The 288,358-nt window shown below is 39.7% G+C and overlaps 4 protein-coding genes, 1 long non-coding RNA gene and 1 other non-coding gene across 13 annotated transcripts; 2 read left to right on the top strand and 4 right to left on the bottom strand.

Annotated features, from left to right (window-relative positions):
* The first annotated feature begins 10,892 nt into the window (after positions 1-10,892).
* On the top strand, positions 10,893-46,169 carry alx3 (ALX homeobox 3). Its single transcript, XM_069936456.1, has 4 exons — positions 10,893-11,215; positions 38,494-38,783; positions 43,163-43,288; positions 44,421-46,169. The coding sequence occupies exons 1-4, from the start codon at positions 11,005-11,007 to the stop codon at positions 44,739-44,741; spliced, it is 948 nt and encodes a 315-aa protein (XP_069792557.1). The 5' UTR covers positions 10,893-11,004; the 3' UTR covers positions 44,742-46,169.
* A 35,619-nt stretch (positions 46,170-81,788) lies between these two features.
* LOC138765097 (striatin-interacting protein 1 homolog) lies at positions 81,789-127,983 on the bottom strand. Of its 4 annotated transcripts, none has more exons than XM_069941812.1 (21): positions 127,809-127,983; positions 123,995-124,064; positions 122,677-122,751; positions 121,779-121,913; positions 120,738-120,858; positions 118,431-118,499; positions 117,641-117,747; positions 116,427-116,554; positions 115,743-115,925; positions 115,029-115,249; positions 110,368-110,433; positions 107,940-108,003; positions 105,547-105,618; positions 103,716-103,790; positions 101,021-101,118; positions 100,379-100,505; positions 95,615-95,715; positions 92,591-92,657; positions 91,017-91,121; positions 87,555-87,759; positions 81,789-84,291 (listed from the first exon to the last, which is right to left on the bottom strand). In XM_069941812.1, exons 1-21 carry the CDS (start codon positions 127,965-127,967, stop codon positions 84,044-84,046), a joined length of 2,496 nt encoding a protein of 831 aa, XP_069797913.1. In that variant the 5' UTR covers positions 127,968-127,983; the 3' UTR covers positions 81,789-84,043. The 4 variants fall into 4 exon arrangements, with proteins under 4 accessions (XP_069797913.1, XP_069797915.1, XP_069797914.1 ...); XM_069941815.1 differs by having other exon boundaries at positions 84,159-84,291; positions 87,595-87,759; XM_069941814.1 differs by lacking the exon at positions 115,743-115,925.
* A 37,514-nt stretch (positions 127,984-165,497) lies between these two features.
* LOC138762959 (colipase-like) lies at positions 165,498-178,564 on the bottom strand. 5 transcript variants are annotated; one of them, XM_069936454.1, is made up of 4 exons: positions 177,768-178,247; positions 174,845-174,955; positions 167,746-167,868; positions 165,498-165,916 (listed from the first exon to the last, which is right to left on the bottom strand). In XM_069936454.1, exons 2-4 carry the CDS (start codon positions 174,914-174,916, stop codon positions 165,788-165,790), a joined length of 324 nt encoding a protein of 107 aa, XP_069792555.1. In that variant the 5' UTR covers positions 174,917-174,955; positions 177,768-178,247; the 3' UTR covers positions 165,498-165,787. The 5 variants fall into 5 exon arrangements, 2 of the variants coding, with proteins under 2 accessions (XP_069792555.1, XP_069792556.1); XM_069936455.1 differs by lacking the exons at positions 167,746-167,868; positions 174,845-174,955; positions 177,768-178,247 and adding an exon at positions 168,217-168,297; XR_011357264.1 differs by lacking the exons at positions 165,498-165,916; positions 167,746-167,868; positions 174,845-174,955; positions 177,768-178,247 and adding exons at positions 176,598-176,779; positions 178,274-178,564.
* Positions 178,565-182,880: 4,316 nt separating this feature from the next.
* On the bottom strand, positions 182,881-197,314 carry LOC138762958 (uncharacterized). The gene is made up of 3 exons (XR_011357262.1): positions 197,275-197,314; positions 184,164-184,285; positions 182,881-182,986 (listed from the first exon to the last, which is right to left on the bottom strand). It is a non-coding gene; the product is annotated as an uncharacterized lncRNA (long non-coding RNA).
* LOC138765584 (U6 spliceosomal RNA) lies at positions 184,809-184,915 on the bottom strand. Its single transcript, XR_011358580.1, has one exon. It is a non-coding gene; the product is annotated as a U6 spliceosomal RNA (small nuclear RNA).
* A 113-nt stretch (positions 197,315-197,427) lies between the features above and the next one.
* On the top strand, positions 197,428-287,866 carry LOC138762957 (LHFPL tetraspan subfamily member 5 protein-like). The gene is made up of 4 exons (XM_069936453.1): positions 197,428-197,917; positions 268,667-268,903; positions 285,280-285,322; positions 287,529-287,866. Exons 1-3 carry the CDS (start codon positions 197,503-197,505, stop codon positions 285,294-285,296), a joined length of 669 nt encoding a protein of 222 aa, XP_069792554.1. The 5' UTR covers positions 197,428-197,502; the 3' UTR covers positions 285,297-285,322; positions 287,529-287,866.
* Positions 287,867-288,358: the final 492 nt, after the last annotated feature.

Raw genomic sequence — 288,358 nt, 5'->3', positions numbered from 1 at the left:
TGCTGGTGTAAGACTGCTCTTCTTCGTGTTCTGTTTTTCACTTTAAAGAGCACGTCTGTTCAAAAGGGGGCGGCAGCTGCAAATCCTCCAGAACTGGGATGTCTCCATCCCGAATCATATCACCCACCGTTCGTCTCATCAAAAGGCAACCCTCAGAATGTGCGGAATCCCTTCATAAACTCATATTGTGGCTGTAATGTATTCAAATGCCTCTAATCCCAAACTTTCTCTTGTCAGTGAGAAGAATATTTACATATATATGTTCCTTTGAAATACTGAAAAGGTAAACCTGAACAAGACTTTCGTTTTGTACTTTGTTCTCCAAAAAGGACTGACTTCTTCAACCTTCCTTCGCTGATGCGGGATGGGGGGGGGGGGGGGCGGGGTGGGGGTGGTGGGGGGTGGGGGGGACGCTGATCAACTGATTGTTGCAAAGCAGAGCCGTCTCCAATATTGACAAGGCTCTAACCGCAGTCTCTGAACCCCATGCATTAGCTGCTCGGTCCAGATGCTCGGGACCTGTTTTGCATTTTCCAAAAGTTTCCCTTCCTACAGAATTTTAAACGAATTAAATGGAGACAAATGTCAAACTCAAATATACCATGGATCTTCCTGCTGAAGGTGGAGATCAGGACATATATAGATTCAACGGGATACGACCAGAAGAACCTTGAGAACATGACGAAACGAGTTCAGTATGTTATTATAGTGTGGGCAAACTTTTTTAAATTTTATTTTCTTCCTTCGGTACCAAATTCAAATCCCATCCGATTTGCTTCATACCATATCCTTCCCAAGACTTTACGAAATTCGTATTTGGTCTGTGGATACCCAAAAATAATGTAAGTAGCAGTGTGTTGAAATTTAAACCTTGGTTTCCAGGATAACATTTGCAGAATGTGTCCAAATACAAATAAGCAAATCTTCATAATTTCATTTAGATATTCCGGTTTGGGGATTGCCACGAGCGTTAACTTGCTCTCTGGAATTAAACTGAGCTTCTTTGATAATGAATCGTTGAGCTTTGCCATAATTAATTACCAAGCAGTTTAAAAAGTTAGGTGACTGGAGAAGTGACAAGATACAACGCCGACACGGTTTATATGCAATTCAATATATTGTCTGGTCACAAATAAAACTCTCTCTCTCTCTCGGATAGTTGGGCGTTGAAATCCTTATCTTGCTCTTCAGCCTAAAACATCTCTAAACGTTCGATTCCTGCTTTATAGAGGTTTCGCTCAGAATTTTGGTCAGATTGTTGTCCTGCTATGCAGAAGAACCCTGCTTATTTAATTCACTGTATAATCTCAACACTTGTTAGGTGACTTCTGCCGACGTGAGTGGTCTGATCGGGTAAATGATTTGAAAACCCTCAATCCAATGGTAGTCACTGAAATGTTAAGTACGGCTGAATGGATTATATCTACGATCGGATTGTATGGTTAATGTAAATGTGAAGAGTTTAAACCTTGCACGAAATCGGCATCTTAATGTAAGCAAATAAAATGCTGCGAACCTATCCAGCAGCGTTTTGGTTTTCCCCAGGATCAGACAATGAATAAAAGATCCGAAATTCTACTGGTTAATTTCAACGGATTCCTGGAACACTGTCAAATCCCTCTTCTAAATGTCAAATATTGGCCCCTAATTATAGCCCCTCTGTGGTTTATTGGATCGCTGTGCAGTAGTTAAGGTGGGGTTTTTTCTGCTCATTGGGCTTCTGAAGCAGACTTGTAAAATCTGGACCATGGCGGACGCTGGAAACTTGAAATAAATGTGCAGCAGGTCTGTGGAGAGAGAAACTAAGTGAACCTTTCGGGTTAATAAGCTTTCGTCAAAACTTTGAAGAGAGAAAATTTACAGCTAACAAGACATTCCATTAAAAAGTATATAATATTTTCGGGCGCAGTTTTTGACCTTAATCTTCAAGCCTGAAGCTCTGGGTCTGACCTGCCTGGTATTCAGGATCCGCAGACGTGTCGTTACACGGTCTTTCACAGTAACATCGCGAACGGGTCGAGAGAGAACCAGTGAGTCCTGGCGGCACCTGCTTCTCGTTGACATCGAATGGATCTTAATCTACATTTTATCTTCAAGCTGTTTCTGTTTTTAATTGAAGCGCCTTTGTGCAGTTGACAACCATTCGAATTGTCTCATAAAAAGTTGCTTTAAACAATTCATGTGTCGGTTTTCTCAGCGCTGTTCTAAATTCTTAACTTCTGACCAATCGTGGACATAACGCCTTTCCTAACCTTGCGAGCTGCCAGGGCTACTGGGGGGATTTATGGTCAAGCGAATTTACCATGTGCGAGGGGCGTCAGTAAATGCCCCCTCCCCTTCCTAGCGCTTGTCCCGCATCCAACATAATTTCGAAGTATTTTGTCTCGAATTTATCTCCTTTGAAAGTTCAAAGATGTTTGCATTCTTAAAACGGAGCAAGATCTCATTTAACCGAGACAGTGTTGGAGTTCAAAGTATTGACCTGTGTGTATTTTCCATTGAACCGCTTTCCATTAATTCTGTGAACTCGGAACCAAATTCTACCGCGATTTTTAATCTCAATTGTGTCCCTTTTCTCGGCCACGCTCCGAAATGTGTATTCGGTGTAAAATTTGCACCATTTACCATTTAAAGAATATGTTCAGAGATGTAAATATATCTAAAACATACAATAATTTCTTAATTATATCACGAAATGCCCATTTTGAGTTATTCGCAATTATTTGTAGTTTGGAGACACAAACATATCTTTCATCGGACAGGTTAGGGAATACTTGAACTCTCTCAAACCACCCCCCCCCCCCCCCCTTATCGAATGATCGTCTACCTTCATCCCCAGCCGGCCAACAATATCACTTACGCATAAAAACTTATCTAATAACTATTTACAAATGATACAAAATCCTGATGCGTGGGGCCAACATTTTTTAGACGTGAAGGCATGAGTAGTAATCTAGTAAGATTTGATAGTTGACAGAAGGGGTATTGGAATAGGTAGAGTCAAGTTATTTCATCTCCGCAAGTCGGTGAGCGAGACAGGAAACATTTCGACCTTCACAGTCCATCCTCACAGCCATTCAGATTAGTCCAACCAGCTAAATGGAAATATAAAGTCAATTAACAGCTATCTCGCTCAATTAAAAAAAAACAACAACGGGAAAGTTGGTTAGATGTGGAATAAGTAACTGAAGTTTAGCATTCCAAATGGAGGTATTAAAACAGTTGTACAAAATATTTGGCAGGTGATTGTAATTCTTAATAGAATGGGGACATGAAATAATCTCGCTCTAGTTCAATTTATTTGCGGGAATTAAATTCCCCTCAAAGACCTGGGACTTCATACTGGCCTAGTTCGGTTTTCCTGAACTGAAATTTGGTTGAAATGACTGTCATTCCGGGGAAGTTATCATCAAAATGGTGCTGGAGGGAAGAAGGCCAAGAGACTCGCTCTGCTTATTCTACAAGAATGTTTCTCCTCCTGTCCCTAAACAATTACTATTCTCTTCAGTGCTCTCACAATTCTAATCATAAATACAGCTGATCAAACCAGTGAGGACTCGAAAGGCCAACATGGCCTGTTTCCACTCTGTAAATGGTTATATGGTTATATATTGCACAACCCCTCCTGTTCTTTCACAACATACCTTAACATCTGTATCATCTGCCTTTTGATCAAGCTGTTGCATAGCAAGCTTGTTAGCAAAATTGCAATGCATAGAATAAAATAAATCAGTAGCATCAGTGAGACAAAACTAAGTTAAATAGAAAAGATTTGGACTCAGATCATTGAAAAAAATCTTTATACATTTAGATTTGTTTGCTGGTCTCTGGTCAAAGAAAACAGATACCAATTTTTCCAAATTAACCACAGAAATGTGTTTTAATTCGGGAATCATTTTAGGAAATTTCTTTCCAAAGATTGGTACACAGAAAGTGGTGGAAGCGCTCCTCAACATCCATTGGAGCGATTACATCCCTAACGTCGAAGTACTCGAGATGGCAGAGGTCGACAGCATCGAGTCCACGCTGCTGAAGATCCAGCTGCGCTGGATGCGTCACGTCTCCAGAATGGAGGACCATCGCCTTCCCAAGATCGTGTTATATGGCGAGCTCTCCACTGGCCACCGTGACAGAGGTGCACCAAAGAAAAGGTACAAGGACTGCCTAAAGAAATCTCTTGGTGCCTGCCACATTGACCACCGCCAGTGGGCTGATATCGCCTCAAACTGTGCATCTTGGCGCCTCACAGTTTGGCGGGCAGCAACCTCCTTTGAAGAAGACCGCAGAGCCCACCTCACTGACAAAAGGCAAAGGAGGAAAAACCCAACACCCATCCCCAACCCACCAATTTTCCCCTGCAACCGCTGCAATCGTGTCTGCCTGTCCCGCATCGGACTTGTCAGCCACAAACGAGTCTGCAGCTGACGTGGACTTTTTGCCCCCTCCATAAATCTTCGTCCACGAAGCCAAGCCAAAGAGAAGACACAGAAAGTGACCTATACTCTATGAGTTGCACATGCAGTCATTTTAATATTACCCACCCTTGGCTCAATTCATGATACTTGTAATCTCATATATATTTAGGAACTGTTGTATTAACATTTAAATATTTAATAGGGAATACTTTTCTTGCATTCCCTTTAAAACTGCCCATTTAACATACTGTCTCTGGTCATTCTTCCGACCTAAAAGCTTCACTGTAAATTTTACTTTTCTGTAATGTATTAGCAATATACAGTATCATCCCATCTCATCCGTCCACATTAATTTTTTCCTCTTCAATACCCTTCCAGCTTTCATGTCAAAATTGCATTTTCTACCAAATGTCCAATTGATTAATGTTCATAAAATGCTTTCATGATTCTATCTCCAATGTGTCTGGAAAAGCTATTCAATCCTTGTTTTCTACCCTAACCAAATTGAGTGCCAAATTACCACTGGCTGTTTTACTGCAAAGGCTTCAATTTGATAACTGGCACATTTTGTGGTATTTTATTTAATGTCATTTGGAAGATTTTTAACATGTCAATAATTGTAAGTATTAAAGATACTGATATAAACAAAATTGTGGAAAGCATTCAAATACAGAACGACAACCCAAGGTAACCTTGTTTAGTTCTTGTTTAATTGTCTGCCAGCAATCCATTACAGAAACCTATTACTTGTAAGCACCAATATACCTGAAGTGAATGTCTCTTACCACCAATTTGTGTATTAACTATTTAGCAAAAGGTAAATGAGATTAATTAGATTTTAATCTCTGAGAGGCCATTGATGTTTCATTGCAAAGCACGAAAATACAAATGAGGACCCTTTTAAAGTAAATGAGTACATCTGTAACAATATAACAAATCATTAATACCAATTATTTATTCATTATATTTACTCAAAAATAAAAGAATGAGGTTAATTGCTAATTGTTGATTTATGGAAGTGTTGGGAGAATCCAGGGGACCTATTCAGACAAATAGCCTGTTTCTGCATTGTAAACATTATGTTAGCTGAAAAATTGGAATGTACTCCTCACTTGAATCCTTCCTGATTGTTAAGGTTCTGACTTCTAATCGAGAAGAGTTTGTCTATAACTGTCACAATATAAAATAGTCATCCATGTATCTCTCTCTCTCTCTCTCAATACACACATATCTAAATATTATAAATTTATAAATATATATGCTGTGTAACACACACACACACACACACACACACACACACACACACACACACACACACACACACACACACACACACACACACACACTTTAAATAGGACACCTGATTACTTGAATTGTTAGTTGTATCAAGAAGAAAGCTGAAGAACAAAAGGAAACTAAGCCCATTATGTTGATCCCAACTTTTTGAAATAATTTTTCAGTTCATCTTACTATTTCCATTTCCTACTGTTTTGTTTTTCTTTCCCTTTCACATGAACATTTAATCATTTTATAATTTCCAAATGCATTGACTTGCTGAGTAAGGAGTCTGTGTATTCTCCCTGTCTCTGTGTGGGTTTACATCAGGTGCTCCCGTTTCCTCCCACTGTTCAAAATGTACTGGGCGCTGTAGGTCAATTGGGTGTAATTGGGCAGCGCAGACTTGTAGGCCAAAAAGGCTTGTTATGGCTAAATTTAAATTTATTTTAAAGTAATACATTTTCCACTCATCGTGTGGTCTGATTTCAATAGACAACAAAGATTTTGATTTCTGAACTCTTTTGGGAGTATTTTATTGATTGTGGGCTGCTAATCATAAAATTCACCTGAAAATTATCCTATCGTGTACAGTTTTTTTTTAGATATAACCTATTTTATGATTTCCTGTCATATTTAAAGTCTACTAGTATATTGCCCACAAAGCAAGTTGTTTTGATCCGTCCAATCATGATGAGTATGCACTCAATTGTTGTCTTAGGCCTGGATATGGTTAGTCAGGATAGATGCAGATAGGCTATAAAAGCAGCTCCCATATACAGATGCTGTGCCTTATATTGAAATAGATTGAATGAAGTTGAAATTGAATCAATATAGTTCCACATATTCTTCAGGCAATAGCCGAGTGAGTGTAGATTGTTAATAGATTCAATACATCAGAAATATCTCATCAATGTCATCAATAGCAAGGAAGGTATTTAAAGATGTTGTTGAGAATTTTCTTGCCAACTGCAGAACTCCAAACTTCATCCAGCTGATTGACCACATGCTTCAAGCATATAAAACTATGAAGTGCAACGTCATTGAAAATTCATTTCCTGCATTCACACTTGAACTTCTTCCCTGCTGATCTTGATGCAGCCAGAGACGAACACGGTGAAAGGTTTCACCAAAACATTGCAACAATCAAAAAGCGGTATCATGGCAACTGGAATCCATCAATCCAACTATTGTTGGACACTGGCATGAGAGGCATCAGATGCTGAGTACAAATGAAAATCAGCAGCAAAACATTTTAGGTCATTTGAACTAATACAATGTCAATATGCAAATAAGTATGCTAAATTTTATGTTTATCCAAAGTCCCACATGATACAGAAAATCTGAAATTATCTTGGTGTTCAGGATGAAGTTGTCTATCATAATCCTCCAGTTTTATTTTTGTCCAGGAAACATATATTTTGAAACTATTTGTGGTCCAGTGTTATCTGCATGTGGAGAATTTTTACCCCATTTACATTTTCTAATGACTTCATAATTTTAAATCTCGCTCTAACCCAAGGAGGTTAATTTTACCATTGCCGTGCTAGGAACACAAACTAATTCATGCGTCAGGTATTGGCAGTGATTCTAAATGGTTGTTTCTGCGATATTCTGAATAAGGCCTAATGAAGTGTTACTTTAATTTATATAAAGTGAAAATAACAGGACAATAATATTGTTCAGTGTTGTCCATTCAGTATTCTTTCAAGATCTACTCAAATCTTCCATTTTATTATCTTTTGTTCGCTTATCACCATATCTGTCTATTCTTTTTTTCTCTCATGAACTTTTCTAGAAAACTTTTAAAAGCATCTGAGCCATTTCCTTCAAGTCTACTTTATAATGATTGTTCCCATATGTAAAGGCACTCTAATTAATTTGCATCAGTATTTACACTAAAAGGTGTCGTCATCCACATCCTAGGGCATTTGTTGTTAAATTACAATGAATATTTTAATTACAAAGATGAAAACAACAATAATAATGAGTGACAAATTCCCCAAAAGAAAACTATCTTACGCCAAAGTTTTTGAAGGAAGTGTGTAAGGACATTTCAAATATAACTAAAAATTTCTGGTTATCTTGATTCAAAAAAAGGATTTCTTTGGATTGGAAGATTGATCTATTTCTTAATAAAAGTGAGAAAGGAGAAGCCAGATCAAGAGATGGCAACCAAATATATATTACTGGGAAATTACTAATGTCTATAGTTAAGGGCAGATTGCCTGAACAATTTCAGTTGATCTGAGGGAGTCAACCTAGGTTTGTGAAATAAATGTAAAACCGGACTGACTTTTCAAGTGGTGAAAGGATAGAAGACACCATTGTCATTTATGTAGACTTTCATGAAGCCAAATTGATATACTGACATGAATACTGACAAATGGGTGCATTTTGAATTTGGACCTAAAAAAGAATAGAGCAAAACATTTCCTAACGAGCGATATGTTGGAAGACGTGGAGCTCCAAAGAAACTTGGATCAAAACATCTCATGGAATGTTAGCCTTTTACCATGAAGACAGAAAGACATGAGCACAGATTTTTTTAAAAAATATATTGGAACTGCTTAACAAATCAATGCACATTTCTGGGAAGAGAAACAAGTTGAAGAACTGTCTGTCAACAGTACTTGGCATCATACTTTGGGAAGATATTTTGATCTTAGAGGGATGTGGCAAATATTTACTAAAAAATGCTGCCTGAAAGCCAAGGGTTAAATAATGAGCATAGCTTATACAATTTCTGTCTACGTTTCCTGGGATTTAGAAAGCAAAGAGGCGAGAAACCGATGGAATGGTTGGAGAGGGATTCTTCCCACACATTGTGAATGCCTGGAATCAGTGAACATAGCCCGAATATGACCCAAGTGGAATCCCCCTCTACTAATTGGAAAATCAGTCAATTGTTCATTTTAATTATGAAATTGATTTTTTTTGGCCATGCACCAAGTTAAACAATAGAGAAAATAATCAAGGACCAAATGTCCTCTTGCCTGTTCTCATGACAGGATTGTATAGGCAAATCAATTTCTCATTATTCCCCATGGAACTTAGGGAATAAGAACAATACGATCTTATTGTTAGTCGTGGTCTATTTTTTTTTCAAACGCTGCTTTAATTTTTGAACCCTCTGTTAGGTCACCCCTAATTTTCTCTTTTCATTTGATCTTTCCCAATAATTCTAAACAGTCTGGTTTATCGCTGTAAATATATTTTCGCTTTCTTCAATGCTTCTTTGGTGCTGTTTAGAATATAAGGCGGATTCCATGTGTATCTTTAGCAGCTGTCTTCACTTTTCCTGTTAGAGATTTGTCGATGTGAAGTCCATGTGTTCCCCCCCCCTTTTTTTTTCTGCTTTTCTTTAAAATTGTTCCATTCTCTTCACATGGTTTTCCCTTCATGGTTCACCGCCATCCCATCAGCCTACCCGTGTGTTTTCTTTCTCTCTCCCTAGAATCATCGTCCTCTCTGCTCAGTACAGTTCCAAGCTTTGTGCCATACTTGGAAATTATGACCCGTACGGGCTGGAACAGGCCATGAACTTATTCCAAGCAGAGCGATGGTCCAAAGCCCCATTCTTATCGAACCTCGCCCCAGTCTCACTCACCGAGCCAATATTATACCCGTGCTGCCACTATCAGAACCCGAATCAAAATGAACGTGTGACGGAATTCGTTGTTTTGCAACAGCATCAAGGTGCAAGTATGTTTCATAACCCACCTGACAGAATAAGTCAACGATGGTTTTGGCGGCACGGTTGGCGCAAAGCGATCGGGACAGGGGTTCGAGTCCCGCGCTGCCTGGAAGGAGTTGGTATCTTCTCCCCGTGTCTGCGTGGGTTTTCCCCGGGGGCTTCGTCCCAACATTCGAAATGGCTTGTTAAAGTGTTTTATGTCTGATTTGATTTTATTTTTTAAAAAATGGCAAGAAAAAATAAAGAAAAGTCGAAGAAAGGCTGTGTTCCACCTCTTTAGTTACATAGGATTTAATGTTGTTACCAAGGCTTATTGATTGCTTTGATTTTAATATCTGAGAACATTCCCGCTTTAGTTATAATCACTCCCTGATAATCTTCCCACGGAATTAAAACCGGTTTGCATCTTGAAGCAAATTAGATTTGGCTAGCATTCTGCTTTCGTTTAAGGCCACTTCATTTTTTTTTTGGTTAACTTTATGCAATTACATATTTATACGAACGAGGGCTTACTTGATGAGGCAAAAATATCAGAGTACCTCTGTCGGTCAGGTCAAGGCAGTCAATTCAATAAAATAAAATGTGGCAGGTCATATTTTCTGGATCATTGTAACTTTTCTGTTTTCCTTGGAACTTTCCACGTACATTTCTGGTTGAGTTTGTACATCGATTAATTTTGTATAACCCGTCCAAGAACTATAGCTTAGAAAAAAAAAAATGCCTTCCTTAAATTAAAAGATAATAATACTTTTGTCAGGTTCGGGGGAGTAAAATATGTGACTGCGAGGAATCGCTGCCCAGAGATTAATAGAGTTGGGCTCCAACAACTTCCCTGGGTCAGCGGAACAAAAATGAAAATCCACGAGAGTTCACGGTGCCATTTGCAACTTCAAAGTCAAGGGACGTGATGATGAGGTTTGCAACTCTGGTGTCTCATTCAGACATTTTCCCCACGAGACCAGCAAACTTTCTGAACTCCGCAGTGTCCAGCCCATCCTGCAACTCAGTGGGTAACAAAGGAATTTTTTTTTCTCAATCCACGTTACTGATTACAATTTATAGGGCACAATCGCAGAAGTCCTCCGAGTATTGCTCAGAATATTTCACAATATATTTATGACTCGGGATTCTGTGCAGGAAGTGTTCGGGATGTGATTGAGGAAACTGTTCGTGGCATTTGTGATTTCAGTCCTACTCGAGTTACTGATAGGTTTAAGGTCCCGAATATTATTAGGAGAGCAAACTAACACTAATCCTTTCTTCTTCTTGCAATAAAACGTCTCTATGTGAAAGGTTCATGAAGGCGGCGTGATCTTCAAGTTCGGCGGCTGCCGAAGGACAGAGGGATGTGAAAGGGTTAATTGAGGCAGCGAGCGTTCCACGTGATGGGATTTTTGGGCGGTTGTGTCAGAAATAACTGAGCCCTCTTGCCCCTCTCTATCTTATTGTTTTATTTAGTAAACAACCCGCCCATTTCAGTAATAGGGTGAAGGGAAAGCGGGGCGAGCCGCACACAACGTTTCCTCTGAACGATCAGCACATCGGTGGCGAGCTGATCATGGAGTCACGGGTCTGCTGACCGGTCCGCTCCCCTTCCAGACCCGGAGCCCCAGTGCGATGGCCTTTTATTCTCGTGACAAACTTCACGGCGCGGCCGGGGCCCGGAACAATTGCTGCAACTCGCGACCCGACAGAATTCCGGGGCCCCGGTGCGATTACTTGGATGGCCATCGGAGATCGTCAGCGGGGAACTCGCCCAAGTACTTGGAGGGTGTCGAAGGGCAGCAGCCCAGGTTGTTCAATGGAGGGGGCGACGCCAGCCCCGAGGGTGAGTGTGGTCTCCAGAAAACGTGGGCGCTGAGAGCTTCTGGTCTGGAATTGAGTGATAATTGGTGTCGAGCGAAATTCTGCAGCAGATACTGAAACTTATCATTCGTTTGGGCAAGTTTAACCATTTTCCCCCCACTCACATAATCCCTTACTAACCACAGAGATGCTGTGAGTGGGGGAAAAGATTGGGAGCCACTGGGGCTAAATCAACAACCCCTAAAGGGTCCGAAGTTTAAGAGTATCCGATTCATTAAACATTCCTTGTATCTGTAATGGACATAAATTTCGCGGGGGTATAGATCCGTGCGTTAACTGAGGCTGCTTAGGAAGTGGAGGTCATTCGCGTGAGGACGAGCTACAATATGTAGACGCGGATATTGTTCAGAGGTCATATAACCGTTTACAGCACGGAAACAGGCCACGTCGGCCCTCCAACTCCGTACCGGTTCACTTGAACAACTCCACTAGCTCCTCCGCAATTGCACCAATTTATTTTTAATATATTTATGGAAATGTAATTATAGCGATTTCACATCTGCAATACACAAGAATGGCGCAGCAAAACAATGAATGTAATGAGACATGTTCATGCCAATAAATTCTGATTCTGTACATCCCCCCCTCCCCACATACACCCTCCCAAGATAAGTGTCCTCCTAGTTGAGTTTTAAACCTTGAACCAAAGCATTTTTACTTCTGGGATTGAGAGTCTTAACTCCTGTTCCTGAGTGGAAGTTGGTTGGGATCAACTGTACCAGGTCTGTTAACTATATATAATTACACATTTAAATTTTGCAGGGATTGAGTTCATTGTGTCGGCTTTATATTAGAAACCGATGTTCTCTGAACGCAATCACAGCGCACGTTGTCTGACCACGAAGATCGCTCAGCACAGAGGCCATTTGGCCAACGCGTTCACCCTCGCTCTTTGACGGAGGCATCTAATCGTGCTCCGTGGTATCGCACCGCCAAGGGTTCTGCACAAAAGCAACGGGTTGAGTTGGGGTTTCAACCCGTTTGGATATCGTAGCAAATCGACTCCACTGTAAACTTCATGCTCTCCAAAACATTCTCCCGAGGTTGGTTAATCAAACGTCGCAGCGCCAATCCAAAAAAAATGCAGGACCCTTTTACGCAAACACAATAGGGAAAGGGAAATAATTGTTAGTTTTTCTAAATAACAGGAACCAATATTTTGTTCGCATCCAGTTCCCTCCGAGTCGAAGATGATTTCTTCCTTATTCTTGTCCCGACGGATCAGCAGGGAGTTTAAACTCAATCTTCTTTCTCATGTGGAAAATAACCCTCCTGTTCAATTAGAATAATCAGAAAGGCAAGAGTGATAAACCATTACATTACATGACCCCTCTCCGCTGTGTTTTAGTGCGGAAACTGCCTTCGGTTCACAATCAATATGAAGAATTTTGGATGAATTTGCTCGACCCTGACTTAAAGGTCCAGGCCTATTACATAATTGAGAGCCATACAGGAGAGGACAATGTAGCTGCATAAACATTGATTAGGCTGAGAAGTTTTTAAAAATATTTTTATGAAGAATATTGTTTCTCAACTTATAAAGAACCTTTGTTCCATTGGAGTTATGCCGACTATTTCCAGGAGCTTTAAACTCAGTCCCACTTCCCTATTCTCCTCCACATCCACCCCAATTTCTTACACTTGTTTTCTGCTTCTAGTCTTCATCCTACATCTACCATTGAATCCACATCCATCAAACTCTCCAACACAACTTTGTAAATCTTAACCATTCCTCGAGCCAAACTCTTTCTTCCTGTTACCAATCATCTTTGGGATTGAGAAAAAGTTTTATTTGTTTGTCTCTATGCTAACTTTGGTTGATTTTCTATGCCCCTAAAAGTTATTTATTCTCCTCTAAGGAGAACCACCCCAACTTTGCTTGTCACATAACTTGAATTTATTATCTCTGGAGCCAGTCTTGTTTCTTTCCAAATATACTAGGAAGAACCTTCCTAAAATGTGATATCTATAATTGGACAAAATACTAAACAGGCCTCTTTTCTGTCAACCCGATCTACAACCTTCAAAAAATGTGCTTCCCAATTTTGTAGACTCTATAATTTATATTATAAATATTGTCTCTCCTCATTGTACCTAACAAATGTATCAGTGGGAACTTTGTAACAATAAATATCATTTAACAGAGCCCTACTATGTCCCTTTGAAGTGTATTACTGTATTCTTGTGTACTGCACTTCCAACCATTGTTGGCATCAAGGTACAAGCCACAATGTTTGAAATTGTGCCCCGCTTTCCACGTCATTTAATAGATTTGAAAACAACTCTGAATACAGGACTTTAACTACCTCTAGCTGAAGAAAAATCAGCTATTCACAGAAGTCTTCTATTTCTTAGATAGTTTTAAAGTACATTATTATTTTGTATTTTGTTGACCTTTCACTTGCAAATGTCCACTGGTGCTCAAACACTTTCTGCTACATCATCAAAAGAATCAAGTCAGTTAGATAATGATGATAAATCTTTGTTACTTTGTAGGAGATTGCCTATTCCTTTCAGTTTCAACCTATGATTCAAATTGTTCCTGTCTCATTTTGTTCCTACGACTGCAGTTTAAATGTTATCACATCAACTTTGATCTATTCCCTATCACAAATATTCCTCTGTTCTCACTGACTTCCCTTGTCTACAATTCAAACTATGTTTGTCTTCTTACTCATCCATTTCTCATGAAATGTTCTTAATTGAAATGTTACCTCCGTTTCCCCACATGCTGCCTGTCTTGCTGAACACCTCCAACATTTTCTGTTTTGGGCTCTGATTGTCTATAATTATCGTGTCCAATAACTATTAATTATCTTTGGAATTATTGTTGTTTTAATTAAGAATAGACTGGCTGGCCTGTTACTCGACAATTTATTAGGCTATACTTTATTGAACAAATCTGTAACATTTTTAATTTTCCAATCACTTTCATCTCTTTCTGTCTCCATTATGATCCCTTTTGGCTGCATTCATTTTGCTGTTAATATACATAGAGGTGTTCTTTGGCCTCTGTGCTAACATTAAACCAACTTCTCATACAATTTCTTTTACATTCTTAATTCTTTCTGAATTCTCTGTGCATTTTGTTTGGGCCATCCAACTGTAGATATTTTTTTTTTACCTTATCCTCATTATTCCCTTCTTTATTGGGCAGGAAACCTACTGATTCTGAAACACTAAATTTTAGTCTGATGTCTACCCACAGCACAATCACTGCCCACATTCAACATCGGGCTAGTTGTCACAGTTTATAGATATTGTCTCTGTAATTTCTTCATGAATTTGCTTCTCAATTAAACACACACACACACACACACACACACACACACACACACACACACACACACACACACACACACACACACACACACACACACACACACACACGCACACACAGTGCCTCTGATTTGAAGCTCATTCCATTCCTCTGACAGCTTGGCTGGTTTATATCATGTAGAGAAATAATTTTTGCTCAGAATTTCACAGCACGCATAGGAGTCATTTCAGCCAACTGGCCTACTGGTCATGTCTCATGTGAATCTACTTCGACTCTATTTCATCTGATTGCATCACAGTGAAATGCTCCTCTCTCCTGTACTTAGTGCTTCCACTGAAGGATTTTTTTTTAAAACTGCAGTTATCAGAAATTTGCATTAAATTCTGCTTGAGATGCTCCTGCCTAATTCACCACCCAGGCATGTTATTGACTCAAAATTTTAGAAAAAAGAACTGCAGAACTGATCATTAATCAATAATCTAATAATGTCAGTTTGTTTGCATTCATTATCTGTTTACTGTTCTTTTGATTGTTTACATGTTCACGCTGTGTGTGGTTAATTTTTGCAGTACCAATGAGTGGTAATTCTGCCACGCCCGCAGGAAAAAGAAATCTCAGAGTTATATGTGATGTCGTGTATTTACTCTGCAAATAAATCTGAAATGCTCAACAGGCCAAAATAAAGTTTGTGTATTGAAACATACAATATAACATATATGCAACAGGCCAGGAAGCTGCCAAAGAAACAAAATTTCAGGACAAAAACCCTTCATCATCAATCCAATCTCTGCACAATTATGCATTTCTATCTACCCCACTAGACCAGCCATTCTCAATGGGTCCATCTCATCACCCCCCCCCCCCCACCCCCAAATGATCCAGGGGCCACAGCACCTTTAAGGGGGAGGAGAATGGACTGAAATCATATTTTTTTAATATGGTTCTTTTGTGGTCAACAGGAGAGACCTATGGAAGAATCCAACCAAACTTGGCTGCTTCACAGGGAAGGGTGCCCATAAACTTTGAGCACCAGTCATAAGTAGCCCATAGCCAATAAAGGTTGAGAATGACTGCTCTAGTCAGTGACAAGTTCTCTTAACTCCAATCTTAATTCTCTCCTTGCTCTTTCAAAACACTGACTTTCTCCCACAATAATATAGTTTGTAACCAAAATTGCTATCACTTATTCTCTCTCATTCTTGTGTAAGTCTCCCATTTTTCAGAGACTGGTCTCTTTTATCATCATTGAGTTACACATTACTTTGTATTACAATAAAATCAATGAATAGTAGAGTTTTTGGTCATTGATATCAATGGAAAATGGATAAAAGGATCTGAGATATGGATTGGGCTTTAAATTTAAATTTATATTTTAAATTTAGATATGCAGCATGGAAACAGGCCATTTCAACCCATGAGTCCATTCTGCCCAATTTTCATCCAATGAACTACATTTCGAATGGTGGGAGGAAACTGGAGCCCCCAGGGAAAACTTTCACAGATATGGGGAGAATGTACAAACTCCTGAAAGACAGAGTAGGATTTGAACACAAATCCTGATCGCTGGCACAGTGCGAACTGTTAGGCCAACCGTGCCACCCCATCTGTCTGAATGACAGAAAAAGATAGAAGAATTAATGGCTATTCCTGCTCCTTCTGTAAGTATAAATCTTTCCAATCTACAGTGCAAGGATATAGGAGTGGAAGTTGGCCACCAGGTAACCAAATGGTCAAGGCTGATCTGCCCAAGTCCCAGCTCCTCTTCTCTGCCCATTCCAATAGCTTGAATTCCTCAATCTTTCAAAAATGTATCTTTCTCCTCCTTAATTACCTCCAACAATCTATCTTCCACAATTCCAGGGAATTGCAGAGATTCAAAATGGCCCTCTAAAAGAAAATCTGACACATCGCAATTTTAAACATCTGCCTACTTATCTTCTAATTATATCCTTTCATTTAATATGCTCAATTTGAAATATTTCAACATGTTCCTCTGAATCTTAAAGTTTCAATCACATCACCTGTCTTCTTTATTTTCTTGTGACCAGACAACCCTCTCATCCCAGGAATTTGCTCAGTGAATCTCCTTTGGATTGGCTCCAATGCCAGTATATCCTTCGTTAATGAAGGAAGCCAAAACTACACACAGTTCTCCAGATGTGTTCCCGCCAATCCTCTTTAAATTGTAACAATACTTTGAAACTCCTGCCCCCCCACCCCCTTGTAATAAAGACCAACAAGAGACCATGAGATGATGTTTAGTTTCAAGAAGATGTTCCTTATCAAAGGAAAATGATCATTTTTTTTAACTCATATAATTCAACAAAGCTTTGGATAATTTCTATCAATTGTAGAATATGTTGTTTAAAAGTTCACAGCTCATAAATTTCATCCAATTTTCCCTGTGTGTATGTTCCAGTGTTGCAGCTGCTAGAGCTGCTGCCTCAATGCTACAGTGGTCTGGCTTCAATCCTGACCACTGGTGAAATCCATGCTGAGCTTGCACATTCTTCCTGTGACCACTTGCATTTCTTCTGTGTGTTCCACCTTCCTTCCACATTCCAAGACGTGCATGTTGGTAGGTTAGTGGAGCTCGTATGTAAATCGCTCCTCATGCGCAGGCAATTGGCAATTTTTTCAATGGGTCGTTTGTACTCAGCATCTGATGCCTCTTGAGTCAGTGACCAACAATAGTGGGCCAGCATTGATAATAGATTCCAGTTGCCCAGATACCACTTTTCCATGGTCGCAATGTCCTGGTGAATCCTTTCACCATGTTTGTCACTGGCTGCACCGAGATCAGCCGGGGAAGACACCCAAGTGCGAATGCAGAGAATGACATTTCAGTAAAATGTTACAATTCATGGATTTGTATGCTTGAAGTAGACGTAGAGTATGACCACATAGAACAAAAATAGGTTATATCTAAAGAATGATACGTGATAGGAAAATTTTAAGATGGGTTTTCATGATTGGCAGCCCAAAATTCATGAAATACACCCCAAAGGTGTTCAGGAAGCAAAATCTTTGTTGTCCAGTGATATGGTTGATAATGAGAATGAGTGGGGCTGAAATGCCTGTTTCCATTTTGTATTCATTGATGACTCCGTGTCCTAATTGCATAAAGTAAAGATGATTCTTCTGCTTCTATTTCATACTGAGGTCTTGATTCCCCTCATGTGAAAAGTAATTCCGTAGCAATCCTATGATTGCCAGTGTATAATTTAAGATCAATGTAGGATCATCTCTTTCTAAACGTAATATTTTAAAAGCAGTAGACGAAATGTTAACTTTCATTTAAAGGGTCCATCAATGCTCAACTTTAACCCTAAGTATAAGCATAACAAATAGAAGCAAAATGGGCCATTCGATTTTCAGTCCCTGCTCCACCCTCCTAAATATTGTGGGTTATCTTTTGACTTGGCACCAATTTCCTATATTAAATCTACACCACTTAAACAAAACCTAAAAATACACTTAAGCCCATTCTTTTCCAGAAATAATAGAATAAGGCAGGATGTCCCATCTCGAGGCATATTTCAGGCCATTGCACTCCTCATTCTATTCCATTCAATGCATTGCCTTAACTTGAGAGGATTATTTGAATAGGACCATTGGCCTTGATTAAAATGGAAATTACAGATGGAAACTTTGCTGATTTTCCTTCATTTACTTCTTTCAAGATTAATTTCTTGTAACTTTTTAGTTAACATGTTGCATTTAAAATTTTGTATCTGTTTTACCCATTTTAAATACTTCATTATCAGAAACATTTACAAATATGAGTTGTCAGGTGATTCTGGGGCAGGTTCTTAGGATCTTTTGCCACCAATAGCGTGGCTCTTGAATTTGTTCACCGGGGCTCAGCCTTGTTTGAACATACAGAGATGCATATGATAAGGACAGCTGTGGGTCTAAGGCAAAGAGGAGGTGGGGTCATGGTGAGTATTCATCGATGATTCTGTGACTAATTGCATTAGTTAACAAGTATTTTTTTTCTGTTCATTGAATTTGTCAGTTTCTGTCATATATTCTCATTTTTCCTCATCATGTGGAAAAAAAAATCTATATCAATCCTATGAGGCTTGATTTAAGATCAATACAGGTTCGTTCCTTTCCAAAAGTAAGATTTTTTAAAAAAATAAATGAAATGTTAACTTGTTTGGAAGGTAAACAAGATAAATTAAATATTAACAAGAATGGTAACAAGGCCAAATGGTTAAATTATAAAGAAGGGTTACTTCAAAGATTGAAAATGTGATTTAATTTGTTAACACTTTGTAAGGAATTGGGAGTGGGAAAGTATCGGGGTAATGTTGGATATCCAGAATAAAGGGCAATTCATGTTAGGCACAGAACCTTTTTTAATTTTTTAATTAATCTTTTTTAATTAAAAAATACTACTACTCCCTCAAAATATAAGTATAATACTTCCAGTGGCAGACCATTCAACCCAACTGGTCAATGCCAGAGTTTGTGTTCCAGAAGGACCGCGCCAATAACCTTCCTGTGACCCTGCTAACATAACCTACTCCCTGAAATAAGCGTTCATTTGGTTGATCATCCGTGCTGCTCTCCTCAAAAGGCCTTCAGCTGGAAATGTATTTCAGATTCGATGTGTTCGAAAGAAACTTCTCTCTTCGGGGCCAGTGGTCGGGTTGGGGAACTCGCCAGGATAGAGGTTGAAGCGAATCGCATTGATGCCTTTAAGGGGAGGTTAGACAAGCACAGGGAATAGAGGCACCTTGAGATTGGAGAGGAGGAAAGGTCGTTTGGTCCTATCCTCTGCTTCTCTCCCATTTTAGCCTGAATTAGCTCCATTTCTATTTACTCACATTTCAAGGTGGTGGGGTTGAGGATACTGGATACTGTAGACATGGATGTTTACGAACGTCCGACAAGGGAACTATGTGCGCTGGTGGACAATGACGCAAATCCTTTTCACACAACACTGTAAAATAAAAGTTTTCTTTTACCGCAAATGCATTTTTTTGTCCTTCCAATTATTAACCCTTCAAGCAACTGAGAGAAATGTCTGGATGTGTAACAGGTTTGTTATTGTTGGATCTGTCTTGCATTGTCTCAGCCTTGGGTTAATTTACAGTACTGTGCAGTAAAATGTTGCAGAACTTTATTGTGGAAATTCGTGATGTGTTTTGGTCTTGATGCTAATTTTCACATGATCTTCGATCCATTTTTCTTAATAGGGTGGGGATAAATTTTATGCATTCGGACAGTGTGATATTATTGATCGTGGATATATTCCACAAAATGAATCGCATAAAATATGCCTTTTTTTAAGGGCGGCACGGTTGGCGCCACGCCTTGACAGCGCCAGCGATCGGGACCGGAGCGGGTTCGAATCCTGCGCTGTCCTCGTTCTCCCCGGGTCTGGGTGGGGTTGGTTTCATCCCACCCTTCAAAAACGTACCGGGGTGTAGGTTAATGGGGTGTAAACTGGTCGGCTTGGACTCGTAAGGCCGAATTGGCTTGTTGCCGTGTATGTCTAATTTAAATTTTAAATAATACCCATGCCACGAAATAATTTGGTCAATTCCTTGGGCGAGAAACAGAAAGGTGCAATTTCTGGATTGTGAATGACACTCCGCAGAAAGATCCTGCCAATGAAGTCTTGATGCAAAGAGTGCCTTGGAGAATGCTCAATAATGTGCAGCTTTAGAACACTAGTCCAACCCCGTTATCCCTGAACGCGGGGAAGTTCAACCGCGAATCCCCAGTGACACAGTCCTGCTCTCCCAGCGCACAGGAGCTCCGGAGCTTCAAGCTTTAAACTTGTCATGGGTTCGCGAATCCCTTCAACGAAATAGCGCATATCTGGGGTGGGGGAAACTCCCGGTGCTTTTTGGTGCATTCTAAGTAACATTATATGGTGCATATGTTATGATATTAATTGCCATCATTAATATAATGGAATTCCATTCTATCAGGGGTAAGTATTGATTATGAGGGGTTTTTTTGTCTGTAAAGTTGGCCAAGTTTAGGTGACATGATTATCTTTGGGGCAAATGATCACAGATTGAAGATTTTTTCTATTGAATCGGCACTTCTGACCTTCAAGTAAAGCACAAGCAGTTTAGTCTGGAACAAAGCGCGTCTTGTTCTTTTTTTAATCGGAAATATTAAGAAATATCGATCGGAAACGGAATGAATGGCGTATTCCTCCTCGCACTGGCTAACACAGATATCACCCCCCTTCCCAAATTTACGCTGCGCATTGCAATAACTGCTCTGCCACAACTCCGGGAAGACCCTGCCCTCAAAATTATGTTCGCCCTCTTCCACCGAAGAGGAGAAATTTGGACAAAGGCTTTAAGAATTCGCACATTAAATGTCACTGGAGCAAACGGAGACGATCTTCTGCAGGGTGAAGCGAAGTGGCAAAAGTAGATCTCCAAAATCTAACAGCAATGAAGTTTCTCTTGGCTGACTCCTATATATTTTCCGCAGACATTCCGCCGTGCAGTTCCGCTCTCTTGTTAGTTCCGCAAGTGGCTCCTGTCCTCAGGGCAGCGCCTCGGGTTATCCGAGTCAGACCTGGTTTAAATTAGGTCTAATTTCATTGAACAGAAGGATAGATGAAAATGCATTGGCTCCGCTCAGGATCGATGTCTGGTTAATTTATTCAGTGAAAGCGTTTGCTGTGTTTTTGGCTGTAGAAAGATATACATCAGGGATAATGTTGGTAACGATCCCAGGATCGAGACGCGAAGAGAAAAGTCAGCCAGTCGCCTGGCTCTCCCCCGCCATGTACATTCTGTGTCCATTTCCCGACCTGGATATGACAGCTTAGGATCCCAATTGTTTCCCGTTCTGTTCAGTGTCTAGGAAGGTACATGAGATAATTATGCGATAAAATGACATTTCCGCCAACGTGGCCCCTTTGGAAAGGTAAACTGCTATCAATCATCCTAACTGAGTCTGACTCACTTCGCAGGCATGCATCAAGCGCAACCACCGTCTTGCGTTTTATGTATTGCCGGGTTTACAATGAGCGCGTATGAATTTGGCCCCGAGGAGAGAGTCTGTCCAGGACGTGGGGTGGAAATGCCGCTTCGGTGATCCTCCCTTGACCTTTCTCGATGGCCTGGGCACAGGGTGAATGGAGGTTCAAATCCCGCTAAAGGGAAGTCTGACTCGGAATCTTTTGAAGCCTGATCGGTTTAATTTCAGGTTTCTTGGCCAGGCAGTCGAAAGCATGAATGTGCTGGACGGACGTTTCTTGCATTCTATTTAGTCTCAACAGCGATGCTCGTTGTGGGTGGCAATTTCTGATGTGGATTCCGGGTTTCGATTCTGTCTTATTCACCCATGAATTTAATATCGTTTCAAATTCTGTTCTCGCCATGGATCCGCTTACCATGTTCTTGAGAGTTTGCTTTGCTTTATAGGGTGGAGGGGCTGAGCTTGCTACCTTTCTGGGATCCGTGGAGGCTAAATTGTGAGCGCTGTCGACCAGCGAGGACAGTGAGAAACGTTTCCCGTTAGCGGGCGTGGAAACCACACGTTTACAGCAAGGGGTTAAAAGTGACTCGAGGAAGAATTTAGTCCCCGAAATCTGAACGGAATAGAAGCCTCCCCAATACTTAATAAGTACTGGAAGGGGCATGGTCTGGCAGGACACAGACGGCGTTCAGAACTGTAATTAATACCCTGCGCATTTGCCCAAATGGCCTGACTCCACGCTGTATGATTTTACAAGCGATTTAAGAATGAGGGGAACCTTTTAAGAACGACGTCCTGCCCAAAAGACGAACACAGTATTTGAGAGAAAGGAGATGTAGAATGATGGGATGGCAACGCTGTCTAGTTCTTCCAAATTCTGCTCTACCCCGCAGTCCGGAAGATTTCCCCACTTTCCAGATTTAGTGCAACTACATTTGGAAGATTCCCAGTCAAAAGCTGCAGCTGCCTTTCTCGCCGTGCGTCCCAGTTTAGCACGACTTAAAGCTGTGGGGATCTGGTGTTGCCTGCGATTCAGTTATTTCCTTAAATATGCGTCAGCCATTGGAAGCTGAATGAGGAAGAAACAAAATTGCTTGCAACCATTTATGATCTCTTTCATTCCCGCTTAACAGTTGTCCAGCCTCTCGGTTTCCATTTTATGCTGAAACTTGATGAGACACCAAATGCTTCGCCTCATTCTTGGCATCGCATTTTAAGACCTTGAACGGGGTGCAGAACCTTGGCCCTCAAAGCCAATCTTTCCAACGCCTTTTTATTTTGTCCCTGCCCTTAACTCGACCCGCTGGTGTCTTGCAAAACACGTCTGCACCCTGTTCAAGACATTGACGTCCACCCTAAAGTGTGAGTCGCAGAATGAAGTCCAACATTCAGTGTTTCATAAACCTTCAGCACAAAGTGGTATCAGAGGCGATTGACCCCTGGGAAGAGGGGGAAACATTGGAACGAACAAGAAACTATTTGGGGAGAGATGGGAGAGGGGTGGAGTTAGGGGGAAAAAAGAGAATGGAAAGTTACAGGATAAATTGTGTGTAACTAGTGGGACGTGTTAAGCAAAGATACAATGAAAGTTTGGGAATATGAAGGGAGGTAGAAAAGGAGCAAGGAAAACAATGAAAGAGGGGCGAGCAAAGGAAGAAAGAGAAAGCACTGGGTTAGTGTGATTAACAAGGTTCTGAATCTGGATTTTCCACAAGTAAATTAAAGTCACATGTTTTCATCTTTTTTTTCTGGTTATAAGGAGCTTACATTTGAATGAAGCCACATGATCTACCACAGTTCAAGCAATTAAAATCCCTTTGCTTTTGATATTTAAAAAAAATGTATTAATAATTAGTTTACAGTAAGTGTTAAATGGCTAGGAGAGGAATATATTTAAAGATTGAAATTTAACAGATCAGACTTTAATCCACAGGCCCAGAAATTACCCGAACACAATTAAAGAGGCTGATTGTTCTAGTTGCGTGTATTAATAACATGAATAAAATATGTAACTTTTCCTAACTGTTGAATATGTCTCAGGAGCATCAAACATTTTTGTAAAGATTGTCGTTTTAGTTAATAAAAGGTGTGAATCGAGTTTACATTAGTTGCTACTGAAAGATTTTTGGATTACTTGAGAAAATGCCCACCATTGTTCACTTATTATTATGATTATCTCTTTTGCTCTCCTTCGTTTTAATGAACGTACTTCCTAGATGAGATGCAAAGATGAGAAAGATGTTTAATTTTTGATAACTTGGATCTTGTAAATGAATCTGTGAACCAGCATTGCCAAAGAATAATTAATTTTCTGCAGAATGTTCAATATAAGTTTACAAAGTAAAATTGTCAAGGACATTTCAAGTACTTACAGATGCAATTACAGTAATATCCCTGGTGTCCAACACCTTCGGGGATTGAAAAGTGAATTTCCTGGATGCCTGAGACTGTGTGTTGCATGAATGGAACACCAATTTTAAATGTCCTTTTTTTTAATCTATTTATTTTCTGCAATTTTTTTTTTTTACTGCTGATTGGTTGAATTCCAGATAATAGGTATTTATCTTAAATATTCAGTTTGGTGAAAACAATAGATGTCATATGATTCTGGACACCACTGTCATCTTCTTTCTTGGTGAAGCTGTGCTTTTTTACTGTCTTGTAAATTAAACCATCCTCATTCTACTTGTGTCTTGGCTGTCGCCAATAGAATCGATTAATAGCATTTAATTATTGCAATTGATTATGAAGATTCCTGGAGAAGTACACCTGAAATAAAGTGTATCAGTCTGGTCTTACTTGCCGAAGAATACACTTGCAACAAAAGTTTTTTAGTATGAAAATTTGACAGTGAGTGGGGGTTCTCACATGAGGAGAGACAGGGCTTTGTACACTGCAGAAGATGGAAGAGTTTGACTAGAGCTGGGGTTTCCCTGGCAGTGTTGGCCAATGGACACAGTCTAAAGAAAAGACACATCTTCGCCAAGAGGGTAGTAAGTCTTTGGAATTCTCTATTGAGTAGCTGTGGAGACTCAGGATTTTGGGATACACTTAGAATCAAAGGATATGAGGTTAATAAACTTAGTGGTGCATAGTCATCATCTTAAATGGCAGCAGAGACATGAGGGGCCAAATGGTCTATCCCTCCTGCCGTTTCATTATGTTCTTTGGAATAAAAACCAACAAACTGTAGGTAAACAGAAGGAAATTCAGTTCTCGCCATTGCGTCCATTCCTCGGCAATGAATATACATGGGTTAAAATAATTACCTTGAATTTTAGTAAAAAAATAGTTAAAGCAATACTGGAACTGGGTGAAAATTTATATTTAATTTTTCAAGATCTGTTCATGTTAAACGTTAGATTAAATGTCTCCTATTTGAAATGAAATTGATATTCCTTCAGATTGCCAAACCTAGAATTTCTCCTCTACCTAGGAGTACTCTCAACCCAAGATAAAAGCAATTTAATAAATCTGTTTCACCAAGGTGTCTTATGACTGTATAAACAACTCAGGAATGGGGACATTACTACTTAACGATAAGTGAATACACATTGGCATATTTGCTGTTTGTACAGTCATACTCCATCTTTTTTTTCCCAGAAATTGCATTGGCATCTAGAAACATGACTCTCTGGGTCACAGTACAGAATTGGACAGATTTAGTATTTGAAGTGTAGACCTCTATTTAATATTTCATAATGTTTCAAGTTGATTCATATTTGCATAGTATTCTTGATTATATATTGATTGCTATACTGTATTGCTTTTTATTCCCATGTCTATGCCTGTATTTAAATATTGAATGTTGAAATTCTATTTAAAAACTGCAGTGTCACACAAGTTTGTAGAACTGTTGAAGGTTACTCAGTACATCATGCCTGAGTGAAAAAAATTCCAAAGCAAAATTATTTTTGTGTTCCTTATAGTCCTTTACAACTCTGCTAAGTAATTTCTTTATATGTCATTGCCTGCAACTCTCCTTCATAGTCTTGAACCTCACACCAAACTACTTGTTTACCACACAACTCTATTACTGTATATTCTCTCCCTCTCTAATTTTGTGTATTGTAATGAATATCTGACCAATAATTGCTGTTTATCCACTGTACTGTTGTGTATTTTGTGGTTCCAACTGCAATCAGTGTTCCCATCAACACAAAAAAATTCAATTTCAGCTCCTATGGCATAGCATGGTTATTTTACCATTATATTTCTTTGTTTCTTTTTACAACCTCCATTCTGAATCAGTGTAATGAAAGGTTTATCTTACATAATTGAAATTGGTTGGTTTTGTAGCCTTATTTTGTAGGTTATTTTATGATAAATTACTTAGTTCATTTTCACTTTCTTGAACATCTCTGGGTTAACAAGCCCATCGCCGAATCAGGAAAATAATCCTGAATTTAGATTCACTATTCAAGATTCAACTTATTGTCATTGCAATAAAACAATGTCATATTACATGAAATTGTTCTTGCCTGCTGTAAGACAGAAGTTGCCCAAAGCACCTCTTATAGTAAGAGAAAGAGAAGCAAAGGAGAGTCCGTAGATTCACCTCCAGCATATTCGCAGTCTCTGTGGCCACATAGAGTCCATTCCAAACTATTGGCAACCCAAGCTCCATATCTGAACCTCTGACACGATCGGGAACCCCTCAACGCCTTCGACAACACCTCGCATCCCAGTTCTGATACCTGATACCTTTCAGCCAGTTTTGAGCCCGTCTCCAGCAGTCCCCAGCTTCTGTGAGTTCCTCGCCTCAAGTTGCCAGCAGCCCGCCACATGCGTGGTCTTTCAGCAGAGCCCCTTTGCTGTTCCACCACTGTGGTCACCATCATGTGCATTGTCTCCTCTGCTTTTCCTTCTCAGACAAGGGATGGCCTCCCATTTTCTGGTGCCCTGCATCATCGCTCCACTCCAGTGGAGTCTGCAATCTCTTGTGGCTGTCGCTGATCATAGGCATAGTCACCTTGAGTGCAGACCCAGTGGTCATGGGATATTAAATAAAACTACCGTTGGCCCCTTCAATGGGCGTTCAATGCCTGGGCAGAGCTGATGGCAATTAACTGGGCGGTTGGTCCCCACAGGAGCACTGTATCTCCAGTCTTTGCTCCCCGCGGGTTCTCACCAGCGACGGTGGCTCCAGCAGCACTGCCGTTGACAAAAATTTATTACATCATTAAGCAAATTCCGCTCTGTTCTACGCTCCCATTCTTTCCAAAATGGCCACTTGGTCCCCCATGCTCTTTCAGCTCCTCTCCTGCAATATCCAAACATCAACTCCCATTCTGTGCTAATTACTATGAGTTCCACAATATGTGGTATTTTTCCCATTCTCTATATGATCCATTCTCTCATTCCCCTCTCTCCTATTGTTTCTCTAGTCAATCTCTATCTTCCCATTTCCTTCCCTGTGGCAATGAAAACTCTTCCCCATTCTCGTCCCTGCCCAAATTCTTCCACATCAAAAAGGTCGAGAAACATAGGGGTGCACAAACTGAGAAAGACAGAAAATGGTATATTCGAAGCTTGGGTTCAGTAAAAATTAAACAAGGTATCAATTGAAGGAGTAAAGGTGAATTTACTCGTTGGAATTGGAATTTTATATTTAATTTTGAGCATCATGCTGTATCTGAAAATTGGGGGAACATAATAGAATAATAACATTTAAAATATAATTAGATCGATACTTTAAGTGGAATAAGTTCAAAACAATAGGAAAAGATTACAAAGGTACCTCTAGTTAGATGGGTCAAAGGGACCTCCTCTACCATATATTCCAGACTAGAGTTTTAACACACTTTAGGAACTGAATTGCCTCTTCCCATTATTAAGTATTTTCTAATTCTATCCCTTTTCCATAATATCACATTCATTAAACTTAGGAAATGGCTCTGTCCATTATTCATTTATCAGATCAACCTCTTTAATTATAATTTCGAGATAAAGAACGGTAACAGGCCTTTCTGCCCACAAGACCTGGCTTTCCAATTAAACCCATGTTACCAATTAACCTATTAACCCCATATGTCTTTTGAACATGGGATGAAACCAAAGCACCTGGAGAAATCCCTCACCATCAAGGGGAGATCATACAACTTTCTTACAGTCAGCAACGGATTTGAAAGCGGGATGCTAGTGCTATCATGTTAACTGGATGTTAACTGGATCATTTTCCTTAAAAATTGAAAAAAAAATCAAATTGCAGAATGCCAGGTTAAATGGATTTTAATTGACGCTAAAATAACTTCATCACCATCTAATAAACGGGAAAAAGAAACCTGCAGTGGTGCACTCACCTGTGTGTTAATAGGCTGTGGATTCTGGTACAGGGTTTGAGCACTTAATCCAGACTGACTTGATTGGAGTTGTGAGTTGCAGGGATAGTCTTTTTAATTAATTGTTAAAGAAAAGTTTGGCGACATCCAAGCAAGGGGAAAATATGTCATTTTATACTTCAAAGGAAATTTATGGGAGTTTGATGCACTTTACTCTTTCAATTGATACACTGTCTCACTCTTACTTTGGAGCGCACGTGATTAGAACTGTCTCATTTGCTCTTGTGAGACCTGCTTCAGTAAATTAGTTGTCAGTTTTCCTATATAACACATACTTCAAAATTAGTTTAGCAATTCAGGGAAGTTAGAGGGATTTAAAGATGCAATAAAAATTACATTTCTTTCGATGCTTTTTAGATTTTACTCACCTCCCCACTTCTTGGCAATCTATCTGCTCTTCCTTATGATTTAATAAACCCTTTAAATTGATATCTGTACTATGCCTAGTCTTTTGAATAACTATCTAACTAACAATACACATTTCAACAGAAATTATACGGTTATAAGTAATGACATTTTTTCTTTTCCCTCTGCCATGTCACCCACTTCTGAGCCACTTCATGTCATCGATAAGGAATGGAGAACAATTTTAAGGACTGTTCAGTGCTTTTGCTGCTTTCAGCTTTCTGAGTGAAACAAGATTTTATAAAAGCAAGGTACTATTAAAGTTGGTGAAACAAGAAATTTTCAGTGGTGCAGACCATGGCCGTGAAAGGCAAGAATATTGATGATTTAGGTTCAACCCTGGCTTGCTGTATGTTTCATATATTGCTTGGATTTCCTTATATGCTTGACCTCCTTTGTGTTCTCACTCACATTGGAAGTCTTTTTGATGTCATAATTCCTCATTTTATTGCTTGTTTGCCTCAAGTAAGGATTTCTTTTCTATTCAGAAGTTAAGAAAATTAATCGTAATGTTAATGCAGTTTAAAGCAGACAAGTATGAGGTGATACATTTTGGAAAGACATACATAGGGCACTGAGGAGTGTGGAGGAGCAGAGAGATCTGGGAATACAGGTACATTGTTCCCTGAATGTGACGTCACAGTTGGACAGGGTTGTAAAGAAAGCTTTTGGCAACTTAGCCTTTATAAATCAAAGAATTGAGTATGAGAGTTGGGATGTTAGGTTGAAGTTGTTTAAGACATTGGTGATGCCACTTTTGGAGTATTGTGTGCAGCTTAGGGCCCCCAACTACAGAAGGATATCAATAATATTGAAAGAGTGCTGAAAAGATTTACTAGGATGTTGCCAGGTCTTCAGGAGTTGAGTTACAGGGAAAGATTAAACAGGTTAGGACTTTATTCCTTGGAGCAAAGAAACATGAGGGGAGATTAGATAGAGGTTTACAAGATTATGAGAGGGACGATGATTCGTGGAGACTAAATTGTGAGGACTATTGATCAACGAGGATAGTGAGAAATGCTTCCTGTTAGTGGATATGTCTGTAACTGGAAAACATATCTTTAATGCAAAGGGTTAAAAGTGTAGAAGGGACTTGAGGAAGAATTTAATCATCTAGACAGTGACTGAAATATGAATGCACTACTTAAGGGAATACTAAAGGCAAGAACCCTCCCCAACACTTAATAAGTACTTAGATAAATACTTGAAGCGGCATGGTATGGCAGGATAGAGACAGTGTTCAGAACTGTAATTGAAGTCCAGCGCATTTGCCCGAATGGCCTGTTCACACTGTATGATTCTATGATTCATTGATAAAATATTTAAAAATGAATGGAACTGAGACTGTGGCTGTTTTAAGAACAATGTCCTGCCCAAAAGATGAACTATATTAGAACATATTTGAGAGAAAGGAGATGTAGAATCATGGAATGGCAAAGCAGAGGAGGCTCAGTCATTGTGGCTACACCAATTCTTCTATAGACAGAGTGAATGTGAGTAGGCTTTTCCAATTAGATTGGGGAGATAAATACAAGATGTCATAGGTTTAAACTGAAAGGGGAAAGGTTTAAGGGGAACGTTAAGGGAAAGTTCTTCACTCAGAGAATGGTAGGGGCATGGTGAGATCACACTTAGAGTATTGTGTTCAGTTCTGGTCACTTCATTGCAGAAAGGAACTTAAAAAAATTTAAATTTAGACATGCAGCACAGTAACAGACCATTTCAGCCCACAAGTCCCTGCTGCCCAATTTACACACAATTAACCTACACCCTGGTACATTTCAAATGGTGGGAGGAAACCAGAGCCCCTGGGGAAACCCTACACTGACACAGGGAGAACAAAAAACTCCCTAGAGACTGTGCGGGATTCGAATCCCGGTCCCGATTGCTGGTGCTTTAAAGGTGTTGCGCTAACCGCTACACCAACTGTTCCACCCATTGTGGAATGGAATTGGATATGGAAGCTATGGAAAGGGTGCAGAGGAGATTTAACAAGATGTTGTATGGATTGGAAAATGTGTCTTATGAGGCAAGGTTAGCAGAGGTGGGATTTTTCTCCTTGGAGCGAAGAAGGATGAGAGGTGGCTAAATAAAGGTCTACAAGATTGAGAGGTAGACAGCCAACACCACCTTCCCAGGGCAGAAATAGGAAACATAGAGGATTGTGAGGTAGGGAGGGTTTCGTTTATTTTTGGTAGCTGCAGTATATATAGGTCGGCACAATATCGTGGGCCAAAGTGCCTGAATTGGGCTGTAACGCTCTATGTTTAATCTTTGGCATTATTGAATTGTTATGGTGCAGAGGGAAGTCAAATGGCTCACCAAATTCATATTTAATGTGAATTTGTTGTCTGAGTCACAAAACCAGATGTAGTGAAATTCTTGCATGCTCTAGCCAAACAGATAAAGAAGATGTAATAACTGCAATAGTAAAAATGTACAGGCTGTCCCCATGTTATGAACGAGTTCTGTTCCTAAGTCTGTCTTGAAGTCAAAACAGTTCTTATTTAGCGTGAGTTAGTCATAGTATATAGTAGAAAAACTTAAGTATATAAATATTTATATATATAAAAAAGATCATGATTAAAAGTTAACAATGTCTTGCATACCGGAAGGGGCATTCATGAGGAAACATTACGCGCATGTGCGAATTAAAGAACAATTTGTTTGTAAGTACGAGTTGTCCATAAATCGGATGTTCGTAATCTAGGGACTGTGTAATAATTATGACAAATGCAAGACAGAAAAAGAGATAAAAAGTATCAAAGGATGGGGAAATAAATGTTCACAACTGCAGTTTGTGCAGTAAGAAATAAGAAAGTAACATGTCAGGAGTGCAGACAGAGTAGTTTATGGTTGGTGTTAGGATTAGAGTAGCCTGGGGAGGTGCAAGAGCTATATAATCGTTGGCTAAAAACTGTTCTTGAACCTGGAGGTGCTGAACTTCAGGTTTCTCTACCTTCTGCCCGAAGGGAACAGTGAGGAGAGATTGTGACTGGAATGAAGGGGTCCTTTATTATGTTGACAGCCCTCTTGAGGCAACACGCCACATAAATGGTTTAAATTGATAGACTTGCCTCTCTTTCCCACTCTTTGCAGTGTTCTGTGTTCCTGAGCACTCGAGTTTCCAAGCGAGGCCATGATGCAAATAATCAGTATACTTCCCACACTACTATAAAAGTTAAATAGAAAATTCAGCAACAGGTGGTCCATACCCCCAATGTGTCAAGCTCGTGACAGAGGTGGCTTCCCTGAATAATGATGGAATGGATACTTCCTTCTTGGGCAGTCTATTGGACTCAAAAATGACTTACTTCCACTACGTGGTTTTGAGTAGGTGGGGCAGGAGGTACTTGGTGAGATGTTCAGACAGGTAAATTGGGAGTTGGTGTTTGCCCCTCTGCTCACTTTGTTTGGTTTCTGTGAGCTGCACACAAAGGCATTCAAGGTTCTCAGCGCCACCCATTCCTTCTCCTTTAATCAGGAGGATGTTACATTATTACCAAGAAGGCTTTTGAGAATCTGCTTGAAATGTTTAATCTTTTCTCCATTTTGTTATCAGTGGCAAGTAAAGCCACAATTTTTTTTTTAAAAAAAAGCAAATTGAAATGACTTCTATAGGGTTAGGAATGGAAAATAGGGAAGTAATTGTAAACCAGTGTCAAACTTTGATTACAGTATATGTCTTGGTCGTCATGTTCCAAAAAGGACATAGAGACTTGGGAAAAGGTGCACATTGAAATGTGAGAAAATAAATATCAGAAAAAATAACATTTAGAGACTGTCTCTTTTCTTGAGAAATTGAGGCAAAAGGGTTTTAAATATCTATTTAAAATAATGATGAAATGGATTCTGCAAGAGTGTTTCCACTTGTGTGGAAGAAGACAACCAGAGGCCAACAAAAATAATTACCAAGAAGTCCAATAGGGAATTCATATGAAATTTCCTTACTGAAAGGACATGCAAATTTCTGCCACAGGGAGTAGAGATGAATCAGATGGAGGGATTTAAAGGAAAGTTGATAAGCATATGAATGGAGAAGAGATAAAGAATTAGATGAAGAAAAACAAGTGGAATTTCAAGAATTTCATCAGCATTGATTGGACAGGTGAAGATGACCTGGTTCTGTGCTATTTCCTGTGTTGTCCAATGTAATTATAATCTTATACACCTCCATCAAATAATGCAAGCAGTCACTTAATTTTTTTAAAATTTTGGACATACAGCACGGGCCCACGAGCCCATACTGTGCAATTACACCTAATTGACCTCCAAACCCCAGTTCGCTTTGAATGGTGGGAGGAAAATGGAGCACCTGGAGGAAACCAGGCCTGGGGAGAATGTACAAACTCCTTACAGACAGCACAGGATTCAAACCCCAGTCTCGATCGTTGGCACTGTAACAGCGTTGCACTAAAACTGCGCCACCTCCACATAAATGTCATAGTTGAACATTTATTTAGTATATTGTGATTGTACAATTCAGATATAGGTAACCTGGTCCTTGTGGTGCATGAAATGATGGTTATGCCACTTTTCTCAGGTTCAGAGTAAAAGTTGTTGTTGAAGGTGAACAGAGAGACAGCAGTAATGCAAGATCCACTAGTTCAAGGAACATTAAAGTGTCTTTCCACTAAAACTCATGTGAGGCTCAGGCATGTCCCATATTGAGCAAGTAAACTGATATCTAGAAGTGGTTAGATCCTCCAAAGACTCTTTTAACGATTATGGCACAGATCAAAGAGCAAATCTGCAGTACAGTGAATTCAAAATCATCTTCGACTGTTGTGTGCTGGTCACTGTAAAAAAAAAAATGACAGCTGACAACTGAGTAACTCTCCATAAGAAATAGGCCATCATCCCATCGAGTCCACTACACCATTCCATCATGAGCTGATCCATTCCCTCACTCAGCCTTTTCCCCATATCCTCTCAGTGGCTCTTTGATGCAAATGATTATTCTCAAAATGTTTTAATTGTTACAGTAGCTTTCCTTAAATCTTTCTTTTCACAGATAGTTTCATGGGTTCACCTTATTTTTAATGTGCTTCAGTCCATTTCCGATTATCAAAAATGCTTGGGACTGGACATGTATTGGTTAACTTAATTTTCTGGATATCTGAGAAATGCCTTTAAGCAGCCAAGTTTACTTGTATTGTGCCGATCTCAACACCTCCTCAACTGTGGAACCAGCTCAGGTGCCCATGGTCCCCGCTTGGATGCCTGACACCTCGTCACCGCTGTCGCAGAACCTGCCTGGGAACCTGAGGTCCCCGCACGGATCCCTGACACCTCCCCACCGCTGTTGCCTATCCTGCACGCGGTCCCCACTCCAATCCCAGCCCTGTAGCATCAGCATAAAACAACAACAAAGAACAAGGGAAAGTTTTTCAAGCATGAAATAAAGTTTAATTCTTATCATGAGTACATGAGAGCTCTATTGGATTCAAAATGGTGCTAACAGCATGTCGGAGTTGCACTTGAGCGTGGCAGCTAAAATAAAGTTGAACTTTTTTCAACTCGTGACATCATGTAGTCACCAAACATTTTTGCGGATAACTGACAATTTTGGTAAAGTGGCATTCGGATAATCTGAAAGGTGCTGTACAACATCATTGTTTGTAGTGCAAGCACCAATTTGGATAATTTCCTATCCAATATCAGCCATCATAAAAAAAAAAGTGGAGTTAACTACATTGATTGATGATGTGTGAGATCCTGACCAGAGCACTCCCTGTTTATCGCAGCTGCTTCCACTTAAGTGCAGAGTGATGGGAGGCAGACTTTCCATCTTGTAGGTACACTCCCTATAGCAGCATAATGTTATGGCTGGGATGGAAGAGATCAGCTGGAGAAGGCCTTAAAGAACCCCAAGCTTTTGTGTGAAAGGCATTGAAGTGCAAGCAAAAAAAAAGAAAGGATGGAGAGCTCATGTACATATGAAGCCTGAAAAGGTAACAACAACCTTTTGATTTCTGAAGCACTCTTAATGCATACAGACAAATGCTTGCTCTCTCTCTCTCTTTCCCTTACCTCTTTTACACAGCCATTAAAAGACAGGAATTAACCGCTTTTTCACTTACCTATGTGAACACAAAGAATGTGGGATTGGGGGGGGGAGGGGGGGAGGGAGGGGGTCATTTTTATCCCGTGAATTACCTGCCAAGGTAGATAGTATCAGAGCCAGTTTTTCACATTGGCTCCTGTCTAAAAGTCTTACCCACTTTCCCAGGTCAAGAACAGTTGAAGGGTGTGAGACATTGATGACATTGAATGCGTGCGACTTACCATCGGGAGATTCAAACTTGAAATAGCAGCAATGAGGTCACTGCCTGGCGCGTACCGTTATACATCACACAGGACGCCAACGCTGTAAAGTTGCAGGTCCCGCCTCCTTTTGCTCTGGGATGTCAGATTGCTATGTAAAAGGTCACACTGACCCGGTTTTTCTTGGTTCAGTGGGAATGACTCGACCTTACTTTAAATACAGATAATTCACCTGCCAATTAAGTGGGATCTCTGTGTAAAAGGGTTATCCCTCTCTTTACCCCTTAACCTACCCTAATCTCTGCATTTTATGTCATCCATAGAAAATTGCCATTAACAAATGGATGATCATCATAAATATGTATTAAATGGCTGATTTACTTCATACTCTAGAAAATGGCAGGAATGGGTAGATTGCCACATGGATTAGAAGGGCATCCCTCAAGCACAGATCCTTGCAGTATGAAGAAGATGGTCCTCCTTCTCCGAGGAATTTGATGCACACATGGAATGAGTTCCTTATAAGTATCTGAATTGCCTATTTGATAATAAGGTTAAGTGTTAAACAAGAGCTCCAATGAAATATAATAGTTGATTGCAATGGCACCCCTTGCCTGACTCAGGAAGCTTTTACATGTAATATTGCATTCCAGAGACCAATCAACGACCTGACACTGTAGCAGGTAGTTGACTGCTCTGCTGAGAACTCAGGTGCCACAGGAAAAACTCATTTATTGGATGCAGTGCACAAAATTGTTGGCAAAACTCAGCAGGTCATGCAGCATCCATAGAAGCTAAAGGAGGTCATGCTCAAAATGTTGGTTACCCTTTACTTCCTATGATCTACTGAGTTTCTCCAGTACTTTGTGTGTTGTGCTTGACCCCAGCTTCTGCAGATTTTCTTGTTTAAATTCATTTATCAGGTGTCTCTGTGCTCCTTGCCTGAGGAGCAGGGCCATCTTATGGTCCAGGAGCTATTTTCTGAAATCCAGACTACCCTGCTTCTCTGTATGCAGCAAGTGAATTGGAATTGTCAGAATGTTTTCTACCAATGTTATATAAAAAGTTATCAAATTGGTTAGAACAGACTATTGGCCTGTGGTCTGATGCTGGGTTTTTTTGATAATCCATAAGCAATGAAGGTTAGCCAACTAATGTTTTTATTTTGTGAGGTGGATGATCCCACCAGTCACATTTCCCACTGACTGAAGTTGCTATCTACTAATTTAAGAAAAATGTGTGAGTCCATCTGACAGTTGTTTATGTGGATCCATTGGGAATGCTGAATTGGCATCTTTAGAGTTTGAGTCAACAATCTTGGCACGTTAACAATGCCTTCCTTATCTTTTGTCTATTCCAGGCCAGTTAAATAACATGTCGAATGCACCATGCCAAAGGGCTGGTAATAGAACTCACTTAATTATCCTTATCAAGTCCCAGAAGAAGCCATCTGGTTTTGTCAAATAACACACACTTGATTAGAAGATATCACACCATCTTGGGTAGCACAATCAGACATAGTTTTCTTTTTAACATTGCATAATGAGGATGTGTTCATATATTTATACGCAGCTTTCTGAGAGCAATGGCTAGCAATTTTCTTTTCCAATTGTGGTTGGAGTACTATTATAACTGTTAGAGTACAGCCTCAATGGGAGGATGGTTGACTTGGGCCCAAAAATTGTCAACAAGGGTTTGTGGTCCATATGAAGGACCCTTTTTATTAATAAGGAGGAATTTTGAAGTTAATAGCTAATGCCAACTTTTCAATCAGTGGATGACTAGTGATCCAGGTTAATATCTGGTATTGTCTCTAAGAAGTTTGTATGTTCTCCCTATATTTGTGTGGGTTTTCCTTGGATTCTCTGGTTTCCTCCCATCATCCAAAAATGAATGAGGGTTGTAGGTCAATTGGGTGTAAATTGGGTGGCACGGGCTCGTGGGCCGGAAGGGCCTGTTGCGTGCAGTATGTCTAAACTGAAAAAAAATTTGACAAGCATATTCTATGGTTTATTCACGACCTCCATCTGTATTCAGCTCTGGTCTACCATTTCCCCAAGGTCTGTTTGCATCTGTTGTTTCACACTCACTGAACCTTACACTGCCTTTTACACCTGGCATGGTTTTCTTTACTCATTCATTTTCCCTTCCTTTAATCCGAACTTTCACAATCTCACATCTTGGTCCAAATGTAGTATCTATGTTCTCTATTTGAAGATGGAATGGCATGTTGAACAAATTTGCCAAGGCCCAGGAGTTCTGATGCACACTCCTGCTTATTACATTAGTTCTCCAGACTGACTCTGGAAGACTCGAGGGTGGCCATTCCAAAAGGAGCCATCGTCATAGGTTACCATTCAAACACACTGGTAATCTATGACTATGTCCTCCTTTTGGAATGGCCACCCTAAGCCTGACTGAGATGGCACCTTTAAAGCATCAGTTACACTTTTACAACAAACATTGCATTTTCTACAGTGAAACCTTGATGAAGGGCTCAAGTCCAAAATGTTGGTTCTGTATCATTATGTTTGCTATATAAAGTACGCTGTTTGACCTGCTGAATTTCTCCATCATTGTGCTTTTACTTTAATCATAGTGTGTGCAGATTTTTGTGTTTTATCCCTGCGTGTTCTTCAACTCCATGGTTAGACTCTTCAAAAATTATTCTTTGCTAACTTGAGGACACGGAGCATTTTGGAAGATATGCACAGTCTCCAGTGAGTCTTCAGTGTGCCTTAAGATATCCCACTACGAGTTTAGTGGGTCATTAAATGATAACCAAATGTAGAATTATTCCTGAAGTTGGCATCGCATGTGGACAGGTTTGTAAAGAAAGCTTTTGGTATCTTAGCCTTTATAAAGTATTGAGTATAGGAGTTGAGATGTTATGTTGAAGTTGTTTAAGACATTGGAGAGGCCAAATTTGGAATATTGTGTGCAGTTCTGACTGCCTAATTACAGGAAGGATATCAGTAAGATTAAAAGGGTGCAGATGTTGCTGGGTCTTCAGGAGTTGAGGTACAGGGAAAGATTAGGACTTTATTCCTTGGAGCGAAGAAGAATGAGGAGAGATTTGATAGAGATTTACAAGATTATGAGAGGTATAGACAGAGTGGATGTGAATAGGCTTTTTCCACTTAGATTGGGGGACATAAATACGAGAGGTCATAGTTTTAAGATGAAGGGGGAAAGGTTTGGGGGGAACATTAGGGGAAAGTTCTTCACAGAGAGTGGAATGAATTGCCATCGCATGTGGTGAATGCAGGCTCGATTGTGTATTTTAAGAATAAATTGGATAGGTACATGGATGGGAGAGGCCTGGAAAGTTATGGAATGGGAGCAGGTCTATGAGACTAGGGAGACGATAGTCAGCACAGACTAGAGGGGCAGAATCGCCTGTTTTCTGAGCTGTGGCATTCTATGGTTCTAGAATGTATTGTCTTGTGCTCCTTGTGGCTGCCAAGTGGTAGTCACTGGATATGGGAGATCCAATTTATGTCAAGAAAATCAGTGGGTTCTGATGTAGTGTTCAGTTCAGTTTTGCCATTGGTGTGATTTATAGCGGTTAGCGTAACACTTTTACAGCATCAGCGATTGAGACCGGGATTTGAATCTCGCGCTATCTGTAAGGAGTTTGTACATTCTCCCCATGTCTGCACAGGTTTTCCCTGAGGGGTCCAATTTCCTCCCACTGTTCGAAATGTGCAGGGGGTTTTAAGTTAATTGGGTATAAATTGGGCACCATGGTCTCATGGGCCAAAGGCCTGTTACCGTGATTGTATGTCTAAATTTAAAATTTAATTTAAATGAACACTAACTCAGTTTACTCTGGTTTATATCAACTTGGATTGCATAGTGCTGAACAAAGGCCTAATGCAATCCAATTTCAAGGTAACAATTTTTACTGCAATTTGACTTACCTGATTAGATAATTCCTAATTTTCTTCAGTCTCAATTGACACTCACTTTGTTTTTCTTCAGCACTGAACATCAAGGTTTCAAAAACCATTGACTATCAACTTATGGAATCTGATCACCAAGCTCCCCTGAAAATCTGTGGAAAACTGAAAGAGTCCCCAGGAAATGAGATTCCAAGTGAACGGAGAGAAGGAGATATCGGCAGCAAAAACAAGAAGAGACGGAACAGAACCACATTCACCAGTTATCAGTTGGAGGAGCTGGAAAAGGTGTTTCAGAAAACTCATTATCCAGATGTGTATGCTCGAGAACAGCTGGCTCTGGGCACTGAGCTCACTGAGGCCAGAGTTCAGGTATGGTTGATGAAAGATGATGCTTAAGCTTAGAGGTAACTGTATATTTGGCCATCTCTTCCTATAATCACTACTGGGTTCTATTTTGTGACCAACATCCCTTTGAGGCAGTATTTACTTAATTCCCTTGTGGCCGACTGGCCAAAGTTTATACTGGTAATTCTAAATTAATCTTCAACCAAAGACTTGAATTGTTTATTGCCACATGCACTGAGATATATTGAGAATCTTTATTTTGCATGCTACCCAGGCAAATCAGCCAGTATTAAGTACGTCAGGTAATGAGTATAGAGTTACAGAGGAAAAGTTCATAAAACATTGCATTATCATTTTACTACTTAGGATGTATGGTTGATGACAGCAGTGATATATAAACATCCTTTGTGTGTGTTTAAAGGTCCCTGAAGAACAGCAAAGTTGGAGGTATTGTAATTTAGGAAGTGTGTTCTCATGTGCTGAAGGAAGCAAGAACCATTGGAGAAACATGAGAGAAAATGCAAGAACCTGAACTAGGAATTTCCCAAGATACTCTTGTGTGTAATCCTGGGGATTACAAACAAGTGCAATGAACAAAGGATATTTCATAGAAAGCTGAATTTCCCCCTTCTGTGATACTCGTCGCTCTCTAAAAGAATTCCACACAGAGTCATGAACATGGCGTACATGTAGGCACATGCAGAATAAGTACACATAGAGAAAGTGGTTTATTTGCAGCATATGCGGAGAAACAGAAACACGTGCCCCCTTCACAAACAAAATACATGTGCATACACATGCATTTGAAAAAATGTTCAGTGGGAAATGCATAAGAGCAGGAATATTTACAAACAGGCACACCATCAAGGACAGATACATACATGAAGATAAACACATTAATTCACAGAGAGTAAGATATATACACACAGATTCTGCAACAAAGTTTAAAAAAAATGCTGGAGAAACTCATCAAGTCAGAATACTTTAAATTGAAAAGATAATGGTACCAACGTTTTGGACTTAAGCCCTTCATCAAGGTATGAGTAAAATGTAGGCAGGCGCCCAAATAAAATGGGGGGGAGGGGAGGGATGTGTTGGGGGGGAGCACAGGCCCACAGGCAAGGAGTAATAGGTGGATAAGGGAGGGAGGGAGGGCACAACAGCAAACGGGGAGGGGGGGGTGATAGCCCTGTGAATGGTGAAGCAAGGAGGAGAGAAAACAGAGGGATAGGGAAGAGAGGGAGAATGGGGCAAGTACTAAAAAGGACTATTTGGTGTTGCTCCTCCAATTTATGGGTTACCTTGGTTTAACGATTCACAGATGTCAGTGGGGAGTGGGGCATAGAATTTAAATTGTTGGCCACTGGGAGATCCCTGTCATTGAAGCGGACAGAACTAAGGTACTCAGCAAAGTGATCTCCTAGTCTGCATCCAGTCCCTCTGATGTAGAGAAAGCCACTGCAGGAGCACTGCAGATTCACTTGGAAAGGACTATTTGGGGCCCCGCATGGTGGTGAGGGTACAAGTAAGTGTGGCCCTTCTTGCGATTACAGGGGAAGGTATCGGTTTGGGGGGGGGGGGGGGGGGTGGTGTGCATGAATGGTGGGAAGGGATGAGTTGACAAGGGAGTCGTGCAGGGAGAGGGGAGGAGAAGATGGACGTGGTGGTGATGGGATCATGTAAATGATCTCACAATTCCCGGCTGGCATATCACCCCCATCCCTCGGTCTCCTTTCCTCCAGCTCTCCACCCCCTTCACTCTCCATTCACACAGCATTTTCCCCCTCCCCCCTGTTTATTGCTGTGTCCTCCTTCCTTTATCCACATTACCTCCTGCCCGTGCTCCTCCCCTGCATCTTCTCTTTTCCCAACACCACCATTTTATTTCAGGCTTCTGCTTTCATTTTTCTCATACCGTGGTAAAGGGCTCAAGCCCAAAATGTTGGTTCTGTATCTTTATCTTTGTTACATAAAGTGCACAGTTTGACCTGCTGAGTTTCCCCAGCATCGTGTTTTTACTTCAATCACCGCGTCTGTAGTCTTTCATGTTTTTCTCTCCTTTGCTGCCACAAAAACATATGTACACATAACAACACCTGATTTTCCATCTGGGCACTCTCCAGCCAGGTGGAATTAACACTGACTTTCCCAGTTTCTGCTAACCTGCTCTCCTCTTCACCCCCTTCCCTTCTCCTTTCCTGTTCTCGTTCCCTCTCATTTCACCTAGACATCTCTTCTCACCTTGATTGCTTCTCTCCCCCTCCCTTCCTTCTCCACTTATCTCCTGCCTTTGCCACCACATCTCTCCTCCCCACCCTTTTGTTTAGACACCTGCCAACATTTTCCCATACCTTGATGAAGGGCTCGAGCCCAAAACGTCGGTTATGTCTCTTTATCTGTGCTATATAACGGGCTCTGTTTGACTTTCTGAGTTTATCCAACATTCATGTTTTTTACTTCGACCACAGTGTCTACAGATTTTCATGTTTTACTTCTTGGTACACATGCACGCATGGATGACTACATACATTAACATCCCCACTGAGACCATCTTGAAAGCAGATAGAAATTCAGACAGAATAATATCTCTTTCCTTTAGTAGTGATCCATTCAAGAGCTCACATTCACATGTCCAACAACAATTTTATTGCTCTTTTGTTGAAGTTGCATTGACAAATAAGTGAACCTCAGAACCACACCACTCACTATGTAACAATATTGGTTTTGGTCAATTGGTGACTGACCCAGTGATCGCTAAAATTCCAGAATTCAGACACATAACGTATTTTACTACAGAGTGAAGGAAGAGCCGACATTGTTCCTTGGATAATTTTTTTAAAATTGTAGCCAACTGAGTGTCATTGGTAGCTGTTAAAGATTCTGTGAAGAAAAAAAGAAGAGCAAGATGACCTGATTTCCTCATCAACATCCATCCTTCAAAGCAGCCAATTAAAATACAACTTATCTTGCTTTTTTTGGGGGGGGGAGAAATCTTGTTGAAATTCAAGATGGGTGCCCTAGTTAACATCAGCAACAGGATAATAAATTGGACGGCACGGTTAACACAGGGGTTAGCATGACTCTATTACAGCGCCAGTGACCCAGGTACAAATCTGGCTCTGTCTACAAGGAGTTTGTACATTCCCCCTGTGTCTGCGTGGGTTTCCTCCAGGTGCTCTGGTTTCCTTGCACCCTTCAAAACAAACCGGGATTAATTGAATCTAATTGGACGGCATGGGCTTGTGGGGCGGAAGGACCTGTTATTGTGCTGTATGACTAAAAAAATGTTTATAATAAAAATATAAATTTAATCATTTAAATTTAAATGGAATGCAGGTGAGCAACTGTGATATAGCGCAGGAAGACTTTACGCTGTGAAATGAACACAATATCTTTCACTTTTCAGAGTTTATCATTTCTGTCGAAATGCAAGAGAAATCATTGCAGCACATTCCTTATTGTGAGGGCAAAGTGATTTCCATTTCACCTGATGGGACTTCTTTTCATCTTGACAATGTATCTTCCAGTCACTCAACAAATCAAAGTCACTTGAGAAAGCTATAAAGTCCTTGGTATTGAGTTACAGAGTTAAGTTGGTCACTGGTTAAATAAATCTTAGTTTGAAATGACAGATAAAACATATTTGATTGATGGTATGAATTGAAGGTTTTTTAAAAAAATGTGTACAATCACTCATTGTCAACAATTCCAATTTTACTGCAGCTTCTATTCTAATGTAGTTAAAGGTAGAGATGATCACATATGGAAATAACCAATAAAGCAGCACTGAGATTAAGAGAAATCTGCTTTGTTAAGATTAATTTCAGTCCTCCAAAGGGACAGCACTTACACTCCAAAAGAGTGGCACTCCTTCAACACCAAATCTTCAAAGTGCAGAACTTACTCAGTGCTGAACCTCTTCTGTTATAGCTTTCCCTTAATATTCACCCTTTGACTCTTCCACAGAACTACCTTTTTAACAGTGCAGGCCTCCCTCAGGATTGATTTTCTAGCCTCTTTTACACAGGACTGTAAAGCCTGGTTTTACCTGACTTTCAAGCTCTGTGTGGGAAAAGAAAATCGAAGGCAGATTGGGTGGTCCAGACTTACCCTTCCTTTAAGGGTTTGGGGATGGGGTCATCTCAGCATTTTGAAATGTCATTGACTCTCGGAGTCAGCTTTTTTTGGTTCTGTGTTAATTTCAAGGTACACGTCGGCTTCCTAAGATGGATTATGGCTATGAGAATATCACCCATTCTGCTCACTCAGTCACTTCCAATGTGAAAAGCAGAAGAAACTGGAGTCGTCAATCTGGTGCGAATGTGAAGGCAGAGGGTAATAAGCCGTTTATTAAACTTCCTCAATCATTTTCACTAATCCATGTATTTTGTGTCATTCATTAGGTTTGGTTTCAGAACAGAAGAGCCAAATGGAGGAAACGGGAACGATATGGAAAATTTCATGAAGTCAGAAATCATTTTGCTGCATATGATGTTTCAATCTTCCCGAGACCAGAAAATTATCCTCAGGTAGGGTGTTCTGGCATGTTCTACTACTCATTGAATAGTAGAAAATTCATTGATCAGGTACATTGCCTATTAATTTTAAGATAATTATATCTTTCTTGAGGTTCTTTAATTGTTTTGATTTTTAACTTTGTTTAAATGTACCTTATAATATTTTACATTCCCCGAGCTTAAGACATAATTAACAAATAATCTGATTTTAAATTCTAGTGGCTTTTCCAGTTCTTTCATCTCCATCTTGTGTGGGAATTATTCCAAGTCAGTGATTTTTCTCTCATTCCTTGTAAATGTTCTGCTAATCCCCCCCCGCTACATCCTGCGTGGGAGTCAGAAACGGGACTGATTTAGCAGTTCGTGCTCTATACCTGCTCCACCCTAAACTTGCACAGCTGAACCTAGCCATCTAACCTCACCTGACTCAGCTAATCATCTGATTTCATTTGAAATAACTAATTCAGGTCAGCTGTCATCAGAATCCTCAATAATTGCCACCTGCTCATTTACCAATACATTTGTTTCCTTTCTATTCCTTTAATATTTATCTTTTTCTCTTCAAGGCTTCATATGTGTTAATTATACTCAAATTGTTGTTAAGTGTATTTTGTATTTCCGGGAAGCTGCTGTAAGGCTTCCATTGCACCTGTACATTTTATATGGTAAAAAACTTTTTTTTTCCATTTATTCATTCATCTAGGTAAAAGTTCAAGAGACCTATCAACAAATACAATGATATCAAAGGAATATATAAACATTGACAATGAATAAGTGATTTCTTTCCAATCCTGTTTCCTCTATGTTTTGATAGAGTTAATGAGAAGAAATTATCTTCATGGTCACGAGACTAAAAGGAGACCCACGTAGTTAGTGAAAGAAGAATAGAGAAGGTGGAAAAATAATTTTAATTGTTAAAATCTGGAAAGCTCTGAGAATAAAGGCAGATTCATTAATAATTTTCCAAAAGTAATTCCTAGTATTGTACAATTCAGGTTCAGAAATTTGCAGCCTGCTGAGAGAAACGATGGAGAAAATGGTTAACCGGCCAACTAATTTAGAACAATATTACATCCATTAACTATGCCTTTTTTAAATTTTGAACATTGTCTGTATGCTACTAAAGATTTTCATTTTATTTCAGATACACAACAACCTCTGGACCAGCAGCTCAACCAATACTTCTACTGTCTCTTCGTCTATTTTGTCCCAAGAACCCATGTCTTCATCTTGCATGACACCTTATTCGCATTCCCATGGAGATGTTAGTGGGTTTATGGGGATCTCTGGCTCTCCCACTCACCATAATGGCATCAAGAGTCTTTACTCCCTACATGGATTCCCCAGTTCCCGAGCCAACCATGCCTTTGAACCAGTTCCCGAGACTGACTACAAAACATCTAGTCTTATTGCTCTTCGAGGGAAACCAAAAGAGCCACCAGCTTTCCTTTCATGGACCAGGTGATTGAATATGAGGAGACAAACCATTTAACTGAAGCTCTTTTGTCACTGAAGAGCTTAGCACGTTGTTAATTGTGAATAATTGTCTTCGCGACTCACCATAGAAGGTGGTTGGAGAATCAAAATGTTGTGACTTTATACTCTAAGTGGGGATTTGATTAGAAGGAAATTTATTCATCCTCTTCAATTTCAAGATTTTCACTTCTTCTCTTTGATGCCTTAACCAGTACTCTAATCCACGAAATGTGCCTCAGATGATCAATTTTATCATCAGTACCACCTTGCAGAACAGATATGCATAGTTTGGAACTTATTGTTAAGTGATGTGAATGTTACTGACATATTCTTGCACATCTAAGAATACAGAATTACATTTAATTTAAAGAGCTTTATGTTGAAAATATTTTCAATTTGGTAAACTGCAATAATTGGCAAAATCTAACCCAAAAGTTGGTGCTATTTTGGAAGTAGGATTCAAAACCATAATGTTCAACCATTATACAATATCAAACAGAAAATGTATATAGATATTGAACATCAATTTTCAAAATATCATTGCCTGGACTGACACAAAAACCAGCAGACACAAGGTCTCATCTGATATTCAGTTTGATAATTGAAGCCAGGATCACTGATGTTATATTTTTAACTGGACTGGAGAGGAGGGTTGAAAGGAGGCCAGCAATTTACTTTGCTATTGTAAGAAGCAAACAAAATAATTTAAAAAAGACATTGAAATAAACACCAAAAGCCATTCATCCTATTGTTCGACATTAGTACTTTCCTAGAACAATCCAAATAGAATCCGCTGTCATATTATGGACATGAGAGAAGGAGACTGCCAATATTTCCATTGAGATTCAAGCACACAGAAAGGGCACTTGGATGGGGCACTGGAGAGAATCTCTCAACATTGGAATCATATCAGAGCCTCTTGGAGAAAAAAGGCTTGACAGGGATGTGTAGAATTGGCAACTCCAGCGGGATGTACAAGAGGAAACATTACCAAAATGAAATTCTGCCATGTATTATGAATTATGCCTTCCCCAAGTGAGGAGAAGGCATTCCAAGCAACTTTGCGATAGTACCTCAAATACGTCATTTACCTAACTATGTGAATTACTGTCATTCCTGGATCATTCGTCATGTGTGGACATACCAATGATTTTTCTTAGATGCAAGAGCATTTATTTTTGTACTTGGGATGAGAGGAACACTGGCAAGACAATTTGTATTATCTAACTGTGGTTGCCCCGGTGGCAGTCAGAATGAATCATATTGTGTAGCACTGGAGTCACACAGCCCAAGCTCTGTCAGCGTGGCTGTTTGCCTTCCATGAACATTCTTAAGCAATTTTTTGTTTTAATTTCACCCATGCATTTTGTTTTCTATCTGGTATCAGGCCAAAAATTATAGACACATTAATTATCAATCTTTCATGCTCGTGTTTGGACTGTTATGTACAGATTACAATCTTCACTTTAAAATCTCCAGGAGCAATGGCTCTGCATTACTGAGGTTCAGTGAGTGAACGTCTTTGAATCTAAGCCCATACACAAGAGTGCTTCCACTGAGCCAGGTTGCATAACCCTGCAGCATACGAATCGACGCAATCAATTCTACAAAGAGAAATGATCAGTCAATGTTTTGGATTGGGACACTTGATTAAGATTTATTATTATGTTTGAAAGTGAGATCCACTTAGTCCTGTTCACTTTTAAAATATTTTGCTGCATTTCAAGTCCCCTTTTAAAAGCTGTTTCACGTTTTCTTCTTGCCTTTTGTTTTATTACACTGGACAACAATTTTTTTCAAAAAGTTGGCTTCTTGGAAAAAGAAAATGGAGATTATGATAGACAACCTTGAGCTGAACACAAAGATCATTTCAGATTTGCTGTAGCATGTAAGTAAGTTGGAAAAACATTACCTTCTAATGAATTTAGCAATGTTTAACATGCATAATGATCCTGACAGTTGCATTAGTTCAACTGACCTAAAAATGTTTTGCCACTGATTTTTGTTTGGTCTCAGCACCTGAGGCTTCTCGTGATGGTATTAAACAGTAGCCATAGGAACATAGGAAGTAGGAACAGGAGTAGGCCAAAAATGGCCCATCGAGCCTGCTCCGCCATTCAATACGATCATGGCTGATCTAATTTATGACCTAACTCCATCTACCTGCCTTCTCCTCAACTCCCCTAATTCCTCTATCATGTAAAAATTTATCTAACTGAATTTAATGAGGCAGCCTCAACCACTTCCCTAGTTAGAGAATTCCAAACATTCACTACTCTCTGGGAAAAACTATTTTTCCTCATCTCTGTCCTAAATCTACTCCCCCGAATCTTGAGACTGTCAGCCAGCATTGATGGATTCCTGTTGACCTGATAACACTTTTCCGTGGTTGCAATTTCCCGGTGAAACCTTTCTCCATGTTCGTCACTGGCTGCACCAAGATCAGCCGGGAAGAAGTCCAAGAGCGAAAGCAGAAAATTAATTTTCATTGACATGCTGCACCTCATGGTTTTGTGTGCCTGAAGTAGACTTAAAATATGTCAGGAAATCACAAAAATAGGTTAAAATAGTAAGTACACCTTTAAAATCACTTTAAATTTTACTGTTGAAAAGGTGATTTTTGTGATCAGCTGCTCAATCCATAAAATTACACCCAAAAATGTTCAGGAAGAAAAATCTTGGTTGTCCAGTGTCATTAGGCATTCCATATCCAACAAATCCTTAATAAAATTATTCAACTTTTGTTTCCTTCTTTGACAGGAATGATAAATTTGTGCTCTTTTGATACTGAATCACGGATGATAAAATCATTTTATGCAACATCAATATATTCAAAATATTAATTATCTGTTAGATCTCCAAAACTATTATGTGATTTTGTGGTCTTTCCTCACAAGTAAATCCATAAATTGTTACCAATACTGATTTGATTTAAAAGTTAATCTGGTATTTCTGGGGGGGAGGGGGGGGAAATCTGTTTCTAGCTGTCTATGACAGACTCCTTCATTATATTGAATGGGATGAACACTGAAACAGCTGCAAATTATTAACTTTTATGGGTAATACTGGAAGTGACATTCTATTATTTACCTCCATTTAGAAGTACCTGGTGTGACATTAATTGCTACATACGTCATCTGTAACACAAGAACCGTAGGAAACTGGAGAGTAAGAGTCCAAGAGCACAGAAAGAGGCCCACAGTCCCTGCCTGTCCATGTCAAACAACATGGCTTCCTGCCTTAGTCCAACTTGCCTGCATTATGCCCATTCCCTCTCATCAGTGTAGTAATGCAAGTGTTTCTAAAACAAAACTGATGTACCTGCCTCTATCACTTTGTCTGGCAGTTCATTCCACATGCCCACTGCCTTCTGAGTGAAGAATTGTCCCCTTTCCAATCCCTCCCTCACATCTTAAGTTTTCCCCTCTTGTCTTTGATGAGTGCTTCCCAACCTTTTTCTTTTCACTCACACACCACTTTAAGTTATCCTGATGAAATCAGTGCTCTGTGATTAGTAAGGGATTGCTTATGGTGGTATGTGAGTGGAAAGAAAAAGGTTGAGAATCACTGCTCTAGATCCAATTGGTACTGAAATATTTTGCTTGAGAAAATTGTCATTCCTTTGGAGTTATGAAATCGTGCACATAACAAGTCAATTAGATATGATTAAACTAGTGATTTTCAACCTTTTCCTTTCCATCCACATGCCACCTTAAGCAATCCTTTACTAATCACAGAGGACCTATGGCATAGGGATTACTTAAAGTGGTATGTGAGTGGAAAGAAAAAGGTTGAGAACCATTGTTCTTAGATTCTCCTACTCCAGGAAACCGACTGTCTCTATTTCCCTCATCATGATACAGACCTCAATAAGATCCACTCTGAACTCCTATGCTCTAAGGAAAACAGGACGAGTTTTTACAGTCTCTCATGATGACTCAATTTCATGAAGCCTGGCAATCAATTTGTAAAAAAAGTTTAAAAAAGAAACACAATGCTGGAGAAACTCAGCAAGTCAGAATGTGTACTTTATACACCAAAGACAAAGATACATATCCAACAATTTGGGCTTCAGCCCTTCATGAAGGTAAACTTTTCTGTACCTTTTCCAACTTTATAATATCCTTCTTGTCGCTAGGTGACCAAAACTGCGCACATCATTCCAAGTGTGGCTTCACCTACATTTTTCAACATGACATCCCAACGCTTGTATTCAATGCCCAAACTGATGAAGGCAAGCATCCCGAACATTCTATTCACTATTCTATCTTCCTCTGCTACCATCTTTATAGAGCAATGTACCCGTGTAATGGTCATGATAGGTATTTTTTTCTACACAGGGGAGTCTAAAACTAGGGAAGCATAGAGTTGAGGTGAGAGGGGAAAGTTTTGAAGGAGACCCAAGAAACGGAGTGTGGTGTGTATGTGGAACAAGCTACCAGCCAAAGAGAAAAAGGTAGTAACAACAGCAGCATTTAAAAGACATTGAGGAAGGTACATGGATAGAAAAGGTTTTGAAAGATATGGGCCATACACAGATAAATGTGACTAAAGTAGGTAGAGACTTGATTACACAGACAAGTTAGGCTAAAGGGCTTCTTTCTCAATAAAATTCCTTGTCTCCACAATCTTTGCGTAATCACACCTCACATAAACTCAACTTTTACAAATCATTACTAGTCACCACCAGTTGCATCTTCCTGACAGACATCGTGACCTGCATCATTACCTTCACAGGTCACATGTCCTTCTTTGGGATCGATCAGTGGATAGCACTGCATTTTTAAATCAGTTTTTAAAAACTTACTTGAAAAAGTCTTCCTGAAAAAAAATTGCTAAGTTTTTCCCAGTATTTACAAAGACAAAAGTATGGATTTAAACCAAATTTAAAATAAATCCAGTATTTATCCATGAATACCTTTATTTATATTTAAAGATTAAATCTATCGCTAGCCTAAGGGTTCAAAGCATTACAGCTGCAAACTTTGCCACTGAACTAAATCTTATGACTGAGGTGTACAACGTGCAATTGGTACTGTGATGTACCTTGCATAAGCTCCATGTCAACATTTCTACCTTGTTCTAAAACAGAACTTCTGTAAACTTTAAAAAAAATAATTAAGCCAATAGAAAGAAATTCAGTTCAAAGATGGTTCTCTTTGCATCCTTGTTGAAAATTAGAAAGGAGTGTGTGAAGACTGGCTGCTGCTTCCCTCTCCCCCCCCCCCCAACCCCACCCCAAGGAAGACATGACACATTGTCCAGATTGGCCTGTAAAGGGGAAGCAGATGGCCTGAGAACTTTTAAGTTGTTGAATTATACACACCGATAACCTACAATCCCAAATACAAAATTTACACAAGAAAAAGTTCGATGTCCCGGCCCAGTTGCTAAGTTATGGGCATCGAAAGCAACATATCTGGAAGATGGTGGTCATTCAGGACATAGGTATAACTTTGGCCTGCTGGTTGATTTCTTAAGGTGTCCATGACTGTAGTCTGTAAACATCATTAGCTCTATAACAGAAGCATAGTTTTCTACATTCAGACAGAGGAGCTTTGGAAAAGTTTTTTTTTAAAATCACTGATGTTGCCAAAGTCTTGAATGGTTTAAAAGGAGAAACCATTCTCAGTGGCATAACAAGCAAAGCAGAGAACCCTAACACACTGCAATGAATCTTGGTATTCACAGGGTACAGGGATTGGTTCCTGAGACTTAGCATCAGGATCTGATTCCTAGTGCACAGTCCGATTCAGAGCATGGAATCAATTTGTCTTTGTGTCTCTGGAACTCATTGGATACATGAATGTCATAGAACTGAGTAGCCACTGGGTGAGGCATAAAAGTACAGCCAACAACAATGATGTGTCAAAGTCTGAGAAGTCTGAATTGTTTTAGAATAAGAGAAAAGGGGACATTAAATTGAAACCGCCAAGAGTTTCCATCTCAGAGTAAAAAAAATGTAAGGCCCTCACTGCAAAATAAAACTTGGAGAACAGTTGTGCATATTTATGTTAGAAGCTCACTGGGTGCAGCCTTTGAACTGAAATGCTCCTAGGGGTGTAGTCCTTTAAGTGAGCAAAGAAACCTGTGGCCTTTTGCCACTCATCACCAAACAGAGAAAATATTCCCTTCATTTTCTCTGAATGCTGTTTTCATTATGTTTGTTTCATAGTCCTTTTTTTCATATTTAAGAACCTCCATAAAAGATTCTTAATGACAATCCTGTTATTGTCAAATTTAAGATGTGATCAACATAAATCTTATAATCCAAATAGTTTATAATTCGTAACATTTTAATACAAGTCCAATAATCCATTGTCCTTCTCAAACTGTACAACAAACAGGAGTGGAAATTGAAAACTAGTGGAAAAAAAAATGTAAAAGAAAAAAAATGTAATTCCATAGTTTATTTGAACTAAATAAGCTTTTGCTCTTGTTCAGATCTTGTTCAAAATGTATTTTTTTTTTAAGGGGACCATATGTTGTAGATTATCTCTTCAAAACCAGCTTGGGCTTCTAGAAGGAATACATATCTGTTTGCTTCAAGGATTTTGTAATTGCAAAACTGTCAATGAATTGCTCTGAATTTACCGGGCTCATTTGGAAAGATGACAGAATGTCTGGGGGGAGAAAATGTTACCAGCAGAGCCAGGATTTCAAATGCTGACTGAGATTTTACTCAGCGTCTACTCTATCCATGTAACCTGAATCGTATCTGTGACATGAATAGGTCGCTCACAACCAGGGAGTAAGAGAACATTGCATAATCTTTGATTAAAAAAAGGGCACCACAATCCAAGCAAAAATCAAATCCAAATGTATGCTTTTAAATAAGAATATTAAAATGATGAGTACCTGACCAGCCTGTTTTATGTGGGAGGTGGGTCAGGCAAAAAATAAAATGGTGACATAGATTAAATTTGCATCAAAAGATAGTGAATTCTCTTATGCATTCATCTGGAAATAGTATATATGACTGAGATGGGTATGGAACCGTAGAATTAAAATTTTAAATTAAATTTAAATTTAGACATACGGCATGGTAGCAGCCCATTTCGGCCCTCGAGTCCATGCTGCCCAATTTACATCCAATTCACCTACACCCCCAGTAGGTTTTGAATGGTAGGAGGAAACTGGAGCCCCTGGGGAAAACCCATGCAGACCCAGGGAGAACATACCAACTCCTTATAATCAGCGAGGTATTCAAATGAGTTGGATAAATTTGGAATTAGAATTCGTTATGAATAAAAATTACATTATGCAATCGCTTCGGAATGATGGTGAAAATTATCTGTTCTCATTGTGGATGAAGCGGAGTTTGGCTGTAGGCTTAATAGATTCACAAGCAAGTTAATGGATAACTCACTTGAAGAATCGTTTAAACAACTTCTTTTTGAGATCAGATTGTGCCTTTGAGAAATCGAAGACTAAATCATTCTCTTTCCAGGCTACATGAAGTCAAAGGTTTTCTTGAGCCTCTTGCCCCTTTCAGCAGCTTTCTACGTTCCCAGGCATCCAAGTTTCTAAACCAGGCTGTGATGCAGACAATCAGTATACTTTCCACAATACACCAGTAGCAATCCAATAAGAGCATTCAATGATATTCCAAATCTCCTCAGACTTCTTGGAAAGTGAAGGCATTAGTTTGACTTCTTCACAGTTGCCCCAAGGTTCGAATTCTTTTCACTGCCATTCAGTTAATGAAGATAGGTGCTTGGCCATTCCTTTGGACTCAACAATAGCATTGACTCTTAAGTGTCCATTGACATGGCCTAACAACCTGCTCAGTTCAAAGGTCAGTTAATGGACAATATCCTCTGAGCAAATAGAAAATAAATAATCACGAGGAGTTTGTATGGAAGGCACTGCAACTGGGCATGAACCAAAACTCAGGAAGCATTGACACATTCAATATCAGAGATAGTGACCATGAAACCCATTTGGTTCCAAATACCCTTCAATTAAGAAAACTTGGTGCCATATCCTATCTAGTCTGAACATACAGTAACTTCAGATCCATGGTAATGTAGTTGACATGATTTCACCTTGACTGAGGGACAAAGCAAGGGATGGAGAATAAATGTTGCTCATGTCAATTATGTTCTTGGCACATAAAGATGCATTCAAGTATGAGAAACCACAGCACTAACTTTAGTATCCATCACATGAATCATTATCTGGGTAAGGGATCACATCACCAAAGCCACAAGAGGAGCTGACAACATGGAGGTCAAGTGCAAACAGAGTAATAGCCATGCAATCATTAAAGCAAGTTATCCATCCAGCATAAAGCGTCCCCTGATGTTTGCGGGTTTCTTTTAGTCATCCTGGAGCCTTCCAAATCATCGTTCTCAACCCCAATTTACCATCCAAGAAGATCTTGTGCTTGATGTCATCTTCTTCCTTCCCAATTTTACTTGAGTACATTAGCATATAATGTGGTTCTAAGGCAGATGTAGCCTTAGCGGTTTGCTGATGGTTTGAGTTTAGATTGTTTTGATAAGTTGCCTGAGGTCTCTCCTGTTGGCCATTTGCAATCTGTGACTCACCTTTAACTGCAATGCAACAAGTCAAATAAGTGCCATTAGAAACATTCCAATCCTCTGAAATCTCCACTATGTGGTTTGGCTAAAACAAAACAGATTGCTATGCAATAATGATGGTGCTTGTTGGATTATACTGAGTGAGTAAGGACATACTGATGCCAAGAAATTAACAACACCTTTAAATATAGTTCATATTTTTCTCCACTCCAGGAGAGATGTAAAGTTTTGGAGAGAGTGTAGAAGAAATTCATCAAAATGTTCCTGGGATCAGTTATGTGGAAACTAGTGTGGTTATCTTCAGAACAGAGGAGGTTCTAAGGAGATTTTATGGAGGAATTGAAAATCATGAAGGTATGGACTGAAAAAAAAATTATTGCATTGATGTGCCAGCAGGACCAGGGGTTTGAATCCCGCATTGTCTGCAAGAAGTTCGTACATTCTCCCCGTGTCTGCGTGAGTTTCCACTGGGTGCTCTGGTTTCCTCCAAACGTACCAGGGGTTGTAGGTCATTGGGTGGAATGGGCTCGTGGGCTGGAAGGGGCTGTTACCAATGCTGTATGTCTAACATTTTTTAAAATTAATAATTAAAATCAAGAGCTACAGGAAAATAATTGACAAAAGAAGCAAAAGTGAGATTTCAAAAAAAAACATTTACATGGGGAATGTTTTTGGGACAGAAATGTACAGTCAGATATAATACAGTACCAGAAGGGATATGGATTAGTATCAGAAAGAGAAGAATTTGGAGTGCTATGGAGAGAGAGAGAGAGAGAGGCTGGGAAGTGGCATCAATGAGGTTGCTTTTACCTCAAGCGGAGTAAAGGTCAATTGGCCAAATGGTCTCTTTTTTACTAAACTATTCTGCAATTCTGTGAGATTAGAGTTAATGAGGAGATGAAGCTGAATATTTATTTTATGGAATATTTCTGATAAGCACAAACTGTTATATTATTTGATTGCTGTTGGCAGATTCAGGCTAGGCATTTGTCATGAGGGAAAGGACTAGTAAAATTGGCTGAGAGAAAAGGCGCGGCAGTTTAGAAGATTTATACATAGTTAAAGGTTGTAATAATCAGGGGAACAGATAACTGTCAATCTGTCAGCTCAGTACAAAAGGACTGTAGTTGATTGGTCTTGATGGTACCATACTAGTAGGTTACTATAGCCTTGATGTAGTTCTGTGTACTGAAGCCTCCAACCAGGCAAAATGTGTGCCCCCTTTTTTAATCAATATTTAAACAAAATTGTTCGGAGCAGGCCCCAGGTAAGCATTCTGGTTCCCTTCAGGTTTCACAACATATCCAGACTAATCATGATCCTGGCCCCATCCAGCTTGACTTCCACATTGCCCTAGCTAACTGTAATGCTGAGAACACCCAGCAACTTATCATAACACTTCTCAATATTGGCACCCAACTTGTATCTCAACCACCCCCAACTACTGATGCCACTCCTACAAACCAGCATTTCTTCTCCATAACATTCCCCACAGTGGACAACCAGCAATCGCTTGTTTTACTCTGTTAAGTCTGCATCTGCCTTCTGTGGAAGAGAATGTAACCCCTACACAATACATGGCCTGCTACATGTCACTTCTTTCATACATCATTCCCCAGATTAAGAGCTTCTAGGGTTTTCTTCTGAGGTGAAAAAAAGATAGGCATTTCAAGCTAATTATTTCCAGTTGTACTTGAGATGTGAGCAGAAGACTTTGGGTCCTTAACCTGGCTTTCTGCAAACTATTTTGCACAAATCTGAGAATAATTCTTGAGCATGAAAGAGTTAATATAAACTTAAAGTAAACGAAATGCAGCTGGTCTGAGGAAATGTGGAGCTCAAATCAACCTCTCCCTTTTGTGCATTTGTTACCTCAGGGAGCACAGAAATTCTGCATGCATTCCAGACATACCTGCATCAAATTAGTATGATTGTTGTTTCAGTTGCAAATTTTAAAGAAAAACAGATCAATCTTATCATTTTTAAAAGCAATATATTAAGTGTCCTAAGCATACACTAACTCTATCACAACTAATAAAAATGATTCTGCCAGTAAAATACTTCATAAGAGGGTGCAGAGATAATGTTCCGGTTAGCGCAATGCTGTTACGAGAGTTCAAATCCGGCTCTGTCAGTAAGGAGTCTGTATATTCTCCCTGAGTCCGCATGGATTTCTTCCGGGTGCTCTGTTTTCTTACCACCCTTCAAAATATAGGTCAATTGGGTATAATTGGCCGGCATGAGCTTGTGGGCTGGGAAGGCCTGTTACCTTGCTGTATGCCTAATTTTTTTTAAATTAAAATTGAAGGTGTTTGGCTCAAAGAATTCATTTCAAGGGATGCTCCAAATATATGCAGTTATTCCCCTGCAAATTGCAGCCTTCCCAAAAAAAAATCATAATAATTGGTGGCGTTTCAGAGCCGTTATGAGGCCTGATGTTACCACCATGTCAAAGGAAATGGCCAGGCAACTAGGGAAACTCAAAGAAAGCAAAGAAAAAAATACAATTAATCCAAAAGAGAAAGAAAAATTGAATGTAGGCAAGAGAGGCAGAGAACGAACAAGATGGGAAAGGAAGGATAAAGAGTTGAAGAGGATTTGAAGAGCTTAATTTGTGCTGCAGCTTACTGAATGCGGGAAAACCTTCAGATTGGACAACTACCCTCCTGTTCACAGCTTGCATCTCATGCCCTAGCCTTGACCCTAATCCCAAACTCTGACCCAACCATTGGACCTTAAAGGGTCCATTCTAAGATGCAGTAACAACATCATGAGCACTCATATTGATCTCATGGGTTTTATTATTTGTACACAACTTTCCCTCGACTTTTGTCTCCTGATTTGTCCCCCACTAAGGTTTAACTTCCAGCTGTACACTGCCCTCGCCTCTCATTCTCCCTTTATTTTAAAAAAAGAAATTTAGACACCAAGCACGGAAACAGGCCATTTTGGTCCCCAAGCCCATGCCGCTCAATTACACCACAACCCCGGTACATTTTGAAGGGTGGGAGGAAACCCACGTAGACAAGGGGAGAACGTACAAATTCCTTACAGACAGCACCGGATTTGAACCATGGTCACCAGCGCTGTAACAGTTTTGCATTAACCAGGCCACCCCAAGTGCCGGTTGCTGCTTCCATCACTTCTTTTCCCACCACTACATTGTCAGAACAAATGAAAGTCTTGGTCAGGAAAATATTTTGTGCCTTTCATTAATCATGTCATGCTATCGATTTGCTCAGAGTAAACAGTGGATCAAGTCCAAGACCTGAAGCCAGAGAAGAGCAAATTTATGAAGGTAGTCTCAATAAAACACTGAGCAACATACATGTGGATAGATGGTATTTAATTGTGCTCTCACCTCTTCCTTTCCTTTCTTCCCAATTTTATTCTCCCTCTGCCTCTTTTTCTTAATTTCTCTTTGGAAGATTTTAGCTTTGGGCAAAGGTTATACAGACTTTTCTTTGGAACAGAAAAGACAGAGAATGAAATGTGTAAAATTACGAAAAACATACACAGAGTAAGGATCTATTTTCCCTACTTAAGGCATCAAAAACCGGTGTACATTTGAAATCAAATGAGAAATTCACTTTTCTCCCAGAAGAAGGTAGACTGGAACTCACAACTTGTAAGAGCAGAGGAAGCAGGAAGCCTCAATGCAGACAAAAAGTGCTAGATTGTGTGATTCAAAATGCGTGAATTGTGGGATGGATGGAAGGTAAAATTAGGTTAGGTAGATGTTTATTGGCATGAACAGTTATGATGAGCCCAATGGCTTCCTTTTGTGTTGCAAATGTATGATTCTGTGACCTTCCTGGCTCAATGAGTTGAGCTTCACACAAGGGAGTGCATTTACAAACAGCTATCAGGAAAGAGGCAGGGACTCTCATCTTTTTTTTTAATTTATGGGCCAGGAACCAAGAATAGGCCTCTCATACCTTAACACTCTACCGCAACCCATTTGCCCCCAAGCTGCTCCAGATGGAGAGACCCCAATGCTCACATTGATTTCATTTTCTAAATTTTTTATAATCAGTTACAGAATTTTCAACCTTACTTTGCAGTGAAACATTGCTTTGTTAAATTTTATTAAAACCAGAACTTTTACAGGATTATTTTTTGGCAGGTTTGCTAAGCTCATTATCAAATAAGAATTAGGAAAATGATCCACATTGCTGGGTAAGGGTGAGAGGGCAGTGCTCCATTCATATCAAAACCTCATTGTGCTTTACTGGTTTTGACCTTTGATGAATGATGCACCATCAATTACTCAAAAGACTATTGTAGAGAAACCAATAGGCTTTTATTCACTTAAGCACACAAGCACATCCATACAGATCGGTTGTCCTGCACTGAGCTGCAGGGGCATGTAAAACGGTCACCTTTTTTCAGGAGTCTGTGGGGTAGGGCCACAGGTAGAACCAGCCAAAAAGTGTGCCTGGCCAGTCAATTATACATAACAATGGTTTACCACGAATACTGAATAGCTGGTGACCAACTTATCCTGGAAATGCTTAGTAAAATGGACAGGATACAATCCGATTGACATTAGTTTCAAAGACCTACTAAAGACATGTCCTGAGGTTTTCTATTGTGAGATTTGAGAAAGAAGAAGTTGATAGGGAAGAAGTGTAGAAGAAGCATATTTGTCTTGGAAATGATTCCAACCTATGCACCTTCCTACCCAGAGATGATAGTTGGTTAGAGACTAACTGCGAAGGAACTTGGTGCATTCCAGCTTCAGGAAATCTACAAATACAACAATGTTCATAAGAAGGCATTTGTTCCAAAACAAAGACCAGAATTCAGCTGAATACATTCTGAAAACCTTCAGTGAGAAAAAAAACATCAGGTAATGTTTCATGGGTTATCCTTAGAGGGAACGCTATAGAAAAAAATTAGTTCAAAAGTCATTGTATGTAATTCAGGATGGTCTCAATATTATGTATGTAATTCAGGATGGTCTCAATAGCTGTTGTCCATTAAAATCTACCTTGATCTCTCCCTACTGTTATATAGGTATATCCATCAAAAAATTAATCACTCTTCCACTTTCTTCCCATAACCTTGTATCAATCCAATTGCACTAATGAGGCTGCCTTCCCCTTATACTCTATCCATCTCAAACTTCTTTCCTTATCCCACTCCCCATAATCCTACAATTGTCCTACATTATTCCAACTGCCCATTCTTTCCCAATGACCCGTGTTTTCCTTCACGTCTAGCTTTTTATCTAATCCTTTCAAAACTGTGGCTCAATTACTTCCAATGGCCACTCTTTCCCTGTTCTAGTCCCTTTCATTCCCTTAACATTATGAGATTCCACAATGTAAAATTGATTATTCTCTGATTTCAAACAGTTCATTAAGCATCACCTCCAGTGGAAATAATCAGAATTACGTTGAATTTAACCATCTTAAATGATATACATGGCATACATACAGTAGCTTTCCAGTACGTTGCTTACACTTTGATCTTTGTTTCTCACTTGTGTAACAGTAAGTGATGGTGAAAGGAGAGTTTACTTCCTCAGGCAAGCCTATCAAAACACAACACATTTACAAGCTGCAGTTTAGACAGTCTCGTTACTTTCTGTGTTTATCGTTGAAACAAAAAGTGTGAAAAGGATGGGGTTGAAGGTCATAAACAATTGGCTTCATATGCCTGCAGCTACACATCACATTGTGCAACACTGGGGTTACAGCACCAGTAAGACCTTTCAGCTCACCTGCTCTATTCTGATACTAGGTAAGCTGTTGTTCCCACATGGTGTAAGCCCTGCACCTCCTGCCTCACCATGGCCCGTGGCCCTAAACAGGCCTTTCAAGTAAAACTACAACTACACTTCACTTGTATATCTGCAGGACTCATCCGGTGCTCCCTTTGTGGCTTTCTCTACATCGGAGAGACCAGTCGCAGATTTGGAGATACTGAGCGCCTCCTCTCCGTCTGCAACCACAGCAACCTCCCAGTTGCCAACCATTTCAATTCTGAGTCACACTCCCAGACTCACATGTCTGTCCATGGCCTTTTGCATCTTCCTGCCCTTACCACCCGCAGATTGGAGGAACAACACCTCATCTTCCATCTGGACACTCTCCAGCCAAATGGCATGAACATGGATTTCTCTGCTTTCTGTTAAACTTGCTTGCCTTTTCCCCTCCGCCTTTCCTGTCTTTTCAGTTTTCCCTCCCTTCCCCCTGACCTCCCCAGCCATCCCTCCTCCCCCTCATTGTTACTGTCCCTTCCCTCCCTTCATCCACCTATCAGCTCCTGCCATTTGGTATCCTCCCTCCCCTCTACCCTTTTGTTCGGATGACTGCCTGTATTCTCTCATACCCTGATGAAGGGCTCAAGCCCAAAACGTTGGTTCTGCATCTCCACCTTGGCTACATAAAGGACACTGTTTGACCTGCTGAGCTTCTCCAGCCTTGTGTGTGTGTTTTTAAGCTGTTGTTCCAATTCCTTTTTGGGAGAATATAACACACAACTTAATTATAGACAGAAAAATAAGAGATGGTAGCTTCTAACATCAAAGAACTTGCCAACAACGATTGAAGGTTCACAGGTCTGTGATTTGAGAAGCACCTATGGAAACCCAACTTCTCCAGGCAGGAAGAGAGAAAGAAAACTTTCCATCTACAAACATTCCTCTTCAATCAAAAATAATTGACACAATATTCTTGAAATTACACATTTTATCAGATGTTAGATCCTAGGAGGCATATTTGCATTGGCATCTGGTTAAATCATCCTATTTTCCTTCATCTCCACCAAACTTCTTAAGCCCTTGGAACTCAGTTCTCTGACGTCCTTTCCCACCAGCATTTGTGCTTGGTTAAGAAGCTCCATCTTGATGATTCACTCGGCAGAACACATTAATAACTCCAGGGATATTTATTGGTCTCTCACTATCGGAGTAGTTCCTGATAAAGATTAAATCTGGTAAGCAGTGTCCTTCCCTGCTGATGAGAAGGCGGATGAATACAAGGTTTGTTACCTGACCTTCACAGGATAGAGAGTACACAAGGCCATAGACAGATGTGAGCATGGTTGGCCACTGGGAGGATAGAGAGTAACTGTTTCCCAAAAATAGGTCAGTCAAATTTCTACCTCCTTACCAAATAAATCAATAGCCAGTGAAGCGATAGCGCTCTCAGTACCACCAAGAAAACAACCATCTGAGCATTGGGCCATTAGAAACTTCTTGCAGCTGCTGCCCTTGACTGAACAGCTGTTATATGTTGGCCGGTTTTTGGGGCAGAAGTAAGAGCATTTGTCAACTGTGTTATCCAAACTCCTGGACCCATTTAAAAATGGAACACTGGGGATTAATGAGGTCTTCTAAGGACTGGTCACAATTTTGAAATATAATTCAGTTAGAAATCTTTAGTAAGAGGTTTGATATGGTGATTTACTGCTACTGATTACAATCTTCAATTCATAAGAAAATCAAACTCTCCTTCCTCAGACTCATGACAATTTACACCAAGCATTCTATAGACATGATTAATGATAAATATTGAAATAACAACTCTTCAGACAGGCTCTATCTCAAATCAAAGCCACTGAACACTACCAGACACAAGATTTATGAATTAAAAACACGAGCAGTCTCATTAAAGCTTTATCTTGGTTTTAACAGATTGTGTGAGGCAATATACATAACTCACTAGCTACAAGATGAAAGTAAAGTAACAGAGTTGGACTAGTGAACCATTACAATTCATCCATTTATGTTATAAAGGCTGGTCCTGCTTTGAGGATCTGTACTTTCCCACTCAAACTAAAAACCCTAAAATTTGCCAACCTGTCAACAAGGAGACGACAAACTAAATTTCAGATCAAGAAGTAAAACATGACACCATTGAAGATAGAACACAAGGCTGGAGAAACTCAGCAGATCAAACAGTGTACTTTATATAGAAAAGATAAAGAATCGTAATCAATGTTTCGGGCTTGAGACCTTCTTCAAGGTATGGAAAAATGTTGGCAGGCATCCGAACAAAATGGTGGGAGGGGGGGTGAGGAGCATGGTCCCAAAGGCAGGAGCCAATAGGCAGATAAGGGATCTGTGACAGGGATGTCCCAATGGCCAACCATTTCAGTTCTGTGTCCCCATATATTGTCCCACCAGGATCACCCATAGATCGGAGGAACTTGGATTTCAGCCTGGGTGCTCTCCAACCAGATGGCATTGACAGTGACCTCCAGTTTCTGCTGATTTACACTCCATTCTCCTCCCTTCACTTTCACCTTGTCTTCTTTCCATTAGCTCTCCACCTCCTTCTCTTGCTATTCACAGAGCCATTCCTCTTCCTCCTGCTTGCTGCTATGCCCTCCCTCGCTTATCCACCTATTACCTTCTGTCTTTGGGACCATGCTGCTCCTCTCCCCCCCCACCCCACAAATCCCCTCCCCCACCACCATTGTGTTTGGGCCCCTGACAACATTTTTCCATTCCTTGATGAAGGGCTCGTCCAGAATATTGGTTATGTATCTTTATCTTTGCTGTATAAAGTCCACCATTTGACTAAGTTTCTCCAGCATTGTTTTTTTTAAATCTCAGATCAAGATGTAGTGAATTATTTAATTGCACATGAAACAAATTTGCAAATAATCCATAATCCATTAATGTACCGTTAAACCCAACTCAAGAAACCAGCTGTCCGAAGAAACTTGCTGCCTTCATCAACTTATGAAATATTATTTGAATCCAATACTGTTCATTTTCTAAAGAATGTTATTCTTGGATCAACATTTCTAAAAGCTGTGCACCACAACAGATCATTTTGCCAATCTTTGTGTAAGCCTGCTTTGTCATCGGTCAGCAATTCACGCAATTAAGAAGGAGAACAGAAAAAAAGATTTCTCAATGCAGTTTGGTCATTGGCCATTTGTATCTAAACATGCTGAAATTTAAGATTGGGATTTATGCTTGATTTTATGGGTTTTATATTTAAATTTGGACATACTGAATGGTTTCAGGCCATTTCGGCCCACAAGTCCGTCCCGCCGGATTCACACCCAGTTAACCTACACGCCCAGTACATTTTGAACATTAGGAGGAAAACAGTGCCCCTGGGAAAAACCCATGCAGACTGGAAGAGAATTACAAACTCCTTACAGACAGCACAGGATTCCAACCCAGGTCCCAATCGCTGAACCTGTAAAGGCGTTGCACCAACCGCTGCGTCAACCGTTCTGCCCCTATGTTAATTTTGTTGTGTTTTTTTTTGTGTGCAATTCCACAAAATCAGCATTTTTTAAAAACGATTTATTCAAGACCTGTGCTTCCAAATTGGGGAGCATGACCCCCATTCTGCAACAGAAATCCAATCCTCATCCCACATCCTCCCTCCATGAAGGAGGTCTGGATAACACCAGCAGAGTGCATGCGCAAAGATGACAGTTGAAAAAAAAACACAAATTTTTAAGCCATTGTTGTAACCATGGCCCATTATTACAGAGTTGTAATGGATATGAAAAAAAGACACTTTTTCATGTCAGTCAACATCTTTGATATAAATGAAAAACATCAATGGTCCCAGCAACGATACCTGAAGCTTACCAGTAGTCACAGGCCTCCAATCTGAGGAGCACTCTCTGGCTTCTCCTGTCCAGCCATTGTCGAATCCAGTTCACTATTTCACCATGAATACCTAGCATCTGAACCTTCCTGATTAACCTCCCATGTGGGACCTTATCAAAGGCCTTACTAAATTCCTAGTGTACAATATTCACAGCCTTTCCTTTGTCAACTTTCCAGTAACCTCCTGAAAAATTGATTAAAGCCCAACCTACCACATACAAAGCTATGTTGACTACCCCAATCAGTTTTTGGCCAAATAAATAATTGTATATCCATTTTCTTAGCACATCTTCCAATATTTATCTACTACTGATGTAAGGCTCACTGGCTTATAATTTCCAGGGTTACTTTTGGAGCCTGTTTTTAAACAACGGAACAACGTGAGCTACTCTCCAGTCCTCCAGCACCATACGCGTAGCGAAGGACTTTTAAAGTATTTATTCCAGCGTTCCTGCAATATCTGCAGTAGCCTCCCTCAAGGTTCAAAGGAATATCTTGTAAACCCCTGGGGATTTACCCACCCTTATTTGCTTTAAGACAGCAACCACTTCCTCCTCTTTAACCTCTCTGCATAGGTTCCATGATCTTACTGCTTGTTTTCCTTACTTCCCATAAATCTGTGCCAGCATCCTGAGTGAATACTGGTGAAAAAAAAAGCATTCAAGATCTGCCCCAACTCTTTTGGCTCCATATGACCACTCTGATCTTCAAGGCGACAAATATTGTCCCTTATTATCCTTCTGCTCTTAATATTCCTGTAGAAACCTTTAGGATTTTCCTTCACATCGTCTACCAAAGCAACCTCATGTCTTCTTTTAGCCTAGCTGATTTCATTCTTGAGGTTTGTCTTGCATTTTTATACTCCTCAAGTACTTCATTTACTCTATGTTTCCTATACTTGCTATACACCTCTTTCTTCTTCTGAACCAGATGCCCAATATCCCTCAAAAACCAAAGTTCCTGCTAATCTCGCCTTTAATCCAGACAGGAACATGCAAACTCTGTACTCACAAAATTTCACCTTTGATGATCTTCCATTTACCTTGCACATCCTTGCCCAAAAACAACATCCCAATCCATGTATTCTGGATCCTTTCTCATTTCCTAAAAATTGGCCTTTCTCAATTTAGAATCTCAACCAGAGGCCTAGACCTATGCTTCTCCATAATTAACTTGAAACTAATGGTCACTGGACCCAAAATGTTCCCCTACACATTCTTCTGTCAACTGTCCTAACTCATTCTCTAATAGGAGATCCAGTATTGCACTCACTCCAGTTGATACCTCTATATATTGAGTTAGAAAACTTTGCTTAACGCATTTGATAAACTCCAAGCCATCCAACATTTTTACAGTATGGGAGTCCCAGTCAAATATGTGAAAAATTAAAATCTCCTACTATCACAACCTTATGTTTTATGCAGCTGTCTGCTATCTCTCTACTGATTTGCTCCTCCAATTCTTGTTGATGTTTATGCAGTGTAAAATACCGTTACTGTTCCTTGTTCCACCCATATAGCCTCAGTAGACAAGCCGTCTGGTCTGTTCTGCCTGAGCACAGCTGTGATATTTTCCCTGATGAGCAATGCCACTCCTCCCCTTTCACCCCCCCCCCCCCACCCCACCTCCCCAATTCTATCACATCTAAAGCAACAGAAGCCGGAAACATTGAGCTGCCAGTCCTGCTCATCCTGCAACCAAGTTTCAATGTCAAAATGTCATAATTCCACATGCCATTCCACATTCTAAGCTTGTCTGCCTTTCCTACAATACTACTTGCATTGAAATAGATGCACCTGAGAGCATTTCCACCACGTAAAACCTGTTGACTTCTAACAGCGCATGTGATTTTCACATCATCTTTTCCCTCCTCCACACTATCTGCTCCGGCCCTCTGGTTCCCATCTCCCTGACAAATCTAGTTTAAACCCATTAGCGCAGCACTAGCAAACCTTCCCACAAGGATATTAGTCTTCTTCCATTTCAGATGCAAACCGTCCCATCGGAACAGATCCCACCTTCCCTGCAAGAGAGCCGAATGATCCAGAAACCTGAAACCCTCGTTCCTGCACCATCTCTTTAGCCACATGTTAAGCTGCATTATCCTCCTATTTCTAACCTCACTAGCACATGGCACAGGTAGCAATCCAGGGATCACTACCCTGGAGGTCCGGTCCTCAACCTAGCACCTAACTCTCTGAATTCTCCTTGCAGAACCTCCTCACCCTTCCTATCCACCTCATTAGTCCCTATATGGACAAAACATCTTGCTGCTCACCATCCCTCTTGAGAATGCCGTGAGCTCAATCTGAAATATCTTTGACCCTGTGTCTTGGGTAAACTTATACCTCTCATTTTGTTCATTTTAGATTGGTCACAGTGTTTGAGCTACCGGACGAAAATTGACACACACACCTAGAGCAGTTCAGTTTATACAAGGCTTTATTACTAAATCTAAAGCTGAATTCACACTACAATATGCAAGCCCTTCCCAATTATACTTATCAACGCCTGGACTGGTCCCAACTGCCGAAGCGAGGCAACGACTGCACACTTGTAATCGGTTGTCTGGGCACCGGTAGCAGCTTTTCCACCTCCCCGGACCGGGACGCTGGTTTGGAATCTTGAAGTTCTTCTTCTTGCTGAGAGATGTTGCCACCTCTTGGAGAGTCTCAAACTTCAGCAGTGGGACCATGACTTATATTACCCAAAAGTTGTTTACTTCAGATCTTATCTCTTTGAACAAATGATTTAATTATCTTCAAGGTCTCCTGACAGTCTGCGACCAACAAAAGACAACTGCATCTCTGGGCCTCATGGTGGAAGTTAGGTAATGTCTACTGATGCAACTGCATCCCCTTCTTGCAGAAGCTGGTCTAAATCCTCTATTACATTCCACCCCTTGGTCGCAGCCTGTCACTTATGAGACCTTACAAGCATTTGAGTACAAAAGGAGCGAAAAAAAGAAACAAAAACTATAATAAACACAAAAATAAGCAATAATGCGAGCAACCAACGGAGAATATTGTGGTCTAATCCCCCAAATATACCATTTAACCATGAAAAAGGATTCAAACTATCCTCGTGAGCCACAATACCCAGACACTGAAGCTCACAAACAGATTTTGAAACATGCTTAACAATATCAGATATATTAGTGGATACATCAGGCCGTGTCCCCCACGGGCAACTCCCTCGGAACGTCCTCGACATCACAAATCCAATTGCTGGCATCAAAGCAGTGGTTAAACCAGATCAGCAGGAGCACAAGATGGAGGACCTGGAACAAAGAAGCCTGACTTATGTCACTCACGATGCCGTAAGCGTTCAGTATTTAAACAAACTGCCTCATACCGAGTGTTACCCTGGGCAGGTGTCACTATTTCCCCTTTTACAGGCGGGCCACTACCTGATGGTGCCACCCATACCTTTTGTCCAGCATTCTCTGGCTCGGGAATGGGGGGTAATGACTGTTTTTCCTCTGGAATAGGCTGTAGTTCAAAAGCGTGAAGAAGTCGGTGGAAAGGTGTACCTCCCTTCAAAGGGCAATGATTCAAATTGTCTACTGCCTGCTGCAGCACATGGCACCATCCCTTCAGGGTCCCCAGTGGTGTTAACAAACGAATTTGTTCCTTCAGTAAGCCATTCATTCGTTCAACTAACCCAGCAGCCTGTGGATAATAAGGAATATGGTGAACCCATAAGATACTGTTGTCAGTTGCCCAATCACAGATTGCCTTCCCGGAGAAGTGTGAGCCATTATCAGACTGAATTTATTCTGGTACATCATAACGAGAAATTAAATGGTTTAGTCCTTGGATAGTGCTAGCTTGGTCAGCCGTCTTGGTGGGAAAAGCAAAAACCAGGCCCGAAAAGGTGTCAACCATTACTAGGATGTAACGTTTACCCATTCAGTCTGGCATGGGGCCTATGTAATCAATTTGCCAGACCGCAGCTGAGCGATCTCCCCATCTTATTCGGCCATGCGGACCAAGAGGAATGGTGTGGGACTTCACAAACTGGCATGCTGGGCATGTACGCACGACCATGCGGACATCGTCCTGATGGACGGGTAAGGCATGTGTACGGGCCCACATAGCTGATCCCTTCTCCCCCAAATGGCCACTCTGTTCGTGTGCCCTTTGAGCCAGGGGGACAATATCGGGGTGGCTGATAGTGGCAAGCTGATCTGCTCCTGCATTATGTTGTGCCATGTTCGTTGTCGCATTGGTATTGGCATCAACGCGATATATGGTTATCTCATGATGATGGGAAGCATCCCACAACAGCTGCCACAGCTGTTTGCCCCATACTGGACGGTCATGTATCAGCCAGTCGTTCTTTTGCCAATCAGACATTCATACCACTAGTCCATTATCCACAACCCAGGAATCAGTAAACAGGCGAAGAGGGTGATCATGGGGGTCTAGTGGTAAAGTGACTGCTTTCAACTCAGCATACTGACTGGAGCCACCATCCCCCTCCTCCAATAAGTGAGTTCCTGACCTGGGATGGTAAGCCACTGCCTTCCACTTCTGCTTTCCTTGGACCCACCGGCTGCTACCATCAGTAAACCAGGCATCCTTTTGTTCTGTTGGAGTGAGCGAATCATATGGTTTACCCCACTGAACTGGTGAAGGGGGTAAGGGAGGGGGAAAGGTGGGTTCAACGTCCTCATGACGAGACAGAAGATCAGCCACCTGTTCATGTATGCGGCCCACCCCTTCAGGCCCTCTGGTTGCATGACTCTGAATATACCGCTTCCATTTAACAATAGAAGACTGCTGAGCCTGCCCGATCTTTAGATTAGCATCATTAGCCAGGACCCAGTTCATTATTGGAAGTGCAGGTCGCAATTGAACATCTGCATTGCCTGCCATTCTTTCAGTTTCCAGCAGGGTCCAGTAACAGGCTAGTAACTGTTGTTCAAAAGCAGAATAACGAGTGGCAGCCTTGGGCATGGTACGTGACCAGAATCCCAGTGGGACTCGGCGGCCCTCTTGTTTCTGCCAGAGGCTCCAGGATGCCATATCATCAGTAACGGAAACCTGTAGTTCGTAGGGGGTATCTGGGATGCGGGGAGCAATGGGCAGGGCCTGAAGAATAGCCTGCTTGGTGGACTGGAACGCCCTTTCCTGATCGTCACCCCATACAAAGGCTGTTTTCTTTCGGGTTACCTTATATAGAGGACGTAAAAGCAATGCCAAGTGTGGAATATGGCTTCGCCAGTATCCCAATAACCCCAGGAAACGCTGGGTCTCTTTTTTGTTAGTAGGAGTGGCCAAGACTGCGATATTATTGTGAACTTTATCGGGAACCACCTGTTCTCCAGCATGCCACTGAATTCCAAGAAAGATAACTGTCTGGGACGGGCCCTGTACCTTGGCAGGGTTAATGACCCACCCTCTTTGCATCAGGGTATCTTGGATCCTGTACCATCTCTTCCGTGGCCCCTTGGATCATCACATCATCAATATAATAGTGGATTGAGAGGGAAGGCGATACTGTCACTGTCTCCAAATCATGGGCAATTAGGCTGTGGCAAATAGTGGGAGAATGTACATAACCCTGAGGGAGGCGGGTGAAGGTATACTGGCGCCCCTTCCAGGTAAAGGTGAACTGATCCTGTGAGACCTCGTCTATAAGAATACTGAAGAAGGCGTTAGCGAGATCAATGACAGCATACCATGTTCCTGAGTTCCCAGTAGCAATGTTTTCAATAAGGGTAACAATGTCCGGAACTGCCGAAGCAAGTGGTGGGGCATGTTTGTTCAAAAAACGATAGTCAACTGTCATTCTCCAGGAGCCATCCGGCTTCTGGACTGGCTAAACAGGGCTATTAAAGGGCGATGTTGCAGGCCTCACTACCCCTTCTTTTGCAGAGCATCGATGGTGGCAGTAATCTCTTCCTGCCCCCCAGGGAGGCGATATTGTGGAATGCACACTGGTTTTGGGGGGGGAGGCACCATCACAGGATCCCACTTAACCCGACCCACCACTAATCTTTTTGTAATAATCCGAATTCCAAATGCAAATCCCCCTTGGCTAGTATTAAGGGCTGTACCGGCCAACATGTTGATACCCAGGATACACTCGTCAGTGGCAGCCATCAGAGCATGTAACCATATAGGGGAAGGGCCATCACCCACTGTGGCGCGGACTTTATTTCCTTCGCCAGGGTGATCGCTCCTCCCATCCCCTCTATTCGAAATGTTGGTCCAGTCCAGAGGTCAGGGTTACCCAGAATCACCGAGTGCTCCGCACCTGTATCGACCAAGGCCAAATATTGGCAGTCATTACCCCCACCCCAATGGACTTATGTCACTCACGATGCCGTAAGCATTCAGTATTTAAACAAACTAAACCATCCTGTATACGGTATGTAGGGCCGTGGGTCCCCTGTATCCGCCGTATCTCAATGCAGTAGAAACAGGGGCCCTGCCCACACCCTCATGCTTTAGTGGGGTTCGGGGGCCTCCAGGCCCACATGCCACTATTATCCATAAGAGCCTTTTTAACCATTTGTTGTATCTCATCACGGATAACTGGAGAAAGAGAAGCTGGCTCAGTGGGAACAGCAGTAGGAGCAGAAGGCACAGCTGGGCCAGGAGGACTCAGCAGCTGGGGATGATGTTCCCCTGCTTTTCTCTTATAAAGGGCATAAAGGACCGCAGTAGGTTTCCCATCAAAATCACTTTTAGGTACGCCTAATTTTAACAAGGTTAGAAAAAGGTCCTTTCTTGTCGGTCCTTTATTAGTAGCAGCCCCTCTCCTTTCATCCTGCTTGTCTGATTTAACCTGGGCTGTACGTGAGTGGATTTTACTTCCCAACTCTAATTCTCTAAGCCCAGATAAGGTGTGCACCGCCTCAGACACAGGGTGCCCAGTTAGCGGACTAGTTACGGACAGAACCAGTCCCCGTGTAGTGGGTTGGGTGGAACGATCCATTCTGGTATGCATTCCGGCTGTGAATATCTCTTCATCAGGGCTCCCCCCATGTACCCACAGCCTCAAATGCCCTGCATACAAGGCAGAGGCCAGGGTCTGTTGATGAATTACTGCTATACCCTCCTCTGGGGTGCCCCAATTATTCCGTAAATGTAAATCCCAATCTACTGGTGATGGGTATACTCGTAGCAGGGCATCCCCTAGAGTGGCAAGTAAGTAATCCACCTCTCTTCCTCTACTCCGTAGCTCAGCAGTGACCCAATATCAGTAGTCAATGTTCCTAATCCCAATGATTCCTCAGGGGTTAAATATACATTACCCCCTCCTTGCTCCCAAACACGCAGGAGCCAGGCTGCCAGAGTTTCTCCTGCCTTTTGCCTATATCGATCTCCAATGGCAGCCAGCTTTTTTATAGAGAAGTCACGTATCAATGACTGCTCTTGACCTCTGCTCCCACTTTGGCCCGCAGGGTCCTTTGCCTAGTGGACGGGACGAGGCCGAGGCCATCCCGTAGAGGGGGTGGGCCATTGAGCATAAGCAGGGGTTCGGTTATTTCCCCCTGGGTCCTCTTGGGAGATCGGGGTATCTATCCCTTCAATCTCTTCCCTTACATGATCCCCCCTTTTGTCTGTTTGGGAAGTCTGCTGCCTTATGGGGCGGGCGTGAACAGCAGGTGGAGCGGGCAGTATGTTAGGCACATGCTGAGGAGTATCCGCATTATTACCATGGTCATCTTTCCAGATATTCCCATCCCATTCATCAATTAAATCAGGAATGTCACCATTCCTTATCATGGCATGAATACAATGTGGATCGTGTTCTACTCCATACCTTTCTTTATCTGCACAGAGCTGCTGCCGGAGTTTAATATTACGGCCGATCGTTTGGACGTGCTTATCCTCCCATTCTTTGGCTCGGTCCTGACTGGTGCAAACAATCTCACTCATCATGGAACAGCGTTGTCGCAGGGCTTCTAGCTCGTCCTCTAGTTGCTCTCTCTTACGCTGAGATTCTACTGCTCGCTGAACTTATTCTGCTTCACGCTGAACAGAGTGGCATAAGGCTGTGGCCAGTAGCCAAAAACCATCCGTCAGCGTCCCCTTTTTAACAGAAAATTTACTTTCTCGAAGGAGAGTGGCAACCCGCTCTCCCAGAGGTGCACTTGATGGGTCTAACTTCTCATCCCAACTAATGGGTGGTCCCAACAAAGACAGGGTATTGGCCAACATGCCAAACCCATCGTCTTTGGAAGTCCATCCCGGAATCAAGAACTGCTCAGGGCTCACCTCTTTCTTTCGGCGAAACATCTTGAGGCCAACACTGCTCGCAGCGCCATTTGTCTTGGGTAAACTTATACCTCTCATTTTGTTCATTTTAGATTGGTCACAGTGTTTGAGCTACCGAAAGAAAATAGACACACACACCGAGAGCAGTTCAGTTTATACAAGGGTTTATTACTAAATCTAAAGCTGAATTCACACTACAATATGCAAGCCCTTCCCAATTATACTTATCAACGCCTGGACTGGTCCGAACTGCCGAAGCGAGGCAATGACTGCACACTTGTAATAGGTTGTCTGGGCGCCGGTAGCAGCTCCTCAACCTCCCCGGACCGGGACGTTGGTTTGGAATCTTGAAGTTCTTCTTCTTGCTGAGAGATGTTGCCACCTCTTGGAGAGTTTCAAACTTCAGTAGTGGGACCATGACTTATATTACCCAAAAGTTGTTTACTTCAGATCTTATCTCTTTTAACAAATGATTTAATTACCTTCAAGGTCTCCTGACAGTCTGCGACCAACAAAAGACAACTGCATCTCTGGGCCTCATGGTGGAAGTCAGGTAATCAGTGAATCGGTGCGGACTCGAAAGGCCAACGTGGCCTGTTTCCGCTCCGTAAATGGTTATATGTTTACTGATGCAACTGCATCCCTTCTTGCAGAAGCTGGTCTAAATCCTCCATTACACCCTGGAACCAGGGAGGCAACATACCATTCGGGAAACTTGATATCTTCCTCAGCACCACTTTTCTGTCCCTCCAACTATGAAATCCCCTATTTCTACAGCTCGTTTCTTCTCCTCTCTTCCCTTAGCCACAGGACTAGACTCCATGCTAGAGATCTGATCACCATGGCTTGTCCCTGGTATGTCATTCACCCACCACCCCCAACAGTATCCAAAATGGTATATTGTTTTTGAGGGAAATGGCCACAGGGGTACCTTGCACAGCCTGTTCTCTTTCCATCTCCTGACATTCACCCATCTACCTTCCTCCTGCTTCTTAGGTGTGAACCCAAGGATCCCAAAAACACTGCTAAAGCAACAAAGGAGTGTTTCAAAGCTAAAAACTGCAAGATTCTTGAATGACCAAGTCAGTCACCAAATCTAAATCCAGTTGAGCATGCTTTCCATAAAACTTGAGAGAAATCAAGCAGGAGCTGAAGATGGCTGCAGTAGAGGCCTGGTAGAGCATCATCAGAGAAGATACTCAGCACTTGGCGATGTCCATAAATCATAGGCTTCATTTTATGGTGCTCTGAAATGTGGTGACTATGTGTAATAAGTGCTGTAATTTCTATTGGGTAAAATCAAAATGTATACAAATAACCTTTAATAAAATCTGTTATCTGCACTTATCGCATGTGAATTGTTTAATTACAAATTTCAAAGCGTGGAGCTCAGGGGCAACCAGAGTTATGCAAAAATGAAAGTCAAAGAAACTATTAAGAGGCTGAAAAACAAGAATAAAACAGTAAGAGACATCACCAGGCCTTGGGATGACCAAAATCAACTGCTTGGAATATCATTAAGAAGAAAGAGCGTCTGGTGAGCTCTCCCCAAATGTATGTCTGATAGATCAGAAACTTTCTTCAGGAGGCAGGTATTGATATGTCAATGACTACTGTCTGTGGAAAACTTAATAAACAGAAATACAGATGCTACACTGTAAGATGTAAACCACTAGTTAGCCACAGAAAGATGTCCAAATTACAGTTTGCTAAGAAGTCTTTAAAAGAGCCTGCAGAATTCTGGATAAAGGTCTTGTAGACCAAGATTAATCTGTATCAGAGTGATGGCAAGAGCAAAGTGTGGATCAGTGGTTCTCAACCTTTTTCTTTCCACTCACATTCCACTTTAAGTAATCCTTATGCTATCAGTGCTCTGTGATTAGTAAGGGATTGGTTAAGCTGGTGTGTGACTGGGAAGGGAAGGTTGAGAATCACTGCTCTAGACCCAATTGTTACTGAAATATTTTGCTTGATAAAAATTGTCATTGACCCATTTCCTTTGGAGTTATGAAACCATGCACATAACGAGTCAATTAGGTACGATAAAAACAGTGGTTTTCAAACTTTTTCTTTCCCACATTGCACCTTAAGCAATTCCTTAATAATCACAGAGCACCTGTGGCATAGGGAATATTTAAAATGGTATGTGAGTGCAAAGAAAAAGATTGAGAACCACTGGCATAAAGGAACTGCCCAAGATCCAAGCATACCACCTTTGCCATGGTTTGCATCTTGCAGTCAAACCAAAATATCTTCAAGTAACCTTGAATAAACTGTGAATGTGCACTTTAATTACATATGAATTGTTTGTTTACAAATTCAAAACTGTGGAGCACGGAGGCAAATTAAGGAAAAGTGGAGGGCCATGTATCAGGACACTTACTTTTGTACTTTATTGATGCTTTTCTCTCGCTCTCTCTGTATTACACAGTCAGCTTGTTTACATTTTGTTATTTGTTTATATGTGTTATTGAGTCCATTTTTTTTTTGCCCTGCTAATAAGTGATAATTCTGCCTCACCCACTGGAAAAAGAATCTCAGGGTTGTATGTGATGTCATGTATGTACTCTGAGAATAAATCTGAAATCTGAGTTGACAGTGAGCAGGCAGTCTGCATTTGATGGCAATTTACAATACAATTGTGGATAATATGGAGGCATAGGGTCCAGCCATTTTACGCTCACTGTAATCTCTCTCTCTCTCTCTCTCACTTCTGCAAATGCAGCTGATGTCATTTTCACTCTCTCCATTTTATTAACACTTATTTCTTCTGGTGTTCCTCTTGAGTGTATTATCAGCATCAATTTAATTATTAATGACCAGGTAAAATTAAGCCAGATTCTACATCAGATCAATAACACTTCCTCTAAGGTTAACCTCCTCTGCACCAATTCCCTTCATCACTCTCTTTGGTCATCCTTACCTTTAATCCTATCCTCAAAAGATGTTTGAAATTGAAGTTTTGAAATATTTAGTGAATACACAGAATTTTATTCTGATGTCAAAAATAACTTGTATATAATATATTGTCTTTAATATGGCAAGATGGCCAAAGGCGCATTCCAAATAAAGATCCACATGTCCACATATTAGAACCGATGATCAAAAGCATGGCCAAAGAAATCAGCTTCAAGCAATGTCTTATAGAAAGAGAGTGAGTTTCAAAAGAGGGCTTCATGTGAGAACTCGAGAGTCCAGGGAAATTTTGATGTCAATAGCAGAGTGATTAAATTTGGAGTGCTCAAGATGCCACATTTTGTACAAACGGACAAATTGGCAGGTCCAGGCTTGGAGGAGATTATAGAGAAATAGTCAGGAGAGATCCATGGATTGATTGGAAACCAAAGGGTGATTTAAAAAAATATACCATTCTAATATTAGATTAACAAGCAAAGGGCATAGGGCTGTACATTAGAGAAAGTGTAAGTAAGTACATGAAAGTGACTCGGTGACAGGAAGCAGAGAATACAAGTGTAGGAGGTGATTTACCTCGATGCACCTTCATTTCTCTTTTGAACTGCACTTCCCTTTCCTGTGTCAACATTGTTCATGTAATGTTCAAGCCTCTTAATTCATCCTCTGTTTATAAATGCATCAAAATGTGCAATAGTGAGCAGCATTAAAATGTATTCAGATCATCAGAAATATTTAGAAAGAAATAAAGATAATAATTGCATCTTTTCCAATGAGCTAGCATTTGACATAATGGGCCAATCACACTCCTTCTGACTGAACTCATGAGAAGTATCTGCAACACTTCAAAATTTTCTAAAGGATTTTGATGGGTCGCCACATAATATCATGACTAACGATGGAAGTTAATGAGGTAAGAAACCAAATGATTAACACATTGGCTACAAACGAACAGTGGAATAGATACACATTCCAGTAGAATGTGTTTCATAAAAGTCTGTTTTCCTTTTTGCAGGATTAATTTTGCCTCAGCAATAATGAGCTTTGTTTAAAAATTTGTAGAGATCACTGTATTGGTGCATGTTAATTGAGAAAAAAAAATTCAATGATACATGAGGAGAATTGCAGAATGGATGCGTACATACCAAATTAATTTCATTGAAGACGATCATGAAATATTATCTTTCAGTCGGAGACCATTTGGTCCTTTGCATACAAATGCCTAAAAAAGAGATGTACCTAGTGATCAAGAGGATCTGATTAACAATTAACTAAACATAAATAATTATTTGTTTTAAAAGTTAAAAGTGCAATTGGCCTAATTATTTTAAATGTATAAAATAATGTTAAAACCACACGCTCGATATTGTGAATGGTTTTACTCTTCGATTGGATAGAGGTCAGTAGGGGCTCTCACTTTTGCACATTGACGTTTCAATTTGGTTTCCATTTCACACTTTAGGTTAATAGTTGACAAGGGTAATGAGAAATAAAAAGGAATATTGTACTTTCAAAGCAGTTCACACTCAATTTGAACACACCTGGCCTTAGCTCCCCTGTTTAAGTAAGATAACAAGAGAAAATGAAAGTACAAGCCTTTTGAAACCAGAGGAGGTGGTTCATCAGTGTGAAATAGTTATATGCAATTGCAACATTTTCTGATTTTATTTCAAAGCAATGTCCTAGAAGCATCTCCAGCAAACCAAGACCTGGAGAGCATTGAACAGGGTTACATTTGGTAGCAGACTCCTTTGATGCTTATATATTAAAAAAATGAAATAGCTAGAAAAATAAAGAAAATTCCACAGCTATAAAAATAATGTCAACATTTAGCAAGTTGGCAAAATTTACAATGAGATAAACTGACAGGTAGCTTTGATCCTTCACTTTAATGAAAACCCAGCTTTTAAAAGCAACCTGACTTCAATAATGGGCGAGAGGCAAAGCCGCAAAACACCTCGAAACATATTCAGAAACCGAACCACTTTTTGTGAGCGTACTACCCCATAAAGATCAGAGGCAGTACAGCCAGTGGGCAAAGGTCAAACAATCTCCATAAGTTGTTTCCTTGCAGGTCAATATTAAATCTTCTGTTCTCCTGCTTTTTACATTTTTTAACTACTTTCTTTTAATCAATTCCACCTTGCTCTCAATTTCACCACAGCCCCAACTAAAACAATTTCAGTCTTCCAAACCCTGATTCCAACAAACCAGTCATTTTTAGTTACTGGAAAGGTCAAGGTTTTGGAGAGTAATGGCTTGTTCCTTCTTTATATTTATTTATTTGAGATACAAGGGATTTTACTTGGAGCCTGGGGTTCACAAAAAACCCCAGAAATCTTGCTCACTGTAGCCCCTGGTGGTCATCTGGAATATTGCATCTGCTTGCTGCTTCACTGAGGGAAAACCCCAAAACATGCAGAGTTAGGTCCAATGAAATTCCAATGTTTATTGGATTGCTTTAAACTACAATTGATATTCTGTCTATATACACAGCAAAGCAACATCTGATATGGTATGAGTACAGTATTGTTCTGTGTCAAACACACAGCAAGTTGTATCTGTCACACGGTTTTAAACAATTCATATGAAAATTCTTGCAATTTGATGTGGACGATGGACCAGTGTTTGCTATGCTGCAGGATGCAAATAATATTACAATAATTTAGAAAAACTCCCCTATTACTAATTGTACATCTCACACCGTATAAAGATTATTTATACCCTAATTTTTCATGCAAATCAAAACATCGATAAACATTCTCTGTTAAAACTAATGGTTTATACACTGTCCTGCATTGTGTGACAAAATACAAATACTTCACCGTCAAACAATATTACTTCAAAGTCACAGGATTTAAGACATTGATCTGATTCTTCTTAATTTTTACTTCCCATAGAGCAATATTCATAACTTCCCTCTCCTGATTCAACATCATAATTCAATAATCTTTCATAGAGGGACCATATCAAATTCTTGCTGGAATCCTTATGCTACATATTTCGTTCATCATCTATTTCTTTTAGTTTTGCTGAGTAGTGAGTGCTCCAACCCCTTAGAGGCAGAAATCAGTTCCATGAACATGAAATGGAATTATGTCCACCCCCTGATCTAATTTCAGACGTGTCCAGTTCTACCCCAGAGCATGGAAGATGCCCAAATCAAATCTCCCTGACAAAGTTAGTTTAGTGAACTCTCCATAATATGACAAGTATATTCATGTCTATTCTGGGCAATGGTGCATTACGAGAGATGGCCTGCCCTCTTGTGGTCCTGGAATTGTTGTAGAAAACTGCAGATATTCAGAAACCCAATCTAAGAAAAACAAATTCCCTCATTAAAACTATTGGCTTACACCACGTATTTAATTTATTTCTGAATTAATACATTCTACTCTTTCACTGAAGCTTCCAATCAAGTTGATATGACTCAAGTGTTAAATCATTTCCTATTTTCTAAGTAATTTCTCTTGAATCAGAATTTGTCATGAACATATCATGAAATGTGTTCTTCTGTGGCAGCATCTCTGTGCAACTAAGTAAACCACCTTACAAAATAAATAAAAATTGTGCAAGAATGAAGGAACAAAGACAAGTAGTGTCTATGAACAATAAAAGGACCACAGAAACCAACAGCACAGAAGCAGGCCACTTTGGCCCTTCTAATCTGTGCTGAACCATTTTTGTTGCTGAGTCCCACTGACCTGCATCCAGCCCATAGCGCTCCATACCACACCCATCCATGTACCTGTCTAAATTCTTCTTAAATTTTAAAATTGAGCCTGCATTCACCACCTCAGCTGGCAGCTCATTCCACAGGCCCACCAGTGCCTGTGAAGAAATTCCCCCTTACGTTCTCTCTAAAGTTTTCCCCTTTCACTCTTAACCCATGTCCTCTGATTTGTAGCTCATCTACTCTCAGTGGAAAAAGACTATCTATATCTACACTGTTTATCCCCCTCATAATTTTAAATACCTCTATCAAATCTCCCCTCATTATTTACACTCCAAGGAATAAAGTCCCAATGTATTTAACCTGATCTCTTAGTCACTTTTGAATAATTTACCTACTACTGATGTCAGGCTCACTGACCTATCATTTCCAGGGTTACTTTGGAGCATTTTTTGAAAACAACAGAACATGAACTACCCTCCAATCCTCTGGCACCACACCTGTGGCTAAGAACTTTTAAATATTTCTGCCAGAGACCCTACAATTTCTACAGTAGCCTCCCTCAGGGTCTGAGGGAATATCTTGTCAGGCTTTGGGGATTTATCCATCCTTATTTGCTTTAAGACAGAAAGCACTTCCTCCTCTGTAATCTGTATAGGTTCCATGACCCCATTGCTTGTTTTCCTTACTTCCCATGTCTCTGTGCCTGGCTGAATACTGATGGAGAAAAAAACCACAATTTACGATCTGCCCTATCTTTTTTGGGTCCATACAAAGCCAACCACTCTGATCTTCAAGGGGACAAATTTTGTCCCTTACTATGTTTTTTCGTAATATACCTGTAGAAATCCTTAGGGATTTCCTTCACATTGTCCGTCAAAGCACCTTCTCATCTGTTGGGAAATGTTGCAGCCTTCATTTTTAGGCAACTGTAGTCCCAGAGAAGAGCAAGGCGAAAGCAATTTTAGAAATCTCCAGACACACTGCCAAAAATAAGTGTATTGGGAGTGCTGGGAATGGTCAATTTCACAACAAACCTGCATTCCAAAACAATGTACCTAAGGAAGTTATAGGACAAATGTGAATTCGAGTGGAGACAGCCACGAGGAAGAATGGGGACATCTGGCGTCAAATCTAACTACAGAACCAGTACTTTTGACATTCTTTGACCCATCCAGAAGGATGAAAATATCTATGGATGGAATAGGTGCCACACTACTTCAGGCTGTAGGTGATTGGAGGCCAGTAGCATACATATCAAGGATGATGACTATCTGAATGTCGATTATGCACAGATCGAGAGTGTCTAGGTCTGGTCTATGGACTTTAGAAATTCCACATTTGTGTATATGATTTACCAACATTCGTGGCAGAGACAGACCACAAGCCATTAATAACAATAATCAAGAAAAATATCAGTAAAATGTTGCCGAGAATCTAAAGACTGATAATGAAGTTACGTTATGACTTTGAATTGGAGCACACACCTGAGAAACTTATTATGTGAGCTGATCCATAATCCAGGGCAATGCAGAGTGAGGCACACAATGAGAGTTCCACAGAGATGTGAATCTCTCCGTGAACCTGATCACTGAATCTCTTCCCATATCTGACATGAAATCCAATTGCAGTTGAAACAGAAAAGAACACAGTTCTACAGGGAAGCTTCACCAATGTAATTAAATGTAATCCGTGGAAATGTTAGCATATATCTTTTTGTACATTCTTTAAAGCCTTCAGTGTCATGGGGTGAAAACAATGTTTAGCAAAGATATGAGAAAATTGGATTTTAGTTAAAATCAGCCCACTGTAATGACAGAGTCTAATTGACCTGACACTAAGCCTTCTTTCCATCATGTGTAATCTACAAATACCTAAAAAAAAATCCATAAACCCAAGAATCTTCATTGAGAATGTTAAGTCTTGGCATAAAACAACAGGTAAACGTTGGCCTCTTCTGACAGCGCTATTCAAATCTTCTTTTATTTCAAGCTCCGCCAGCTCATGGCAACCCAATCAGACATATGATTTGGTCTAAGTACCTGTCCAGTTACCAAAGAATATCAATGCATATGCAGTAGAAGTCCAAAAATCTGGACGCCAGAATTTGGACCACGTGAGAATCCAGACTTTTCAAAAACTCACAAACTTGTTAAATTTAGTGGGCTTGTGTGTGCGCATGCATAAGCTTCAAAGATGCACAACAGCACAAGTGACCACACTTAATACAGGTAATCTTATCACAAAGAAATCCATTTGTTTACACGTATACCCCACTTTACAAATATTCTCTTTATGTAAATTTGCTTTTTACGAGAAACCCGTATTCACTTTTACAAAAAAATGTGGCAAGAGCAGCGAGTCATTATAGAGACTGTGGGCACACCCAAGCAGCTCCTTCCCTGGGAACGACAATGTCATTAGATGACCCTCTTTCTCCTACATCCCCAGTCTCCTGTACCTCCCAGCAACCCAACCCCAGAAGACTCGGCCTAACTGCACTTTATTGGCTATGTATTTATCATATCATTCCTGCTTTTAATAAATGTTAGTATTATTTTAGGTTTTGAGTTTAATTTGGTATGATTTGGTAGATTGCTTCTTGGGTCTGGGAACGCTCAAAAAGTTTTCCTGTAGAAATCAATGGTAATCGCTTCTTCGCTTTACACCCTTCCCGCTGACAAAACGTTCCATAAGAACGCTTTAGTTTTGTAAAGCAGGATATACCTATACTATATTTTTCTTTTACAATGTTCATTGTTAAATATAATTGCAAGCATTACACTTTTTTTGTGGTAAAAAAATGTTAAGATTTTTCTCAAATGTTGACTTTATTATTCTTTAACTGTTAGTTTTGAATAAACAAACACAATTTTCCATGGTTAATTCTCCTTAAATTTGAATTTTAAAATGACTGCCAGATAATCTGGAAAATCTTGACTGACCCAATCCCCACAAGCAAGTCTAAATTTGAGGAGTTCTGCAAATCCAAAAGGAACTGATGTGGATGGAAAAAAATAGATATAAATAAGCAATGCAAGCTTGTGAGATTTGCTCATGGATAGCTTGGTCTAAATGGATTAGAACAATAGAAATACCCATGGCTTTATTAAATAAGTTAAAATGCATAAAGAGAAATATAACTTGCTCTGCGAAGCCCACTCTTATCTTCGCGTTTTTTATAAATGATCTTGATGAAGAAGTGGAGGGATGGGTCAATAGGTTTGCGGATGATGCAAAGGTTGGAGGAGTTGTAGATGGTGCTGAAGGCTGTTGTAGGCTGCAAAATGATATAGACAGGAACGCAGAGTTGGGTGGAAAAGTGGCAGATGGAGTTCACTCAGCTAAGTGAGAGATGACACATTTTGGAAGCTCAAACCAGAAGGTTGAGTACAGGGTTAATAATTACTTACTTAACAGCATGAAGGAACAAAGGAAGCTTCATGTCTCAATCCAGACATCTCTCAAGGATGCTGCACATATTGATAGGATAGTTAAGAAGGCCTACAGGGATGCTGGACTTCATTAATAATCAATAGGGGGATTGGGTTCAAGAGTTGGGAGGCCATGTTACCACTCTACAAATCTCTGGTGAGATGACACTTTAAATATTGTGCTCAGTTCTGGTCACCTCATTATGGGAAGGATGTGGAAGGTATGGAGAGGGTGCAGAGATTTACCAGCATGTTTCCTGGATTGGAAAATAGGTTTTATGAGGCAAGATTACAGAGCTGGAACTTTTCTCTTTGGAGTGAAGAAGGATGAGAGGTCTTAATTGAGGTCTCAAAAATTCTAGGAAGAGCAAACATCAGTGGACATATTTACAAAGTGAAGGGAGGAAAGATTGGGGGAGACATCAGGGTTCTTTTTAAATATATGGACTTGTGGGTGCCTTGAATGCTTTGTCATGGATGGTGGTGGAGTTGAAACATTAGAGGAATTTAAGAGACACGAATGAAAGAATAAAAGAGGGTTAAGAGGTAGTAAGGGTTTAGATTTTGGTTGGTAGGCGCAGATCGGCACAACTTAATAACAGTAAAAAGATACAACTCTACTTAAAAAAAAGTCAAAAACAAAATTTACAGAAATCATATACTTTACTAACAGACGTAAAACCTTGTGTTAAATATCCACATCTATATTAATACAGCACCAAAACAAGGAATACAGTGTGATTGTATTTTGTAGCAATGCTTTGACAGAAATGTCCTGAACTTCAAGGAACCTTTATGCTACAATGAATAATATGCTTTGAATGTCATGCTTACATTCTAAATTAACAGAAACTCCATGGTCCACCAGTCCGTGGTACCCATTAAGATAAAATAGATGCACTATAGTTGCCAAAATCCACAGAAGGGTACCAGGATTATCAAGAGATTGGTAAGGAGTTTGGGGTTAAAATAAGAATTTTAATTAACATTTAAATATGTAGGCAAACAACCAGCAAAGCTAGTTCAGGGAATGTGCAAAGATAAATCAGGCCCTTAATGAAAACTGGAAATATGGGGAAAAAAAATGCAAAAGCCACAGCTTGATTTTTTTTTTCAATTCAATTGCATGTTTCTAGCATTTGCAATCTTAGTTTTGCTACTTTTTGATAATTAACCATTATCAGTAAAAACTTTTAACGCTGCAAAATTAACGTCATTGAGACGAATTAAGAGGCATACAGAATGCATCAAGGCAGTAACATTTTTCACAGAAAGGATTTTCACAGTTTAGTGTATCAACCACAATGCTCAAATTCTTCATTAGAGATGTAGTGAGATAGTAATAACATTTCACCAGTTCCTCAGCCAATTCACTCCAAATAATTCAAAATATACAACTGATTTGTGGTTGGTTGAGGGTACATTCTCCAATATGGGAAGCGACACAATTTTCCTTTGCTCTGTAGAAATTACTTACAACTTGGAATGTCTTAACTTTATGGTTGAAATTCAAAACATCAATTATGGCCTTCAAAGATTTTTCAACATTGCATCATGCACTTGATTTGCATTGTGAATCTTTGTGGCACACATTAAATAAGTTACTCATCAAATGAAGAGAAATAATATTCAAGCTAAAATATGTTTTAAAACAATGATTAACTTTTTAAAATGTTCATGTCGAAGTATTTAACAATTTTCAATATGCTTTATATTGGTTAAAGGTCAAATATGCCCAGGTTCTTTGCATTTAAATTGGATTGGAAATTGCATGTCAACTGAATCTTGTCAAAAAAGTTTTTAAATAATAACAATAAAAAGGGATCAATTAAATACAAATTAATGGGAAATAATCTGATCCACCAATTTCCCACACATGGAAGGGTTATGATCACTGCAATTCTTCAAAATCATTTTGGTTTACTGGAATTCCATCAATTTTGATAGATTAGAATTTATGCAGTGGGACTACGTACTTATTGAATGCAATCAATTCTGAACAGCAAAAATACACTAATCATACATGAAAAACTTCAGTTCCCCATGACCAAGAATAGTTAGAAAATCTGCCATTATATAGTTAAGTTGGAACAACCCAAAAAGTACAGCAGATCATAATGCTACTGTTCTCATTTGATTACTTGGGAGTCTTTATGTTTACTAAGAATAATGGGGAACATCTACAACCAATAATACATTGGAAAATAAAATAGGTTAAAATAAAAAGCTTTATAAAGTGGATATCTTGAATATGCGTAGAATTCCAAAGTTTTAAGGTCCAAAGAGAAAGCAAAAGTTTGTGACGATTATCAACAACAGTGGGAGAGACAAGGAGACAACATTAAAAATAAATCAAGGTCAGTTACATCAAAAAGCATTGCATTTGCATTCTTTTCCACCAAAAGGCATATTTGGTCCATTCAGAAACAAAAATCAAAAACAGGAAAGGTTCCTTTCAGAACCAGTTTAATTATTTGACATAAAAGTTGCAATAGCAGTGGTAACTAATAACTGGTTTCCATTTATTGCCTCCTTTTTAGCAAAATTCTTGCTTAATTTTACCAACACTGTACCTTATTACATTTTCATTGCTTCTACTTTGTCAACAGTTAGGGGGTATATGAAACTTCCAGGATCCCAGCCATGTAATGTGAGAAGCCATTAAGGTGCTCATCACAAGCTAAATGATGTCTTACCCAATATCCACAAAAGCATTTTCCAGCAGGTCCTTGTGGTGTGGCATTCAGCCTCAAAACCATAAATAACAGATAGAAAGAAACTTAGTTTGAATCCCTGTCATAAATTAAACAATATGATCTCTCTCACAACCTGCAAAATCTAGCAACTCGTTTATACACTGTTACAAACAATAGACTAATGTACAAAATAGAACTGGAAGTTACTGCAAAAGCTCCTCCCAGCTGATTGGTTTTGAGAAAACTTCCCTTTCGAGCCACAGATCATAGTTCATTTGAAATTCTTCTGGTAATGCCAGCTGCTGCCCCAGGACACTCTGTAAACAGTTATCCACAGGAGCAAAGTCAGGATTGCTTGGACTTTTGTCATATCTGCGACTGTTGAACCGTTCAATGTTGGCTCTCAATGCACATTCCTCAGCTTGAAAATCCCATGGACGGGCATCAAGATCTAAAAATAACATTTATAAATATCAGACAATCTTATGTAAGTGCCACTTATCTTTTATTTGTTACTTATTTTACAATTTGGATACAGAGCAAAGTAGCGGGCCCTTTCATCCTAACTAGCCCACGATGCTGAATTACACACACACACGCATTCATATGAATTTGCACCAGATTTTCTGGTCTGTCACTGATTATCTTCTGAGAATGGAAAATGTATTCCAGAATACCTATTACAACATTTTCCTCAATAGGCTTCCACATTTTTTTTTGTGTTATTTGAATACATACGTAGATTCCATCTCTAATATTTTAGTAAAAAGTATGCATCTTTTTATCGTCAAATACCCCAAAAAACCCAGATTCTGCATTTATATATAATTAAACTGTAAACTTACTAAATGCTAGTTTTTAAGCATCTTATGGCCCTCAGACAGCCATTTCTACCATCAAATTGATCCTTTCATCAAAGCCATTTATCCTCTTGGTTCTCTTGGTTCTATTATTCAGTGCCAGACTTGGCTCAGTGGTTTCAAGAGGTTGATACTCTACTCCAGGAATTTGATTTTACTCACACTAATATTTCCAGTGTTAGATGAGGAAACTAAGGGGAAAAAATGGAATTACCTTCCAACACTAGGTGCCCTCACCCATTCTGATGGGGCAAGCTACAGGCTTGGGAGTTAATGCCAAAAATGTCCTGGTGAATTAGTGCAGTGCCATTCACTGGTTGCACAAACTACAATCACAGCTGGATGCAGCTGCAGTTGGTGAATAAATCACATATTAAACAGACATTAAATTATGAAGGAATAATATTCTCAACTTCCCTAAATACAGTTGAAGCAATTCAATAAAAATTAAGAATGGTGTTGGGAGTAAATGGGTGCTTGAACATTGGTGCAGACTCAGTGGGCCATAGGGCCCATTTCCACACTGGATGACACTATGACAACATCTGAGCTTAACCCATTTAAGACTCACCCTCCATCATTTGTATACCTTCGCTGCAGTGTGCACTTTCTTCCACACCAATTCTGATGTCAGGTTTAAAAGAATACTATCATATCACTTCCAATGTTCCCTTCAAGATAATATATTTTTACGCATATAACGCATATACGAGAATTTATTTTACACGTTGAAAGAATGTGCACAATTAATAGCGGGCATGGGAAAGTCTAACCAGCAATTTATAGCGGGCATGGGAATATAATAGCGGCATTAAAAGAACACGCACAATTAATAGCGGGCGTGGGAAAGATGCTCCGGCAATTTATAGTGGGCATGGGAATATAATGGTGGCATTAAAAGAACATGCACAATTAATAGTGGGCATGGGAAAGATGCACCAGCAATTTATAGTGGGCATGAGAATATAATGGTGGCAATGAAAGAATGGGCACAATTTATAGCGGGCGTGGGAAATTTTGATCTAGGGAATATCTCTGCACTGAATGCCATGGTATTCCTATAAACAGGACATTCTAGCTAGGGCATTGCACCTTATCATTGTTAATTGCTCAGATCTGTCCATGAGGGAGGAGATTAACATATTAAGTGCCTCGGATTTGAGACAATATTAGAATTAAAATTCTGCTTATCTCTGAAGCCTGTCTTCGATCTATTTAACTGATTCCTCTCCAAAGCTTGTTAACATGTTGCAGCAGGATATCATCTATATAATATGTGATTGACACCTCTGGGAGAAGTTGATTGGGTGTTAATTGGGGAAGATTAACTGTGACAGATACTGGGATGTGCTTTGTCATGTCTCAGTTGGAATTTAGAGTACTACACCTGCGCGTTACTTGCATGTGCGCATTGTACAAAAAATATTTTTACACAATTTATAATTTTCTGCGCATTTTACACATGTGCACATTATATGAATGAAAATACAGTATGTAGCATCTCAATTTTAACACTTTTATTATAATTGGGTCAAAAGCTGGGAATCATGATCTTGGAGACAGTTGTGAGGAATACCCTCACATCTAAACTGTAGCAGCTCAATGAGGCAACAGATCTATGTCTTCTTCATTAGCAATGCCCAATAAATAGTGGTTTGTCGACATTGCTGACATCCAAAGAATGAAAAAAAGTTAAACTAATAAAGGTCATTTCGAGGTGGGCAGAATTAGAGTACTTCGTGCAGGTGTAATGCTAAACACCTGTTGTGGGGTTCAGATGAATTTTCTGCAACTTGATAAAGAACAGGTAGTCTCCAGGATTTCAATCATTATTCATCGCTTGTCTATAACCATCAAAAATGGTGCCAATTTGAGACATCATGTAATGCACTCAATGGTTAATAAATTTAGCTTTTAACATCAGTGATTGCACTTAAAGGCAACTACCGTAAATATTTGTGTATAACGTGTTCCGTGTATAAAGCAACCCCACATTTTTGAGGGGAAAAATTTTACCCCGTGTATAATATGACACCCCCCCTTCCTTCACCTGCCTGAGTCTCACTGGCGCCTCTCCACTCGCCCGCCCGCCTGAGTCGCGCTGGCGCCTCTCCGCTCGCCCGCCCGCCTGAGTCGCGCTGGCGCCTCTCCGCTCGCCCGCCCGCCTGAGTCGCACTGGCGCCTCTCCGCTCGCCCGCCCGCCTGAGTCGCGCTGGCGCCTCTCCGCTCGCCCACCTGCCCAGCCTCCTGAGTTGCGCTGCTGACTAACACTTTCCCACCTGTCTGCAGAATTTAAAAAAATTTTTTACTCTTGTATATAATGCAAACCCCACCCCTCTATTTTTGAGGGGACAAAGGGGGAATTTTTCGCATTATGCACAAATATTTACAGTAACCAAAAGGCAGTAACAAGGCATTCTGAAGAATCAGAGGTCTCAAGTAAAAATGCAATGGAGAAACTCAGCTGGCCAGACAGTGTACTTTATGTAGCAAAGATAAAGATACATAAGGTATAATACCTTGATGAAAGCCCAAAACATTGGTATGTATCTTTATCTTTGCTACATAAAGTACATTGTCTGATTTTCTCCACCATCGTTTTTATTTCAACCAGTGTCTACAGACTTTTGTGTTTTACTCCTGAATCAGAAGTCTCTTCTCTGAATTTATGTGTTTGAAACAATTGAAATAGTTTTAGGTCATCTTCACAGCAAACTGATTTGAACAGATGAAATAAAACTATAAGCAGATAGCTGATCACTGTAGAGAAAAATGTAAAAAAAAAATCAACATTTAAATGACCTATCTATAGTGTTTTGTGTTATGTTTAGAAATATAAATGCTGAACACATACCATTTCCATAAGCCCAGTCATCATTCAACCGATGGCGCACCTTTTGGTAAATTGCAGACATTGTCTTCATGTTGCTCTTCCGCCACTGGCGTCCCAGGTATTTGGTTTGCACCTTAAGTAGCTTTAGGACATACAACTGCATCATGGCCTGTTTCACCTTGAGTGCTCGTTTCAGGATTGGAGCTGATTTAAAAACAACCAACATCTAGCAAAAAAAATCATGAAATTTCATTCATTAAAATTAATAAATGCTAAAATGTTCAAAAATGGGATTTTGCAAATAATAAGATTTGGTAATCTTGCCAACTACAATTTGGTAAGCAGCTGAATTCTTTATTGAACAGTCACTTGACAGGTTTTAAGGCTAACGACTTTATTAACTAAAGATACATAATAAAATAGACTGTGTGATTCCTGCACATTGCTCAGTAGCAAAATCTGGACATTTGACTTTTTACATGCAAGTTAAATTTACTTTAAGGATACATTACACTTAGTTTTTGTAAAACTCTTCAGAGCCCCAAAGGGGGCTAAATTTAATTTTCTGGATTAAAAGTTGACAAGCTTTATTCAGATATATCTGTAAATTATAAAAAAGTTGTAAAACTGAGACTGACCGAACTATTTTCAGACTGTCTAAACCACAAAGAAAAACTTTGTCATCTGATTTTATGCTGTAATTTAAACCAGTTAGATAAATGTATTCAAGAATAAAAACTAAGTTTGATGAGATAACACAGAAATTTCATACAAACCACTGCACAGGCTCTTTACAATGACCAACACATCATATTCTTTTGAATGGATTTGGTGAAATTTTAATCTTTATTAAAATTCGGCTAAAGTTCAAACAGAAAGCATGACTGTGCTGGGCATGGCATTATCAGGCATCACTCAATATTTTTGACAGGGAAGAAAACAACAGATTCGTCTTTTAAACTCCCTTTAAATGTGACAAATGTGGACACTCCAACATGTAGCATTGGTCAGGAGACTGCAAGGAAATAATTCTATAAGATTGTTATCATATTCACTGTGCCAACACAATCTTGAAATAAAAGAAAGCTCCAATCATGCACTTAGGAATTTGGGTTCACCAATATTACATTCATCAAGATTATCAATTCAAAAATTACTGCCATATATAATCGAGTCCTTAATGACGATTGGTAATGCTGTTGTGGAAAATATCTTCATCCCTCAGTTACCGATTATGTTGTCTGACTATCTTCTCAATTCAAACGAATTCAGTTCCCTATTCAAATTTATTTTGCTACGAGTATTATCAAGGAGCAAGGTCAAGCAGCAAAAACAATTGGCCTTAATATCTAAATCCAATGGTTTTCCATGTCATCGAGCAATATGTTAGTTGATTCAGAGAACAAAAAAAGAAGAAGAGGAGGAGACCGTCTGGCCCACCAGGCTGTTCAATTCCCCACGATGTAAAAATCTATCTAACCTTGTCTTAACTATCTTTACTATGGTAGTTTCCACTGCTTCAATGGGCAGTAAATTCACCATCCTCTGGGAAAAGCAGTTCCTCCTCATCTAAATCCTAAATCTACTACCCTGAATCTTGAGGCTATGTCCACTAGTTCTAGTCTCCCCATCAATAGAAACAACTTACCTACTCTATCTTATCTATTCCTTTCATAATTTTATGTTTATATAAGATCCCCTCTCATTCTTCTAAATTCCTGAGAGTACAGAGTCAAGTCAATCTCTGACTGACTAGATAGGGTAGTCAGTTTATCCCCCTCAGGGCAGGGGCATCTAATAGATCCAAAGGTACAAATTTAAGGTGAGATATATTATGAGGAATTTCATTTTAGAGGGACAGTCAATTTAAGGGCTAGTATAAGATGTGACCATTCACAACCATGGAGAGAATTGAGGTGGCAACATCTTGTACAGCATGTACAAACTTTGTTACTTTTTAAGAGAAGAAATGTTGCTTTTCCAGGGACACATGTGAGAGACATGCTTAAAGGAACAGGCACTGTGCAATCAGCAGCCATTTTGAAAGGAACAGCACTTTGAGGAGCAGCCATTTGAAGGAACGCTGTGCTAGAGTGGCTCTGTGTGGTAATGGTCAAATTTGTTTTTTTTCTCTCTGTCACGAGAATTTTTGAAACCCACCATGGCCAAAGAAAAGGTTATTTTGAGGGGGAATTAGTGTGCCGCACCATGTCCAAAAGAAATGTCACTTTGAAAGGTGTTAGGTCTGCTTTGTTCATGAATGAGTGAGTCAAACACAAGACTGAGTCGAAATCAAGGTTCTTTGTTCTTTATTGCCGGATTGTAACACTTGCAACTAACAGTGTTAGTTGGAGAAGGCGCATTCTGCCGTTATCAGCAAGTGGTGTTTTTTTTATACCTCAGGATACGAACTTAGTAAATGATCATACCATGACATTGTCCAATGAATAAACTGTTGCTATCCTTCTCTGTTAGTCTGCTGCACATCATTCTTGTTAGTGCAAAGCTTATCTTGAGTGTACAAGGTCACATCTGCATTCTGTTACTCCTTAGTACTGGGTGACTCCTTCTCCGGTCCCATCTCATGATGTTTTTACCTTACAATGGGAATTATTAAATCCCACAGTGTCCAAAGGAAAGGCCATTGACTGAACTGTATTTGGGTATTGGAAGCAGGAGAGATAATGCTCTTGGATCATGACCATTGTGATGGTCATTTTGGACTGACCTACATCTGGGTTCTGGAAGTATTGTGAAAGTCACTCATTTCATTTGAGTTGTGATCACCAGTCACCTGAAAGCACATTAGCTCTGGAAGTAACGCAACAAGGTTTTGTGAGTTTCCAACAGTCTATCACTCAGTCTCTCCCACCTCATTTTTAATTACTTCTTTTGCATCAGTTTAAGAATCTTCATGTCAACGCTGGATTTTTAAGACTGACTTTGGAATAATTTTCCAGAATTGCTCCCAAATTGTAATAGTTTTGGGTATCACACGTCTATTTGCGCATCGTTGGAGGTTAAGTTTTGAAAAAGTGTTAAATTATTAGTAATTAATAATAAAATATTATTTAAAAAATAACAGATTAATTTAAAGAAGATCAGAGGATTTTTTCCACAAAGAAGGTAATGAATAGCTCCCCAGAAGTAGTAATAGAGACAGATACAAGTGTAACATTTAAAAGGCATTTGGACAATACTTGGATAGAAAACGTGTAGAGGGATGCAGGCCCATTGTGGGCAAATGTAATCTGGGTAGATAGACATCGTGGTCAGCAGGAAGGCCAATAGGATTTGTTTCTTCCTGTGTGATTCTACAACTGCATCTATACTCAAGATACAAGTGAACTATAAATTTCTCATTTCAGTATTTTGCAGCATTGGCCTTTTTTCTCCCCCATGAATTAGTTTAAAAAATACATTTTAAAATACTTTATGGAGAAAATTAATAATTACTTCTAATTTGACATCCACAATACCCACCATGGTCCTGGAATGTTTCCATTTCGTCAATTTATTAAGTATTCGAAGAAGGTTTATACAAGAAAAAAGATTCCGCCAGCAAAACTGGTTGTTATCACCTGCTTCCTAGGTGAGGCAAAAAGAAACCAATCTTAAGGACTTTCTGTATCAAAGAAATCAAATGACATCAGTAATGACCATAAAACAGTAAAGCAATGTTTAAATTGTGGTACTTCTGTAAAATTATTTCATAAAGAGTTTGTAATTATCTATAAAAATAGATCCTCTGCTTGCTATAACATTTACCGGATAGTTAGGATCTACTCATTTCAGGGCACTTGGACAGGCATACGAAGAGGAAAGAAATAGAGCGATAAAGACCACGTGCAGACCTCAGATGTGCCAATAGTGAGAAAACTTGCTGCACTGTTATTTGTATTCAGTAATTTAGTTGGTATTTTCAATTCACAAATGTTAAAATGTGGCTGCTGTATCAATGGAAAAGCAAATGGTGATCTCATATAAACATCTTTGAGATTCCAAGTAGAGGCAAGGAACAGATGTAGTCGTGGCTGAGGAACATTGAATGAGAGGTCACAGTCTCAGAATAAAGGGTAGAGGAAGATGAAGTTAAATTTATTCACCCAGAGGGCAGTGAAGAAATTTGAATTGGAATTCTCTGGTCCAGGGGGCTATGGAGTTTAGTAATTTAAATTATTTAAATCAGTGATAGACTTCTGTACATAAAGGGAATCAAGGGAGGTGGATAGTGCAAAAATTGGAGCTGAGATAGATCTTGAAGACTAATGGAACAGGTTGAAAGGGGGGACTTTTGCTCTAATTTTCTTATGCTAATTTAATATTACATTGTGTGACTGTGTAAAATTGGGCAAAAAGCTGGTTACAATAATGTCCTATTAGCAAGAACAACGAGAAGATGAATTTGAGTCTTCCCCTAAAAGTCACAAAGTCAAAATAATTTTACATACTGTATGTGTTAAAATAAGTGCAGAAATGAGCAAAGAAAAAATGTGCACATTTTGTTAATGAAAATAAAGTTTGCAAAGTTACTCCAGGGACTGAGCTGCTTAGTCTTACTGAATAACAAACATACAAGTTACACATTCACATGCAGTCCCAAATTAATTTCCAATTGAAAATGGCACAGTGAGCTCACTTTATATCCCATATTTGAATGAACAAAATCCATCATCTCTTTGCACATTACCAGCTTTTACCACTATCTAAAAGGGTCGCAGAAGTGTTCCTCTACTCTTAAAATTATTTCAGTTTTCCATATGAAATCTATTATGTTTAAATGTGTCTGCACGTCGTCATTCAAAAGGAGTAATTTTTTTAATCTATACTACTTTACATTAAATAATCTTGAAAATAAAAAAAAAACAGATGGTGGAAATCTGAAATTCAGATGAAAATACTGGAGATACTCAGCAGATCATCATCTTCTGCACAGAAAGAAATAGAATTGCTTTCACCAGAACCTTATTTGATTCTCCTGGAACCTGTAAACATACTTATAACTGCAGTCACTTTCAGAAAATGGTGATAAACTACATTTTTCCTTACTTACTTACCAAGCTCTCTGCTGTCAGTTCAGGGAGTTCATGCACAACACAGTATGGGAAATCCAACACAGAAATACTGCAGAAAAGAGGATAAGTGTAGGAAATTATTGATTAACATATTTAAAATGTAATCTCAATCAAATGATGGCCATGTTTCAGGAGACTAACATTAAACCCTTCAAACCTCTTTCTTATTTCAGAATATCAATGAAGATTCAAGTTCATCTCAACATACATAAGTAGTTATTCTCCACTATCACCTCAGTGCTAAAAGAACAATAAACTGACAACAATGCCTTATTCTAGTGATTTGAAAATGTATCTCTCAGGCAGTCTAAAAACATGTTTTCAAACAATACAGAATTATTCTCGTGTTCAGTCCATTATTTATCCATTAACCAAATAAATTTTCTGGAACTCTTAATTACTTTGAGAATTGTCTACAAAATTTATCTTTAATGCAATAAAATATACCAAAAATACTTCAATGTGCTTGAAGAACTTCTGGACATTTGAACATCATAAAAGTCCTACACAGATTGAGACATTTCCTTACAATGGTCAGTTGTAAACCATCACTCAAATCTAATGTATTCATTTCAATTCAACCTCAAAAATATAAAAAAAGGAAAGAAGTAGATGCAAACATTCATTTTCAGGCTGTCGACTGTCCCCCACCATGATCAAATTGGTGCTGGAATGAATCTAGATATTTTGCATCTACAATCTTGCCCTTGAAGTTTATTCAGATAGTTAATTTATCTGGATTCAGGTTCAAATTTGCCATTCATTTGATATGAGTTTGTGCCCATGCACTTCTTTGAAATTGTGTTTAATAATGCTAATTAGCCCATTAAAACTAGATCCTTCACTGCATAAAGGCATCAGAATCTTGGCATTAACTGTCTGTCCCCAAATTTCCCCAGGAAAGCGCTGGAGAGTATATTTTTGACTTGCTACAGCACGTCTGTCTGAGCACATGTCAAAGGCCCGCCCTAAGTGTTACTGGGTAGTTTCAGGATTTTGACCCAATGACGAAAAAGAACTGAAAATATTTCTGAGTCAAGACGTTGTCTCATGGAGAGAGGAAATGCAGATTGAAATATAACTGAATCACTATACAATTTTTATTTGTTGCCTTGCTTACAACTAAGAATGAGCCTCAGGATTTTGTCCTGAAATAACTCTTTTATCAGTTATGTCTCATTTATTTTCATTTAATATGTTGAAGGCTGTGGATGATGTCTACATGGATTTTAGTAAGGTCTTTGACATGGTCCCAATCAATAGAGTACAGAGAAGATTCACTAGGATGTTGCCTGAACTTTAGGAACTGAGTTACAGGGAAAGGTTAAACAGGTTAGGACTTTATTCCCTAGAGGGCAGAAGAACGAGGAGAGATTTGACAGAGGTATTTAAAATTATGAGGGATAGAGAATAAATGTAGGTAAGCTTTTTGCACTGAGGTTAGGTGAGATACAAACCAGAGGACATGGATTAAAGGAGAAAGAGGAAAAGTTTAGGGAAAACATTAGGGGGAATCTTCTTCACATAGAGGGTGGTGGAAGTGTGGAATGAGCTGTCAGCTGAAGTTGTGACTGTGGGGGTCAATAAATAAAAATTTGGACAGGTTCATGGATGGGAGAGATATGGAGGATTACGGATTGGCTCCAAGTCAGTTGGACTGGACAGAATAGTTTGGCACAGACTAGAAGGGCCAAAGGGCCTGTTTCTGTCCTGTAATGTTCTATGGGTACAACTCAATCCAAAGTGAAATCATGATCTGACTGGTATACTACTGAACATTTGTTTTACATTTTGGCTTCATAGGTCAATTTGCTTTCTTAAATATGAGAGCCAAGAAATGACTTTTATTTGGTAATTAGTTGATGAAAATTAGATCTAAACACAATAGATACCAAATCATTTTCAAATTTAAAAATGCATTAGGTGAACAAACTGAAAAACTGTAATCAGAAAAATAAATGGCAATAACAGGATAGGGCATTGGCGGTCTATAAATCAAACAAGGTGTCCAAAAGAGGCCAGTTTATGTGTGGAACTTTTTTTTTTGGTTAATATCCATGCTGCCAAAGACACTGTCTGAAACTTTATTCATGGAAATTAAGAGTCTCGGGAAGAACGAAGTAGAATAGCTGATGCCAATTTTTCTCCTGAGATTTGATTGTGTTGTTCTTATAACCATGATGGTATTTCAGGGCAGGAATCCGGAACGATTATTCCACCACAGAGCATATGCGTTAAATGCGGACAGGAATGATGAATTGCAATTGGGTCTGAAAGCCTGGCAACACTCTCCAACCTTGAGGATTAATGAGATCTTGGAATACTAACCTGACACAATTAGCATTCGAAGCACAAACTAGCAATTACAGCGATAACATTTTACCCTCTATTTAATTTGGTTACGCTGTGCAAAATGGCAAGCTGGGATAATCATCGTGTTGGCACTCTAAAACAGATTTACAAAGGAAACATTTATGAGAAATGCTTGATTGGTATGTCAAGCTAGAGTGGCACTCTATCATAGAATACCATTTCCACCACATTAACCCCCAAGTAGCCCTACTTTGGCTAAAACTGGAGAGGAGGATTGGATGAAAAAGTAAACTAAACAATTTTAGAATGAGTTGGCATGAGCACAAATATTCAATCCCAGTGCATCAACAGAAAATTCACCGTGTAACTTGTTGGATAATGATATCCAATTTTGATTAAATTATACACTGCAGCCCCGTTAGCACAACCGTAACAGCACCAGTGACTGGGGTTCGAATCTGGTGCTGTATGAAAGAAGTCTGTATTCTCATGTCTGTGTGGGTTTCTACGGATGCTCCAGTTTCCTCCCACCCTTCAAAATGTACAGGGGTAGTAGGTCAATTAGGTGTAATTGGGCAGCATGGGCTTGTGGGTCGGAAAGGCCTATTACTGTGCTCTATGTCTAAATTTAAATGAAAATAGATTTTACATCATCCCAGGCATAAATATTGCAGGGGTGCTCATTGGCCTTACCTGTTCTTAGCTGTAATGTAGGACATGATATTCTGATTGAAGAACTTCAAAATGAGTGGAATGCAGTTTGCAAAAACAAGATGCTGTGCCATGTACTCAAACTGCAGAGAGGTAATAGAACATAGACTAAGTTAATTAACATCTTCTAAATATAGGCAAGGGAGAGTCTAGTATGTATTCTAATAATTTTCTAATTTGGCTGGTAAGTGTATTTATTTTGTACCAAAGTCAATCCCTGATCTGAAAGTTAGGACAATTTGCTGCAAAGATGCTGTACAAATTAAAATTGCTGTTAAAACTGCAGCACTGTTTAGAGGACAATTATGATGATCAGATTTTGTGGTGTTGACATTCAAAAACATTGTCAAATTTACATTTAATGTGGCCTTCTAGAGTAATTAACAATGAGCTCGTCTTGTCACCTTGAGCTTTGTCAACCGTGTTTTACTTTCTCAGGATCCGAAACTATAATGTAAATTGGCCTTGTGCATATAAAATATTAAGTGAGGAGCCATTCATGGGGCTGTTGGAATGAATGGCCTGCCTCCGTTCTTCACATTTCTAGGGCCAAGAAAACTGGCAAATACCATACCTGGTCTACATTGAAGCTTCCTCTTTCATGCTTTTTGGTCCTGAAGTTGTGATTGAAATGGAACCAAGACAGAATGGGTGGAGGAGACAAGAAGGAAGGAGAAACCAGGGGCAGGAGTTTGAGCATTTAATGTGGAATGACAAAAGGAGTGACCAATTCAGATAGTTGGGGAGGGGTGAGAGGGGGGAGAAGGTACAGGGAAGGGTAGAATAATAATTCCTTGGGTCCATGGCCAGTTTTTTTGCTCACTAGCAGTAATTACACTCTTGCATATACTTTTGACCCAGTTTTGGTTTCTTCCTCTCCCTTTGGATCTGTTCTTTTTCCCCCCTCTTCCCTTTGAGGAGGTTTGTGCCCGTTAATGCTGCTTTCTAAAAGCAAGGTATAGACTAGAATCCACACAGGATTTATACAAAATACTGTGGGGAACACAAGTGATTGTAGTATTGAAAAATTCCATAACAGCAATGGAATACAACAATGGCAAAGGTAGTTGGGCACATGTTTAGTTCATTAAATAAAACAAGGAATAAGAAGGGAATCCAAATAAATTTTATAAATACACAAACAGAAAAATAGTTACAAAAAGGAAAGAATTAAGGTTGAAAGGAGTTAAAGGAATGGCACAGATATTTAAAAGTTGAGAGCGAAAGAGCAGGGGGTCAATTAATGAGTGAAAATAAGAACAGTAAAGGTCAAACAGTGGCAAAGGTAAAAAATACATAACCAACGTTTCAGACTTAAGCCCCTCATCAACATATGGAAAAATGTTGGCAGTCATCCAACCAAAAGAGAAAGGGGGTGGAGGTGTGGTCGCAAAGGCATGAGGTGATAGGTGGAGAAGGGAGGGAGGGGACCTCAGCGATCAAGAAGAGGAGGAATGATTAGCGGAAGGGAGGGGGAAGAGAGGGAGGAAAACTGCAAAGAGGAAAGGGAAGGGGAAAGTGGAGAGCAGGATAGCAGAAAGTGGAAAAGTCGGTCTTAAGGCCATCTGGTTGGAGAGTGCCCAGATGGAAAAATCAGGTGTTGTTCCTCCAATTTACGGGTAGTCTTGGTGGGATAGTACATAAGACCATGGAGAGACATGTGAGTACAGGAGTTGACACAGAACTGAAATGGTGGCTACTGGGAGATCTCAGTCACTGTAGTGGACAGAGTGAAAGTGCTCAGCAAAGCTATCTCCCAATCTTCTCTCCGATGAAAAGAAGGCCACAAATGGAGCACTGGATATAGTAAATCAGTCCTGCGGATGCACGTGAAGTGCCTGAATTAGTCACTCCTTTTGTCATTCCACATTAAATGCATTTGAAAGGCCTATTTGGGGCCCGGACTGTGGTGAGAGAGGGATGTGTAGGTGCAAGTGTTGGACTCCTGTGGCCACAGGGGAAGATTGGTAAGGAGGGATGAGTACACGAGGGTGCCACAGAGGGAGGGGTCCCTACGGAATGCAGAGAGGGGAAGATGTGTCTAGTGGGTGGGATCTTGTTGTATGCGTCAGAAATTCCAGAGGATAAAGTTTTGGATGCGGAGGCTGGTAGGTGAGGATAAGACGGACTCTCTATGTTGCATCTGGGAACGGGGGGCCAGGGCAGATAAGTGGGAAATGGAGGAGACGTGGGTGAGGGCAGAGTTGATGGTGGTGGAGGGGAAGCCACGTTTGTGGAAGAAGGCAGACATTTCAGAAAATCTGGATTGGAAGATCTCATCTTGGGAACAGATGCCATGAAATTGAGAGAAAGGGATAGAATCCTTGCAGAGGACAAGGTATGAGGAAGTGTAGTCAAGGTAGTTGTGGAAGTTAGTGGGCCTGTAATATAAGTTAATAGAAGACCAGTGTCCAGAGATGGAGACAGAGAGATCCTGGAAGGGGAGAGGGTTGTCTGGAGATGGACCAGGTGAGTTTGAGATCAGGGTAGGAGTTGGCCGAAGTGGATGAAGTTGACAAGTTGATCGCAGGTGCATGAGGCAGCCCCAATGTAGTCATCGATATACTGGAGGAAGCCTGTGTAGGCTTGTACCATAGATTACTCCACAAAGCCCACAAACAGGCAGCCATAGCTGGGACCCATGCGGGTACCCATGGCTACTCCTTTGATTTGGAGGAAGTGAGACGAGTTAAGAGAAGTTGTTTAAGGTGAGGACAAGTTCTGCCAGGCCGGGGGGGAAGGGAGGGGAAGGGAAGGGCAGTGGTGGAGGGTGACTGTTCAGGTCTTTGGTTAAGAAAGAAGGGAAGTGCTTTAAAACCTTCTGTATGGGGGATGGAGTTATAAAGAGATTGGACATCCATCGTGAAGATCAGACAGTCCAGTTCAGGGAATTTTAAGTTTCTAAAGAGATGGAGGGCATGTATGATATCACGGATGTAGATGGGGAGGGATTGGACCAGGGGAGAAAAGATAGAGCCAAGGTAAGATGAAACTAGTTCGGTGGGAAAAGAGCGAGCATAAACAATGGGTCTGCCTGGATTGTTAGGTTTATGTAACTTGGGTAGAAGGTAGAAACGAGCTGTGTGGGGATGGGAGACAATGAGGTTGGAGGTTGGAGATGGTGTTGGAAACAGAGCCCTAATCTGTCGCGGTGGGGTCCTGTGGGAGGTGTCTGAGAGCTGTCATCTGGCTTCAGCAAGGTAGAGATCAGTGCACAAAAAAAATTGGAACAAGACACATCAAACGCAAGCTATTTGTAAATGCCTGAGGATTTGTATTTGCTTTATTATCCATTCCTAACTATTCTGACACTATCACGCCAACTATGTTTTTTGGGAGAGGGTCTTCTGTTTCTCAGATAAAACAGATGCGCTTCACCATTAAGTTATGAATCGATTAGGTCTTTAAATAAACCAGCAAGACAATTACTAAATTTTGATTTTGAATTTCACAATACAACATTAAGGCTGGCACTGTTAGCACAATGCCACGTTCAAATCTGGCGCTGTTTGGAATGAGTTTGTACATTCTCCCCATGTCTACATGGGTTTCCGCCCACCCTCCAAAAACGTGCTGGGGCTGTGGGTTAACTGGGGTATTTGAGTGGCATGGGTCCGTGGGCTGGAAGGGTCTGTTACCGTGCTGTAGGAATGTCCAAACAAAACATGATGGAAGATAAAGATGACCTCTTGGTTCTAGGAATGTAGTTAGTGTTTTAGTGATTGTGGCCACTTACAATCAGAACATTTAGTGGTGCAGGTTGAGTAAAGCAGCAGCTACAATGGTTTACAGTGACTGATGAAGAATCATACACAAAAGCATTATTAAAATGTACATTTTTCTTTAAATATCTGATATTCACTCATTTTTCTGTGTTTTCGGTCTGAACAGTTTATACTTACCACAGGGTGGTTCCAAAGCAAGAGATAATGCTCAGTTGTACAAGTGATTCATGACGTTGCAATTAAAGACATATTGGACATCAATAAGAATAACAAGAGGGACTTGCAGAGGAGATTCATTATGATTTCTAAATGAGAGATTTTAGTTATGGCAAGTGGAGAAATTAGGATCTTTATTTGTAATGAAAGGTTAATAGAAAATTTGCTGGAGATGCTCCTCATTGAGGTTTCATGAAAACAAACTGAGAAAATTAATCTCAAGGTGGCGAGTCAGGATTTTATTTTTATTTTAAAGGCATACAGCATGTGTCACAGGCCTTTTCGGCCCACAAGTCCGTGCTGCCCAATTTACAGCCCATTAACCTACGTTTTTGAACGGTGGGTGGAAACCGAAGCCCCACGCAGACACAGGGAGAATGTACAAACTCCTCACAGACAGTGTGGGATTCAAACCCTAGTCCGGTCCCAATCGTTGGCGCTGTAAAGGTATCATTTTGGAGAGATCATGGAATATTAGGGCAGATGTCCTACCAGTTTCAACAATGGAACAGACTCATCATTTTAAAGTGCATGAATAGTAATTCTAATGCCTCACAGTCGGTGAGTGTAAAGCTACCCCTGCTTCAAATGAATTGAGCAACACTACTACTGACATTCTCAACTAAGAGTTATATTAATAACATTCATTATCATGAAACAAAAGGGCCAAACCTTTGTCAGCGGTATTAAAAATGGGTTCATGCTTTTTACAGGGGTTAAAAAGGACAGAAAAGACTACATGCCAAACAAAACTTCCTCTGACCTTAATCACTACTAAACATCAATTGGTTCATATATTACTTACCTGATAGATGTGATTGAGTTTGAAGTGCTTAAGTAGCAGTAATAGGACAGCAGAAATTGCTTTCACAATGATCTCCTTGTGTCTGTTGACATCTACTCCCAGCTTCATACTTTGTAACACTGTGGTACTGTTAGGATAAAGTGCGCATCACTGCATTACTGTACGATGGATGACACAGTCACTGAGGCAACAGAAGATGAAGAGGCAGAAATAAAGCTGCTGGGATAAGAGGAGTGGGGATGAAAAATAGTTATTGGCCTTTCAGAGCTAAAGGGGAAAAAGTGCAGGCCTTAAAGAAAGCTATTTGAAGGATGAAGGGTTTTTATATATATTTAAGAACGAACGGCAAGAAAGTACTGACTTTGCAAAAACTAATTTGGAGAAAGGCTTACCTGATTAAGGACAAAAAATCATTGTGTGGCTGATTACAGGAATAAAAATCTCATAGCTTTTGAGAACAGCAGCAAATTACCAAGAGAACTTTAAGAAGTGTCAAAATATTGAATGAATATAATCTTAAATTACTTTCAGTGGGTGTCAAACTTTATGTGGGGAATTAAGATAAGTCAACTTCCGAATGCAATGGAAAACCTGATCTAGCAGATCAAGGATTCCATTTTCCAAAAAAGGGAAAATACATACGGCATTTCTTCAGGTAGGACATCAGCAAGAATGTTAATTGAATCAGTCTTTGCTTTTGAAGTTGGAGCTGCAGCCAGAAGAATCTTTAGTAAGGCAATCTGTGAAGGAAGTAATAATTTTCTAGTTAGATTTGCTATAATATCCCTCTGTAATCTTTATTATAGTTACCTTTCAAAAATAAAAATGGCAGAATGAAACACCAATGCCTTCCAGCAGTTAAAGTACTGACGTTGACGGCTGAATTTTGTACAATACCCTATGACTAAACAACTTGCGAATATGGAGATGCAACCGGTTTGAGCCGACAACAGGGCATAACTCTCACACTGGAAATTTCATTGAGTTCTTTTGGGAAATCAGAAATTTAAAGAAATAATTATTGAAAGTTTTGCCTGCTTTTATCACCTTCTATAGAGGGAGCTGGAAGGAAAAAGAAGCAGAGGTAGATAATGAAAAATGATAGATGGATTAGAAAACGGGAGGGGGGGGAGGGACAGAGATGGATGGAGAGACATGATCACTTGTATCGAACAGCAAGGTACCTGAATGAACGGAGGGAGCGTTATGGTATTAGAAATTCTGTTTCATGCACTAACTAGATATCATTGAAGTGAAAGTTGGGTCAAGGAGTCGCTAAAATTGACCAGGGTTACTGTTCAGACCTGATGAAGGATGATTTTAAGTGAAAGATGCATATTTTTCATCAGGTTCACTGATCTTTCTTTGTTTCAACCTGGTCTACCAAAAAATGTTCAAACTTTATATGTTTAGATAGTTTTTATTTTGTCATCCTTTGGTGTTTAATTTGAGCTTGATGTTCAATTTTTACTGGTATTACAGTAGACCTCACTGACAAAAGGCAAAGGAGGAAAAACCCAACACCCAACCCCAACCAACCATTTTTCCCCTGCAGCTGCTGCAACCGTGTCTGCCTGTCCCGCATCGGACTTGTCAGCCACAAACGAGCCTGCAGCTGACGTGGACTTTTACCCCCTCCATAAATCTTCGTCCGCGAAGCCAAGCCAAAGAAAGAAGTAGACACCAAATTATGAACTACCAAATGGTGCTTTATAAAATTTCTCTTGGCAGGGTAAATGGTACACCTACTGAAGCTAAGTAAGAAGGCAATCGAAATATCAAGAACAAAAGTGGACATAAATAACCAATTAAAATTTGGAACAAAAGTAAAATAGACAAACATAGGAAATCTCTAAAATGAAGCTACTTTCCAAAACAAAAAAAAAGGCAATTGATATTTCTGAAGGAGTAAAACATGAAAGTCTGCAGACAATATGGTTCAAGTGAAAACACAATGCTGGAGAAACTCAGCAGGTCATACAGTGTTCTTTATATAGAAAAGGTAAAAAATACATAACTGACAATTCTGGCTTGAGCTCGAGGTATGAAAAAATGTTGGCAGGCGTCTGAATATAAGGGTAGTGTGGGGGGCGGGGGGTGGGAGGGGGAGAGGAGGACCCTCTCTTGAAGAAAGTAACAGTGAAAATGTGTGCTTGAAACCCATCTAGAGGAGAAAATGGAAAGATGGGGAGGCTATGTTTATTAGAGATAACAGCAGCAAAAAAAGTGCCCCGAGTCAACCACAGCAAATAAAAGTGGGATCAGCTAAGGTATCTCTAACCATAATATAATTTGCTGTTAAATGAACATGATGAAGGCTACAGTAAAAAGTGGCAGATTATACAAAAGCAAAGCAATTTGGATGTTTGCAACCTGGAGAAAATATTTTGGCAGATCAAGTATCATCTGTGAAGGACTTGTGTTTCGGGTCTTTCTTGATTTGTCTGTTTTATTTTAGATTGGATCCTTGAAAGCTTGCTCTGAGGCTGAGATCTCCCAAAGAGTCAGAAATGTTTAAAAGTGTTTGAAGAATTCAATAAAATCTATTCCATCAAAAATATGAACAAAATAAAAACTAATGAGATCTTAGGGATGAACAGTATCATATTAGGTAAAACAAAAGAACAATGAAATCAAATAAATCTTAAAAACTGGGAAGGAAATAAAGCAACAATGGATAGACAGAGAAAAATATATTGAAAATGCAAAAACACCATGATTTTGCTCCAGTATTTAGCAGGGTGACTGATAAATTAACAAATATAAAATGACACATTTAAAACTAAAGGAAAGAGTAAGAAGGACTTTGGAAGATAAAATGCAAGTCCAGTCAGATCTGCATTTGTAAATGGATAAAAATTATTAACAATTTATCAAAATTGATATGCCAGAAAACAAACCAGATGCACAAAACTATTATTTAAGAAAAGACATACTACAAGCTAATTATTTTTTTTTTTAAATTTAGACATAGAGCATGGTAACAGTCCCTTTGGTCCATGATCCTGTGCCATCCAATTGACTTACAACTCCTGGTATGTCTTGAAGGGTAGGAGAAGCCCCCAGGGAAAATCCACACGGATACTAGGAGAACATACAAACTCCTTACAGACTGTACAAATATATTTAGATTGTACAAAATGTGTGTTCTTGAAGAATTTGCATCAAATTGTATTGTATTTAAAGAGAATCTAGATAAGCAGACAAGGGAGGATAAAACAGGGCCTTATGGTGAAAAAGGTAGTGGAAAAACATGTAGAGCATAAATAACAGCAACAATCAGCTGGCTTATTTGCATCAAATATTCTAGATAATCCAATTAAAAAAAAACACCAACCATATATTGAGGCAAACTGGGTAGTATACCCTGATACAGAACTTCAGCTGGTGTCAAGTCAAATTCTTCATCACCCTAAACAAAAAGAAACAGAATCTCAAAACTAACATTCCATTAATTTCTGAAATTGAGCACCATGCTGAACAAACTCTAGAGGGGCAAGTTTGTTCCAGGGAAACTTTGTGGCCTAACAACTGTACCACAAACAAAGTTGTATCAGTATCTTGTTGAGTCACTTTTTAGATTGAACAAAACGTCAGGTTCTGTGCTGAGCTCAACATAAATGTACACAGTGAGGAATCATAAACAGAACAAATACTATTTTCTGAGCACACCATAAAAGTAATGGTAATCCATTAGTATTAGTGGACATGCTTTCTAGTGAAGTCTACGAAGAATCTTAATGTTAAACAGCATACCAAAAAAAAAACTGGGAATAGACCATTGAGCCAGATTTGGTTCATTCACATTCAAATCCACTTATTCTCTCTTGTTCCATTACCCTTGATATTCAAACATTACCTAAACCTTTTCTTTTCATTTCAATCTTGAAAGCTTTATCTCAGTCTTCTGAATGAAAATTTAGTCTCCTCCAGAGAAATTCTCAAACTGTTAAGAGTATACCCCTTCACTTTCAATCACCAAAGGAGACAAAGTTCAAATTTATTGTCAGACTATATACATGACATGATAAACAAATCTGAGATTCTTTTTCCTGAGGGCTTGGCAGAATTTCTACTGGGTGGTAACTGTAAATTGTACTCAAGAAAAAAAAAAGACATGTTTTCAAAAGAGAGAAATGGAAACAAAGAACGAAATGTGAACAAACTAACTACAAAACATTTAAAAAAAATTCAATGATAAATGACGTGCAAAGTAAGAGTCTTTCAATAAGTCTGATTGAGCCCGTCTTTTTGGAGCCCGATAGTAGACAAGTAGCAACTGTTCTTGCACCTGGTGGTTTTGTGGTGTCTATACCTCTTTCCTGATGGCAGTAAAAAGAACAGAATTTCCTGAGTGGAATAGATCCTTGATGATTGCTGTTGCTCTTTGATTTTCTCGATCATGGGGAGTTTTGCCTGTGATGTAATGAGCTGTCCACTATCTTTCGTAGGGCTTTCTGCGAGGCATTGGTGCCCTATACCAGCTGTGATGCTGCCTGTGAGCACTTTCCACTACTCATCAGTACACATTTGGCAAGTTTCTGATGTCATACTGAACCTTGGCAAAATCCTGAGGAAATAGAGGCTGTGACGTACTTTCTTCATGATGGGTCCAGGGAAGATCCTCTGAGATAGTGACTCCCAGGAATTTAAATTTGCTCAGCTTCTCCACCTCTGATCCCTCATTGATCACTGGATCATCCTCCTCTGGTTTTCCCTTCCTAAAGTTAGCTCCTTGGTTTTGGTGATATTGAGTGATAAGTTATTGTTAGTGCAAAATTCAGTCAGGTTTCCAATCTCCCACCTGTATATCAACTCATTGCCCCTTTTTATGCATCCCACTATGATGGTAAATTTGTAAATAATGCTGTTGTTGCACTGAGCAAGGGTGTTCAAAACTGCACAATATTCATATCTAGGGAACATGGTAAATTGCTTTTATCCCCCAAGAAATTAATGGTAACTGTGTTAATCAAAACATTACTTTCAAGTGACCTGACAAAGGCGACCAGACATTAACAATTCTAAAATAAAGAGAAAATGGTTGAAGTACTCAGCAGGCTATGCTGCCTAACCATGAGTATTTCTACAATTTTGTGATTTTATTTCAGATTTGAACAAAGTAATTTTTGCAAATGGCCACACTTTAAAAATAACACAACCCATACCGCAGAAAGTGGCTTTTTCAGATATTCTTCCTCTTTCTTGATCTGGACTTCGGCAATTGCAATATACTTGTGCTGTGGAGTAAATAAACGATGAGTGCATATGTTGATAGATAAAATTTGCACCTCTGCATTTAAAAAGTAAAAAAATGCAGTTCTTAATAAATGATTTTTTTTTCTCATCAAGGCAAACATCTCTAGTTTTAAACAATGAAATGCTTTCCTTTTTCAAGCACTCAGTGAGGATCATGGGCTTGCAAATAAATTACTGTATACTAATTGTAGAGCAAAAGAACTTGTATGATTGGCAATTTTGTTATTTCCAATCTCAGAGGCCTTTTTTCTGTGCACAGGTTTCTGAGTAGTAGTTGCTTCATATTTTTCATATTGCTTCATTTTCATTTTACTTTAAAAATGTAAAATAATTAAACAACACATTTTTATTATGTTTTGATTTTAAATATAAATAATTATATACTTCCTTTAAAACTTTACCTCCCTTGTTTCTTGTGATTTGATGTTGAATGCAAAATAAAAATGTATAATGAATTTAAAATTATTTGGTATCTGCCACCACCCCACCCTCCCCAAACTGATCTGCCGCTGACGAAAAATCAGTATAGCCCTCCTTTCGATCACTGACTCACCATCTGATATACTTCATGGCCAATGTTCCCTCTAATTTTTAGTAGTCAGTGTGCGTAAAAATCTTACATTATGAATTTTTTTTCATGTTTCAAAAGTGTGTGTGCACTGAATGCTTGTGCAAATGTCAACTTGAAATTGTGTCAAGATAATTTTGGCACAGCCTATCTCTCATGGCTAATAAAACTTTATTGGCATGTTTGAATACAATACAAGTATGACTGCATTCTGTGAAGAAATATGTTAAGATTTTATTCTATGAATTACATTATTTTAGGTAACTAACCTTTTGTGTGCACATTTTCTTTATGTGCTGGCTACAAAACATGTGTGTGTGCTCGGCTTTGAGAGAACAGCAGTTGTGATGCCTTTGTTTTTAATGTGCTCATCCCCACCCCCCCCTTATATTAGATCCTGGGCTTGTCCCATTAAGTATTCTCTTCAGCATATGGAAGGCATGCTCAATTGGATTTAGATCAGGTGACTGACTTGCCCATTCAAGAATTTTGCAGCTCTTAGTTTTGAAAAACTTCTTTGTGGCTTTAGCAGTATGTTTGGGATCATTGTCTTGCTGTAGGATGAAGCACCATCCAACGAGTTTGGAAGCATCTGTTTGAACACGAGCAGATGTTTCTATGCACCTCAGAATTAATTTTGCTACTGCCATCAGTAGTTAAATCATCAATGAAGATAAGTGCCCCAGTACCTGTGGCAGCTATACATACCCAGGCCATAACAACCCCACCAGCTTGTTTCACAAATAAGCTGGAATGCTTTGGATCTTGGGCAGTTCCTTTACACCTCCACATTTTGCTCTTGGCACAACTCAGATATAGGTTAATGTTGGACTTATCTAACCACGAAACCATTTTTCAGATTTCCACAGGTTCTTTTAAATACTTTTTGGCAAACTGTAATCTGGCCATCCTTTCTGTGGCTATCTAGTGGTTTGCATTTTGCAGTGTAGCCTCTGTATTTCTGTTCGTGGTGTCTTCTGCAGACAGTAGTCATTGACATATCCACACCTGCCCCCTGAAGAGTTTCTGATCTGTCAGGCTTTCGTTTGGGGTTTTTATTCATTATGATGAGAATTCTTCTGACATCAGCAGTGGAGGGCCTCCTTAGAATCCCAGTCCCATTGTGATTATTTAGCTCACCAGCACGCTCGTTCTTCTTAATTATGTTCCAAATTATTGAATTGGGTAATCCCAAGGTCTGGGCAATGTATCTTACTGATTTATTCTTGTTTTTCAGCCTCATAACGGCTTCTTTGACTTTCATTGGCACAAACTCTGGTCCTCATGTTCAAAAATGGCAACGAGCCTCCAAAGATGATCAAAAGCTTAAAAGCATTCCTGGCTCTCTTATACTTGAACCAATTAAACATACATGAGTACTTACAAACACCTGTGAAGCCAAATGTCCCAAACATTATGGTGCCCTGAAATGATGGGACTATGTATAAAAAGTGCCATAATTTCTAAATGCTCAAACCAAAATAACTTTGAATAAAATCTGGAAAATGCACTTTAATTAAATGTAAGTTGTTTGATTACAAATTCAAAACTGTGGAGCATAGGGGCAAATAAAGGAAAAAAAAAGGTCGTTATCCCAAACATTATGTATTACTGTAGTTTCCCCTATTCATTCACTGTATATAAAAATGTTAAACAAGTCCAACAAAGGCATTTAAGATTATGAAAAGATATGTCCTTCACCATACTGGTGAAAGCTGGACCTCCTCTACCTACCTGTTTAAGGGTTTTGATACTTTCATGAATGGGCCGCGGTAATCCAACAACTGTATCAGTATCACTGCAAATAAAATTATGGAATAATTTTTTTTTTAGGTTAAGCTCCCAATGCAATTTTCCTGAATCAATAGAAATACTGATCCCACTCACAGATCCACTTCTGACTTAGGACACCTAGTTCAGATGCTAATGTAGCATTTCTGATATTTCTATTCTGAGTTTTTAAGATATATTTAGGTTGTGCATTCTCATATACTGATGGCTACTCAACTACAACCCAAAGCTAAAATTCTGCAATAATGCAAGAAAACACATGGAATTTTTTTTTAGTATTGGCCCACTTGCAGCACTTAATAGCCTGAATACACCTGGGAATGTCTGATCTCAGAAGCTAAGCAGGCTCAGGACTGTTCAGTACTTCGAGGGGAGACCACTTACGAACACCAGTCGCCAATGGACAAATTAGCGACTCTCTGTCTTACAGATGCCAAAAGTTAAAGAATTTCATGTATGTTACATTCTAAAAATGTAGTACTATGTGACAATGGAACCTTTACCTTTACAAGTGAGACCTTCCTGAATTAATTTTCAAATGTTTCTGCCATTTCCTGTAAATTTGAGATAAGCTGAGCATTTCGGAAATGTGTTGTAGATCGCTTGCGACGTAATTAAGCAGAACACTAAAATTATTGGTTCATTGGGGATTATGACATATCATTTGGCCCTTAATATATGAATCACTCAGAAGTTTTAATTTGCTGTGCTAAAATAAATTCTTCTGTATTAACTCAGTCAGCATCTACCCATTCTATTTTGTGAATGTCTGTATAGAAGCTGGAAAAAGCAACTTTATCATTGCAAGATGTCATCAAGGACAGATCCAACAATGGAAATTAATATTATGACCAAACCAGCTCTGCAGGCAGAAAGAAGAATGTCATTTAATTCTGAGCACTGTAGAATCAAGAAAGATGGAAAGGATCTCAGATATTTCTATTTTTGACTAACTCAGGTTTAATTGGAACCAAATATTCAAATATAAATAACCATGGAACTCTGAAGGAAGTTAACAGACTCAAAAAAATCTAGAAGTCAGCTCTTGCATCCCAAGGAAGGAAAGAGAATTACAAAAACTGAATGCAAAATAATGACTTGATAAATCGGTTTTCTTCTCAGCTACCTAATCGAATGCTTTAACCTCACTAATTTATAAATTCAAACTGTAGATGCTTTTCTAGTCAGCTATTGCCAATTTACAGTTACAAAAAACTCAATATATACAACATCTTTTATTTACTCTTCAATAAATTTGACATTGTTACTTGTAACAACATGACAGCATTTAACACAACTTGTTCCTTAATGATTTGAAAGTTAATTTACTTGCTTATCAGCTTGAGAGCAATTTAATCAAAGATTATATTTAATTGCTTCCAAAACATATCAACGAGCCAAATGAGACATTAATACCAACCTATCAAATGGAAAATTCCTTTGTGATGAGTAACAGATGGTATTAAGGGTGTTTCTTATTCCTTAATATACATTTGTTAAAACAAATTGAAAGTCAGTTCCCTAAAAAAGTTCAAGATTTGTAAATAAAATATAGTGGCTTACTAAGGAAGTTCTTCGAAGATTGGGATAAATGCTGGACTTAATTCTGAGGCAGACTATAAGAAATGTCACATTATTTTATGACAGAAAAATGTTTAATACCACCTGCCCAGAACAAAGTCATCTATCCCACAAACTTCATCATCATTTACAAAGCATATTTTAAATTGTAAAATTCTAAAGTAAAATAAGTGAATATTTTTTATTTGGAAAAATTGACAGTGAGGTTTGGAATGGCTTGCGACAGTGGAACCCCGACTTAACGTGAATTCAGATATAACGAAATGAGTCATTGGACCGTCCAACGACCAAGTTCCATTCCTTGAGATAGGACGATAAGCGTTAAAAGATGCAGTACCAGGGATGGCCACCCTGTGGTGCAGCAAATGTTTAGAAGTTGCGTGTCTAAATGATAAAGTACAGTAATGTTCATTTTGGTGGGGAATTCATCACATCGATGAAGAGGGGGAACGTGTGTGCAGCCGCGAGCAGGTGGGGCGGGGGGGTGGTGGGGTTGCTGCCACATTTGATGTGTGCATATATTGTACACAGAGGTGAAACCCCAATTTAGCTTGACCTTGCTTTTTTTCGCGGTGATTTTTTTTGGGACCCCAACTATTACATTATAATGGGGCTCCACTGTATTGACCAGAGACAAATTTCCAAAAATGTCAAGAAATGACAGAGTGACGAAGTAACTCTAGTCTCCAGGGAAAAACAACAATTGTGGCAACGTTAACTCATGAATTTATAAACTTAGCAAATCCACTGAAAATCACTAGAATTATTACCAACAGAAAAGAATACTCACCATCCCAAAGTATAACCAATGAATTTACTTCTGCTGGATTCTAAAAAAGTTTCAATGTCTTTTTCCCTAAGGGAGAAGATAAAATGGTTTAGCAACATGGGGGAAGATCTGAAAAAGTATGCTGAGAAATTTGAAATAAACAATTCAAAGTTCCACTTGAGATACAAGTTATCTGAAACAAAAATTGGTGAAAACGCTCAGCAGGCGAGACAACATCTGCGGAAAGAGAAATAATTAACATTTCAGTTTGAAGACCCTTTGTCAAGAGCAGGTGTCAATTCTTGAGAGAAAAAAAAGTTAGTTTTAAGTCACAGAATGTGGGAGAAAGATGATGGAATAAAGGGAAAAATCTCTGACAGGACAAGGCCAGGGTTGGCTTAGTGATAAACTGCTGAAGTCAAATGTTTGAGGACACTAAATTGTACGCACCTAATGCAGGTTACTAGATTGGGAGTGAATCAAGTCAATTTTTGCTTCACTTACAAGTAGTCTAGAACTCAAGAAAAAAGATATCTATCAAGCCCTTCAATCCTGTTCTGCCATTCAATATGACCACAGCTGATCTATGCTGTTCTCAATTCCTCTTCTGTGCCAGTTATTTATAATTGTCAATTCCTCAATCTTTCAAATATTTAACTTTTCCTCAAAAGTATCTAATGATCTAACCTTCACCAACTTTTGGGGCAGGACTTTCAAGATACTTGTAACCTGAATGCCCATGCACACATACTGGGTGTTTCCCAACCAGAGGCCTTGGATGAATCAGGATTCGCAATCTGCTGAGGTTACTTAAGGCTGGGGATCTCAATCTCTACAAGAAGCCCAGGTACGACCTGTGGAAAGCCACCTCTGAAGTAAAATGGCAATTCCGGAGGAAGCTAGAGACAGATACACACCAGCTATGGCAGGGAGTGCAGGCCATTACAGCCTACAAAGCGAGAGCTAACAACAGAGATGGCTGTGATGCTTCATTACCCAATAAGCTGAATACCTATGCTCGCTTTGAGAAGGAAAACCAAACAGTGCCTTCCAGGATCCCTGCAAAGGCTGAGGACCCTGTAATATCTGTTTTTGAGGAAGACATCAAAACATCATTCAAGAGGCTAAACCCTCGCAAGGCATCAGGCCCTGACAGCCCCAACCACTAGCCGAGTGTTCGTGGACATTTTCAACCTCTCACTGCTGCAGTCAGAGATTCCCACCTGCTTCAAAAGGGCATCAATCATCCCGGTGCACAAGAAGAACAGTGGGAGCTGCCTCAACGAATATTGCCCAATAGCACCAACTTCTCCTGTGATGAAATGCTTTAAGAGGCTGGTCACGACCAGAATTAACACATACCTCGGCAAAGGACTGGACTCTGCAATTCGCCCATCATCATAATCGCTCCACAGCAGTCACAACATCGCTGGGTCTCCACTCAGCTCTGGATCACCTCAGAAACAGCAGCTCATACATACAACTGCTCTTCATGGAGTACAGCTCAGCCTTCAACACCATTATTCCCTCAGTGCTAGTCAACAAGCTACAAACTCTAGGCCTCTGCACCACCTCCCCCCCCTTGCAACTGGATCCTTGACTTCCTCATCGAAAGACCAGTCAGTACGAATTGGAAACAATGTCTCCTCCAATCTGATTATCAACACAGGCGCATCTCAAGGATGCGTGCTTAGCCCACTCCTCTTAGATATCCTTGACTGTGTGGCCAGGCACAATTCCAATGCCATCTACAAATTTGCCAATGACACCACAGTTGTCGGCAGAATCACAAACGGCAATGAGAAAGTGTACAGGAAGGAGATAACTTAATTCGTTGAGTGGTGTCATGCCAACAATCTCACACTTAACATTAGCAAAACCAAGATGATGATTGTGGGCACTGGATGAACTCAGGGGAACACGGCCCAGTACTCATCAAGGGCTCAGTAGTGGATAGGGGCAAGAAATTCAACTTCTTGGGTGTCAACATCTCCGAGGACCTGTCCTGGAGCCTCCAAGTCGATGCAATCACAAAGAAGACTCACCAACTGCTATATATTGTGAGATGCTTGAAAAGATTCTGTATGTGACCGAAGACTCTCAAAAATGTTACAGGTGTACTGTGGAGAGCATTCTGGCTGATTGCATCACTGTCTGGTATGGAGTCGCTAACTCTCAGGACAAGAATAAACTCCAGAAGGTTGTTAACTCAGCCTGCGACATCACAGGCACCAGCCTCCATCGAGGACATTTACAAGTGGTGGTGCCTTAATAATGTCCTCAAAAGATCCTCACCACCCAGGCCATGCCCTCTTCACTCTGCTACCATCAGGAAAAAGGTACAGGAGCCTAAAGATGAGCACTCAGCGGCACAAGGACAGCTTCTTCCCCGCTGCCATCAGATTCCTGAATGATCAGGAATCTATGCTGTTCTCAATTTTGTTTTAAAAATTGTTGTAAAAATGGTTCCACTATGATGTTGCCACAAAGCACTGAATTTCGTGACTTGTTCATGACAATAAATTCTGAACCTTTGATGTACACATAGCTCCATTTTAAATGACCAGCAGATTGCATAGACATGCCCCTTGTATGTGACTCTTGAACTCATGAAAACATCTCAACATCTATCCTGTCAAGCCCCCTTAGGATTTCATCCTTTTGAAAGAAAGAAAATGAAAAGGGATTCATTTCCTCTGTATTGGAGAGGCCATACACCGCTTGGGCATTGTGAAGCATCTGCATTCAATTTGCCTGCCAATTCAGTTATCCATCCCTCTGTCCTGTCTAGAGTTTCCTGCTTATAACATTATTATGCCTTCTAATAATAACTCATTTCTCATTCTTCATATGCTGCTTGAACTTGAATATTTCTCACATTTTATAGGTTTGTTACCAAAAATTACTTGAAAATATTTTAATTAATATTTAAAGTATAAACAATTGAACAATACAATTATACGATGTAAAACAATTAAAATAAATTGGAAATTATTTTTTTTCCCCAAAAATCAACACAATTCGAAAATCCAGAGCACATTGGCAAAGCATAACATCAAAAAAGAACCCCAACCCAAAGGAGAAAAAAAGGAATGAAATGAAATTATAAATTATTTTCAAGAACGTTATAATTTTTAAAAAATCTTTACAATTCTCTTTCCTTCTATTATAATTTTATCCAATGTTTACAATATTCGCAGTTGAACAAATCAGTTATCTATATTACCAAAATTTTAAAAGAGAAAATCCCAAAGAAAAACCTGGCCACTAAACAAGGTTAAAAAGATCAAGTGACACCAACATGGAACCAGACAGCACAGCACCAAAGCAACTAAACATCCAAATACTTGAGGTTGTGATAATAGTCCATAAATGGGCCCCAAGTCTTTTGAAAGTTACTATTTGAATCTTTAATGTGTGTGTGTGTGTGTGTGTGTGTGTGTGTGTGTGTGTGTGTGTGTGTGTGTGTGTGTGTGTGTGTGTGTGTGTGTGTGTGTGTGTGGGGGGGTGGGGCATATTGTCTTTCCATTTAATCAAAACGGCATGTCTGGCCATCAAGGAAGTAAAAGATTAAATTCAGTTTTAAGTTGGAGTCAGTAAAACATCATCTTCTTGAAATGATCTGAATAAAGCACTTAAAGGGCAAGGTTCTAATTTGACTTGAGATGTCTTTCTAAAATTTGTTTGTGAATGAATCAATTAAGCATCAAAAATTTTACATTTGTCTAATAAAAATGGGATACCAAAAATAACAATGGCAATTCTTTCCTTTGGAAGTATGCAAAATGTTATTTCAAAATCTTTATCTCCAATCCCTGGATCTTTCCTGGACTCAACACACTAATGGCATTGTGAAGAAAACGTGTCAGCTCCTCTACTTCCTCAGGAGTTTGCAAAGGTTTGGTATGACATCGGAAACCCTGGCAAATTTCTACAGAGGTGTGGTGGAAAGTGTGCTGATCGGTACATCTCGGTCTGGTAAGAGGACACCAACCACACCACCCCCCCCCTCATAAAGCCCTGCAAAAGGTAGTGGACACAGCCCAAGACATCAAAGGCAAAACCCTCCCCACCATCAAGAACACCTATGGGGAATGCTGCCACAATCATCAGGGACTCACTTAAGGACTCTTGCACTTTTTTTTTGCCTCTTTGTATTGCACGGTTGTTTACATTTGTTCATGGTGTGCAGTTTTTTTTTACACTACCAATAAGTGATAATTCTGCCTTGCCCGCAGGAAAAGGAATCTCAGGGTTGTATGTGATGTCATGTATGTACTCTTGACAATAAATCTAAATCTGTATCTGAAATCAATGTACAACTATCCATGGAGCGAAAAGACGAGTTCAACTTTCTGCTCTATTCTCCATACAGGCATGAACATGTAAATGACAGGAGTATTTTGACAAGTGAATAAATGGTGAACCATCATGCAGTTTTGGCATTCAACTTGAAGAAATGAATGATAGGAAAAACCACAGCCTGGCCACAAATGCAGAATCAGAACCTCCTGATCTTTGTGGCCATGGCAGGTTGAGGAAGAACAATGGTAATCAGTACCACCACCACCCAAGGAAGAAAAAATTTCTTGGAATATACTTTACAATGATACTTGCATGGAAAGTTACAGTGATACAACCCAAAAATGAACAAGTAACCCATGAATGAACAGGTTCCTCACCTCACTTTAGGTGCCCAAGGCAATCCCTTTGGAAGAGATAAACGCTCACAGGTAGGGTGAGGGATCGGTGGTGGCAAAACCTCTTCCCTTTCCAAAGGAAATGTTTCTGTCTCAAGTGAATTATCATTATCCTCATTTTCATCATCATCTTCACGAGGATCTTCTGTCTTGTATGGGTCTTTCTCATTGTAAGCATCCAAGTTATCTTGCTTCATAAGTGCCTGCATTTGGATTATACAGAAGAAATTTGAGCAAAATATAAAATCAACTTCCCATGTCCACATTTCTCACAGTACTTTTGAATGATTGTTCCTCCCATTTATATTTAATTCTTTCCAACATGTTTGCAGATGCTTTCCACCTGGCATTTCCTTCTCATCCTTCATGTCCATTTCTTAAACACCACTATGTTTGACCGGTTTAAGATCCACAAAACACAAGACCATGACTGCTACAAGTTAACAATTGTACTGAAGGGAAATCAGAATTTTTTTTCATGTCAAATGTTTAGAAAATAAATGGCTAAAACAAAACCTATCACAAGATACTTCTGATGATCAAATTTAAGAACACGTCACAGCAAACTATTTTGCTCGTCAATGTTTTTCACACTGCTGAAGAAATCCAAATGCAACCTAATCATTCTGTAAAACCAAGAGTTAAATAAACTGAAACTAGTTTCTTTGTACACTGGTGAACGTACATCAACCTCACCTTGTGCTCTCTGCGAGCTCGCTTCTGCTGCTGTTCTATTAAGTCAGAAGCAGATGCTGGTGGTGAGGCAGCTCTCATATTACGGATAACTTTGATGCTGTCTTCAGGAAGTGGTGGGAGACCCAGTGCTTCACGCTTCTTCACTTTAAGAACCTGCAAGTCTTCAAAGCCTCCCAATGACAACTGTTTAAAATGGAAAATTAAAAAGATCTGAAAGATATTATCCTAGACTCTTTGTTAAGCCACCTGATAGCTCAGCCAACTTGGAGAGTCGAGAGAATTCTTGTAGCAATTTAATAATCCATAAATCTTAATGAAATTATTGGTTCAACAATCAATGGAGGGTCTGTTAAACTGCATTCAAATGGGAACATGATATTCAACTTTGGAAGGCACTATAGCTGATCCTAGTCAAATACTTCCCAATTTCAAACTGCGAGACATCAATTCGGAATTAAAATAATTTTACTAATCTATCCATATTTAGCCCATGATGCTGAGATCGATTTAATATCTTGCAAGTTCATAAAACCAACTCAAGGAAAATGCCAAGATCTTTCTCTGACTTTAGAGAACAGTTATTCCTTCTTAACCATCATGAAGATTGGTTATCTTTACTTCATGTGCAAGGTGAAACAACTTCTCAACTGAATATCTAAATAGCTTAATTTTTATTAAACTTACTAATACAGTTTTCCAAAGCAACAACAGGACCTTCTTCATGGGGAAATGTGGAGCATGGCCACTGCAGAATTTGGTTACCATTCCAAACAGCATAACTGAAAATGGCTCATTGTTGTACAAGGATACACCTGTAAGGAAAAAAAAGACCACATCTTGTACAAGCAAGTGAATACATGGTACACTTAAAAAAAAAATCCTGAATAGGATTAAGTAAGGCAAACATTAAATCTTTAACAAAAAATCTAAATATTTTGGGAAACATTTGTTAAAATAACTCAGTGAATATCACATTTTATCATTGTGAGTCTCAACCGAACATAAAACTTCACTTAACATTAATGTAACAGTAAAGTTCCTCATTTTTTAATTCTACCCTAAAAGAAGCCATCAGCCTATTCCAGTGAGTTAATGAAAATAATGCCCCAGGATACTTCAAATAGAAACTTGACAAATTTCAGATCCATAGGGAATGTGATATCAGGGCATTTTGAGAAAAAAAAAATTGGTGAGTGGTAGAGGCTTAGAAAGAAATTGGGAGGGTGTTAGAAAAACAGAGGTAAAGGGATTGAATTCCTAAACTCCAAAAAGTTGGAACAATTAAACATGGGAATCCACAAAGCACCAGTTTTGGAATGTGCAAATTTAGATGTTTTGGATGGTGGAGTTCACAGATCAGAGTGGCTGTGGTGATGGGGGCATGCCACAATTTTGGCAATAGTTCAAAGCAGAAATGAGGATGTTAAATCTGAAGTTCTGTCAGAACAGAAACTAATAAGGGCAGCTTGGAAAAAAAGAGATTTTGAGCAATTTAAGGTACCGACAGCAAAGTGAGCATATTTACTTGAGATAGGTCTAAGATTGTCCAGAAATGTACTATATCTATGACCAGAAATTTAAAAAAAACACAGATGAGGATTCCAGACACCTGATATCATGGAAATAGAACTAGGATGGCACAGAAATGTAGGTATGTGATCAAACATATGCCCATCAAATGAGTCTTACTCAGCTCAAGACAATTCCCTGTAATGGGAAGGAACACAATAAAGAACACTTTTATATTTCTCCCCATTCCAATTAATATTTTAATAACTTTTAAGAATTGAGAGACACGTGGCACCAATTAACTAGGAATTATGATGCACCAAATTTTAAAATTTGGATTTCTTTATGCTTAGAACATTTTATTAGTCGGACAAAATTTACATCCACACCTAAATCTGTTCTGAAGGTCTCTCTCATTGCTCTCCATTCTGGATTATCCTCATCTGTTTCCTGACGGATTGTTTCCACCATCAAGTACATAATGTTCAGCAGCACTCTGGGAAATAGAGATATGGAGCAAATTGGGGAAAAAGCATGAACAAATACAAAGAGTTTAACATTCACTGAACTCAAAGAAATCCCAGGTAATAAACAAGAGCACATGACATTAATGCTTTAATTCTGGACAAAGCCCTGCAGTATAATCTTTGATTCAACACCTACCTTTATAATAGTCTTTACCCTATTACACAAGCCCCATAAATGGCTTTGCATTATGGTCTTTGAGCTGGCAACTATACAAGCTGGAGCTAATTGTACAGGCAAAGCAAAAATATCTCAATGACCAGAAAAGATTCTGCTTTCAATTTAGGATTTGGTAAATTCAACATCAGGCAAATTAAGAGTTTAGTCAGAAACCTGAGTTGAGGGTCTATATGTGTATAGCGTAGACCTAGCTTTATACATGAAAGGCCAGAGAACCTTTTCTCCAGGCAAAACAATCAAAGGGATCATTTCCGAAGAAGATAAAATATGGTGAAAGAAGTAGAAAGGATAAAATTTAGAACATTTATTCAAATTATGACAGTAAGAAAGAGGGAGATTAGGGAATTATGGCAAGTAATTCTGCACAGAAAATTAGTCCTTGGGATAATTAGGATAAGGAGGCAAAAAACATATCTCTGCTACAGTGGGTTAGAGTACTTGCCTATTCAAATGCAATAATTATCTTTTTTTTACCTGAGATCTGTACTGTCAGCCAAAGAGATTGCTGGCTTCCTTACTGCATTACTGCATGCAGCGCTGTTGCTGGAAGATAAAATCAAGTTTAATAATGAGAACACAATCACCTGCACACAAATATTCCTAAATAAATACAGGTTCTCCCTGACTTACTACCGTAACTTGGACTGAAGGATAGGTCTTATCTCAGAATGGACACATCAGAATTGCATACATTTATTAAAACAATAAAAAGAAAAAATATAAAATTTACACAGTTTATGTTGTATTTAACAAACTATAACAGGGATACAGAGCATGTAAGAGCCAAAATATACACACTTACCTTGTTAGTCGGCGTTCCAGGGTCCGTAGGCTGGGCGCGACAATTTTGATTCCTGTGCGCATGCACGAGTCTTGAGTTGGCAACTCGACCGAAGACTTGTGCACATGTGCAGGAATCAAGATGTCCACACCCATCCTACGGACTCTGGGATGCCAACTAACAAGGCAAGTATGCATATTTTTGCTCCTACATGCCCTGAATCCCCGTTATATTTTGTCAAATACAACAAAATATTCATGAATTTTTTATTTTTTTTTAAAACAAATTTTTGGTCGTATGTGCAGATGGACCCAAGTCATATAGGTCACAAGTCATGGAGTACCTGTACTTATCCTAATTCTGAAATATTCAAAATCATTAGGAATGATATGGCTCAAATGAAAGGCATCAGAGTACACTTCATATCACCTTGGATTCAATTTCCATTAACATATTAACCACAATAGCAACTGACCAAAGTTAATTTGTGGCACGGCTGGTGTAGTGGTTAGTGCAAAGTGTTTACAGCACCAGCAAACAGAACAGTGGCTCGAATCTTGCGCGGTCTGTACATTCTCCCGTGTCTGTGTGTGCTTTCCCTGGGGGCTCCGGTTTCCTCCCACTATTTGAAATGTATCGGGGGTGTAGGTTAATTAGACGACCACAGAATCATGGGCTGAAATTGCCTGTTACTGTGCTGTATATCTAAAAATTTTTTTTAGCCTGTATTGTAACATAACATTTCAGAGCTATTAACATTGTTCTGTAGTTTTTTTTTAAAACAAGCCCACCTCAACTAAAACTATGAAATGTATTTCTATTATTGTGGTAGGTGTTTTTAATTGAACATTCATTCGTGTCTCATTTTTGAATCCTTCCAAATTGCATTAAATTATATTCTCCATAACCTCAATCTCTGTCTTCTTATCCCATTCACCATAAAATATGGCTCCAGCCCATTTCCACTGAGCAGAAGGATGGGATTATCTTTATTTGCTTCTAATCTGAACAATTCAAATTTACTTTCACAGCAGTTTCTCTTTCAACCTCTGCAAAGGTTCATCACAATGAATTATCCTGAACTCCAACCCACATCTTAATCTCAAAAACAGATGGCTGGATGCTGGGAATGGGAGAAGCTTGTGGTCTTTGCTATTGCAATGTTCAATCAATGACATGTAAAGACAGGTAACCCTCCTTACTGAAATACGCAAATGCTCCAAGCTGGAAGCTATACTGTTTCTTAGAAAAACATTGTACCTGAAATTCTGCAGGTCCTGTACTGTGTGATAATTGAAAGATGTGCCATATAGAGATGTTGAACAGAGTAGCCCATTAGCCAGTCACACTGAAGACCAATCATAAAACATCTAAGAAAATTTTTATTTTGATAAGATTGAGAATGAGAGATCCCTTCTTGGGCAATATTTTCAAATTACTCAAGCTCTCACTTTATGGATGTCTCACAGGGGAACAGACTAATTTTTCTCTCTCCCAGAGGGTTGGGCTGAATGACAGGTTCACTTGCAGCATATGAAGTCCAATATTGTTCTTTCCCCTCCCCCAGTGTATGCCTCAGGTATCCAATGAGATCATTCTGCCAACTTTAAATTAATTGAGAATTTCTTCCTAAATTTCTGTGCTGAAAGAGCTCAAAATGATGTTTAATGTAAGTCTCGCTTTCAATCTGTCACGAAGGAATCATATTTTCCTCATTCAGTTTTAGAGAGCATTAAATCACTTAGCAAAGAAGAGGCCGTTCGCTGAACGAGTCAATATTGGTCACTGGATAGATCTGACCAATTAATTTCATCATTGTTTTTTCCCCTCATTGTTCACCTTGAATTGATCAAAAAGAAAATCAAAAAGCTGCTTAAAACTTGAGCAACCAACCAATCAGAGAACAATTTGCAAATAATTTCACTGTGTTTTAAATGTTTGACATAACATCCACTTGATCATGAAATCCTTGTGCGTGCCCATGTATTTTTGGCACTCACTCAATCTCCATGCTGAGTAGCTCCACCAATGCAGTAAAGGTGCCAACCTCGAGCAACAGGAATACATTATATCTCATCCACTGTTGGACCTCTCCCTCAGAATTACATTCACCAAAGGTACCTGCAAGCCAAAATAAAGGATTACAACTTGCCTGCTCTAATTTTGTTCTACAGGTAATATCAAATCATATTTACATAGAATTTAACATTAATAATATTCCAAGCATGACAGATGGCAATAGTTTGGAGGGTAAGGAGGGAGGGGCTGGATTCTGAACCATTTCCTTTTAAATTTCTATTCCCCTATCAGCCTATTTCCTCCTATAATACTCCCCCAAATGTTTCCACTCCCAAATTTTTTCCACTTAACCCTACATATTCCTTTGCAGATTCCACATCCTCCTCAAAACTTGTTTTCCAACATATACTTGTATTATCAGCAAGCTTAGTTGCATTACACTCTATCAATTTAAATCATTAAATACTTCGTCGAGACTTTAACACTGATGTCTGTGACACCTCATTACAAAATAGAATCAGAGAGATTCAAGGAAATGGGCATTTTGTCCTACCAAGTCCATGCCTGCCATCAACCATCTATTTTTACACTAATCCTACCCTCATTCACTTAGCAACCTGAAAACTACTCATCTTCCCCAAAACTTTCTGTTAACTACTCCTCTACCCACACTTGGATATAATTTCAAATCCATGAGCGAATACTAACCTTTGAAGTAGGACCTTACCAAATGCTTTTTGGAAATCTAAATACAAATCAACTGAATTTCTCCTCAATTTAAGGGCAAAAGGCAATTTCAATAAATGCTTAAATGAACTAAGGAAAAGAGATGGAGTTAACAGAGCAAAACTGTCTCAAATGGTTTTGGAGACTAAGAAAGGAAGCAGGTTTGAAAATTGGAGCCAAGCCTTTCAGGATGGAAAGAAAGTGGATAGAGGGTGATAACTTGAAACTCCAGAATAATAGTCACTGAAAATCAGCAAAAAAATCACCAAAAAACCCAGATAAATAAAAGATGTTACCTTGTGCCATATAGAGTATGGCGCGAGCCACTTTCAGTCTCTTCTCCCTGGCAGTTACCTCCAAGCCATCCAGCAAACGCATGGCATGAGCCTGGTGCTCGGAGATATCCACTTCTGTCCATTTCTTGTCTTTCACTGCACAGCAAATAATTGGCATGTATTTGTGACTCAAACTGGGCAATGGTAAGCCATAGTGGGCTAGAAAAGTACATCATCAGTTCTCATAAAAAAATTAAACCCTGTGAACCTAGTATTCACAATTGGAACAGCCACGTAATAAATAATGATGCTACTATGACCTAAAACTTGACATTTAATGCAGCTGTGCCAGAAGCAGGAATAAGCCACACAATGAACAAAACATCAAAATGAATTGCAGAATTTTAGATAATGCATCTGAAATGAAACCAGAGGAGCTAATCTTCCATAAAGTGGCAGGTCAAGACTCATTCTGCCTCCACTTTGTGAAAATGTACTATGGAGTATATTAATTGGGAGGAATCAAAATTATTTGATTTAATTCTGAGAAATGAAGCATAGCAAATGACCAGTGCAATAATTTTTTTGGGCAGTGGAGACCAGACAAGAGGCGAGAAGAAACTTTGGGATAAATTAAAAGAATTATGAACTGGAAAAAGATCTAAGGAATGATTTAGTCCCAGATGAACAAGGGAAGCCAGATCATCTGTGGAAAACCTTAAAATGTGAAATGGAGAGTCTTTAAATATATTTCTGGAATGGTCATGAAGAAAACATTTAAGTAAAATATTATTAAATGTTGTCAAGATTGCTATTTGCACAGACACTTAAGGCCTTGAGTCTTTGAGGTGAACTTTATCTATTTCTACAGTATATTTTAAATAAAAACAATATTTAAGAGCAAAAAGCTTGGCATTACCATGAGTCTTGAATTCATCCTCAAAGCATTTTCTGTTTAAGTGAAGCTCAGGACCCTCTGTGTAGCTGTACAGTTCTATTAAATATATGAATTATTTTGAAATGTTAATTAAGAACATAACTTGTGTCATTAAAACTATTAATGGATAATCATGCAAAATACAAATTATTTTTTTTTTAAAAAAGGAGATTTTTACTTCCTTTATTTTCATTGCACAGTAAAATCCCTGGTATCTGCACATTTGGGAATCGTAGATGCCAGGGAAGTGAATTTCCCATTGCTTGAGACTGTGTGTTGTGTGAATGGAGAACTCATGGCAAAGTGCGCCAATTTTAAACATCAGCATTTTTTTTTAACCCCATTTATTTTCTACGATTTTTTTTGCCAGTTACTTGAATTATGAAAAACAGGAATTTTACTGACTCTTGTTTTGTTGAATACTACTAATATGTATCACTTGATCATCATTTTTCTTTGTCTCCCTACTCTCTTCTTCTGTGTGCACAATAATTTCTTCACAATTCTTTCCTCCTCATCAACTGCTCATTTCAGTGAACTTTGGAGAAAATATCAACCAAGTCGTTTTGACCTGCTCAGTTCATCCAGTATTGTGTGTTTTCATGAAGCACAAGCAAAGCAAGGAAGTGGATAAACGTACAACAGAGAGAGGAAAAGGAATTTAAGGATCATGTTAACTCCCACAACCTGCATTTTAGCATCTCCTATCACCAACTCAGGCCAGGGAGAAGATCAAAAATACGACAATAAGAATCTATTCTCTATTGCTGTATTCACCAGAATCATTTAAAATAAAATTGCTTCCTGTCATTGTATGTAACTGTGTCCAGCTGCAAGTGTCGACTGTTTATGTAAATTGCTCAAGTCAAGCAAGTGGTGCGACAGAATAAATTTCCCCCATTCTGTCTGAGACAAAAAAGCCAAAGAGCCCACCAGGTTCAGAGCTGGCTGGCTGCCTCAATCTATCAGTTCACATCTAATAGCATCACATTTTATTTTTTGATCTGAAAAAATGATATTTTTTATCTGGAAAAATCTTTTCATAAATTATCGTTAACTTTCTTTTTTTTTTAATATTTTAAAGTTTTTCTACTCAAACTCCAACATTTCAGATTTGTTAATTCTATACAAACTTTTCATAGAATTTAGAGTTCTTTTCATTCCCCCCCCCCCCCCCCCCCCAAAACACTGAACACTTAACACCAAGTTAATTACACACAGTGACCCAAACACTCACAGCAAAGGTATGAAACTTGTATTGGGGGGGGGGGGGGTTTATGGTTTAACTTTCCATTCTTACCAGAAAGCTCAGCTGCCCATTTGTCACTATCAGAATATTCAAATTCCAGATCAGGTGACTCAGAGAACCCCTAGGATTAGGAAGAAAGAAGTCAAACAAAAATGCAATTAAATATCAGAGCCAACAGTCAGTGCATAGAAATTCTACAATGTTTAAATACAAAGCAACAAAACTGAAAATATTGAAAATCACCATTTACTTAAATATTTTAACAACGCTTTGGGAAAAATAGCATTTTCTAAATGCAGATGACACCAAATGCAAGGGAAAACCAATAGAGATGAAGACTTTCTTTAACATTAAATTTTTGTACGTGGTCAAATCTGGCATAGCCAGCATTGAAACTTATTCATGATTATTCTCAAGAAGTTGAAGGTCAACCATCTCTTCTTGAACAGCTTCAGACATTCTGTATGAATGCTATTACAAGATTTAGACGAAGCAATAATGAAAGACTGAAAATACATTTCCAAGTCAAGAAAGTGCACAGCACGGAAGGGATTCTCAAGATTCCTTTTAATGATGTAATAAAACAGGTGTAATATTACACAAAATTTGCTTTTGTGTGCCTTAAGGAAAACAGATTCACCATTAGTAGAAATTGCCAGGTTCCCCTTACAGCCAGAGAAAGAGAAGAGAAGGCCCTCCATAACCAGAGACACCGAGTGTCTCTGGATTCACCTCCAGTGTTCATGCCATCTCCCCAGCCACACAGATTCTAGTCCAAACAAGTGGCAATCTGAGCTCCAGATCCGAACCTCTGACATAATCAGGAAACCTTCAGCACCCTTGGAACCCTTCTCGCATCCTGTGCTGATACCAGGTACTCCTCAGCCATTCTCCAGCAGTCCACAGCCTGGTGTGAGTTCTCTGATCGCAGTTGACAACAGCCCACAGCCTGCGTGGGTTCCTCGCCTCCAATCACCAAAAGCCTGACACCTGTGCTCTTGATCCTGATGGTGCTTCCAGTTTCCTTGCAGTCTTGCTAGTAGTCATGAGTTTAGGAGGTTTGGCAAGCCACGCATTTAGTAGATGGTGCAAATTATAGCCACCGTGTTACTGGATCAGACAATGAATGTCTAAGGTGGGTTATTTTGTTCTGGATGTTGTTGATTTTTGATGGATTTCATCTCATCCAGGCAAGTGAAGGGTATTACATTATGCTCCTATCTTGCGCTTTGTATATAGTGGAAACACTCTGTGGCGACAGGAAACAAGCTATTCACTCCTCGTTACTCTGCTTCAAAGATGCTCTTGCGGTCATAATATTTATGTTATGAATCAAGTTGAGCTTCCAATAAAATGAGATTGCCAAGATGTTAATATAGGGGAGATAAATGAATCTCAAATGTCGGTGATTGGACTTGCTTGTTGGAAATATTCGTTGCTTTACAGTTCTGGGGTGCAAAAGCCACATCAACCCATGCCTGAATATAGTCCACCTGGACACCCTACAACCAGGAAGCATTAGCATAGACTTCTCCAGTTTCCATTAGCCTCCAACATTTCCCCCCCACCCCCCCAAAACATCTATCCCTGTCTTCTTTCCCTTGTCCCTTATCTCCTTTCCCTCAGAGCCAAAATTCCCCCATGTTCCAACCAATTCTCGCCTTTCCTTTCATCCGTCCTCACATCCATAATAAAAAATTCCACCTTTTGTCTGTTGGTCTGTACTCCTCCCCCTTTCTTTCCTTCTCCTCAGCCTTTTAATTCCTGTTCCGGCCTGCTTTTTACATTGAAGAGGGACTCTTGCCTGAAACATTGGTTATATATCTCTACCTCCTATGGGTGCTGCAAGACCTGCTGACTTCCTCCAGCATCTCTGTGTATTTACTACAACTGATAGTTTCTGGAAACTTTTGTGTTGCTCTCTTTGCTGCAGCTCTGCATGGACTACTTCATTTTCTAATTATTTTTGATAGGAATTGTACACTTTGTGGACATCAGTGAATATCCCCATTAATGATCTGAAGACAGAAGAAAGATTACAAGCAAATCAAAGGATTTGAGTAGATAATAGTGGCTTGAGGAGCTTTTGCAGCTCTATTTTAGGGCTAACTTGATTGGTCTCCAACAGCCACCATCATCTGTGCAATAGATTTCAGATTCAAATTAATTGTCAGAGTACAAGCATGATATAACAAAACCCTGAGATTCTTTTTCCTCTGGGAGAGGAAGAATTACCACTTATTGGTTATACAAAAACGGTACTTAATGTACACATGTAAACAAACAAAGAAATGTAAACAAATTGACTGCAATAGAGAAAAAAAATCAATAAAGTGCAAAAGAAAAAGTCCTTAAATGAGTCCCTGATTAAGTTTGTTGTTGAGGAGTCAAATGGAGGAGGGGTACCAGTTGTTCCTAAACCAGGAGGACCATGTCTTTTAATTTTCAATTGACTGAAAACCCCTTTTTGAAGGGGGGGGGGGGGGAGAAGGAAACCATAGCTCCCAGGGAAAACCCATGGAGACATGGGGAGAATGTACAAACTCCTTACAGACAGCACGGTATTCGAACCCCCAGTCCCTATCCCTGGTGCTGCAACAGCGTTGCGCTAACCACACGGCCCTGTCTTGTGGTACCTACACCTCTTTTCTGATGGTAGCAGCGAGAACAGAATGAGTGCTGGGTGGTGTGGATCCTCGACGATTGCTGCTGCTCTCCAGCGGCAGCATTCCGTGTCGTTGTTCTCGATGGTGTGGAGGTTTTTGCCAGTGACGTCCTGAGGTGTGTCCACTATCTTTCCAGGGCTTTATGCTCAGGGGCATTGTTATCCCCATACCAAACTGTGATGCAGCTGGTCAGCACGCTTTGCATCACACATCTGTAGATGATTAGAGCCACAACTGTTTTCCCCTGATGCTCCAGGAAAGAGCTCCAACAATGTGACCTGAAACCTTAACTCTGTTCCTCTTCCTGCAGATGCTTTCTGACTCGTTTCCAGCATTTTATTTTTCTAGATTTCAAGCAAGTTTCCTTCTTTGTCATTTCGAGAAGCAAAAGCAAGCAGAAGACCACAGAGGTATACAATTGCACCAACCTCCTATTCCATCAGCTGCTCTTCTCATCAGCTACCTCAAAATCCACAAAACGAGTGGGTCATCAACAGACAAGTTGGTTTGAGGGATGCGAAACAGAATCAGAATTTATCGTCATGAACATGTCACGAAATCCGTTGTTTTGTGGGAACATCACAGTGCAAACATTTCTCTAAAAACCACACTTCAAAACAAATAAAGAAATAGAGCAAGAAAAAGTGAGGTAGCGCCTGTGGTTCATCGTTCATTCAGGAATATGATGGCAGAGGGGATGAAGCAGTCCTTGTCATCAGGCTCCTGTACCTTTAACCCCCACCCCCCCCATAGTAGCAGTGGGACGAGGGCCTGGCCTGGGTGATGGGGGTTCTGGAGGTTAGAGGCTGCTTTCTTAAGGCACCGTCTCTTGGAGATGCCCTCGATGGAATGAGTCTGGTGCCCGTGATAGCGCAGGTCGAGCTAACAACTCTCTTGTCCATTGACTGTGCAATTCTGCAGCATGGGGCAGCTAATAAAGGAGGGTGCCATGGAAAGATGGCAGGGGACTGAACCCTTGAAGGAAGAACTGCCAGTGGGGTACAGGAAAGGGCTGGAGACAGGTGGCATTGACATTAAAGGGACAGAATGCTACTAATAGGTACCCAGAGAAGCAATAAAGATGGGGCCATTTAAAATGTGTTAAATGCAAACCAAAATGAGCATGCAGAAGGCTGGCATTGAACCACATCCCGCCCCTCCCTCCGTCACTCTGCCCTGGGCCCATTGACGCTCCTCACCTCCGAGTCTTTCCTCTGGTTCCTGAAGAACTCGCGGCCTTTCGGCAAAGCCCTGGGCTTGCCAAAACTGTTGTTGGCCGGAGGTGTGGCAGCGGGTACCGGCGCTGTCCCCAGCACAGGTCCGGGCCCGACAGGCAGCGGCCCACCGCCCGTCTCCATCGCCGGCTTGGCCCGCCCGCTTCTCGCGAGATCCACCGCATCATTCTGACGTCATCCCGACGCCGGGTTCCTTTCGCACTTTACGTGGCCGCCCTAAGGAGCCGGGTGCCCTTCCCATTATGGCCGCCCTGAGGAGCCGGGTGCCCTTCCCATTATGGCCGCCCTGAGGAGCCGGGTGCCCTTCTCATTATGGCCGCCCTGAGGAGCCGGGTGTCCTTCCCATCATGGCCGCCTGTAAGTCCCACCTCCTTCACCCTACTTTGCACTCGCTGAGCAGCCGCTAATAATAGGATGAGAGGTGCTATCACCTCACAGAATATAAATTACGTCTTGTTCAAACTTGGTGTTGATGCAAGATCACCTGAAACTAGAGAGAATCAGAATGTTTATTGTCAGGAACAAGTCACGAAATTTATGGTTTTCCAGCAAACAACATCTTACCAAAAAAAGTGCACGAAAGTCAAAGTAAGGCATCGTCTTTGGTTCATTGTCCATTCAGGAATCTGATGGCGGAGGTGAAGAAGCTGTCCTTGTGTCGCTGAGTGCTCATCTTCAGGCACCTGTACCTTTTTTCCCATGGTAGCAGAGTGAAGAGGGTGCGGCCTGGGTAGCGAGGATGGAGGGCTGCTTTTTAAAGACACCGCCTCTTGGAGATATCCTCGATGCAGTGAAGACTGGTACCCGTGATGTTGCAGGCCGAATTGACATCTGTCTGGAGATTTTTCTTGTCCTGAGCGATGGCACCTCCGTAACAGACAGTGATGCAACCAGCCAGAAAGCTCTCCACTGTACACCTGTAGAAGTTTTCAAGAGTCTTCGGTGACATACTTAATCTCCTCAAACACCTCACAAAGTATATCTGCTGGCGAGCCTTCTTCATGATTGCATCAACATGGAGGTTCCAGGACAAATCTTCGGAGATGTTGACACCCAGGAATTTGAAGTTCTTAACCCTCTCCAGTATTGAGCCCTCAATGAGGATTTGAGTCCAGGAGTAGGGAGATCCTGCTGCAGCTGGACAGGGCCTTGGTGAGACCACACGTAGAGTACTGCCTGCAGTTTTGGTCACCTTATCTGAGGAAGGATATCCTTGCCTTGAAGGGGGTGCAGAGAAGGTTCACTGGGCTGATACTGGGGATGGAGGGACTCGCATATGAAGAAAGGTTGGATAGACTAGGCTTGTATTCTCTGGAATTTAGAAGATTGGCAGGGGGGTCTTATAGAAACATAAAATTCTTAAGGGTTTAGACAGACTAGATGCAGGAAGGTTGTTTCCAATGCTGGGAAAAACCAGAACCAGGGGCCATAGTTTAAGAATAAGGGGGAAGTTTTTTAGGACTGAGAAAAGGAAAAATTTCTTCTCTCAGAGAATAGTAAATGTGTGGAATTCTTTGCCACAGGAAGTAGTTGAGGCTGGTTCCCTGTCAATATTTAAGCATAGGTTAGATTTGGCCCTGTGACCAAGGACATTAGGGGGTATGGGGAGAAGGCAGGAACCAGATACTGATCAGCCATGATCATAATGAATGGTGGTGTAGGCTTGAAGGGCCAAATGGCCTACTCCTACACCTATTTTCTATGTTTCTCTGATGAGGACTGATTCATATTCTGCTGACTTCCTCCTGAATTCCTCATTCATCTCCTTGATTTTACTAACGTTGGGTGCAAGATTACTGGTGTGACACCACTCAACGAGCTGATCTCTTTCCCTTCTGGAAGCTTCCTCATTACCTTTTGTGATTCTGTTGACAACTGTGGTGCCATCGACAAAATTGTAGATAGCATTCTGCCTATGGACTAGTTGGTTTGAGTGGTTTAAATCAGAATTTATTGTCATAAAATTCATTGTTTTGCAGCAGTATCACAGCGCAAACATTTACCTGAAACATTAATTGTGTTTCTCTCCAGATGCCACCGAACCAGTCCAGAATCTGCTCATCCAATTTCTGACACTTTTTTTATTTCCTTGGGCCACTTAACAAGCGGCCAATTGTGGACACCCCATCTGCTCCCTTGTCCGATAGGCGTTACAGCAAGTGCTCTTCTGAGCAGACTGAAGCGGACAAGGCTACCGGCCACCATCATGTTAACCTTCTACAAGAGTTCTCTTGAGAACATCCTGGCTGGCTACATCACAGCGTGGTATGGTAAATTGGATTGGAGGTCAAGCCGCAGGACCATAAGAGTGGCAGAGAGGATCACTGGAAACGTCCTCCCCCTGCCCTCCTACCCATCAACGTGATCTTCCAGGATCATTGTCTGAGGACAGTGAGCAAAATTGTTGAGGACCCCTATTACCCCACATACAGCATCTTTCAACTACTCCCATTGGAAAAGAGATACAGGAGGATCAGAGCCAGCACCACCAGGCTGAGGAACAGCTTCTTCCCACAGGCAGAGAGATAACCAAAGAACTGCTCACACAAATCATCCGAGACTCTAAAACGCACTCAGCAATATTTATTTATTTATTTTCCCACGGTTTATTCACACACACACACACACACACACACACACACACACACACACACACACACACACACACACACACACACACACACATAAAAATATAATTTTAAAAATACATACATACAAGTATTTTGGGATAATTTACTTGGTTCAGGATACTATTCATCAATTTTGCACCCTGTGGGAAGAAGCTATTTCCCAGTGGGTCAAAGATACTGTGTGCAGAATGGTAAGGGTCCTCTCTAATTCTCTGAGCCCCTTTAAGAAATGCTCCCAGCAAATGTTGTCAATAGACAAAAGGGAGAACCCAGTGATGTTCTTGGCCATTTTGATGATCCTCTGTATTGACCTCCTATGCTTTGCTGCTACCATACTACACAATGATGCTTCCGGACAGGACCCTCTCATTTGTGCTCCTGTAAAATGTTGTCAAGGTGGGAGCTGGTAGCCTTGCCCTCATTCAGCCTGCTTTTAGGAGGTGTTGGTGCTGATGCGCCTTACTGACTAATGAGGAGGTGTTGTGGGTCCAGACTGTCATCCATTATATGCACACCAAGGAACACCGAGGAAATTCAAGGGGGTAGGCTTGCAATTGAGGGCTCCCCTGAAGGGTTGAGCTAAGGAGTAAGGTGTGATGTGTTTGAGGTTGACAACACCTTGAAAGGATTCAATAAATCAATAAAGGGATTTCATTGATTTGATTTAAGGTGAGTGGAAAGTGTTTTAAAGAGGATCTGAGAGATAGGTTTTAAACACAGGAAGTCATTTGATTCTGAAATGTGCTGCCAGAGGAGGTGGTATACAATTACTCTGTTAAGAGGCATTTTGACAGATACTTAATAAGAAAGATGTAGGGGGATATGTTCCTAATGCAGGCAAATTGTGTTAGACATGCAGTGCTCGTGTTGTACGGGTATGATCCTGTGAGAATATAAAGCAAGGGAACGTAGTCAGACCCCGTGTTCAGTTGAGCAGAATTGACTGGCCGAATGCCCCATTTCTGCTCCTTTATCTTGTTATCTTGTGACCCCCAGGGCATTCACTAGTACATGGAAAATGTTTATTCTAAAGAAGGGTGGAAAACGTAATTTCAAAAAAAAGGGCATTTTAAATTAATATTTTTATAGGTTATAGGTTTTTTTCTGGAAAAAAAAGATAAGGGAGGAATGTGAGGCTAAGACAGGTAAATGGATTTGGCGTACCAATCAGCTGTGCTCACAAAGATAAGCGTATACAGAGTCATTGTCATACCCACACTCCTGTTCGGCTCCGAATCATGGGTCCTCTACCGGCATCACTTACGGCTCCTAGAACGCTTCCACCAGTGTTGTCTCCGCTCCATTCTCAACATTCATTGGAGCGACTTCATCCCTAACATCGAAGTACTCGAGATGGCAGAGGCCGACAGCATCGAGTCCACGCTGCTAAAGATCCAGCTGCGCTGGGTGGGTCACGTCTCCAGAATGGAGGACCATCGCCTTCCCAAGATCGTGTTATATGGCGAGCTCTCCACTGTCCACCGTGACAGAGGTGCACCAAAGAAGAGGTACAAGGACTGCCTAAAGAAATCTCTTGGTGCCTGCCACATTGACCACCGCCAATGGGCTGATATCGCCTCAAACCGTGCATCTTGGCGCCTCACAGTTCGGCGGGCAGCAACCTCCTTTGAAGAAGACCGCAGAGCCCACCTCACTGACAAAAGACAAAGGAGGAAAAACCCAACACCCAACCCCAACCCACCAATTTTCCCTTGGTGTCTGCCTGTCCCGCATCGGACTTGTCAGCCACAAACGAGCCTGCAGCTGACGTGGACACTTACCCCTCCATAAATCTTCGTCCGCGAAGCCAAGCCAAAGAAAAATCAAAAAGACAAACAGGCTCATGGAGCTGTCTGACATATCCGTTCCTTTCTTTCCATTGAAGGATAAAGGCTTCCTTCTCCAAAGGACAATTGTGAACCAGCGTAAATGTCTTTTTTACTGAAAAGAGCTTTTCAATTTTAGATTACTGATTTCAAATTCCCAACTTTCAACAGTGCTTCACAAGAATATTAAACAAGAACTCTAAATTGCTAGTCTGGTAACGTAACTACTGGGCTACTTTAGCAATTTAACTAAGTTTCAAGGAGGCAATGCCTCATTTGTTTTCTTTGCTGAATTTACCTTTCTGTCCAGGTTTGTCTGCTAATTTTATACTTTTTGCAATACATTTTTGGAAATCACAAGATGCTAGGTTTAAAAAAAAAGTCCCAAAATAATTTTACCACAAGGAATTAATTTTACCAAAGTATATTTTTAACTTCATAAAATTAATAAAAGAATGAAATAATCCAACACAGAGAAATATGAACAAACACTGAGAATCTAGAGGGGTTCAATGAGTCAGGCAGGATATGTGGTTAGAAATGATCAGTCAAGATCTTGCGCTGAGACCCTTTTCTGAGACTAATATGGAAAAGGGTTGTGAGAAGTTCAGGGAGGGTCCAAGAAGTAATAAGATACAGAGCAGATGAAGGTGGTAGAGGTGAGGCAGGCAGGGAATGAGAAGAGGAACTAAAATGGTTGGCAACCATGAGTTCTAGCTGGCACTTGACAGAGTGGTTGTCCGATCTATATTTGGTCTCATCGCTGAAGAGGAGGCCTCATCGAGATCGTTGAATGCAGTGGGCAAGATTGGAGGAGGTACAGGTGAAGATCTTTCCTCACCTGGAAAGAATGTATTTATCTCTGATTGGAATTGTAAAGTAACAAGTCCTACACCTTCTGCAGTTACAGCATATGATGTCCAAGAAACAGCTGGAATGATGGATGGGGAGGGAAGAGCACACCAGGGAGATTCACATAGAGGGCTCCCTGTGAAAGGCAGAAAGGGTTGGGGAGGAGAAGATGTTAGTATTCGCGTGATCACATTGGTAGTTGGCATGTCACAGAATCATGTATTGAATGCAAAGGCTGGTGGGGTGAGCAATGAAATCCAAGGGAACTCTATCCCTGTTATGACTAGGGGAGCACGACTGAGAGAAGCGCATGAAGCGCAAATAAAAATCTTTTTCATTGTCAAGAAAGAGGACATTTCAAAAGTTTGCTTCAATCTCTATGTTGATGCAATTTAAAAAAAAAACAAACAAGCCTGTACTTAAACAAGAGAGACTGCAGATGCTTGAAAACTGGAGCAACACGCAAAATGCTGGAGAAACTCAGCGGGTCAGGCAGCATCTATGCAAGAGAATAAATCGTCAATGTTTCACAAAGGGTTGAGGAGTTACCTTATCTGTGCGTCCCGACCTTGGAAAGAGGATCTGGATGCAGAGATAAACCAAGACAGTAAACACCCAACTGAATATTAGAAATGGTGCAAAACACTCCAGATACTGTGCAATTGAATTACAAGGCATTGTGTTATGAGCAATTCCTGATGTAGTTGTTGTGACAATATAACTTCAGCAGAGGGCAATCTTTACCAATCCTGTACATTTTAAATACTGTAAATAAAATAGAAAACCAAAATATTTAAATATGACCTGAAAAATGATTTTTAGATTGCATAAAACATTCCAAATTACGACAGTCCTCGAAATTACTTTTAAAAATTGTACAAACACTGAGTCTTTGTGACTTGTCCACTAATTGAATAAAAGTTACCGTAGGTTCAATGGTGCCATATAATTTGGGTGATAACAATGTTGGATCACTCCAGAACACTTTAAAACAAATTGTTATGACTATGCTTTAAAAATGTTCAAAAATCCTGTTTGTGAATTACATACTTTCCTTGATAATTTCATTGTGTTATTAATCAAAGTAATATTCCTGTTTTGCGGAAACTGCCAAAATGTTTGGCCTGGAAGTCAGCCTGAAGAAAACTGAGGTCCTCCATCAGCCCCCCCCCCCCCCCCCCACCACCACATCTCCATCGGGCACACTGAACTCAAAACGGTCAACCAGTTTACCTACCTCGGCTGCACCATTTCATCTGATGCAAGGATCGACAAAGAGATAGACAACAGACTTGCCAAGGCAAATAGCGCCTTTGGAAGACTACACAAAAGTGTCTGGAAAAACAACCAACTGAAAAACCTCACAAAGATAAGCGTATACAGAGCCGTTGTCATACCCACACTCCTGTTCGGCTCCGAATCATGGGTCCTCTACCGGCATCACCTACGGCTCCTAGAACGCTTCCACCAGCGTTGTCTCCGCTCCATCCTCAACATCCATTGGAGCACTTTCATCCCTAACGTCGAAGTACTCGAGATGGCAGAGGTCGACAGCATCGAGTCCATGCTGCTGAAGATCCAGCTGCGCTGGGTGGGTCACGTCTCCAGAATGGAGGACCATCGCCTTCCCAAGATCGTGTTCTATGGCGAGCTCTCCACTGGCCACTGAGACAGAGGTGCACCAAAGAAGAGGTACAAGGACTGCTAAAAGAAATCTCTTGGTGCCTGCCACATTGACCACCGCCAGTGGGCTGATCTCGCCTCCAACCGTGCATCTTGGCGCCTCACAGTTCGGCGGGCGTCAACCTCCTTTGAAGAAGACTGCAGAGCCCACCTGACTGACAAAAGACAAAGGAGGAAAAACCCAACACCCAACCCCAACCCACCAATTTTCCCTTGCAACCGCTTCAACTGTGCCTGACTGTCGTGCATCGGACTTGTCAGTCACCAACGAGCCTGCAGCAGAAGTGGACATACCCCTCCATAAATCTTCATCTGCGAAGCCAAGCCAAAGAGAAGGAATAGAATACATGAAGGAAGCTCGCCAGCCGCTGTACTCTGTGAGTTGTTTAAGGAGAATTGGTATGTTACTGAAGACTCTCAAAAAACTTCTACAGGCTGGTTGCATCACTGTCTGGTATGGAGATGCCAATGCTCAGGACAAGAGAAAAACTCCAGAATGTTTTTAACTTGACTTGTGACATCAAGGGCACCGGGCTTCACTGTAATGAGGACATCGAGAAGAGGCAGTGTCTTAAGAAAGCAGCCTCTGTCCTCAAGGACCCCCACCACCCAGGCCATGTCCTCTTCATACTGCTGCCATCAGAAGAATATACAGAGGACTGAAGATGAACACTCAATGGCATGAACTTCTACCCCGCTGCCATCAGATTCCTGAATGACCAATGAACCAAAGACGCTGCCTTCCTTTTACTTTTTGTGCATTATTTTTATTTATTTTTGTGAGGTGGTTTATATGAATGTTTGTACTGTGATACTGCCACAAAACAACAAATTTTGTGATTTGTTCAATACAATAAATTCTGATTTTGATTCTAAATAGTTACTTGGGCAAATGATCTAAAATTTGACCATAAACAACGAATGAAAGCAAGCATGCCATATGCCTTCTTCACCACAGTCAGGACAGATAGTCAAAAACTTTTTTTCTGTGGTAGAGATATCAATAACAAGAAGGCATTGTTGAAGCTATACACTATCAGCTGGAGGAGCTTGGCGAGTTGAGCAGCATTAGTGGGAGAAAAAGAATGGTCGATGTTTTGAGCTGGAATCCTTCACCAAGACTGGGAATGCTGAGTAGAGAAACCAGTGCAGAAGACAGGGTGGGAGGAGCAGGATGGGGCCCAAATGGGATGGATGGACCAGGGAAAAGTGAAGCATGAGTGACAGAGAGGATTGGCAGATGACAGGCAAAGGGCCATCTGAAGATCTGAAGATCTCTCATGGGGCCATCATATCAATGCCATCATGAAGAAAGGTATTTGAGGAGATTTGTTATGTCCCCAAAGACTTGCAAATTTCTGCTGGTGTACCTTGGAGAGCATTCTGACAGGTTGCATCAATGTCAAGTATGGAGGTGCCAATGCACAGGGCAGATAAAGTCTTCAAAAGGTTGTAAACTTGGCCAGCACTGTCACGGGCAATAGTCTTCATTCCATTATGGACATTTTTAAAAAGGTAGTGCCTCAAGAAAGCAGGTCTATCATCAAGAGCCCTCACCACTCAGGCCATGACTTTTTCTCATTGCTACCATCAGGAAGGAGGTACAGGAGCCTGAAGATGCACACCTAATGTTACAAAAACAGCACCTTCCCCTCTGCCTTCAGATTTTTGAATGGACAATAAAACCAATAGACACTGCCTCACCTGTTTTTCTCTTTTTGGACTAATTATTTTTAAATATTGTGCTTACAAAATAGTAATTTATAGCAATTTTGCACCTGTACTCCTGTGCAAAACAACAAATTTCTTGACACATGTTCATGGCAATAAACCTGATCCTGATGCTGAGAGAGAGGTAAGAAAAACAAATGGGTCAGGCAGGATGGAGTGGATGATGAGAAGACAAAGGCTGCCAATGCTGGGATCTGATAAGAAGAGAAAGTGAAATGGTGGTGTCAAGAGATTAAGGGTGGGGGTTGGGTGGGGGGTGGTGAGAGGGTAGAAGGGAATAGAACCGAAGAGAAAGGTGGGAGGGCATTAGGAGGGGATAGGTGAGAAAGGGGAAAGGAGAGGGGAAGGAAAATGGGGTGAAGAGAGAGGGAACTCATTATCTAAATTAGAAAATTCTACATTCATCTCATTTGTCTGTAGACTGCCCAAGCGGAATATGAGGTTTTCTTTCTTTAGTTTATGTTGGGAATGGAGAAGGTCAGACAGGTCAGGGTAGGGAATGGGGGTTGAAATGGGTGCTCAGGATGGACATAGTGGACAGAGCATAGATGTTCTGCGAACAGTCCCCAAACCTGCACTTGGTGTCATCAATTTAGAGGAGGGTGCATCAGGAGCATCTAATGCAGCAGATGAGGTTAAGAGGTGTTCGTGAATCATTGCCCCACCTGGCAGGGGTGCTTTGGTCTCTGGATTCTGGTGAGGGAGGAGTCTAGATGCAGATGACAGAAATGACAGAGGATGATGTGCTGAAGGCTGAGGCTGGTGGGGTGAAAACATGAGGACCAGGGAAACCCTATCCCTGTTCTGTTTGGATGGAGAAGATTTCAGAGCAGAACTCTGAGAAAGGAAGGGAATGTGGGAGATGGCTCTATTCACCACAATAATGGGGAAGCTCAATTGCTTGAAAAATGAAGACATTTCAAATGTCCCAGAATGGGCCTCATTTTGAAAGCAGATGCAACAGAGGTGGAGAAACTGGGAGATGGCATCCTGATGAGAAGAATGGGTTTTACAGGAGGTGTGGGGTGGGGGCGGGGTACAATTTTTATACAGAGTGATGTTGATTTGGAACGTTATGTCTGAAGAAGGTAGTGGAATCAGATCCAATTACAATGTTTAAGAAGTACTGAGATAGACCCTTAAACAGGCAAGATATGAGGGCTATAATCTTCATGTGGGCAAAAATATTAATGTAGATGGGCATAAAGGTGAGAATGGACATGATGGGCCTTACTGTGTCCGTGTTGAATGACTTGAGTTCTCAGTCACAATATAGGGTACAGATCAAAACATTGACCATTCTTTTTCTCCCAGTGATGCTGTATTACCCACTGATTTCCTCTGGCAGATTGTGTTTAGATTATTCAAGACAAACCAGGGGTAAGAGTTCACAATGCATCAGAACAACTGGGGAATTTAAATTCCAAATAAAAACTGGAATTTAAAAAAATATTTCGGCCATAGCAACCTTGTAACTACTTTATTAATGTTAATTGAATCCTGTCATGAAGGACATCTGCCCCCTGACCGATCTGATCTCTGTGAGACTCCAAACCCACCAATATTTTCACTATTTCTTGAAATGCCTTGGGGGTAATTGCATGTTGACAATAAATGCTATCAATGAAATGTAGGCCATGACAGCTTTCCTATTGAAGAAATATGAATCATATGGTACTGACATTCAGTTTTTGCAGGGGTATAAAAATGACAGTGCACTGCAATACATCCTGCTTGATTTTCCTGTTAAGTGACTTAATAAAAAGGGTATGAAACAGGAATGAGGAAAGAAAATTCTGTAAATACTCAGCAGATCAGGCTGCATCGCAGAAAGTAGCAATGAGACATGATCCAATAGAATTGTAGTGAGGATTTAAAAGTCCGAATACTTGTATAATCTCCGATCCTGTGTAAAAGTCCCTTTTTTGGCCCAAAAATCAAAAATATTGTATTTCCTGTCTATCCCGTGTAAATGTAACTCTTTTCCCACCCCCCCATTCTTGCCCTGACCGCCCACCCATCTGATGTCCTGACACGTCAACTGCAGATCCTCGGCCGCCTGCCCATCTGAGCTCCTGACGCCTTGAACGACACAGGTACTTATAACCATTTATGGAGCGGAAACAGGCCGTGCTACCTGAGCCACAAGCTAGAGAGGCTAGACAAAGGAAGATCATGCAGCTAAAGAGGGAGGACTTCATGTTTCTGAATAATTGGGCTTTGTTTCAGGGAAGGTGAGACCTGTTCTGATGGGATGGTTTGCACCTGAACTGGAGGGGGACTAACATCCTCATGCTGCTCCTGAGGGTGGTATCGAGATTTGCAGGGAGAGAGGAACCGGAGTGATAGAGTAGATAGTGAGGTGGAGAATAGTAAGAGTTATTTGAAGACTGCATGTAAAGACAAAGCAAAGGTTTGTACATGATAGAATGATCTTGTATATCTATTTCAATGCAAGGAGTAGTGTTGGTAAAGCAGGCAAGTTTAGGATGTAGATTTGTATGTGGGACTATGATGTTTAGTGCTTTTACTGCAGTCAAAAGTAGTATCCGTGAAAAAGTCAACCCCTCCCCCCCCTCCCCAGCAAATTTGAACTAAAAATTTGGTCCCCAAAACTCAGCTATGACATGTGTATACATGGTACCAATTTCTGCTCTTAAATATCTAAATGTTCTTCCCATTTAGAAAGCCTCTTTAACGTGAAAATTTTCAACAAAATAAAAAAATGCAGGAAAACTTGTATGAGGAACTTAGTTCTTGCGAGAACTCACGTTCAACCAGGTTGAAAATGGGATGATAGACTTGTATTCCAAACAAGATATATTTTATAATTGAAGCTCCCTGAAAGAAGGTTCAGCTCTCTGTACTATTTTGGTGGTTCTCAACCTTTTTCTTTCCACTCACATACCACTTTAAGTATTCCCTATGCTATAGGTGCTCTGTAATTAGTAAGGGATTACTTAAGGTGGTATGTGGGTGGAAAGAAAAAGGTTGAAAATCACTGTTTTAATTGTACCTCATTGACTTGTTATGTGCACGGTTTTATAACTCCAAAGGAAATGAAGCAATTACATTTTTTCTCAAGCAAAATATTTCAGTAAAGATTGGGTCTAGAGCAGTGATTCTCAACCTTCCCTTCCCACCCTCATACCACTTCAAGCAACCCTTTACTAATCACAGAGCACCGATGGCATGGGATGATTAAAAGTGCTATGTGAGAGGAAAGAAAAAGGTTGAGAACCACTGCATTAAATGCTGGTAGAACACTATTTAGTATTATTTTCATTGGTAGCCTTGTTGACCTTTTATTATCTGAACTCTTTTTAGGCTACTTTTAATTTGCCTGACCTTTAACACCAGCTGGGAGTTTGTTATTGTGTGAGATGTGATAGCAGCACTCCAATTCTCAGCACAATGAATGCCAGTCAAGTGTTCTTTGCTTTCCTTTGCATGCCATTCAGCACAAAGCAAAACAACTAAAAATAGATCAACATTTACCACAATGTTAAAGAATTGTATTTTTGCTTTTGAAAGTGTCAAGCAATAGGATTTTGCTTCAATCTTTCAAAGAATCTTTGATGAATGTTTCAAATCTAAGGTTTAGAGGTGAAAAGTTGTATCACCTATGGAGAATATAACTTTTAGTTTTGGAAGCAGAGAAATGAAACACTGTCATGAAGAGGGTCAAGGGAACAGAGAAATGAAACATTAGGATTGTAGCAATTTCTGAAGGGAAGGAGGAGAACGCTATTGGGGTTATTGCTGAAGTTTACTTGTTCCTTTGTGAACCTTCAGAATCCGAAGGAAAAATTAATTTTAAAAAATGGAATAAATATTACCGAAAGACATTGCTAGGTGTGAACAAGAGGAAAGCTTCAGCTGCTGGCCCATTCTTATTAACCCTTAGATTTATAAGTCTTGAAGAATCACAAACAATTTGATTAAATAAAAAGAAAATATTGCAACTGCGTTGATTTCTAAATATTCTGTCATGTTAGATTTTGATGGTCGGCAGATTTCTAACATGCAGTAGATGTCAGATGTTAAAAATTGGTGGCTGCTTTTTCAATCCTGTTCATTCATGATAGCTTTCTCTTCAACTGGCCCCCTTTGTCTCTGATTTCATTAATATATTTCTTGCAAATCTCTCAAGTCACATGGTATGACATCATAACAGCGTTTAAAGTTTCTCTGAACCTTTTAATATCTTCATGCTAATTTAATCTTTTGTCTTCCAAAACTTAAAATCAAAGTAATTGTCTTTGTTTGATGTTTATCGCTTCCAAGAGCGTTGCTTTTGAGCTGTCCGTAATTAACCACCAAAATGGCTTCTTGACTAAACTGTTCCTTATTCTCTTCTCAAGAACCATCATAAAATCTTTTCATCTCTCTGCTTCAACTGTAGTTACAGCAGATTTCTGTCTCTGAGATGATGTCAGCTGTCATATTCAAAGAATCTCTCTCTCTGTTTAAAAAAAAAACTGTTTTATACTCTTTGTGCCTCTGGAACCAATCCCACAAAATAACCTTACTAAGGGATACAAATATAAAATATAGTTTAAAATTAAACTAAAGATTAATCATAACACATTCATCACACTTACTAGCCCTATATTACTTTATTCTTTTTTTCACCTGCTCTCCAAGATTCTACTTTTCATGAATTGCTTAAGTTGGGTATCCAATATTGTCAAGATATATTTATTTATAATAATATAGCTTCATTCAAACAGCTATCTTTTTCAATTTAAACTTCTCAAACATCATTTATTTAGATACCATATAACCATATAACCACTTACAGCACAGAACAGGCCAGTTCGGCCCTACTAGTCCATGCCATAACAAATCCCCACCCTCCTAGTCCCACTGACCAGCACCCGGTCCATACCCCTCCAGTCCTCTCCTCTCCATGTAACGATCCAGTCTTTCCTTAAATGTAACAAATGATCCCACCTCGACCACGTCTGCCGGAAGCTCATTCCACATCCCCACCACCCTTTGCGTAAAGAAATTTCCCCTCATGTTCCCTTTATAATTTTCCCCCTTCAATCTTAAACCATGCCCTCTAGTTTGAATCTCCCCCACTCTTAATTGAAAAAGCCTATGCACATTTACTCTGTCTGTCCCTTTTAAAATCTTAAACACCTCTATCAAGTCCGCCCTCAATCTTCTACGCTCCAGAGAAAAAAGCCCTAGTCTGCACAACCTTTCCCTGTAACTCAAATCTTGAAATCCTGTCAACATTCTTGTGAACCTTCTCTGCACTCTCTCTATTTTGTTTATATCTTTCCTATAATTTGGTGACCAAAACTGTACACAGTACTCCAAATTTGGCCTCACCAATGCCTTGTACAATTTCATATAACCTCCCTACTCTTGAATTCAATACTCCGATTTATGAAGGCCAACATTCCAAAGGCCTTCTTCACCACACCATCTACCTGAGTATCAGCCTTGAGGGTACTATTTACCATCACTCCTAAATCCCTTTGTTGCTCTGCACATCTCAATAGCCTACCATTTAATGCATATGACCTATTTAGATTTGCCTTTCCAAAATGTAACACCTCACACTTATCTGTATTAAATTCCATCAGCCATTTCTCAGCCCACACCTCCAGCCTTCCTAAATCACCTTTTAATCTACAGTAATCTTCCTCACTGTCCACTACACCCCCAATCTTTGTATCATCCGCAAACTTGCTTTTCCAATTCTCCACCCCTACTTCCAGATCGTTAATATATATAACAAACAATAGTGGATCGAGGACCAATCCCTGAGGAACTCCACTAGTCACCGGCCTCCAATTGGACAAACAATTTTCCACCACTACTCTCTGACACCTCCCATCCAATCATTGCTGAATCCATTGCACTACCTCCTTATTTATACCTAATGCCTCCACCTTTTTTCCTAACCTCCTGTGGGGAACTTTGTCAAAAGCTTTACTAAAGTCTAAATAGACAACATCCACAGCTTTCCCTTCATCAACCTTTTTTGTAACCCCCTCGAAAAACTCAATCAGGTTTGTCAAGCATGATCTACCCCTGACAAAACCATGCTGATTACTCCCTAGCAATCCCTGTACCTCCAAATATTTGTAAATACCATCCCTCAGAACACTTTCCATCAACTTACCCACCACAGACGTCAGACTCACGGGCATATAATTCCCAGGTTTACATTTAGACCCTTTCTTAAACAGCGGAGGCACATGCGCCACCCTCCAATCCTTTGGCACTACCCCCGTGACCAGTGACATCCTAAATATCTCTGTTAATGGCCCCACTATCTGTCCACAAGCCTCCCTGAGTGTCCTTGGGAATATTTTGTCCGGTCCCGGAGATTTATCCACTTTTATCTTTTTCAACACAGCCATCACTACCTCCTCGGTTATCCTTATATGCTTCATGACCTCCCCACTATTTTTCTTTACTTCAACTGGTTCAATATTTTTTTCCCTAGTGAATACCGAGGCAAAGAAATCATTCAAAATTTCCCCCATTTCCTGTGACTTCTCACTCAGCCTACCCTCGCTATCTACAAGGGGTCCAATTTTATCCCTCACTAATCTTTTACTTTTAATGTACCTATAGAAACCCTTTGGATTTATTTTTACTCTGTCTGCCAAAGCCTCTTCATCCCTTTTTTTGGCCTTTCTAATTTCTTTCTTAAGATTCCTTCTACACTCCTTGTAGACCTCCTTCAAACTCTCAGCTCCCTGCTCTTTATACCTCTTGTACACCTCCCTTTTTCTCCTAACCAAATTTCCTACAAATTACCTACAAATTAGGAGTTTTTTGAACTCTGTAGTATTGAGACTTCCTCAAGACATTGTTATAAATACAATAGGGATAATCTATGTTTTAAAACCAAATTTTAAAAACATTTATATCATCTATATATGATTTATTATTAAAGTCAAGGGATAATTCCCTAAATAAGATTAAAAAATTATGGGAGCAAGATTTTCACTTTCATTTTCAGATACTACATGGGATTCTATTTTAAAATTGGTAAATTCATCTTCTTTGTGTGCTCAACATTCACTTTTATAATTTAAGATAGAATATTATGCTCTGAAGTTCAATTGGCTGAATTTTACATGGGATTCTATTTTAAAATTGGTAAATTCATCTTCTTTGTGTGCTCAACATTCACTTTTATAATTTAAGATAGAATATTGTGCTCTAAAGTTCAATTGGCTGAATTTTACCCTAACTTTTCCTTGAAATGTGACAGGTGTAAGACTGAAGAAGGTACTTAGTAATATATGTTTTGGTCCTTTTCCTCTTTCTATTTTTTGGCAAGGTATCTTTCATACCTTATCTTCAGTTATCAATGTAAATCTGATACCTAATCCTATAATTGTCCTTTTTTGGATCAACAAAGACAACTGATTTGAATTTAACCACAGAGATTCAATCCCATGTAGTCTCTTTTCCCTCCCATATTGCTAGACATTCAATACTGATGAGATGGAAAGATATTGTCCCTCCTGCTTATACTCAATGGCATGCCTAACCTTGGAAGAAAAATCAGATGGTCTTCTACTGTAACGAATTTAAATTTTCTAAGTTTATGGGGCCCTTTTCTCGATTATTTTCACAATTTATGAGGTCTTTCTTTGTGAGTTTGTGGTTTTTTTTAATGGCAGTGAAATTATATGTTCTTAACCAGATAACTTCAGAAGGGAAGGGATTCAAATTTATAATATAATATAATAGTTATTTTTTAAAATATTTTTCAATTAGCCTTATGTTGTAATTGTTTAAGTGTTTGCTACTTCTTTTCTATTTGACTGTTATGATATTGAGTTTATATGTAATAGTTTTTTTATATAATTTTTTTTCTGTATATTCCTTTTTATATATTACCTTTGATTAATGGCTTTTACTCCGCTCCATCCTCAACATTCATTAGAGCGACTTCATCCCTAACATCGAAGTACTCGAGATGGCAGAGGCCGACAGCATCAAATCCACACTGCTGAAGATCCAACTGTGCTGGGTAGGTCACGTCTCCAGAATGGAGGACGATCGCCTTCCAAAGATCGTGTTATATGGTGAGCTCTCCACTGGCCACCATGACAGAGGTGCACCAAAGAAGAGGTACAAGGACTGCCTAAAGAAATCTCTTGGTGCCTGCCACATTGACCACCGCCAGTGGGCTGATATTGCCTCAAACCGTGCATCTTGGCGCCTCACAGTTTGGCGGGCAGCAACCTCCTTTGAAGAAGACCGCAGAGCCCACCTCACTGACAAAAGACAAAGGAGGAAAGACCCAACACCCAACCCCAACCAACCAATTTTTCCTTGCAAACGCTGCAACCGTGTCTGCCTGTCCCGCATCGGACTTGTCAGCCACAAACGAGCCTGTAGCTGACGTGGACATTACCCTTCCATAAATCTTTGTCCGCAAAGCCAAGGCAAAGATTTCTGTAAAATCCAATAAAAATATTGAAAAAGAAAAGACATTAAAAAAAAGAATATTTACCAAAAAAGTTGCTTTATTTGTGAAAATAATGACAAAATATTAAAAGTTACTACTTTGTTTTATAGTTCCATTTTACATTTTGTTTTACAACATTTTGTTTTAATGTTTTACACCAGTTGTGTGTATGATTGCTCAATAATAGGAATCTTAAACTAGACCAACCTCCAAGCAGGAAGAACCCTCAATGAAATTAATTTTCATAGTCTTGATTGCATCCTTAAACATTTCCTTTCAATGCGATGACCATCTTGTCTTTTGACCTAGTTTAAAAAAGATCAAAGAAAAAATATCAAAGTTCTTGCAATTATTTGTTATCAGGGCAATCCAGCTCATCAAATCTAAGACCCTTTATAGAGCAATCCCATCGCCTCAACAATATTCCCCATAACCTATTATTTCCCATTTACACTCATTCATTCCTATAGAAATAATTTATTATGACCAATTGGCATCCTTAGAATTTTGGAGGAGACCAGGGGACCTGGAGGAAGCCCATACGATCGCATGAAATCTAAGAACAGAGAGCACTGGAGGTCAATATTAAACCTGAGTCACAGGGGCTGTGAGTCAGCAGGTCATCAGTTGCTCCACTATGTTATCTATTGAACATATTGTAATACAGGTTATACCTCTTAAATCTGGTGACATTGGATCCTGGCCATTACTGGCCACAAAAAAATGCTGGAAAACAGAAATTGACCCCTAAGGGAACCCCTTATGTAAGCATATCAAAGACGGAACAAAGATTAAAACAGGAAATAATACAGTGGGGATGGATGTTTAGTGTAGTGTTTAGCGTAACACCTTTACAGCAACAGTGATCGCGACCAGGGTTTAAGGGTTTGTACTAGTGGTGGCAGGTTTAAAGTGTCAGACCATGGGAGTTGCCGGACCACAGAGCACCAGATAAGAGAGGTACCACCAGTAATATACAAAATATGAATGCCAGGTTGTGTCGAACAATGTTACACATATTCCAGAGTATGTACTGGTTGAGCTGCAGTCGGTACAATGATGAGAGGCAAGACATTTACCCTTTCACTGTACTCAGGGGCAAGGGTTAAGTTTATAAGATCTCTTGGATCTTGCTTTGTGAGTTTCTAAGGAAGCCAAGGACCAAGTCTACCATCTTTAATGAAACATAGATACTCCCATTAGCTTGGTTATCTAGACCAGATGGATCTTCTTTGGCTTGGCTTCGCGGACGAAGATTTATGGAGGGGGTAAAAAGTCCACGTCAGCTGCAGGCTCGTTTGTGGCTGACCAGTCCGATGCGGGACAGGCAGACACGATTGCAGCGGTTGCAAGGGAAAATTGGTTGGTTGGGGTTGGGTGTTGGGTTTTTCCTCCTTTGCCTTTTGTCAGTGAGGTGGGCTCTGCGGTCTTCTTCAAAGGAGGCTGCTGCCCGCCAAACTGTGAGGCGCCAAGATGCACGGTTTGAGGCGTTATCAGCCCACTGGCGGTGGTCAATGTGGCAGGCACCAAGAGATTTCCTTAGGCAGTCCTTGTACCTTTTCTTTGGTGCACCTCTGTCACGGTGGCCAGTGGAGAGCTCGCCATATAATACGATCTTGGGAAGGCGATGGTCCTCCATTCTGGAGACGTGACCCATCCAGCGCAGCTGGATCTTCAGCAGCGTGGACTCGATGCTGTCGACCTCTGCCATCTCGAGTACCTCGACGTTAGGGGTGTGAGCGCTCCAATGGATGTTGAGGATGGAGCGGAGACAACGCTGGTGGAAGCGTTCTAGGAGCCGTAGGTGGTGCCGGTAGAGGACCCATGATTCGGAGCCGAACAGGAGTGTGGGTATGACAACGGCTCTGTATACGCTTATCTTTGTGAGGTTTTTCAGTTGGTTGTTTATCCCAAACAAAATGGGAAAACCATTGTCAAGGCTTAGGTCAATATCTGTAAAAAGGTTTTCAAAGATGATATTACAAACTAAAATGATGAGATGAACAGTTAAATCACAACCCTGGTTTACAGAATCCTCTGTGGTTTTAACCAATCTACATTTGAAATCACTTGGAGATGTGTAAGCCTCTGAGATATTAGCATTTGGCCTCATGGTCATTTTTAATTGATTGTTTTACCTTTGTCCGATTTGCCTTCAGCTGCCTATTTGTTAAGTTTGGAATTCATCCCTAAATCTGCCATAATTTTCCTATATCAGGACACTCCTTAAAACCTACATCTTTAGCCAATTTTTTGATCGTCAGCCCCAATATGATAACAATAATGAATATTTTGTAATATATATGCTATAATGTACGTAAACACAAAAATTCTTATTTGTGCAGCTGAACAGGTGCTTTAATGAAAAAGGCAAATACAATAGTGTGCATTAAATTCTATTAAAAGGACATAATAAATACATAAAATAGATAATAAATATTAAGATACACAGTGCAAAATAAAGTGGCAGTGCAATAGTGGAGACATTTCTTTCGTGGTGACGAAGCAGTTCATGATTAGTCAAATTTCAAAGTTCCTTTTACTGTCACAAAATAATGCATTAAAAAGTAACATACATTTAATTTTTAGCCTGTTGTAAGGCAGACAAAGTGTTAATTAGTGTAACAGAAGAAGGTTCAAGAACCTGAAGTGCATCGGAAAGAAACTGTTCTTGAACCGAGAGGTGCTGGTCTTCAAATCTATAGTCTGTATCTTCTACCCAAAGGTAGCAAGGAGAAGAGGTTGTGACAAAAGTGATGGGGGCCTTTATGATGTTGGCTACCTTCTTAAGGCAGAACCTCACAGAGGACTCTTCAATTGATGGGAGGTCAGAGCCATTGATAGACCTGGCTACACACATTACCTTCTCTGTCAAGGATTGACTGTTATTTATTTAGTAACACCGTCATAAAGCATCTTCAAGCATTTTGCTGCATAGTAAAATATCATTGTTATATTATTTTTCCAAGCATGAAAGAGAACAAAGAAGAAAGATATCAGGTCTGTATAACAATCTCAGGCTAATGATTTTGCTGGATGACAAAATGAAACAACTCTGCCATTATCATGTTCATCTTTAGAGACAGACGCTGAGTATATACGGGCTCTACAATTGGATATAGTTAAGTGAGTTGCCGAAAACATGAATGGAGTTGAATAAGGTTATGCACTTTGATAAGAGGAATCCAAAAACATACAATTATCTGACCCAGATTTCAGATTTATTGTCAGAGTACATACATGACATCGCATACAACTGTAAGATTCTTTTTCCTGCGGGTGAGACAGAATTACCACTTAATGGTAGTACAAAGAATACTGTACACAATGTACACATGTAAACAAACAAAGAAATGTAAACAATTGACTGTGCAATACAGAAAGAGAAATAAAACAATAAAAAAATGCAAAAGTAAGAGTCCTTAAATGAGTCCCTGATTGACTTTATTGTCAAGGTCTCTGATGGCAGAAGGGTAACAGCTGTTCCTGAACCCTATGGTGCGAGTCTTGTGGCATCTATACCTCTTTCCTGATGGTTGCAGCCAGAACAGAGCATGTGCTGGGTGGTGTGGATCCTTGAGATTGCTGTGGCTCTCTGACGGCAACGCTCCCTGTAGATGTTATCGATGGTGATGAGCCCTCTCCTGGACTGGGTCCGCCACCTTTTGCAGGGCTTTATGCTCAGGAGTATTGGTTCCCCTATACCAGATCATGATGTAGCCGGTCAGCACACTTTCCAGCACTCATCTATAGAAATTTGCCTGGGTTTCAGATATCATTCCAAACCTCCAAAAACTCCTGAGGAAGTAGAGGCACTGGCAACCTTTCTTCAGGATGCTATAAGTGTGCTGGGTCCAGGAAAGATCCTCTGAAATAGTGATTCCAGAAACTTAAATTTGTTCACTCTCTCCACCTCTGATTCCCCCAGTGATCACTGGATCATACATATCTGGTTTTCCCTTCCTGAAGTCAACAATAAGCTCCTTGGTTTTGTTGACTGAATGAATAAAGATTGCAAATGAGCAAAGCACAAAGAAATCTAGATGTTCTTGTCCGTAAATCCCCAAAGATGTAAAACTGGAGGTGGGAAGAGCTGATCTTGCAAAGTCTGTAATATAATAATCCATTAACATTACATCTTAGGGTTTCACGGATATCGTAGGCAGATTTAAAGTTTAAGTAGATACATTTGTGAAGGATCAGGGAATTGAGGGCTATGGGGAACTGATACAGAAGAGGCGATGGTATTTAATATGGTGATCAGCTAACATCACAATAGGAATCCATATGAAATCTTAATTATGATTAAATTATATTCCTATTATGCAATTTTAAAATTAAATGTAAAAAGCAGTGAAGTATGTTTTATCTTCTTCTTTGCCAGATGTCAATGAACTCCCTCCAGATTCCCAGCATTTCCTTTTTGAATTTAAACTTGTCAGTATTTGATAGTTTTCATCTTTCAATTTCAACAGTTTTGTTAAATTAACTTTAAAGAATTCTGTTCATTGACACTATCAAGGTTACATCAATACTTTTCGAACTTCTTGAAATCATTTTGGGGTCTGATTATTTTGATAATCGTGTACTTCTATAAATTCAAGTTCCTGAAAGGTGGATTTTCTGTATTGACATTTATGATACCTACACATGTTGAAAGTATTTGGATTGAAAATGATATGGCTGTGAATCTGCCCGCTGCATGGTGTGGTACTTTTTTCAGGTAGAGCTTTAAAAGGCTTCTAATTATGAAACTGAAAACTCAAATTAAATCTGAAGAAAAGCCTGCAGCTTTAGCAATCAAAATTCTGATTGTGTGAAAGCTGTGTGTTCAGATTTTCAAGTAATGCACAGATGGGAAGAGCTGTAAGCAGTGCAGATTGAAGCATAACATTACGAACTCATATTGGTCCTGAACTTACTACCAAGGTTGTCTGTTAACTGATGGTGAGTTGCGTATGCGTGTGCATTTTTTGGATCTGCTTGAGTTAACGTAGCTTGAAGGTACAGTAAAACCCCTGGTGTCTGGCACCTACAGGGATTGGTAGATGCCAGATAAGCAAGTTTTCTGGTTGCTTGAGACTCACTCTTACAATGTCTAACAAATACACCCACATTAACAATAAACAGTTTAAATGTTACATATACTATACTGTACATACACTGAACAAACTTCACAAATATATAAACCTTAAAGCATTTTACTTTATTTTCAGTCACATTCTTTGAAAACATTTAACTGTTGCATCATCTGCAAGTTCCATCCACAGAGCCCCTCCAAAAGATGAACAATTACATCATAATTAACCCTCCCCTCCTTCGAGTTTACAGATAAAGCCTTACTAATACATTTAATAATGTAGTAGTAAAGATAAAGACTCTTACTAAGCAGGGATAAAGAGATGCTTTAAGAGAATCACCCCAATGACGAGAGGCATCAACCACCTCTTCATCCTGGGTAAAGCCATTTTGTTCAAACACAACTTTATTCAAGAAGCTGTTATGAGTAAAGTATGACCAAAGAACTCTGCTGGTTGAATATTTGCTCCCATCTTCTCCAAAGGTTTATGTGTTACTTCAGGGAACATTTACTTTTACAATTTTAAACTTTAATTTAAATCTTTAATTTTCTTATTAATTTCAAATAATCTATTTATTTATTTATCTATCGACCTATCTATTTATTTATTTATTTATTTGATTTTTTTTTTTTTTTTTTTTCTCTCCTGATTGCTTGAGGTTGCTGGTTGCTTACATTCCGGACGCCAGGGGTTTTACTGTATTTCAGGTTTTAGTGGTAAGACCCAATCTCTAGTCTGAAGTCAGATTGTTACATGGGCACACTAAAATAAGCTTCCCTCCACAAAACAACTTAAACGATTCTGACTAAACCACATCATGATTTCCCTGCTGTGAAAGTGAAACTGACCTATGACTTAAAATTTTTTATTTAGACATAAAGCACAGTAACATTTCAGCCCATGAGCCCGTGCCGCCAATTACACCAAAGTAACCTACAACCCCTGGTATTTTTCAAACGCTGCGAAGAAACCAGAGCCCCCAGGGAAAACCCACACAGACACGAAGAGAACATTCAAACTCTTCACAGACAGAACAGGATTCGAATCTGGTCCCGGTCGCTGGCAGTGTAACAAGCATTGCGCTAACCGCTAGGCTAGCTGTCCCAAGGTTTTTTGTGTGTTCCTGACACTCAAGAAAGAATGATAAAATAATAAACAAAAATACCTTTTTTAACTTTGTAATAATATTTTTAAATTCAAATGCATAAAAGTTAAAAGCCTCACTAAAGTAAAAATGTAATTTATTTGAAGCTCATTTCTTTTCAGAAATCTGAACTCCAATTCTGCTTTTGAAATCAAATTACTATAAAACCTTCTTATTTGTTTCTCTTTCGAATCCATTGCATCATTTTTCTGCTCCATCTCCTATCTATTGCTAGCTATCTAAATGGATCCATTGTGTAAAGAATGTGAGCTGAATTAGTATGAATGATGGACTTTTCAATTTTCAGAATTCAGTTTGTTTCTGCTCAGGTTTGAACAGTATTACCAATGTCAAACCAATATATTTGTAGCCCAGAAACAATGAGTTGAGTATGGGGCAGATTCAATGGGCTGAATAGCCTATTTCTGCTCCTTCGTCTTATGGAAACAGACCTTTGGCCTATTGTGTACATGCCAGTCTTCATTATTGATCTATACTTATTCTACTTGCTAGTAATTTCTGGTTGTGGCACTTCAAGTGCTATCTAAATATTTCTTAAACCTTGTGAGAATACTTAGCCCTCAGATTTGAACTCAGATGGAAATGTCTTCTAAATCTCCTGCTCCTTACTTTAAACTCATGCCTTTTGATTGTAGACACCTCCGCTCACAGGAAAAGTATTTGTTTATCTACCCTATCTTTCCCCCTCACACTTATGCATAATTGGTCAGATACCCCACAGCCTTCTACTCCAAAGAAAGCTAATTCAATGTTGTCATCTGCAAAGATATGAATCATACCTTCTCCGTTCATATTCAGATCATTAAGACATATAAAAAGCAGCATGTCTGAGCACAAATTCTCTAGTACAGCACTGACCACATCCGAATGCAAAAGCATTTTTCGTCATCCTCTGTCGTCCATCAGCAAAGTAAAACTTGATTCCACTTTGCCAAATTACCTTGGATCCTCTAGATTGTTATTATTTAATGAATTGGTGGATTAGTGAATAATGTGAAGTCATTAGCAAAGATAGATTGGGAAGATATGTTGTGACGAGGTTACTTACATTCTGCAACAGATATGGATAGGTTGAATTGGTGGGTGAAAAATTTGCCAAGTTTAATGTATGAAAGAGGACAGTCATGAACTGCAGTAAGAGGAACCAAAAAGCAGACTGTTACCTCAATGGAGAATGATTGTAGACAAGCGAAGTACAGAGAAATCTAAATGATGCACAAAACACCAGCAGGCAAATAGCTTTGAAAGCAAATGCTATGCAGGCCACCCCCAAGTTTCATAACGTTTCCATTCTTTTTAAAAAAAAAATTATTTTTCACACTATCAACCATTCTTCTTTGGCTTGGCTTCGCGGACGAAGATTTATGGAGGGGTAAATGTCCACGTCAGCTGCAGGCTCGTTTGTGGCTGACAAGTCCGATGCGGGACAGGCAGACACGGTTGCAAGGGAAAATTGGTGGGTTGGGGTTGGGTGTTGGGTTTTCCCTCCTTTGCCTTTTGTCAGTGAGGTGGGCTCTGCGGTCTTCTTCAAAGGAGGTTGCTGCCCGCCGAACTGTGAGGCGCCAAGATGCACGGTTTGAGGCGAGATCAGCCCACTGGCGGTGGTCAATGGGGCAGGCACCGAGATTTCTTTAGGCAGTCCTTGTACCTCTTCTTTGGTGCACCTCTGTCTCGGTGGCCAGTGGAGAGCTCGCCATAGAACACGATCTTGGGAAGGTGATGGTCCTCCATTCTGGAGACGTGACCTACCCAGCACAGTTTGATCTTCCAAAATACAAAATATATTCTCTTGAATATATAGTGCCATTTTCTCCCCTTTTACCCCCCTCCCTTCCCTCCCTCCCTCACCCCCATTCCCATTTATTTAAAGTTCAATCTATAAGATACATTAAACCCATTAAACAATGTCATCACTTAATAAAATAAACAAGAAATATTTATCTTTTACTTTTATATACTGAGTCAGTTCATTTCGTTGTCTTCTCCTTCTGTCATTTTAGGTGGTGGAGGTCCGTGGTAGGATTTCTCTATTGTATTTCATGTATGGTTGTCATATTTGTTCGAATATTGTGATATTATTTTTTAAATTATATGTTATTTTTTCTAATGGAATACATTTATTTATTTCTATGTACCATTGTTGTATTCTCAAGTTGTCTTCTAATTTCCAGGTTAACATAATACATTTTTTTGCTATAGCTCAGGCTATCATAATAAATCTTGGACTTGATTTAGATGGAGAACGTTTCCATTCTTGAGGACTGCCTGTAAACTGATTTTTGTGTGTCAGAAATGAACAATTTAATTGAGGGTCAATTACATATACAGATGCTCCTCTACTTACGATGGTCCGACTATGATTTTTCAAAGTTATGCTGGTCATTATCACTTTATTTTATGATTAAAAATTGTGTTTTTCAGTGTGGAACAAAAGATATTCAACATTTAATTATAAAATAGGCTTTTTCTGAGATAAATATGATCAGCTACAGTAAGTGTTCTGAGCACATTTAAGGTAGACTAGACTATGATGTTCGGTACAATGTTCTTTTTTTTGACTAACAATTTTTCCACTTATGATGGGTTTATCGAAATGCAATGCCATCATAAGTCGAGGAGCACCTGTAGTGTATTTATCTGTGTAGTTAAAATGGTACGGAATCAGAATGTCCTATATCCAATGTTTATTTTTGATGGCCTTTAAGTACTAATAGATGTTACATTATTATATAGTATATTAGATTAAAGTATTTCAATAGAAAAGATTTACCTTCTCAGTTTCCAAAGCAAATCTCATTCTGAACCAAGAGTTGCAACATAATGTATCAATGAAGGGCTTAGTTATGTATCTTTGCTTCCTGTGGATGCTGTGGTGCCTGCTGGGTCTCTCCAGCACTTTTGCATATTAACTGCAATCACAGCATCTGCAGTCTTTCTTGTTTCACATAATGTATCTGATTCCAGCAGGGAGGTAACAAGTCAACATTTTTTTAAGATAAGTTGCCTTTTGAGTGACTGAGCTGCTATCCCTACACCATAACACTTGAAGATGGTTGCATTTCTGTAACTAACTTTCCTTTATGGAAGTGTGCCCATTAGAACAGATTTCCTTAACTTAGGTCTTCCTATATCCAGGGAGTCCTTATATTAGCTTTATGCAAGTAGATTGGAACTTATCAAAAGTAAAACACAAAAGTCTCCAGTCACCATACATAAAGTAAAAACACAAAGCTGGGGAAACTTAGTAAGTCAAACCTTATATCATGAAGAAAAGGATACACAACCAAGGTATGACAAAATGTAGGCAGGTGTCTGAACAAAATGGTGGGGATGAGGTAGGAGAGGAGCACAGTCCCATAGGCAGGAGGTAATAAGTGGAGTGATCACCCCAGAAAACAGAGGGCAGGAGGATAGCTCTGTGAATGGAGAAGAAAGGGGGTGGAGAGCTGGAGGAAAGAAGACAAAGGGAAAGGGAAAGGAGGAGAGCAGAGAGTAGGCTAGCAGAAACTGAAGGTCAATGTTTATGCCATCCGTTTGGAGGATGCCCAGATGGAAAATCAAATGTTGGCCTTGGTGGGACAGTACACGAGGCCATGGATAGACATGTCAGCATGGGAGTGGGGCATGGAATTAAAGTGATTGGCCACTGGGAGATCCCTGTCACTGATGAGGTCAAAATGAAGATGCTCAGTGAGGTGATCACCCAGTCTGTCCAGTACCTCTAATGTAGAGAAGGCCACAAGGCGAGCACTGGATGCAGTAGATGACTCCTGCAGATACACATGTGAAGGGTTGTTTTGCTTGAAAGGACTGTTTGGGGCCCCGAATGGTGGTGAGGGAGGAGGTGTGGGAGCAAGTGTGGCACTTTAATTTTCCCAGGTAAAAATGTCACATACTTTAGGAAGTGTTCAAGGTGAGTGGGATGTGTGGGATAGTTCAAAGAAGTTATGGGAGTTTTTTTTTTATGTAGAGTGTGTTAAGTATCTGGAGCAGTTTGTCAGGGGTTATGGTGGAAGCAGATAAAATGGTATCATTTAAGAGGCTTCTAGATAGACACACAAATGTGCATTGAATTAAGTACAGGCAAACCCCGTTATACTTTACTTCATTCAATGCAAAATTCAGTTACCGTGATTTGGAAAACTGCAACCATTTCCTGTTTAATGCATGTAATTATTCAGTTACCACAAGATCTTTTTGGAAATTGCTGGAAAACTTAAGTTACAAGTAGGTCGTGTGAATCGCCCTAAGTAAAATATGCACGAATGACAGTCCGACTCAGTGGGTGCCCCCTTTAAATATGAATAAAAGAAAATGTGGAAAAGCATCTGACAATTATATTAAAAGGAAAAGAAATGCAATTACTTTAAAGAAAAACTTGAAGTTATTAAACAACATGAAGACGGTGCCAGCAATGTGAAAATCGGACACGATCTGGGCTACAATGAGTCAATGGTATGCACAATTTTAAGTAAGAAGCACTGGCGTCACGAGGGGGTTGCGGTGGGAGCGGACCACACCGGGAGACACCATCAGAGGGGGTGAAATGAAAATGACTGTCAAAAGAATTTTTGTACAGTGTTTGAGCAGAAATTTATTATATCCCTGTGGTTAGTTACAACAACAAAAACATTTTTCGTAAACCCAATATACCGATAATGCTGAAACTCTATGCTATTTTACTTTACGAACCTTCTAATGTGATGCGGTCAGAGCTCTCTCCCCTTCCACCTCCCACCTTCCTTTCCTGCTCAGCTGCCGCCACCATCCTGGACATACAAGGAACACGCATCTGTTTCTTCTACACTGATACACTCATACACTCGGTCCATGGTGGGGGTGGGGGGGGGGAGTGGTGGTGGAGGGAAGTGACACCATGAGTTACTGCACAGAGTGACACCAACCCTAGGGACACCACTGGTACGATGCACAAATATAAAGGTCAAGATGCATCAATTTCTCTAAGTATGCAAATGATTTGAAATGCAAGTGCAGTAATGATTGAAATGGAACGACTACTTCATCTTTGGATTGAAGATTCTAACCAATAGCAAATAGCACTTTGTACAAAAAAATTCAAACCAAAGCTTTAAGCATCTTTTTGATGCTTAAACTAAATAAATTTTATGGGGATACGAAAACTTTTGCTGTGGGTTGAACTTGTTGTCACCGCCAAGGATTTTTATCTAAATATCGATCCTAAACTGGAAAGACCGTGGAAGTCTTTATAAAAAGTGCTCACTAGCTAGAGGAAATTGCATAATATGAAAAAAAAATCAAAATCTGTGCAGTCAACTTTGGACAAATATTTTATAAAATAATTATGAAATAAATGAAATATATAATTATTTTTATGAACCTTAACAGTTTTGGCGTTATATGCAGCTAAAAGTTGTTTTTAAAACACATTTTTATGTCTTGAAGGACGATCTGAAAAGATGGGGATTCATTGTAATTATTCCCATTGATTCTATTAATCATGAATTCATCTTATGCGAGTAAAAATTTGGACAAATTAATTGGGTAAAGCAGGGTTTGCCTGTAGTGTGTATCATGTGCAATCAAATTGAAAAAATATAAAAAATTATGCATTTGCAGGTGGAAGTCAGGCCTATCTATGGAAAATAACGCCTCTTGGCAGCGGTGGCCAACCTCTCGTGAAAGCTGGCCTTGGTGGCCACCATGTTGTATTTGACGAACGATATCATGGATACAGTGCAATTCCGGCCTACCGCCATTTCGAGATCTGACCAGTCGGCCAGAACAGAACACATTTGTAAGTTGAGGAGATGGTGGACCAAAAGGATTGTTCCTGTGCTGCACTCTTCTACATCTTCTATGTTCCTGAAGTGCAGTTTCAAGTAAAAAAATACAATTTTGAGAAACAGTGTATTTTATATAGCAAGGATAAAAATAATCAATGCTTTGGGCTTGAGCCCTTCATCAAGATATGAAAAAAATGTGGGTGGGCATCCGTACAAAAATGTAAGGGAGGGAGGGGTGGTGGTGGAGTATGGTCCCAAAGGCAGGAGGGAGGGAGAGCAGCAAGCAGGGGAAGAAAGGCTGATTAGGTGAATAGAAAGGGAAGGGGTGGAGAGCTGTGAGAAAGAATTCAGGGGGAAGGGAAGGGAGGGAGAAAGGAGAGTAGATTCGCAGAAACCAGAGAAGATGTTAATGCCATCTGTCTGGACAGTGCCCAGATGGAAAATCAGGTGTTGTTCCTCCAATTTACGGGCGGTCTTGGTGGGATAGCACATGAGGCCATGGACAGACATGAGTATGGGCGTGGGATGTAGAACTGAAATGACTGTCCACTGGGAGGTCCATATCACTGATGTGGATACAGCAAAGGTGCTCAGTGAAGCAATCTTCCACAGTTGACGGCATACAAACAGGGGCTCAGAACGTCAGTAAGCACATGCAAAGGCATCAAGCTTCGATGTGGTGTAAATGATTCCTATGCATGGTTTATACATCCCCAAAATGATATTGAAGCCTGCAAAACCTCCCAATTAGTTTGGGGTTTTCAAATAGTGTCTTTTTCTAATACATTTGGCTTCCAGAATCTTTTGAAGTTGTAGCCTTTGAAGTAAATGTAGTTGTTCGTCTAACTAGTCCTTCAGCTATCCAAACCAATTTCATTCAAAGCTTAATGTTCATTATTGATATACTTGAAAGGTCAAGTCATTTTTTTTAATGTGATACATGATTTTTATTATTTCTTTTGAGATTACTTTGTTTCCAATGTTTCTTTTGCCTGACATTCCAGAATATTGAAGGAATTTTTAAAATCACTTTGATCTATAACTTATTTTTTTTTAGAACAAGCACTTTTGGTTTGCTGTGTCTGTTGAAGCTAGTAATTCAGAAGTGTGTTATAACCATTTTACATCCCAAAAGAGAAAAATATGTACAGTATCCGAGGAATATTTTCTGGAATCCAAAGGGGGAAAAAAAATGGAGAGCGGGTGGGAAAATAGATTTAGGCAGAAAGTCAGCTATGATCTTGTCTCATGGGAGGAAAAGCTGGAATCGCCTTGGAGAATTCTGCTATTTATTGTTTTCTTTTGTGGAAATTATTGTTTCACTACTTGAGAAACCCTATTATATACAGTGGCCAGCTGCATATATTTAAAGGAAAATGTTTTCATTAATCCTGATATCATTAAAAATATTTTATAAATACACCTTTATTTCTTTCTTGTTTTAAGTATGGTGAGCAGAATGTTTTACATCAATTTATCCAACAGCAGTATAATGTGTGTTTGCCATGCAGGCAGTACAGGTTTCCAATTGAATATTATTCTTCATCCCCTCAACAATGGTATTGAATACAACAGTATTCATTTACCACCACTCAAAGACGTGTACTAATCATCCAAATGAAAAGCTCTGTTCCATGCAATCTATTTTCCCAAAATATGATTTAGATAAGTGCTGTGGACTCTGTGTTGAATACAAAATAAATTCAGAATTAATTTCAATTAGAATCCTTGATACATCAAGAATAAGACATATATTATTCATTCATCTGGCTGCATTCCAGTTCAATTTCGAGATGGTTTGGCATTATTCCAACATATTATAGCCAACAGTTCTTTATCCTGAGGTTTAATGAGAAGTCGAGTCTCAAAGATTATTGCATGCTGAATGATCAAAACATAAAATAAAGGCAAACAGGTTTGATTATTAAGAAATTGGCTATCAATAGAAATATACCGCTGGAAAATCAATCAACAAATAAATATTTTGGAGGCAAATTATTTGTCTTCATTGTGACTGTGGTTTCAGACCATATAAGGAGCAATAAAACATAAGTGCCATTAAGGTCAGAAAGATGTACTCTGGCTATTTCTTTGGCTTGGCTTCGCGGACGAAGATTTATGGAGGGGGTAAAAGTCCACGTCAGCTGCAGGCTCGTTTGTGGCTGACAAATCCGATGCGGGACAGGCAGACACGGTTGCAGCGGCTGCAGGGGAAAATTGGTTGGTTGGGGTTGGGTGTTGGGTTTTTCCTCCTTTGCCTTTTGTCAGTGAGGTGGGCTCTGCGGTCTTCTTCAAAGGAGGTTGCTGCCCGCCAAACTGTGAGGCGCCAAGATGCACGGTTTGAGGCGATATCAGCCCACTGGCGGTGGTCAATGTGGCAGGCACCAAGAGATTTCTTTAGGCAGTCCTTGTACCTTTTCTTTGGTGCACCTCTGTCACGGTGGCCAGTGGAGAGCTCGCCATATAACACGATCTTGGGAAGGCGATGGTTCTCCATTCTGGAGACGTGACCCATCCAGCGCAGCTGGATCTTCAGCAGCGTGGACTCGATGCTGTCGACCTCTGCCATCTCGAGTACTTCGACGTTAGGGATGAAAGCACTCCAATGGATGTTGAGGATGGAGCTGAGACAACGCTGGTGGAAGCGTTCTAGGAGCCGTAGGTGATGCCGGTAGAGGACCCATGATTCGGAGCCGAACAGGAGTGTGGGTATGACAACGGCTCTGTATACGCTTATCTTTGTGAGGTTTTTCAGTTGGTTGTTTTTCCAGACTCTTTTGTGTAGTCTTCCAAAGGCGCTATTTGCCTTGGCGAGTCTGTTGTCTATCTCATTGTCGATCCTTGCATCTGATGAAATGGTGCAGCCGAGATAGGTAAACTGGTTGACCGTTTTGAGTTTTGTGTGCCCGATGGAGATGTGGGGGGGCTGGTAGTCATGGTGGAGAGCTGGCTGATGGAGGACCTCAGTTTTCTTCAGGCTGACTTCCAGGCCAAACATTTTGGCAGTTTCCGCAAAGCAGGACGTCAAGCGCTGAAGAGCTGGCTCTGAATGGGCAACTAAAGCAGCATCGTCTGCAAAGAGTAGTTCGCGGACAAGTTTCTCTTGTGTCTTGGTGTGAGCTTGCAGGCGCCTCAGATTGAAGAGACTGCCATCCGTGCGGTACCGGATGTAAACAGCGTCTTCATTGTTGGGGTCTTTCATGGCTTGGTTCAGCATCATGCTGAAGAAGATTGAAAAGAGGGTTGGTGCGAGAACACAGCCTTGCTTCACGCCATTGTTAATGGAAAAGGGTTCAGAGAGCTCATTGCTGTATTCTCCCAGAATCACAGTGCGGCTTTCGCGCAAACAGAGGAACTACTGACATGGTCTTTGCCCTCAGACAGCTCCAAGAAAAGTGCAGAGAACAAAACAAAGGACTCTACATCACCTTTGTTGACCTCACCAAAGCCTTCGACACCGTGAGCAGGAAAGGGCTTTGGCAAATACTAGAGCGCATCGGATGTCGCCCAAAGTTCCTCAACATGATTATCCAACTGCACGAAAACCAACTCTGGCTATAGACAAGAAAGAAACTTCTTTGAGTTCAGAGGATGGCTGGCAAAAGGCCAGAGAGTTCTTTCTGGTGCCAATCTGGAAGCTTGGACAGAAATACTGTGGTTGTCAATCAATGACAAAACCTTCATCATGAAATGAAAGAAATCTCCAAGGAAGTCATAATCAGGGCATAGCTGAAATTAATGAATGCTGAATAATTTCTCTATGATTACATAGTAAGAATTGACTCACTAAATCTCATATTCCACTGCCAACATTGGGCCTTGCAATACTGTCCATTCTCTTTGATCCATGACATTCTTCTTGCCTCCTTCACTTCCAATGGCCTTGCTTCATATAAACTGCATGTAAAATATTCAACCTTAATGGGCACATTCTCTAGATTCTTTCTTGCCAGAGGATGTTGTGCACATCTTTGCACAGGAGACTGTCTGACCCAAAGTACTAATCCTCTCACCTGGCCATGCAGAGCAGGAAGATTGGTGAGTGGCACATGGAAGAGACGAGTTTTAAGCTCTTTGGATACTCCCTGGTTTTCAGTAATTTATGAATCCAGATATGTGGATTCATGAATTAATGAGATCTGCACCAGCACCACCAAGCTGAGGAGGAGCTTCACCCCACAGGCAGTGAGAATGCTGAACGACCAAAGGAACTGCTTGCACTAACCCACTGAGACTTTCATATTTACTAAACAATAGTTAGTTATTTATTTGTATTTTTGAATAGTTATCCTGTATATGCATTGTTTGACTGCATGTGTGTTATGTCAAGTTTGCACAAATGCCGGTGCCACGGTTGACGTAGCAGTTAACACAATGCCTTTACAGCACTAGCGATCAAGACCAGGGTTCGAATCCCGCATTGTCTGTAAGGAGATTGGACCTTCTCCCTGTGTCTCCATAGGTTTTCCCTTGGGCTCTGGTTTCCTCAAAATATAGCAGGGGTGTAGGTTAATTGGGTGTAAATTAGGCAACATGGAATCAAGGGCCAAAATGGCCTGTTACCATGCTGTATGTCTAAATTTAAAAAAAATTAAGTACAACTTGATGGAAGTGTTCTCCCCTCCTTGGTGTAAAACCCATAAACACACAACCAGACATAACTCACATACAGACAAACAGTACATATGAAGGAGAATTATTCATATAAACAGATAAATAAATAAATATTGTTTTGTAAATTTGAGAGTCTAGGATGATCAGTGTGAGGAGTCCATTTGGTCATTCAGCATTCTCACAGCCTGTGGGAAGAAGCTTTTCCTCAGCTTGGTGGCTGGCTCTGATATTTCTCTTTCCTAATGGAAACAGCTGAAAGATGTGTGCAGGGTGCAAGGGGCCCTCAACGATTTTGCACACCCCCTTCAGACAATGATCCCAGTAAATCACGCCAGTGGGAGAGGGGGGTGGGGAGGGAAACTCCACTGATCTTCTCTGCCACTCTTGTAGTCCTGTGGATTGACCTCCGATCCATTTCTAGGCAGCAACCACACCACACTGTGATGTAGCTTGCCAGGACGATCTCAATAGAGGTCCTGTAGAAGAATGACATAATGGTGGCCAGTAGCTTTGCCGCTTCAGTCTTCTCAGGAAGTGCAGTCACTGTTGTGCCTTCCTGACAAGAAATGTAGTGTGTCCACAATAGGCCACTAGTTAAGTGAACTCCAAGGAACTTGGTGCTGACAATTACTTGATAAATGGAGTACAATGCAGAAATTGTTCATTTTGTCAAGGTAATCAAGAAAAGAAGTTGATCCACAGACGCCCGGAGCTGCTGAACGGTACAACCAGTGGATCGCTTGCTTCACAAACTTTCAAGTCATGGAGGCCAGGATCAGGCCATCATCATCGCCGGCAGAGAGGAGGCCCGACCAGTAAGATGGCGGCCTCCATGTTGACCATGCTGTCACATCAGTGGAAGAAAGAGGAAGAGACGTTTTCTGGGCAGTGGAAGGAGGTGACATCAAGTCGCAGTGGGCCTGGTGGACTCTGATGAGAAGAAACTCAAGGTCCTGCAAGCTAGAATGGGCCACCAAGCGTACCTGGCGATCCAGAACTGCACGACCTGCTCTGAGGTCATGGCTGAACTCTGCAATCTTTATCAACTCTGGATGAACAAAGTGTACTCACGGTGCCAGCTGGCCTTGAGGACACAGCAACCCAGTGAGCCCATGGATGAGTTCCTCTGAGCACTCTATGACCTGGAAAGACACTGCTGAGACACTGCTACAGCCCCGTGCCCGTAGCCCAGTGTGTGGAGGAGCTGGTCTGAGATTCCTGTGTGGCTGGAGTGAGGTCTGACTACATTTGTCAGTGACTGGTCGAGGAGGACAAGCTGCCCCTGAAGAGAGCCTTCCAACTTGCCAGGACCCTTGACTCAGCCCAACGCAATGGCGACGAGATCGCCGGTAAGAATTGTACCTCCATGTCTGGACCGCAGGTATCGCCATGTTGGGGCCCAGCATCACAGACTGTTCTGCGATAGCGAGCCACAATGCTGTCACCGCTCCCGCAATCGGACACTTGAGATGTCACTTCTGCAGCCACCAGAAGCATCCCCAACAACTCTGTCTGGCTAAGGAGGCGATCTGTTCGGGATGCAGGAAGAAGGGAAATTACCAACGAATCTGTAAATCCCAACCCTCCTGAACGAGCAGTGTGGCGCTGACATCATGTCTGGCCCCAAGCGGCTCGACTGCATGCGCGACTCGGGAGTTGCCATCTTACCTCGCATCTCTTCCACCCTCCTGGATGATGTCACCTCCTTCCACTGCCCAGATAATGTCTCTTCCTCCTTCTTCCACTGATATGGCAGCATGGTCAACATGGAGGCCGCCATCTTACTGGTCGAGCCTCCTCTCTGACAGCGACGACGATGGCCTGATCCTGGCCTCTGTGACTCTGAATCAGGGCAGCTCTCATTCATTGATGGACCAACAGGCTATCGCCTTCATGTTTAACACAAAACTGCAGGGTAAAATCCAGAATGATAAAATCCTGAAGTGGAGAATCGAACTCTCCACCTATAACTACAATATCCTGTACCGGCCAGGCAAACTGAATGACCCATCAGATGCGCCATCCTGGGGGACATATGCCAGTGCACATCTCAACCGCCTCAGTCCCTCCACGATGACCTCTGCCACCCCGGAGTCATAAGGATCTTCCACTTCATAGAAGCCCGGAACCATTGACGATGTCAGGTCTCTGACCAGACACTGTCAGGTCCACGCAGAATGTAAACCACAGTTCTTGAAGCCTGACCTTATCAAGGTCACACGTCCCTTTGAAGGACTGAGCGTCAATTTCAAGGGATCCCTGCCCTCAACCAATAGGAATGTCTACTTCCTTAACATCATAGTCAAGTTCTCCAGATTCCCGTTTGCCATCCCCTGTCCCAACATGGCCTCTGCCACAGTTATCAGGGCACTCTACAGCATATTCACCCTCTTTGGGTACCCAGACTATATCCATAGTGATGGGGGGGGGGGGGGGGGGGTGGGGTCCTCGTTCTTGAGTGACGATCAATACCTTGTAAATAAAGGCAAAGAGAAGCTTCACTACTCCAAAACCTGTTATGGGTGGATTGACTTACAGGGAATAAGCTTGGCCTCCATCAGCTTAAGAGTAAGAATTGAGTTTATCAAAATGGACGCAGATTCTGTTGGACCTCATAAGGTCAATGTGGAAAGAATGTTTTTGGAGGGAAATCTGGAACCAGGAATCACTGCTTCAAGTAAAAGGTCACAAATTTAAGACATTTTCTTTTGAAGGTTCAGAGTAATTGAAATTCTAACGCCCAAAAGACAAGAGAAATTGTGACTCTAAGTCTGGGATAGATAAATACTTGATCAACAAGACAGTGAGGAGTGTTGTGGATAGATTGGACAGCAGAGTTGACATTATAATCAGATCTAATTTAATTGAGTCGGTTTCATTGACCAAGTGAATACCGTCCTAACTAATTAGTATGAAAGGACTGAGGTCTGCATATGATTTGTAAATATAAAAAAGAAGAAATTTATAATATAAAATGCATCTTAAATTTGATAATTTAAATATATATAAATTAGTGGGTAAGTGATTGGCTAGTAGCCAGAAGTCTGGAATATTGATCAAGAGAAACGAGATTGAATAGTAATTGGGAAATTTAAATTTAAGTAATTGTATATAGAAAATATACTGATGATTAAATAAAAATTTTAAAGGATGGCAGTATACTATGGCAAAATAGCTAGTAATCTCTTTAAGGTTATTTGCAGAGGAACTGATGGAAGAGATTGGATTTGGGATTGGAGGGTGGAATATGTGGGGTGGATAGATGGACTATTGGATGATCTGGAAGATACCGCCTGAATATCTCATGAGGAGAGAATTCAATTGAGTTGAGCAGATGTTTGAAAAGGAAACCTGTAGTATTTTGGAGTTCAGCGAAGGGAATTGGAACTTGTTGGAAAATGCTTTAAAACAACGAGCACTAGCGAGATGAGTCAAAACTCCAGCCCTTCTTAACGTTCTACACATTATTTACCAATGCATTCTGGCTGCCCACTGATCTCAACAATGGCATCCAATGTTACCAGTTTACAACCAGTAAACTGTTCCTAATAAAATTAAATCACATTGAATTTGCTTATGTATGATGCAGATTATTTCCAAGCGAACACTCTCTACTCTTGAAACAGTTATTCGTGAAAAATAAAACTGCAAGAGATATCGTCATAATTGGATAAATCTTTATTATAATTTTCAAGATAAAATTATCAAAAGAAAGACTGAAGAATAGAATAATTTTCTTTTAGCAACATCTTTATTTGACAAGTACAGATTAAAAGGTATAAGCTTCCAATTGTAGTTGTCATTAACCTTGTACTATCATGTGGTCCATTCCATACGCAAAGATTCAACTTCTTGGGGAGCATTTAAAAGGTTAAAGGTTTTTGAGTCAAGCTAAAGTAAAAATCAATAGCACTCATGAATGTAATAAGGAAGATTAAGGATGGTTCTTAGATGAAATATGATTATAAAATCTCATGCTAGATCAGACAGCTGCAGCCCTACTCAACTTCATACTAATGTTCTAATTATAGCCATATTTGCAACATTCAAATACATACAGTGTAAGTTTCTATTTAGTCAGGCAAATATATCGATAGAGTAAAGATAAACTTTTTTTTTGTATGTTGTCTGGCTTCAGAAGTTAAGCAATACTGTTCGGATCCTTGCAAGTACCAAAGTTAGTGTTTGTTATCGAACCAATTATGGATTTATCACCGTCACATTTCAGTCCATCTTCACAAGGACATTTGTAATAAATGTTATATAGGAGCTGAAAAGAGAGATACTGTTTCAATAAAACCTCAATTTCATAGTTAATCAATGTCTCTTAGACCGCAGCCTATTATTTTTCTTCAGTCAACCAGAGAATGACTGCATGTCAAAATGGATTACCTTTGATCAGGCTTTATTTATGATTACCGTGAGCATACTAAGAAAATAAAAGTTACTATTGTTTAAATATGACAATGTATATTTGTCAAGGATTAACTACCAATGTCCATTCTCTCCCATTCCATTCAAAGTACCAGAAAATCAAATAATATTGTTGGCAATGATAACTATGCATTGAATACATTCTATCTCGGCCCATTGCCATAAAATACAGAATAAATGGCTTACTACTGGAAAAAATCTAATGCAGCTTGCTGATTTCCACTGAGATTATGAGCAATCTTCAAAATAATTATAGATAACAATAACAAAGGATACCTCTAAGGTGTCAACTATAGCTCAGGACAAAACTTTTCCGTCTTTGTCAGTTTTAGACGTACATACAGTAACAGGCCCTTCCAGCCCACAAGCCCGTGCTACCTAATTACACCCAACTAACTTACACCCCAGTATATTTTGAACAATGGGAGGAATCCGGAGCACCTGGAGGAAACCCATGCAGACAGGGGAGAACAGAGAGACTCCTTACAGACTGTGTCAGATGGGTGCTACAACAGTGTTGCACTAACCGCTATGATAACTGTGTTGCCCAGTTGTATGTGGGTTCCAGTTCTGTTTGGGAATTGATGCTAACATTCCAGTGCAGCACTGAAAAATGTATGTCCAGTTGGAGCTGGTAATTTAAAGACAAGTTGTTGAAGTTAGGCTTCGGCTTGTTTTTTTAGGGGTAGCTGTTAAACATTGTGCAGCACTATTAGGAAAAAGGCAAGGCAGCACTTGGAAGTTTTATTAATTTTCCAAAGGAAAAGCACTGCTATTTTCAAGTCCTTGTTTTTATTTAAAGTGCTAGTTGTATTTCCAACATCAAAATACTGGCAAACCCCGCTTTACGTGATTAATTCGCCCCAATTTTTACTCGTGTAAGATGAATTTGCATTAAGCGATTAATAGAATCAATGGGAATAATTTACAATAAATCCCTGTCCTTTCAGATCATCCATCAAGACTTACAAAAATGTGTTTTAAAAACAATTTTTAGCTGCATGTAATGCCAAAACTTTTATAGTTAATAAAAATGATAATTTATTTCATCATTACAATATCATTAAACTATTTCTTAGAAAAATATTTGTCTGAAGTTGACTGCACTGATTTTGAATTTTTTTTCTTAATACATGTACTTCAGAAACACTTCAATGAGTATTTAGCACTTAAGGGCATTTCGACCATCATGATCTTATTGAAAATATTTCTTTTCAATAACATTAGAAGAAATAGGACCGTCAATATAAAAGCCTGTTTTTCACAAATATGAATATCATTGTATTTTTATAAAACACCATAATATTAAAATTTAGACATAAAGCACAGTAACAGGTGCTTTCGGCCCACAAGCCCATGCAACCCAATTATACCCGATTGACATACAACCCCTGGTACGTTTTGAAGAGTGGGTGGAAACCAGAGCACCAAGAGGAAACCCATGCAGACACGAGGAGAATGTACATACTCCTTACAGACAGCAATGGATTCAAAACCCAGTCCCAGTCACTGGTGCTCTAATAGGGTTTCACTAACCGTTACACTAACTGTGCCTGCACTGATATTATCGAAATATCTCATGATAAAATGAAATAGATCACTTTTAACATGTGTACTTATTTATCCATGAACATTTTATGTGAGAAAATATTATTGAGCACTTACATGATTTGAGCATGCATTCCCTTCAGCATTTTTATTGGCACATCTTGCAAGACTTAATCCAGTGTCTCTTTGACAGCAACCACTCTTGCACTGAAAGCTTCCAATGCAAAGCTCTCCATTGCCCTTAATAAAAGATATATTTTGCATGTCATAAATAATGAAATATAATTTCCAAAAGAAAGTCCATCAGCTGCATTGCATTTTACACCCCTTAAATTTTGAAACTATTTTTGGATCATATAGATAAATGCAAACATTTTCTTTACAGCTATTGATACAGATTCAAGAGATACCAGAAACACTGAAAAAAAATCTCCATTCAAGTTATTTGGACAAACACAGAAATTCAAAGGAAAACTCACCCAAAAACGTCTTATATGTGTAATCTCTTTTTAAAGATCATCCTCATTGTTAATGATTATTTCATTGTCTGATAGAAATAGTTCCCTTTGAACTTTCCACAGATCTTACCAGGTTCAGAAACAAGCCTCTCTCAGGAACAGCTAGTCCCACAGCAAGGCAGCATGCGAGATAAAGCAAAATTAACTTCATTTTGCACGATGTGAGACAGTTGCAAGCTCAGAGAAGGCACTTCAACTCTTTCTTTTATAGCAATTCAATTGGTCACATTCAAATATTCAAGTTAATGATTGACCATTCTAATCATTTTTTTTAAATATTGCAAACCAAATTCATTCTTGTCGTTGCCCTGAGACTTTTGCAGATGTGATATGCAAATATGTGCCCACCTTTGAAGAAGACCGCAGAGCCCACCTCACTGACAAAAGGCAAAGGAGGAAAAACCCAACACCCAACCCCAACCAACCAATTTTCCCTTGCAACCGCTGCAATCGTGTCTGCCTGTCCCGCATCGGACTGGTCAGCCACAAACGAGCCTGCAGCTGACGTGGACTTTTTTACCCCCTCCATAAATCTTCGTCCGCGAAGCCAAGCCAAAGAAAAAAAAAGTGTTGACAATTATCCTTTCCTGCTTTCCATTGTTTCAAACTGATATCCTGGAATACTTTGCATGGTTCTATGGCTCTGCGTATTACCCTGCAGTTGTTGATAATTCAAATAAAGGTCCAAATCAGATCATACATATTTTCAACCCTAGCACTATCTCACGCAAAACCATTTGGGCTGACAAACATGTCTGATAAATTACATGCATTCATGAAGTTGCAGATTTTTTTACATTCACAATTAATGACTTATCACGTTACTGTATTAGAGGGGTAATAAACCTCCAAAAAGCATGAATGAAATTTGGCCATATTGCTGATTGGCCAAATAGTCATATTCAATATTTAAATTTTATACTCCTAGTCAAGCGTGCTTTTAACTCATTTAAGTATTTTTGTCAGAAAAAGAAATCAGATAAATTATCCAGCAAATGAATGAATACAATTTTAAGTTGACGTCTAATAAACAAGTTGGTCTCTTTTCCAGACTGAATCCTAGTGAACCTAATCCATTCTGGCACCAATGGAAGTATACCCTTCCATAAACAAAGAGGCCAAAACTGTACCTAATACTCCAGATGCAGCATATAAAGTTCCTTAATTTAATGCTGCAAACCCTTTGCAACAAAGGCTACATTTCAATGACCCTAACTGCTTCCTAATTACTTGTTATACCTGCAAACTATCTTTCTGGGTTCATATTCTGTAAAACTATGGAATTCATTGCTATGAATGGGTGTGAAGGCCAAGTTATTGGGTATATTTAAGATGGAGGTAGATAAGTTCTTGGTTGGGAAGGATTTCTAAGGTTAAGGGGTTGAAAAATATCGCAAATCAATCACAATGGAATAATGATGGGTGGACCAGCCCAATTCTGCTGCTTTGTCTTATGGTTAGTTCGCTTCGTATTTTCTTCTCGAGTTATAGACATTGTTTTACATTTCTTCCTCCCTCCAACCATTGTTTATCTGTAATTATTGCAATGTTTTTTCCTTTCTCTCGCCATGAAGAATTATACAACCTAATTATTTGGAATCTCTGCCATTTCTCTTTTACCTTTGTTTAATTCCCAGACTCATCCTTCTAAAGGATCGATGTTCACATGACCTACTCTCATCTATTTTATGTACCTGTTGAATGTGCCGCTTTCATGTGATTTGCACATGTCAAAGAACATTGAATAATTCAAATTCAATCACATTGTAACAACATCTCTGTAATGGCTATTTGGATTTATGTCATCCATGTCGCCTTCCTCAGTTTGCTGGAAATGTTGTGATGAAGAAAATTCTCCTGAACACTTCGAAGCAACTCCTCCCCTTCTTTGTTCTCCTATACCATTGCCATCTTAGATTACATTTGGATAGATGAATTCTCTCATAATTATTATAACTTCTTGGCTTTTGTAAATTTTACCAGCAACTTTGTTTCTCGATATCCACACTAGTTGATGTTCTATTATTTCTTGAATATAAGGCAAATAGATTCAGTCTATTCCAAGACATTCCCCCCCCCCTCCTCTCTCTCTCTCTCTCTCTCTCTCTCTCTCTCTCTCTCTCTCTCTCTCTCTCTCTCTCTCTCTCTCATGCCATATTGTTCTCCATAATCCATACTGCACATCCCTCCCTTCTTCTTTTACTAATGTTTTTGAATACCTTGTATCCAAGAAGAATTGAAATCCCCTTTTCAGCCTAGTCTCTATTACTGCCACAACATAATGTTGTGATTCACCAAGCTTGCTTAATGTGCTTCCCATTGTAATAATGACAGATGTAAAATAAAATTGTGGTTAGCTAATATTCTTTATATCCAGCACTGGTAAAGCCTGATATTAAAATATCATCTAATTAGAAGTCAATTCAATTTAAACTGATCTTTAAATATCATCATGCAATAAATGTTTTGAATGCTTCATTAAAACTTGAAACACATTATTATCAAAATGTAACTGGATATGTAACAATAAAAAAGTCTATAAAATAATGACTTATGCCATTTAAACCATAGTTTCTGCTATGGTTTCTATTTTATATCTTTACCAGGAGAGAGATGGTTGAGAATTTTGCACATTTTGCTGTTCATTTTGCTCAGGTGTTTGACATTTAAACCCGTTTCTTTATTTACATATGATACGGGGGCTTATTCTAACACATTAAAGTAACTCGATCCTGACGACTAATCATAGGGAACGTCCTTCATTGCCAACCATTAAATAAATAAAACTCTACAAAGTAACCCTGTTGATAAGAGATTCAACAACAGCTTGTGAAAACTAACTTTTCATGCTCTTTCATCAAAGCAATGTCATACTGTTGCTTTCCAATCAACCTACTCTCCCACAGTGACTGGGAATGAATACGTGAACAATGCACACTCTCCACATTATTTTCTCAGAAGACTGAATTATAAGAAAAAAAAGCAAAGCATGAAGGCAGAAAACTACGTACAGGGAGTTCGGCGTGCATGGGAGTGGTCACAAAATATAATTGTGTAATGATTTAGCTGTTGACTGCTCTATTGTAAACATTCTCTGGATTAGTTTGATTGGGTGTTGCCAGACTTTCCAAACTAGTGATTGGTTAAAAGATAATAACCTTCAAGCTGTTTTTCAATTCTTCAAATTACTAAATCCTGTAAGGTACTGGTTTCAGTATTTATAAGTCAACTCAATTACTTACATCCGTGTGAACAGGCACTCGATGGATTGGGGAACCACTCTATCGTGGCTTTGAAGATGTACAATCACTAAATATGATGTGATGGAAAGATAGAAACCCATTTATTGGAGATGTTGAAATAAATGTGAAAGTCTGGAAATAAACTGGGTGACTTTCACCTCACTAACATTCTTTTTACAGATCAAAGTAAAGCAGGAGTGAGATTTTTTTTTAAATTGTGAGCAAAACAGAACTGTCAATCTACCAAAGGCTATCCATTCTTTGCGATTTGAGTGCCCAGAAGTTCACTGGTTACAACTATAGTACCATTTGTCATGTGATGAAACAAAATATGCTGGAAATTTGAAGTAGGTGGGCGGGAAGCTTAGCTCAACCACCGACTTCTTCCAGCAGTTTGGTTTTTGCTCTAAATTCCAGCATCTGCTTTCTCCTGGGCCTCCTGCTCATTTATCATATCATTATGTAGCATCTAAAAAAAAACTTTCTAGCAAGCCCAATAATTTAAAAGGAAGTGTGGGAAACAATCAAATAGCAGATAATTGGGATTTTTCTGTTTTCCTGTATTGGCATAAACTTAGTGGCAGTTACAGCATGAGGTTGTGATCATGCTTTTGAATATGTGTCGGAACTGGAAACAAAAGAGTTTCCACAGTTTTACTGAGAATGTGCTTCTTTACTAATTTAAGCAAAGTGGAACAAGGCGAAGTGAGAGCACACTGCACTGTGTATTTATACCATTTTGCAAACTATGAGAAGTACCCAGCTTTGGAGATTTGTTCAGACTACACATGATGGTAAATTTTCAAGCCAGTCCATGAAATTAAGAGTCTGAAAAGGAAGGTCGAAGGAATCAAAAATGATTGCTGTTTGCCACATCCGTCAGCTAATAGTTGTATCAGGGTTACGTGCTCAGCCCACTCCTGTTCACACCACTGAACCACGATTACAACAGGGTCATTAATTTTACAGATGACACAACAGTAGTTGGCCTCGTCAGCAACAACAATGAGTCACACTGCAGAAGTGGAAAATCTCGCAATATGGTGCTTGAATAACAACCTGAGTCTCAATGTGGACAAGACAAAGGAGATGATTGTGGACTTCAGAGGGTTCAGATGACTATCCTCCACTATGCATTAATATCTCAGCAGTGGAGAGAGTAGAGAACACCAAGTTTCTCAGAGCCCACTTAATAAGTGACCTATCCTGGTCACTCACTTGTCAGGAACATGCAATAGTGGCATGCATTTCCTGAAAAACCTGAGATAGGCAAGGCTATCAGCCACCATCCTGTCAACTTTCTACAGAAGTTCTATTGAGGGGTCCTGGCCGGCTGCATCACTGTGTGGATACGGTTGCTGCAGAGCATTGGATCAGAGGTCAATCCACAGGACCATAAGAGGAGCAGAGGGGATTTCATGGACTGGCTTGAAAATTTACCAGCATGTGTAGTCTGAACAAATCTCCAAAGCTGGGTACTTCTCATAGTCTCCCTCTACCCCACCCCGTCATCAATGTGATCCACTAGATCATTGTTTGAAGAGGGCTCATAAAATAGTTGAGGACCCCACAACCCTCACATAGCATTTTTCAGCTACTCCTGTCAGAAAGGAGATACAGAAGTATCAGAGCCAGAATTACAAGGTTGAGAAAGAACTTCTTTCCACAGGTAGTGAGACTGCTGAACAACTGAAATGAACTCTCATACCAACCCTCCAAGACTCTACCATATATTTAAAAATATTTATTTATTTTTATATGTGCATACATTTACTGCATATGTGTCACTTGTCTGTATATGTGTTATGTCTGGATGGGTTTTAGCATGTTTTTGCACTGAGGATGGGAGAATGCTGTTTTGTCTGATTGTACTTTTCAATCAGATGATAATAAACTTGAACTTGAATTAACTTATTGTGCAAGAAATATTCTTTATAATGTTATCTAGGCAATGTAATTCATTGTTTAGATCAGTGGTTTTCAAAGTTTTTCTTTCTATTCACCTACCACCTTAAGTAATCCCTATACCATAGGTGCTCTGTGATTGGTAAGCTGGTAGGTGAGTGGAAAGAAAATGTTTGAAAACCACTGGTCTAGATCAACTAGGTCACCATTTCTGAGGGAAGTCATTTTCTTTCAATTGGATGTAAGAAGCCAATTGCTGAATGTTCGAGAGCCAAGTGTCAACAGTAATGTTAAAATGGTTTAATCCAACCAAACGTCCATTCCTACTTTACCTGCATTGGCAGCCCATGATGAACACAGGTGAGCATTTAATGACTTAATTTTTCTCAATCAAGATGAGGAGAAATGACTGCTGGAAAATTACACCTTAATTTCCACCACTCAATGTAAATTGTTGCTGAAGACCTGATGAAGGAGTACAGCAGTTTGTGGCATGTCAAAGGCGGACAAAGATCACATGGCACCAGCCCTAATATTGCTTGGAATTAGAAAGATTTATGCATCTCAAAGCTCAATTGCTTGCATGGTTAAAAGTGATTCAAATTAATGCCAGATAAGATGTGAAAATATTTACATTCTCACTGCTAGATTACTGCCATATGGTTTTGTGGGAATTTGTTTGAAACAGCAGGTGAAAAACAGCAGGCCATTAACCAGACATTTTACAAACAGTTTTACTGTGTCAACCAGGAGGACCATTAATAAATCCTAACATAATTCCATGAACATTCACAACAACTCAAACCTGCAAGACACTGAAAGTTGTGGTGTAAGAAACTCTCTTTTCTGAAGTCAGTAAATTACTTACCGCACAATATCATCAAAACACTAATGTTGCTGTTTAAGGTTGTTGCTTCTTACCAAAACTTTTCGGTAATTAAACACGGTCTTAAAACTGACAAGGAGTGTAACTCCAGTATCTGTATTTCAAGCAATTGGCAGTCTTAAGCAACTGGCAAAAAAAAATCAAGGATAACAATTTTTTTAAAAATTAAAAATAAGAATAAAATAATAGGTAAAATACTTTAAGTTTAAAATTGTGAAAGTAAATGTTCTCTGATGTGGCACATAAACCTTTGGTGAAGATGGGAGCAAATATTTAGCCAGCGGAATGCATTGGTCATGCTTTGCTCATAGCAGATGTTTGAATAAAATTGTGTGAAACAGAAATGGCATTGCCATGGATGCAGAAATGATTGATGCAGCTCTCTCTCCCTCCCTCCCTCTACCTCTCCCCCCTCCCTCTCCCCCCCTCACTCACTTCATTTGTCTGGGAGGGGGTTTTAGCCGCGTCAGAGTGGGACGGAGGGTGAGAGGAGGGTGGTGGCCATGTTGAAGCTGGTGGGGGTGGGGGGACCACGCCAGAGCGAACAATGCGGGGGGAGACATCGTGTTGTAGCCAGAGGCTGGGGGTAAGGTGACACTTTTGAAAAATGAGATTGAAATAAGATTGCTTACTCTTTAACAAAAATAATTTAAATTATACTCAACCACGCTTGAGCCAGAAGTTGACGCCATTCTACTTCTGATCGGCTTGCCGGTTCGTAACGATAGATTGTTCATAAATCGAATGTCGTCAACCTGGGGTTTGCCTATACAGCACTAAGGCAAACAGAAATTCTCCTCTGGATTCAGCCAATTTTAAACAGCTTTTCTTTTATTGAAGTCTGGGTTTTTTTTTGAGTATAGATGAACTTATAAATTGACTAATTTTTGCTTATGATCTCCTGCAACAAATATTTTCTTCACCAAGTGCTATTGATGAACTTGAATGTGATTGAACAGTGTTCTCATTTGAGGCAAATGATTTCAGCTTTAATCTGCATCTTAAGAAATTTTATTAAATATGGTAAGGACATGTCATTCCCTGAAAGTGGATATACAGATAGACAGCGTGGTGAAGAAGGTGTTTGCCTCATTTGCTTTCATCTGTCAGGGGATTGAGTACAGGGGTTGTGACATCATGCTTCAGCTTACAAGACAATGGTGTGATCTCACTTGGAGTATTCAGGACAGTTCTGGTCACTGAGCTGTAGGAAGGATCTTATTAAGTTGGGAAGGGTAAAGAAAAGATTTCTGGGAGATGCTGGGAAGGCTGGAATATTTTTCCAATGGAGTGAGGAGGCAGAGGGATGACTTATAGTGGTATATAAAATCATGATGCACAGTTAGGGCAAATAGACATGGTCTTTTCTCATGAGAGGCCATTGGTTTAGAGTGAGAGGGGAAAGATTTAAAAGCAACAGTCAACTTTTAATGCAGAATATCATGGTATATGGAACAAACTGTGAAGGGAAGCAGAATGATAGATACATTCAAATGAAACATTTGGAGGGATATGGGGAATGCTGGCAATGGGGACTAGCTCAGATGGACAACATGGATGAATTGGCCCAAAGGGTTGCTTCTATGTTCAATGAATTGTATCCATCTATTTCCATTCTCCATGACCAACATTGAAATTATAAAATGCATTCCTAAAAGCTAAGGGTTTTCCTCTTTTCGTGTGCTAATGCCCATTCTAATCTCCCAAAATAATTGTAAAATTGATATAAAAAATACATTAAAAGTAGGACTACAACATTTAGCATACAGGTTTAGTAATGCACATTATTTAACATGCTAAAATCTGCTATGGTGCATATGTTCTTCAAAGTAATCTTTCTAAATTTGGTGAAGCAATTTGAGGATTTATTGGTGCGTGAATATTGATTTGTGCCAGACAATTATTTCTTTTCCTGAGAGATCCAGAAGACTTTGATCATTTATCATAGCCATGTTCAATTAGCTTTATGGAAATAGGAGCTCTTATACGATTGAGAATTTATTTTTAAAATAAGTGAAATATTATAAATTCCTTAAAAATAAATTATAATTTTTTATTTTTTTTTCCTTCAGGTTGGGTTTTTTCCTTCTAGCTATTATGTTTTGCTGTATTATGAATGCTGAATTTAGTTTATATTTTGAGAACATTTCTTAAATATAATTGGAACATTAGATAACTGAGATGTTCAACTGATAATGCTTTAACTAAGATTTAAAATATTTTATAAAGAATTACAGATATGATTTACAATTTTATGTATGTTAGTGTTACAAGGAATGTCTTAATTATTCTGTGTAATTGTTTTAATCATTTTAATGAATTGCACTTTTTTTATTTGAATAAGTTCTATATTAAAATCAATAAAAATATTTTTGAAAGAAAAAGGATTGAGAAAGAACAGACATTGCTGGCAATATATAGTTATTATTTATCCATGCAGGAAGACATGGGTACATTTTATTCATGTTTTCTTCAGTAAAAATGGACTTTCATCTTCTATGCAATCATGTACATTTGAGGGAGGTACATCTTTAACTGTGGGCACTAAACGTTCTTTGCAACTGTTGAAGTACAAAAACACATTTTCAATCGCAAAGCATCTGCAAAAAATAATTTTCCATAAATTAATGTAGAATATTTTCTATCTGTTCAAAACTGCATGCAGCAACTGTTATTTAACCAATACTTAATATTTTATCAATTATTTAAATGTACTCAATTTTACTCAACAGAAAGCCCAGAATAGGGTTGAGCAGGACCAGATGCAGGCTCATAGCACCAGTAATTCAGGATCACCACCAATCTTTGGTGAAATTTGCACATTGACCTGGTGACCACAGATGCCCTGGTTTCCTCATCCATCTCACAAGATGCTTTTGTTTTGTTTTAGACATACAACACAGTAAAAGGCCCTTTTGGACCCTGAACCCATGCCGTCCAATTACATCCAATTGACCCACAACTCCCGTATGTTTTGAAGGGTGGGAGGAAACTGGACCACCGGAGGAAACCCACGCAGACACGAGGAGAAAGTACAAACCCCTTAAAGACAGCGCTGGGTCCGAACCAGGATCACTGGCATTGTAACAGCATTGAGCTAACTTCTACGCTCACTGTGTCCCCTACACTAACTGTGCCGCCCTTTGGTAATTGTGCCGACCATGGGGATACACTGGTTGGTAGTTGAATTAGCTTTAGTAAAACACTCCTAGTATAGGAAATTGGTAGGAGAATCAGGGTGGAATTGAAGGGTAAACGAGAAAGAATTTTATATTGTGAAATAAATGGGGAAATGGCCATTATGAGTGTAATGTTTCTTTTATTGTCATAAAGAAAGTTGGGTTCTTTTAAAACAACTATACTTTATTATGTAAAGTACACAAGACTTTGTGGAGGCATCCATCTTGAAACCAACCACAGCTGCCACTGATTAGTCTCCAACTCCCTCTAGTGGTCAGGAGGATCACTAGCACTCTATCATTACATCCCTTTTCCTTGAGATGTTTAATCTAACATCACGACACACTAATAAAGAATTCATTTCAATTTAAACAACACAAACATAAACACAACACCAGCGGTTCAAACCTTTAAGTGTGCAGTTCTTTTCTTTTAGAGATTCAGTCTGTCAGGCGCTTTGACAATGGATGTAGATCTTATAAACCTAATTTATAAAAGTTGTATTCTTTCATCCTAACTCATGGCAGATTGTCAAGCACTGTCATGTTTATTGCTCACAGCTTGTCCCACCTGATTGATTTGCTTTAATTAAAATTCAGCTCAACATCTAAAGATGAGCATCATGCTTGAGCTTTGTGATGCTTTTTTTAAATTGTAATAAAGAGATGTGGGTTATTTTAAAACAACTATATTAGCTATAAAACTCATGACTGTGTGGAGGCATTCATCCTGAAACCAAACAAACTGCCACAAATTAGTCTCAACTCCCTCTAGTGGTCTGGAGGATCACTAGCACGCCACCATTACATCCCCTTTCCTTGAGATGTTTAATCTAACAACATGACACACTAATACAGTATTCATTTCAATTTAAAGTTCAACACCAAAGTAAACACAACATCAGCAGCACAAACTTTTTAAGTGTGCTGTTCTTTTTCTTTCAGGGATTCAGTCTGTCAGATGCTTTGATAACCCAGGTGCTTGTGTCGGCTCTGCTGGTCCACTGCTGTCTAGCACTGGTGGTTTCCTCTGTGGCTGTACAAGCTGGATCTTCTCCATTTGTCTGTTCCTGCAGTGTCTCTTGTTTATTCAGCAGGGTCTTTCAATTCCTTCTCAGTATTTAACCATCCTCTGTTCTGACAGTGTAGGATCTTAGATTTACTTCCTCCCAAACAGTAGCCTTTTTGACCCAAGTGTTGTGATCTCCGAGTCTCACTGTGTCATGTTGTGCCAGTGGCCCCAAGGTTCTGATTGACTTGTCATAGTTTGCTTTTTGTCTCCATTGTGATGCTTTTGTTTCTATTTGGCATCTTTGACGTCTCTGTTCTTGTTTGGGTCTGCAGAGTAGTAAGTGTGATGCAAAGTCTACGCCCCTTCAGAAGTTCAGTGGGTGTCGTGCCATGTTCAAGTGGCGAAGCTCTGTACCTCAGTAGAGCAATAGAGCTAGATACGGATCTGAGTCACTGTATCGTGCTGTCTTGAACAACTGTTTAACTATGTGAACTCCTTTCTGTTTTATCATTTGACAATGGGTGCAGAGGACTTGAATTCACATGTTCAAAAATCAAACTCTTCTGCAAAGTTCTGGAATTCTCTACAACTGTTGCATGGTCCATTGTCACTGTAGGTAATTTGTGGAATTCCATGTCTTGCAAAGATTGATTTTATGTACTAAATCAAATAAGCAGCAAACATATTAGGAAGCAACACAATCTCAGGATAGTTCGATAGATAGTCAATAACCAGCAAGCAATTTTTTTTCCCATCAAAATGAAACAGAGCACTCCCAACTTTCTGCCGTGGTTCAGCTGATAAGTCATTTATTATCATGGCTTCCATTATCGGCGTGATGTTTCAAACAGGTCTCACAGCTTGAAACCATTCTCTCAACGTCAGCATTTATCGCTGGCCAATAAACAACACCTCTGGCTCTCCTCTTGCATTTTGCCATTCCAGGCTGCTCTTGTGCACCCTTTTCAGCATTTCTCATCCCAGTGATTGAGGAATGATAATTCTGCTCCGTCTGAGTAGAAGCCCATTGACAACACTCAGCTCAGCTCTGATGTTGTAGTACCGCTGACATTCACCTCTAGGCCATCCTTCATTCAGATTCTTGATGGCCTCTGTAGAACTGTGTCCTTTTCTGTTTCAGCTTTGATCTGCTTGGATCTCATGTCAGATACAGGAAGAAATTCAGTGATCAGATTCACGTGGAGATTCACATCTGTCTCTGTGGAACTCCTCTTGTGTGCTTCATTCTGCGTCATTGCCCTGGATAATGCATCAGCTAACACAGTGATTCCCAACCTTTTTCTTCCAACTCACATACCACTTTAAGTATTCTCTATGTCACTGGTGCTCTGTGATTAGTAAGGGATTGCTTAAGGTGGTATGTGAGTGGAAAGGGAAGGTTGAGAACCACTGCTCTAGACCCAACTGTTGCCAAAATATTTTGCTTGAGAAAAATTGACATTGGCCCATTTCCTTTGGAGTTATGAAACCGTGCACATAACGAGTCAATTAGGTACGATTAAAACAATGGCTTTCAAATTTATTTCTTTCCACCCACATCCCACCATAAGCAATCCCTTACTAATCACAAAGCACCTATAGCAAAGGGAATACTTAAAGTGGTATGTGAGTGTAATGGAAGATTCTAACCGTGTTTTTTTGCAGCCTTTGCTTCTGCAGGGCTAAGAAACTGCTTGTTTTTTAGAATCAGCAGATATAAGCTAAATTCCACTGAGGGGCCAGAGATGCAGTTATCTGACGAAAGGTTATCTGTGTACCAGGAACATTTAATCTTCCTGCCTGTTTTGGTCACAGACTGTCAGAGGCCTAGCCTTGATGCAAAATAAACCATTGTATTCAAAGTGATAAGCTGAAAATTATGTTATTCGATAGAAGCCTAGCATGCTAGCTTGCTCACTTAACTTTCTTGCTGTGCTGGGAATAGGTGCTTGGGTAAGCAGTTTTTGGGTAATATAAGCCATGGTCCCACTGCTGAAGTTTGAGACTCTCCGAGAGGTGGCAACATCTCTCAGCAAGAAGAAGAACTTCTAGAGTCCAGCCAATGTCCCGGTCGGGGGAGGTGGAGAAGCTGCTACCGGCGCCCTGACAATCTACTACAAGTGTGCAGTCATTGCCTCGCTTCGGCAGTTGGGACTAGTCCAAGCGTTGATAAGTATAGTTGGGAAGGGCTAGTATATTGTAGTTTGAAATCAGCTTTTGAATTTGTAATAAACATTTGTATAAACTGAACTGCTCTTGGTGTGTGTGTCTATTTTCTTTTGGTAGCTCAAACATTGTGACCAATCTAAAACAAACAAAATGAGAGGTATAAGTTTACCCAAGACAGTGAATTGGAAGAAAAAGGTTGGGAACCACTGAGCTGACACAAGAGGTTTCCCTGGTGTTTACACCCCCTTGAAGAGGCTTAAGTTTTCACATGCTTTGTCACCCAGTAATGTTTCATGTCCTTTGGGGACTACTGTGAACCTGAGGTGGTGCTTTTTATCTTTAGCTTTTCACCTTGAGTTTACATGCACCTTTCGTGTCGAAGCTCTATCCATTGTAGTCTTTGAGCTGCGTAGGATATGCATGGATGTATGGCTTTATCTTCATTGCCCTGATGTCATGCTCACAGATCAAATTGACCTTTGCCCTATGTCAAACTTGAAAGAAATACTTGTTCCATTTGTATGTAATGACACAGTCCACTTGTCCTGCTTGAGTCTATTCATGTTTGATTGTTCCGTGTCTGCTGGTTTATAATCTTTCTGCACTACCATGCTAACAAAAAGTGTTATCACTGAGGGCAATTTCTTCTATAATGTGTCCAGTGTGAATGCCTTCACTTCTGTTTTGTTTCCCTTTGGAAAAACATTGCTTTGCATAGTGATTCTTCCCTTTGCACTTAAAAGATTTTTCATAGGTGAGGCATTGTGCATGTTGAATGCCACATCATTTGCATTTGAATGTCTCTCCAACTTTTGCTGTTTCCCAAATTTTTTTTTGCTGTTTGTGTGGACACATGCTGTGGCTACAGCTATGTCTTCATTTTCACTGGCTTTTGCACATTCACTGAACTTTTTCACATGCAGCAGAACTAATCCACTGACATACCTTCACAGCTCTACTAAGGTAAGCTCTGTCTCTCCCAGCTTTCTTATCAATAATTGCAAATACAATTTGCTCACAGATCATTGAATCTTGCAGTGATCCAAAATTGCATGCTCTTGATTTTAATTTCCAGTGCATTAAAAAAAAGTATCAAAACTCTCACCCTGCAGCTGTAAGTGTGAGCAAAATATGTACCTCTCGAATGTTTAAGTTTTCTTTGGTGAACAGTAGTCATGAAACATCTCAATATCATTGCTAAACTTGACCTGCCTTGGCAAAAACAACTGCATTGAGGTCACAGCACAGGAAAGAGCAATGTAATCTTCCATGCATCAGGTTTGGTGTAAGTCCAATGGCTTACAGGTATAGCTTGAATCTTTGTTTGAACAATCCCCACTCATTGTTAACATTTCCAATCTAATTTACACCTTCAGGAGTCTTCATACTCTCTATTTTTTCTGCTGCTATTGACTGATATACACTCTGCACATTCCTGGTTTTTCTTCCACTCTGGTACCATGTGATTTTTAAAAAAAAACTGTAATAAAGAAACTTGGGTTCTTTTAAAACAACTATATTTTATTAATTAAAATAATAATGTGTGGAGGTATCCATCTTGAAGCCAACCGCAACTGCCACTAACTAGTCTCTGATTCCTTTTGGTGGTCAGGAGGACTACTAGCACTCTATCATTACAATGAGATTGCTCGGAGATTCTATGTTTAAGCCAAATTATTTTCTTCTGTGTTGGAGGAAAATACAAGAAAATTAGATGTCTTTGTTTACAATACCAGCTTGCAAGCACGGTTTTCCATCATTTCTCTTGGAATCCTATCCTATTCCTTCTCCTTACAAATTTGACTTGCTTCTGTTCCCACCTAGCCTTGCCCTACCCCTCTTCCCACTGATTCTGGCCTGACCTGTCTCCTTATTGATCCTGTCCTGACCAACTTCCCTGGTAATTCTAGCTTGACCCCTCTTCCCTTTCATACTTAATCCAATTCCCCTTCCCTACCAATCCTGGCCTACATATGAACCTTGTCTAATTCATGCAATTACCATGTCGCACTCAAAATATTTGTAAATCCAATCTTCTCCCTTCCACAACCAATGCTATGTGTAAAAGGATGTTTGCAATTTTGTTAGCCATTCATGAATCAATACATTATTTCACCTGAACAAATGCCTTACAAAAGGCTATCAAAGATTTTTTTTTAATTGTTTGATACATTTCTGAGGTATGAGTGGAGATCATATTGATTATTACATAGAAACTAGTACAGGTTGGGTACCCCATATCCAAAGTTCTAGAAACTGAAAAGATCTAAAAACTGAACTTTTTTTTAGCACCGACATGACTCATAAGTTGAAAAAATGTCACCAGCTCACTTGCCTGTGCGGGGCTCTGATGCTCTGTTAGCTCCATTTCGATAACAGAGCCCTGGTGTACTGTGCAAAGATAGAGTTGAAATGGCAAAATTGCCTGCAGATAGCACTATGGATGACTGTAATATGAAAAAGAGGAAGCGTTTATATTTATCCATAGAACAGAAGTCAAGCTGTTGGTGAAAATGGACAGCAGTGTAAGTGTGAGATGTCTTACAGAAGAGTATGGTGTTGGAATGACCATGGTCCATGACCTGAAGAAACTGAAGGATAAACAGTTGATGAAAAATAAAAAAAAACACTGCATAATGCAAAAAGTGATGGAGTGGATCCATCAGCATCCATCATGCCATTTAATGGTATGCTGGTCATGAAACAAGTATAACTCAATCATAATGAACTGAAAATTGAAGGGAACTATGAATATTCAACAGGCTGTTGAAGAAATTTAAGAAAATACACAGTATTAAATTTTTAAAGATTTGTGGTGATAAAGCAGCAGAGAAATTAATTGACTGGTTTGCCAAAATCATCGCTGATGAAAATCTGATGTCAGAAGAAGTCTATAATGCTGAGGAAACATGGCTTTTTTTGCATTATTGCCTCAGAAGGACACAGACTACACCTGATGAGACAGCCCCTACAGGAATTAAGGATGCCAAGGACAGAATAACTGTGCTGGGATGTGTTATTGCAGCAGGCATGCTTAAGTGTAAACTTGCTGTGATTGGCAAAAGCTTGAGTCTTACTTACCAATCTATTATTATGCAAATAAAATGCCATGTGTCACCAGGGATATCTTTTCTGATTGGTTTAACATTTTGTCCCAGTGGGTCATACTTGCTGCAGGGAGGTTGGACTGAATGACGACTGCAATATGTTGGTATTCCTCAACAACTGTTCTGCTCATGCTCCAGCTGAAAATCTCATCCAAGATACTTTGCCCCAAATGTGACTTCATTCACTCAGCCATTTGATCAATGAAGAGTGAATATAAAAACATATTCTTGAGCAACACACTGTCAGCAGTGAACAGAGACTTGGATGTGGAAGATTTCCAAAAGGAGTTTAGGGTAAAGGATCCCGTATATGCTGTACCAATGCTTGGAACACAATAACTAAAGACACCGTTGTATGTGCCTGGCACCACTTCTGTGATGATGAGGAACAAGATTGTGATTTTGAAGAATTCTGTACGTCAGGTGAGAAAAAAAATGTTGTGTAACGTCCTTACATAGAAGTAAGTTCAGAGTCCATCAGTAAGCTGGAAGAAGTGAATATTGAAGATGTTTTTACCACAGATAATGAGGCTCCAGTTGTCCATTCACTGACCGATGGTGACAGAGCTGAAATTGTTCTGCATCAAAGTGATTGAGAAGATCATGAAGATGACTTAGTTAACACTGCGGAAAAAGTTCCTGTAGATGAAATGGTGAAAATGTACGAAGGACTTACTGAAGGACTAGAGCAACACGCATTCATAACAGAACAGGAAATCATGTCAGTTTAGTAAATCAAAGAGAGACTCCTAAGACAAAAAAAAACATTGTTAATGAGACAAATGACACTGGAGGAAACATTTGGAAAAGCCGTTGAGAATTCCGAGTGTTTGGGGTTGCATTTATCTCAAGTTTCTTTTGGTATGTATTAAACGTTTTTTCATGTGAATTTTCCACTTTGTTATTTGTTGTTATTGTTTAACCACTGATACAAATATTCTCTTGATGCTATTTTGGGGTCTTTCGGTTTTGTTTCAAAAACCCAAAAACCAAACAACGTCTGGTCCCAATTGTTTTGGATACGGGGTAATGTACCTATATTTAAATGTCTGTCGCTACAGATATTATATTGAACCTGATTAGCTTTGAAAAATAATGGAGGTTTCTATAGCAAAATTTTTTTTATATTTATTTATTTATTTAATTTAAAAACTAAAAAAAAAAAAACATGGAATACTCCACGAATTTGCGTGTCATCCTTGCACAGGGGCCATGCTAATCTTCTCTGTATCATTCCAATTTTAGTATATGTGCTGCCGAAGTGACCACTATAGCACATATTATTAATGCACAAACTGACTAACACCCTGGCAATGAGTAGATATGCCATAGATTGTGATTTCCCACAAGTTATGGGGAAGTTTGTTTAACTGTCTGTTTGATTTTATGAAAACAGCACCTACCTCCTTGTACATTAATTGCCTGTTGAACAAGCCACAGCGAGCCACATCTAGTAATTATCAGCATATATTCTCTTAATAACTAATAATTTCATTGTCAAATTATGATTTCTAGCTTGTCAGAAAATACTGAATTTATTATGGAGTCTCATTCTTTCAGATTACAAAATCTTACATGGTTTTCTTAACTATCTCATTTTTCCATTATCCTAATTAAATCTTTCTTTCACTTTTAATTTCTTCTTCCACACTAAATTTGACATTGTTAATACAGCCACCTTTCCAAACCTTCCTCCATTTATTTCTTGGTGCACTCTTTATCACAAAGCTCCCAGGGACACTATTTCCCTCCAGTTATCATTAATTAATATTTCCTACATATATGAGGACATAAATCTAAATGAAAAACATTGTGAAACAAATGTTTAGGCTCCTTTCCAGCAAAAATTAGTTCTTATATTTCGCCATGTCATAGCAAGATACAACATGGAGACAGGCCCATTGAATCCATTCTGCTCATTGACCAGTTCTTTACCTATTTCATAGATAAATGTTTTTAACCCCTGGTATCGGACAAAAAGTATAGAATGATTAAATCAAGTTATTTATTACAATGGGTCACAAGTAAAACTCAGTGATGCTCAATAAAGTATCAAGGAATTCTTACAAAGCATTTTGGAACCACATTGGGTTTCTTACTTCAAGATTCATGTAATATGCAGCAAATGTAATATTACACAAAATTCCCTCCTGCTTATTGTAAGGCAGACAAGAAGTTGTCATTAGTATTGTATGGCACCCCTTACTTAATTCTGGAGAACTGTTATCTTCTCTCTGATGTACATTATAAAAAATGTCATGGACAGTCACTTGAATTACCCACCAATAAAAAGGAAAGTACACTTTCTGGATATTCTGAATGCAAAATAAACAAGATGCAGAGAATTGTTTGTAAAAGAAACATAATAGTGTTACCAGCACAACTTCCATTCAAATTATATGAACAGTGCAGCCCACACAATTTCAAATCATTTGGTTGAGTCATTTTACAAAAAGAACCCTTTTCCCTCACATCTTTCAGAGACTGCAAAAGGACAGCGTTTATATAGCACATTTCACACCCCTTTACTAGATCCCTCACTGCGCTTCACGGCCAACCAGGCCATTTTATTTGTTGTGGCAATGTAGGAAACATGGCAAAAAATATGTCCCACAGTAACTTCCCGTAGCTTCCAAAGCTAGCTCCAATTCAAATAAAAGTGAAATAAAATGTGTATTAGATGTATGGATAAATCTTTCAATTCCTTGTTTGAATTAATCAAGTTCAAGCATTAGATCATTCCAATTGCCAAACAAAAGCATTTTGAAAAATTGAACCACAATTCATGCATCCTTCCAGTCTATAATTTTACTTACAACTGTATCCACAATGGCATTGTTTCACCTTTCTCCCTAAAATTGCCAGCTGGAAACTGCAAAGTAACATAGCAACCATTGGTGTGATAAACTCACCTGTCAATTGTCACTGAACCATATGATGGGTCACGTCTCCAGAATGGAGGACCATCGCCTTCCCAAGATCGTATTATATGGCGAGCTCTCCACTGGCCACCGTGACAGAGGTGCACCAAAGAAAAGGTACAAGGACTGCCTAAAGAAATCTCTTGGTGCCTGCCACATTGACCACTGCCAGTGGGCTGATAACGCCTCAAACCGTGCATCTTGGCGCCTCACAGTTTGGCGGGCAGCAGCCTCCTTTGAAGAAGACCGCAGAGCCCACCTCACTGACAAAAGGCAAAGGAGGAAAAACCCAACACCCAACCCCAACCAACCAATTTTCCCTTGCAACCGCTGCAATCGTGTCTGCCTGTCCCGCATCGGACTGGTCAGCCACAAACGAGCCTGCAGCTGACGTGGACTTTTTACCCCCTCCATAAATCTTCGTCCGCGAAGCCAAGCCAAAGATATCACCATATATGGTTGTGAAATATCCTTCATAAATTGAACTTTTAAATTAAAGAAAAAACATCCAATAATTATCACTTTAAATTCACATTCTATGTCGAGAATGACATCGCTGACTAAATTAAATGGCAAGTTTTCATTTCAAGGAACTATTAGACGAAATGATATGAACTTGCATTAACATATAGATTCAGGTTTTCAACAACAATTGGACACATTTGTGAACATTTACAAATTGCTGTGAAAGGAGTTTGATCAGCTACAAAGTGAAATGTTACCGAAGTATAAGATTGAAATTTAATTAGCAAAAATATTACATTCCAATTGAGGGGGAAAAAATACTATATGGCTTGGACAAATAGTTAACAAATGGTAATAATCAGCTTTAATAATGTTGATGAAGGCATAAATAGGGAAATTCTTCAAGATATAAAACAGGAACTCTAACAACGAGCATGTGCATGAAAATCTTGAGCATGTAGGTATTAAGAGAGAGATGTGCTGGAGCTTTTGGAAGGCATCAAGTTGGATAAGTTGCTGGGACCAGATGAGATGGGCCCCAGGCGACTGTGGGAGGTGAGGGAGGAGATCGCTGAACCTCTGATAATGATCTTTGAATCATCAAGGGGAATGGGAGAGGTTCTGGAGGATTGGAGGTTTGCAGATGCGATTCCTTTATTCATGAAAGTGAGTAGAGATTATAGACCAGTGAATCTTACTTCAGTGGTTGGTAAGTTGAAGGAGAAGATCCTGAGAGGCAGGACTTCTGAACATTTAGAGAGGTATAATATGATGAGAAATATTCAGCATGGTTTTGTCAAGGAAAGGTCGTGCCTTAAAAGCCTGATTGAATTTTTGAGGATGTGACTAAACACATTGATGAAGGAAGAGCAGTAGATGTAGTGTATATGGATTTCAGCAAGGCATTTGATAAGGTATCCCATGCAAGGCTTATTGAGAAGGTAAGGAGGCATGGGATCCAATGAGACACTGCTTTATGGATCCAGAACTGGCTTTCCCACAAATGTCAAGGAGTGGTTGTAGATTGGTTATATTCTTCATGGTGGTCGGTGACTGGTGGTGCTCCTCAGGGATCTGTTCTGGGATCATGATTTTTATAAACACCTGGATGAGGAAATAGAGAGATGGTTTAGTAAGTTTGCTGATGTCGCAAAGGTTGCAAATAATGTGGGAAGCTGTCAGAGGATACAGCTGGACATTGATAGGATGCAAAACTGGGCTGGGAAGTGGCAGATGGAGTTCAACCTAGGTGAGTGTGAGGCAGTTCATTTTGGTAAGTTGAATATGATGGCAGAATGTACTAAGACTCTTGGCAGAGTGGAGAATCAGAGGGATCTTGGGGTCCAAGTCCATAGCAGCTGCACAGGTTGATTCTGTGGTTAAGAAAGGATGCAGTGTATTGGCCTTCATTAATCATGGAACTAAAAGGCAATATTGCACCTGTATGGGACCCTGGTCAAACCACATTTGGAGTACTATGCTCAGTTCTGGTCGCCTCACTACCGGAAGGATGTGGAAGCCATAGAAAGGGTGCAGAGGAGATTTACAAGGATGTTGCCTGGTTTAGGGAGCATGCCTTATGAAAACAAGTTGAGTGAACTTGGCCTTTTCTCCTTGGAGTGACCTGATAGAGGTGTAGAAGATGTTGAGAGGCATTGATCATGTGGATAGTCAGAGGCTTTTTCCCAGTGCTGAAATGGTTGTCACAAGAGGGCGCAGGTTTAAGGAGTAAGTACAGAGGAGATGTCAGGCGTAGGTTTTTTATGCAGAGAGTGTGGAATGGGCTGCCGGCAATGGTGTGGAGGCAGATACGACAGGGTCTTTTAAGAGACTTTTGGATTGGTACATGGATCTTTGAAAAATAGAAGGGTATAGATAAGCCTAGTAATTTCTAAGGTAGGGACATGTTCGGCACAATCTTGTGGGCCATTGGGCCTACATTGTGCTGTAAGTTTTCTATGTTTCTCTGTATCTACTTCAGGGCATTCAGTGTGCTGCCTTAGTATCACATCTGAAAGAGTGGTGCTTTGTCAATGGAAACTTCCTTTAGTGCCAAATGGAAACCAGCCCTAATTTTGTACTCAAGTTATTGGCAAGTTTGAATTCAAGTTTCCAACTCAGGGGAAAGAGTGCTACTAACTCAGCCAAGGCTTGTGAAAAAAGAGATAATAAATAATTAAAGCAAATCTTGTAACTGAAGTGTAAATTATCAAGACTGATACAGTCTTGCCTTGTCTCTCATTAACACATCTCACACTGTAGTCACTCAGCTCATGTGGGAAGGAATTATGTGAATAGTTAAGCACATTCATTTGCACCTGTCTATAAATATTATGCATCCTATTAGGAAAAAACATTTGAAATTTTATCATTTAAAATTTAGTGATCCACAACTTTTTGATAAATGCTGTTTAGACAAGTCCAATAAGAGTTTATAAGCAGGCTAAGTTCCTGTAAAGCCCAAAATAGTTGTCTGAAACCATAGTAGTCATGATCTACACATCTGTCCACAAGATATTTTTCCAGAATGCTGCAGCCACTTTTAAATTCTTCTGGGCAAAATATAATCTTGCCATCCTTTCTTTAGCTAACTAGTGGTTTGCACTTTGGAGTGTAGTCTCTGTATTTCTATACATGTCGTCATTGAGATATCCATACCTGTCTCCTGAAGAGTTGTTTCTGATCTGGCAGACATATGTTTGGGGGAATTTTCTTCATTATAATGAGAATTCTCCTGTTATCAGCAGTGGAATACCAGTACTTTTCCAATTACTGAGCTCACCAGTACGCTCTTTCTTCTTAAGGATGTTCCAAACTGTTGATTTTGGTAAGCCTTAGGTTTGGGTGATGTCTCTTCCTGTTTTATTCTTGTTTTTCAGCCTCATAATGACTTCCTTCACTTTTATTGGCACAACTCTGGTCCTCATGTTGAAAAATGGCAAATACAGACTCCAAAGGTGATCAAAGGCTTAGAAGCAAGCCCATCTCTCTTATACCTACACCAATGAAGCAATTAAACATACCCGAGTGCTCACAAACACCGGTGAAGCCAAATGACCCTGAAATGGGAAACTATGTGTAAAAGTGCTGTAATTTCTACAATGGCAAACAAAAATATATACAAATAACCTTGAAAAAAATCTGGAAAGTGCTCTTTAATGACATGTGAATTGCTTGATGATAAATTTAAAACTGTGGAGCACAGGGGCAAATATAGGGGTAAAAAAGTATCTGTCCCAAAGATTATGGAGGGCACTGTATTCCATACTGAGGCTAAAATTAGTAATACAATTTGTATCAGTTAATCTGCCGTATCTTTATTTTTTTTTAAATGTTGAATTCAGATTGAAACAAAAATATGTCCGCTGAGAAAAATGTTTCACATCACTTTAATCACAGTGTGGATTTCAAGATCATGAAAGAGAAAATTTTCTTTTCATTGGAATATTTTGAATAATAACATGCAAGGTGATATTTATATTTTTTTATTCACAACTTTTAATTCAATCCTCAACTTCTTATCAGTTTTTTTCAGTGAAGTTGGCTTCAAAGTGTAAAATTCCATTCTGGGTGATAAAATAGTTCAATCCATTTGAGGTGGATGAAATGGTGGTTTGTGGATATCGCTCTACTCCTGTGCTGACATGTCTGCCCATGGCCTCAGGCACTGCCAAACCAAGACCACCTGCACATTGGACAAGCAACACCATCTGGGCACTCTCCAACCAGATGGCATTAACATTGACTCTGGACTGGATTCTGTTTGGCCACTCCTGTTCTCCCCTTCTGTCTCCTTTGCTCTTTCTCTCTCCATTCAGAGAATTAACCCCTCCCCCATCACCTCAGCTTCCCCCCCCCCCCCCCCCATGTTCTCCTACCCATATCTAACTGTGGGCCTGTGTTCCTCCCCCTGCCCATCCCCCCACAATTTTATTCAGGCTCCTGTCTGCTTTTTGCTCATACCTTGATGAAGGGCTCAATCCCAAAATGTTGGTTATGTACTTTTACCTTTGATACATAAATAACACTACATGACTTGCTGAGTTTCCCCAGCATTTTTGTCTAAACTACAACCACAGCATTGTGCGCATTGTCCACAGGTCACAATATTCATGGCAATGATGAGTTTAGAACCTGTCATGGCCTCAAGATGGACCCAGGATTCTCTCAAGCCGATGTAAAAGATCGCACTGTATTATTTTAGTGAAGAATAGGTGATTTCTGACAGTGCCTTGGCTATTGTTAACCCTACAGTCAACAATATGGAAAATGTTTACAATCTGGGAAATTGCTCTGTACAGATTAATATCGACCTCCAGTTTCTGGTAGAGCCCTCCTCATTTTCCCTCTCGCTCCTCTCCCTCTGTCTCCTTTCCTCCAGCCCTCCATCCTTTCCCTCCCCATTCACAGAGCTATCCCACCTCCCCCTGTTTTCTATTGTCCCCTCCCCTTTATCCACCAATGGTGTCTTGCCTCAGGACCTGTGCTCCTCCTCCCCGCCCCTCCCCCCCACCATTTTATTCAGACACCTGCCTACATTTTGCTTATACCTTGAGGAAGGGCTCAAACCCAAAATGTTGGTTATGAACTGTAGCTTTAGCGATGCTGTATAAAGTACACTGTTTGACTTGCTGAGTTTCTCCCGAATTGTGTTTTTACTTCCCACGTTTTCTGTGTTGCAATAGTGACTGCACATCAAAAGCTTTTAACTAGCTACAAACCATTATGAGGTTCTCTGACACAAGAAAACAGTCCAACTGAAGTAAAAATGCTGCTTCTCTTTAACCTGAGAAGGAAATAAAACATGTTTGAATATAATATGTGAAAGTGTATTTCTGTAATGCATTTTAACAACATGCTGCAAAGCAGCATTTAGATTAATTATTTACATTTCTCTATAAAATTGTTATTCTAGTAGCATATTTTTTTGATGTTGGTAGTTCAGGTTGGTGCTGTCATTTTCATTTATTAAAATTCTCTCTGAAAAATACACATTACAGAATGAACTTTATTTCTAACAGCCTTCAAAAGACCATAAGATATAGGAGCAGAAGTAGGCTATTCAGCCTATCAAGTCCACTCTGCTATTCCATCATGAGCTGATCCATTCCCCCACTCAGCCCCACACCCAAGCCTTCTCCCCATAAGCTTTGATACCCTGACTATTCAGATACCTATCAATCCCTGCCTTCAATACACCCAACAACTTGACCTCCACAGCCACCCATGGTAGAAAATTCCGAAGGTTTTCCACTGGTGAACGAAATTCCTCCGCATCTCTGCTTTAAATAGGCGTCCTTCAATCCTCAATTTATGTCCCCTTGCCCTCGATTTCCCCACCATGGGAAGCAACTTGTCTCATCTACTCTGTCCATACAGTCTCTGAAAGCAGTCAAAGGCTTCCTAAATTTATTATTTTCTTCTCTGCCTCAAGGTGAAGCAATTAATTGTGCTTTTATTTTCAAAATATGTTTAGTGAGCATCAAAAGAACTTTGTCACATTTTTTCACCCCTTTTTCACAGAAAAAAACCCAGCACATATACACGAATACTCACATACATCCTGAAATACACAGACCCCTGACCACCTTGGCATATCTTAATGTGTAATTGATCTTAATGATGTCCTTCATTCATTGTGTAACAGAAGAAAACCTATCAGACTTGCAATGCAATGAAATTAGATGCTTGCCTAATAATGGGGTGCAAATTAACTTTGAATAATTTGAATAATGTGCTAAAAGCTCTGCTCCATAACCCCTGTATTTTGGGGCACTGATAAAACTTGTGTCTTAGGTAGCAAGGGGAGTTAATTTGCACCCCATTATTAGGCAAGCATCTAATTTCATTGCATTGCAAGTCTGGTAGGTTTTCTTCTGTTACACAATGAATGAAGGACATCATTAAAATCAATGACACATTAAGAGGGTCCACCTCAATTTTTTCATAAATGTCAACCTTTATACTTGATTTACTGATAATTTTAAATATTTTGTTATCATTTTAAAATTTCAAGGATTTGCATTTTTTGCTTTGATGATAATATGAAAAAGAACTGGATCTGAGGAAATGTAATTAACCTGAAGTGTTAACATTATTCTCTCCACTAATGATGCTTGGCAGTTCATTATTTCTGCATTTTCTGTTTTACTTCATGTATTTTGATCCTGTTGACACATCACATAGAGAGATAGCATGTTTAAAAACTTATTTTTTAATAAAGGAATGGAATTAGACTCTCTTGTTTCATTGTGAATGCTCTGGTTAGTAGTATGCACACACTAATTCACAATGAAACAAGAGAGTCTAAAAAGATTCAATGCCACCCCTATCATTGAATATTCTATCATCAATATCCTGGTAGTCATGGAAATGAGAATATTGGCTGGATCTGTGGTATATTTTAAAGAGCAGGTCAGACAGAGGCTATGTGCCCTACAATGAGTAACCATCACTTGATTCCCTAAACTCTTCCCACCACATGTATGGTAGAAGTCAGGATATACTCTTCACTTACCTGGATGAATGCCACTTCAACAATGCTGAAAACATTCATCACTGTCCAGGGAAAAATATGCTATTTGATTGGAACCACTAAACATTCATCATAACTGCTATCAAGGGATGTGTACTGCTTTGAAGTTTGAGTGCAGCAACCCATCAAGGCCTTTTCAATAACGTATCTTAAACTTATGACCCCTGCGACCTCCAAATGTAAGATTAGATGAGCCACAAAAACATGACCACCTTGAAATTTATCACCAATCTATGCATCGACCTGCCTGATGCTGGGTCAAAACTGGAACTCCTTATCTGACATCTCTCTCTCTCTCTCTCTCTCTCTCTCTCTCTCTCTCTCTCTCTCTCTCTCTCTCTCTCAAGTGCCTTGGGGTCGAGATGATTCACATTCAACAACCACAACTTTTTCCAATTGTACATTATATGATCTCAGCCTTTGTGGAAATTTTCTTTTAATTCCAATTTACTTTGATATGTTTCAAGTATATTCCATCTCCTGGACTCTTTCCCTGAAGGATGTTGATTCACCACTGTGCATATTTCCATTCTTGTTGTGTATCCTCCAGCATTTTACCCAATTAAATTTGTCTTCATTATTACCAGCAGTCTGGACAATGCAACTCACAACATTGCCTTTCAAGAGTTGTACGTGTATGGTCAAAGCTGATGATTGGGGATTAGGTCCATGAGCAGACCCAGGGGCCAAGATAGAGTGCCTAACAAGCAACAGCCTCAGATATGGGTGACAGGAGCATATCCAGGAACATGGATAAGAGGCCAGGAGGAAGGGTATGGTTGTGTGTGCATGAGATGCTGCAGAGCTTGGCCTCAATTGTCTTGGGCCCTCATTCACTAATAACTTTGTTGTGGGTAGCCCATGTAGTACCTGGTGCGCACACAAATCACGCAGAGACAACTTCCACTCTGCAATATGAATTTAAGGCTCTGGAATGTCTGGACTCTTTTGGACAACCCCAAAAGTGACAGACTAAATGTTGCTTTGTGATCATAATTCAGGAACTTAAGCACAGTGATGTCAACATCACTGACTGAAACATTAGCAGGAGTGGAAGAGGAGCTTGAAACCACAACAAATGCTATGAGCATTTGGCCAAATTAAAATAAAAAGGCAATGGTTCTGCTTGGCAAGATACTAATAGAGTGTTACAGATTTTGTAATTAGCACAATAGAAGTGCAATGGTAAATTGTATTAAATTGATACAACATTTTCTAATGTGCAGTCATGGCAAGACCAACTATGCAATGGTTTAGCGTCAAGATAGGGAAATCACAAAATTATTTATTTACTTAAACGTACAGCACGGTAAAAGGTCTTTTCTGCTCAGGAACCCATGCTGCCCAATTACACCCAACTAACCTACAACCCCTGGTACATTTTGAACAATGGGAGGAAATCTGAGCCCCCAGGGATGACCCACACAGACACAGGGAGAACATACAAACTCCTTACAGACCTTTGAACTCCCGTCCCGATCACTGGCTACACTAACTATTACACTAACTGTGCCACCCCTAAATTTAAATTTAGACATACAGCACAGTAACAGGCCCATGAGACCATGCCGCCCAATTTACACCCAGTTAACCTACACCCCCAGCATGATTTGAATGGTGGGAGGAAACTGGAGCCCCCAGGGAAAACCCATGCAGACACAGAAAGAACATACCAACTCCTTACAGACAGCATGGGATTCGAACTCCAACATCAATCGCTGGCACCAGAAAGGCATGTAGTGCTGACCACTACATCAACCATGCCACCCTATTATTTTCAATAGAATTAGTTATGTTTGTCATAATTTTTTTTAAAAATCTGGTTTGATATTAAAGTTGCAACACTGGATGTCTATAATTAAAAAAAAAATACTAATATTGCTGTTTAATACTCCACAAAATATTTATCATCTTCTTTTCTTCTTTCTTTGGCTTGGCTTCGCGGATGAAGATTTATGGAGGGGTATGTCCATGTCAGCTGCAGGCTCGTTGGTGACTGGCAAGTCCAATGCGGGACAGGTAGGCACGGTTGCAAGGGAAAATTGGTTGGTTGGGGTTGGGTGTTGGGTTTTTCCTCCTTTGTCTTTTGTCAGTGAGGTGGGCTCTGCAGTTTTCTTCAAAGGAGTTTGCTTCCCATCGAACTGTGAGGTGCCAAGATGCACGGTTGGAGGCAATATCAGCCCACTGGCGGTGGTCAATGTGGCAGGCACCAAGAGATTTCTTTAAGCAGTCCTTGTACCTCTTCTTTGGTGCACCTCTGTCTCGGTGGCCAGTGGATAGCTCAACATAGAACTCGATCTTGGGAAGGCGATGGTCCTCCATTCTGGAGACGTGACCCACCCAGCGCAGTTGGGTCTTCAGCAGCATGGATTCGATGCTTGCGGACTCTGCCAGCTCGAGTACTTCGATGTTGGTGATGAAGTCACTCCAATGAATGTTGAGGATGGAGCGGAGACAGCACTGATGGAAGCATTCTAGGAGCCGTAGGTGATGCCGGTAGAGGACCCATGATTCAGAGCTGAACAGAAGCAGGGGTATGACAATGGCTCTGTACACACTGATCTTTGTGTTTCTTCAGGTGGTTGTTTTTCCGGACTCTTTTGTGTAGTCTTCCAAAGGCGCTATTTGCCTTGGCGAAAGACCTCAACAATGAAGACGGTGTTTACATCCGGTACCGCACGGATGGCAGTCTCTTCAATCTGAGGCGCCTGCAAGCTCACACCAAGACACAAGAGCAACTTGTCTGTGAACTACTCTTTGCAGACGATGCCGCTTTAGTTGCCCATTCAGAGCCAGCTCTCCAGCGCATGACGTCCTGTTTTGCGGAAATTGCCAAAATGTTTGGGCTGGAAGTCAGCCTGAAGAAAACTGAGGTCCTCCATCAGCCAGCTCCCCACCATGACCACCAGCCCCCCCCCACATCTCCATCGGGCTCACAGAACTCAAAACAGTCAACCAGTTTACCTACCTCGGCTGCACCATTTCATTTGATGCAAGGATCGACAAAGAGATAGACAGCAGATTTATCATCTAATCCTAATCTAAAAAGTGACGATCAAGATATGTGTCTCTATCAGTGGCAACGATAACATTCATCAAAATAATCTATGTGCTTTGAAAACTCTACTTGCTTCCTGTGAAATGTTCAGCCAGATCACTTCATGCTGGAGCCTGGCTGTAGGAGATGCCGAGGGTGCATGTGAGTTGCAGGCTTCCAGATAGTGTCAGAGAAGTGCTGGAGCTCTGGAGGTGAATCTATGGACATTCAGTGACTCTGGGGGGAGGGGAAATGGGAACTCACTTTTGCCGGCTCTGGCCGGCAGGGCGCTGGGCAATCTTTGACTGCCTTACGGTAAACTAAAGGAAATTTCGTGTAATATCACATTTTCTTTTCTTTTGTTACATGACAATAAAGTAATCTTGGATGCTGTTCACAGAAGAATCTGCAATAACTACCGTACCTCTGGGAGTGGACAAAGCAACATTTAAATGTTTTCTCGAACACAAATAAAGGGTCCATGGGACAGCCTTTAAAAGAATTGCCGCAGGTAACAAGATCGATAAGACATTTCTCAAACCGAGTTGTTGCCTTTTTAAATCAGCCAGTCTTCCCCAACCCAGCTCTGTGTGCGCCCATGACGCGTCGCTCTCCAAGCTCAACAGCTGAAGCCCTGTCCACGGTGCTGAAACTCACAGCTCGCACAGACCTTTCCGCGGGGACCACATTTTGGACTCAGCCGATTGAAGTTAGAGCCAAGTCACAGCACGTTCGAAATAACAATATTTAATTGACCGTCGCTCGGAGCTAGCAGTTCGTTTCCTTAGCAACATGACTCAAAACGAAGCCGAGAAAGCATCTTAGGTGGGCAATATCGTCCGCATCCAACAGAGAACAGAGCACGGACTGATTAAACCAACCAAAAAACCCATTAAGAATGGGAGACAAGATGCTTCCAGCCCAAGAAGCTGCTAAGATTTATCATACTAATTATGTGAGGAATTCCAGAGCCATTGGTGTTCTCTGGGCGATCTTCACAATTTGTTTTGCCATTATAACCGTGATCATTTTTATTCAGCCTTACTGGATTGGCGACAGCATCAATACGCCCCAGGCTGGTTACTTTGGACTGTTTCATTACTGTATTGGCAACGGATTGACCAGGGAGCTGATCTGCAAAGGAAGTGCCCTAGATTTCGGGTCTATTCCTTCGGGAGCTTTCAAAACTGCCATGTTCTTCGTTGGCATCTCCATGCTTCTGATCATCGGCTGCCTCATTTGCTTCAGTCTCTTTTTCTTTTGCAACTCAGCCACTGTCTATAAAGTCTGCGCCTGGATGCAACTTGCCTCAGGTAAATTTCGGCCTCCTCGCGGCTGGACTGCACTATGGTTATTCTCGTGTTACTCCGGCGGAACCACCCTTCCTAACGACTGTTTCCAAGTTCGTATCTTTCTGCAGAAATCACTGTTTCTCCTCTGTTTGGGTATTAACAGCGATCCGGACGGTTGATCACCACCCTCATTTATTGCATTGAAATTTACAATCTATTTCTAAATGACATTATATCCATCACAGTAAGTTAAAAGTTGTTTATGTTTGACAATAGTCTACTCGAGGAATTCTTTGCAAAGTATAATCAATGATGGTGGTCAGGCTGCAGTTCTAAAGGATCTGTTGTTTTGGCTTCTTTAGTTAATCAATTATTGATGTCAGATAACTGGGCTCGCATTGCCTGGCAACTTGGCTTGTCCTGTATAACGCTGAGTTGCTCTTTGAAAGACAGTTGGATTATTTTATCCAAGCCCCATGTTATTACTGACTTTTCATTCAATATACATTCCAATACAACTGGGGATAAACCACTGCCATGAATATAATTGATCTGTAATCAATGATTAATGGGAATCTCTTCTGGAACATAAACATTCGAAGATTACAATTGGTTTTGATGAAACGCTCATGGCATTTGTGGAGGTTTCACCCTCATCCTCTCCCCATCCCTTTAATAAATTTAAAGTTGTCCCAACTTCATTGGAATTATTCTTTTCATTTCGTTCTCCTGTTGATAAGTGCATGGACACATCAACATTACTTTCCAGTAAAGCAGCATTTTTCCAGCATTTAAAGCAACAAGTCTCCACCAAATCCATTGCCATGCATGTGAAAGTACTTACAGTAGAAGCAACTAATTAAGACCCACACAGCATCTTACTGAAGTCTTGAACTTTTTTTGACAAAAAAAAATTACTGAAGCAATTACATGATACCGAGACTGCGCACACAAAATATTTAGTTTCAGGTAGAATCAAATACCCAGCAAATTCATCATGTAAAGTTGTAGTAAGACTTGAATGGAGTAGAATGGTGAATGGTTTAATACAAAATAGTAATAAAAAGAAAACATTTTTGAAGTTCCATTCCTAACAAAAAGCAATTTTTATAAAATTACTGCTCCATTCTTTCTCAAAAATGCGAAAAATAAGATTTAGTGCTGCAATTGTTGAGAGTTAAGTCATAACAGACGATGGGAAATAAATATTAGAGGTATTATAAGGGGCATTATGGGTAGCACATCCAATCTTTTGCCATTCTTTTCTCCAAATTGATGACTAAATACTAGTAAAATACACTGCCTCATTTCCCAGAGCAATTTTATAGCAAACATATTTTATATTGTTTATATGTGTTTGTGAGGTTTCTTATGTGGGTGACCTGAGGCATACTCTTCAAATCATAAAGCTAAACTTCCTATTTAATGTTTCTGTTGTGCAATTGACTGCATAATAATCTGGGCACAACTTTTATATGATGGTCCCTTAACAAGGAATTTTTTTAAAAATTCACACAAGGAATGTGGCCTTAACAGGCTGAGCCAGAATTTAATTGGTACTTCATCTTTCAGAACTAACCTAGAAGTTATCTGATATACAAGTGCCAGGAAAAGGAAGGTATGCGATCTTCAACTATACAGGATTTAGCTATCACCATCTAAGGTCCTCTTTGGTGCAAATAATCACACCTGGCATTCAGGTGGTTATCTGGGCTTTTCACCCATGACTCCATGGGTTCCTTGGAGTTCACTTAACTAGTGACCTGTCATGAATGCCCAATATCTGTCACTTTTCAGGAAGACACAACAGTGACTTCTAGAAAAGAATGAAATGGGTAAGGCTACTGGCCACCATCATGTCAGTCTTCTACAGGAGCTCGGTTGAAAGCTCCTGGCCAGCTGCATCACTATATAGTATTGTTACTGCAAATAAATGGATCAGAGGTCAATCCATAGGACCAGAAGAGTAGCAGAGAGGATCACTGGAGTTTTCCTTCCACCCATCAATGTGATCTACCGGGATTGTTGTCTCAATATGGCAGGTAAAATCATTGAAGACCCCTTTGACCTCTCACTTTCTTTCAGCTGCTCCCGTCGAGAGAGAGATAGAGCAGAGTCAGCACCACGAAACTGTGGAACAGTTTCTTCCCACACGCAGTGAGAATGCTGAGCTAACCATCTGAGACTCTCGTGTTCGTGAAACAAAATCTATCTATCTATTTATTTATTTATTTATGAAGACTTGTCCTCCATATATATTGTTTGTCTGTATGTGTGTTATGTCTGGTTGTGTGTCTGCCTGTTTCGCATAGAGGACCAGAGAACAGGTCAGGTTGTACTTGTGCAATCAGATGACAATAATTGGACTTGAAGAGAAAAGAACTGTGCTGAGGGGTTAAATGAGATATGACCACATAAATCCCATCATTTGTGCCAGTAACAATGAATTGGGCTGGAGGTACAATATTTTTATTGTGGACCAGTCACGGATGTGCCCATATTCAGAAATGAGAGCTAGGATAACAGCTCTTAGCAGAGCCATACTTTGCATCCATGAGTGACAATCACACTAAGCACCCCTCCTAACAGTGGAGGAGCACTTTATCATGGCTGCCTTAGCATTTGTTCTTTTCTTTTGTTTCACTGTTAATTCTGGTTCCATCACTACAAACTCCAGCATTTTCTGATTATATTTCCTATTTTCAACATCTGTGGCATTTTTCTGCTTTTCAACAAGATAAGTCTTTGCAGCTTTAACACAAACCACTTTGCACAAAGGCAATGGTTGCAAAGAGTTCTCAAAATGGAACCTTGTGTCGTGTAGGATATCTTGCAACACCCATAAGAAATGGAGATACAGTGAAGAGAACACTCTTTTTTTTATCACATCATAATAATATTCCTCCTTGTGGGATAGAGAAGGGAACTGAAAAGCTTGAGGTTGCTTGTTTGAAGGATTTTGCAAGAAATTAGATTGGCCTGAACAGGGACTCTTATTCTTATTCTTCAATCAATCCACTTTCTCCGTTGCCAGAGCAAAAGAACTTAAGAAATCAGAGTAGATGCAGATCATTTGTTTTTTGAACGTGATCTGCCATTCATCATGCCTCATCCTCTATCTCAACACCATTTTCCTGAGCTCTCATTATGTTAATTTCCCGTGATGTGTCCATCCCAGTTCTGAATACAATCAAAACTCCAAGCTTCCATAGTTTTACAGAGTAGAAAAACCATAGAGTTGCCAACGCTTAAGTGAAGAAATTTCCCCTCATTCTTGAACTGAGACTGTGACGCTTGGTTCTGGACTGTTCAGTGAGGCAAAAAAGAAAGTACCTGCCACTTGAGCCTTGAAATGAATGTGTAAATTTCAGTGAGACTTCTTCTGAATTCTAGAGAATGGATTATTTTTACTCAATCCCTTCCTGTGGAAAATCCTTCATCCTTAGAACTTGTGAGTCTTCCCTGTACCCCTAGGGATTGCATAACCTTTATTAAGTAAGGATACTCAAAACTGTACACAATGCTCCAAGTGTAACCTTGGCAAGTCTCCATTTAAATGCAGTATTAAAGGGGAACAAATCATTTGTCATTCTATTTGAGCATCTGTATTTTGTCTGACAACAACCTTGCAACCAATTGTCTTGATCAACTTAAACAAAGATATTATTCAGCCTCTAAGCAGTTAAAAATACCTTACTTTTCTGTTTTGTGCATCAAAGTTAATAACCATATTTGCGCACTTTATTCCATCTGCCATGTTCTCACCTACTCACTCAATTGCCAATGCATACATGAAACCTCTTACATCTTCCTTTCTGCTCACAAATCCCATAAACTTTATCTAATCAAACATGACATTTCCCTCCGCCAAGTTGTTGATTAAGCTCATGAATAGCTGTGGTGAGCATCAATCACTGCAGACTCCACTACTCACAGCACTGCAGCCAAAAAAATAATCTGTTCATTCCCATTGTTTTCTTCCTGTTAACCAATTTTCAATTGATGTCAGTGTATTGCCACCAACTGCATGAATCCTGACTTGGTGGCCAATGTCTTACCTGGACCCTCATCAAAAATCAAAATTCATCGGTTCCTCTTTATCTTTTCTACTCGTCACATCCTGAAGGTGCTTCTTGCACCACATTTTGTTCAAGTTCAAATTCGACAACCAATTTTTCCTGTGCATCCTAAAATGTTGGGTTTGTTCGTTTTAGCACAAACTATTGATGTTAATGTATTCAAACGTCAAATTTTAACAAATTGCTTATATTCTCTCTTTTGAAATATTTATTTCTCTTGTAATAATCTTCTACCTTCTGTCTTATGTAATAATATATTCTAGTTTTCCATTTTCCTTCACTTTCTGTTTAAATGCCCAAGTATACATTCATTTGCTATTGATTCAGCAATTTAGCAAGAGTTATCCACTAAATGTAGTCTTCCAAAGGCGCTATTTGCCTTGGCGAGTCTGTTGTCTATCTCATTGTCGATCCTTGCATCTGATGAAATGGTGCAGCCGTGATAGGTAAACTGGTTGACCGTTTTGAGTTTTGTGTGCCTGATGGAGATGTGGGGGAGCTGGTAGTCATGGTGGGGAGCTGGCTGATGGAGGACCTCCGTTTTCTTCAGGCTGACTTCCAGGCCAAACACTTTGGCAGTTTCCGCAAAGCGGGACGTCAAGCGCTGAAGAGCTGGCTCTGAATGGGCAACTAAAGCGGCATCGTCTGCAAAGAGTAGTTCACGGACAAGTTTCTCTTGTGTCTTGGTGTGAGCTTGCACAAAAGAGTCTGGAAAAACAGCCAACTGAAAAACCTCACAAAGATAAGCGTATACAGAGCCGTTGTCATACCCACACTCCTGTTCGGCTCCGAATCATGGGTCCTCTACCGGCACCACCTACGGCTCCTAGAACGCTTCCACCAGCGTTGTCTCCACTCCATCCTCAACATCCATTGGAGCGCTTACATCCCTAACGTCGAAGTACTCGAGATGGCAGAGGTCGACAGCATCGAGTCCACGCTGCTGAAGATCCAGCTGCGCTGGATGGGTCACGTCTCCAGAATGGAGGACGATCGCCTTCCCAAGATCGTGTTATATGGCGAGCTTTCCACTGGCCACCGTGACAGAGGTGCACCAAAGAAAAAGTACAAGGACTGCCTAAAGAAATCTCTTGGTGCCTGCCACATTGACCACCGCCAGTGGGCTGGTAACGCCTCAAACCGTGCATCTTGGCGCCTCACAGTTTGGCGGGCAGCAACCTCCTTTGAAGAAAACCGCAGAGCCCACCTGACTGACAAAAGGCAAAGGAGGAAAAACCCAACACCCAACCAACCAATTTTCCCCTGCAACCGCTGCAATCGTGTCTGCCTGTCCCGCATTGGACTTGTCAGCCACAAACGAGCCTGCAGCTGACGTGGACTTTTTACCCCCTCCATAAATCTTCGTCCGCGAAGCCAAGCCAAAGAAAGAATCCACTAAATGAATCACTGAAGACTTTAAAAGAATTTCAATTTGATTAACTACAGAGAGACAATCAAATCCTTGTGCTTTTAAAATTAAAGCTGTTTAAATATGCTTATTAGGTCTTGTAGCTTCAGGTTATGTCTGCAGATCTTATTCCAATAGAATGCAATTTATTGTAAATCTGTCATCATAGCAGTTTTAATATCTGTTTATTTAATTGTCATCTTATTGCATCCCAAGGCACATCACCAATATAGCCATTTTGTTGTTCTCATGGACAAGCAATAGCACATCATGAGAATATTGAGCACATTCAAATAAATGAGGTTTATTAGAACAGTAAAATAGCCAAGCACACTTTACAGGTAATTCACTGAAGGTAGAAAATTGATTTAATCTAACAATTATAATGATTAGGAACAAATGGATGAATAATTTCACTACAATTTCAACACAATTCATGACAAGTATAATTTTCTTCACAGCAGCTCTTAAAATTTAAGGGCATTCAACTTTAAAATGTTTCATTTGCATGTCAGTATGTTTCCAAAGGAAATTCAATTTGATAATTGTGATCAAGTACATTTTGGAAGCAAAAATAATGAGGTCATGTAATTTAATACATCTAGAATTTACCAAAAAGGTAATTTGTGAAATGTTAGTTATGAAGCTAACAGATGCTTGTTAAAAAAAAATCTCTTTATAGCGGGCTACTAGGAATGGACAAGCATTGTCGGGAACATTCAGGTCTTGTGAACTAATAAATGGTTTTCTTGGAACATAATGGTTTAATCTTAATGTACAAGATCACATAGCCTCAGGAACAAACATGGAACTTCGAACATTATAGGATAGTACAGGCCTTTTGGCCCATGGTGTTGTGCTGAGCGATACAAATCAACTCAACAAACTAAACCTTCCCCGCCAACCCTCTATTTTTCTTGCATCCATGTGCCTGTCTAAGAGTCTTTTAACTATCCCATCTGTACCAGCTTCCATCACCCCTGGCAATTCATTCGAAGCACTCACTACTCTCTGTGTAAAAAAACTTACCCCTGATGTCACCCTGAAAGTTTCCTCCCCTCACTGTGCACAGAGGTCCTCTGATGTTTGTTAATCTCACCCCAGTAAAAGGTGCCTTTCATAATGTTGTAGAAGATTGGAACATTTAGCAGAGAAAACAGGCCATTCAGCCCTTTTAGTCTCTGCCGAATTATTATTTTGCCTAGCCCTGCAGCCAGTCCATAGCCTTCCATATCTCTCCCAGGTAAGTACCTGCCCAAATCTTTCTTAAAAGTTAAAATTTAACCTACTTCCAGCACTTCAGCTGACAGCTCATTCCACACTCCCACTACTCTGTGTGAAGAAGTTCCCCCTAAAATTCCCTTAAACATTTCCCCTTTCACCCTTAACCCATGTCCTCTGGTTGGTATTTCATCTAACTAACCTCAGTGAAAAAATCTACTTGCATTTACTCTATCTATATTTTGTATACCTCTAACAATTCTCCCCTCATTCTTCTATGCTCCAGGGAACAAAGTCTTAACCTGTTTAACCTTTCCTTGTAACTCGGTCCTAGAGTCCAAGCAATATCCTAGTAAATCATCTCTGCACTCTTTCAATCTTATTGATATCTTTCCTGTGGTGAGGTGACCAAAACTGCACACAATATTCCAAATAAGTCTGGAGTGACCTCTATTAAGTCATCTCTCATTCTTCTTCACTCCAAAGAGAAAAGCCCTAGCTCTGTTAATATTGCCTCTTAAGACATATTCTCCAATCTGAGGAACATCCTGGTAAATCTCCTCTGTACTGTCTCCATAGCTTCCACATCCTTCCTGTAATGAGGTGGCCAGAACTGAACACAATATTCCAATTGTGGTCTGACCAGAGTTTTATAGAGCTGCAACATTACCTTACCGACTCTTGAACTCAATCCCCATCTAATGAAGGCCAGCATACTATAAGCCTTCTCAACTATCCTATCAACCTGCATGGCAAACTTGAGATACCTAGGGATTTTGTACCCCCCCCACACCCCCCCCCTCCCACTCCAAAGATCTATCTGTTCTTCCACACTGTTTAGAATCCTGCCATTAACCATTCAAGTTTGATCTTTCAAAATGCATCACTTCATACTTATCCGGATTGAACTCCATCTGCCACTTTAAGTGACTTAAAGTTTGGAGGAGAAGGATTAAAGCTAGGAAATAAAGAGTTCTGCTGATCCCAATTCGTCAAATTCTGCCATTAACTATAGAGTGGGGAGTGCCATTGGTGGGGAAGGGTTTCAATTTCAATAAGTTAAATTAAATTGTTAAATCAGAGTCCAAGTATGATTTTTTTTTGCAGTTACAATGGAAATAAGATGCAAATAAAGGAACAACTGGGGATTACAAGAGAGGGAACTAGTTTATTGTGTATTGTCACCTGTGGAGGAAGTTAGCTTTACACTCTAAAAGTCATTATACTTCGCCGCCATTTTAGATTTTAAAATTCATAGAACCATATGGTAGAAACAAAATAACAATTAATCATGACAATGGCCAAACTGTGCTTTAAGCATTTTAACATAATGGGCAAATCAAATCCATTTATAGTGGCTTCCTGCTATTCCATGAGGTGCTTGGTGGGTGGATGGGACTCTGCAACAACCAGTCACTCCGTGCTGTCCATCATGGACCCAGGCTATAGGGCGGCCCCTTTAGCCTCATTAATCCTTGTAGCTTTGTGGGTGGTGACATTCTTCATTAGAAGAAGAACTGCATGTTAAACAATCCTTAAACAGCAAACCAAGGAGAAAGTAGTGAGAATATTAAGTAGAGAAATTAGTTTAAAGTTGTGTGGAACATTCAAATATTAAAAACTGTTGTAATTACCACATTGTAATGAACTTGCCAAGGTAACGCAGGAGAAGGTGCTAAAAGAGTTACTGGACTGAATGCATGAATCAGAGAAATTTCTTTAACCAAAGGGTCATGAGTATATGGAACTTGTTGCCACAGATGGCGGAGGAAGTGAGGTCTTTGGGTGTATTTAAGACAGAAATTGACAGGTGTTTGATTAGTCAGGGCATCAGGGGTTACGAAAGAAGACTGGGGAAGTAGGGCTAAGTGATAAAGATCAGATCGTGATTAAATGGCAGAGCAGGCCTGATAGGCTGATTGGCCTACTTCTGCTCTTATATCTTGTGATCTGGTGAATCAAGGGAGATCATTATCAAAAAAAAGCCCAGGGTTCTAGAAAAGACTGGTCTGAGTCAATAAGTAATCACAGGAATGATATTTTAGCCTCAGGCAATACTAGAACGGTGATCTGTCCTATTAAATCTAAAGGAGAGTTCAGGAGAAATTTATTTAATAGAGAGAGGTTAGGGGGAATCATCAGTCATCTTTCTCAAATTATTATTTTAATAAATGGATTTGTAATTAGAAAATTCAAGTTGAACTTTAAAATATTGACACAGTTCAATGTGGTTGTCATTGCCCATTACTGGATAGCTGACCGCAAGAAAATTGTTTAAGTTTACAGAACAAGTTCCAATACCAACCAGACATGAAATCTACTATATATATAATGAGGCCTGTCAAGTATTGAATGAATTACTAGAATAATGTATTAGAATTGTATTCCTTATCAGTAAAAACAATCAACATAGTCCTTTTTAGCATTTCTGTTGTCTTAAGTGAATCATCAATAGGTAAAGCAATAGATTAGGAATGTCAAAGATTTGGAGCAAGGATGGAAGAGGTTTACCGAAATACTACCACTGTTTTATTAATAGACTGGAGATTCTATAGTTACTCTCCTTGGAACAGGGGAGGTTTCAAACAGATCTGATAGAAGTTTTTAAAATATATGATGCCCATTGCAAGATTACACAGAGGAAACCTTTTGCCATTGATGGAGGAGTCATGAAATGATGGAGATGGAATAAGAATGGCTAGCAAAAATAAAAGCCCCAAAAGCCTTCAGAAATCAAAGTATTGAGTATAGATGTTATGGTAAAGTTATACAAGACATTGATGAGGTCACATTTGGAGTCTTGATTGCAGTTTTCATCACTACAGAAAAGATGTCAATAAAGTTTGGAGGAGTGCAGAGATTTACTAGGATGTAACACAGGAACTGAGTTGTAGGGAAAGGTTAAACGGGTTGGGACTTTATTTCTGGTAGCATAGAAGAATGAGGGGAGATATGATAGAAGTATTTAAAATCATGATGGGTATAGGCAATATAGATGGGTTTTTTCCACTGAAAGTAGGTGAGATATATAATCGAGAGGACATGGGTTAAGGGTGAAAGGGGAAAGTTAAGGGGGATCATGAGGGGGAACTTCTTCACACAGAGAGTGGTGGGAGTGTGGAATAAGCTGCCAGTTGAAATACTGAATGTGGACTCAATTTTAACTTTTAAGAAGAATTTGGATAGGTACATGGATGGGAGAGGTATGGACTGGATACAAAATCAGTAGGACAAAGCAGATTAATCGTTCGACACAGACTATAAGTGCTGAAGGACTTATGTCTGTGCTGTGATATGGTTCTATGATGCAAGGAAAGATTTTTTTAATGGCATAAACCATCTTTAGTTAGGCTATACGATACACATGCACAGAGGCAGATTCAAAAGGGAGCTGGTTAGGTATCTGAAGTGAAAGAATTTGCAGGCCATGAGGAGAGAACTGAGAAGAGGGATTACTTGCATTGATTTAAGGTAGAGGAAATGTCCTCTTTCCAATCTATAATTGTTCTGTAACCCTGTGGTTAAAAATATTGCTTTGAAAGGTTCATCATGACTTCCTTGTTTTTGTACTCCTAACTTCTATTTATAAATCTTCAGATCCTAAATACGTTTTAACCCACTTTTTTAACTTGCCTTCACATTTCCATTGGGCTATGTGGATATACCTCCAGATGTCTGTGCTCCTTGGTACTTCTTTTAAAATTATGCCCTCCACTCCATCTCTTCTCATTTTTGTTTTGAATAAAATTTTGATTTTATCAACAAACAGTACCATCACAGATAAATAATTAAATGTAATTAATCATTGATACATGGTCCAAATACAGCCCCTATCTGCCCACCCCAACAAAACCCTAAATAAATGAAGAAAAGAAACACGAAGAAAGGAAAAAAAAGGACAGAAAAAAGAAGAGAGAAGGAAGAAAAGGAAAGAAAAAGGAGCTTCTGAGATCTGGAATCCAATTCAACAGAAAAGGGCGGCCCAATTATTTTTGTCTAGATCTCAATAACAGGAAGAAAAATGAAGAAAAATAAAAAGAATAAATATTCAACCCTACACTTAGAAGGTCAGGTTCCCATACCTGCAAAAAAAAATGTATTATTCCTTAAATTGTAAGTGATTTTCTCCAGGGTAACACAACTATTTATTTCAGTATTCAAATGGGCTATTTCCAAGAGAAAATCAGACTTCCATGTAACTGCAATATGTATCCTGGCCAATGAAATTTTAAGAAACTCTAATTGGTACTTAGACAGCCTCATTTTAGGTCTTACGTCCACAATATTTCCTAAGACAAACAATTCTGGACTTAGAGGCAATTGTTTCTCAATAATTTGTTTTAGGAAAACTTAAATTTTCCCAAAAGGGTTTCAATTTGGAACATGACCAGGTAGAATGTAAGAAAGTACCTGTTTTTTCCCTGCATCTAAAACATATATCATAAAAAATTAGAGTCTAATTTACATAATTTTTGTGGGGTAATGCAAAAAATTATACTGCACCAGCCTATATCTTACACGAAATGCATTGGTCATACAGTCATGACATAAATTTGACCAGATCTTATCATCAATACTAATATTCAAATCTGATTCCCAACTTTGTTTTGATCTATGTAACTCCCATTTAGGAGTACCCAATTGAAGTAAAGAATATATAAATGATGTGAATTTCTTTGTGTTCCCCTTTCGAATTAGAATCTCCATTTCATTGCACTCTGGTAACATCATAGTCTGTCCTAATTCTTCTCTGAGAAAAGTTCTTAATTGAAAGTAATAAAAGATTGTATTATTATAGATATCGTATTTATTTTTTAATTGTTCAAATGACATTAATTGCCCTTGTACATAACAATCTTCTACATATCTGATCCCATCTCTTCTCATTCTTCATATGAAATTATAATGTTCGTTGTCCTCTTATCCATCCATTCTATTGCTTCTCTATTCTTCCTTGATACTGTTACCTATTACCATCCTTCTCAGTTTAGCAAACCTCAGGAGAATTATTGACAATAGCAACATCTTGCATCTGTCAGTGATATGATCAAGTGGGCAATCATTTTTATACTCATTAATCAAAAATTCAATGATTCCAATAAAAAGAAATATATATTTTTGATTTTATATTTAGTCAATTCCCTTAATGTTTTTCAGCGATCAGGGGCAGAATATATTTTTATTCTCATTTATGTAACTTTAGATTAAGGACACGAAGTACTGAATGGCCTTTTGTGCCAAAAATCTTCTAAAGGTCACAGACAGAAAGAGCATTGGGTGCCATATTTGCATACTGAATGAGGCAGGATATTTCCAGCTATAGGGTCTTTATAAAAACACTCTAAATGTAAATGCCAGCCATTACAGTTAGATTTTCCAGTAATAACCTATAACTGCAATATTAGATTGTAGACAGATTTTAGACAATATTGCATCTACTTAATTCCCTGACAAGTAAACTTAATTCAGATGTGAAAGTTTATGTGTATTTGATGTTATTTGCATATTTCAGAAGCTTTTTTTTTGACATGAGAAGATTTTGATTTGCAAGTTGTTTTAGTATAGGCTTATAGGCTTAGTATGATAATTCTCCTGTGCCTAAATTGGAAGCTTCTGCAGTTCATCATTTAGGGTTATATTTTATTGCAATGCTGACAGAGCACGGCATCAGAGATAGCATCTTCCTTGTGTGATGTTATAACACCATCCATCACTAGGTTATCCAGGTCCTCTGACACCGTTTAAAAGAGAGTGGAGTAACTACCATGTCCTGGCTAATGGTGTTTCTTCAAACATAGCAGAGGGACTGGCTATTATCCCTGCTGTTGGTGGTTTATGAAAGGTTGATCTCTATGTCTGCTTGTGTCAGATTTTCAAAGTAATTTTTCACTTTGAAGTGCTCAGACATTGAACAGAACATATGAATTAAATTATCATTGTTTTATCCACACAAACATGAGAGATGGAAAAAGATCTTGTGGGGTTCTATAGAATTATTAGAAATATTTAACAGAACAGTTACAGGTTTCCAGAAAAAGATTGACCTGATTACTCATTATCCTATTATTTGGCTCTGAATCAACATTAACAAAAAACTGTCAGGTTTATTTATTCCTTCAAAAATATGTTGGCCATTGAATAGGGCTATGTCAATCAGTTTTTTTTTAAACAGAATTATTTGTAAAACTCTGTCATTTATAGTTGAAACAGCTTTTGAATAAACATTCATAGATTTAATCTGTTGCCTTTACAATTTTTGAAGAAACAAATTGAATATAAAAATATACTGTTCCTTCTGTAACTCTCTTACAATTTTCTTGTGTACTGATTAGCAGAAAGGAATTGGTGATTTAGAGCTAAGATAAGAGTAGCTTACAGCTTTATAATTAAATCTTAATAACTTTTGAAATTATGCTTTAGAAATTTGAACACAGAGCACAATATTTCAACATGATGGATGACAGGTCAATAAATATTGTAACTCCAGGGAGACTTAAAATGGCTTGGTGGGATCCATACCTACTCAATATTTTATCCATTAAAGAAGCTCAAAAGTAAAAACACAAGGCTGGAGAAACTCAGCAGGTCAACCTGCTGAGATAAAGATACATAACCGACGTATCAGGCTTGAGCCGTTCATCAAGGTACCTTTGCTATCTTTGCGATATAAAGGACACTGATTGACCAGCTAAGTTTCTCCAGTGTTGTGTTTTTACTTCAACCATGGTGCCTGCAGACTTTTGTGTTTTACCCAAGAAGCTCAGGTGTCAGGTTTCTACATTTTCAATTATCTGTGCTTTTAACATAACAGGTAGCATGCAGCAATTTGAACTTCTTGATGAACATTCAATATTTAGTAATAAGATATGGTAATCAAATAAGATGACTATAAACTTCAGAAATATCTCTTTCCATCTAATTCTCCCACGCAATAGGAACATGATATTGACTTTAATTTACAAGGCTATAAAAAGAACTGCAATTATTTCATGGCAATTACACCAATTTAAAAGTGTTTAAGAATTGATTGGATTCATGCATCAATGCTCATAATGCTTAGATGCACTGATTTGCATTTTCAATGATATGAATGTAGAACAGAAGTTTTCATTCTTTATTAAACTAATGCTTTAACCAATGCATATAATCAAGCTGCATCTGATTTGACAGTAAGTGAAGATGGCACAGATGATTCAGAATGGAAAATGTTTCACATTGCATTCTTAATGACCCTTAACTCATCGAACACAATGCTGGGAAAATATGGAACTACAGTGTCCTCCATAATGATTGGGACAAAGACATTTTTTTGCTTAAATGTAAAGCTGTGGAGCACAGGGAAAAGTTAAGGGTAAAAAGTATCTTTGTTCCAAACAGTAATGGAGGGCACTGTATGTTCCAACGCTAATCCTCATAAAATATTATTTTGCTTTATTCATTTAAAGTGTTAATTCAATTTACATTTTAATCTCCTTTATTGGTCCTCCCACTCTGCCCAATTTTGACTGACTAATTTTGTTCCCTAGTATCTCCCAACAGACTGGTCTAAAGGGTTGTTACCTTCCTGCACAGCACCTTATGCGATTTAATTGCATGTTCTCGTTTCAAGAATGGCCAAAGGCAACACTTCATGTGAATTCTGCCAATTAGGCACTCCTTTTGGTGTGATTGGTATCCAGATTATGTTTGATACAGACAAAGTAGAAATCAGATTTGTTTTATACAGTAATTATGCAATACAGTAACATTTGTACATGTTGAAGACTGTTCCTGAAAGTAAAACATTGAAAGTGTATGAAATCTGGAAAAAAAAACATCGCTGAAAGTAGTCAGCAGGTCAGACAGCGTTATGAAGAGACAAGTAGAATGAATATTTCAGGTCAGTGATCTTTCATAAAGTTCTGAAACTCACTCATAAACAATTTCTTTCTTTGGCTTGGCTTCGCGGACGAAGATTTATGGAGGGGGTAAAAGTCCACGTCAGCTGCAGGCTCGTTTGTGGCTGACAAGTCCGATGCGGGACAGGCAGACACGGTTGCAGCGGTTGCAGGGGAAAATTGGTTGGTTGGGGTTGGGTGTTGGGTTTTTCCCCCTTTGCCTTTTGTCAGTGAGGTGGGCTCTGCGGTCTTCTTCAAAGGAGGTAGCTGCCCGCCAAACTGTGAGGCGCCAAGATGCACGGTTGGAGGCGATATCAACCCACTGGCGGTGGTCAATGGGGCAGGCACCAAGAGATTTCTTTAGGCAGTCCTTGTACCTTTTCTTTGGTGCACCTCTGTCACGGTGGCCAGTGGAGAGCTCGCCATATAACACGATCTTGGGAAGGCGATGGTCCTCCATTCTGGAGACGTGACCCACCCAGCACAGCTGGATCTTCAACAGTGTGGACTCGATGCTGTCGAACATGGAAAATTGCATGAAAAATGTCAAACTGAATTACTGAGCATCTCCTTGCTATTCAAAGTCAATTCATTCAGAGATAAAAATGGGTTCAGTCTCAAATAATTGAAATGATTAGCAATACACCACCATAAACATGATGTTTGTAACAACCCAATCCATTTTATACATTATATATATATATATATATATATATTATATATATATATATATATGTGTGTGTGTGTGTGTATATATATATATATTATATATATATATATATGTATGTGTGTATATATATATATATTATATATATATATGTATGTGTGTATATATATATATATTTTTTTTTAATTTATTTTTTATTTATCTCTCTCTCTCTCTCTCTCTCTCTCTCTCTCTCTCTCTCTCTCTCTCTCTCTCTCTCTCTCTCTCTCTCTCTCTCTCACAAAAGATATCCTGTTCCTAGCCAGTACATACAATGCAATGTTTTGGCCTGATTTTATGTACTGTGGCCACATTGATTTTAGTGTGGGATAGTGCAATGGAAGATTGATACAGATATTTGTATTAGCTTATCATAGCATCTTTAACAATATTCAGATGATTAGATGTTTTGAAAAACTATTCCCAGGCAGTTAATTACTTTCATGAACAGTGGCCATTGATGCAAAACCAGAGAGCATTTTGCTTACAGCATCCTACACACAGTGACAGAATGAATCATTAGTTGACTTTTTGGATGGAGAAGTGGGCAGTTAATTCCACTCAACGGATTTCACTTAGCCTTAAAGAAATATAGTTAGCTTTTAATGCTCACGGAGAAAGAAAAAAATAGTTAGACATTGATAATTGTAACTCTTACATTAGTTTAAAGCAAAACACTACAAATATTGGAAAAGGTAATTCATAGAAAGAGAAGAAACTTATTTCCAATATGTTGTTTTCATTTTAAGTGACTTGGATGTGGGTTGCTTTTCGTAAGCGAACAATTATTGATGATTTGAAAATGGCAGCAGATACACCATAATGAATGCTGATTGTGGTAATTCTTTGTGACAGCTAAACTGTGAAGATTATCTAATAATAGTTGTGTGCATGCTGGTTGGCGATTTCAACATATTAGATTGGATAATATTTATTTGGTTGCACTGTTACAATCATTATTTGTTCTTCTGCAATCATGGAAAGCAAACTATTCAGTGAATTACTACATATTCTATGCTTTCTCCAGACATGTTAACTAAAAATGGGTAGAGAAATCATCTCTGATGCTAATTAGTTAATAGAAAAGCCAATGTGACGCTCCTCTTACACATTGAGGCATTATAACAGTTGAATTCTGCCAAGAGAAAGCAAAAGAGTTATTACCGTTCCATCTTCCCAGGTCTTTCTTTATCCTGAAGGTTTTCTTGTAATTAGTATTCTATAAATCAATATTTTATAACAATCTAATGTGATCAGACATCAATGCTGGTGTTTGGAAAAATGAGGGTAAAATTGCAGCATCAAGCACTCATTCAGAATATAGAACTGTACACCACAGGAATATTCTCTTCAGCCCATAATGTCTGCACCAGACGTAATGCTAATCTAAACTACTGCTCGAACATCAATTGTATTTCCTCCCTGTGATTATCTAAAAGCCTCTAAAATACTATTGTGTCTGCTTTCACCATTACCCTTGGTAGCCCATTTGCCATGGTATTATTTGCTTGGAGCAGGTAAATCCTCCAATGAATCTAAAGGTACCTTCAGCAAAAAATGGTGGCTCCTCTATATTTGGAGGTAACACAGATCAATCGTGAATGGCTTTCCTTCCCTCATGGCACCTCCAGTATCTCCACCAAAACAATGTCACGTCTGCAAAAAGTAATGAGAGTTTTATATCTGTGTGACATGATCTGCTGATTTTTGTGTTTCAAAGGTACCTCCCAAAATCAATCGAAATCACATCTGATATCAAAGAAAAGGGTCAAGCTATAATTTACTTATCTGAAATCTAACAAAATGATACAGATTGAAAAGAAAACTCCATCTGGATGGGGAACTAATGCATATTTGTAACTGATGGATTTGCTGAATAATCTGGAAATCAACGTCAGAACCATTTGCGGGAGGAGAGAAGGAAACAAAGTCAGCAAGTCACACCAACTAGTTTTCTTGTTAAAGTGTTGCGGCTCTGGCTGTCCTTCATTTTAATCCAATTTTCAGTTAAATCATCAGATAGTGAGAAGTGACCACGCTGTAATATTTTTGGTCAATACACAAGATACCCCTTCCTGCAGAATTTTACGTATGACCATCCTAGTTTCATTTTCTCTCTTTTTTTTTTACACCCCTTGTAAATATATGCTGATGTTGGTGACAACTTCCAGGATGGAATGTCCACAAGTCCTGGTAACAACTTAAAAAAAAAAACAATTACAGTGCGGCTCCATGGAAGAATGCAAAATTAGGTCAGTGACTTTAGACAACTTTCCCCTTTAATTGGACAAAGGAGGCAAACCGTGGCATCTGCTCCTCCAACCTGCACAGGATTATTTAACTAGCAGAGACTAGCAATCGAAGCTGGGGCCAACTGTTTTGTGCAAATGGATGCTCCTCATACACAATGTAAACAATCCCTGAAATATCTCGAACCGCAAAAAGCAACAGTTTAGAAATAAAATATAAATCAAGGATGACCTGGAAGTTGCAAGTATATTTTTCCTCACTTTTAGTAATAATTATCATTTCACCCTGTTAATAAAATGCTCCTTTGCTAAAGATAATTACAACACAGGTGCTGATGGGTCTTTATGGAGCTACATTTAACTCCTTTCTGATATTCTCTAACAAACATGTTTGCAAAATCATTTGGCTGTGTAATATCTATGATGTTTTAAATACTATTTTGCATAAGCCATATCATGGACAAATTAAGAAAAATACACTGTGAATGTACTTACCATTAATACTGGAGGAATTAAAGCTATTCAACAAAAGTTCACCATTATCCCTCTCTTCAAAATGACAGCCCGAATAATAATTATTTTCTCGATGTGGTATCCAAATTTCTGCTCATTCTTTTAATGGTGACATCATGAGAGAAAATAAGCTGATAGGAGTTATGAAGCTCAGTTACATGAGGGAATATAATTAAGATCATTTAATAACCATATTAAGTCAGTACTCCATACATTCCAGCCTCCTCTTTCAGATAATTTATCAGAAAGAATCAAAACATAAATAACTATCAATGTGTTGGTAATTTAAGAAGCAACTCCTTGAAGAAATACAAAATTAATTAATTTCTTACAAAGCAAAAGTCTAATATAAAAGTGTCCTGTGAGAAAATCTGTTCTTGTCATGTTTACCGAATATTCCTCGTCACTTTGTAATGTTTAGCTGGATACTTTAGCCTGGATATTTGATGGCACTGTTGTCATTTTCCCAGAACAAAAAGGGAATCTATTGATTTGCTATCATGGCGATGTTTGATGGCTCATTATATATAACTGGGAAGCCAATATTTACTAAAGCTGATGCTGAAGCTATGACTTAAAGTAATACAACTATTTGCGTATGCAAGAACCTAATGCCCATTCAAAATTTGGTTTGGTTTGGCTTAAGTCATTTGTATTCAGGGTCATTATGTCAACGTGATGCTTATCAGCAGTACACTAAAAAGGTATGATTTTTGAAAAGAAACTTTATTGAATTTGGAGCCTCAGTTGCAAAATCACTCATAAGTTCAAAGCATTCTCACTGACTCATAATTGTCTACTCCATCTAACAACTTACCAGTTGTGATAGCCTCTCCCTTCCCATTTGTAGGGTGAATTGTGAAGAATCATGTGGCCTTTCCATCTGGAACCTGGTGGGACTGTGGATTATGAGGATAATGTGACCTCTCTGCGATCCATATTCCCGCTAGTTGAGGGTTGACTTGCCAATCAAGGGTTAGATCTGCCCAAAGGTGAGGCTGATGCGAGATTGGTCCTCACAGGTCACGGAGATGAGTCTTGCATTGAAAAGGTCGAGCATGTGCAGTCTCTGCCCTTTCTCCCTTTGTTTATTGCTGTTGCATGGAGACCATCACTGAACTCCAGGCTACAGACCATAGGCTGTATGGCTGAATGCAATGAGTCCATCCCAGATCCTGAGCCATGGGAAAGGCAGGAGACCAGGCTCATTTGACACACTTGTTAGTTGAAAATAATTTACTGTTTGTTAGTGTGCTGTGCCTGCTAGAGATAGAGTGAGTTGATGGTACGTAGTGTTTAACCCTCTCATCCCCACTTGGGAGTTGAGAATGTTTAATAGTGATTTATTCACACCTGATGCATAGTTATTTATCTATTATTTCTGTGTATGTCTTTGTTAGTTGTGATCATTGCTGAACTCCTGGTTGCAAGATATGGGCAGCTCTGGAGAGGTGACTCAGTGGGCCTTTTCTGGATCCTGAGCTGTGCGTGGTGGGTCCTGAAGAAGTTAAATCCTTCTTTTCTTGGTGCCTGTGTGCTGTGTACGTTTGTGCGAGGGTCTACCTTTTTGTGAGTTCCCCTGTGCATAAATAAAGCCCATTGCTTGTTGATAAAACATATCCATCTTTGATTTTCTTTGTACCCATTGAACCTACTCTTGAACACACCATTGCTTCACTCCTGTCCCTTGCTTTGCTGCCTGTGAATCACCTTTTCATTCAAAACACACCAAAAATCCACTGCTGGTCAGAATTTAAATCGTCCTTGGCAGAAGTTCTTTAGGGATATGCAACTCACTGACATTTTATATACGAGATTTAGGGCCCAAAAGAGGCAAATCCATTAGGTTCCTATTCCACAGAAGAGCAGAATTTTACCTTTTTATAATTAAAGCAAGATTTTCTGCTGAATAAAGTTTGCCAGAGAGGAGATTAATTAGATTCCACTCCCTTATTAATATGCTGTGACAAGGCCCCTATAAAGAATGCACACTCAGGAGCCCTGTGTATACCAGATGGCAAGGGAAACACAAAAGCACGTTATCACATCCACGACTTGGTCCGTGAATCCAATTCATTAGTGTAATTGCTTAAAGGAGCACAGGTTTACTTCACAGTTCATGAAACATTCATTCACACTTTTGTTGGTGTAGGAGAACAAGGAGACATCACAAAGTGAAGTGGAGCATGAATTTCAGAAGAAAAAAAAATCACCCTGTGTACATATGGTCTTACGGGGATTTAGTGCAGGAAACCTAGCATTTAGCAATCATTTTATGGACAAGTCTGAATTAGATATAAAAAAATCTAAAATATGACTGCTCTGAAGAAATATCAGTGGTGAGAAATGTGATCTATGTTTCTCTCTCCACTAAAGCTGCTTGAGCTGATGAAGCATTTCTGTTTGTACTTTTGAATTAGATTGAATCTCTACATCTGCTGAATTCTCATTTAGGATAGCATTCGATGGTGTTTGTTATATGGAGACATTCTAAAACAGTCTTGGTCTTGTATACTTAAGAAATTGTACAGATTGTTTTCTGAAACTTTATAAACAACAAAGAATGTAATGCTTCAAGTTGTTTTACTCTAGAGATAGCTTGTTCTTTGTTCTTTGTTTTCTCAGATGTGAAATATTTCATGTTATGATAAATTCTTAAAAACTTTCTTAATAAGAATAAAAAGACAAAATCTAATATGCTAGACATTCCCTGAAGAAGCTTCAGTTTATTGGATTGGTAGAATGCACTCATTAAATGTATTGAAGGATTACAATATGGATATGGGGTGCGGGGGCAGGGGGGGTTGCTTGAGTTATGTTTTTCCCAATTTGAAGGAAGGAAGTTTGCATCAAAGCTATTCAAATTGCATTTGGAGAGTTCATCCTTTTTCAGGTTCTGGGAGGCACATTTTCTTGACTTTCTGTCATATAAACATTGGAAGCAAAGTTATGTCAGAAACACAAGGATCTGGATCCTTTGTACTCTGGATCCAAAAAGGGACTGCCAATGTTATGTGTCATCTGTCTGTGGTGTCTTTTACTTCAGTCAACAACCCTGTGTTCTTGTGTACTTAAACTGAAAATGCAAAGACGACTTTTAGTTGCTGGAGTAGATACCAAATGGTAGAAATATTCTGAGTTTGCTCTTGGACAATTCTATTTAACTGCGTACCTCATTTCTCTGCTCGGCAAGCCATTCTTATGCAGCACCTAAATCGGTTACAGGTTTGTGTGGCAGTACAATATTAGTCAACCTGATATACCAGCAGTAAACTTTTGATTTGATTGAAAATTAAGGTTTTTGCAGTATTTATTATCTATCTGGATATCTTGAAAATGCAGTCAATAATTACATCGAGTAAAATACATACTAATTTTAATTGATTTTCACAATTACAGCTAAAGCCCAAGTAATCTCTTAAAACCAAATCTTGATAAGACCATTAATTTCAATCTGGCATGTAACTCTCTTTTTGAGGAGTGCTCCAGTACCTGATTAAATTGGATTTTGTTGATCACAATCCAGCAGACCATTCAAAATCATTGAGAATGGAATGGTGGACGACTCATTAATCAAGAGATATTATGCCAGAGACCTGATCCTTACAAAAGCTTCCAGGAGATGTTTGATATCTGATTGCTCTGGTAACATTGCCATTTTATGAAATTAATTCTGGGAAAGAATCCTTGTACACAATGTCATTTTGAATTGCACATATTGTAGCTTCTGCTCTGAGAACACAATCTTTCACGATCACAGTTCTTGCCAAGGAAACACTGTTAATCTGAAGCACGTTCACCAGCTCTTCTTATTTACCACCGCCTTATTAGATTGCTCAGCCCCACAACATGCACCACCACAACAATGCCCCACCTATGGAAAATCTGTAATAAGTGCAAAGGGAAGCACTGTGCAAAGCAATGTCTTTCCAAAGGAAAATAAAACAGAAGTGAAAGCGTGCACACTGTACGCTCTATAGAAGAAACTGCCTTCAGTGATATAATTTTTGTTGGTAGTGCAGAAAACAGACACTGAACTGCCAAGCTTGAACAGAGTTGAGCAGGATAAGTGGACTGTGCCATTATGTACAAATGGCATAAATATTCCTTTCAAGCTTGTCATAGAGCAAAAGTTAATTTGATCTGTGAGCACGACATCAGGGCAAGGAAGAAAAGCCATACATCTATGGCAATCCTGTACAGCACAAAGTCTACAATTGATAGAGCATCGACACGAAAGGTGCATGTAAACTCAAGGATAAAGAGCACAACCTCAGGTTCACAGTAGTCCCCGAAGGATATGAATCATTACTGGGTGACAAAGCATGTGAAAATTTAAGTCTATTCAAGAGGGTGTGCACACTAAGGAAACCTATTGTGTTAGCTGACATGTTATCCAGGGCAACGACGCAGAGTGAAGTACACAATGAGAGTTCCACAGAGACAGATGTGAATCTCCATGTGAGCCTGATCACTGAATCCCTTCCCATATCTGACATGACATCCAAGTGGATGAAAGTTAAAACAGAAAAGGACACAGTTCTACAGAAGACCTTCAAGATGACCTAGAGGTGAATGTCAGCCATACTACAACATCTGAGCTGACCTGAATGTTGTCAGTGGGCTTCCACTCAGACAAAGCAGACAAAAAATGCTGAAAAGGGTGCACGAGGGTTATCCTGGAATGGAAAAATGCACGAGGAGGGCCAGAACTGCTGTTTATTGGCCAGGGCATCGTTATTGAATGAAGATCAACTGGGACCAATGCCTGAAGAGGGCGCAGAAAATCAGTGAACTGGTGCGGACTCGAAAGGCCAACATGGCCTGTTTCCGCTCCGTAAATGGTTGTATATGGTGACATTGACAGAATGGTTTCAAGCTGTGAGACCTGTTTGAAACATCACCCAAAGCAAACAATGGAAGGCATGATAATAACTGACTTATCAGCAGAACCATGGCAGAAAGTTGGGAGTGATATATGTTACACATGGATGGAAATAATTACTTTCTGGTTATTGATTATCTATCGAACTATCCTGAGATTGTGCTGCTTTCTAATATGTTTGCTGTTTGTATGATCAAATATATGAAATCAATCTTTGGAAGACATGGAATTCCTCAAATTGTCTACAATGGCCCATACTTTGCAGAAGAGTATGATTTTGAACATGTGACTTCAAGTCTTCTTCATCCACAGTCAAATGGTAGAGCAAAGAAAGAGTTCTCATAATTAAATAGTTGTTCAAGGAAGCGCTAGACAGTGGCTCAGATCCTATTGAGCTCTATTGAGTGAGAACTACGCCACTTGAACATGGCATGTCACCCGCTGAGCTTCTGATAGGACGTAGACTACACACCACACTTCCCCATTGTGCAGACTCAAACAAAAACAGATGTCGAATGGAAACAATGGAGGCAAAAAGCAAACTATGACAAGTCTGCAAGAAGCTTATGGCCACTGGCACAACATGACACAGTGAGACTCAGGGATTCCAACACTTGGCGAAAAAAGGCTACTGTTTGGGAGAAAATAGATCCAGAACTTTGTCAGAACAGAGGATGGCAAATACTGAAAAGGAATCAAAAAATTCTGTTAAAAAAGCAAGAGACACTGCAGAAACAGACAAATGGAGAAGACCCAGCCTACACAGCAACAGTGGGAACACCACCAGTGTAAAACAGTAGTGGACCAGCAGAGCCAACACAAGCACCTGTGTTATCAAAGCACCTGACAGACTGAATCTCTGAAAGAAAAAAGAACGGCACACTTAAAAAGTTTGTGCTGCTGATGTTGTGTTTACATTGGTGTTGAACTTTAAATTGAAATGAATACTGTATTAGTGTGTCATGTTGTTAGATTAAACATCTCAAGGAAAGGGGATGTAATGATGGTGTGCTAGTGATCCTCCGGACCACTAGAGGGAGTCGAGACTAATTTGTTTCAGCTTGTTTGGTTCAAGATGAATGTCTCCACATGGTCATGAGTTTTATAGCTAATATAGTTGTTTTAAAATAACCCACGTCTCTTTATTACAATAAAAAAAAGCATCACAAAGCTCAAGCATGATGCTCATCTTTAGATGTTGAGCTGAATTTTAATTAAAGCAAATCAATCAGGTGGGACAAGCTGTGAGCAATAAACATGACAGTGCTTGACAATCTGCCGTGAGTTAGGATGAAAGAATACAACTTTTATAAATTAGGTTTATTCTACAAAATGAGTGCAATGTTTAACGAGAGCTTATTTTCATCATCCACATACTGAGTACCTTCAACATTGAGCAAATCTCTTAATTTTGCAGAAGATTGCTTTGACCTCAAGTCCTACTTGGTGGACATGAGCAGCTAGGCTTGTATAAGATTCTTGTGTGTAAATAGATTCCCACATTTCTTACATTAGTGCTCCAAAACAGTTACTCTCATTAAAACTCATCAGGACATCTTGATAAGGGTACAAAAGATGCTGTAGAAATGTTGTTATATTCATAAACCCAAGTTTCAAGAATCTGTGTTCAAAAAATATTGCCCAGATTGACACAAAAGATACTGTAGAAATGTTGTTATATTCGTAGACCCAAGTTTCAAGAATCTCTGTTCAAAAAATATTGCCCAGACTGACACAAAAGATGCTGTAGAAATGTTGTTATATTCGTAGACCCAAGTTTCAAGAATCTGTGTTCAAAAAATATTGCCCAGACTGACACAAAAGATGCTGTAGAAATGTTGTTATATTCGTAGACCCAAGTTTCAAGAATCTGTGTTCAAAAAATATTGCCCAGACTGACACAAAAGATGCTGTAGAAATGTTGTTATATTCGTAGACCCAAGTTTCAAGAATCTCTGTTCAAAAAATATTGCCCAGACTGACAATAAAATTCCTTCCTAGAAGTGGGGAGGGGGAGGAGGGATCCTGGTGATACTAAGCAAAATGGAAAACGCCCAGAAGGAATAGTCAAGGTAATGATTCATTTGCTGACTTTCGAACCAAATTGGGTAAACAAAAACTGTTGGAGCGAATATTTTTAGAAAGAAACACTCAAATTTAAATTCTTAAAACACACAATCTATATCAGGAGAACACCATAATTAATACAGTACATGAAAATAATGCAAATTTTTTTCAGAGCTTGTTAAGCCAGTTATTTATTTCAACAACAGAGGATTTAAAATTAGCTGCTCAGAGAACATCTTCACAGGTCCAGAAGCAACCTTAAGAAATGCCACTGTGTATATTTAAGAGGGAAATGTTTGTATGTATTTTGGTTGATACGGTTCACAGTGTGAAAAGTTTAAAAAAAAGCATAACTAACCTATTAGACATTGGTTTAATATAGATTATTAATGTGCTGTAATTAAGGATGCAATTGTCATCAAATAAATCATGTATTTTAGTTTCCAAATGAAAGAATTTACTGTGCAATTCCTTTCAGAATAAACTCGTTGCCTGGTGAAGGATTCATAGGCAACTCAGCCAACTTGTTTAATAATGATGTGGATTGAAAGCAAAACATTTGCATTGATTTTGAACATGCCACTTGGTCATAAAATTGGTATTGTGACGAATATTGATCACACCTTTGGCCAATCAAATGTGTATACAGTTCATTATGCAATCTGATCATATACATATTATTCAATTGCTTATCCTTGGTAACTTGGTCACACGTGCAAGCAATTGAGCCTTGTGAACTCAGTGTACCTAATCATCAGGTCAATAATTTGATAAATAAATCTGGATATTGGAAAAAAGTATTACCAGAGCATTGCTGGGTGGCTTTGGAAAGTGGAGTGGTTAGCGTGATGCTATGGGAGCACAGCAACCCAGGTTCCAATCTGACAGTGTCTTGTAAGGAGTTTGTACATTCTCCACATGTCTTCATGAGTTTTCCCCTTGTACTCTGGTTTTATCTCCGCTTCAAAACATACAATGCAAATATTCATATAGACTTCATTTCGAAATAACTACAAGAAAAAGAAAGACATAATAAGGTAGTGACTGTCATTCATTGATCATTCAGGAATCTGATGGCAGAAGGGAAGAAGTGCTCATCTTCAGGCTCCTGTACCTTTTCCCTGAAGGTAGCAGTGTGAAGAGGGCATGACCTAGGTGGTGGGGATAGAGACTGCATTTTTAAGACACCGCCTCTTGTAGATGTCCTCAATGGAGTGAAGATGTTAAAAATGGTAGCACTGCCGCAGTGGCTGTAACGGCAGCATGGCCGCTGGTGTGGAGATGCGGTATTCTTGTAGGGTCCAACCACCCAGACAACCTCCATCAGCTCTACACAGGCTTTGAACATCCCGTTAAAGCAGCCAACGGTAGTTTTATTTAAAATCCTGCGACCGCGGGGTCTGCGCTCAAGATGGCGGTGCCTCTGATCGGCAAAAGCCACGAGGGGTTGCAGACTCCAGGGGAGCAGAGGACTCTCAGGGCACCAGAAAATGGGGAGCCCATTCCCCTGTCTGCGAAGGAGAAGCAGAGGAGACCATGGGAACGGTGACTGTGGCAGTTGGTCTGAGGCTGAAAGCCCCACGCATGCAGTGAGCTGCTGGCAACTTGAGGCGAGGAACCCATGGAGGCTGTGGATTGCTGGAGACTGACTGAAGGGGTACCAGGTATTGGAACTGGGATGCAAGGAGGTGCCAAAAGCGCTGAAGGGTTCCTGACCGTGTCAGAGGTTCCGAGCTGGAGCTTGGGTTACCAATGGTTTGGACTGTACTCTGTGTGGCTGCGAAGCACTGGACGCGAATCTACGGACACTCTGGGGGATCTCTCTTTTGCTTCCCTTTCTCTGACTGTAAGAAGCACTTCAGGCAATTTCTGCCAATGGCAAACCTGTCTGCCTTACAGCACGCAAAAGCAATTTCATGTAATATGACCCTGTTTTATCACATGACAACGAATTGAATCTTGAATTTAAGAAAAGTGATACGCTTTTCAACCTTGACAACGTTTTCTATTCATAGTTAATTGTGCTTTTGTTTATATTTATTCTCCATATAGACAGTTCTAACCTTACATCATCAAAATTCAGTATGAACTTCTACCCCTCCCTGCATTATCATTACTTTTACAATACTGTACTGGGCTTTCAAAATCTTGATATCTGATCCTCTACATATATATATTTTTTAACTGTTGCACTCACCTGCTCTTGGGCAAATACTTGAAGCTCATTGGTATCCAACTACTGTTTTTTTAAAATTTAATACAGTTAATTTATATTGATATCCATTTGAAATTTATATTATGTAATAAATGCATGTTACTTGTTCTTAAGATTCATTATTTGGACTACATGACTAATTGAAAATGTTTCAGTATCACATACTAAATAGTGACCATGGTATGGTTGCTTTTGAGCTGCAATTAGAAAGGGAAAAAGAAAGGAAGTCGGAAGCATCTGTACTGCAGTTAAATAAAGGGGATTATGCAGCTATGAGGGAGGAGCTAGCCAAAATAAAATGGAAAGATACACTAGCTGGGAGGACAAACTGGGGAAAAATGGCAGGTATTTTTGGACATTTTTCACAGGTTTTAGGACAAATTTATTCCAAAGTGGAGGAAAGGCTCTAGGAGATGCAAATGGCAGCCGTGGCTAACTAATGAAATCAAGTGTAATATCAAATCCAAAGGGGGTAAGTATAGGATAGCGAAGCGGAGTGGGAAATTAGAGGATTGGGAAACCTTCAAAGAGCATCAGAGGGTAACTAAGAAAGTCATTTGAGAGGGGAAAATTAAGTACGAGAGGAAATTAGCAAATAATATAATGGAGGATAGCAAAAGCTTTTTTAAATATGTGAAGAGGAAGAAATTGGTTCAGTCCAAAATTGGTCCATTAAGAATGGAAAAGGGTGAAATTATTACCGGAAACAAGGAGATGGCTGAGGAATTTAACAAATACTTTGCAACTGTCTTCACCAAGGAGGATATAGGTTATGGTCAGTTAGGGGGTAATGGTCATGCGGTGTCAAGAGACTTGGGGAACTTTCCTGGGGAAGTAGGGGATCTAATGGATATCCGGATCCAGAAACAGGAGGTTGTGAGTAAATTGTTGGGACTGAGGGCTGATAAATCCCCAGGGCCTGATGGGCTGCATCCCAGGGTGCTTAAAGAAGTTGCTATGGAAATTGTGGAAGCACTGGTCGACATTTTCCAAAGTTCCATAGATTTGGGGGAGGTTGGAGAGTGGCTGATGTGGTGCCGATTTTTAAGAAGGGAGGGAGGGAGAAAACGGGAAATTATAGACTGGTCAGCCTGACGTGGGGAAGATATTGGAGTCTATCATAAAAGGAGTAATAGCAGAACACTTAGGCAGAAATAATAGTATAAGGGCTCGTCAGCATGGATTCCTTAAGGGTAAGTCATGCTTGACTAACCTTCTGGAATTTTTCGAGGATGTGACAAAGAGGGTGGACTTGGGAGAGCCTGTGGATGTGGTGTATTTGGACTTCCAGAAGGCCTTTGATAAGGTACCGCACGGGAGAATAGTGGGCAAGATCAGGGAGCATGGTATTGGAGGTAAGGTGCTGACATGGATAGGAAATTGTTAAGAAATAGGAAACAAAGGGTTGGGGCAAGCGGATCTTTTTCAGGATGGCAGGATGTGACGAGTGGAGTGCTGCAGGGATAGGTATTGGGTCCTCAGTTGTTTGTAATTTATGTAAATGATTTAGATGAGGGGATTATTAATAACTTGAGCAAATTTGCAGATGACACGAAACTGGGTGGCGGTGTGGGGTGTGAGGAGGATGTCAGGAAAATGCAGAGGGACTTGGACAGGTTGGGGGAGTGGGCTGCTGAATGGAAGATGACATTCAATGTGAGCAAATGTGAGGTTATCCATTTTGGGGGCAATAATAGGAAAGCTGAGTATTATTTAAATGGAGACAAGCTAGGGAGTGGGGAGGAGCAAATGGATCTGGGAGTACTTGTTCACTGGTCACTGAAGACTAGCATGCAGGTTCAGAAAGCTGTGAAGAAGGCTAATAGCATGTTGGCTTTCATAAAGAGGGGATTGGAGTAAAGGGACAGAGACGCCCTTCTGCAGTTGTACAGGGCCCTGGTGAGACCCCACCTGGAGTATTGCGTCCAGTTCTGGTCTCCAATTTTGAGGAAGGACATACTAGCTATAGAGGGTGTGCAGCGCAGATTTACAAGGTTAGTTCCAGGGATGGCGGGGTTGACATATGCTGAAAGGCTAGAAAAACTGGACGTATCTGATGGAGTTTAGAAGGATGAGGGGGGACATGATTGAGGTATACAAAATCATCAGGGGGATAGACAGGGTGAAGTCGGATTACTTGTTCCCAATGATGGGGGAGACGAGGACTAGAGGGCATAGTTTAAGAATACAGGGTAGGCCCTTTAGGACGGAGATGAGAAAACATTTTTTTACCCAGAGAAGTGTGAATCTGTGGAATGCTCTGCCACAGAGGGTGGTAGAGGCAGATTCGCTGATTATGTTCAAAAGAGAGTTAGATAAGACTCTAGTGGGCAAAGGAGTTAAGGGTTATGGGGATAAGGCTGGAAAGGGGTACTGATGGTAGTGATCAGCCATGATCTGTAAAATGGCGGTGCTGGCTCGACGGGCCGAAGGGCCTACTCCAGCTCCTATTGACTATTGTCTATCATTTCCCAGGAGAACCTTTGTACAATTAATTGTAAATACGCATCAAAATGACAAATTCTCTCAGGCAGGACCAATGACTAAAACTCAGCAATCTGTACGTAAAAATTGAAATGCAAAGTCAACTTGGATTACTGGGGCATGAAGTTAATTAAATAAATTTAGGATGGCACGGTAGTCATAGCATTTAGCACAATGCCTTTAAAGCGCCAGCAATCTGGGCTGGGGTTTGAACCCTGAGCTGCCTGTAAGAAGTTTGTACATTCTTGTGTCTGTGTGGGTTTTCCTCAGGGGCTCTGGTTTACGCCCACCATTCAAAATGTACCGGGAATGTAGGTTAATTGGGTGGCATGGACTCTTGGGGAAAAATGGCCTGTTAATATGCTGTATTTAAATCTTTTCATTTCACCGCAATTCCCTCAAGTCTTTCTATAATTCTAACCATCACCAAGGTTGGTTCTATCAAACAGCTGTCTTTTGTATAATTATTCCTGTATGCATCATCCAATAGCAAATTGAAATACTTTATTTGAAATGTAATCGATAATTATCTTGGACAATGAAATTTTTTTTCCCCTGAAGGCTTTTGGGTGTATTTTATAGATTTTGGGCTGAAAATCACCTGAAAATTTTTCTATCACGTACCATTTTTTTTAGATATAACCAATTTTTCCATTTCCTGCCATATTTTAAACATGCTTAATGCATTAAAAAATCATTTTCTGCTTGGACGTCTTCCCTGCTGATCTTGGTGCAGTCGGTGATGAACATGGTGAAAGGTTTGACCAGGATATTGCGACCATGGAAAAACGGTATCAGGGCCACTGGCACCCATCAAACCTGTCCAACAACTGACTCAAAAGGCATCAGATGTACAAACGAAAATCAGCGGGAAAACATTTTTAGGTCAATTAAACTAACACCATGTGTCAGCATCATTAAGCAATTAAACATGCAAAGTCCAATAAAAATTAATGTAATATTTCTCTAACTTCCTACGTGTATCATCAAATCTGAAATTCTCTTTGTGTTGATCCTGAAGTTATCTTAATCCCCTTTTGGAAAAAAAACTGTTGACTAGCTTTATTGAAAGTTCAAAATGATGAGAATTTAGAAGACCCTGAATCCAAACATATAGCAAAATGGTCCTTCTGATGGCAGCCAAACACTTCACCAAAGAGCAGGAGTGGGAGGAGACATTTGAAAGGAGACTATATTCAGTGGCTTGCCATTGGTTTTAACTTGAGCAACCTTTCTCCCCACAGCTCTTGAAGAACTTGGCTCAGGCAGGTTTACTCCACAGCTCCATTTTAGTCTGGGCTCTCATTTGCTTTATGACTTCACTAGCCTGATAAGTGAACTCTGCATTTGAAAGATTATTTTTGAACACTCATGTTTAATCCCATCAAACTCACAAGGTTCCAGTTGATGGTCAGATCATATATGGAAGTTGAGCAATCTACACCATTTGAATCTGAATGTAGTTTATAAAACTCCTTTAACTTTCCTTGTGTTTGAAAGGTTGCTTCAATATGCTTTAGAGGTTTTTATCCCCCCACAGAAATTATGTTAATTTTGGGAAATTTTTGAAAATTATGCTCTTGGGAGAGTAATACTGCAAAGGAAATGTTATGAATGCCAAGTAATGTGGAGGAACAGAAGGATCTTAGACACGAGGTAAAAATTGGTTGTGCAACCCTCGAGTGTAGAGCAGTTATTACTGTATATCAAATCATTTTCTCATTAAACTTTGGATTGGATTTCTGCCTCTGCTCCATTACCATCCACTGAGAACGACATTCATCCTTGGCCCAGTTTTTCATTGTCCCTCTGTCAAATGCTTTCGATATAGTGGCTAACATGAGTGACATGCATTTGGAAAAAGGATATCGGGTTTTGGTGCCACATAAAAGTAAAGATTTACAACACATACGGTTCCTTAAACATGGGCACCGTCATGAAGTGTGAAGTAAATGATGAGAAACTGAAGGAACTCAGCAGGTCAGGCAGGATCCATGGGTAGAAATTATCAGTCAGTGTTTCTGATCGCGACCTTTTATTGAGACTGTGCAACAAATGTGTTTTACCGTTTCCAATTTTATACTGAACTTATTTAACAAAGGCTTTGGCACTCACAATGAGTTAACAAAATCTGAAGTTTCTCTTTAATTGATTTAAAGTTTTAGCAACCAGTATTGGTTGTGACTCCCCATTGCCCCAGGCAGCAATAGTCTTAACCATAATGATTATGGCTGGAATTTATTTTGATAAATTGCTACCTGTGGCATAGAATTTGCATGTACCAAAATGGTTTAGAATCAATGATATTCAGGAGTCCTTGGATCCATTTTGGAGGAAAAGGATTTTGAAGCCAGGGAGCATGAAGGTCACCAGCATCATAGAAAATGCAGTCAAGTATGGCCTCCCATTCGATGCATATGCAATCATTTACAACAAGTCGAAGAATAGCAGGAATTAATGTTTCATGTCCAATCACAACCCAAAAAAATCAAAATCAGCTTGATAAGAGTCAGAGGTGTGCTTGGAGTACAAGATCTTCCTTCCTACTTTGACATTTTCTACCAGTAGCAGCAAACACTATGGTTGCAGTTGTGGAATCAGGCCAATCAGTCTTTCCAACCCAAGCCATGGGATTTTTAATTATCCAATTAATTTTATTTCCTTCCTAGATATGGATGGGGTGGGGTTATGGTAATAAGTTGAGGTTCTAATTAAAAGTTTCCAAGGAGATTCATTTTATCGGGTCTTTGAAAACCCATGCTTCTCTGCCACTTGACACATTGCCGGCTTTCAAGTGACATATGATTGACAAACCACGACTATCCATCATGTGAATCAGGAATCCATGCTTTCCAACCAGTTCATATAAATCCATTTCCTTGATGACTTCCTTCATTCGAGTTAGTCATCTCCATGGCATCTTGTCGTACAGGAATCAAGCATATTAACTATTGAAAAGAGTGATTGTAGATATAATTAGCTAAGTAATAATGAACAATTCAGTATGATATTATCAACAGAACAGTTCTCATTGCAGAATTAAATCAAATTAACGTATATATTGGCATATAAGTCAACTGGCAGATGTCGCATCCCCATTTTCAGCCTCATTTTAATTGTTTTATTATATAATGGGTGTATAAGTCAACTCCCCCCCCCTACAAAATCGCAATGACTGAGCTGTTGGGTGTTGGCTGAGGGTTGTTGTTATCATGGAGGTTCCAGCAAAACGACAAAAGTATGAAGCGAGTTTTAAGTTAAAAGTAATAGAAATGGCCAAGAAATCCAGCAACTGTGCCGTTTCACCAGTTTATTATATGTAACTGGCAGAAACACCAGTTTGCATTGGCAAATATTGGAAATATGGATGAAACCCTCATGAATTTTGACATGATAGGCAATAGAACAGTGAATGGAAAGGTGTGAAAACTGCAAACCAGAATTATAGGCCATGAAAGGGCGAGGTTTACGGTGGTGTTATCGTGAATGGCCGATGGGATGAAGTTAAGACCCATGGTAATCTTCGAGCATAAACTTAAAACTAAAATAAAATTCCCAGCAGGTATTTTTGTACATTTTCATGAAAAAAAGGATGGATAGATGAAAATAGTGTAAAATGAATGGTAGACAATACGTGAAACAGGCGGCCTAGCGGTTTATGCAAAGAACAGAGTTTGCTGGTCTGGGATATATTTCGTAGCCACTTAACTGAGAACACTAAAAGTAGATTAGTACTAAATAATACTTACATGCCAGTTATCTCAGGTGGTTTGACATCTCTATTGCAACCTCTAGATGTCTGCTTGAACAAGCCATTCAAAGACCGTGTGTGCAAGGAATGGAATACATGGATGATGAGTGTAGAACAATCCTTTACAAAAGGCAGGTCAATGTGTGTGGCATCACTTTGTGCTCAAAGCATGGGATAAAGTTAAAGTGGAGACTAATAAAATCATTAGTATCTCTTGGATGGGATGGAAGATGATTTATTGGGGGACACTGACGATTAAGCTGAAGCCACCCCATATGATGACTGTTTAAACAGTGAGAGTATGGATGTGCTGACTGTGATCCTTGGCTTAGGCGATGTTTTTGAAGGATTCTAAATGTGTTTTTTTTTCAATAAAAATTTTGTTCTAATTTACTGGTAGCATGAAAATTTGTTGTAGTTTTTTTTTGTTTATCAAGGGTCGATTTAAACGCCAAATCAGCATCGAATGGTTTTTTTTTAAAAGTTGAATTTAAGGTCTCAAAAGCATATCTGGCGTACAAGTCGACCCTCCTCACTTTTGAGTGATTTTTGAGGGTTTTAACTCGACTTACATGCTGAAATAAGTCTGAGCAGTGTTGCTCAGTACTTGGAAGGAAAGTCATCTTGCAGTTTTTTTTTAAAGACCAGATACTTCAAAACCAATTACTTTTGCTGCAAATTAAACAATTTCAAGGATTAACTAGAATACCCCATTTTTCCTCATAAAGTATATCGATGACTTCCTGATTTGCCAAGACACAGAAGACTCGGAACCAAGTGCTGGTGAATGTAATTAATACAGATTGATGTAAAAACACAATGCTGGAGAAACTCAGCAGGTCAAACAGTGTATGTTATTTCTTTTCTTCTTTGGCTTGGCTTCGCGGACGAAGATTTATGGAGGGGGTAAAAAGTCCACGTCAGCTGCAGGCTCGTTTGTGGCTGACAAGTCTGATGCGGGACAGGCAGACACGATTGCAGCGGTTGCAGGGGAAAATTGGTGGGTTGGGGTTGGGTGTTGGGTTTTTCCTCCTTTGCCTTTTGTCAGTGAGGTGGGCTCTGCGGTCTTCTTCAAAGGAGGTTGCTGCCCACCAAACTGTGAGGCGCCAAGATGCACGGTTTGAGGCATTATCAGCCCACTGGCGGTGGTCAATGTGGCAGGCATCAAGAGATTTCTTTAGGCAGTCCTTGTACCTTTTCTTTGGTGCACCTCTGTCACGGTGGCCAGTGGAGAGCTCGCCATATAATACGATCTTGGGAAGGCGATGGTCCTCCATTCTGGAGACGTGACCCATCCAGCGCAGCTGGATCTTCAGCAGCGTGGACTCGATGCTGTTGACCTCTGCCATCTCGAGTACTTCGACGTTAGGGATGTAAGTGCTCCAATGGATGTTGAGGATGGAGCGGAGACAACGCTGGTGGAAGCGTTCTAGGAGCCGTAGGTGGTGCCGGTAGAGGACCCATGATTCGGAGCCGAACAGGAGTGTGGGTATGACAACGGCTATGTATACGCTTATCTTTGTGAGGTTTTTCAGTTGGTTGTTTTTCCAGACTCTTTTGTGTAGTCTTCCAAAGGCGCTATTTGCCTTGGCGTGTCTGTTGTCTATCTCATTGTTGATCCTTGCATCTGATGAAATGGTGCAGCCGAGATAGGTAAACTGGTTGACCGTTTTGAGTTTTGTGTGCCCGATGGAGATGTGGGGGGGCTGGTAGTCATGGTGGGGAACTGGCTGATGGAGGACCTCAGTTTTCTTCAGGCTGACTTCCAGGCCAAACATTTTGGCAGTTTCCGCAAAGCAGAAGATAAAGATACATAACCAACATTTTGGGATTGAGCTCTTCATTAAGGTATCCAGCATTGTGTTTTTACTTCAACCATGATATCTGAAGACTTCCATGTTTTACTTTTAATACAGATGATCAACATGGATATGGTAGGCCAAAAAGCCTGTTTCTATTCTTCAGAATGACTTCCACCAAACAGAATAACTGGATATAGTACTTGCCTCACGGTTGTTGAGGGCATACCAATTATTACATTTTTATTAATTACTAGTGTGAAAATATCACTTGCAAAGTATTTTGTTGGCTTTGAGATACTTTTCAATAGCTTGAATATGTGATCGTTGCCGTCCTTTGATCTGTGCTCATTGAACATCAGTGGGTGGCACAGTTATTGTAATGGTTAGAACCACACCTTTACAGCGCCAGCAATCGAGACAGCGTTAAAATCCAACGCTCCCATTCTCTCCATGTGTTATCTCCAGGGGCTCTGGTTTCCTTCCACCATCCGAAACGAACCGGGGGGGTGGGGGGGTGTAGGTTAATTGGGTGTAAATTGGGCAGGTCGGACCCGTGGACTGAAATGGCCTGTTACCACACTTTATATCTAAATTTAAATTCAATTTAGATTGAAAACGTTTTTAACTATGTGATAATGGCAAATGGCAGCTTGCCTTACATATCCCAGGAACTCCTGTGCCCATCCACAAGCCTCATCTTTTTATTGATGTGTAAAACACAAAACTTAGGATGTGCACTGACAAGGCACTAAACTATGCCAAAACCATTTTGAATAGTAGTCAGGTTGTGTGGTCTGCTTCTCACTGCAAGTAGAGCTCTTTGGTATTATGCCATCACTCCATTTCACCATATTAGCATTTGACTGGTCTGGAGATATTTTAGGGGCTTTCCGGTTGACCACAGTAATAACTAAATTATAGTTCCCAAAGTAATTAACCACAAATTAGCATTTTCTTAGACTTTCTGGTTATCACAGTTAGGATTACTAAGGAGGCAGCATTTACTAGATTGATATTCACACAATCATACAGAGATATAGCATGGAAGCAAACTCTTTAACCTATGCCAAAAATGAATGACCCATTTATCCTAGTCCTACATTAAGCCCATTATCCCTCCATTCTATTAACCTCCCCGAGATTCTACCTACACTGTAGGGCAAACTGAGATGGCCAATTAACCTTCTGACCTGCATAATTCTGGGGTATGGGAGGAAACTATAGTACCTGGAGGTTATAAGGAGAACATGCAAAACTTCACACAGACAGCATCTGAGGTCAGGATAAAGGCAATGGCTGCAATAGCTGCTTCACTGTTCCTCCTGGCAGAGTCTGAACAAATTCAACATTCAATATCACAGATAGAGGAGGAATATCACTCTTGTAGGTGTAATGGGAGAAAAGTGATGGTTCCCATTTCCACCCTGATGAGATGTCCCCAGACTGCCTGTTATAACCATATAACCATTTACGGAGCGGAAACAGGCCATGTCGGCCTTTCGAGTCCTCACCGGTTCACTAGAACAACTCCACTAGCTCAAACCTCCCGCTCTCCGTCAATAACCCTCCAACCCCCTCACCTTCAAGTTGAACTACAAAAGCTTAGAATCCCATAAATACCTGGTCCAAAATAAATCCCAGAATGCTTGAACATTTTACTCTAGCTACACGGCATCAAGGAGCAGAAATCAAATTAAAATGGTCGGCATGGATGTATCAATTACCTCCTAGGCTACAAGTCCATCGGCTCCCATTTGCCGAATATACTGTTTAATATTTCTTATTTGTTGACGTAAAAGTACAGGTTCACAAATATGATACCACCAACTTCTAAATGATTCATTGTGAAATTGGAGCAGCATTGCACAATAAGGGATAAGCATGGTTCTCTTACAAATGAACTTGAATGACAAAATGAGATTAAAAAAAAGTAAGGTAAACCATGCAGTGTTTCCTTTCCACATAAATTCAGGATCTCAAACACTATACCAATCTAAATATGCTAGTGAAAAATTAATTCATCATGGTTCTTCAAGATTATGTTTCAGGGAAGGCACCCAATAAATCTGTTATAATGAATGAGCCAGTGAGCATTTTAAGATATTCATCATGTATAAATTAACTAAAGAGTCCCACAGTGTTGTTTGTTTATTCTGCCATATACAAGAGATCTGACAAGTTGTAGCTCTTCAAGGGGGTGATTGGTTAATATCACCAACAGAATTGCAACAAAACAAATGTGCATATACAAGTCCTGCAAAATGAGGTGCTGCCTGTGATCTACTGCTTTCAGGATAACCAGTTATGGAGGCCAAAGAGCTAGAACTCAGCGTGCTCCATCACAGAAACATATGGACACATCTGGAATTTATGGGATTTCTGTGAAACACTTAAATCGGAGGAGCTTTCCACCAACCTGATTGAGATTCTGAAGGGAATGGGAGTTTGAGTTTTTCCTCAGCATCCATCATGACCTGAGGTATCCCACTGTGGCTCCTCAGCAATTTGCATGGAACAAGTAATGACAACATCCAAATTTATTGTCAGAGTACGAACATGACATCACGTACAATCCTGAGATTCTTTTTCCTGCGGGTGTGGCAGAATTTCTACTTATCGGTAGTGCAAAAAAATAAACTGTATTTAAGGAAAGGCACATATACAAAAGAGAGAAATGTTAAAAAAAAGTGAAAACAAACTGCAATATAGAACACCAATATTCAATATTAAATAATGTGCAATTAAGATATGGTAATCTTCTGTCAAACTATGATTGGCTACTGCTGGCTGGACATGCCTCCCGAGACTGATCCTACCCACTATCCCTTGCATGCTCCTGTGGTGCACTGTTAGCCAGAATCAGACACACACGAGGTAAAGACTGTACAATAGGCTTTAATCCACAAAGACTGCCACAGAGCCAGGTTGGCTGTAGCTGCAGTAACTCTGAGTGAGACTTTGGGAGGCCGGCGCAGTCTTCTATCCTGGAGGGGGATTGACACCCAACCGGGTGGGATTTGATCCATTCAGGCTGACTGATTGACAGCCGGCCAGGTGTTGTCCTGTCCCCGTACACTCCTGCAGGTACAGAGGTTTCCCCCTGCAGTAGGCCGGTGGTGGTACACTCCTGAAGGTACAGAGGTTGCCCCCTGCAGTAGGCTGGTGGTACACTCCTGCAGGTACAGAGGTTGCCACCTGCAGTAGGCCGGTGGTATACACCTGCAGCTACAGAGGTTGCCCCTCTGCAGTAGGCCGGTGGTGGTACACTCCTGCAGGTACAGAGGTTGCCTCCTGCAGTAGGCCGGTGGTATACACCTGCAGGTACAGAGGTCGCCTCCTGCAGTAGGCTGGCGGTACACTCCTGCAGGTACAGAGGTCGCCCCCTGCAGTAGGCCGGTGGTATACCACCACAGCTCCCCAGTCTTCCTGCCATGCTCAGTTGATGAGATTGGTTAGTGCTCCAGTCTATAATCAATAAAAGCCCCTATTAGTTTCACCACCTCAGTTTTTTGTGGTAATTGATAGTGAATCATAAGAATTCCTAAATGTCTCTGATTGAGTTTATGGTTGAGGAGTCTGATGGTGGAGGGGAAGCAGCTGTTTCTGAATCTGGTGATACATGCCTTGTGGCACCTATAACTCTTTCCTGATGGCAGCAGTGAGAACTGGGCGTGTGCTGCGTGGTGAGCATCCTTGATGATTGCCGCTGCACTCCGACGGAAGCGCCCCATATAGATGTTGTCGATGATAGGGAGGTCTTTGCCCGTGATTTACTGGGATGTATCCACTACCTCAGAGGCATTGGTGCCTCCATACTAGGCTATGATATACCTGGTCAGCACACTTTCTACTACAGTACCCATCCATAGAAGTTTGCCCAAGTTTTCGATATCATACCAAACCTCTTCAAAGTCAAGGCCCTGATGTGCTTTCTTCGTGATGTGCCTGGTTCAGGAAAGGACCTCTGAAATAGAAACTCACAGAAATTAAAATTTGCACACCCTCTCCATCTCTGATCCCCAATGGTCACTGGATAATATATCTCTGATTTTCGCCTCCTGAAGTCCACAATCAGCATCTTGGTTTTGGTAACATTGAGTGCAAGGATGTTGTTAGTACACAATTTAACAAAGTTTTCAATCTTCCTCCTGTATGCTGATTTATCACCGTCTTTTATGCCACCCATTACCATGATAATATCATCAAATTTGTAGATAATGTTATCGTCATACCAAGCCACACAGTCATAGGTGTGAAATGAGCAGAGCAGAGATCTAAGAAAGCAGCCCTTGGTGCTCTGGTACTGACAGAAATTGTGGAAGAGATGTTCTTATCAATCCACACTGATTGTGGTCTTAAGGTATGGAAATCCAGGATCCAATTACACAGAAGGGTGTTAAGTCCCAAGGCTTGGACTTCCTGATCAGTTTTGAGAGGATGATGGTATTGAATGCCAAACTGTAGTTGATAAAGAACATCCTGATTTGTATGTTTTTTGATGTCTAGATGTTCCAGGGGATTTATGTAGACCAGTGAGATGGTATCTACCATAGACTTATTGCTGTGGTAGGAAAATTGGAAGGGATCCATGTCACCACTCAGACAGAATTTGAAATGCGTCATCTCCGGCCTGTCAAAATACATTCATTGTGGATGTGAGTGGCATTGGTCAGTAGTCATTTAGGCCAATTACCACACACTTTTTTGGCACAGGTATGATTGACACGAATTTGAAACAGATGGGTAGCGTGCCCTGCTGGAGTGAGATGTTGAAGAGAACTGTGAACACATTGGCAAGTTAGTCAGCACTGGTTTTCAGGTACTCTGTCCAGACTGGATATTTTCTTTGCATTCACTCTTGGATTCATATCCGAGGATGACATGCAGCCCACACGACATCCTCGATTACTGATCATCAGGGGACATGAGGGTGCACAGTGGCTCTTCTTTGTTTTAGTGGACAAATTGGAAATGAGTTCATCTGGGAATGAATGTTTGGTGAATCTTACTGGACCAGATTTGGTTTCGTCATTTAGGCCCTGCCAGAGCTGTCAGGTATCCTTTGCTGTTTCCAATTTTTATCCAGAACGTCCACTTTGCCTGGAAGATGGTTTTTCATAGGTCATACGTTCTCCTTGTGTAGTGTTCTGGGTATCCATACTTAAATGCCTGTGTTCTGGCTCTCAGCAGGTTCCAGATTTCATTGTACATCCAAGCCTCTGGTTAGGGAAAACACTGAAGTCTTGGAAAGGACGGACTCGACAACTGCAGTTTTGACCCAAACCTCTGTAACCACCCTGTGATCAAGTGTGCTGGGATCTCTTCACCAGCAGGTTATGTGATAGTGGCAGGATTTTCTTGAGACAGGCCTGTTTAAAGTCACAGACTATGATTTTTACTGCATAAAGATGGATTATGTCCCATTTACTGACCACACCATGCAGCTCCACAAATTCCTGTTTGTAATCGGCATTGATATAAACTCCAGTCAGAATCACTGATGAGAACTCTCACGGTAGATAGAAGATTCGCTCTATGGCAGTGGAGCAACATTGAAGTAGCATTGTAATGTAGGTTGGAAGATTATATTGTCCCCGTTACTTGACAAACTGTCACTAGATGTTTTAACCCCAGCAAAATTAACAGATTGGACACAAGTTAATCCTGACCTCAGGATTACTCTATGTCACAGCATGGGTTTCCTCCTGCATCCCAAGGACATGCTGGTAGGTTTAATTGAATCTTATAAATGATCCCTCAGTGTAGGAGACGTGCATCTGCTGACATGGTGCCAAGAGGATCTTTGTCTCCTTTTATGTGTCAGACAGGGATGCTTAATAAGTCCATTTGTGCCAGCAATATAAACACCGCCCCCCCCACTCCCAATTAGGGAAAATAGAAAAATCTTACACTTCAACAGGTTCACAGGAAAGACCCAAGCTAAAGAGCACTATGAAGAAGCCCTACTGCAGCGCAATTTGGCGCAGATCAATATAAAATTGTGAACACAATTCGTCTGCCCAAGTCACTTCAGAAGAGAGTTCTCACAAACATAAAAGTGAAAGTTGTAAGAAAATTATCAAGGGGTCTGACCACACCTTAAAGGAATGAAATAGAAAATTTGATTTGTAATAGATTTATTAAGAAATTTATTTCAGCTATGTATTCATTATTGCAAAAGGAAATATGAAAGCAAGGAAACCAAAGATCTAGATAGAGATGGGAAACTGATTTAAATATTAGTATTGGAGATAAAAATTTTTTGAAATTGTGTCATGATATAGAATGATAAATACAATTAATGTTAGATATAGATTGGTTCAATGTAACTTTTTACATCCACCACAATCTTAACCCCCAGAAATTAAATGGACTGAAATCAGTTTATTAGATAAATGTTTTAGGTGTAGTCAAGAGATAGATACTTTTTTTTTAACACTCCACTTGGTCATGTTCAAAATTGAGACCATTTTGGAGGAACTAGGAAAATTTTTAAAATGGGTCACTAAAATTAAATTTCCTCAAGATCCAATGCTTTTGTTATTAGTAAATATATCTGGGATTAGGCTAAAATTAAGATTTAATATGTTTTAAAAGGAACTTGTGAAAATTGCATTGGCAGTTGCAATAAAATGTATAGCAGTGCCCTGGAAATCAGATGCAAATTTGGGAATAGATGGCATGCTGAAATGCGTAGTTCTATACCTCTTGAAAAAAAATGCCATATTATTTAAGAAATAAAAATAATTTCTTAAAAATCTGGTGCCCACATTTACATTCTGTCCATATTCCATTATGAAATTATCTCCTAATCCTCAAAAATATTATCAACTTCTTGGTGCCTATATATTCAATAGAGGCAAAATTTGATTAAATCTATTGTAATTTTAGTAACCAGATATATTTTTATTTCTTCCTACTTTTCCTTTTTTGTATTCTTTCCTTTCTTTTCTATATTTCTTTTTATGTTTTGGGGTTATTATTTGGGTGGAGAGTATAAAATAATATGTATTACTGTTTAGAGATGAATGAAAGACAATCCTGTATTTAGATATTATACATGTATGAAATTTAAATAAAATATTCAAAAAAAACCATGAATTATCAAGATTCTCAGGTAAGAAGGGAGTGAATATGCTTGTTTGTCGCGTCCTGCATAGGAGACCCGACATTCGGTCTGCTTTTCCATGCAGATTATGAGCAATCTTTATCAGCATTATGTCTCATTTGAAGTTTCATTTAAGTTAATGAAATAAAAAATGAGGCCCTTTGTGCAGATGTCTTCAATTTACTGCACTGAAAACTTCCATTTACAGAAGCTATTTATATAGATGAAGATCATGAACAATTTCTGACAATACTTTATTTATCTAGCCAAGCTGATAGCCAATAAAAGCAAGAATAATTACATTTGTATCTGGTCACCACAAGAATAACAACTGCTGTAAAGGCGTAGAAGATCCTGAAATAACCATGGTGCATTTGATGCATGAAGGTCACAAGAAAACTCAATGGAACATGTTACTAATATAAATGAGCAAGCTCCAGCAATAGGTTGCAAGAGATGATAATATTCTTTACTGCTAAATGTCTGAAAACTTTCAACCTGGATTTCCAATAATACAGCACCACAATCGCATGACAAATTGCTTTAATGACTGATCATTAAATGGATAATAGCCATCCAAACTATTTTTATTCAAAATTATTTTTTAAAAAATCAATATTAGAATTTATTTTATTCCCTCTGTCATTCCTTTCACAGACCTCCCACCATGTCTCAAAGTAATAACCCAATATATAACAACTGCAGATGTAAGCCGCAACAGAGGCCTTGATAGTAAATGTTGAGGCAAACAGGTAAATTATTAAAGTTTAGGTGACCCGTAACAGTAACATTTCTCAAATGTAGCCCACACTATCTGTTATTTTAATTATAAGTTAATAATTAATTATTAGAATGATGTGTTATTCAAACTGACATTTTCACCAATCTGCAGAGTGGAAGCTTTATGCAAATATTGATACTAAAACTTTATTAATTTAGCAATGTAGATATGATTCAAGAAGCACTCAATGCGGTAAATGGGCTGGGGAAGTGGAAGCAATCACATTGCAGGAATAGATAAATCTAATAGCAATCACAGGAACTTGACTGCACACAAGTGAGGAATGAAACGTACAACCCTTGGCTGATAATTAAGTCGACAGAATGGGGGATGGGAACAGGGCAAATACGTGTACCAGATACTCAAGGTGTGCAGACACAAAGAAGGAAACATTCGGACATAGTCATAAAAGAGGTCTGCAAAATTATGAAAGACATAGGTAGGGTGGACAGCCAGTGCCTTTTTCTCATGGCAAGACTAGCAAACACGAGAGGATATCTGTACACTGTGAGAAGAGGAATGTTTAGGGGAGGCATCAGGGCTAAGTTGTTTTTATACATATATATATATGTATAAAAACCATAAAGAACACCACAACCACCAAAGAATTTGTCTGCACTATTTAAACATCACTTTCTTTTTTCACTAAATGCAACTGTAAATATTTACCTCGCCCCTTATGTTTATTCTCGGTATCCCTTTCTGACTCAAGGCACATCATGATCATTTATATTATACAATGTACATTGTACAATGTATATTACAATAAACTCATGATCTTTATTTGTCATGTTAGCCTTTAGCCACTTGTTTACGAGTTTGTAAGAACTGGCAAATCTCTCACTATTTGGCATTCTATTATAACCATCATTGATAATCATACATTCTCCCATATTTATGTAAATGAGCTCATTTACATCTTTGAATTTTTTAAATTATCCTTATTTGTTGGAAATATATATATATTTTTAAAATTGATTTAGTTTTGTTAAAACTGCAATCAACTTCTGTGGAATGCTGTAAATGTTGGGGAGGAGCCAGGGATTTGCAAACAGATGGTTTTCGGCAAAGAAACAATTATCCTTTAATTGAGTTCAAGTTGTGACTGTCAATTAAATGATGGATTTAATTCTAACAACTTAAACTTTATAGTCTTTGCAGTAGCTTTCAGATCTACAGCTCATCTACAGAATAATCTGTGCTATTTGATCTAATATACAAAAATTAAGGAAGCTTCCAACTTACTGTGAGTAATGATGCTGGAGATGTACCTGCAATTTTATCAACATACATGTCAAATTCGCAGCTGTCCCGGGACTCTGTAAGAACACAATTCTGGAGAAACTCAGCAGGTTAAACGGTGTGTACTTTATGTAGCATAGAAAAAGATACATAACCAACGTTTCTGGCATGAGCCCTTCATCAAAGTATGGAAAAATGTCAGCAGGTGCCTGAACAAAGTGGTAGGGGAGGAGCTCGGATGCAAACATTAATAGGTGGATAAGGGAGAGAGGGAACATCAGCAAGCAGGGGGGGGAGGAGGGATGGCTCTCTGAATGGAGGGGGAAGGGGGAGGAGCTCAAAGAAAGAAGACAAAGGGAAGGCATGGAGAATAGTGAGCAGGCTAGCAGAAACTGAAGGAGTCCATGTTAATGTCATCTGGTTAGAGGGTGACCAAACAGTGTTGTCCCTCCAATTTACAGAATTTGCTGACATTTTTCCATACCTTGATGAATTGGTTATGTATCTTTATCTTTGCTACATAAAATACACTGTTTAACCTGCTGGGTTTCTCCAGAATTGTGTTTTTACTTCAACCACGGTGTCTGCAAACATCTGTGTTATACTTCCGGGACTCAGAGTACTGGTTCGTACTGAGCAGCGTTTTTGTTTTCCTCTCTCTTTTCACATAAGCTGCGTGACCTGCTTAGCATCGCTGGCATTTTCGGAAAACAATATTTGCATCATACAATTTAATCTTTAAATATTTATCATTTGTTTGCTCTTTAAGTGATAAATAGATTCAGCATCAATCGGTCTAATTTTTAACTGTCTTGAAACGCTTTGAAACTGTGGCTTTGCATGTCCAAAAACAACAAGGGAACTTTAAAATGTTCTAACAGTTACCCAGTGGTAATTAAATGAATTTTCAAGAAACAAAATCGAAAGGAAAATGAACAGAATCATTTGCTGTTAGGGAATTATTGCTGGCGAGGTTATTCTTCAGTTATATATAAAACATCAGCCAGCTTATTTCATGAATAATGCAAATGCTTTGGAAGAAATTTGTTTTTTGAGGAATCAGAGAGCCAAATAAATTAAGGCATTCATGATCTTGGAGCCTTCATACAATTACATCGGAGGAGATGCTTCTAACCATTGGAGAATCCATCCATTCCAGATAGGGGAGGATTTTTTTTTTAATTTTAAAGATACAGCATGGTAACAAGTCCTCAAGAGGGTTGCAAATTTTTGGGATCTAACAAGAAATGCATTTTAAACAAATTTTGAAGAAATTCCCTAATTTTGTACCAAAATGATTGAACTTTATCACAAAGCCAAAGGGAATGTAAAAATGTTCCAACACATGATCCACATCTAAAACACGACTTTGAATTACTAACTCCATATTTTCTCAATTTCTCAGGGGTTAAATATAACCAATACAAAAAATTATAATTAATCATACTATATCTTACCTTAAACAATGTATTCACACCATCAAAACACATCATCTCCCAGTCGGCCTGATTAATATTACAAATTAGATAATTTTCCCATTTAATCCAGGATTTATCTAAATTTATTTTATCCATAGTTTATCTTGTAACATTTGCTTAAAATTCAATTCTTGTTAGATCCCAAGAATTTTTTTGTTGGGTTTTATGGACTTGGGGTTAGACAAGTTTCAGAGAGCATTTTTACGTTTAGCATTGGCGGTAGCGTGTCAATGTGTCGCAATTTCCCGGAAAGACGAAGTTGAGATAAATACAAATCGTTGGCAATAATGAGTTGAGGTCCTGTATTTATATGGAAAAAAATAACATATAATTTGCATGATAATTATGATTTTTTTTGTTAAGATGTGGTCACCTTATTTGAAATGTATGAATTTTGTAATATCTTAAACAGCTGTATGTATTTTTTCTATTTTTTCAATGCTTCCCTTGTGGGGTCTGTTGAGGGTGGGGGGGAGGAAGTGGGATAGTTGTAGTTCTCAATTTTATATTACAGATTTTGTAAAAGTTTTTGTTTTGAAAATATTAAATAAAGTTCTTTAAAAAAAGGATTGCAAATTTTTGTCACTCCTCAAAGGTTAGAGGAACTAGAGTCTTTGAATATTTTGAAGGCAGAGATGATTAGATTTTCAGTAAGTGAAAGATTGATGCATATCCATGAGAATGTTGGGTACAGGTATTCATATTTTTATGAAGTGGAGCAGGTTCAAGGGACTAAATGACCTACTCCTGCCTCTAACAACATTATTCGCTAACCAAGAGCTGAATAAATGCAGCTGAGTTCCTCCATCATTTCAGTGTTTTTACCTCAATCACAGTGTCTGCAGCCTGTCATGGTTCTCCCTAACCAAATGCAGCCACATACACCAAGAAACAGGCAGAACAAGAAAGCAGATAAGATAAGAAAAAATGGTCAATTATTAAATAATACCTGGATATTACCACAAATTAACTTATCAATTCTGCAAGGACTCCAAGTAATTCTAACTTGGCTAATATGCCAATGAATCTTAGTGGTACTGGCTGTGTCTGGAGAGGACTTCACGGATTTATCCTCTTGTTCAAAACTCTGGCTATAATAACATTTCAGTGTACTGACTGTAGGCAATAAAATTCTAATCATCTGATGGTCTGCTACCACACCAGTTCATTTTCATTGGAGAAAAGTTGTTTACCTTCTATGTAGGTAACAATTCATTTACTCATCCTTCCTGTGCTGAACGCAAAGCAAAGAATCGAACATCTCAATAATTATTCGGGTTTCCCGAACCTAATTCACCTGTGCCACAGTATTTTTTTTGGCAAATTTGTAGTGCGTCAGCAAGCTAACGTATTTCAACACATTATCAGTTTAGCCCTCCAGAGTACCAACACTCCACTGCAAGCCAGTACTTCAATTACTGTGTCAAACTAAGTATCCAAAATAGGTTTTTCCATAGAATCAATACCCAAGGGGTAATCATTTAGAAACATATTTCCATCTGAGGATTTTATTCCAATAGGTACACAACTTTACTAAGGCTCCTTAAAACCCAAATGTAACTATACTATTTTTCAAAATGTTATTGATACATATCCCTGACATGGGAATAAATATGGGTTGATGAAACGCACACATAGTTCTTTTACAGTTAACCAGGGTGCAAAATACACCAAATACAATTTAGTATTATTAATTTAAAATCCCAGATGAGGCATTCGCAAAGGAAATTTAAGAGACAATTACTTCACATACAGACACACTTTTGTTTCAAACTCAAATATTTTCTTAGGTTTTCTGATTGAATTTTAATAACATGCCTCACGAGACATTATTAAATACCTTATGAATATCCATTTTCATTGGAATTATGGAATTCCAATTGCATAACCATCCAATTACCTCTTCAAAAAATATTTCGGAACAAAGAAGTTGTTTCGGCTTGGCCCAAGTGTCATGACATTATTCACTAAAGAGGATTTAAAAATGTAGTCAAAGTCTCCATTATTTCTTTACTGATCCCTATCAACAGGTTGAAGTACTTTAACAGACCCTATTGACCTCTGTAAAGGTTTGCCCTTTATTTTGTTTATAGTGAAACATAAAATGTCCATTAAATTGTGCCTTAACACTGCACTGAGCGTCTGTGCATGTAATGCATTTTGTGCGAATTCCCAACAACCTGAGTGAAGGTTACCACCAAAAACCAGCCTGATAACAATCAATGAAGTTTACTTCCAGACCTTATAATACTTTCCCTGTATGACAACTCATCAGAAATATGTGAGAAAAGACAAGAACTAACAACAAATGGAAGAGGTTCAAATCCATCGGATTAATCAGAATCACTGTGTACTAAATTAAGTTTCAAATTTACGGCGTTCCAGTTTAATACTACCTCTCCTCTTTGTGATTATGGAAATTTGTCAAAGTCCATTAATCAATTTTGGTATGCTCATTATGAAGAGAAACAATGCCTGCAAATACTATTGTGTACAATTGTATAAAGGGTCGGAATAAATGAACAAAATATGAAATTACCACCATAACATTTGATGATTCAGTAATAAGCTGACCAAAAAAAGCAGTGGGCCTAGTGAAAACAAAATAGAATTTTTGTTTTTAAATGAAGTATAAAGCCAAAAATTCCTTCCCAGTGGAGATGTGTGCCACCTTGCCCTTACTGAAAATGATAGTGAGCTAGTAATATTCCTGACCACTGGAGGGAGTCGGAGATGAGTTGTTGCAGCTAGGTGTAGATTCAAAATGGATGCCTCCACGAGGTCGTGAGTAATATAGCTAATAAAATATAGTTATTGTAAAACAACCCACGAAACTTCACACTTACTAAATGCTGTAAGAAATTTGATGTTAGAAGAATCTTTCTTGAAATTAAATACATCCTGACTGCATATATGAAGGAAGAAAGTGATAGGTGCTGCCATGCCAAATAAAATGTGACATACAAAATTGTACTCATCATAGGCCTCAATGACTTTAACTGCAAGGTTAAGACTAGCTTCAGTGTTCATACAAGTTCAACTTTACCTGGGTTAATGCTTGGATGACTTCTGTCCATCTTCTTTGCTCAATTATTGCTGATCAACCTTTCAGATAATTGATTTTCAGCCTTCCCTATTAACCTTCTCCTGATCTCTATATCATTCGTTGAATACTTCTTTGACTTTGTCTCCCATGATTATCTCCACATCCATAAAATATCAGCTGTGCAAAAGTTCCCTTCTGAAAGTTATATTTTCACTCACCATGACATTTTGGGTGAAACAAGAAAGTATGGAGACACTGTGATTGTAGATAATACGCCAAAGTGCTAGAGAAACTCCGTGGGTCCCATAGTGACCATAGGGAGCAAAGATGCATAATTAATGTTTTGAGTTCCAGCACTTTTGTGTATTAAAAATGTAATACACATTTATGTATTAATGATATTTTGTGTTTTTTTTGTGCTCTAGAATATCAGTGAATAGGAATATTCCACAAAACTGGCAGGGGTTCCCCATTTACAGTTGTTCGGAGCAGGTTTTCAGACATTATAATTTCTCAACCTTCTTAAGGTCATCAGTTCCTTGTTAAATTTCCTCAAGCTAGAGTCCTTCTAAGAGAAGCAGCATTTTACTTGTGAATCTGCAGGGTCATTGACTGCATCCTGTGCTCCCGTTGTGGTCTCCTTTACATTGAAGAGATTGGGTGCCTCATTGAACACCTTGGTTCTGTCTGCCACAATAGCGTGGATCTGCCAGTGGCCACCCTTTTCAATTCTCTGCCCCATTGCCTTGTCAACAGGTCTGTCCATCATCTCATGCACTGACATACTGAGACCACCTGCAAATTGGAGGAGCAACACCTCATCTTTCATCTGGCACCCCCACCCCACTGGAAGGCATTAACATTGACTTTACTGGTTTCCATTAAAGGCCCCATCTAGTTCTGTCTCTCTCCATCTTTTCTTTTCCCTCTTCCTTCTTTCATAGAGCCAATATCAATTCTCACCTGTCCTCTTAACATATCCAATTAACACCTTTTGATTGTTGGTTTGGACTCCTCCCCCTCCCATTCTTCCCCCTTAATCTCTAGTCTTTAATTAAGATGCCTGTCTGATTTTTTTTTGCTCATACCTAGAAGAAGGGCTCAGGCCTGAAACATCAGTAAAATATCTTTACCTCTTATGGACGCTGCAAGACCAGTTGAGTTCCTTCAGCATTTCCATGAGTTTTTAATTACAGGTGTAGTTGCAACCTGGTCAGTATTTGCTGCCTCACAACTGCGGGCGCCATGTATCCAGAGTTTTCACACTCTCCCTATGACTGCACATTTCCTTCAGGAGCTCCAGATTGCAAAGGCAAGTTGGTATTTTAATTGGCTACTGTAAAAAATGAGAGTCAAGTGTAGGGAAGTGGTAAAAAGGAATTGATGGATATAATGGCAGGCAAACAAGGAATCTGGGTAAAGGACAAACGGGAGCATGCTGCTGAACGATGGAACGAGCTCAATGGCCTCCTTCTGTGTCATAATACATAATTCAATAGCATCACCTGCTTTCCCAGATCTGTCTTAAAATGTGCCGTGATTTTAACCAATTAATTTACTTATCTGGCACCATTGATTTAGTTTCTCAGGTATCAGTATCTTTGAATTACCTGATTTCAATTAATCACCCAGCTGGTTAGCCAATGAGCTGGTAAGTGAAAGGCTTTTTATTAATATACTTCCAATTTAAAATTACCAGGTGATGAAAATGATTGTAAAGGTAATTAAATAGCATTTTAAAGTGAAAATAAAATCATCACCTTGTTTATTAAGGCTCACATATTAAATGATAAGAAGTCAAAAATTATGAAAAATAAATCATGGAAAATATTACCATAGGTTAATTGATAATACAAAGTTAGGCAGGGCCACATATAGTGTTGAGGAAATGGGGAGTTTTCAGAGGGACCTGGACAGGTTGGGATGATGGGCAAACAAGTGGCAGATAGCATATGGACGTGCACTTTGGTAAAAGTAAATAAAGGCATAGACTACTTTCTAAATGGGGAGAAAATTCAAACAGTAGAGGCCTAAAGGGATGGGAGTTTGAGTGCAGGATTCCCTAAAGGTGAACTTGCAAGGTGAGTCAGTAGTAAGGAAGACAAATTCAATAATGTCATTCAGTTCGAGAGGGCTAGAATTTTAAAGGAAATGTGTAATGCTGAAGCTTCACGAGGCATTGGATAGATGGTATTTGGAATATTGTGAGCAGTTTTAGGCTCTATATCTAAGGAAGAACATGCTGGCATTGGGGATGGTCCAGAGAAGATTTACCAGAATGATCCCAGGGATGATAAGGTAAATGTAGAGGAGTGTTTGATGACTCTGGACCTATACTCACTATAATTTAGAAGAATCTCATTGAAACATTCTGAATATTGAAAGGGTGACTATTGAAAGACACGGAGAAGATGAATCCAGTAGTGAGTGAGTCTAGGAAACCAAAAGGATATCTCTTTAGAACAGTGATGATGAGAAATTTCTTTAGCCAGAGGGTGGTGAATCTGTGGATGTTGCCACAGACAGCTGGAGAGCCTAATTCATTGGGTATATTAACAGAGGAGGTTGATTGGTTCTTCATTAGTGAGGGCATCAAAGGATTTGAAGACAGGAAAATGGGATTGAAAGGATGAATGAATGGATCATCCATGATTCAAATGGCAGAGAAGATTCAAGGAGCTGAATGTCCTAATTCTGCTCCTATTTCTTATGGTCAAGACTGAGTTTTTCTATTGTATAAAAAAAATTAATACAGAAGTACATTCTACTTGAGATTCTCCACATGAAGGTTTTACTCAAGTTAAGAGTAAATGATCCTGAACTGGGTTGAATAATGTGGATTAGTGAACTGTAACAGAAGGGAAGATAAATATTGATAAATGAATGCTGGTAGCTGTCAGAAAGGGCAGAGCATCTAGGATCACAAAGCAGTCGGAGGAAAATTAAAACATAAACTTCTGGCAGAGCTTGCAGGTGATGGAAGTATTGCATTCCTATTAAGTAAACCAGAGATTGCTTGCATTATTTGGTATGGTGGTGGATGATGGATAGTACAAAATGGATTTTGAACTTTCAGCTGGTATTAATTTAAATGAATTTAACTTGCTTAGATTCTATACCCATGGTCAAGAAATTAATAGATGACAAAAAGTACTGAAAACCATAAAGCAGCCACTGTTTCGTCCTTTGAGTAATGAGTCATTGGAAGATGGCTACAAAACTAACAAAATATCAGAGGAAAAGATGAAAGCAAAGACATCCATTAAGAAAAAAAATTGCAAGGGGCAAAAAATTACAAGGGGCAGTCTTTTTCCAAGAGTAGGCTATTCTAAAACTGGAGGGCATAGGTTTAAAGTGAAAGGGAAAAAAATTTGGAAGGGATCTGAGGGACAACTTTTTCCACACCGAGAATGGTGGGTATGTGGAATGAGCTGCCAGATAGAAATGTAGAGAAGGGTACAATTACAATGTTCAAAAGACTTTCCAACAGGTACATGAATCAGAAGGTTTAGGGAAATATCAGCCTCATGCAGGTAAATTGGACTAACTCAGGTAGACGATTTGAGCCAAAGGGCCTTTTAGCATACTGTGTAACTGTGCTTTTGAAACAAGAAATGCAAGTTTGCCAAATAACTCGAAAGAGATTGTATAACAAAGCATGTGATTTTAAAAAGTGATAGATTGTGGTGTGAAGTTGGACTGGACTACATCAGTGGTATCTTGCTTTTAACCAAAAGAACCAAGAAGAAAAAGTGCTGGAAATATGATACGAAAACAAAATCCTGGAAATACTCAGTAGATCAGACAGAAACACAGTTAACTTTAGCCAGTTCTGATGAATATTCATTTGCCTGAAAAGTTAATTTGCTTCTTCATCCTGTCAAATTGCTGAATATTTCCAGCATTTTCTGGTTTTATGAGTCTTCACTGATAATTAATCGAGTGCCTGTTTATGTCGCTGCTTGCAATTGCAAGCTGAATTGTCAATAGAACATTCTTTATTGTTGACAGGAACTCTCAGCCAAAGGGCAGTATCCAGTATAACCCTGCATTAAAATCGGCCCACAGGGGTGTGTTTCGTTTTTAACTATACACATAATTTGATGCACTTCACTTATACTGGACATTGGACATTTTGCTTCCTGAACACTATTGGGTGCATTTTATGGATTTTAGCCTGCCGGTCACAAAAATCACCTGAAAACTTTCCATTTTTTAGATATAAACTATTTTTGTGCGATCCTTCCATATTTTAAGTCTATTTCAAGCATACAAAACATGAAGTGAAACATGCCATTGAAAATTAATTTTCTGCACACGTACTTGGATTTCTTCCCTGTTGATTCTCATGCAATCAATGATGAACATGGTGCCAGGTTGCACCAGGACATTGCAACCATGGAAAAGCGGTATCAGGGCAACTGGAATCCATCAATGCTGGCCAACCATTGTTGGACAATGACATGTGGGATGTCAGATGCTAAGTGCAAATGAAAATCAGTGGCAAAACATTTTTAGGGCAGTTGAACTAATGCAATGTGTCAGTCATTATGCGATTAAGCATGTTAAATTCAATAAAAGTTAATTTAATGTTTATCCAGCTTCCTACGTGATGCAGCAAACCTGAAATGATCTCTGTGCTCATCTTGAAGTTCTCCATCCTAATCCCCCAATTTTTTTTTCAGGAAGCAAAGCTTCTGAAAAAATTTGCTGACCAGTTAAATTGATATTCTCTGGGGTTGGTGAATTTCAAACGGAATCTGACAGCTGAACTGATTCTTCTAAAAGTCTGAACTTTAAATTTTTAATGAAACACTTAGATCTATGATTTGGAATAGCATCTGAAAACCATAAGCAATCACAATACAGCGAGTAGAGTGCAGAATATGCAACAATACAGCTTAGAATAGACCCTTCAGTTTACGATTTCTGCTCTGAACATAATGCTCAAATTAAACTAATGCTGCCTGCATGACATATCTCCCTCTTTTCCTTGCATATTCTCCTAAACACTGATTCTTAAACACTGGTATCGATTCCATCACTAACTATGGCAGCCCAATCCGGGCACCCGCCTCTCTCTCTGGGTAAAAACTAAATGCCCCACTCACCCCCTTTAAAATTCTCCCTCTGATGCCCCCACCCCCACTTTAAAAGCATGTCCTCTTGTAAGGGACATTTTTATCCTGAGGAAAAGATCTTATTCATCATAACTTTAGAAACCTTTTTATCAGATTTCCCCTCAGTCTCACGCTCGAGTGTTTGTCCATATTCTCATGCTTTCTAGTCCAGTCAGCAACCTGGTTAATTCTGGTACAAGGACAGCTTCTTCCTTGCTGCCATCAAATTTTTGAATAATCAATTGATTCTGCCACAAAACACTGAATTTCATTATTGGTTCATGACAATAAATTCTGATTCCGCTATCTCACCCTTTCCCATGCCTTCACATCCTTCACGTGATGGGGTGACCAGAGTTGAATGTAATATTTCAAGCTGCAACAGGACTTCCTTCCTTTTGTACACATCCCATTATGATTAGACTCAGCACCCGTGAAGGTGAATTAAATCAACCATTCTGCATGGTGATGTGGCTGGCCAGGACAAACTAAGAAATAACACAGTTTTTAACTCATATTTTAAATATCTTACAAAACATGAAATATTGATTGGAATATGTACATCATATAAATATCAGAGACATTTAAATATCTACATTAAAATCAGTTTTATTTTGAACTTTTTATTTGCATGTTTGTGCTTTAGGTTTAGGGTCAAATAATATACTTCTCAATAATTAAGGTTTTATGCCATTAAAACCTCATGTACTACATGTGTGAAGGTATTTCGCATTGGGAATATTGTATGGTCTGTGTAATTCCTGACTCTCATCTGAGAAAAGATTTTAAACCGTGTAAGGATATAGCACATTCTAGATTTTCAGTGATGGAGGTGCCAATTTCAGATTGTCACAATACCAAACACACACAGTTCCAATATTATTACAGTAAAATCCAGGCCATTATTTGGATAATTATATTAAGCCGGATTATGACCACTAAGGCTGATATCTCCACGTTGGAAGCATCATTTAGTCATTTACACTACATCGAAGATTTCTGTCGGTTCTTTTCATCCCAAAACTTCATTGGTAGACCAGAGATGGGGCCCAGTCTTCCAGGGATGCGGCCCAGTCTTCCAGGGATGGGGCCCAGTCTTCCAGGGATGGGGCCCAGTCTTCCAGGGATGGGGCCCAGTCTTCCAGGGATGGGGCCCAGTCTTCCAGGGATGGGGCCCAGTCTTCCAGGGATGGGGCCCAGTCTTCCAGGGATGGGGCCCAGTCTTCCAGGGATGGGGCCCAGTTGACCAGAAATCCCCCAGCCCTTGTGAAATCAGCTCTCACATCAAACTGAATTTAGAACAAGATCAGAAACCCCATTGAGTTCAACAGGAAATGTAGCTTTCTTAGGTAAAGAGTAAATCGATCTTTTTAAATCATTTCTCCCAGTTTTTTATTATTTACTTATTTTTGAATACATAAAAACTATAATAATTTCTTAATATATTTGAATGTCATTTAAAGACTATTAAAATCACTTTCAGCTTTTACAACCTCAGAAATTTCAGCTAAAATCAGAAGATGTTTGTGGTTCGTGTCACCTCTTAAACCTGCTTGCCGATTCGCAGTAGACAAAGAGTGTAGACACCACATGATGAAAGCAGCACACTGTCTCAGGGGATCTAGTACATATATTGACTATACCCTTTCCTGTGACTGTAAAGCAAAGAACATTTATTGAATGAACTCACTCATAGTTGGTGACCGTTCTTGGTTAATGTAATGAATTGCCAAAAGCTCACAAATGATGGTATGCCATGCAAGAAAGAAGCCAGCAAAAGTGCAAACTTCTGTCCCTGTAAATGCTGTCCAAATATATCACAGACTAAGATGGCATAATTGTTATCATTAGTATTCATCACTTGGTCTAAGCATTTTTATGCAGCCATTTGCAAGATCTCTCATAGGATCTGGAAGCAATTGGATTAAGGATGATTAAGACCTCATTATCAGCTAGAGACAAGGGCACACTCTTCCCACGGATAACAAATAAAACACTCAGGTGATGACCCCACCATAGATAATAACATTTTGTAAGTAGGTTTCAGCTTGTCAAAACAAGATGAAGTACATGCATTCCAGATGCTAGCTCTGGCCACGTACCAAGCCTATAATCCAGATTCTGGTTTGGGCCATAGACCCAACCCACAACTCCGGTGGTACATTCAGTCCAGACTCTGAAATCCAGCATCAGTTGTGCCATCATCCTGCACTCCATACCAACCTGGCAAGAACACATATGCATTTCTCCACTTTTGGATGTGGAGATGAGAAGTAATTTCCTGAGGCAGAGGGTGGTGAATCTGTGGAATTTCTTGCCACAGGTGATTGCAGAGGTCAAGTCATTGGGTATATTTAACGTGGAGATTAATAGGTTCTCGATTAACCAGGGCATCAATGGTTATGGGAAGAAGGCCGGGCAGTGGGGCTGAGTGGGAAAATGGACCAGCTCATGATTAAACGATGGGGCGGACTCAATGTCTTTTGGTCTTTTGGTAACTGCTGAATTTGACATGATGCCTGGGACCAACCTCACAAACATGTGTGGTCAGAGGATAAATCAGCAGATGACAAGAACGCAGTGTATTAAGTTCATAGTCATTAGTAATGTCTTCTTTTCTTTCTTTGGCTTGGCTTCGCGGACGAAGATTTATGGAGGGGGTAAAAAGTCCACGTCAGCTGCAGGCTCGTTTGTGGCTGACAAGTCCGATGCGGGACAGGCAGACACGATTGCAGCGGTTGCAGGGGAAAATTGGTTGGTTGGGGTTGGGTGTTGGGTTTTTCCTCCTTTGCCTTTTGTCAGTGAGGTGGGCTCTGCGGTCTTCTTCAAAGGAGGCTGCTGCCCGCCAAACTGTGAGGCGCCAAGATGCACGGTTTGAGGCGTTATCAGCCCACTGGCGGTGGTCAATGTGGCAGGCACCAAGAGATTTCTTTAGGCAGTCCTTGTACCTTTTCTTTGGTGCACCTCTGTCACGGTGGCCAGTGGAGAGCTCGCCATATAATACGATCTTGGGAAGGCGATGGTCCTCCATTCTGGAGACGTGACCCATCCAGCGCAGCTGGATCTTCAGCAGCGTGGACTCGATGCTGTCGACCTCTGCCATCTCGAGTACCTCGACGTTAGGGGTGTGAGCGCTCCAATGGATGTTGAGGATGGAGCGGAGACAACGCTGGTGGAAGCGTTCTAGGAGCCGTAGGTGGTGCCGGTAGAGGACCCATGATTCGGAGCCGAACAGGAGTGTGGGTATGACAACGGCTCTGTATACGCTTATCTTTTATAGTCATCAGAAGTAGTCAATATTTGAATTGTTTGCAGATTGCCATCCAGGTTCAACTTCGGAAAAACGCTGCTCTTCTGAGAGATTATATCTATCCGCAGACTATGAATATGGGTAATGCATCTTTAATTAGGCTCAGGCCTCCTGTTGTGCCTTGCTCTTTTAACTCTAACCCTGTAGTTTTCAAACTTTTTTTCTTTCCACTCACATCCCACCTTAAGCAATCCCTATGCCATTGGGATTGCTTAAGGTGGGATGTGAGTGGAAAGAAAAAAGTTTGAAAACCACAGGGTTAGAGGTTGTGAACCACTGCTCTCGACCCAATTGTTACTGAAATATTTTGGTTAAGAAAAATTGTCATTGGCCCATTTCCTTTGGAGTTATGAAACCCTGCGCATAACGAGTCAATTAGATGTGATTAAAACAGTGGTTTTCAACCTTTTTCTTTCCACTCACATCCCACCTTAAGCAACCCCTTACTAATCACAGAGCACCTATGGCATAGGAGATACTTCAAGTGGGATGTGAGTGGAAAGGAAAAGGTTGAGAACCACTGCTCTACTGTCTTCATTCTCATGGCCATCTGCAGTTTTTTAAAACCGTCTCTACCCTGATGCTAACAGATGTGTTTCTTCTCCATTCCAATCTTAGTCAGGCATAGTGTCACCCATCATTAAAGTTTTAATGTCAAAATTCAAAATGGCTTCAAAATTCAAAAATAAATTGATAAGAGCAGCAGTTTCAACGAATCCTTTTCCATTGTGAAGCTGAAATCAGTTGAGAAAGCCCTGAGTATTTCTTGATGTCCAGATCTTCTGTCATTTCTTCTGATGCTTTTCAAGAATCCTGAAAAAACTCTGGAACTGCAGTTAAATGTAAAAACTGTGGATATTCACCAAGAAATTGCAGATTTTAAATAATATCCCATCTCTCCAGAGGGGTTAGGCATACGTACCCCAACACAAGTTAAACCTGAAAGACAATTTTCTGAGTTTATTTAATGTTGATGCTGAATCTTACCTCTAACATGGCTAACCATTAAAGTTCTCCCAAATAGTGACCATTCTTTTTGCATAAATAGGGATTTTGAAAGGTAATTTTGTGCCATCATAGTTGACCCTAATCCTTTTCTTACCTCTTGTCAAGAAAAATGAAGGACTTGAGCCGTAGATGATTTTCTCTCTGGAGCCTATAAGCCAATTAGTAGTGCTAATGATCTATGTCGGATCAGGTCAAAGGTTAGCCTGCCATCTTTGCCAATTAATTAATTAATCAAGATCCAAAAAATATTTTTTTCTCACAAAATGTGGCCTCATGACAACAATGTTTCAATCTCTTCGGCAATAAAAATAAAACCACTCTGATCCTTGATTTATGATTCTAATTCTTTCCCACCACAATTTGTGTTGTACTTTAATGCTTTAAACATCTCAGTTATTTATGAAGCCCGTATGAATCATATGTTTATTATGTGTGTCATCATCAAGAGTAATGTCTTCTCAAACCAGTTTCAAATTAAAGAGGTTTTTTTTCCTTATTATAATGATGATAAGACTAGGTTTCTGGTGGATATTTGATCTGCTGCTGCCTCCCTTTACACCCTCATTGAAGCTTAATTTCAATCCCCTATTTTCAGTGATAGGAGAGACTCAAAGAGATTCAACGAATCCCTTACCATGTCCTTGCCAACTATCAATCACCCACTTTTATGTTACTCCTACCCTAATTCATTTTATTTTCCCTACTTTCCCATCAACTGATTCTACCTTTCTCCAACACTCCAGGGCTAAATGACAGACCAACCCACACATTTTAGGGATGCCATAGGGAAAAATAATAAACTGTAAGTCAGAATTGAACCTGAGCCACTGCGCAGTTCTTTAATATATCTAGTTTTAACCCTACTAGCTCTTTGATAACATTTCAAACTTCAACTTTGATAATTTAATAAGGTCATTCAAACATGGGCGGCACAGTTAATGCAACACTGTTACAGCGTCAGCGACCGGGACTTGAATTCCGAGCTGTCTGTAAGGAGTTTGTACGTTCTCCCTGTGTCTCCATAGGTTTCCTCTGGGTGCTTCAGATTCCTCCACCATTCAAAAAACATACCGGGGGTTGTAGGTCAATTGGGTGGTATGGGATCATGGGCCAAAATGGCAGGTTATCATGTTATTGAATTAATTATTTGATCAGGCAATTTCACAGAGAAATTTATTGGACCACGACAGTAATTCCTATTAAAAGAAAAAAACGAATGAAAAATGCTACAGAGGAAAATATTCTCTGGTGGGAATAGTACTAGACCAGAAACAGCAGCAGGAAAAAAAGATTACATGGGTATTAAAGGTTACGGAGAGAAGGCGGGGAAGGGGTACTGAACTTTAAGATCAGCCATGATCTTGTTGAATGGCGGAGCAGGCTCGAAGGGTCGAATGACCTACTCCTGCTCCTATCTTCTATGTTTCTATGTCCAGGCTATAACTTCTGAGATGTGAGAGAGGTAGATGAGATGAACTCACACCACGTGGACACATACATTTCTGCGTGATATATTTCTTCAGTATAAGGGTATTAAAGGTTACGGAGAGAAGGGGGGATGGGGTACTGACCTTTAAGATCAGCCATGATCTCGTTGAATGGCGGAGCAGGCTCGAAGGGTCGAATGACCTACTCCTGCTCCTATCTTCTATGTTTCTATGTCCAGGCTATAACTTCTGAGATATGAGAGAGATAGATGAGATGAACTCACACCACGTGGACACATACATTTCTGCGTGATATATTTCTTCAGTATAAGGGTATTAAAGGTTACGGAGAGAAGAAGGGGACGGGGTACTGAACTTTAAGATCAGCCATGATCTCGTTGAATGGCGGAGCAGGCTCGAAGGGTCGAATGACATACTCCTGCTCCTATCTTCTATGTTTCTATGTTTCTATAAAGATTATACAGAAATGGATATGCCACCAGAGTATCTGATGACTGATTGTTGAAAGGTTTAAGTAATAAGAGGAAGGAAATTGGAAATTTTCAGATTTAATTATAAATTGAGATATTTGTTATAATGATCTAAACACACAAAAAAAATGGTAGCAACTTATTTATCCTTATAAGGTCTATAACTCAGAGTTGTAAGTTAATGTTGGAAAGGATTTTCCCCAGTTCATTAAAATATTGTCAGAGATGTCAAGATTGATGAATATACTTACATATTGAAAATATATAAGATTTCTTTGTAAACAAGATATTTTCCATAAACCACAATACACCATTAAAAGCAGATGAATAGATACCTTTTTCGGATGGAAGAGTTAGTATTGGTGGCCTACGTGATCTGTATTGGGCTCTGGATTCTTCACAATTTATATTAATTGCATAGATACAAAGACAAAACATGATGTCTCCAAGATTGTTGGAAAAAAAAATACCAGTTCTGATATCTGAATACCAGATGGAAAAGTGGGATTTGAGAATATCGACACATGAGCAAGAAGGTAGCTATTATTACCTAGACCAGGAGCAATAGATAATGGTATCTTCAAAACAATAATTTTTTATTAATTACATAACACTTCTTACTTAACTCTAAACTTAACCTCAGTGTGTGCATGTGTGTGTGTGTGGGGGGGGGGGGGGAGGGAGAGGCCCCAAAGCCATTACAGTTTAGGGCAGATTTGTAAAAAGAATCTTTTCAAAGTTCAGTCAGTTTTACGTTGAAACTCAGATTCTTTAAATTGTTGCTCAAAAGTAATTATGGAGTAAGGGTGAGGCATTAGACTTCTTGAAACTCACAAAATTCTTGTAGAGTTGTTTCTTCATACGACTGATTTCCCTCCCTTGCATGGAGGCTACAGTATTTGTGATCTCTGCACAATAATTTCAACAAACCCAGGCAAGGGTTACATGAAGTGGCCTTGTAAAAATGGACCACGGTGAAGCTGTCCTTTTTTCAAAGGGCCAGCTGAAGTGGCTCTTTCTTGCCACTGATTTTGTGTATCTCCCATGGTAAAGAGAACACCACAATAAGAGACCTTCTCCTGAGCATGTCTCTGCATTTTCTGACCTCAGATGTTTCTTGGTGCAATATTAAAATACATCATTTCAAACGTTTTAATCACATGACTTGCTTTGCTCATCTGTTCTGTTTGAACTCTCATCTCTTCCAAAAGTATGAGTTAATATGCTTCAAAATTATCTGCTGAAGCCACAACAGATGGCTTTTATGTACACAGATCATTGAAGCAAAACTCCTCATTGTGTGTACAGGTGCTTCTCCTTAGCAAACCCTATTGTTCCAGCAATTGAATGAACCATTCAATTCTATTTTTTATGGGTCTATTTTCCAGATGCTGCCTCTCCAAAAGACCTGTCATCTGCCATCTCAAAGAATTGTGTGTGTCTGTGTCCCTGTCCCGCCCAGAAAATCCCTTTACTAAAAAAAATATATGAATGTTTAACCAAAAATTAATAATAACACATTTCTGTCACAGGTCAGAAAATGTGAGCTTGTGTATCTTGTTAAAAACAATACTTAAAAAAAAAACGGAACATAGTATTATGTGCAATTTTGGTCACTGTATTTGACTCAGAATCACTGCAGTGTGCATTCATTCAATAACCACTTGGAAGACATCAGAAGATGTGATTATATGAAGGGTATTTCAATGTACTTAGTGAGTTTATAAGTGTTCCACTGTGACCCCCTCTAACATGCTAATGCCCCCCCTAACATTTGTTCTGGCACCAACCTTGCGGTTACATTCTCTCCTGATTCATTTGGCTGAGACTTGCACGTCGAACATTGATTTAGAACATAACCCATGTTCATTGTGATTGGGTATTCCTCTGCATTGACCGTGATTTTCTATTGTGAGAATTTGAATTAACAATGAAGGGATATGTTCACTTTAACCCAAATAGTGAGTGTTAGCATGGAGGAGAGGCAAAGGAGAAATTTAAAGAGATGAACCAATCACGTCAGATAGCAAAATAGGCATTGAGAATTAGAGTCTAACAGGAAAATACAGGTTAGGAGTGAACCTTCAATCAAAAGAGCAGATGAATTGGTAGAAACTGGAGGACCTTCAAAACTAAATGACCTTTCTATTAATGAACACAATATGCTTAACGAGAAAGGTATATGTCTGTGGCTAACTATTTATTTTACCTAGTCCTGCACCCAGATCATAGCCGTCATATCCTTGTTCCAATCCAATTTTCTCTTTAATGTTGAAACTGAACCCACATCCATCACCTCTGTGGGCAGCTAGTCACAACCCAATGAGTGAAGAAGTTCTCCCTAATGTTCCCTTAAACATTTCAACTTTCACCCTTAACTCTAGTTGCAACAAAAATCCTGTTTGAATTTACCCTCTCTATACCCCTCACAATATTGTACATCTCTATCAAATCTCCCCTTGTTTTTTGATGGTCCAGGGAATAAAGCTTTAACCTCGTCAACTTTTCCCTGTAACTCAATTTTCTTCAAGTCCTCAAGTTTCCTCTAGGGTGACCCGGTTATCAAAGAAGGTGGCATTGGAGGTTCTGATTGACATCTTCCAAAATTCTACTACAGGATTCCCATATGTTAGAAGGTAACAAATACAGTTAAATAAAACAAATATAAATATTACTAATAGCAGAAATATAAATTCAAGTTTAATTTTATCTACATTAGAAGACCATGAGGATGGATAAAAATGAAAAAAAAAAGTCCAGTTGATTATCAGGAAATGATAGGTAATATGTGGCTCTTTAATAAGTCTCATCCTACAGTTTCCACCCTTAGCATTGATCAATCTAATGCACCAAGATTTATATTTATAATTATGCAATGGAACAGCTTTATATATATTTTATGACACTGCCAGCAAATTCTCTGCAAGTATTTCCTCACTCAAAGCAACTAAGTCATAGATCTCAAGAGATTAATTGATTACACGTCCAGCAGTTTCATCAAATAACTCACACAGCCGTGAAATACTCAAAATTAATCAGGTCCAGGAAGAGTTCTTTCTGAAGGCTCTTCATCTCCACATTATGGTTTTATCTCCCTGTCATATCATTATCTGGAGAAGTAGAATTTAATTGCATCGCATAGTATTTCCTGCATTTGGAGCAGTTGCTGCTCTCTGAGAAATCTGATAAATGCTCTTTTACACTTGTGAAAACAAGGTTGGTGTCTCTCCCCTATTACACACTATTTCACTCTTTAAATTTAGAATTTAAATTAAGACATATAACATGGTAACAGGCACTTTCAGCCCACGAGCCTATGTCGCCCAATTAAACCCGATTGACTTACAACCCCCGGTACATTTTGAAGGGTGGGAGGAAACCGAAGCATCCACAGGAAACCCACGCAGACACTGGACAACGTACAAACTCCTTACAGATAGCACTGGATTTGAATCCTGGTCCTATAACAGCATGCGCTAACCGCTACGCTAACTATGCTGGCCTCTTCTTGAAAATATATGAATGCCTTTTCCTTCAGTACGGCTAATCACGTTTCTCCCTTGGCAGTGAAATGGATGAAAAATGCATGTATGCTAATCATAGCTAGAGCTTAAAGAATACTGGATGAATACTGAACGGAACAAACATTAAATTTTCAGCGATGAATTAATCCGTTGGTCTATTTATTCCTGATAAAGATGTGTTGTTAGCATGCACAAGTACAGCAGAAAATTATTTCATGACTTGTGAGAGGCAGAAAGTCAGAATATGGCTCAAAGATGTGCAGGTCCACGAATCACAAGAGGGAAACTAAATATCTGGGTGTAGGCCACTGATATTTCAATGATCAGTGAAGGAGGCCAAAGGATTTCATGCAGAACATGTCCTCCCAGGAGCCAAAAGAAGAAGGGTGGCACAGTTAGTATAGCAGCTAACACAGCCCTATTACCGCACCAGCAACCCAGGTTCAATTCTGGCACTGTGCGGAATTTGTATGTTTTTCTTGTGTGCCCACATGGGTTTCCTCCCAAGATCCAAAGATGCATGGGGGTTAGTAAGTTGATTGGTCACAAGCGTATTTGGCGATGCAGGTTCGTGGATGGAAGAGCCTGTTACTGCATCGCTAAATTAAAATTACATTAATATTTATTCATTGTTGTAAATCCCAAATAGTTAGAGGACACTGGCATGGAAGTTTGGGTTGCGGGGGTGGGGGGGGGGGGGTGGGAAGGCGGGCCTCATAATGTTTACCAAATTATAAAGGGAAACATATGAAATAGCAGAAGTGTCTAATACAGTGTGTAGGTTTAATGCAAGGTATAGGAACTTTGGAGCAGATTGATGAGAATGTGGAAGGACACGGACGATGTAGAAACTCCCACAATGTTGAAGATGAAACATAACAGCACAGTATAGGCCTTGGGCCAACCAACATATTCCTACCATAAAAAAGAAAAAAAATACCAAACCCATTGTTTTTCTTTCAACCATGTGCCTAAACCCATTGTTTTTCTTTCAACCATGTGCCTAAGCCCAAGAGTGTCTTAAATTCTCCTAATATTTCAGCCTCCACCACATCTCCGTCAAGGCATTCCTGGCACCCACAACTCTCTATATGGGAGAAAAAAAACACTTACACCTGATGCCTCCCCAAATCTTTCCTCCCTTTACTTTCTGTAGATGTCTTCCATGTTTGGTATTCCTGTCCTGGGGAAAAAGAACTATCTTGCTCAGAATCTTACAGACCTCTATTAAGTCCCCCCTCATCCTTCTCCACTGCAAAGAGTGCAAAGGCATTCATATATTTTCAGGAAGAGGCCGGCATAGTTAGTGTAGCGGTTAACGCAATGCTGTTATAGGACCAATGATCAGGACCAGGATTCAAATCCAGGCCTGTAAGGAGTTTGTACATTGTCTCCGTATTTGTGTGGGTTTCCTGCGGATGGTTCGGTTTCCTCCCACCCTTCAAAATGTACAAGGGGCTGTAAGCCAATTGGGTTTAATTGGGCGACATAAGCTCGTGGGCTGAAAGTGCCTGCTAACCTTGCCTCATAAGACATTTTCTAAACCAGGCAACATCCTGGTAAATCTCCTCTGCACCCTCTCCACAGCTTCCACATCCTTCCTATAATGTCTATTTAAGTCTATTTGACTGCCATCGAGGTAGTTTAAGTTAATGGAATGAATACAGATAGGAAGTTAATGATCAGTATGGATGGTGTGTTGAAGGACCTGCTTTTGTGTCACTTGGCTCTATGATGCCATGACTCTATTCAGCCTAATGCTTTATTGAACAGTGAGCAAAATCTTTGGAATTCTGGCACAACCAGACACATTTTCCCTTCACCTCCCCTCTCTGCCTTCCTGCTCAAGCCAGAAACTGTATCTTAACCTTTGCCTCATAAAGGACACTGTTTGAACTCCTCCAGCATTTATTGTGTGTTTTTATTTAGCACATCTGTGTCAAAAGACACGATGAACTTCAAAGTCAGATGCGCCATCAATAATCACAAAAGACTGAACTTGTGAAACTGATTGACTGGAACAGCCATGAACCTCATTGACTGATCAAGACAGAGTGGAATGGGGAGCGTGCAAAGGGCTATGGGTAGGATCGGTCTCAGGAGGCATGTCTCTTTAAGATAAAGAGGACAGTTTTATCGTTTGGAAAACAGATTCCAAGGGTCTTCATTCAGAAGAAGATTTGATCCTGGGAAGACAGGATTTGTATTTTCCTTTTCACAGGAGATATATATGTGGCCAGAGAAGGTCACTTCTGCTTGAACAATATGTCTTGAGGACTACTCATCGAAAGAATTGTGCATTTAAAGAGGCCTGGTGTCCAAAAGTGCTTTAATAATCATTGCTGAACTGAAAATTTAAGACTTTCAAGCAAGACTGAAATGATGCTGATCATAAAATTGATTTTTCAGAGTGGGACTTTAATTATACACACACATTTACATTTGTACATGGTGGGATTAAATTTTGAGTTAAGTTTAGAGATAAGCAAGAAATGTTATATTATTAATAGTTTAATAAAAACTATTATTTTGAATTTACCATTGTCTGGTGAATTTTCCATTGCTGTTCCTTTGTTAGTCCTAACAAAATCCCTTTAGTCCCAAACAAAGTTAAAAGGGTTATTAGTTCGTAACAGATCTCAGATTTCATTTTCACTGAATTTAGTAAATTAGGGATAAAATGGTAAAGGAAGCAATCTGGTCTCCAGAAATTGGACTATTCATCTAGAAATACATTCAAATCCCACAAGATTTAAATTCAAGTAATTAACTAATTCTGAAATGAAAAGCTGCTCTCGGTAACAATATGCAAGATGTCTTTAACATCATGTTATAGTAGAGAACACAATTTTATAACACAAAATTGCCTCTGGGAGGCAAAAAGTCACCATTCGTGTCACCTGGCGATCCTTATTTTAAGACAGAGAGAGAGAGAAGCAAAAGAGATCCTTCTGAGTCACTGAATATCCATGGATTCAACTCCAGGACTCCCACAGCCCTTATTGCTGGACATACTCCTGTTTAATACATCAGCAACCCAAACTCTAGATCTAAATCTCTGAACTATCAGGAAGGCTTCAGGGCCCAAGTCCCTTCAATAGTTCTTGGCTTCTGCACCCTCTTGAATCAAATTTTCCAGCAGCCCACAACCCATACAGGTCCCTGACTGCAAGTCGCCTGCAATCTGTGTGGGTCCTTCATCAGCTGAACCTCTCACTGGTCTGCTGCCACAGTCACCATCCTGTAGGATTGTCTCCTCTGCTTCTTCTTCTCAACGTGGAGGTGTGCTCAACATTTCTGGTGCCTTGCACTGGTCTGCTACTCCCCATCATGCATAATAAGATGCCTTATGATCATCCATGTGGGCAATTTGCCCACTCCATGGATCCTGACTTAAGACCCTCAGCTGCATAATTAATTCTGCACTGCCCTAAAATGGGCAATGAATGAAGTATATCATTTGAAGCTGTGAATGAGTAAATAAACTAATCAGGCCTGGTCAAAAAAAGATAGCTCTACAAATAATTGTCAGTGCCCAAATAGTAAATTTAACAGTACAGAGCAAACTATTTAGCCCAATAAATATATGTTGTTATTTGTGTCCTTTAAAGGATTCCTCTTGAATTTCTTTATCCTAATTTATTCCATCCCCTTCACCCTCATGCACATACTCTCCTTTCCTCCTTGCAGATAGTTATTTTTTAAACATTCATTGGATAATGAAATTTCTCAAATTATTTTGTATTCACATGGAATGGTAAAAAGACCAGGCCCTATGGCCTCTATTGCCTGTGCAGAATTAAACTAATCCAATTTATCTGCACATGGTCTACATCTCTCATTTCCTACCAATTCATGTGCCTGACTAAATGCCTCTTTAAGCATTGCTATCACACTTGATTCATTCATGTCCCGTGTGTGATTGTACAGATTCTATCACCAATGTACATATGTACAGATGGTAGTGTAGGATGTCATGGTGGGGAGCTGGCTGATGGAGGACCTGAGTTTTCTTCAGGCTGACTTCCAGGCCAAACACTTTGGCAGTTTCCGCAAAACAGAACGGCAAGCGCTGAAGAGCTGGCTCTGAATGGGCAACTAAAGCGGCATCATCTGCAAAGTGTAGTTCATGGAGAAGTTGCTCTTGTGTCTTGGTGTGAGCTTGCAGGCGCCTCAGATTGAAGAGACTGCCATCTGTGCGGTACCAGATGTAAACAGTGTCTTCATTGTTGAGGTCTTTCATGGCTTGGTTCAGCATCATGCTGAAGAAGATTGAAAAGAGGGTTGGTGCGAGAACACAGCGTTGCTTCACGCCATTGTTAATGGAGAAGGGTTCAGAGAGCTTATTGCTGTATCTGACCCGACCTTGTTGGTTTTCGTGCAGTTGGATAACCATGTTGAAGAACTTTGGGGGTGCACAAAACTCAAAACGGTCAACCAGTTTACCTATCTCGGCTGCACCATTTCATCGGGTGAAAGGATCGACAATGAGATAGACAACAGACTCACCAAGGCAAATAGCGCCTTTGGAAGACTACACAAAAGAGTCTGGAAAATCAACCAACTGAAAAACCTCACAAAGATTAGCGCCGTTGTCATACCCACACTCCTGTTTGGCTCCAAATCATGGGTCCTCTACCGGCATCACCTACGGCTCCTAGAACGCTTCCACCAGCGTTGTCGCCGCTCCATCCTCAACATTTATTGGAGTGACTTCATCACCAACATCGAAGTACTCGAGATGGCAGAGGCCGACAGCATCAAATCCACGCTGCTGAAGATCAAACTGCGCTAGGTAGGTCACGTCTCCAGAATGGAGGACCATCGCCTTCCCAAGATCGTGTTATATGGCGAGCTCTCCACTGGCCACCGAGCCAGAGGTGCACCAAAGAAGAGGTACAAGGACTCCCTAAAGAAATCTCTTGGTGCCTGCCACATTGACCACCGCCAGTGGGCTGATATCACCTCCATCCGTGCATCTTGGCGCCTCACAGTTCGGCGGGCAGCAACCTCCTTTGAAGACCGCAGAGCCCACCTCACTGACAAAAGACAAAGGAGGAAAAACCCAGCACCCAACCCCAGCCCACCAATTTTCCCCTGCAACCGCTGCAACCGTGTCTGCCTGTCCCGCATCGGACTTGTCAGCCACAAACGAGCCTGCAGCTGACGTGGACATTACCCCTCCATAAATCTTCATCCGCGAAGCCAAGCCAAAGAAAGAAGTGTAGGATGACTGTGATTGGCTGAGAGTGTAGCCACACCTACTGGCAGGTCTTAAAGGATTGCTCCTAGCCAGACCAGGTCATTCTGGACTGGTTGACCTACTTGTGATATGCTCCAGTCTTTTAGTTAATAAAAGCCTTGATTTGGATCAACAAGTCTTTGGTTCTTTCGACACACACTACACCGTGACAATATGCTCCAGGCACCTATCACTCTCTATATAAAAAGACTTGCCTTGTAAATTTACTCCCTCTTTCCTTAAAACAGTGCACTCTGGCACTTGATATTTCCACCTATCTATGCCTCTCATAATTTTATATATTTCGATCAGGTTGGGCTTCAGCCTCCAAAACTGCAAAGAAAACAATTACAAATTTATCCAAGCTCTCCTTGTTGCAAAATCTCTTTGATCCTGGAGCATCCGGGTGAACCAGGAGGGCCTCGGATCAGGCAGCATCCACAGACAGAAATGGAAGTCAATGTTTTGGACCGGGACCCCACTTTTGAGAACCTCTGAGTCCCTCTGGATTCTTTTTGCTTGCTCAAGATTCCAGCATCTGCAGTTCTTGTGGTTATCCCATTGAACCCCTTCCACACCCTCTCCAAAGATTCCACATCTTCCCTGTAATGTGGCAACAGGAAGTACATACTTTAGTAATGAATTATATTGGTGGACTTGCCTGCAAAAAACTGCCTCAATATTTACCCTATGAAACCTCTTCCAGTTTCAACCAGGATACCACAGTCTACATTTTGTGCAAAAACAGTCCCATGCTGCTAAGTATTATTCTGGAATCATCTACGTACATCAGCTTGTTACTCCTTTAGTATTTATTATGTTTACAATACTGAGATCATGCTTAATACTTCAAATGTAGCTCTTTAGATTTCAATATAATTTATCTGCTTTTTATTGTTTTTCCATATCTGTTGACATTAATCGAAGGCCTTTGTCATGCATTTTGACTTGATTGACCTGTGTGGCTGCTTTTACCTGTTGCCTTAGCTGCAACAGAACCTCAGGAAATCAGGGATTATTTTCGGTGCTTCCAGCACTAGCAAGCTATCCCAAGAGGACCAAGATAACAGAAAGTCTTCCATTTCCATCAATTCTGTCTTTCATGACTGTTCTTGAGAATTGCTTTCATTTATTGGTTACTGGGTCTCAAGATTACACATTATATCTCACTTCTTTGCACCAACTTTGAAGGTAATGTTCTTGAGTCTTAATTTACTTTGGGACTTCCATCCTCAAGTAGCTGCAATCTGTTGAGACTGCTTAATGTTTATAAAGGTAAGTTTTAGTCGATAAGATTTTCGGAGATCCAAGTTGATGACTATGAGTCAGAAAGCAGGATGGAGATCAAAGATCTGGTTGTGTGGTGCCAGGACAACAATCTTGCTTTCAATTTCAATAAGATTCCACCTGCATTGAATTCACCCATCGTTATTGAATGAAGATCTACCGGGACCAATGCCTGAAGAGGGCGCACAAAATCAGTGCGCCAACATGGCCTGTTTCCGCTCCGTAAATGGTTATATGATTATATGATTATACGAAAATTGCAAGAAAATTGTTTGAAAATGGTTAAGCTCTGAAGTAGTTCATGCAGCTATTTAATTCCAGCACTTAAAGAGGACATTTTATTTTGAGAATAGGCAGTTGAAACTAATTCAATTTTCATGAAATGTCAATAAATGTTCATTTTTGCATATTTCTAAAACTTTTTTTGTAACACATTATTTTCCATTTAGCAACTGGCCTCATAATGGGATGTATGATTTACCCTGATGGCTGGGATTCAGATGCAGTCAAACAAATGTGTGGGAACAAAACAGACAAGTACACTTTGGGAGCATGCTCTGTTCGCTGGGCCTACATCTTAGCCATAATTGGGATCCTGGATGCTCTTATTCTGTCCTTCTTGGCTTTTGTACTTGGCAACAGACAAGACAGCCTTCTTCCTGAAGACTTCAAGGTAGAAAATAAAGGTAAATAATTTTATACATGGTGTGTTGTAAAGAATTTACATTTATGTTGAAAATAAAGTTTAAATGTTCTCAAGGTGAATCTTTTCAAGTTGAGAATAATGCGGATAGGAAAGTTGAGACTTTTGAGGGAAACAATTAACCATGTAAATATTGTTGATTATATCAGTGTGCAAGCATAAACTCGACATCAGCAGCATGATAACTTTGTTAAGGCCAAGTTCCCTAATGCAAATTGAACTACCATATACTGTATACTTGTGTAAGAGTCATGTTTTCTAGACTTTTTTAGTGTTAAATTTGTAGGGTCAGCTATTACATGGATGCTGCTTTTGAGGGGCATCACACTAGATAATTCACACTAGAATCCAAAATATTGCATCAGTGTTAGGACAAGTCCAAATGACCTCTAAACTAATAAGGAACAAAGAACAAAAACAGAATTAATTAAAGTAATAAAAGGGAGAGAGGTTATCTGGGCCTCAAGCAGATGCTGCTCTGCAGTGTGTCAAGGTAAATGTGTGTTAACATTGGTAATCAGTTATGAATTTCAACATTATGCAACAATTATTTTTATTAGGGCAGCACGGTTGGTGCGGCAGTTAGCACAACACCTTTACAGCGCCAGCTGTAGGGGCTCGAATCCTGCGCTGTCTGTAAGGAGTTTGTACGCTCTCCCTGTGTCTTCATGGGTTTTCTCCAGAGGCTCCAGTTTCCTCCACCGTTCAAAATGTACCGGGAGGTGGAGGCAAATTGGGCAGCACAGACATGTTGGACCGAATTAGCCTGTAACCGTGCTCTGTGTCTAAATTTATGTCAGCGCAACAATTTGACCTCTGCGGCATTTGCACTCTCAACAGATTCTGCACATCCATGGTGTGGAACTGCATCTCCCCATTCCCCCCCACCCCCATTACATGCCCACAGACAAAAAGCATTTCCCTCTCACGTTAAGGATGAACTGCACCCCCCTCGCTGGTTTCAGCAACAATGGTAAAGATACTAATGAGATCCTGCGAAGATGCCCATGACGAAACAGAAGTGATTTTAAAGGGAGAGAAGATTAAAAACTACTGACATCAAACAGAACTACAAACTAAAAGAAAAGGCAGGAACAACTGTATACAAACAGTGTTCCCTTGTGATTTTTAGTTATACGCTGAAACTGTGAAAGCTTTGGAGGAAGAAACAATGATTTTTTTTAAATTGGTAAGAATTCTCTCGCACTCAAGTCTACAATTAGTTCAGTCACCCTAAACCATTCATTTCCTCATTGTAACATTTATGTTCAAGCACTTGCAACTCTTATCTGTGAAGAACTAGGATCAACTATTACAGGTAATATATTGAAAATTCCAGATTTTTGGTCAAAAATAGGGGTTAAACTTTTGAGATTGACTTTTTTTACGTGTATATCTGGGGTCTATTTCTCTTGCACTGCAATACTGCATAGACCTAAAGATGGCTCAGAGATCCATGGCAATTAATAGCAACCATTATTTGCTCCAAGCTTCCCCCCGCTAAATGTCTTTCTCCTAATGACCCCATAATGAATCCTTCAAATCTGTGCATTTCATTATACAAAAGAAAATATTGGCTTAATGTTAAGAGCAACTTAAGATGCACTAAACAATTGAAGAACCAAATGCTCTAATTAGGAGCAAATACCATTTATACAAAAATGAGTTTGTGCTAGAATTGGGAATAAGACGGCAGATAATTAAATTGTAAAAACAAAAATAAATAACGAACATCTATAGACACTGTGGTTGAAGTAAAAGCCCACAATGCTGGAGAAACTCAGCAGGTCAAGCAGTGCTCTTTATATCTTCTTTGGCTTGGCTTCGCAGACGAAGATTTTATGGAGGGGTAAAAGTCCACGTCAGCTGCAGGCTCGTTTGTGGCTGACCAGTCCGATGCGGGACAGGCAGACACGATTGCAGCGGTTGCAAGGGAAAATTGGTTGGTTGGGGTTGGGTGTTGGGTTTTTCCTCCTTTGCCTTTTGTCAGTGAGGTGGGCTCTGCGGTCTTCTTCAAAGGAGGTTGCTGCCCGCCAAACTGTGAGGCGCCAAGATGCACGGTTTGAGGCGATATCAGCCCACTGGCGGTGGTCAATGTGGCAGGCACCAAGAGATTTCTTTAGGCAGTCCTTGTACCTTTTCTTTGGTGCACCTCTGTCACGGTGGCCAGTGGAGAGCTCGCCATATAACACGATCTTGGGAAGGCGATGGTCCTCCATTCTGGAGACGTGACCCACCCAGCGCAGCTGGATCTTCAGCAGCGTGGACTCGATGCTGTCGACCTCTGCCATCTCGAGTACTTCGACGTTAGGGATGAAAGCGCTCCAATGGATGTTGAGGATGGAGCGGAGACAACGCTGGTGGAAGCGTTCTAGGAGCCGTAGGTGATGCCGGTAGAGGACCCATGATTCGGAGCCGAACAGGAGTGTGGGTATGACAACGGCTCTCTATACGCTTATCTTTGTGAGGTTTTTCAGTTGGTTGTTTTTCCAGACTCTTTTGTGTAGTCTTCCAAAGGCGCTATTTGCCTTGGCGAGTCTGTTGTCTATCTCGTTGTCGATCCTTGCATCCGATGAAATGGTGCAGCCGAGATAGGTAAACTGGTTGACCGTTTTGAGTTTTGTGTGCCCGATGGAGATGTGGGTAGTCATGGTGGGGAGCTGGCTGATGGAGGACCTCAGTTTTCTTCAGGCTGACTTCCAGGCCAAACATTTTGGCAGTTTCCGCAAAACAGGATGTCAAGCGCTGAAAAGCTGGCTCTGAATGGGGTTAAAAATACATAACCAATGTTTTGGGCTCAAGCCCCTCATCAAGGTATGGAAGAATGTTAAGGTAGTTGCGGTCACCCCTAGTGTCTACAGATTTTCATGATTTACTTTACTGCCTGATGTGTACAGAAACTCAAACGTTTATGTAAATGTTGATGACTTTAACAGGATGAAATGTCAGGAAGATGAAATGGATGGTTAGATTTAACTACCTGTAGAGAATGCTCAAGGTTTAACAGTGAAACAAAACAAATTGAGATTGGTGTCCCAATCTGTGCATCTCTGGGCTGAAGATGGATAGTTCTTATTCATCAGGTGCTCAAATAGTTATGAATTTTAATTAGCTATAACATCAGTGAGAAACAATTTCACTCAATTTCTCAGATTCGGTTTATTTTTTAAAAAATAGGTAAGTAACTAAATGGGGCTGCGCTATGAAAGCTAAAATTACTATTTATTCTGGTTCTAAAAAGAGGTGTCAATATCCAGTCTTAACATTAACCCACATGTGTATTGTCTTTCAAATGATTTTTAAAATGTCTACTCGATGATTGAGATGTTTCATTGCATCACTAAATTAGCATGAGGGAAAACACACATTACAATATACATACACAAGATGAAATGCATTCACCTGGGTTTACTGAGTTGTGTAAGTGAGTGGGGGAAAAAGTGAAATTAAAGTTATACTAAAAAAGAAAAATCCACTTTATGTAAAAACCATGTCAACATGTTGAATACACAGTAAAGATCTCATTAAAACCTCAGTGCAGTAGAGGCTTTGACCAGCAGTCACTTTCTTTGCAGTCATTTTATGATTGGAAATACGAACTGTACGGCACAGGAACAGGCACTTTAGGCCTACATCTATGCCAACCATGATGGTCACCATATGACTGAGTATGGTCCATATTCCTCCATTTCCTTCTTGTTCATCTGCTGCCTAAACATCTCTTAAAAATTGCTATTCTATTTGATTTTACCTCCTTTCCTGTCAGAATATCTGTGCATTAGATTTTAACTAACAAGAACTTAATCAATTTATTCACACCATAAGATCCATTCACCATTTGTGAACTGGTGGAAGATCATGCAATGTGGTCTATCATCAGATGGGCGTTACTGGAATTTTGAGATGGATTTTTAATTCAGTCCTGGTTTTTGTCGCATATCTCCTCTATCAAGTTCACCTGTTGTCTTCTCTAAGTAGCAGCGGGCCATCACCATTTAAATTACTAAACATTGTTGAAATGCTGTCACTTCAATTCTAACCCAGGTCAGGGGGAGAAGACATTTCAAAGCAGCTCTCAAAGGAAGATCTGGCTTCTTGTCGAGAAGCCTGTGGAGATTCTGGAAGGATTGTGCAGAAAGGAAAGGGTCCAAGCCAGCAAAGCTATGACTTCATGGTGTGCAGAGGAGGACTTTTCTCCCTTTCTCAACTTACTTCTTGCAAGACTGTTGACCTGCTTCAGTGTTTGTCGAATCAAACCAGTTTGACTGCCTACTGACACAATAGAACACTGCAGATTGATGTCAGAGATTTAGGAGAAAAATTCAAAATGGATAAGATAACTACAGATTTGTAACAATGCATTCTCCCTCCACATTATCACTGGAATCAAGAGTTTCAGCCACATGGAAAATAATGAAAGTTATGCATGTTTCTTACTGGTATGACTGCACCCTAAAACACATCATACGCTTTATTACTTGCTCACCATACTGGGTTACTTTTACCTTTCTCTTGCCTCCCAACAAGCTTGAGGTCTTTCCCTGGCACTGTTCTAGGAAGCAGAAAGGGCCACAAGTAATATCTAGGCCAGCCACTCTCAATGGAGGCCCTATGGCTTCCCTGAAGGCCACAGCATAATTAGGTAAAAGCCTACAGCATAATTGGGTAAAAGCCTTGTTTTCTTTTCATATGATTATATGTACTGGCTGGCCCACCCTCTGGGTGTCCTTCTACCTTGGCTCCTCCCTTAGTCCTGCCCATGTGACCCCAGGCCATAAAGGTAGAGTCCCCTCTCTTTCCTGCTTATTCCTAGCCTTGGACCTGGGCCAGCAGTCTCTAGTACAATAAAGCCTATCGTTCTCGTCAGTCTTTGTCTGAGTCACTATTGGGGCTACTGATAGCGCCCAACAATTTATTGTACTAAATTTTGGAGGTCTCCGGTAATGGAGAAATTGCTGCGCCCAGAACGGCTAGCAGTTGACCCCCAAGTCCCAGGTGCTTCAGTACGCTTCAAGCAGTGGATGAACTGCTTCAACAACTTCCTCGACGCTGCTGCTGAGGTGGTCGACTCTGACGAAAAGTTAAAAATCCTTCAGGCACAAGTCGGCCAGATGGCCTTCCTGACAATCCAAGGCAGTGCGACCTACAACAAAGCGATGGCTGAGCTGCAGGTGCTGTACAAGCCTAAAGTGTACGTGGTATACTCCTGTTACCTGCTGGCGTCCAGAAAACAACAGCCTGGTGAGTTCACTGAAGAGTTCATCCAGGCCTTGGTCACACTGGGAAAAGACTGGGGGAACTCATGGCCACTATATCCCTAACCCAGTGCATGGAAGAACTGATTCAAGACGCCTCCGTGTCGGGTCTGAGGTCAGATTATATCCGGCAATGACTCCTCGAGGAGGACCCATTCCCACTCAAAAAGGCTATTGACTTAATCAGGACTTTAGACTCAGCCCAGCGCCACGCGGTGTCGATCGCGGGCAGAGTAGGCCATATCCGTATGTTCCACCACGAGGGCCTTCGGCCTGAGACTCAACATCGGGCGTTACTGACCCGACCATGGCTGCAATTACGCCAACTGCATCATCAAGATGCAACTTCTGTGGGCAGTCCAAGCATTTGCGATGCCTCTGCCCCGCGAGGGGGGCTACGTGTTCGGGCTGCAGGAGGAGGGGCCATTACCAGAACATCTGCAGGTCCCGACCGCAGTCCAGGAGCAGTGCAGCGTGCGTTCCAGAGGAGCTTCTGGCGCTGACCGTGTGCACGGTAAGGGGAGCGCCATCTTGTCAGCCATCACTCCTCTTCAGTACAATCTAGTCTGTATATTGGTGATCCAGCAGGGATCAATGACAAATTAAACTGTTTTCTCATTATAACCATAAAATATTAAGATTAAATATGAGGCAAAATAAAAGCATATTTTAGAAGGTTTTTTGTAGCATTCCTCCTGTATTAATTATAGGATCAATTCTTAGATTAACTTAAGTAACAGAAAGCTTGCCTCCTAAACTCACCTCATTTGCATGAGAAATGTGTTTGTTGTGTTAGAACAGTGCGGTAAAATTGGTGAATGTGCAAGGGAATACTGAACTTTTAGTAGATCAACCATATAATAGAAAAGCAGGCAATATTCTTTGAAGTTCATGAAATTGATAGCTCTTTTTGCAACTTAATAACATTGGTTTTCACTGCAAGATAACAGCTCTCCATGGCAATAAGTCCTTTTCCCAAAGATAATTACAGTGCAATTAATTGGAAATTTGACAATAGTAGCTGCTTAGGAGGGAAACAAACAGGTTTTCTCCCGGGGCTGAGACATATAAGGCAATCGAACAACTGAAAAGTGGCAAAGCAGCAGGTATGGATGGAATCCCCCCAGAAGTCTGGAAGGCTGGCGGCAAAACTCTGCATGCCAAACTGCATGAGTTTTTCAAGCTTTGTTGGGACCAAGGTAAACTGCCTCAGGATCTTCGTGATGCCACCATCATCACCCTGTAGAAAAACAAAGGCGAGAAATCAGACTGCTCAAACTACAGGGGAATCACGTTGCTCTCCATTGCAGGCAAAATCTTCGCTAGGATTCTACTAAATAGAATAATACCTAGTGTCGCCGAGAATATTCTCCCAGAATCACAGTGCGGCTTTCGCGCAAACAGAGGAACTACTGACATGGTCTTTGCCCTCAGACAGCTCCAAGAAAAATGCAGAGAACAAAACAAAGGACTCTACATCACCTTTGTTGACCTCACCAAAGCCTTAGACACCATGAGCAGGAAAGGGCTTTGGCAAATACTAGAGCGCATCGGATGTCCCCCAAAGTTCCTCAACATGATTATCCAACTGCACGAAAACCAACAAGGTCGGGTCAGATACAGCAATGAGCTCTCTGAACCCTTCTCCATTAACAATGGCGTGAAGCAAGGCTGTGTTCTGGCACCAACCCTCTTTTCAATCTTCTTCAGCATGATGCTGAACCAAGCCATGAAAGACCCCAACAATGAAGACGCTGTTTACATCCGGTACCGCACGGATGGCAGTCTCTTCAATCTGAGGCGCCTGCAAGCTCACACCAAGACACAAGAGAAACTTGTGCGTGAACTACTCTTTGCAGACGATGCCGCTTTAGTTGCCCATTCAGAGCCAGCTCTTCAGCGCTTGACGTCCTGCTTTGCGGAAACTGCCAAAATGTTTGGCCTGGAAGTCAGCCTGAAGAAAACTGAGGTCCTCCATCAGCCAGCTCCCCACCATGATTACCAGCCCCCCCACATCTCCATCGGGCACATAAAACTCAAAACGGTCAACCAGTTTACCTATCTCGGCTGCACCATTTCATCAGATGCAAGGATCGACAATGAGATAGACAACAGACTCGCCAAGGCAAATAGCGCCTTTGGAAGACTACACAAAAGAGTCTGGAAAAACAACCAACTGAAAAACCTCACAAAGATAAGCGTATACAGAGCCGTTGTCGTACCCACACTCCTGTTCGGCTCCGAATCATGGGTCCTCTACCGGCACCACCTACGGCTCCTAGAACACTTCCACCAGCGTTGTCTCCGCTCCATCCTCAACATCCATTGGAGCGCTTACATCCCTAACGTCGAAGTACTCGAGATGGCAGAGGTCGACAGCATCGAGTCAACGCTGCTGAAGATCCAGCTGCGCTGGATGGGTCACGTCTCCAGAATGGAGGACCATCGCCTTCCCAAGATCGTGTTATATGGCGAGCTTTCCACTGGCCACCGTGACAGAGGTGCACCAAAGAAAAGGTACAAGGACTGCCTAAAGAAATCTCTTGGTGCCTGCCACATTGACCACCGCCAGTGGGCTGATATCGCCTCAAACCGTGCATCTTGGCGCCTCACAGTTTGGCGGGCAGCTACCTCCTTTGAAGAAGACCGCAGAGCCTACCTCACTGACAAAAGGCAAAGGAGGAAAAACCCAACACCCAACCCCAACCCACCAATTTTCCCCTGCAACCGCTGCAATCGTGTCTGCCTGTCCCGCATCGGACTTGTCAGCCACAAACGAGCCTGCAGCTGACGTGGACTTTTTACCCCCTCCATAAATCTTCGTCCGCGAAGCCAAGCCAAAGAAGAAGAGGAGGGAAACAAACAGGTTTTCTCCCGGGGCTCTAAAAGTTTAATATTTAAAATCGATTATTCAAAACAAGTGAAGAGAAAATAAATTGCAGGAAAGATCTCTCAGCTTAAGTGTGCACATTTGTATGATCAGCTTTACTTCCATGCAGCAGTTAATTTAGTTCACAAGATAGCCAGTCCTGATAGCGTTCGGTAAAACATGGTAATGTGGAAATTAAATTAGGGAAGAAACACTTTTAAGTGAGGATAGCCTCAGCGCACAAACTAACCAAAAAAAAAAGCATTAAAGCTGTTGACAAGTCAAAGATGAAAAGAATAAACAAGGTCAAAAATCATTTTTGCTCATGACGGATCATTTACTGGGTTCTTTTTTGATGGCTATCCATGCATAGTTAGAACGATTAAAAAAAAAACAGAGCTTGAGAAACTCAGCAGGTCAAACCGTGTACTCTATGTAGCAAAGATAAAGATACAGAACCAACGTTTTGGGCGTGAGCCCATCCCCACCACCATTTTGTTTGGACACTCGCTGACATTTTTTTTATATACCTTGATGAAGGGCTCAAATCCAAAATGTATCTATCCTTACTACATAAAGTATACTGTTTGACCACCTGAGTTTTTCCAGCATTGTGTTTCAACTTCAACCATAGTGTCTGCAGACTTTCATGTTTTACTACAGTTAGAATGATGTAGGCTGATCTGCAAACTGAACTGTTTATTTTACATTCCACCTCCAACATTGTTACAGTGAGAAACCTGGGTCTGATTAGTAATGAGAAACACAAAAGTGGGATAATGATTTTGGAATGTTCTTCACAGATGAAGACACTAATATTACCCCATGATAACCCAGGGACAACAAGGAGGCAAGAAAATAGATTACAGCACAGTACAGCCATTCTGCCTATGACCTATATAAACCTACTTTACAAACTACTTATTTTAAATGAACCATCCTCCACCACTACTTCTCATAATGCATTCCACTGCTCTCTGTAAAAAAAAAACTTACCCCTGTCATCTTCACCAAACTCTCCTGTACGGATATCTCTGGTGTTTGTTAGTTTCACTCCAGGAGGAAAAAAAGGTGCTGGCTGTCCACCCTATCTATGCCTCTCACAATCTTATTCTTTGTCTTTGGCTTGGCTTCGCGGACGAAGATTTATGGAGGGGGTAAAAAGTCCACGTCAGCTGCAGGCTCGTTTGTGGCTGACCAGTCCGATGCGGGACAGGCAGACACGATTGCAGCGGTTGCAAGGGAAAATTGGTTGGTTGGGGTTGGGTGTTGGGTTTTTCCTCCTTTGCCTTTTGTCAGTGAGGTGGGCTCTGCGGTCTTCTTCAAAGGAGGCTGCTGCCCGCCAAACTGTGAGGCGCCAAGATGCACGGTTTGAGGCGTTATCAGCCCACTGGCGGTGGTCAATGTGGCAGGCACCAAGAGATTTCTTTAGGCAGTCCTTGTACCTTTTCTTTGGTGCACCTCTGTCACGGTGGCCAGTGGAGAGCTCGCCATATAATACGATCTTGGGAAGGCGATGGTCCTCCATTCTGGAGACGTGACCCATCCAGCGCAGCTGGATCTTCAGCAGCGTGGACTCGATGCTGTCGACCTCTGCCATCTCGAGTACCTCGACGTTAGGGGTGTGAGCGCTCCAATGGATGTTGAGGATGGAGCGGAGACAACGCTGGTGGAAGCGTTCTAGGAGCCGTAGGTGGTGCCGGTAGAGGACCCATGATTCGGAGCCGAACAGGAGTGTGGGTATGACAACGGCTCTGTATACGCTTATCTTTGTGAGGTTTTTCAGTTGGTTGTTTTTCCAGACTCTTTTGTGTAGTCTTCCAAAGGCGCTATTTGCCTTGGCGAGTCTGTTGTCTATCTCATTGTCGATCCTTGCATCTGATGAAATGGTGCAGCCGAGATAGGTAAACTGGTTGACCGTTTTGAGTTTTGTGTGCCCGATGGAGATGTGGGGGGGCTGGTAGTCATGGTGGGGAGCTGGCTGATGGAGGACCTCAGTTTTCTTCAGGTTGACTTCCAGGCCAAACATTTTGGCAGTTTCCGCAAAGCAGGACGTCAAGCGCTGAAGATCTCTATTAAATCGCCTCTAATCCTTCACTCCAAAAGAGAAGAGCCGCAACTCTGATAACCTTACCTCATAAAACACATTCTCCATCCAGCTAATATTTTGAATAATCTCCTCTGCACCCTCTCCATTTTTTCTACATCCTTTCTGTACTGAGGTGACTAGAACTGATCACAATATTCTAATTGTGGTCTCCTTAGAGATCTATAGAGCTGTAACATTACCTCATGACTACTCAACTCAATCCCCCAACTAATAAAGGCCAACATACCACAAGCCTTAACTACCCGATCAATCTGTGCAGCAATCATGAGAAATCTGTGGATTTGGACCCCAAGATCCCATGCTATTAAAAATCCTGCCATTAAACATGTACTCTGCCTTCAAGTTGCAACTTGATCAATATATGGGTAGCAAAGATGTGTGTTTGGTTCATAAGTTATGACACCAAGAATCTGCAAGTGAATATAAATGTGAGTGGGCAAGAAAGGCAGGTGGAATACAATATGGAAAAAGATCTACCTTGGAGGAAAAATAGGAAAACTTGGTTAAATAGAAAGAAAACTAATACATGTTGCATCTGATGTGAAACAATGTTTTGTCAAGGAAATACAATTGGTAATTAGGATGCTAGCCTTTACTGCAAGGGACATTGATCATAAAGCAGGGAGTTTTGACAAAACTGTATAGGCCAGGAACAGCACTTGTCTGAACAAAGTATGAAAATGGGTTGAGTGGCACAGCTGCATCTCTAAAACAAAATGCTTGTGCAAGAGGTGTAGAGAAGGTTGAATGGGTTGATTGATTGGGAATGAAGCAGCTGACATGAGAGTGATAGAGTTTACAAAAATGAAATATCATTATCAAAAATACAAGATTAAGGGTGGGAAAGTTGAATGTTGAGGATGTTTCCCTTCATGGATGTCAATAGAACCATCAGGTACTTTCAGAACAGTCCCCCATTAAAACGGGAGATGAGAGGGGCAAGAAACTCTGAAAGCAGACTCATTTGAAAATATTCTTAGTATGGGAGTGAAGTGGGGGGCCGGGGGGCGGAAGGGAAAGTGTGCATGTTACATCTGTATGACAGAGACTTCTCAATTATCTGTCGAGACTGCATTATTAGTTGGCATGAAACATCTATTCACATCAACCACTCATAGGCACTTTTCACCTCTCAGAGTTAATTGAAGACAAGTCATCCTCAACCCAGAGGAATTGCTTAAAGGACCAATTACACAGACCATTGTGAGAAAGTTCCATCTGCAAGATGCTTTGCAGCAACTCAAACACAACCTTTAACAGTGAGAAAGTCAAGGGCATTTGGTGGTTAGGAACTTTTATAACCAACAAATGCTCCTCCAATGAGATTGCAAATATAATCAATCTTTACATGTTGCTGATTCTCACCCAGGAACTGCCCGACCGCAGTGCTGTGGAGACTTCACACACACTCAAAGGTTCTCAATGACAATCAGGTGCTGACAAAAGTAATGCCTGTTCCAGGAAATAACAATCAGAAATAAATACTCCATTGTAATAATTTTTCCCAAAATTTGTGATACTTTAGTTATCTTAAGGAATGCAATTCCAAATTAATATTTTTTGGGGAGACGATAAAGGAATATTTGGCTTGGTAGCCCATTTAAAAACAAAATCAACAACTGCTCTTGGCCTGCTCACTTTTAAAGGCTGTTTGAATGGATGCAAACGTATCTTACAGATGGAACTTTCTCACAGTGTTCTGCATAGCTGAATCCTTAGGCTGTCCCTCTAGGCCGAGGATGACTTAAAATTTGGAACCATCTTTATATTGAGCTTCGTGGGGTGTTCATTGAAATTCCCATCAAATCGGTTATTTGTCTATCAATTTGTTTGGGGAGGGGATGTAAAACAGCAGTGGAAGACGAAGGCATCATGGACAGCAATTTCTGTGTAAATATCAGAATTACGATGGTGCTGACAGTATTGATGTTGCAATTGGGAATTACAGGCTCTTATCACAATTTAATATCCTGAAATTGTAGGTGCATGATGCTGGAAACTTTCGAGGTATGCAAAACATATTGTTCCACATAAGCAGCAAATTTCAAAAATTGACTTTTTCCATTCTATTCTAACAAGGAGCCTGGAAATTAGTTGATATTACTCAGGCAGCGGTTGACAACAGAAGTGTTGTGACTCCATCTACAGCACATCTCTGCAAAAGCAGGATGTTTTCTTTTAAATTCATAGTAACATCCACTGGTTTGCTTCATTAATATTGGCCGAGATGAAACTGCAATGGTGAGTGCATGTAGCTACACTTGGTCTGAAAATCTGGACTACTCAGCGATTGGGTTGGTCCAAATTCTCAGGCTGTACTTCTAAAATTCAAATTTAAGGAGGAACAGAGATGAAGAGGTCAATTTTGAGAGTTTATTCATTATCAAATACAGCAGGCTTCATTTACCAAAACTGGCAGTTAAAAAAAATAAAGTGGTAACTTATTGCCGCTGTGCATCTGTGGCACTTTAACATGCGTGAACACAAAAGTCCACTAAATTTTAAAAAAAAGTTTGAGTTTTTGAAAAGTCCAGATTCTCAAGTGGTCCAAATTTCTGGACCTACTGTATATGCTGCAATATTGACTTTAAATTATGCTCATATATATTTATAATGTATTACAGAACTCAGGAAAGAAGGGGTATAATCATTGAAATGTTTAACTGAAGAACTTTTTCAAAGATGAGAAATTAGTTTTACATTAATATTACTTCTGGTATCACACGTAGAATCAGTTCATTACTTGTTATGAATAAGATATTTCAATAGACTTATACTTTGAAATTGGTATTTTCTTCTCCAAATTTTGAAAGGTCAAAACTGCAAATCCCACATTAAGCCCTTAAAGACTTAACATCTGAACTTTAGTTAGTACCTTGCAAAAATTAAGGATTTTTAAACGTGCACTCATATTTCCTGCAAAGGGGTCTCAATTTTAAAATATGATTAAAGTTGACACAAAAATGTCAGTGTAACACAAAATCAAAAGGAAAAGTCATTTTGTGTATGTTTTTATAAATGTGACCATCATATTAGAATGCCCCTGGAGGCAAACACAGAACTTCTACAAAGTTTTACTTAGTACTTTGAGACTAAAGATAAGTGGTCTCCACCCATCAACCTGACTGGAAAGTAGGGGGTTCCTTTTTGCTTTAAAGATCTTCAAAAGTGTGCTGTCATACAATTGCATATGTTGAACGTTTAATGGGTTTGGAGGGGGGTGGGAAGGAGGGAGGGAAGGTGGGGGGGGGGGAAAAGGGGAGAAAATGCCACTGTGTATATTGAAGAGGGAAATGTTTGTATGTATTTTGATTGATATGGTTCATAGTGAAAAATAAAAAAAATTAAAAAGCATGCTGTCATGTTCATAATTCACATTGGAAACAATCAGCAAAATCTCTGCCCCCCAGCACCAGCTGATGATATGACTGCAAAAAGAACTTGAACTAAATAATGTGTTGGAGCAAAATGCTGGAGCAGAATCAGTGGGAGAGAAAGAACAGTCAACACTTTGGATCATGATGTCAACCATTTTATTTCTTACACTGATGCAGCTCAACCCGCCGAGTTCCTCAGACAGTTAATAGCATCTATATCTATCTGAATACGTATCATATGTTTATGTGCATGTATAGCCTTTACTCCCTCCAGGACCACCAGGTTTGCACAGTGGACTCGGTTTCATAGAGTGAAAACACAAGGAAATAGAGCATGTGATTATTCCCTTCTTTAAATGGCTTCATTCACCACTATTTCCCAGATTAGACATGGAAGATTTCTGACTGGAAACGAGTGGGAGTGCTTGGCAGAACGCAATTGCTTTTCATCTCCAGTTGCCTCAGAGTTTGCAAAAGCACAGTAAAAAATGTGGCTTGACAAAACCTCAACCAAATAACAGTTGATTTTCTATTGCATGCTGCACTTCACATCAATCTACATTCCTCACGGATTGAGGTGTAGGACGTGTCTGAGCATGTAGTTACAATGGCTAGTAATAGATGATTTTTTATAATCAATCGAAAGGTTAAAATAACTAGAGATGAATGAGAGCAAAATAAGCTCAGTCAGAAAAATTGTTACTAAACCAAATTGACCAGATTCTCCTGGATCACGTCTGCTGCCCAGACCCCACGGTATGGTAACTGCACACCCCAAGCTGATCTTGATGTGGAGGCCACGGCCCTCCAAATTTGCATCATTCACAAGTGGGAGAAAGTCACGTGCAGCAACCTAGCCTGGAGGTTTAGCTTCTGAGGACCTGAAGGGAATCGAATGAATTTCAGGAGTTTCCTGCTAAAAAGCAGAAGGTCCAGATAAACATTTAATCTGCCCCCTCAGTTTATATGCTCTGTGCTGGATTGTTGGAGTGAAGGTAGTGGTCAGAGGCAGTGGTAGTGGACCTCAATCTTAACAGGCAGGAAATTCAGTCAAACTGTACAGGGAGCTAGGGATAGTGAAGTGTTCTGTATTCATTTGCCATCTGAAGTACGATCCAGGCTAATACACTTTAAAATGTAATGGGTGGATAGAAAGGACTGTGTTTAAGCTTGCATTGGCAAAGACAGGATTCTACGTTCTTGGCTCCTCAACGTTGACCACAACATTGCATTCCTCAGTGAGAAATTTAATGTAATAGTTTTCATAAAATGATAGGCCTGATTAACTGGTGGAAACCATTTATATTATCATTATACTTAGGTAATATTTCAAATGCCAAAATTCTAATTCTTGAACTAATTATACTATCAATTTAGGGTAGTACTGTTGGTGTTGCACTTAGCGCAACACCTTTGGTACCAGCAATCGGGGGTCAGTGTTTGAATCCCATACTGTCTGGAAGGAGTTTGTATGTTCTTCCCATTGACTGCGTGGGGCTTTTTCTGAAGACTCCAGTTTCCTCCTGCCATTTGAAATGTACCAGGGGTGTAAGATAATTAGGTGTAAATTGGGCAGTATGGACTTGACATGAACATGGATGTCTAAATTTTTTTTAATCTTTAAAAAGTTTCCTAAAGTATCAAATTACAATACATAAATATACCCAGGCCACAGTGATTTAGAATTTAAAGTTTATGCCTGGATTTATTACATCAATCCTCTTGTTTCTTAATCACCCAAATATAATACTTCAATCTATATGGAGCACATCAAAACATTTAGAAATTTGCAAATAGTTATCCAAGGTTACTTGAAAATTCAAGTCAGAAATTAGACATAGCAACCATTTCACATTTAATATGCAAAACAGGCAGATTACAGTAAAAACCCCGATATCTGGCACCTATGGGGATGGGTAGATGTCAAAGTATATTTTCCAATTGCGTGATTGGCAAACTAATGGCAAGGCATGCCAATTTTAAACGTGCATTTTTACCCATTTATTCTTGCTTTTTTTTTGCCAGTTGCTTGAATTCCAAATAGCAGGGATTTTACTGCATTTTCTTATGGAAATGGACCTGATGGGCCAAAGAACCTGTTTCTGTCTTGTGTTTTGCTGAGTGAGCTGTAGGGCATTAAAATCATGGTTGGATCCACGCTGTTCCAGAATCTACAATACATCATGCAAAAATCATCTTCTGCAATTTGGTGAATGTTAGGTTGAAACCAAAATGATCAAATTCTGGAGAGATGTGATGTTGCAAGTACTGCCTCAAATTGTTTACTCTTTAAGAAAAATAATTTAATTTAAATTAAAGACTTCTGGCATGTTTTGAGTTAACACATATTTTAGGGAGAAATTTATAGAGTACTGCTTCTTCAAGAGCTTGATAATTCTGCAGATTTACCAAGCTGTTACAATAGAGCCTTTTAATCACCTCAAATTAACCTCATCATCTTCTGTAAAACCCAGGCCATTTAACATTTGGAAACAAGATGGCCTTGGAATTATCTGTAGTGCAAAATACATTTTTTTTAAACCTTTGAACTCAGTTGACAACTCAAAAGGCAGTTTATTAAGAAGGACAACTCTTGCACAATTTCAAACCAGAACTAGTAGTCATACTAAACTTCATTTGATTCAAATGTTGAATGGTGGATCTGATTCCAGCTCATGAAATCTATTTTTGTTTTTAAAACCCAGTCAAATGCCAGTAAGTTCTAAGTTCTGTTTTCCTTTGTTGCAGAGGGGGACAATGCCTAAGGAAGGCAACATGTCTGTCAATTAAGGTAAGTAAACAACCTGTGTTGACAATTTAGCATTAATATATGCTGGAAGCCAAATTTAAAGTCTTTATGTCAATCATTTCAGGTCAAACCCTTTTTACCAGTAAAGTGATACATGTACTACACTACTGGAGGCACAAAGGAATGAGAGCTACAACTTAAAAAAAAATCTTGCTAGGTAATCAAGTTTCGTAGCTCATTGAAAGTATTGCATCTGACAAAAAAGGCAGTCGCCCAGTGCAGCCTTCAAGGTTTTACCTGTTGTCGTTCGTGACGAGCTCTCAACGTAAAGTAGCTACATTATACAGCTCTGAGAATCCATCAACTGAACATTTGGGGATTCGTAATTTGGCAAGAACAGACATTATTAGTGCATCTGAGAATTCTGAATGGGTTGGATTTAATGTTCCATCTCTACCCAAGAGCCAAGTGGCCAACTTCAGCTTTAGCCCACTTGCTTCATCCAGTTCAAATTACTTTCAGGTTTGAGCATCCTAAAAAAAAAATCAACAAAAGCTACTGAATATATGCACATTTGCGATGATCAACAACTCGGGCAAATTAATTACAAATTAATCAAATTATTACGGTTCTGAATTTGCCACAGCAGAGCTTCTGCAATATTAGGACTTGCTTCTACGTCTTTCAGCTCAACCTTTGCCCCAAATCACAGATAACACTGCAAGATTTTAATTGCACTGCAAAGGAAACATGATATCTGAGGAATTGGATCAGATAATGAGAAAAATTAGAAAGTAAACTGAGAAAGGTCAATTAAAAAGTGAATTTTATGTGAAATTAAATGTAGAAAGTGAAAGATTCAAGAGAAAATAAGACAAAAATAATTAAACAATCAGGAAAAATTGCCATTTCCAAAACCTTAAATTATAAAACTTTATACTTTTTTCAACTAACCCAAAGGACGTGAAAAATATGATGTCAAATCTTGGATGTCTGCATTTAATGATGCATTTCTTTGAAGTTGCTCAATTATTTAGCTGGAGAGAATTGTTGAATAATTATCATTATTTTGATAAAAATTTGCTCTATTGTTAGAACTTACTTTGTAAATAATGCATACAAGATAAACAAATGAATAAAATCCCATTAGTTATCTAATTTAACACAAACTGCTCCTGACCACAAATTTATAACTATCTGTGAATATAAATTCCAATAACTAAAAATTAATCCATTGAGCATAAAGATCACAGTACATGTAAAAATTTCTTATAACATGTGACCATTATAATGGTTTTGATAAATTGACTGCATCATCTGCCTTGAAGACAGTCCTAAAGCCAGAAATGTGCAGTGGCATTATCCGAACACACTGAATCACTTAGTCCTACAAAAATTTGCTGTGGCATGTTCAGATCTTGCCTGCTTTGACATTGTGGAAATCCATTCAAGAATTTTCACAATAACCTGTTCTGATTTAAGACCAGGCATGTGGACAAGGTAATTTCCTGATTCTCAATTGTGTATGCTTAGAATTTTCAACTCGTGCAATCCAGGCCTGATGGCTATATTCTGAATAACTCCTGGCAGTAACATGGTGCAACTGATAGTTCACTTTAACTCACCCATTAAAGGGTGACTTTTTGGCTTTAATCTGAAGTTCTTAAAATTGATGTTGAATGTCGAAGGGTAGCTCATGACATAGGGAACCTGCCTTCAATTATAGTTGATATATTCACAACGGACCCAGTGGAAAAGCCAGTTTAAATGTTGACTTGAGATATGATCATCTGCATATTTTGTTACTCTATTAAATGTTCACTTGCCTGGTAATTACAAATCTTTATTCTGATCAGGCACTTGGGCCAGTGATGGATTCTATCTCAATTTTATTTTTAAATGCCAGCCAAATATTGTTAGAATGGAATGTACATCAAATCAAGCTGTAAACACATGGCCTCTGGGTCAAGTCACCAAAAATATCTGCAGAACTACAACTGTTTTTACATCAAGTCACAGTAGAAAGACAATCTTCAATCTGTTCTGTCAGCTAGGTTTTTCAAATTTGTTGCAACAATGCAGGGAGACAATTAAAATATTAATATTGTTGAAAAAAATGCCAAGCAAGATTCTGCAAAGTACAGGTAAAAATATTTGAATCTAAATGTATACCAGAATAATAAACTCCTGCAGGCAGATTGTTAATTCTGCAAAGTAACATTTTTTTGGGGTTGTGTTCAATTTACAGAACTGCTCCGTATGCTCCTGGAATTAAAGAAACTCCACAAGACATTGAACCATGGGATCTTCAATATTTTCTTCAGTAGCTAAAACAAATCATGTTGCAGGTTTGCAAAAGGATCACTGAATAGTGGAACTTTTCCTTTGGAAACGCATCCAAGTTATTAGAGTAGTTGAAATTGTTTTATTCCATTGGAAGTCAAGTGTTATACAGCCATGAAGTGAGAAGACAAATGTGATGCCTGGCACTGTGTTGATCCTCACTCGAACAATAACAAATATTCTTGGTTCAAATCCAATAAAAATCTTATTGTACCACTGTATATTCTATCAATGTACATATTCTGAGTGGTGAGTCTGAGTAATTGAAAAATCCTAACTTTGAAAATATTCATTTACGAGATAAATATTTCTATGTCTAAATGATGTTTCAACTAGATGTGAATTAATGCATGCATTGAAATGCCCGTTGCACTATTTATGAACATTATAAACCTGTTAGCAACAGGAATAAAAGACTGTTAATGGCTGCTGTGACAAACGTTTGCTTGAAGACAAATCTGGATGTTTGCCACATTAAAACAAAAAAAAAATCAATAAAACTAGCAAGTGCAAAAGTTCAGCAGAATGTCAATTTACAGGAACTTTGATAATTGCCATTTAATATTGATATTTGAAATTTTCAACGTTTCACACCTGGATCACCTTTGCCTTGCTTCCCACCCACTTACCAGGTTCATTAGAAAAATATTCTCCTGTATTACATCTTTAAAAATAAAGTTTTAGTTGGAATAATATCCAAGAGTCTGGGAAAAATTGCCAATCTGGCACCATAAA

The sequence above is a fragment of the Narcine bancroftii genome, chromosome 5 (genome assembly GCF_036971445.1).
Source record: "Narcine bancroftii isolate sNarBan1 chromosome 5, sNarBan1.hap1, whole genome shotgun sequence".
NCBI classification, from domain to species: Eukaryota; Metazoa; Chordata; class Chondrichthyes; order Torpediniformes; family Narcinidae; genus Narcine; species Narcine bancroftii.
Note: the sequence above shows the minus strand (reverse complement) of the source record. Positions and strands in the feature narration are given on the sequence as shown.

What these genes read in the sequence shown, in the direction of transcription:
- alx3 (XM_069936456.1), top strand. Translation starts at nt 11,005, where the DNA reads ATGGCCTTTTATTCTCGTGACAAACTTCACGGCGCGGCCGGGGCCCGG. An exon ending in GGGCGACGCCAGCCCCGAGG is followed by an intron (nt 11,216 to 38,493) that starts GTGAGTGTGGTC and finishes GTTTTTCTTCAG; the next exon opens with CACTGAACATCAAGGTTTCA. An exon ending in TCACTGAGGCCAGAGTTCAG is followed by an intron (nt 38,784 to 43,162) that starts GTATGGTTGATG and finishes GTCATTCATTAG; the next exon opens with GTTTGGTTTCAGAACAGAAG.
- LOC138765097 (XM_069941812.1), bottom strand. Translation starts at nt 127,967, where the DNA reads ATGGAGACGGGCGGTGGGCCGCTGCCTGTCGGGCCCGGACCTGTGCTG. An exon ending in CATACTCTATATGGCACAAG is followed by an intron (nt 120,859 to 121,778) that starts GTAACATCTTTT and finishes TTTGGCTTGCAG; the next exon opens with GTACCTTTGGTGAATGTAAT. An exon ending in TACATTACAGCTAAGAACAG is followed by an intron (nt 92,658 to 95,614) that starts GTAAGGCCAATG and finishes TCTTTTCTGCAG; the next exon opens with TATTTCTGTGTTGGATTTCC.
- LOC138762959 (XM_069936454.1), bottom strand. Translation starts at nt 174,916, where the DNA reads ATGAACAATCTATCGTTACGAACCGGCAAGCCGATCAGAAGTAGAATG. An exon ending in CAACTTCTGGCTCAAGCGTG is followed by an intron (nt 167,869 to 174,844) that starts GTTGAGTATAAT and finishes TCTTTTATTAAG; the next exon opens with GGCAATGGAGAGCTTTGCAT. An exon ending in GGAATGCATGCTCAAATCAT is followed by an intron (nt 165,917 to 167,745) that starts GTAAGTGCTCAA and finishes CTCTCTTTTCAG; the next exon opens with CTCCTATATAACATTTATTA.
- LOC138762957 (XM_069936453.1), top strand. Translation starts at nt 197,503, where the DNA reads ATGGGAGACAAGATGCTTCCAGCCCAAGAAGCTGCTAAGATTTATCAT. An exon ending in CTGGATGCAACTTGCCTCAG is followed by an intron (nt 197,918 to 268,666) that starts GTAAATTTCGGC and finishes TTTTCCATTTAG; the next exon opens with CAACTGGCCTCATAATGGGA.